At 42.8% G+C, this 288,358-nt stretch overlaps 8 protein-coding genes and 2 long non-coding RNA genes across 23 annotated transcripts in view; 6 read left to right on the forward strand and 4 right to left on the reverse strand.

Annotated features, from left to right (window-relative positions):
- TLR5 (toll like receptor 5) overlaps nt 1-4,700 on the forward strand; it is a 21,630-nt gene extending 16,930 nt beyond the window's left edge. For both annotated transcript variants that reach the window (XM_081857787.1, XM_081857788.1), the window contains exon 2: nt 1-4,700. This exon is cut by the window's left edge and continues 2,394 nt beyond it. In XM_081857787.1, coding sequence (XP_081713913.1) covers nt 1-237 — 237 coding nt within the window. In that variant the 3' untranslated portion in view covers nt 238-4,700.
- Nucleotides 4,701-46,417: 41,717 nt separating this feature from the next.
- DISP1 (dispatched RND transporter family member 1) lies at nt 46,418-133,531 on the reverse strand. 4 transcript variants are annotated; one of them, XM_081857774.1, is made up of 8 exons: nt 133,243-133,531; nt 82,991-83,532; nt 65,316-65,345; nt 62,941-63,064; nt 59,801-59,928; nt 58,846-58,943; nt 57,475-57,572; nt 46,418-49,823 (listed from the first exon to the last, which is right to left on the reverse strand). In XM_081857774.1, exons 1-8 carry the CDS (start codon nt 133,420-133,422, stop codon nt 46,914-46,916), a joined length of 4,110 nt encoding a protein of 1,369 aa, XP_081713900.1. In that variant the 5' UTR covers nt 133,423-133,531; the 3' UTR covers nt 46,418-46,913. The 4 variants fall into 4 exon arrangements, with proteins under 4 accessions (XP_081713900.1, XP_081713901.1, XP_081713902.1 ...); XM_081857775.1 differs by having other exon boundaries at nt 83,356-83,532; nt 133,243-133,385; XM_081857776.1 differs by lacking the exon at nt 133,243-133,531 and adding an exon at nt 92,044-92,322 and having other exon boundaries at nt 83,356-83,532.
- Nucleotides 114,730-121,900, forward strand: LOC309339666. Its single transcript, XR_014155517.1, has 3 exons — nt 114,730-115,034; nt 116,245-116,322; nt 120,510-121,900. It is a non-coding gene; the product is annotated as an uncharacterized lncRNA (long non-coding RNA).
- An 80-nt stretch (nt 133,532-133,611) lies between the features above and the next one.
- LOC309339665 lies at nt 133,612-135,876 on the forward strand. The gene is made up of 2 exons (XR_014155516.1): nt 133,612-134,906; nt 135,287-135,876. It is a non-coding gene; the product is annotated as an uncharacterized lncRNA (long non-coding RNA).
- Nucleotides 135,877-139,113: 3,237 nt separating this feature from the next.
- FAM177B (family with sequence similarity 177 member B) lies at nt 139,114-144,263 on the reverse strand. The gene is made up of 5 exons (XM_081857841.1): nt 144,099-144,263; nt 143,122-143,280; nt 142,440-142,506; nt 141,739-141,836; nt 139,114-139,393 (listed from the first exon to the last, which is right to left on the reverse strand). Exons 1-5 carry the CDS (start codon nt 144,123-144,125, stop codon nt 139,196-139,198), a joined length of 549 nt encoding a protein of 182 aa, XP_081713967.1. The 5' UTR covers nt 144,126-144,263; the 3' UTR covers nt 139,114-139,195.
- A 3,928-nt stretch (nt 144,264-148,191) lies between these two features.
- On the reverse strand, nt 148,192-174,591 carry BROX (BRO1 domain and CAAX motif containing). Of its 4 annotated transcripts, none has more exons than XM_081856021.1 (13): nt 174,152-174,591; nt 167,565-167,703; nt 167,318-167,424; nt 166,697-166,793; nt 165,442-165,537; nt 163,894-163,966; nt 162,048-162,153; nt 159,709-159,798; nt 159,189-159,274; nt 156,246-156,327; nt 154,624-154,774; nt 153,249-153,408; nt 148,192-152,121 (listed from the first exon to the last, which is right to left on the reverse strand). In XM_081856021.1, the coding sequence occupies exons 2-13, from the start codon at nt 167,663-167,665 to the stop codon at nt 152,035-152,037; spliced, it is 1,236 nt and encodes a 411-aa protein (XP_081712147.1). In that variant the 5' UTR covers nt 167,666-167,703; nt 174,152-174,591; the 3' UTR covers nt 148,192-152,034. The 4 variants fall into 4 exon arrangements, with proteins under 4 accessions (XP_081712147.1, XP_081712146.1, XP_081712148.1 ...); XM_081856020.1 differs by lacking the exon at nt 174,152-174,591 and adding an exon at nt 172,073-172,227; XM_081856022.1 differs by lacking the exon at nt 174,152-174,591 and adding an exon at nt 171,790-172,024.
- A 965-nt stretch (nt 174,592-175,556) lies between these two features.
- AIDA (axin interactor, dorsalization associated) lies at nt 175,557-199,544 on the forward strand. 4 transcript variants are annotated; one of them, XM_081856483.1, is made up of 12 exons: nt 175,557-175,831; nt 184,523-184,592; nt 188,202-188,255; nt 190,770-190,790; nt 190,887-190,941; nt 193,464-193,527; nt 193,754-193,860; nt 195,210-195,221; nt 196,315-196,437; nt 198,069-198,191; nt 198,651-198,768; nt 199,085-199,544. In XM_081856483.1, exons 1-12 carry the CDS (start codon nt 175,722-175,724, stop codon nt 199,179-199,181), a joined length of 954 nt encoding a protein of 317 aa, XP_081712609.1. In that variant the 5' UTR covers nt 175,557-175,721; the 3' UTR covers nt 199,182-199,544. The 4 variants fall into 4 exon arrangements, with proteins under 4 accessions (XP_081712609.1, XP_081712610.1, XP_081712611.1 ...); XM_081856484.1 differs by lacking the exon at nt 195,210-195,221 and having other exon boundaries at nt 175,558-175,831; XM_081856485.1 differs by lacking the exon at nt 190,770-190,790 and having other exon boundaries at nt 175,558-175,831.
- Nucleotides 199,545-202,549: 3,005 nt separating this feature from the next.
- Nucleotides 202,550-241,653, reverse strand: MIA3 (MIA SH3 domain ER export factor 3). The gene is made up of 28 exons (XM_081857849.1): nt 241,452-241,653; nt 238,677-238,810; nt 231,610-231,696; nt 228,128-230,876; nt 225,146-225,418; nt 223,480-223,619; nt 219,662-219,793; nt 218,908-218,929; nt 217,935-218,023; nt 217,666-217,743; nt 217,472-217,582; nt 215,619-215,690; nt 214,939-215,043; nt 211,938-212,060; nt 211,722-211,824; nt 211,191-211,246; nt 210,640-210,730; nt 209,675-209,813; nt 208,723-208,824; nt 208,583-208,643; nt 208,442-208,477; nt 208,230-208,297; nt 207,241-207,338; nt 207,016-207,138; nt 205,632-205,708; nt 205,399-205,470; nt 203,976-204,117; nt 202,550-203,431 (listed from the first exon to the last, which is right to left on the reverse strand). Exons 1-28 carry the CDS (start codon nt 241,636-241,638, stop codon nt 203,109-203,111), a joined length of 5,793 nt encoding a protein of 1,930 aa, XP_081713975.1. The 5' UTR covers nt 241,639-241,653; the 3' UTR covers nt 202,550-203,108.
- Nucleotides 221,703-266,264, forward strand: TAF1A (TATA-box binding protein associated factor, RNA polymerase I subunit A). Of its 4 annotated transcripts, none has more exons than XM_081857823.1 (11): nt 221,703-221,864; nt 254,400-254,546; nt 255,348-255,517; nt 256,699-256,812; nt 258,311-258,509; nt 259,767-259,897; nt 261,386-261,544; nt 262,191-262,257; nt 262,355-262,478; nt 264,493-264,653; nt 265,914-266,264. In XM_081857823.1, exons 2-11 carry the CDS (start codon nt 254,402-254,404, stop codon nt 266,027-266,029), a joined length of 1,386 nt encoding a protein of 461 aa, XP_081713949.1. In that variant the 5' UTR covers nt 221,703-221,864; nt 254,400-254,401; the 3' UTR covers nt 266,030-266,264. The 4 variants fall into 4 exon arrangements, with proteins under 4 accessions (XP_081713949.1, XP_081713948.1, XP_081713947.1 ...); XM_081857822.1 differs by lacking the exon at nt 221,703-221,864 and adding an exon at nt 250,219-250,240; XM_081857821.1 differs by lacking the exon at nt 221,703-221,864 and adding an exon at nt 251,427-251,650.
- Nucleotides 266,265-271,565: 5,301 nt separating this feature from the next.
- Nucleotides 271,566-288,358, forward strand: part of HHIPL2 (HHIP like 2) — a 24,957-nt gene continuing 8,164 nt past the window's right edge. The window contains exons 1-7 of the mRNA XM_081857799.1: nt 271,566-272,012; nt 277,169-277,821; nt 279,788-279,931; nt 280,500-280,831; nt 286,698-286,824; nt 287,077-287,222; nt 287,886-287,967. Of these exons, the coding sequence (XP_081713925.1) occupies nt 271,632-272,012; nt 277,169-277,821; nt 279,788-279,931; nt 280,500-280,831; nt 286,698-286,824; nt 287,077-287,222; nt 287,886-287,967 (1,865 nt within the window). The 5' untranslated portion in view covers nt 271,566-271,631. The remainder of the gene's footprint in view (nt 272,013-277,168; nt 277,822-279,787; nt 279,932-280,499; nt 280,832-286,697; nt 286,825-287,076; nt 287,223-287,885; nt 287,968-288,358) is intronic.

A 288,358-nucleotide genomic window follows, 5' to 3' on the forward strand; every position in this document is an offset into this window, starting at 1 on the left:
GTGGTGGCTGGATCACTTTCGCAATATCAGCTTATGAAGTATCAACCAGTCAGAGTGTTTTTGCAAAGGGGTCAATACTTGAGGTGGCCTGAAGACCCCCAAGATGTGGAATGGTTTCTAAATGCACTTTCTCACCAAATACTGAAGAAGAAGGAAGTAAAAAAGAAACAGAAGAAGAAGAAACTCAAGAGGAGGAAATCAAAGACATTGGAAATGAAAGTTATTACCGTCTCTTAGTTGGCAATTCTAACTACCAGGCCATTGAAATGGCCGCCAGTCAGAGAAATGTGTCATACTGTTCCTTAAACACATTGAGCCCTAATCTCTCTACATGAGGGAGGCAAATCCTGCACTGAGAAGACTGTGTGAGCACTCTGGAGATCTTCGTGCCATTTCCTCCTTCACTGCCAAGACTTTCCATAGATCAGTATGCTGCATCTGATGAATCTTGCACACACTGGACTGAAATTGAAGGAAGTTTGCATGTTTATCGTAACAATTATGTGAGTTCCAACTATGTAAGCTTTTGTTGGTTGAAGGATTGTTAATCATTGAGTTGCTTAGTTAAGGGGGGTGGGATCCACTACTTTGCCCATAGACCTGAAAACATATTGCCAATTGCAGTACTGCCTTAGAGCACAGTGAAGTTCTCAAACCTCTTTCCTGACTAGCTATTCACATCAGCACAGCCTAATTAGTGTCCAGTCCATTTCTGTTTGTGTATACACCAGTGGGCATTCATGGAACGAGGATGTGTACACCCTAAAGAAAGGTGTTCACACCTTGGCTAGAGACGAATTAGAAATGGCTCAGGGACTCCAATCACTGTGAAGCTGGTTTGGAAAACGACGCATCAAACCATAGTATCTTATAACAAAAGTAGGGGATACATATGCATGTTGGATAACAATAATATGCATTAAAAACCTGGCACTGAAAAGCAGTGTGAGTGCACAGCCTTAAACTGAAACATGAGATAGCTATGTTTTCCATTGTGACCTTTTCATATCTTAACAGAGGTGGTTACTCCTTCTTAAGCCTATCTCCTGTACAATATCAGTATTGAGTCAGTGAAAGATGGTGGCCTCTTTGGGCCTTCATTGCCCATCAAATGCGCAATGCGTGGACACCTCCAGTGGGAAAGTGGCATTGTGGTGGCAAACTCCACTCCTCACCTATGTATTTTCATTACAATGTCCATAGGGGAAACCCCCCCCCCCCGATGCATTGTGGAGTTCATTTTGGATGAACCAGGGGTGGAGCCTACCCTGCCCTGCCCCACATTGATGTTTGTCATTTGTGGGGAAAAGCAACTAAACAACTCTATATTAGAACTATTTTTATATGTCAACTACCTCAAGGTTTGAACTGGTTTAGAAACCAAGTTCAGCACCTCTGTTAGTATATAGTGTACATAATACAGTTTAAAACATAATGGTTACAAACACCTCGGGTTACAAACACTTCAGGTTACAGACTCCGCTAACCTGGAAGTAGTACCTCGGGTTAAGAACTTTGCCCCAGGATGAGAACAGAAATCACGCTGTGGCCACGCAACGGCAGCAGGAGGCCCCATTAGCTAAAGTGGTACCTCAGGTTAAGAACAGTTTCAGGTTAAGAACGGACCTCCGGAACGAATTAAGTTCTTAACCAGAGGTACCACTGTAGTGACCATTACAAATTCCAGTGCCTGCCTGAATGTATTTCAAACAAACTACCTAAGAGCTTGAAGGACTGCACAGCAGGCAGAGGGACCCCTGTGGCCTTCCAGATGTTGTTTGACTGCAGCTCCCATCATCACTGACTATTGGCTGTGCAGGCTGGAGCTGAAGAGAGCTGAAAGTCCAGCAACATCTGTAGGGCCACAGGTTCCTCGCCCCTCATGCATACAGAAAGGGAATATTAAAGCAACGTCCTTAGACCTAAAGACATCAGGTTATTGTACATGTGCCCGAATGAATTTAAATATTTAGGTTTTTGGTTCAAGGCAGAAATCTTGGGACTGTTGCTTAATGTGAAGTTCTGAAATCGTAAGTGCATAACTGAGTTTAATGACTTCCGGAGGTGCTGTGCATCTATAGCTGGTATTAGTTATGCGATTCACAGATGTTCATTACCAGCTTGAAAGGGAATGGAAACTCAGGCTATCAGTCTTCATTTAGTCTCTATGAGAACAAAGGCTTGTTGTGCAGTGGCACCAGTTATTTGGAACACCGTTCCTATTGAAATGAAGCTAGCACCCACGACTCTTGATATTCCATTGCTTGATGGAAACCTTTTTAAGAGACCCAATAACATTCACTGTTGGTAATTTGTTTTGTATTTTATGATCTTGCTTTTTTACGATGGTTTATTGATTTTATGGTACACCTTCCTTATATATGGTTTTAATGAGCTGCTGGCTTATGAATGTTATTGGAAGTAAATAAAATGGAATAAATCAGTCTTGCCCTCCTCATCAAGCCCTCCTCATATGGTCTCCATAGGTAACCTAGCATTTCTCCCAGGGAAATGAGTGAGCTGGCAGATGACCCTCTTCTAGCAGTCCACTGTATTTCTGAGCTGGGCAGCAAGGAAACACAGACCCCACCCCCAGCCTAGAAGTGGAGGCAGCATGGGGCGCTTCATTCCTCCTCTGGCAGCCCACTGCATCCCCATTATACTGGGCATAGAAGAGATCAACTTGCACCCTTCCCTGCACCACAGCAGCACCCTCTGCTGTGTTTCTATGCCAGATGTCCAGGACAGATATGCAGCACCAGACCATGGAACCATCCAGGTCTCAGCCACAGGCCACTTGTTCTCTAAGCTGAGCATGCAGGTCGAGCCTTCACACAGAAGTGCAGTGGGCTGGTGGTGACCAAGGGCCAGAGCGACCTGGCCCTTCATCACCAGTCCTTTCCTGGATTGAGGAGTCAATGCAGCTCCACCCATCGCATCCAGCACGGAAGCCGAGCAACCAGAAGCGAGAGGCAAAGAGGTAAAATAATCTATGCAGTGCTGGAGGTGTAAAGGTTTTATACGTGGTTGGTGGTTGTAAGGAGGATTGGATGTTTGCTTGGAGAAGAACAAGCAATTCGAGAAGCCTTAGGGGAGAAAGGGTTTTCTGTCCGCTAAGCCGGTGTTGTTCAGTGATGCGAACAGATCAGCTGAAACAAAATCTGCTCACTCAGTAACTAAGATAAGCCTAGCAGCCAGGATATTTAATGCAATAAAGGAAGGAAGGAAGGAAGGAAAAAAAGAAGGAAGGAAGGAAGGAAGGAAGGAAGGAAGGAAGGAAGGAAGGAAGGAATTCTATTAGGGCCTCTTCTTTGAGAGAATAAGGTAAATGACCGTGAATAAAATTGCAGCAAGCGCATAAAGCCTAGTGGGAACAATGGATGCAATTCAATTAATAATGATTAAACTTTGTTCCTCTGGAATTATGTGTGTGCAGGATGATGATAAATCTCAAGTACTGAGAATGTTGCACATCTTCTGAAATTTTACCAGAGGTCTTTCCCCTTAAAAACCAGAGGCAAGGAATGGTCAAATTTGGGCTCCCCATTTGGCTCAAAAGGCTGTTTTGGACAAGTCATGCCCCTCTGACAATCAGTTGTAGGGAAAGTGAGGGCAGGGCTTGAAGGAAAGAGGCTTTGCATAGGACTTCCCAAGCATCCAGCAGGCAGCTGATTGTCAGGCATTTGAGAAGCGCTGCAGACAGAGCTGAGCAAGCTCCTTGAGCTATGGTGAAAGAAGGTAAAAGACCCCTGGAGGGTTAAGTCCAGTCAAAGGCGACTCTGGGGTTGCGGTGCTCATCTCGCTTTTAGGCCGAGGGAGCCGGCGTTTGTCCACAGACAGCTTTCCGGGTCATGTGGCCAGCATGACTAAATCGCTTCTGGTACAACGGAACCCTGTGACAGAAGCCAGAGCTCACGGAAACGCCGTTTACCTTCCTGCTGCAGTGGTACCTATTTTTCTACTTGCACTGGCATGCTTTTGTACTGCTAGGTTGGCAGGAGCTAGGACAGAGCAACGGGAGCTCACCCCATTGCGGGGATTTGAACCACTGACCTTCCGTTCTGCAAGCCCAAGAGGCTCAGTGGTTTAGACCACAGTGCCACCCACGTCCCATCTTTGAGCTATACCCCCACCCCCGTAGACCGACTTTGATAGGTGTCAATCACATGACATTATGCCAGATGATTTACAGGTGCGTAGTCCTACCTAGCTGCCCAAACTGGCCCATGGGGGTGTGTGGGGTTAAGATCTGGCTAGAAAGGTTCACCATTGGGTGGTGGGGTGGAGACCTTTCATGGAGTAGGGAGGAAACCAAATGGAGGGAAGTAGGAGGGGGAAACCGCTGGTGTGATGGAAGGCGGAGGGATAGAAAAGTCTCTCCAAGCAAACAGTTTGGCAAGAGTGATGTGTCCCTCTTCAGCAACCCAGTGGATGGTGAGGAAGAGAGAGAACGAGATGGGGAGAGAGAGAAGGGAATGGCAGACAAAGAGAAACGGGGTGGCCATGCGTACCTCTGGCATGTGGCCCTTGACATATCACCTCCTATGGAATGTCCTGTGCTTGTCTTATTTTTTTATGACATCTATTAGTGGGGGGAGGACTCTGCTTGTGTATTCATTTTTATAGTGATATTGACATATTTTGTATTTTTGTATAATTAAATGGATAAAAATAAAAGTTCTGCTGGATGTTTGCTCATATGAAGGCAATACTGTATATTCATTGAGGAGTGTTTATGGCATTTTGAATATGTTGCTTTTATGTTCTTTTTAGCTGCTGCTTAATTGGAAAATCGCACACCGCTGTGAATCCTTTCCTTTCAAAAGGCTGATATACTTACAAATATATTTAGAAATGAGAGTTACAAATACATCTTTACATTTCTTAAGATGCAGTCAACTCTTCTCAAGCTAACATTTTGGGAAGAATTATATCATATGATTCTGTCCATAAAGGAAGTTGCTGTTGATTCTTTAATGAAAATTAGAAAGTGGTGGCACAGTCCTTGTACTGCAGGTGGCGCTGTGGGATTTTAAAAGCCCTGCCAGTTGTGCCAAGTTTCCTGCTCACTGCAATTCAACAGGCAATTTTGTTAAGAAGACTTTTGCAAAAAAAAAAAAAAAAAAGCCTCCTCCAGGGTTGTCTATCAGGCTGCACTTCATTTTTCACTAGACCCAGCTCTATCATTCCCATTTTAATCTCCAATGACAAATTATTGCAAAAAACAACAGCAAAGGCTCCTTGTAGGCTAAGAGATTTGTGATGGCATTAGCCTTTTACAAACAAGAGCCCACTTAAGCCAATGAATTTGACTCAGTAATTTTACAGATACAGTACACACACACCTGGTAATATGGGGGGGGGGGGCTGCCAGCTGGGGGCAGAAAGCCATGAAATTCAAGAGACACGAATCTCTGATATGTCTCCAAAAAGCTTAAATGTAGCATTTTGACCATTCACAACAGCAAAAATGGGTAACACCATAATATTCATGGCATTATGGAAACTTAATACCTGTAGGAGAAGAGGGAGCATGGTTGTTGATTAAGCCCTGAACCATGGAAGTGTCTGCCCAGGGTTCAAATGTGGCCCTCCACACCTATCAGGACCTCCAAACTCTTTGTAGGCCACACTTCCTTCCCCAGGTCACACTCCTCATACCCCAAGTGACTTTCCCCTGGCAGGAGTGTGTCACTGAAGCCTGGGGAGAGGGTAGACAGTGTGGTATAATGGCTAGAGTCCACATTTGGTCATGGGCTTAGGGCCCCCCCCCATCTCCTGCTCTAGCGAAAGCAGTTCTTGGAGGGAAGCCATTTAATGTTTATTTAGTGTACGTACACAAGTCGATTCTGGCGTCCTTGGTGTACAGACTACAGATGCTGTGTGAAAAAGCACCTTCAGGAAAGGACCTGGTGGATTTCAGGAAAGGACCTGGTGCAAAAGGACCTGGTGCAAGCTGCAAGGGCTAGGCTGGTTGCTGTTGGTGGGAGGAGGAGGAGAGATTGTGGCTCTTGTACATTGCTGAACTATATAAAACATTGGTATATTTGACCCCCCCCCCCACAAAAGTCAGGCTGCACATGGTTGCTGAATCATACAATTGAAAGGGACCACAAGTCTCATCTAAGACCTGCACTGGTGCCCTCAATTCTGTCTCCTATTTTAGCAGTTTCCCAACAATGGAAGAAAGAAGCACTTGCACCAGGCTTCTCCCTAGGGGTGCGTGCTTTTTAACAGCTTGATTAATTGAGCCCATGTAAATTGAGACTTGGGCTCATAACTATCAGTTGGATTCCCTTTAGCCCCAGTGGGAACATTACAGCTTTATTAGAATTCTATGGCACCTGTTCAGGACGCCCTCCCTAGTTTTGCTCAGAAGATGAACGATGTTATCGTGCAGAGAAAGTAGCTTCCAACAGGGGCACAGAGTATGATAGAGCGATCCTCTGTTAAGTTTATTTGTCAACGTGACCTAGAAAAACTGATGTAGACCAGAGACTCAGTACCAGAAACCACAAGATGGTAAAGATGAGTTCTATGAGGGTGTCTTCTTCTGCCCTTCAGGATTCCATCTCCCCAAAGATCTACACTTCTGGGGCATTGTTTATCACCATTTCTTCCTCTCCCCCTAACAAGGGAAAGAGGGTAACAGAGGAGAAGAATATCCAGTAGGATTGTCATTTCCTCTTTAAAATAAAATAAATAAAATTATAACCCACCCTTTATCCAAAGATCTCAGGTTAGGAAACAATGCAAGCATCTAACTGTGTGGGGGGAATTCCTCTCAGGTCAAGTGCTGCATTTGCCCCCAGGAGCCACATGGCAGGGGTGGCACCAGAGACAAACGCAAGCAGAACAATTTTCCCTTTGTGGGATAGGCTAGTTTCCACACACACACACACACACACACACACACACACACACACACACACCTCTGCAGCAAGGCAAATTGAAAAAACGGTATGAGCCTGCAAGGACACATTCCGTTCCAGCCCAGGCAAACACACCCAGATAAGCAGGCACAAAAACCAGGCATAATCAGACGATATCAAAGCTCGTTCCCACTTCTGAAAGTTCAAAGCACTGGAAAGGAAGGAAAGTTCACCTGTCCCTGAACTGCTGGATAAATAAGCTTATGTTTTGTCCTCAGGAATCTCTGGGTCAGGCAGGATCCAACGGTATCTTGTACAGAACATGCTTTCATATCTGTGGGTGGCCCAAAGCATAGTTTGAGGTGGGCATCACCAGTCACTTACTTTTCCTACGTATTTTGGCTGTTTTTGGTGTGCACAGAGACCTTTATTCATGCCCTACGCCCACAGGAAGCTCCAGGGCAGGTAAGATGCCTTGGCATCTTCTATAAGACACTCTCCCCTTTGCTTGGCTGTATGATTTGTCCTGACATGAAGCATATTTTGGAGTGGGCACCCCCAGTTACATTCCCCCCCCTACACACTGCCTATTATTGCTATGCATAGATTCCCTTTGACCATGCAATGCGTCCCCATGTGTCTGGGCCAGATGGGATGCCTAGTGGATTTGCTTGGGGGTATGATTCTTCTTGTGAAGCTGAGGCTCCAATACTTTGGCCACCACATGAGAAGAGAAGACTCCCTAGAAAAGATCCTGATGTTGGGAAAGATAGAGGGCACAAGGAGAAGGGAACGACAGAGGACGAGATGGTTGGATAGTGTTCTCGAAGCTACCAGCATGAGTTGGTCCATGGGGTCACGAAGAGTCGGACACGACTAAACGACAACAACAAATGATTCTTCTTGTCCCAAAGCATATTTGAGGGTGGGCACTCTCCATTACTTATTTTCCCCCTACATAAGTTAGCTATTTTTTTCTTTGTGTCTTTGCCATTGAGTGTGTGCCATGCACCCACAGGAACTAGTAAAAAAAGGTAAAGGACCCTTGGTCGGTTAAGTCCAGTTAAATGGGGGTAGTGGCACTCATCTCGGCTTTCAGGCTGAGGGAGCCAGTGTTTGTCCACAGACAGCTTTCCGGGTCATGTGGCCAGCATGACTAAACTGCTTCTGGCGCAACAGAACACTGTGACGGAAACCAGAATGCACAGAAATGCCGTTTTTAGTACCTATTTATCTACTTGCACTGGCGTGCTTTCAAACAGCTAGGTTGGCAGGAGCTGGGACCAAGCAATGGGAGCTCACCCCATCGTGGGGATTTGAACCGCCGACCTTCTGATCAGCAAGCCCAAGGGGCTCAGTGCCACCCCTGTCCCTGCTACAGGAACTAGTGCATGCTAAGTTAGTAATTTTTTATGGTTTTGTGATGTCACCATGCACTTATGAGCATTTTGCAGTCATGTTAGTTTCAATTGATTATCTGCATTGTTGTGCTTCAAAGAGGGAGTCCTCTGATCCTGATATAAGACATGGGGCATCCCAGCATTTATTTGGGGTTTCAGGGATTACTATGACAATTTTAGGTTATATTTTAGTGATCAAGATTTAATATATATTTTTAACTGACGCTGTATCTGAATTGTCTCTGTTATACCCAATTGCAATCCAGTGTATTCCTGTTGTGTTTTATTATTTTTCTGATATTGTAAGTGAGCTGGAACTGGTCTGCGACCGTAATAATAAAATTAGTTTAAAGTCAGCTTCACCTGCTGAACAGCAGCCTAAAGGGGGGAAAGGAGGAGTGACTCCACCTGCAACTGATCAGCCTTCAATGACACAAAGGAGAAGGGACTGATGAGAACCAGCTGGCTTCAGTCTGCCTAAGCTGAGCTTCCAGTAGCCTTCAGTTGCTGGTAACAACGAGTATAGCTCCTGGCCCTACCTAGCTGCTTCCTGCTCATCTTGACCCCATGATCATCGGGGTCCCTGACCCCTAGACCATCTGACCATGTAGATTGCTGTTCACCTGCCCTTGGGACTGGACCTGACTTTGGATGCTGACTGCCTCCAGGCAAGTACACCTCAGGGAGTCTTCTGGTTGGCTGGCCTCCCACTCCACTGAGCGCTGCACATTGTCGCTCAGCAACAAGACTACAACAACAGGAACAGATGGACTTTCCTTCCTTTGTAGGATTTTGAGCTTTCGAGCAAATAGGAAGTAGGGAGCCAACTTGAACACCACCATAATCAGGCCCTGTACACTTGGATGCCAAGAGGCCTTCAACCTGCAGGAGGATGCTGCTAAGTCCCTGCACTGATTGCATTCTGAATTGCTATTATACCTGTTGCCACACAACTGTGCCACTATGAATGTGCAGAAATGGAGCTGGGTTGCAGCTATGGCAGACTGCGCAGCACTGAGCAGGAAGTTGCAGTAGTAGCTCTCCAGGAGTCCTTGAATTCAGAGACTGCAGCAAGCAAAAGCATTCAGCAGATATATGAACAGAATGCCAGAAGAAGAACAAATCTCTGTCATCTCCTGTGATCGCTGCAATCACAAAATGGGCTCAATCAGGCCTCGCTTTTGAGCTGATTGAGGGCTAATTTAAGTGATGCATGAAAGGATCCTTGGCTTCCTCAAATGCAGAAGGTGCTCCAGCTATAACCTAACTCATTTCGCTATGCAAAGGCCAATTATCTACTCACAGCAGAGACCGTGCTTCCTTCCTTCCTTCCAGGTAAGCCATTGTTTGCTTTGCTATTCTATTAATAAGAACCTTTGAATACAGGCAGTAAGGATGGAAAACAGTCTGCAAGAAATGAACAATTATTGAACGGAAATAATAGCTTTTCCTGTCTGGACACAGTGTCCCAAACCAAGAATTTTTTTATTTTAAATTGCGGAAGTTTTAACAGCAGTCGTGCATAAGGATTGATATATTTTCATGAATCACAGATATGAGTTCGTTAGTACAGATGTAACAGTCCCACACATTGCTAAAAACAAAGAGCCACATGTACTCCCTTCCCTTTGTAATACAGCGGCACCCTGATGTTAGCTGCAATTAACATGCTAACCAATAATCCCTTAGTTAGGAAAGAGGAGGGGCTGAGGTGATGAAAAAAATGTATAATCCCTGCTCCGGATCTCTTAACCATAGGTGGGAAGAGGATCTTCACATTTCTGCTCTCTCTGAAATTTAAACTGTCAGACATGGTTTAGGGCTGATCTGTGCCTTTTCCTTTATGCAGCTGTGTCTTATTTATGTGGGAAGTGCAACAGCAGGGGCTATTTTCAAAACAAAATAAAAAAATTCCTTCCAGTAGCACCTTAAAGACCAACTGAGTTAGTTCTAGGTATGAGCTTTCGTGTGCATGCACACTTCTTCAGATACACGAAAGCTCATACCTAGAACTAACTCAGTTCTAGGTATGAGCTTTCGTGTGCATGCACACTTCTTCAGATACACGAAAGCTCATACCTAGAACTAACTCAGTTGGTCTTTAAGGTGCTACTGGAAGGAATTTTTTTATTTTGTTTTGACCATGGCAGACCAACACGGCTACCTATCTGTAACAGGGGCTATTTTGTTAGTGTTAAAAGTCACCTTGCCTAGAGGGGAGGGGTGGAGGTGTTGTTTACGAACCAGGCAAAGTCCCATGATGTTCACTGAGGGAGTGTGTGCTCTGACTGGCTGCGCAGTTCTTGAGGGAGTTTTCCTCTGTATGTTTGGTTGCAGAGGTGCCGACTTAAATAAAATATTGTGTGTGGGGCGTGGAGGTAAACCCTGCCCCTCATAATTGATCACAAGACACAGCATACACACCATTTGAATAGCAATGTCCATCAACTTGGGGAGGGGGCAGCCCCCTCAAATATTTTATGGGGATGTGAAGGGACCTCAGCCCCTAGGAGTTGGCTCCTATGTTTGGTTGAATGTCACCCTCTTATGCACAAGGCTGAAGGAAAAACAACAAAACCTTTCTGTTCCTTTCTCCTCAAATTATACACTGTTTCTGTTCAGTTTCCACAGTAAAGCACTTTCAAGACTTTTCTCTCAGGACTCTCTACATTAAATGATTAACAAAGTCATATAAATAAACATGTATATCCCACTCCCCCCCCCCCATGGGCTCAATACAACTACCATATTTACTTGAATCTAATGCTCACCTTTTTTGGTCAAATGACGTTGTGAAAATAAAGGTGTGCATTAGATTTGATAGCACGTTTACATTCGCTACAAATTCTTTTTTTGGCTTCAAGGTTCTGAAAAATTGAGGTGTGCATGAGATTCGATGGTTCATTAGACTCGAGTAAATACAGTAACAAAGTGAGTTAAAACAAAGTGAGTAACTTAATTCACAGAGATTCAAGCAAATTGTGAAACATGTGAAAGGTTAACACATTGCATAAAGCGCTTCAGAACAATTTGAGGAACAAAACCCTCTACCAAGAATGGAACTATAGCTCACCCTGCATGCATGCACCATTTAATGCAGAAGTACAAACACATTTTAAAAGCAAAGGCATTGCAATATGAGGCAGCAGTAGCTTTTCTCACCTTGTCCTGTTATCTGGCCCCCTCCCCTGTCTGTTGGACTACATCTCCCATTACCCCCAACCAGCAGGCTAGTCTGTTACCTCAAGTCTCTTCCCTATTACAGTGGTACTTCGGGTTACAGACGCTTCAGGTTACAGACTCCGCTAACCCAGAAATAGTACCTCGGGTTAAGAACTTTGCTTCAGGATGAGAACAGAAATCGCATGGCGGCAGTGGGAGGCCCCATTAGCTAAAGTAGTACCTCAGATTAAGAACCGTTTCGGGTTAAGAATGGACCTCCAGAACGAATTAAGTTCTTAACCCGAGCTACCACTGTAATTATAGACACAAGACATGCCTGTTTCAACTTCCTTCAGGAAAGGAGGACATTTTCCAATTCGCCAGGCCCAGAGACAACACGGTTCACTAAGAACCTGTGCAAATGTCGGAGCATGTGCTCTTGCTTCTGTGGTAATTTCTACTTAACAGTGTCCTTTTCATTGGTGTTCATCTCTGAAGAGTTTCATTCATCATATTCTTAGGTGGCAGAACACACAGGCCTCACAGATTTTTTATTTATTTTTAAGTCCACAGCTTTATTCAAATACTAAATGCACACTTATTTGACAACTTTTTTGGGGGTGGGGGGAACATCAAGGAAGTTTACTCAGAGATACACATTCTATTTTAAGCCTTGGGTTTGGCTAGAAGATCTGGCAGCTCATCTGTATTTCCCAACCACAACTTGTGCCTAGCCAGAACATGTACAGTACACCGTGTGAGGAAGACTGTTGCCTAAGCAAATTATGGGAGAGATTAAATGTTTTACGACATCCTGGGCCCAATGCCACCAAAAACACGCGAAGAACCTCTACTGTAGGTGTAGCACAGTTTTATGATGTTATGAATCATACAGTCCTGCTGTGGAAAGCTCCCCTTTAGGCTAAGGATGTCTTAGGTCAGGGGTGGGGAACTGGATCCAGCCAGCAGGCTGGATCCCTAATTTCCCCAGCTCCTATAGGCCAGCTTTGAGGTGGGAGGGGCTGCCCATCGGTCCATCACCTGACCTCATAGCCGATTCTCAGGGGTGATGGCCGCTGTGGTTAACGGTCCCTGGAGGGCTACAGGGTTACCCAGCCCTGCTCTAAGTGTTGCTTTCCTCAACCATCCACTAGCATAGCTCCTAAGGCCTTGCCCCAAGCATTTAGACTGTAAATCACGCCCAAGACAGACATTTCAGTGCAATCTTCTGCCATTTGTGAAGGCCTGTCCCCAGAGTGAAATTGGCATGCAACTAAGTGCCCTGAAAGCTTTTAATGCTCAAAAATGCTGGCAAATCCTGCCAGTTGAATGAGCTCCTCCATCAACATTCTGAAATTAGATGAATCTCCCTGAAAATGGGGAGAGTTGCAGGCATTGCTTTGTCAGCAAGAGACATGAATGGCATTTTAATAGTGTACTTAACAGTAATGAAACGGTAATTTATCCTAATTGGTAGAACACTGATTATACAGAAAACGTGATGTACTCACAGACACAGATGGCAGAGCGCAAAGAGAGAGAGAGAGAGAGAGAGAAGTAAAGGTTTCAGCATGGTAAGTAGGCGAGATCTCCTGGCAGGGCCACTTGCCTTTTATGCATTCTGTGTGGCTTTCCAAACCTGTTGGAACCTGGCACTAGCTGCAACTCAAACCTTAAAAGTTAATTATGGCTATAAAAAATAAGACTTTTAGCTGAAGCATCTAAAGCTGCAATCATACACACTTCCCTGGCAGCAAGCCCCACTGAAATCCACAAGGCTTGCTTTTGCGTAAATATGCATTGGACCAGACTGCAAGAGGCTTAGACTACAGTGAAGCAGAATGAGCAGGAGACAAGAGTAGCCATAGCTGCCCAAGAGAAATGTGGCTTTTGTCCACCACTCCTATTCCTTGGGAGCACTATAGAAGCACGGCAACATTGGTGGCCAAGTAATGTTTTCAGCCTCCTGGCATGTACTGTAGCTGTATAGCTCCCCACCAGCCATCCCAACGAATAGTCTTGTAGTGGCAAAAAAGACACACATCACCTAAAAGCAATCTCTGGTGGTGGCAGGAAAAGGAGGAAGGTAATTATTAATTATTATTATTATTTACTAAATTTATATACCGTGTTAAATCACAAGATCTCAGGACGGTTCACAGAATAAAATACAAGATAAAAACACAAGGTTTAAAACAAAAACAGCAAAACTATCTTTGGCGATCACTCGTAGCTGAGTAAGATTGTCTTCCATAATCACGGTTTTAACACGGTTTTTCTGCCCTGCCAAATCCCCACACATGATCCAGTTCTGCGGGGACTTGGAAGCATTTTTCCGCCGTTTACGCCTGAAGGAGTATTTTCAACACACACAACAACCGTTTACGCCTGAAGGAGTATTTTCAACACACACAACAACAAGACAAAGCAGAACAAGCAAAAACTTCACAACACAACACCTCTCAACTCACTGGAGAACAACAACCACCCTCCCAACAGAACACTGACCACCAACTACCACCGAAAAAGTGTTACACAAAAAGGGACTCCACATGGACCCCTCCTGATGGACGCAATACCACATTGGACTTGTACATTGACTGCTTCCGCCACAGAATCCAAACAGATGTGACCAGAAAACACCATCGCTTACAACAAAATCTAAACCATGCTGAAAGGAGAGCCATAGATAATCTCAGAAACAACCCAGACATTATAATTAAAGAAGCGGACAAAGGTGGAGCTGTCGTCATCATGAACAAAACTGACTACATTCAGGAGGCTCACAGACAACTTTCCAATACCGCCTTTTACATAAAATTGGACTCAGACCCCACACAAGAATACAAAAAAGAACTGAACAAGATTGTTAAGGAGCTACCCCCACACATCCAAGAACAGATCCTCACTAACACACCAACTGAACCTCGACCAGGAACTTTCTATCTTCTACCTAAAATACACAAACCAGGAAATCCAGGACGCCCCATCATTTCAGGTATTGGCACTATTACAGTGGGTGTCTCCGGTTATATGGACTCTGTTCTGAAACCATATGCCATCAGTGCTCCCAGCTATGTACGTGACACCACAGATTTTCTGAGGAAAATTCAATCTTTAAATAATCTTCCCAACAATACTATACTAGCTACTATGGATGTGGAATCTCTGTATACCAACATCCCACACAACGATGGTTTACAAGCTATAAGGAACACCATTTCAGATAAAACCACAGCGGACTTTGCCACCAAACTCTGCCAATTTGTCCTTACCCACAACAACTTCAAATTCGGTGATGACCTGTTCCTTCAGATCAGCGGCACAGCAATGGGCACCCGCATGGCCCCACAGTATGCCAACATCTTCATGGCAGATTTAGAATGTTTCCTAAACTCCTACCCACTCAAACCTCTCTTGTACCTGCAATACATTGACAATGTTTTAATCATCTGGACACATGGTCAACAGACCCTGGACACCTTCCACCAGAAATTCAATGATTTTCACCCCACAATCAACCTAACAATGAATCAATCTATGCAAGAAATACATTTTTTGGACACTACTATAAAAATACAGGATGGGCGCATAGACACTACCTTATACCGTAAACCAACTGACCGACAAACATATCTACATGCCTCTAGCTACCATCCCAAACATACCAAACAGTCCATTGTATATAGCCAGGCACTACGTTACAGCCGCATCTGTTCCAACTCTACAGACAGAGACTCTCACCTAAGAGATCTACAGCAAACCTTTTTAGAACTAAAATACCCGGCAGATGAAGTTAGACAACAGATCAACAGAGCCAGACTGATACCCAGAGAGAACTTGCTGCAAGACAGACCCAAAAAAGAAAATAACAGAACACCTCTAGTCATCACATACAGCTCCCAAGTTAAAACAGTACAACGCATCATCAGAGATCTACAACCTCTCCTGGACAATGACAAAACAAAATAAAAAAATTCCTTCCAGTAGCACCTTAAAGACCAACTGAGTTAGTTCTAGGTATGAGCTTTCGTGTGCATGCACACTTCTTCAGATACACTGAAACAGAAGTCACCGGACCTTTCTATATAGTGAGAAGGTGGGGAGGGGTATTACTCAGAAGGGTGGTGGGAATGGGTGATTGGCAGATAGCTGCGATGAGCCTGTTGACGACTCTTAACGACTGCAATAGGTCTAACAGGAAAAAGCAAGGGGTGAGAAGGTGAAAAATGGCTTTGTCATGTATAATGAGATAAGAATCCAATGTCTTTGTTCAAACCAGGTCTCTCCATAGTTTTAAGTTTGGTGATAAGTTGCAATTCAGCAGCTTCTCTTTCCAGTCTATTTCTGAAATTCCTTTGTAATAGAACAGCTACTTTGAGATCTTGTATAGAATGTCCTGGGAGATTGAAGTGTTCTCCTACTGGTTTCTCTGTCTTGTGGTTCCTGATGTCGGATTTATGTCCGTTTATTCTTTGGCGTAAGGTCTGGCCTGTTTGTCCAATATAGAGAGCTGAAGGACACTGTTGATTCCTGATGTCCGATTTATGTCCATTTATTCTTTGGCGTAAGGTCTGGCCTGTTTGTCCAATATAGAGAGCTGAAGGACACTGTTGGCATTTGATGGCATACACAATGTTAGACGATGAGCAATTAAATAGTCCCGAGATGGTATGTGTGATGTTGTTGGGGCCAGTAATAGTGTTGTCCGGGTGTATGTGGCAGCAAAGTTGGCATCTGGGTTTATTGCAGGCTCTGGTGCCAGTGTCCGTGTTAAGTCTGGTTATAGTATTATTGTGGGTTATTGTGCCATCTCGGGACTATTTAATTGCTCATCGTCTAACATTGTGTATGCCATCAAATGCCAACAGTGTCCTTCAGCTCTCTATATTGGACAAACAGGCCAGACCTTACGCCAAAGAATAAATGGACATAAATCGGACATCAGGAATCACAAGACAGAGAAACCAGTAGGAGAACACTTCAATCTCCCAGGACATTCTATACAAGATCTCAAAGTAGCTGTTTTACTACAAAGGAATTTCATAAATAGACTGGAAAGAGAAGCTGCTGAATTGCAACTTATCACCAAACTTAAAACCATGGAGAGACCTGGTCTGAACAAAGACCTTGGATTCTTATCTCATTATACATGACAAAGCCATTTTTCACCTTCTCACCCCTTGCTTTTTCCTGTAAGACCTATTGCAGTCGTTAAGAGTCGTCAACAGGCTCATCACAGCTATCTGCCAATCACCCATTCCCACCACCCTTCTGAGTAATACCCCTCCCCACCTTCTCACTATATAGAAGGGTCTGGAAACTTCTGTTTCAGTGTATCTGAAGAAGTGTGCATGCACACGAAAGCTCATACCAAGAACTAACTTAGTTGGTCTTTAAGGTGCTACTGGAAGGAATTTTTTTTGTTTTGACTATGGCAGACCAACACGGCTACCTGTCTGTAACGGTTTTAACAGTGAGTCCGTACGTGACTGTGGAGGCCAATTCTGGATCCACATGTCCTTCCACAGTGGGGATGCAAGTATTGGGGCAGGAGTTGATCATGGTGAGGGTTTGTCAAATGTGCCTTCCTCTTAGCACGTTTCTCCCTTTCATCCTGAGTTTGAGTGTCTTCAAAACCCTTGGTAAAGGCTGTTCTCCAATTGGAGCGCTCACAGGCCAGTGTTTTCCAGTTGCTGGTGTTTATACTACATTTTTTAGATTTGCCTTGAGAGAATCTTTAAACCTCTTTTGTTGACCACATCAGCGTTATGCTTTCCATTTTTAAGTTCGGAATAGAGTAGTTGCTTTGGAAGACGATAATCAGGCATCCGCACAACATGACCCACCCCACCCACCGCCTTCCTACAGACACATTTAAAAGGCTGTGGAATATTAATCAGCCCAAGGCCTTTTTGAAGAGGAACGTTTTCACCGGGTGCCTAAAATATATAATGAAGGTGCCAGGCAAACCTTTATTCCACAAACAGGGAGCCATTACAAAAAAAGGCCTCTTTTCGTGTTGCCACCCTCTGGACCTCTTGTAGGGGAGGCACACAAAGGGCCTCAGATGATGAATGCAGAGTCCAGAACAGTTTATATGGGGATAATCGTGACGGTTTATGTGGGCAGAAGGTAACTTGCGGATGGTGGAGAACATAGCCCAGTCTATTTCTGGTTATCTCCAATAAAGTCTGCAATCCTAAACACACCAGAGAGTAAGCCTATTAAAACCAATGGAACTAATTTGCTGGAGCCTGCCCTATACAGATATTTATTGTTTGCTCAGTTGTAGGCAAATCACTTGGGGAAGCCGTGCCCGGTTTTAGCAGATCCTAAATATGGAACAGGCTTTCTATATACTATTCATCCATATTTATGAAGCAAGGATAAAATCTTGCCACCTATTTAAAAAGGAACCAAAAACAGAATTCAAGGGTTGTTGGTGAACAAACAGAACCAAGATCCTACTCATTAAAATGATGTCCTCAAAATGTGCTTCCTTGGAGAGCATGTCATATTAAAACCCCAAAACATTTATTCTACAGCCACATTAGTCGAAGGCTTAAAATACTATCAGAACCGGCTGTGAGGAAAGCCATGCAAACAGAGCTGGTTTCTTTTTCTTTTTATGTTGTGAGAAGATGCCTATTAAATGCACAAACTCTATCCAAGCAAGTACTGGAACCTCTTTTTTCTTCTAAAAAAGAATGTTTGGGATAAAATAGATGTTGAACCCAATTTGTTTCCTGCCAAACCTATAAAATAAACCATAGAACTATTGGTTTGGAAGTCCAAGTCCAAACCTTTGCCTCAGAGCACTTTTTGCCAGATATCAGTCTCCTGCTTCTCGTAGGTGAGTTCAAATACCTGAAACCAGCAGGGAAGGGGGGAGGAGAGAGGATGCCTAAAACTTTATCAAATGTGCCAGACCTCTGGAAGGCAAGTTCACACATGTAAGATCATACTCAAGCAGAGTGAAATATACTTGGAGTCGAGTGTGGATTTCATGCTCTTTATTGAGCTCATAGTAGTGAGGAATGCAAGTTCCCCAAAATGTCTGCTTTATATACATTGTTTACACAATGGGTCCCACATGATTGGCTAACTCTGGGATTCTCCTGTAGGCCAATCAGGTTGCAGATTAACTTCCACCAGGAGTTGGATTGGGTGGCTCCTGCGGACCAATCAGACTGCTGCATTCTGAATCCTATTGTTCTAGGACCAATCAGACTGCTGCATTCTGGATCCTATTCAACTCAGTACATAACACCGAGCATGCATGTTGTTGAGTTCTGTGACCCTGGTGTAGTAAATGTGCCTACGAGAGCCAGCCTTTAGACCTGGGGTTTGAAGCAAATCCTACATACTGAGATTCCTTACCCTCCTCAAAAAGTTTGAATTACATTTGTGTGCATGTATATTGTGCTCCCCCCCCCTCAACTGTTCTTGTCTTGAGAACCTTATGCAGTTTTTGTTTAAGATTTAAGCGACCAAATAAACTGACTTGAAACAAACAAACTGAAGTATCGTTGGCCCAATATTCTCGGCACATAAATCCATTCCCCTCACCAACTCTGAAGTTTAACATGGATTTTTTTGTGTGGGGAGGGGGTATTAAAGAAGTAAAAGAGCACTATTTACTATTCAAAATAGACCATGGGAATTTCAAATTCAAATGTGTCTAATTAGATTGTGCACCCGATGTTCTAGTATGCATTTTATTTGTTTAGGTACGCATTTGGGGACTGGAGAGTGCAGATGGCTATTAATTCCAAAATGACAACGCATATCTGCACCCATGTCCATTGCACCAGCAGACTTTGCATGATGGAGTAGGGAAATTAAAGCATGCCATGCGCCTTGGTCCAATTTCATATCATGTTTGCTGATGAACAAGAAAGAGTGTGTGAGGAAGAATCTTCTACACTGGTGTCAAATGCAACCAGAGTGAACTGGGTACTTCTTCAGAATGTGTGTTCAGATTGTGTCATGATTCTAACCCCTAAATGAACCAAAACAGCAACACAGGCAGATCCCTGAAGCTTTTACATCCTGCCACTCATTGATGTATTATCCCCTGAAGCTGTTCCATCAGTGATTCAAATAGGAGGGGCCTCTGTCTCTCCCAAATCTTGTTAAGATTTGTTAGCATTTCAAAATTTAGCTTTTTTCTTTATTCTTTTAAAGCCAGAATCAAAACTTCATATTCTCTGAACACTGGCTAAGGAAATTTATCCTGTTTTCTGCATTTTAGTGCCAAAAAGAATGATGATCTTTTAATGGATCGGTTTCAAGCAATTTGCACGGAATCTGAGTTTTGCAGATAAAAACATGTCTGTAGATGCGATAGATCAGGAACATATTAATTACTATCAGTCAGCTCTCGGTTCATGTTAGACAGATGATTGTTTTGTTTGGTTCTCTTCAGACCTTGTCATTGTCTTTAAATGTAGCAATAACATTCTGCTGTGGTTGAAAAACGGCAAGAGGGGAATGTTTTCAAGTAGCAGATATTTTTTTAAACCCTCATCATTAATAAGAGCAATGAAGCAAGAACTTGCAGAATGAGTTGCTGTTTCCCCCTCACTTTACATTCCTGGTGGCTGAAAACTACTCTACTGGGGGAAAGGAATAACTGTGTTGATTTGAAATATCTTAAGGTGTCTAGATCTGAATCCTAGATTTGTTATTGCTGTCTTGGTAAATCATGTTGGCTAAATCATCTGGCACAAAAAGGATACTCCTGTACAGAGCTTTTGAAGTTGTTGGGTACAAATATTATATTTTTATTTGTACATGGCACCCGTGCATGTTGCCAGTGTCACAGTCCCATCTTATCTCAACAGTAGACGTGAGACATTCTGGACTATAGATACTGTTTAAGTGTGCACTCATACACATTAATGCAGTATTCTGGCACGAACTAATGCACACCACCTTGGACCTAAAAATGGCTTGGGAATTGTTTGTTTATTTATGAAGCATTCAACAGCATGGATGAGAGCATGGGAAAGAATTTTCCCATATAGATGAGCTCAAAGTCTACATCATGAGGAAGCTGCTAGCACATCATTTTCAGAACCATTCTGAGGTGACTTCTGAAGGCCCCTTCAGAAGTTACCTTAGCAGTGTGAGAGCCACTGCAACACATGCCATTTTTGCATTGCTCTGATCCTGTCAGAAGCCTGAATTCACCTTGCAGGTGCCACATTCTCCAGCAGCAGTGGCACTTGTATGTAAAAGAGCCTTGTTGTGGACTCCTAATTTACGGTAAGTATGGTCTAACACTGCTGCTGGTGCAGCACAAAAAAGACGCACACCTCAACTGTTCCGACACTATTTAAAAAACAACAACTACCAAGCATTTAGAAGAATGAGGGCGGCTTACAAGAACAAGAATGGCTTCTCCAAGGATGAGCCCTGTCTCAACTTTATGAAAAATAGAAGTGATGCAGTCAACAATGTGTACTTTGGACTTCCAAAGGATTTTGGACAAAGTACATGGCTCTTGAATAAGCTAAAAAAATCATGTGAAAAGAGGACCAACATGATTAAGGGGATGAAACATGATTAAGGGAGACCCTATGACGGAAGCCTACAACATTTGGAGCCTTTTAGTGTTGTTTTTGAATGTGAATCAGGGAGGATATGACTGAATAGAAGATTATGTATGGTGTAGATCAGGGACGTTCAACTCCCAATAGACTGTGATCTACTCACAGTATTTAAAAAACTGGCAGTGATCTACCCAGGTTTTTTTTAGGAAGCCAAAGTTGGGTTTTGTTTTGTTTTTGTTATTTTTTGGTAAAGAGATTGCTGAGGGGCCAGAGATCAACCAGGATCTACCAGGAGATCTACCAGGAGCTCCTCGCGATCTACCTGTTGGACATGCCTGATAAAGTAGACATAGAGCAGTTTTGTCTCTCATAATATTAGAACCCAGTGCCCTCCAATGAACTGAATACAGGATGAACAAATGACAGTATGTCTTCACACGGAAGATGGCTACACCATGGAATTTGTTCCTATATGGAGTAGTGACGGCCACCAACTTGGTTGGCTTTAAAAGGGAGTTACACAAATTCATGGAGGATCAGCCTACCAGTGGCTACTGGCTCTGATGCCTATGTTCAAACTCCACTGTTTGTATGTCTAGAGATCAGTTGCTGAGAATCAGAAGTGGTGAGAGGACCATTGCAATGTGGTCCTGCTTATGGGCATCTGGTTAGCTGCTTTGAGAACAGAGTGCTGAACTAGATGGTCCTTCAGCCTGGTCCAGCAGGACTCTCTGTACATTCTTGCGAAAGGGTAACAAGGTCTGGAAAGTACCACTTTTGGCCCTCTGCAGATGTTAAAACCATGATGGCTGTAATGCCAATAGGCAGCATGCAGGCATGTACATATTTTTGTCATTCTGTCTTCCATCTGTAAATTGAGGAAGGGATGGATAACCCAGAGATACTGCAACTGTAATAAAAAGCCTGCGAGATGATTGCTATGACAGAAAATCATAGGGCTGTGGATCTGGAAGACAGATTATGGGTAATCTATTTCAATCGCCTGGAAGTTAATTGCTGCATTCAGTATAGGCCCATCGAGTCTTCTTAAAACCCTCCAGGAAAGGAAATTCCAGAGCATAGGCCTCACCTCACCGCCTGACTTTTTTAATATTAGGAAGCAGTTTCTGATATCCAACGTAAATCTGCTTTGTCACTTCAACCAGTTGCTTCGTGTTCCTTCCTTAAGGGCTCAGAGGTATGCTGTGTGTGTCCCCGTCCTCCCTAAGTGCAACAGATTTGCTTAGATATTGGTTGACTGCTGTTACCTGTGAGCATCCCCACCACTACTTACCTTATTTTGTTCAGGTCTGATTACCACTGATACTCAGAGGAAAATCACCTCTCCTCTGGTATTTCCCATAGGCAGTATTAAAAGCACTGGAATTCTAGTTCAGTTACTATGCAGTTACTATGGGCATTCTGGCTTGCTTTTGATCCAACAACCCCAATATTGTATGATCTACTCTCTAGCCTCACCTTGTCCCTTTCTACATTGTTTGCCATTTTCACTGAGAAAAATGAAGGCAGGTTTTATTTTTGATACCATTATCCACACACCTGGTTGGCTGCTGGGAGAACAGGATGCTCAGCTTATCCAGAAGGCTCTTCTTGTGTTCTTACGATCCCACCTACAATGATTTAAATGCTGGCACAGCTTCATTTTCAAGTCAATGGTACTCTATGGATTTCTCTCAATATGACAAGGTATATTGGTGGCTTACACAGAATGGTTCCTCAGCTCCTGTCCCCAAGTGCCTCTTCATGCTTCAGGAACACCAGCAATCCAAGATTCAGAAGCTGCATGACTGGCACAAGACAACATGGTCCCCAAACCCATTTCCGTGGCAAGGAGATAGTTACCTCTATCCCTCCTGAGGGCAGTAAACTAGCTTAGGAGGTGCAGGGCTGCCTAACTTAGGGGACTTGGGGAAAGTTGGGGGGTTGTTGCCCCACCCACCAGTATTTGGTGTCTGAGGCAGATGCCTCACTTTGCCTAATAATAGGGTCTGGGCCTTGACTGAAGCCTAATTTGGTTCTGTGGGACTCAATCTAGAAAAGTATCCTTTCTGCAGCAGCTGAAGCCTCCGAGTTCTGTCCCAGCTTCTGTTCTCATCAGTAAAGAAAAACAGTCTTGTAATGGACTCTTTGCCAAAGTATCTGGGTGGAACAATTAGAACTTGGATGGTCTAGGATGCAGGATAGAGCATTTGGTAACTCAGATACTAAGTGATGAAATTTATTACGGTCAGAGACCAGCTTGAGATACTAAGTGAAAATACATTGGCAACAACAGGAGGAATAACACATATGAATAAAACTCTAAATAGCCCCTGAAAGCAGAGCTGAAGTTTGAAAAGCCCAAGACACAAGGTAATGCAAATGTGTTCCCAAGCAGAATGTAAACCTAAAAACATTTAGGATAATACATGAAGGTGCTTAAGCTTCACTTGAATCCCATCCCAACCAGAGCAACAGTGAGTAGTGTGTGTGTGTGTGTGTGTGTGTGTGTGTGTGTGTGTGTGCTGCCCTAGGAAAGCATTTCTGTATCAAGTTGTGCCGAAATGTCAAGCACAGCAGCTCTTGTCGAAGCAGCTCTGCTTACTGGTGGAATGATAATAATCAGTAATTAGAAAGTAATTAGAAATTTCAAGCTGCTCTGCAAGCACAGGCATAGCCCTAGTGAGTCAGGCATTCTTGCCTCAATTTACAGAGATGAAGGATCCCTGAGGTGCTGAGGCAGAGATGGTGTTGGCAGGTTTCAGCTGGAGCAAGATAGGTCAAGGGCAGAGCCTGGTGGAGTCTGGTGGGTCTAGGGACAGGGTTCATAGCAAAGAAAGAAATTGTCGGGCTGCTTCTGGAATTCACTGGCCGCTCAAATCCCAGTTCTAGTTGCCTGCCAGAATGCTGTTTTATTAGCTGGGCAAGTAAAATAATGGATGGTTGACAACCCAACCTGTGGAGGGCTGCAGAACCATAGTGGGTTATTACTTATGCATGGTGATCTATTTGACTGTCCATGAAAATATATGGCTGCAAGCCCTGAACATCTTACTAGGCCATGTAAACTCACAAAGCTTGTCCATGAGCACTGACAGCATTAAGATGAAACGAGGATGTAAGGGCTGGTGGAAAGAGCACAGGAAGCTGCCTAATACAGAGTTAGACCAGGACTGTCAACACGGATTGGCAATGGCTCTCTAGGGCTTCAGGCAGGAGTCTCTCCTGGCCCTACCTAGGGATGGACCCTGGGACCTTCTGCATGCAAAACACATTCTCTACAGCCGCGCTATAGCCACATCAAGTGGTCCTCTTTCATGATCTCTGTGACACGAAATATCCTTACACATGTATCCCCCTGTCATCATAATCTTGCTCCTAAGCCACAGATAGCAGCTCCCCAAAGGCAGACAGCTACAAGGTGCAGCTAACCTGGGATAAAATCCGATGCACAGTTGCTTATAATTGCAAGATTGCATATTCAACTGCTTTGAAACTGGCAGTGCCACATAATGCTTGTTCTGCTTTGGTAAAATGTTGATCTTTTAGTGTGGCAGGACTTACCCTTTGGAACTCCCTGCCTATTGACATCAGGCAGGCTCCATTGCTTTACTACTCTGTTTGGTGCCTGCTAAAAACATTTTTCTTTAGGCAAGCCTATTCAGACATGTAGAATGTTGCTTTAATTTGGTTTTCAGGTTTTCATTGATTTTAACTATTTTTTGAACATTTTCAGTAGTTGTTTTTTTTCATTTGTAAACCACTTTGAGGTTTTATAGCAATAAATCTTGTGAAACAATAATCAAGTCCCACTATCTGTATGATAGTGGCAGTGTTCATGGGATTGTGTGATTGTGGCAGTGTTCATGGGAATTTAACCTTCAACTCTACACTTCTGTAAACCTGAAAGGTGATTTCTCCTGTCCTAAGACTTGAAGAGAACACTGCATTATAGTCTCTGGCAAAGAAGTTTTGTATTATTTCAAAAACCTACAATACATTTTTTAGCCAGAAACAAGAATGGGACAAAAAATGGTGTGCATACGCTATGGAAAGGAAAACTCCTCTCAACTCAAATGTGATGCCTTGTGTGACACATTTGCAATTCTGGGTTCACCATGAGAGTCTGATGATGTCTTGTTATAGTGAATGAAATTATCAACTAAGCATTTTGCCATTGATGGTCCCCAATCAAATGCTATTCGGGTTTTTTTAAAAAAAATGTTTTTCCTAGCTGAAATGCACCATTCCAAACCTATTACTACTTCCCTTTGGACAGAAGTGTTTTGTTTGGACAAAATGTCAATAACTGGCCAATTAAGCTGCATGACTCCATCCCATCTTGAGAAAACAAAAACAAAAAGGCAGAGTCCTCAGAGGGTTATTTGACAAAGCAGAATGCCTTCATTAAAGGAGATCTTTGTGTAACAGAATGGAAAGAAGAGTGTTGTATAAAGAGCAGAAGTGGGTGACTCTCTCTTTCTCTCTCTCTTGAGCAGCTGAGGATTTATGCAGATGCAGGTTTAACTGAATAGCATTCAGTTTCTGGGGCAAGGCAGAGCTCCCTCCCCTCCAATTTAGGAAATTCCAAAGAGCCGATCATGAGTAAAACAGGAATCATCATTGCTTGGTTGATCCAACTAAAGCAAAAGATGTACATCAAATTGAACAATGTCTTTATTGGGCATGATTAGCACATTAAATGCTGGAAAAGCCTACTTTTTGGGTGACACAAAATTCTTCTTCAAAGCAAAGAAAGGAAATAACTAATGTTTCACCATGGCCTGCTGTGCAGTCTTCTAAACTGTTAAATGCATGACACTGTTAACGATATTACTTGGCCTTGCTGTTAAATGTCCAGTTATAAAAATCCTTTCCAGGAGCAAAGTAGTAAATGAAAAGTATATACTCCCTTTGCAACTATATCATTCGGAAGTAAGGTTCACCTAGACAACAACTGCTGACTCCACAACAACTGGAGTCTCCTTTGAGCCCTGGTAAGTAGGGCCAGGTCAAGCAAAAACTGAGCAGCAAAGCTAGAGAGTCATTTGGAAAACTCAGTTGGCAGAGTGTCAACTGGATCAATGGTACTGCCTGACATAGAGCAATTGTTCTTGAGGTCTTCATTCAGAATCATAACAAAGTTATCCTCCGATTTTTGCATTTCTCTGATTTTGATGATATAGTTTGCAGCTCAATACATATGCCATGTAAAAATGCTTGCTTCGAATGCTATTTGGTAGCAACCTTGCCTAAATAATGCAGATGGAGTCCAGAGAGAAAATAAATCCTGATAACACTTTACTGAGTTACAAAGGAAACTGGACCAAAACAGTGTAGAAGTTTCGTCTTCCTTCAGGCCTTCTACATTCAGCAAAGGTTTCCGACAGAACTACACATCCAATCAGGGCATGTACTATCTCAGCAAATGCAGGTTTCTTCAGTGCTATTGCTTCCACTTTCAACTGCAGTTTTCAAACAACAAAACTTCCTACTGAAGCCTTAGGGAATGTTTGTGCTACTACTACCATAACGTGAGCATGGCCAATCCCCATTTCAAGTTTGCTCTTTCCTTGCCATCAAGTCTCTGTATATAGCAGGGCAATCTTTTTCTTTTTCTTTTGAAGTGGTCAGGATCGGGCACAAATTCAACAGGGGAAGCTTACCCTCCCACTCACTCCACACTTCCAAACAGGAAGCTTCAGAGAGAAGGGGGAGTTTATTGCCTTTGCTTCTGACACTGTATCTCACCTGTTAGAGGCAGGGAGTCAACTCTGTTAGGAATTGAAATCTTTGGCAATATCAATATAGGAATCATGGGATAAATTCCCTCATTCCCCTCTTCTTCAGTCCACGTCAGTAGGTGCAGCCTCCAGGTCCTTTTCTTTTCACCCAGCTAATCCCTTCCCCACATCCGTGCTGCACAGATGCTATTAGCCCAGAGATGGAAAGAAGATAAAGTCTCTACTAAGAGAAGAATGGCAAATCAAACTGTTGGACTATGCCGAAATGGCAAAACTGGCCAGGAAGCTCAGGAACCAAGAAGACCAAAACTTCAACAAAGAATGGGGAAAATTTACAATTTATCTTGGAGACCACTGTAAGCAGATGAAAACGTTAGCAGGATTGCAATAACATTTGTAATGCAGCAAGTACTATGGAGATAATGGATTTATATAAAATATGGACTATTGAAAAATATGCAGTAGAAAAGGTTTAATAATAGGACCCACAGAGGGGAAGGTGGGAAGTCCAGAGATTCAGTAAAGGTAAAGGTACCCTTGACTGTCAGGTCCAGTCACGGACGACTCTGGGGTTGCGGCGCTCATCTCACTCTGTAGGCTGAGGGAGCTGACGTTTGTCTGCAAACATGTCCAGCATGACTAAGCCACTTCTGGAGAACCAGAGCAGTGCAAGGAAATGCCATTTACCTTCCTGCCAGAGCGGTACCTATTTATCTACTTGCACTTGACGTGCTTTCGAACTGCTAGGTGGGCAGGAGCAGGGACCAAGCAACGGGAGCTCACCCCAGAACGGGGATTCGAACCGCCAACCTTCTGATCGGCAAGCCCTAGGCTCGGTGGTTTAGACCACAGCACCACCTGCGTCCCCCAGAGATTCAGAGGAATCTTTAAATGTGGATGTTTTTGGTTGTATTGTTATAATTTTATACTTTCAGAATAAAACAAAATTGTTATTTAAAAAAAAAAATCCTTCCCCACAGCAACATGCAGCAGAGGCAACAGGTAGAGCATGCACACCCACAAACGCACACCCATCAAATTATTTATAGAACATACATCCACTACTCCCTCCTGGCAGCCAAGAGGCATGATCACAGTTCAAGAATGCATTTCAGCCAGGCAAGCACCATCAAAGGAGGCTGGTGAGGGGCATGGCCAGGTAGAGGGGTGTGGAAGCCCACATTTGCAATGTGCATCGGGATGTTCCCCATCCCTGTTATAACTAGCTAAGCTGTTTCAGTGTCCTCATACAGCCCAGAGCATTGGTGTTCATATTGGCAGGAGAGAATGAGAAGATAGCAGAGGGACACCAAAAAACAGTAGCACTCTTTTCAGTCGCACTCTAAGAACATCACAATGGCTCTCTAAAGATCCTGTACGGAATTTGCTGCACTTGCTGAATAGCTTTTTCAGACAAATTTGGGTTTTGGCAAGCACGCAGAAGGAATTCCTAAACCACAATGGTTTGGGGGAAGACTTCGACTTCCTACCTCACTTGAACTGGAGTTGTTTGATCTGTGTTTTGATTGAGCACAACTTTGCTTTGGCAGCAGCGCATGTAATTTCCTGAGGTCGTGTCAATATTTTGCAGTGGGGAGGCCCCAACTTCTCCGCAACACTATTATTATTAGGAACACACAAAAATATGAGAGGCTGATGCCAGATCTTTGGAGAGGCTGCAGGCGAAAGGAAGCAAAACCCTGAAGAAGGGAAAACCCGCAACTGCTAGCACACAAATTGACAAAACACTGTGCTCACCCAGCACCACAACTGCATCTCTGGCTTGTTCTCCTCCCATATTTCGCCTTTAGAGAGGCAGCTCAAAGAATACAAAGCCGGATTAGACAGCCTCTATAAAGAGCAGCAGCATCTGGCATTACACTAGATGGGATAAGTATTAGGATAGCTCCGCATTGTTGGAACTCAAAAGATTTAAGCTGATCCCCAGCTGAGGGCCAGAAGGAATCCATACCCTGCCATCGGAGAATATAATATGATTACACTACATACAGAAAGAGGATTTACACCTCCCTTGGAAAGAGACATTGATAGCAGCTTTGCTAACTCTCATATCTGATTGGATGAATCTCCAGTTTTTAAGGGGGGGAAACACAGCAGGAGATTCAGAGCGTTTAGCTTAGGAGGGCAATTAATTTGATCACACTGGTAACAGAACAGGTGGAGGATGCACCGAAACACGTTTGTTATGAAGTTATTATCGAGAAAGATGCATCAGCTCTTGAGAAGTGGACGTCGGCTCACAGGAATTACCCATTAATGGTTTGGACATGTGAGGAAGTCTGGATTTTATTCTTGGGTTCCCCTTTGCTCTTCCATCCTTCAAACCACTGGCAAATGAAACCAAATATGCTGCTTACAGGGGTTCAGCCCATTCATGCTACTCAAAGAGTAAATACCTTCCACTCCGGGCAAAGGAGGATGCAAGCCTTCATCTGACACAGCCCTTCATCAAGAACTAATCTCTCGCCAGAGCAGCGTGCCCCAAATTTCTGAGTTCATTAACCCCTCTATGAGCTTATAAAGTTGTTACTGACTCCAACCCAAGTTCTTAGAAATGTAAATGAAATCAAGACATAGCTATATTTAAAAGGAGTGTTGGAATTATTTTTTGCCACTGTAAACAAAAGTAGTGCACCTGAATACAGTATTTTTTTAAAAAAAAAACAAGAAAGCAGCACGGTCTGAGAATACTGTTGCATTGTGATATCATCTTATGAAATAGGGAGGTTCCTCACTGGAGGTCTACTTTTTATATACCCTTTATTTCTGAGGCCCATAGCTCCTAAGTAATTTTTTCACACTGTGCCTCATGAGCTCCTTTTCTGTCACGTTGGACTCTGTTTCAATCCTTAGTCACCCTCTGGGCAGTCCCACTGACTTGTGGTGGGGTCAGTTTCAACTACTTTGGGAAACCCTGCACTAGAGAGAACACAAAGCTGGTTATAAGTGTAGCTTCTGAGCCTCAAACCTTTTCTTTCTACCCTACAAATACCCGTTACAAAAAAGCCCCAAACCCTTAAAGAAAAGCCCAGCCCCTTCTCCCCTAAACCACAAAGGACCTCCAGTTTTTTGGTTTCTGAATTTCCAAGGAAGAGTAGATGCACAACAAGCAAAAAGTGCAAAGAGGCAGGCAGGGAGGGAGGGAGGTCATGAGAAACATCTGATATCGATCTCTGTTCTCTTAATCCTAAATCATAACAGTGTGAAACCAGAGCAAGTACGAGAGCTGTAGCATCCATCTGGAATTCACACTGGTTCCTCTGCTTCATGTTGAACGAGGAAAGGGTGTATCGTTCGTTACATGCAACAAGCGAAGAAATTACATGTTTGTGTAATCAGAATAGCCTCTGTGATGATGGTGCAGGCTCCGACAGAGGTATTGACCAAGTCAACCGATTCCCATCGAGATGTATTTGAACTCCCTGTTGTTGTTAACGAAAGAAACAAAGAGCTGCATTCAGCTGGGATGCCGTCCAAAGTGCAGGCCCTGTCAGCCTCCCTCCCCTTTGGCAAGCACTTCGGGGGCAACGCAGTGGCGTGAGCATTTTGGAATGTGAACCAGGAAGGTGCCATGATGGACAAGAGCAGCTGCTGCCAGCTAAGGGGAAGGAGAGCGCCAAAAGCTCCGTTCTGTGTAATGAGGTGCGGCGATGATAAACACACTCTTAAGGGGATTCAGAGTGCAAATAACACTTGGTGGAGCGAGCAGAGAAGCCAAAGGACAGCAAAGAAAGGAAGAATTCAGACCAAATGTCAGGAAAATAAATTGCTGCAATAACCATTAGGCTGGAGCCTTAACTTTTCCCCCCAAGGGAAAGGAGGAGAAGCTTCATTTCTGTGCAATTAGGGCTGTGTTCTTTTTCATGGCAATAGATTGTGCATTTCATGGTCCATTCGCTCCTCCCCTCCTCAGTTGCCAAGTCCTAAAATGGACCCTCATGCAAGTGTTTCAGGAACAAATATTTTTTCACAGGGAACTGATATTACACAGGCCTGGGGAGGATTTCACACAAATTATGAAATCCTTGATGCCTGTCGGGGAAAGAAAGAAAAAGATGACCCTGACTGCAAAATGTCAGGCCGTGATGTGTGAATCACTTGTCCCCTTTGCAAGGAATGTTGCATTTCTTTCGAAAGAAGACATGTAGAGAATCCAGGTCTGAAGGCTTTAAGTAGATCATCAAACTGTCCTCGTCTACGATCACAGGGTTCAGTTTGTAGATGGATCACTTTGTGGCAGCCCACTGTCTAAGGGTATGGTTTGGAAATTGAAAACTGAAATATCTTGAATTGATGCATGCCAATTGGACCAAAAATAAAAATAATTATTCGTCTTGTCTCAAGGCAGAAAGATCCCTTAGCAACAAGCATATCCTGTTAATCAAAAGCCTAAATCAGAACAAAGGCATGCCCACCGTTTCAACAAAGTGTTGGTAAAAATACAGGAAGGAAGCTGAAGATTAAAACAAACCGGGGAGATTCTTTTGAAGTTTGATAGCACCTCTTGACCATGCTGGCTTCTGTTGCTAGGGGCAGCAGACAGGACATGGGGAGAACGGAGGGTCAATTCAAACACTACGGCTGTCACATGAAAATGCTGCCACATGACAGAAGCTCTGCAAAGGCCATCATGCTGGAAAGCTGCTCCTTGGCATGTGGATCACTCCATTACAAAAGACTTGCTTCCATCGTAGGCAGAGCAGGTTCCAGCTACTCCACCCAATTCCCTTGCTCAGAGGATCACGGTGGGTGAGGCAGCCTGGCAACACTTTCTTCTGACATTAGCTGAGCAAGGTCTTGTTGCTAGGCCCTCTTCCCTTGCCTCAGAGGTTTTCAGTGGCTGTGCTGCCTACTAGGCAGGAGCCAAAGGGAAGGGACATAGGAAGCTGCCTTATAGTGAGACAGACAATTGGGTCCATCTCATTCTGCTCTGTGTACACTGACTGGCAGGAGCTTCCAGGGGTTTGGACTCTTTCCCAGTCCCACCTGGTGACAGGATCAAGCCAGCAGTAAATTATACTGAGCAATTTGGAATTAACTCTTTATTAGCAAAAACACAAACAGTACAGGAGTGGCCAGTCTAATGAGCACAGCAACTCATCTCTGGCAGGTCTGAAGCAATTGCAGAGGCTGAAGGTCCCTGCTTTCCCACAGCTGCCTAAGTTCCCTCCTTTCCAGGGTTTTTGCCAAGCAATCTGAGACTGTGCCTGCATGACGCTAACTGCTCCTCTGCGCTCTTCATGCCTCTCCCAGTTCTGGGAGACCAGGAGAGAGGGGAACTTGTCGCAGCAGGAGGGAGAGACACCTGTGCCTCTTCACCAGCCAGATTCATCTTTGCCTCTCCTGTCCTGCTTTAGCTTCTGCCTTTGATTCTGGACTGCTCTCTGCCACAGACTCTTCCTGCTCATTCAGCCCTGTTACCTCTTCTGCTTTTGTTAAGTCCTGAGTTGAATAGGATCCAAAAGGCAGTAGTCTGATTGGTCTTAGAACAATAGGATTCAGAATGCAGAATTGGTCCTAGAACAATAGGGTCCAGAATGCAGCAGTCTGATTGGTCCACAGGAGCCACCCAATCCAGCTCCAGGTGGCAGTGAATCCACAACCTGATTGGCCTACAGGTGAATCCCAGAATTAGCCGATCACATGGGGCCCATTGTGTAAATAATGTCGACTCCGAGCATATTTCAGCTTTTGACACCTCCGCCTCCCAGTCTACTCCTTCAGACCACTCATTGTTGTCCCACCACCAACCCCTGGACTCTGATCTTTCTTCCCTTGGGGGCTTCTCACACGGTTCCTCTGTGCCCAACCAGTTCGTGACATCTGGCCAGGGATAGAACCTGGGCCCTTCTGCATGCAAAGCTGATGGTCTGCCGCTGAGCTATGATTCTTCCCCGAAGACCAAGGATGAGAATGGGAAAAGCTGCCTGTATAATCCCAGAACCATATGGACACAGTGTTATTCCTCTGTCCAGTATTACATCTCATTGCAATTGTATTGCGATAACTTTTTGTAAGCTGCTCGGAGAGCATCTAGGAGCTATATAGTGGGGATAGAGTTCTAAGTAAGTTAACAATCCAGCGGAAAGTCTTAAGTGCCAATGTGTTCACTGGGACAGCTGACATCCATGTTGAGAGCCTCCTTCCACACGGTCAGAACAAAGCATGGGTGAACAGTTTTAAATGTTCTGGGCCCTGAACAGAAGCAGTACTATGACAAAACTTCAAGCAAATTGGCAAGATCTGATTAGTAAAATTTAGTGCCACATTAAAAGGGTATCTCCTGTATTAGGTACAAATTCTGTGCACACCAATCACATTCTAGGACACTTATACAAAGCATACACTGGAAAGTAAGTGGTATATGTTCTCGCAAGATCTTCAGAGCATCCACAATTTCCCAGGCAACAGTTTTTCACTGGCATGTCCTAACACAATTCTTAAAGAGATCAGGCTCAGTTCAAATACAGGTCACAGCACTCATCCTGTTACAGGCTGGCAAAAACAACACAGGCTTCCTTAAACTAGCCTACAAGTAACCCTTTCACCTTGGAGTTACCTATAGTGATCAACAGTTCAGGACATCCTGTGTCCTGAACTTTGACAAGTGCTCTTTTGGATTGAGGTTTTGTTTTTTGACATCACTACTTTCAAAGAATATTCTTGGATTTTAGACTAATGAACCAAAGTTGGCTGTTTCTGCCAAAGATGATTTAGAATTAATACTTAAAAACACATTTTCATTTGGAATGAAACACTTGGGAATGTTGATAATGGATGGTTGCTGAAAGTGGGCCCAATTTTATTCTTTTTGTAAACTACTCCATCATTTTTTGTAAACCATTTTGAGATTTTATTACAGTGTTACCTCGGGTTACATACGCTTCAAGTTACATACACTTCAGGTTACAGACTCCGCTAACCCAGAAATAGTACTTCGGGTTAAGGACTTTGCTTCAGGATGAGAACAGAAATTGTGCTCCGGCGGCACAGCAGCAGCAGGAGGCCCCATTAGCTAAAGTGGTGCTTCAGGTTAAGAACAGTTTCAGGTTAAGAACGGACCTCTAGAATGAATTAAGTACTTAACCCGAGGTACCACTCACTGTATAATCAAGTGGTATATAAATGTTGTGAAATAAATACATTAAAAAATTAAGCAAGTTTACTTTCTAGGCAATGCCTGTTTTGCCTTCAAAATTACAGATGCAGAAAATAAGCATCACTTGTGAGAATGACTTTCGTCAACATGACTGTTTCTTTAAATTTTCAGTTGATTCAGAATATGAATTCTCTGTTTTCCCCACAGCCTGTATTCATTGCCTTCACTCAGACTAAGCAGAGTTTAGCATTTTAATCATACCTTAAATGTACTCAAAGAGTCTCCATCTACCTGTATATTAAGATCTTCATGGTAAGAGCTCCTGCAGGTGCCTTTGCCTTCTGAGGTCAAACAGGTGGCTTCCAGAAAGAGGGCCTTTTCTGTGGTGGCATCCAAACTGCATATCCAAACTACATTTTCAGCACCAAAAAACCCCCAGCCTTTTAGTTCATGATATTTTGCTTGTGTTTACATTTTAAGTAGTTTATTCTTTCTTTTAAACCATCCTAATGTGTAAAAGCCTGCCACTGTTCTTTACCTCTGGATAAAAATTGCACATCATGAATGTCCCTATTTAAGCCCCAAACTTCAAGTAAATATGTTTTACTTTAGAAAACACCATAAAACAATTCGGCAGTTATGTAGCAATTTAGAACATACTGATGTTTCAAAAACAGTGAAGCCAAAGACACAAAGCACACATACTTGACCAGTTTTCACCATGGCTTTTGGATTTCAACCATCACCTCAGGAATCCTCACAAGAGCATTGGTTAGTTGAACTTAGTTTCAAATGCAACCAGTGAGTCTTCTCTTAGCTGTGACTACCTTTCCCCATTCATTTCAGTGGGACCTAAACACAATCAACTTACATCTTAAAGGCAGGCAGCTGTTATTCCCATATTGCAAAGGGGTGAGGGCCGAAGTAAGATGGCTGGCCTAAGGCTCAGAGCTCATACCCTGAGATGCTTTTTAAGAAAACTGGAATTGGAGGATTAAAAAAAATTGTTAAACTAAACTTCACCAGTATATTTTGACAAGCACTTGGGCTCCGGGGCACAGCTCTTTTGCTTTTTATTGGTCTAATAATTGAAGGCTGTAGATCCAAGCTGTCCAGGTTGCCCACTGCGCTGTCTCAAATTCTGGCTTCAGGGCTTATATATCTTGCCATTAAAATATCCTGCTTCAAACCTCATGCCTCAATTTTTCTCTGCAAACAATGAGATCAACCAAGTAACACTTGAGAGATTGTCTTCATTAAGACGTTTCCCCCCCTTTGGCAAGATACGCTCGTTCAAAACAATTGAATTTACCCCAAATCTTTCCTGATAACTTTTATAGATGTCAAGGCTTGGCTTTTTGAATTTTCCAGCTTTTATAGAGGATTTGTGATCTGTGCCTACATAGCTATTCCTAGAGTCAAGTCTCTTAAAATATAAATAATTAGTTCCCTCCCAAGAAAGGGTAAGGAAACTGTTTATTATGTGCAGATGGCTTCCCTTCACCCAGAGGAGAAAGAAAGAAAGGAGAAAAGGAGGGAGGAAAAAGAGAAAGCGGGGGGCGGGGGGGAGGTAAGGAGAAAAGCCACTCATTTGCTTTACCATCATTATTTGATTTAATGAAAAGCAGGTGATTGTAATGGCATGAATGGGCTACACAGAAGAGGAATTGAAAGGAATCTTGGGCTCCTTGGCAAGGCATCAGGAAAAGAGACTAGGTAGGGACATCTGCTCACCAGCAGATGTGGGACCCTTGTAAGCCATTTCTGCGGTTCTTTGGCCTACTTTCACTGAGCACATGATTAATTATTATCATTATTTAATTGCCTTTGCTTTCCAGAAAGGAAAAATGACAGTGGATTATCACTCCCAATGTACAAAGGAAGTCATCTTGAGAACATGCACAGGAAAGAAATTAGATTTTGCCTACAGCTGCTCAAGGCCAGCCCAGGACATTTTGCTCTCTGAGACAAAGGATACCCTTCCACATACAAAAATCAGGCTATTTATTTTATTTCATTTACTTAGCATTGTATAATGGTTTTGGTTTTTACAAATATTAGTTTTTAACAATCCAAATTGCATATCCATATTTTGAGATTTCTCCAGAACTCAGGACTTCCCGCCTTCCCCTCCATGCTTCCTATTGTACAATATTTTATTTACTTAGAAAACCACTTATTAAGAAAATGACAATAGCTCTCCAAGCTAAAAATATAGATAAAACATGGCTTAAAGCCATAAATCAATTCAATGCAACTGTACCCACAACCATCATCATTAAAAACTAAAGATATAAACAATAAAACTTAAAACTAACACAAGTAACTAAATCATGTGTCTGAATAGGCTTGATAATTTTGCAGCAGGTGTCTAAAATAATATATTGAGGGCACCTGCCTATTGTCAATAATGTCAAGATTAGGCTGGCTGTGGAATCTTACTTTGGGACCCCATCCTCCAGTCCAGCAGGCTATTTGAGAGGTGCAGGACAATACTACATGGGACACCGTCTTCCAACATTGGGGAAGACCTGGAAGTCTCAGGAGTGGCGAGTGGATTGCCACCATTGCCCTTCCCATTTTCCACCTGAGCCAGCTGCTTCACTCGGCTTAATGGTAGGGACGTCCCTACAGTTGGTTCACTACAACTCTCAGTCCAGGTGACGTGTGAAATAATAATAATAATAATAATAATAATAATAATAGCCAGATGGGCGGGGTATAAATAATAATAAATAAATAATAATAATAAATTATTATTATTATTATTATTTATTTATTATTTATACCCCGCCCATCTGGCTGGGCCTCCCCAGCCACTCTGGGCGGCTTCCATAGAAACCAAAAATACAGTAAAATATCACATGTTAAAAACTTCCCTGAACAGGGCTGCCTTAAGATGTCTTCTGAATGTCAGGTAGTTGTTTATCGCTTTGACATCTGCTGGAAGGGCGTTCCACAGGGCGGGTGCCACTACCGAGAAGGCCCTCTGCCTGGTTCCCTGTAGCTTTGCTTCTTGCAATGAAGGAACCGCCAGAAGGCCCTCGGCGCTGGACCTCAGCGTCCGGGCAGAATGATGGGGGTGGAGACGCTCCTTCAATGCTTGTTCCTGTATGCTAATATAAAAGAAGATGTCAAACGACACTCATGGGGTGCAGTAAAGTGCCTGGGCAATGTTGCTGCAGATCCCAGGATCAGGTCGATTTCTAAGCAAAAGGATAGAGCTACGTAAGATCAAAGATCTGAAGGGGGTAAAACTCATCATCACAGAGATAGGTTATTAAATAGGCTCAGAAAGCACTTGCGTGGCACTATAAACCAACCACAAAAGAATACTTTTTGTATCCACTCTGCAATAAAATAGCAAGTGATATTTACAGTGACTGTTGAAATGCAGAGTATATTTGAAAGTAAGCAGATGTGAATAACAATCATAAGTCCTGTCCAAAACTGCCCAAACACATAAGATTCTCATTGTTTAAAGCAGCTGTCTTCAGACCCATGAGTCATTTTATGGTTAAAAAAAAGAAGAAGAAAGAAAGAAAGAAAAGTTAATGCATTTCTCTCCTCCCAGTTTCAGTTTTTTTCTATTTATTTTCTCCTCTGAATTTAAAATAAAGTGAGATAAATTGTCACAGTGTGGCTAGGTTGTAGGTCATGATCTATCCAGTGAAAACATAAAATTACAATATTTATTCTAACACCAACTCAAAACCGACTTAATTTTGCATTCATAGCAGGTACCGTAATTATCTTCTTGACAGTATTGTAGAAAGGGCAACCAGTTTCCCTCAAATTTATTCCTATATTCACTTGCAATTCTCACTCTTAAATGTTATTTTTGCCTTCATAGCCAAGCGCCAAACTTTACCAAGCCATTATTTCCAAGGAGGTAACTTTCCAATTTTGAGCAAATAACATCATTGTGGCTGTTAACAAATAGGAATGCAAATTCCTTGTGGGTCCCCGTCCCCCAGTGATAGGCAACATATGGTCCGCCAAATTAATAATGGATCTAATGGAACTTCATATTTTATTATTCTATGTTATTATGATGCTATTACCTTCCAGTACTTTTCGCATAACTACACGTACACCAAATACGGTAATATTTTCCATTCTCCTTTTTGCATCTCCAGCACATTTTTGACTATGATGTATTTATTGCTCCAATAATTTATAGGTGTCAGATGCCATCATACCATAACGTTTAAACAATTTCCTCCTTTCGTATTCAGATAAAATGGATGATCTGTTCACCACAATTTCTCCCACACCTTCAGGTTTATGTTATTTTCTATGTCCTGAGCTCACCTTATCATATACTCTTTTATGTTTTCCTGTTCACAATCATACTTTAACAGAGGAGATATATTAGATCAGTGACTCCCAATTAGCTAAAGGACCCCCTATTTTTCAAAAGGCAAGCCACGGACCCCCTACTTTTGAAAAATTTTATAACTCTATGGTAGTTACCTGTGCAAGATTTTTTTTTTAAGGAAATGTGAGGTAACCCCTAATAAGCGAAGGGTTTTAGGACCATAAAATTTGTGACATTACTTCGCAAAATGCAAAGATTTAGTTGGGGGAGGAGGCAAATTAAATGTTATTGACACATAGTACAAGTGAACAAATTATGACATGTCCAGCAGCTACTAAACCTAAATATATGCCACTCAATCTGGCTGGGAGCCACTCTGGGTGGCTCACAACAAAATGTTAAAAGCACAGTCAACCTAAATGTGATGGGAGAAACCATGCCTCTTTTTGTCCCTTCCACATCTGGTTCCACATCCCTTCCACATCCTACTTTTATTCTCCAGTCTGGTTCAACAGTGAGTCGTTTTCTGTGCTTGTTCTTCATATAACAAAATGTTGAAAATGTGTTTTCACAATGATATGTGGAACAAAAGGGAACTAGGCATTTCAAAGCAACTAGGGAAGGGAACAGAAGGGAACTAGGCATTTCAGCAAAAAACCTTTGCCCAGAATTGGCCCAGTCTATATTCTTTGAAAAAATGATTTCAATGAACCCTCACAAATCACGTCAACAGGTACATCTTGCTCTTCCGCAGATAGTTGTTAGTTGTACATCACCACATTCAAAAGGATTCCTTACCCATGAGTTTTCACGATTTGGTGCCAGGAAGTAATCTCTGAAGCTAGTCACTAAATCACGCAGGTACTCAGTGATGTAATGTTTTACTTCTGGTATCAATTCTTTGTCAGTGGCCCCCAGAAATGTCTCCAGTGTTGGGATGTTAGTGAGGCTGCCACCTTCTACTCAGCTTGCCCATAACCACCATTTTTTAAATCACTGCCTCGATCTTATCTTCAACATAAAAAATATTCACATCACTACCTTGTGTTGAGAGAGCTCAAGTATGTGACCACATCTGCTAAGTAGGCTACCATACACAACCATGCAAAGTTATTCAGCTGATCGCATGAAATTTTGAATCTGTCAGGAAAAAAACATTGAGTCAGACCACTGATCCATTTGGCTCAGTGTTGTCTCTACAGTGACTGGCAGTAAATAGTTCTCCAGGATTTCAGATAGGGATGCCAGGGCATGTGCAAAACAGATGCTCTACTGCTGAGCTCTGCTTATCCCCAGACAGTAGGAAAAACTTGTCTTCATTGCTCCTCTACAACTGAATAAAAAAAAAGGAACTGTGTCCCTAGCTTGCAAGTGTTCTATATGCAGAAGGCTTTTTATATGAGAGAGTATTCAAACATGCTATTCCTTACTTGTAATCTGAGATGGTACATTTTAGCAAAGCTTTGCAGCTAACTGAGGGATCTTGCACCTTCAAGACATAGGTGAAGGCTTGGTCAGGGCTTGATAAAGTATTGGTGAGGACCGAGTAGAAAACAGCTGGAATTATATAATGTTGGTAATAGTAGTAGTAGTAATTTATAATAATACAGTCCTTCTGTGCCCAAGTTTCATCCCTGGCTTAAACAGATTAATTAGTTACATACAGTACTTATTTGGAGTGAGGTTTTTATTCTTGCTGATTACCCAATAAAAACTATCAACTTTTTAATTTATTAGGATTCTGCCGCACATCTGTTTCCTCCCACCCCCAAATGTAGCCGCATAGCTTCACACAGAAAACAAGAAAACAAAATCGGGTGGCGCTGTGGGTTAAACCACAGAGCCTAGGAATTGCCGATCAGAAGGTTGGCGGTTCGAATCCCCGAGATGGGGTGAGCTCCCGTTGCTCGGTCCCTGCTCCTGCCAACCTAGCAGTTCGAAAGCACGTCAAAGTGCAAGTAGATAAATAGGAACCGCTCTGGCGGGAAGGTAAACGGCGTTTCCGTGCACTGCTCTGGTTCACCAGAAGCGGCTTAGTCCTGCTGGCCACATGACCCGGAAGCTGTATGCCGGCTCCTTTGGCCAATAAAGCGAGATGAGCGCCGCAACCCCAGAATCGGTCACGACTGGACCTAATGGTCAGGGGTCCCTTTACCTTTACCTAAATCATCAGAGGGTGGCCATTTGCTTAACTATTTTCCCTGTTGGACTTCCAAGCTGAGACATGAATCCCAAACTCAAAAGGCAAGATTCACTGAAAACCCTACTCACAAGCAGTGGGAGAGTACTCTATACCTGCTAGTCCTTGAAAGCAATTTGAACTTCTTTGCAGTTAAAAAGTAGAGAGCAAGGGGAAGGGAACTTTTTAAAAATATAGGCATGTGAACCCGCCCTGTGGAGCAAGCCATTTGCTCCCTGCCCCAAATGCAAGAGCCCTAAGAAACTGCGTCAGAGGTTTTTTCTCAATCCCAGCTCACTTGCCACCCAACAAGTCTTTCACAAGTTTTTTCCCTGGCTAGCAAGCAGGTGCTGGTCAGGAGCAGAGGCTGGATGATCTGTCAGAAGCTTTCACTGTACACTTAACAAGATAAGTGAGTCCCCTGGCAGGGGATGGTGCTATGGACACCCTGGGTGTGTTCTGCGGACCAGACACCCATTTGGGAACCAATGTCTTAGACAATTGAAGTTTGCCTTTCTTTAAGTTTTCTGATTCAGTTCTCTCATTGCCACATTCTCCATTATAGGTAAAGGTAAAGGTAAAGGTAAAGGTACCCCTGCCCGTACGGGCCAGTCGTGTCCGACTCTAGGGTTGCGTGCTCATCTCGCTCTAGAGGCCGTGAGCCGGCGCCGTCCGAAGACACTTCCGGGTCACGTGGCCAGCGTGACGAAGCTGCTCTGGCGAGCCAGCACCAGCGCAGCACACGGAAACGCTGTTTACCTTCCCGCTATAAAGCGGTACCTATTTATCTACTTGCACTTTGACATGCTTTCAAACTGCTAGGTGGGCAGGAGCTGGGACCAAACGACGGGAGCTCACCCCGCCGCAGGGATTCGAACCGCCGACCATACATTCGGCAAGTCCTAGGCACTGAGGTTTTACCCACAGCGCCACCCGTGTCCCTACATTCTCCATTATAAATGTGAATATTATATTTCAGACTTATATCAGTGTATTTTAACATTTTGTACTGCTTCCTTGACCACCGAAAATTAAATCATTGTTCCATCTTTAATCAGCTCTCTGTAACTGATAAATCCCTTCTCCCTATCCAAATATTAAAGCCATAGTCCTGTTCAATTTCACACAGATTTTTCTTGGACTGACTGCTCCATTTCCATCTGGCAGAAAGCAATGTGCTCCAAATGTATTTTCAAGGGAACATCCTCATTCTAATTTAATCAAGTGCAAGTTAGAGTCTATGCCAGATGTCCCGTGATGAGTTCAGAACTGGACTGGGGATGGAGGATACTGGAAAGAGAAGAAAGTAAACAAACATTTGGCTACATCCCCCTTTGTTTTATTTTAAGTTCTACACAGAACCACAGAACTAAATTTAGAAGGCTTTTATTTCAGCTGTGACAGGGTAATGAAGTGTTTAATAACGGGAGTGCAACTGACCGTTTTCTGTAGTTTGATGTCCATAAACTAAATATTCTAGGACTAGGTGGTGTATTAAACCACTGGGATATGCTGAATATTTCATCAAAGGTGCTTAGTAGCTGGTACTAAGAAACAAGTGTAAATCCCGCCCCCCTTATCAAGTACCGTGAACTTCATCCTAGATCCTGTCACCAGACTTAACTGTCCTGGGTTCTCCTCTGGGCAGAACAAAAATCCTAATTCCTTTGTCATTTTGTTGTTGCTTTTAGCTCACACTGAGTCCCACTTCACTTTCTATCCTGATCAAAGATTGGTCTGGGACTGGAGAGCCCCCATGTTAGTGCTCTCTGCAGTACTAGCTCAAATGGAAACACTTGAGATGGATTTTGGCTGCTACTACGCTTTTCTGTTCTGATTTCAATCCTGAATGTGTTTAAATGGATATAAAAAGATAATAAAATTAAACTTTTTAAACCATTTTGATTATAGGTAGTAAATAGTGTTCTCCATTCTCCTCTCTACCTTCTCCTCATGCATTTATGTTGTAAGAGTGTTCAGTTGTTTTTTATTTTAATTGATCAGCATTTAATTTTGTTCAGGGTTTTTTTTCCAATCGCTTTTTAAACCAGCTCTCCTCAGTATGGCTGCTCACTACTAAAATGTTTTGTCTGTCAAAGGTTTGGCTGTTTTATACTGCAAAATAGTGAAATCTGAACTCCAAAGGTGAGAAGAGCAGGCATGGTTATGTCCATGAATAAGCTGGCTGCATATTCAATTTCTTTCTGTTCCAAAATAAATTAATAAAATGTGGCATTGCTTGCCTTACTTTTTTTTGGAGTAGACAGAAACTAAATGAAAAAGGAAGACGTAAGCACTTTTCAGTGAAAAACAATAACAGTGTGAGATCAGTCGTGGATTGGGGCCCTGAGGTTGCTTTTTCTCTGAAAGGTTAAGCACACTTGTTTAAACACATGACTAATAACACATGTAATTTGGCCCTAACACAGTTACTCTTCTAAACTCTTCACTTACATTGCTTGGGGCTAGTCTTTAAAAGAACAAAAATAAACACTAGTGAGATATGAACCAGCAATGTGTGACTTGCCTTTTCCTTTGCAGAAAATGATTGTCAGTCACTTCACTACGGAAGTTAGTGACTACAGATGCCGGCCAACAGAGATCCCTGTATTTGAGTCATATAAGGCCCATTCAGTGCTCAGTTCTGCTTAAAGAGGTGAGCAAAATTACGAGATTTTCACAATAGAATTCTTAAAGTACCTGCGCGCTCTCTCTCTCTCTCTCTCTCTCTCTCTCTCTCTCTCACACACACACACACTGACCCAAGGCTGAAAAACACTTTTTGTACTTCAAAGATAGATAAAAGGTAAAGGACCCCTGGATGGTTAAGTCCAGTGAAAGGCTGGAGATAACTGGTTTACCACCATGTTGAATTTAATGCAACATGTTCAGTTAAGAGAAAGTTGTTCTTGAACACTGTGACACATTTCCTGGTAATCGTTTAATTGCACTAATGTGCTCTATAGGGGGCTGCCCTAGAAGGTTGTTCATATAAATTGCAATTAGTTCAGAATGCAGCGGCAAAAAGTTTTTTTTTATGTGAGCCAAAGGAACGATGTGCACAGACTTCACTTGTTGCCGTTTCTGGGCTGTGGTGATGCTCACCTTTAAAGACCTTCGTGGTCTGGACCAGGGATGCCTTCTCACTCGGATAACCTTTCACTGGTTTCAGGCTGGAGAACACTGCTGAACCATCTTTTTCAGGACTGGCTCTAAGATTCTGGAACCATGAGCCTGCCCTTTTTTAAACAGGTGGCTAAAAATGTTATTTAGGCAGCCTCTCCATGTTTTAGCATTTGTTTTTATTTGTGTCAACTCTTGTGGCTTTGATTTGGCCCTGATTTACTGTAGTATTTTAGCGCTTTCAGAATTACATTTCAAGAGAGTAAAAAGTTTTTGATTTGAGTTCCTACTGAAATGAGGCTGCATTTTAATGTTGTATTTTAATTTTGGTTTTAAGTTGTATTTCAATCAATTGTTTTTATACCTGGTGTTAGCTGTCTTGGCTGGGGAGGGCAGGGTATAAATAAAATTTATTATTATTATTATTTAAACCTTCTAAATAAAGACTCCCTGGGCATTAAAGCAAGCAACAACAGGCAAGTCATAATTATTATTTTTTTAGGGTGGCTATGGGTGATAAGGATCTCAAACAAGTGACAGGATTTAGTTTCCAATTGTGCCTTTCTACCTTGCTGACATACTGGAAGCAATCTGTATAACAGGAGAGTTGTATTTACGGCAACACTTTAACAACTGTAACGGCTTTCTATTTCAGGCACAGTTCAATATATTGGTAGTACTCTAAATGCTGTTGCATGGTGTGCTCCTGTTCAGGGTGCCTGCCAGTGGACCACATCCCTTTCCAGGATACTCCATTCCAGTGAATATGTCGTCCTTATTATCTTTTGGGTGGAGGGTACCCCACCTAGGCTCCTTACACAATATCATTTATTTTTCTACAAATCTTGGTTTCCCAGAGCCTTCTGATACCTCCTCCTGTGTGTAGATAGATGCCAGTTCAACCACATAAAATAGTCAGATGGCCTGTGGGTGGGCGTGGGCAGGAGGAAGGTGAAAAAGAAGTAGCAGCACTTATCCTGTTTGGGATGTAGCCAAGTGGGACGAACATCCTACTCCTTGTCTTCCTTCCCCTGTAGAAAACTATGGGAAAACAGATATGGACTGTCATTGTGCTGGTGATGAAGCAGTATTGGAGGCACGCATGCGCTGTGTTCTCCAGAAGAGAGCAATGATAATCATGAATTTAGATCCAATTTTGCATGGGAAAATAACACGACTGGAATGTAGCAAACAACGAATTCTTCCTGAATTCTCCAAAAAAGAGTATAGGATATTTGCAACCTGGTAATTTCTCCATGATGTTTGGTATCTTGATTTTATGGAATAACTGGCCACAATATAGATTTGTACTATGTGCTCAAAGCATCCAGCAACAGAGAGCAACGTGGCCACTGAATTCTGCACCAGCTGAAATTTCTGAACAGTCTTCAGAGGCAACCCTATATATGATGTGTTGCAGTAAACTAACCTAGAGGTTACCAGAGCATAGACGACAGAACTTAGGATACCTGTGTCCAGATAGGGTGTAGCTGGAACATGAGCTGAAGCTGATCAAAGGCACTTTGTGTCACACCTGAGCCTCAAGCAACAGCAGTGGGTCCAGAAGTATCCCCAAGTTGCATACCTGCTCCTTCAGAGGGAGTGTAACTCATGAAGAGCGGGCTATATTTAATTGCTATTCAAATAGGTGCCCATGACATTCATTTATGCCAAAAGAGCAGGAGGAAAGTGCTTTTTTGGTTGGAACTCTTGGGGAATGTAAAGTGAGAAACACATAAAAATTCAAGCATTTGTTTGAACTAATTTACCCAACGGTACTATTCCGTGAGTTGTGAAACAGATTGGTAACATTTAGAGTCTGTACAATTTGTGCTTCTGATTAGGTTCAGTCTTCTTTGTGAATGTTATACAAGCAATAAATTTAAACAGATCTCATTTATGACATCATGCCAATAGTTAATGCGTGTTGGTGCCATTTTAAACCTGTAATCTCTTTAGATCCAAGTCAACGTGCAACATGATACATATGGTAGAAGCAGATTATTTTTACAATGTTAAAAGCAGATGAGATAATCTGTGTGCAGGGAATTTTGTCGTTTTATTAGCCTCCCTGATCCTTTAAGAGATGTCTCTAGCTGACCCAATGTAAATAGATAGATGATAGAAGAGAATAGTAAGTAATGGCAGAATAATAAAGCACATTGGTTTACAAACTCCACACCTACACCCACACCACTTGCAAATTGCCTAGAGTCCTGGCAGACCAGGAAATGTTTTTTCCACCTGTAATGCATTCTCTTGCTTCCTCCTCCTTTTTCTTGCTGCTTCCTTCATTCCCACATGTTGATTCTCTGCTCATTTCAAGTATCTTGTCTGTCTCTTTCCTCTGCTTGGGACCTTCCTGTTTCCCTGCCAGCTGCGACTTTATTCCTCGGGGGAAGGCGGAGCCTCCATCACTTATGCAGACCACACTGCAAGAACCCCTCAGCAGCATAATTATAACCTCAATGACTAATCTTCTCTTGCCAAAAGGTGATTAGTAATGTTTTATTTTTCAACTTGTGTGGATGCATTGCTGTTTTTTCCACCAAGACCTAAATTAAACATGGCTTCATATTCTTGAGAACAGTACCTAATTAATTTGTATGAGTTAAGGAAGCATTTAATTCGAGAGTGTTAACTTTAATGTCTTTGTGTTTGACAGCTTGGGCAGGTTGGAATATTCTTACTTTTGAAAAGAGAAAAGATCCCCCCACAAAAAAGACAGAACCAACAAGTTTAAGATTTATTATAGTTTTTTTTTATTAGCAAACTTTCATGGGAAAGTTCTGGGTGTGCTAACAACAGCAGGCACATGGGCTTCACTGTTTGGCATATGACACTCAACAGAATTGCACTTTATTGTTACAATACCAGGAATTTTCAGGCCACAACTCAAAACCAAGCCTTTGTTGATGTACTGTTTTCTGTATATTTCCATTTATTCTGGTTAGCCCTCACACCTGAAGCAGTTTGTTGTAAGTTCTGGAGGCACTCAGTTTCAGTTTGCGGATTTTGCTTTTATTTCAACGTTCTGTTTTCGTTCCCATTTACTTCAGTGACTCTTACAACCCATTTGTCTCTGCAGTTATCACAAGAGTCCCTTCCGATTATTAGGTACGTTTTTCTCCATTTCACAACAAGAGTGAACCAACACCCTTGAAGATAAACAGAGAAGAACTTGCTTCCTTTGGAGGAGTTCTCAAGTTCTCCTTGGCATTTGGAAGACTTTGGGATTGAAACAGTTGCTGTCAGTGGAGAAAAAATATTTCAGGGGCAATTTTAACCTGCTTTGTAGACAGTTACAGTGCAGAACTTGCTGGGGCGGTAGTCACATAACTATCGAAAGAATGATGCAAAGCAGTTGCACGAACTACAGAACTCTGGCTATGCACATTCCTGGACAAAGGAGAAGAGAGGTAGCATGAAGTTTCATTTGACCCCAAATTTTAACTGCTGACACGAATGGGGGCTCCATTTCATGCTCACATGCTTATAATCAACTGAGCAACTACACTGCTGGTTTTGACATAAGAGCTGGCAAGTGGTGTCCTGCTCACCGGAAGACAACATGCCTATCCTGAATTCGTTTTTGCTGCTTACGTTCAGGTCGCTGTTATACGCTGACTGGGGAAGGACGTGCTCATTTGCAAGCCTGCCATCTAAGAGCTCCCCGCACATGTGCGTTTCTTCATAGGTTCTCTTCTCTAATGCGCTGCAGTTGTTGGCATGGCATGCCAAAGGCTCTAATTCGTAATGCTCATGTTCCATGCCCGTTTTTTGACCTCTAGAGTCCAACTGATACTTACTGACAGGCTGAGCTTTGTTTTGTTCCCCGTCTCCTTTGTTCCCCGACAACGCCTGGGGAAAGGCGCTGCACTGCAGCCTTTTCGGCAGAGGAATCTGACCAAAAGTGCCTTGGGGCCCAAGGCAACGGCACATGCACTGGAAGAAGAAGGTCGCAAAGCCCCAACTAATGCACATTATAAGCATCATGAATGTACCGAGCTGAGTATATGCCAGAACGGTGGAAGGCATCATCATGGCGCCGGCTACAAATGTGGTCAGCGCAGCCATAGCAATTGCCGAACCCATGCGGCTGAGGGAGAAGACTACTTTCCCTTCTCGGTCAGGATCGGGAGCTAGACGATAAGCAACGCCATAATGGACCGCAAAGTCTACCGATAAGCCGACAGCAACAGAAATGGTGACAGACTCCAAAACATTTAGCTCCCAGCCAAGAAGGACCAATGATCCAACTGTGACAAAAATGGTTCCTGCTATCGAAACTATTGCATAAAGGCTCAGTATGATATTCCATGTTGTGAGCAGCATTACGCTGAACGCAACAGCCACTGAAAGACCCATGGCAATCAAAGTGCCATCAGAGAGACTGTCTTGGAGATCATAGAACTCTAGATTGCTCACAAACCAACCACTGCTTAGACCCTCAGGGGCAGTGCTCAGCTCATCCGCAATCCAGGTATCTACCTCTTTGTAGAACTGATGCATCTTCTCGTAAGCCAAGGTGAAGAGGTAGGTGCTCTGGAACTCCAGTACTACTGCTCTGATGGTATCGTTGATGTCAAAGCGAGGCCCCGGGGTTTTGCTGTCTAAATGGTACCCTGTGCTTCTTTCAAGTTCCATGATGGCCCTCTTGATGCATAACTCAAAAACCTCCTGTTTATAGGGGAAGCTCCAGTGACTGCAGCACGGATAGAGAGCCGGCTCGTCGCAGTCCTGATTTTCCATCCACTGCTTAAACGTCTCAATGAAGCAGCTCGTGAAGTCCTGCTCTTCTGTTTGGTAGAAAAAGGTCTGATTTCTCAGCCTCTGGCAAAACTTCAGAATCCAGAGCTGTGAATCTGGGCTTGCAATATTGAAAGTGCTGTCCAGTTTCAGCTTCCCTTTGCTTTTGGGATTTAGGGGGTCCCCGTTATCCTCAGGAGAGACCCCCCAGATAATAGTGATTGGCATATGAAGCTCCTCTCCGTGATGGACACGTTCAAACATGAACAGCTTTTTGTACTCGGCGTCATAGCGTTCAAAAGGATGGGAAGACCTGAACACTTGAAACTCGGAGAGTTCCAGGGATGGCAGCTTCATCTTTGGATTCACACAGACGATATATGCTCCCCCAACAGTTAAGGCCAGGAACCAGACCAACCAGATGTAGCGAAACCTGATAACTATGTGTGGCAAGACTTTCTCAAAAAATATCCGGGATGCTTCTGAGGCTGCGAAAGCAACCTTGCGGAACATTTGGCACAGCACTGTCCAGCAGCTTTTGTTATTGTACACACTTGCCTGAGGCTTTCTGAAGCAACTAAATATATTGAGTAGATACCGTTCGTGTAGCACGACGACTGCAGGTAACCACGTTACCATTAATACATAGTTCACCAATATGGCAGTGCCAGCATAAACACCAAAACATCTGATTGCTGTAATATTGCTGACATAATTGGCATAGAAGGCAGCGGCGGTGGTAAAACTGGTGACAAACATGGAAAGGGCAGCATGTTGCAGGGTGATGCTCACCGTCTCCGAAGTGGCAGCTTGAGACTTGTCAAATTTTGTGTAGTTCCATACATCGCACAATACGAAAGCATCATCTGCCCCAATACCAACGAGAATAATCAGTGCAGTGAGGTTCATAAAGGGGAAAAATTCAAAATTAAATACTACCCGATAAAGAAAATAAGAAACGATCAAGGAGCTAATTATTGCAAACATAGTCATCAGTGTGATAAACATGGACTTGGTATATATGCACATGACTAAGAGAACAATCACAATGGCTATAGCAGGATACACAGTATCCATTAAAAGGTAATCTTGGAATAAACTATGCTTTATTCCAAACTCAATCCCTGTGATGGTGGTTATTCCATCTGAAGAGTTCCAGTTCTCAAAGTTATCCAGATAGATATTCATCATGCTCTCCCCTTTTTCAGTAGGTGAAAAGAGCATGCTGTACTTTAAAGCTGGTAAGACATAGTCTGTAGTCTTTGGGCTTAGAAAATCTTTGTCTACTAGGTAGTGGAGAATCTGGTAAACAGCATTGTACTTTGTACATTTACGAGGCACATTTGTACACTTGAGTTGGTCCTTCCTTCTGGCTGCCATATCCCAGCAATCTGGTCCCAGGGTCCCATTATAGTAGTATTTGGCACATGTACGGAGTTGCTTCAGAGTGTGAGAAACATCTTTCTCCACAAGCTTTTGACAGGATGATCTGTTGTTTAAAATGGCAATGTAATTGCCTAGCGTCCAGCTGGGGCAGCACGAAGCAGCAGTGGTCCTCTGGCAGAGATCACCAAACTGAGCATGGGATCGTATCTGCATAAAGAAAGACAGAAAGAATTATAATAAGAAGCAGAAGTGCAAAGCTCAAACATCATTTTAACATTTTCGTTGCCCACAAAAAAAATCTTACCATCTCTAAAAATATTAGTTCCAACTGTGGGATTTCTCAAGAAGCATTTGAGTGATTTGGAACTAATTCTTTATGATCACTAATTGCACACACTTTTGAGCTCTGTCCTTCCCTTATGCACATTTAGCAAGAGCAATTTATACTAAGCAATCAGATAGCAAATGAGATGTCATTTTAAAGGTAACATACTTTGGAGACTAAATTTACTGCCCGTAGATTCATTTGAACACATACCAAAAAAGTCAATATACTCCGTCAGAAATATTTTTTCTCTGTATACTGAAGGCAAAGGAAAATACAGGCACCGGGAATTCTCAACTGAGCACACTGCTGTAGCTACATTTATACAAATGTGAGTGCAAATTGGTTAAAACTGGTCACCTGGAAGTCTTGAGTGTATCTTTAACTACAGCCAAGAACAGAAAAATCATCTGATATAAAACAGGCTGACTTGTGTGGACAAAACTATAATTAAATTTTGCTTCTTTCCTTGGTTTTCAGTCAGGACTATGAATCCTTTCTTCACCAGATCAAGAAAAGGCAACAATGCAGGCAGGCAGGTAAGTGGCTTGGTTAAGCGTTTATGTGGTACTTGAATTTCTCAATCACTTGACACGGCTGCCATTTCACAATGTTTCTAGGGTTATCACACATCTATTAAAGTTGCTGATGACCGCAGGAAAGTCATTTTCCTAGACATATTTAGAAGTTAACTGGCACAAACTGTGGCAAGGCTTCAATACGCAGGTAAAGTTCAGACTAGTCTTTTGAACTAGTTCCCATGCTATCTTTTTGCAATGGGAATGTTGGAAGATATCTGTCAGGATCCATCCTACTCTCGAGTAGGACCCTGGCAGAGACACATGCCCGACTGGCATGTTCTCTCTCCTCCTGGTCAATCGTTTGGGAGCTTCAAAAGCTTTCTTCTGCCCGAACATCACAGCGACTGATGCCAACAGACATCAGCACACTTAGGGATCCGCAGAGTTTGCGCAGTCAGTGTAACAGAACTCAGCATTTGGCTAATCTACGTTTATTTACATATAAAGCACTCGGAGCATTCTGACTTTGCTGTCTGATGAGAAAGAGGAAGGAGCTAAGAGAAAGAACAGAGGACAATAGTCCCACTTCACAGAACACAGTAACACAAACATCTGGTCTCCCTCACTTCCCACTCTGTGGAGTCAAAACATACACAGTCATGTGATAGGCAACAATCCCATGACTGCAGACACGGGGAATGAATCTCCAATAATCTGAGAGAGTTCCTTGGACAAGTTTAACAACTGTAACATGATGTGACAAAGAGGGTATGTACATACTATATCCCACAAGAGCAACAAACCTGTAACAACACCCCCCCCCAAAAAAAAACCCCGTGTTACCTTTTCCTAACTGGTCAATGCTTTCAGAGAATATACTGCTATGTAGACTCCTTCCATCACTCCCAGAAATCAGAATATGTATATTTATAGAAATACAGGAGGGATAGGCTCCTTAATTTGTGTTGGCACACCTACTGAGGTGAGGGGATCTTTGTGGCACTGCTATTCAAAGGGCCAGGATACTCATTAGTTAGGCCTGCAAAGCTTCAGAATTAAGTTGTGCCTAATGTACATCTGGACTCACTAGTCAAATTTCCTACTTGGAATGCATAACAAAGGACCAATCCTGGATACACTTATGTACTTTCCCAATATTATCAGAGGATTAGTCTTACTAAGTCACTTACACATGTGCTTAAGCTTTTTGAAAGCCAGGCACATTTCAGACATCCAAACATTCTGGTTTTGAGTCATATTGAAATTGCTTTGGCTGATTATGTGCAATCCTTTTATAGCAGAGGCAAAAAAGAGCAGGATTTAGGAATTCTCCCGATCGTTATAAAAGATTTAATATGGCCTTAATTTTGTCAAACAATTTCAGAACAATAATGACCTAGCATTCCATAAAAACAGGATAATTCACATTTGATTGTTTCCAGATAAAAACACTCACACATGCAAGCTCAGGAAAAAACGAACAACCTAATAAATAAAAGGAAGCACTGGAATGCCATCTCTTTATTTTTCATGGCCCATGTCCAGTCGTATCAGGGAGGATACAACATGAAAGCCCTTCAGGTCAGCCAGACAAGCTGGGAGGAAAAAAACTATCATCCACTTTACTTATTCAAGTTCAATCTGAAACTGTGAGTTTGCTTGCTATTCCTCAAGACATTGCAGACCTTACATATTTGCTGTTAAAGTAAGCCTCACAAAAGATAAAGATAAATTGGCTGTTAGAACTTGGAAAGAGAGACTTAGCCTGGAACTTATCAAAATACCTCATGAAAACATTGTTTTAGAAATACTGCAAACACATGCAAGGGTTAGGGTCTGTTTTGTTGCTACATCAAAAGGTGTTGCCAAGGCCACTTTGTGCATACAAGATTAGATGTATCATTGTGATGTTTTCCACTTGTTCTGCAACATCTAAAGAAAACATTGTGCTTAAATTATCTCTCCGTGGTTTTCAGATTTCTTACACTTCCAATGTGACCATGTGCTCTAGAACCCACACATTTCTTAGTAATACTATATTGTACAGAAGGAGGAACTTACCGTATTTTTCTGTGTATAAGACAAGGTTTCCCCCCTAAAAAATAATGTCCAAAATTTCAGGGAGTCTTATATACGGATGGATCTTGCCCCATTTTCTTAAATTGGAGTCCCCCAAAATAAGGGGCGTATTAAAAATACAGTACCTCTGCTCCTGCAGATGTTGCTGGACTGCAATGTCCATCGTCTTCCATTACTTATGGTGGCTAGGGCTGGTGGGAGTTGAAGCCCAACAACATCAGAAGGACAGCAGTTTAGCCATCTCTGTTTTAAGAGAAGACTGGTAATGGCAGACGACCTGTCTTTTAGGGGGCTTTATCTATGTTTCACACTGGAGAATGAGGACACGCTTCCAAGAAACCCCAGAGTTCCTCAGAAAACAGTTTGAAAGCAGTTGCTACGTGTTTGTTTATTAATCTATGACTTGGCTTTCACATAAATTTCAAGGTGATTAACAATCATACAATAGAAAGATGTGGGCAGTGGCAGTAAAAGCCCTGCTGTGGCCGGGGGCTTCTGATAGTTTAGAGACTTCACAGAGGGGTTCTTTTGCAGAACAAAGCGGCCTCCTGGGTATATAAGAGGCAAGACCTCAAACCACCTGGTCCCCAAACTGTTTCAAGCCATGTATGCTAGTACCAAAACCTTGAACTTGACCTAGCAGCAATTAGCAAGCATTGTAGATCCTGCAGACAAGGTGTTTTGTGCTGGCTGCAGTTCGCTCCCCACAGGCAGCCTAGCTGCCATATTCTGACCAGCTACAGCAGGGGCAGGCAACCTAAGGCCCGGATGTGGCCCAATCGCCTTCTCAATCTGGCCCGAGGACGGCCCAGGAATCAGCGTGTTTTTACATGAGTAGAATGTGTGCTTTTATTTAAAATGCATCTCTGGGTTATTTGTGGGGCATAGGAATTCGTTCATTTCCCCCCAAAAATATAGTCCGGCCCACCACCTGGTCTGCGGGACGGTGGATCGGACCACGCCTGAAAAAGGTTGCTGACCCCTGAGCTACAGCTTCCAGAACAATGTCAAGGGTTGCCACCTCAGAGAGAACACTGCAGCAATTCAAACTTGAGGCTACCACTGCATGGTCAAGCTGTCCTGGTTGAGAAACTGCTGTAGAAGTCTGTAGAAGGCACTCCAAGACCATCAGTAACAGAACTGCATCTAGGGCAGGCATGTCAAAACTCCGTTTTGGGGGCTTAATTCGGCCCGCTGGAACCCTGTGGCAGTATATGTCTGGGGGTAAAATCCTAAAAACAAAACTCAGTACAGTGGTACCTCGGGTTAAGAACTTAATTTGTTCTGGAGGTCTGTTCTTAAGCTGAGGTACCACTTTAACTAATGAGGCCTCCCGCTGCACGATTTCTCTTCTCAACCTGAAGCAAAGTTCTTAATCCAAGGTACTATTTCTGGGTTAGCGGTAGTGTCTGTAACCCAAGGTACCACTGTAACTTCAATCCTAAAAAAAGCTCAACAACTTGGGTTTGCCCTCACGCATGGTCACTTCATCAAATCTGGCCCTCTTTGAAAAAAGTTTGGGCACCCCCAGATCTAGGGGAACCCCCAGACCATGCACCTGCTTCTTCAAGGATAGTGCAACATCATACAGGGCAAGCAACTGTCTGACTTCCCTAACCGGGGAACTGCGCACTCACAGAGCTTCCTGCTTGCCAGGATTCACACGCAGGTTATTAGCCCTCTCCCAGCCCACCAGTGCATCCAGACATTGATTCAGTGCTCGCTTAGCCAGTTCCAGTTCTCTGTTACAGTGACACAGAGTTGGGTACCAGCAATGAATGGATGACACCTCACCCCATATCTCCTAACGACCAATCCCATTAACTTCATATAGATGTTCAATAGCACTGGAAGCTAATACATTGCCCTGCAGCACTACATAACTCAAAAGCCAGGAAACTGAGAAACACCCATCCAATACTATCTTCTGGAACCCTTCCTGGAGATAAGACCAGAACCATGGCAGAACAGTGCCCCCAGTGCCAATCTCCCAAGGTTGGTCCAAGAGCTGATAATATCAAAAGCCAATGAGAGATCAACCAGAAGCAGCAGGGTCACACTCCCCCTCTCCCTCTCCAGGCCAATTTAGTCCCAAACCCTCTTCTAAACCCAGACTGAAATAGTTCTAGACAAATCTATACATCTACTTGCAGCAGGATTTTCCTATACTGGAATCTCACTTGTGAGTCTCTTTTTGGGAAGCACCCTAGAGAAGATTTCTAGGTCAGTTAAAATCTAAAAGCATATGATCAATTTTTAAAAGGGCTTAAACGTTAGCAATATACAAACCAGGGGCTGAATCCTGTAGCCATTCTGCATATGGCATTAACATTAAGATTATGTGGGTGCAATGTGTGAAGAATTATAGGATCTTTTCCCAAGCATAAGTAAGCCAGATGGCTAAAGCTGATACTGCATGCCCAAGACAATTTGTGTATGACTGGTACACAGCTGGCAATACAATTTATAATATCCCGCCCCCTCTTATGGAAATGCTGGGAATTTAATCAAAGTTTCCATTAAAACACATAATGGCACAGAAAGGAAATATGGCAGACCTTAAACTTAAACTTTCAAAACACCAAACGAGTTGGATTTGTTTCCACATGAGTTAATGGCATTGACTTGAGTACAGGAGGAGTCAGGCCTTTAAAGGAACATGAACTGGAAAGAGATACGGATAGCAGGCAACAAGAGAGAGACATTAATAAAGATGAAAGACCACAGAAGACATCAATGCCTCATTACTGGGCAAGACAGCCTCAGTTCAAAGATCCAGAGGTTTGCAATAGGATAGAGCTGTTTTCTAAATACAACACACACTTTAAAAACACCACCTATTTCCATATGGCTTGAACAGCCAATGAAACTTTTAAAAAATAATTCCGTTAGAATAACTAAATGCCCCATTCCCCTAGCTCATTCAGTATTGAAAGCTTTTCTAACCAGAAGCCATCATTTTAATATCTGGGTAATACAGTGGTACCTCGGGTTACAGACGCTTTAGGTTACATACAGACTTCGCTAACCCAGAAATAGTACCTCGGGTTAAGAGCTTTGCTTCAGGATGAGAACAGAAATTGCGCGGCCGCGGCGCAGCAGCAGCAGCAGCAGGAGGCCCCATTAGCTCAAGTGGTACCTCAGGCTAAGAACAGTTTCAGGTTAAGAACGGACCTCCAGAACGAATTAAGTTCTTAACCCAAGGTACCACTGTATTGCTACTTCTCCAAATACTCATGATAGAGTCTACAAAGATTGCAAATAACTTGAGAAGCTATCATCTGGTTTAAAAGTAGCCCACGATTTCAACTCAACCACAGTTGGGATTATGCTAGACATCGTCCTCGTCATCATGATGATAATAAGAATTATTCAAGTGCCTCTAAAGTAAACATCCATGCAAGTGTGCTGCAAAGCTGTCAAGCTGCTTGAATAAAATTATGTTATAAATAAATGGCTTGTTTGCTTTATTATAATCATCTAGAACTGCAAAAAAATTTAAAGCACTATTACAAGCTGTTCAGCTTGAATTCAGTTTTCTTTTGCAATTTTGTGGTGCTTCAAAAGCAGATATTAGTATTAAGCAGTAACTGAAACATTTCCCCTTATATCTAGCGTGCAGGTTGGGTTGCGAAAGCCTTGCAACAATGAATGATTACGTGAACCCTAAATAAGTTATTACCCATTCATTCCTGCACACACATCCCACAACTGAGTGCTCATACTTCCACTTGCATGGATTCTTGCATTGTTGGACATAACAATCTGATAACCCACAAAAATCTAGTTTTCCATTTCCCTACCAGCCCGCCAAGCAGCACTGCGAGGGGCAAACTACACGTGACACCAATCATGTGGTTTGTCTGTGGCTTTTCTTTCGGAAATAGCCAGCACAGGACACCAGGCCCAGATTGGGACCATGGTGAGAGGAGCAGGGGGACAACAGCCCTTTTCTCTCCTGCTACAGTCCCAATCTGGACTGGACACCAGCACATGCAGTTTGCATGGTGATCCAATCCGGATCAAGACAATGAACCAACCATCTTTTGAGGCTCCAGCACCTGTCAAAGTATACCAACTACTGTAGATTCAGAGAGTGACAAGCTCACATATCATAGATACACAATATGAACATACTCTTCACTTTACCAAAGACCTTGCATCAGTTAAGGTCCATTAGTTAAAACCAGACTTCATTCTCAACTATATGCAACGTTAACTTCTAACACATGCAGGAGGAACTCACGAAGTCCCTGAGGCTGCCTGTTACTTTTTACATTTTGGTTCCTTGGGGGAATAAAAAAAGGCCCTAACTATTTTGATGATGGAAAACATTCTCTCCTGATCAGAGCAGTCAAGACCAAAGTGTCTTCTTTCATCCCCCTGTGCTCTGAAGAGGAAGCAAACTTTGCTTTCTCAGAACACCACGATCTGGATTGAATTATTTTGGGGGGCTGGGGGGGGTATTTACGCAAGTTACTGTATATATGTCTGCGTTCCCTATTGCCAACCTATTCCCTTTTGGACTTACAAACCTAAGCAACTCACGGAATCACACACAACAAAACTACTTTAAGGAGTATTGTAAACGGGCAAAAAATGCTTCCTCGCCAAGATGACAAAACAATCAATGAGAAAGACAAAGTCTTATTCTGAAAAATGCATACTAAATCCTGCTCCTCTCCTCAGACAAAGTATTCAGAATAGGAATGGGTAGGAAAAAATGAAACAGACAGCACTGTTAACCTTGAGAAGGGGTCATAAAGAAATGTTGGGCACCATTATCATCACCAGTGTAAAAGGCAAAGTTTCTTTTGTCCTAATGGTTGCCTGCCAATAAGTACACTGCGACAAGCAAGACTTTAGTAATTATCAAAGACAAGAACATGAAGTTTCACAATTAGTCGTATGAAAAATTGATATCTGTACTTACTCTCATATTATCCACATTGCACATTGATTTTATTGCAGGTAAATTCCACAAGTTATTTCCATCTGCTGATGTAAATACCACTCGGGAATAGCGATCACCTGAAATAAGATTGACATATCAAGAAGGTTTCTGACGTTAAAGACCTTAAGAGTTAAAGTGTAGGGTATGTTCTCAGTTCAGTAGCACCCTGGGACACTCTGTCTCAGTCTAACCTACCTCAAAAGGTTGTTGTGGGAATAGGATGGGTGTGGAGAAGCATTTACGCAGTCTTGAACTTCATGGAGGAAAGGCAGAATTATAATGTAATGAATAAAATATATAGCCTACCTAAATTGGTGTGCCTAAACCATCTTCTGTACTATATTAACATATAGAAACTAATTGCCAAGAAAAGCAGCACATAGAAAGTGGGGGATGTTTTATAAAGTTAACATTCATTTTCAGAAATGTTGAGTTTGTAATAATCAGTTGCTAGAGTCAAGTGTCTTATTTTAGTGCATACACTTTCAGTATCAATATACTTTGAAAAATAGCGCCAAAGGGACCAATGTGTTATTGGTGTGAGTGGGCTGGGCTAAAAGAAGGAGGAGGAGGATTTACACCTCTCCCATTTGTTCTAGCACCAAGGAGAAGCAAGCATTCTTGGCAATTTACTTCCAGTGGTGAGAAAGGAGGACATGCAAAATGCCCTTTCTTCCCACACCACAAACTTCACTAAGCTGCAGCTAGTAAGGAAGTAAAAAGTTGATTTCCTGGAAATATCGTGCAGGATTCATCTAATGAACCCTGATAGCAGAAGCCATGTGCAGGACTTCTGTTTGTGTGATGTCTCCTTCCCTGTGTGCCCCCCACAATGGGCTTGGGGGGTGTATCTAGAGACTCCCTAGACAGTGACCGCAGAGGGGAGAGAGGATTGTTCTGTCTGATATGCTTGTGTAGACCCACTCTTTCTAGTACCAGGACACTGAATTCCACACCATGCACATTTTCGTATCACCTAGTGGGTGGGGGGAAACAAGTGCATGTTAAATGCCACTACTATGGTGATAATCTCTTAAAGGTAGTAAGAACTTGTAGCTTGGTAATCATCCCTTGCTTTTCACAAACTGAAAAGAAAATTTCCTGGGAAACTGAAAAGGTCAACAGATAGCACCAACTGTAAGTAAAATATTAGTTCATCTTCCTCACATGCTTTAGATCAGGCATAGTCAAACTCTGCCCTCCAGATGTTTTGGGACTACAACTCCCATCATCCCTAGCTAACAGGACCAGTTGCAGTCCCAAAACATCTGGAGGGCCGAGTTTGACTATGCCTGATCTAAAGCCTGCTTTAGATTCATTTCCTAACATTTTTGCACACTTAACACTCACTTGGAATGTCACAGAAAAAGCTGTCCTTGTGGAAATTCCAGTCTGCTTCTCTCTTCTCTCTTTCATAGTGATCATCTGAATATCGGTTATCTCGATGGCTAAGAGAACAATTTTTCATCTTTTAAAATATAGCAGTCGAACAGCTTACACTTTTAACAGTTATCTTTGTTTCAATAGTAACTGCACAAAAAGGCGGCAGGGGAGGGGGGAGTGCCATGAAGATACATGTATTCCAGTTTTGTTGGGTGCTAAAGACATACCTCTTTACTCAGATGTTTGGAACTTCTTGAGGTTGTCACTGGTTAGGGTCAGGAAAATCTGGTTGGCAGAACAGTTTTTGGCAGGGATGGGGAACTTATGTCTCCCACAACCTGCAGGATAACTCTGACAGGTGGGTGGAGCAACCCACCATGAATCACTTAAAAATAAATTAATTAAAAGACAGCTGAATGCGGGAGGGAGGGGGGATGAATACCTATCCACAACCAAACAAAGAACAAGCTGCTCCTACCATGATTTTCAAGAACAGTTCTACCCTTAAAAGAACACTAACATAAAACAGGGTCAACAACATCATTACTCTGTGTTCTCTGCTTTGTATACTAATATGGGCATACTGCCCCATTACGCATTTTCGGCTGTGGCCGCTGGATAAAGTAAGAATTCCCTAAGAAAATAAATCAAGTTTCACATGGCTTCCAGGGTTTAAGAATTCAAATATTCAAAATAGTTTTTTATATCACTGTAAATGTTTGTTAGCATGCCACCTTGTTATTAACACTGACCAGGGCTTATGATTAAGAGAGCCAGATGTTAAAAGTGTGCAGTGCTATTTTTGTTGTATGGTGGGGGGGGGGGGGAGAGGAGAGGTTTAAAATAAGTTCCCACATTTCGTTTCATACGATATGTAAGTGGAAAACAACAGCAGAAGAGAACATGGTTAAAAAGCTCTTACCTCTTAGCCTGCTCATCTGCATATTTGAAAGGATAATTTGCTAAGGTTGCTTTGTAGCCTGTGTTTTTCACCATATTATTCCAGGTAACCAGCCGCTGTCCTATTGCAGTTCCTCTTGGCTCAAAACCCTATGGCAAAACATTAGAGAGCTTTTTTAGCGCATGCCATCCTTCTATTTGAAAAGGATGTTAGCAAGTTCAATTGATGAGAAACCTTCATTAGAAAGCCCTCTCTCTGCAGTCCTATGCAACAAATTCACTACCACCAAGTCTTGCTCTTCCATAGGCGAAGGTAGACACAGATTGAGCACTCTGGGGACCAGTGGATAGAAATGTTTAATTATCCTCCCCTCTTCCCTCTCCATCTCCACTGGGGGCCTTGCAAATGCCACCTTTGGGAAGCTGCTATTTGCATTGAAAGGGAAGCTCCCATAGGTGACAATGGAGATTTCACTTGAAACTTCAGAGGGATAATTTTTGTTGGGATTGTGGCAGAGAGCGCAAGAGCGCAAATATGAGAGTGAAACTTCTCCAGTCCAAGGTCCCCAGGCTGCTCGTTAACACCATTTATGCAATTAATGGTGTGCCTAGCATGGTTCTTAGTTGTTTGAGAGTTTTCCTACAATGTATTCAATCCCTATGGTAGTCCAAGAGGGAAAACATAGCTGCTCATGTAATAAGCCTACAAACTGTGATGTCTAGACCCTGACTGAAATATAGCTTTAGGTGTGCCTGCAATAAAATGAAACTGTCTAAAGCTTGCCAACGGTTGTTTCTTTAAAAGTAAGATAAAATTAGAGGGTTTGGACTCATAATCCTTACCTTGTTTAACCATTTATGGATTCTTATGTCTATGCCAACAGTGGCACATGTAATGTCTAATGAGGAGCATGCTACAGCCGACTTCACCTAAATAGTTCAACCAGATGGTTCTGCGACAACTTTTAATAGTGTAGTTATTCTCTCCCCCTGCCCCCAGCCCAGAAGACTCTCTGTACCTTTGATGGCTTGTTTTTTATTGTTAGCAAAGCCGATTACTAACCAAATATTCCTCTTTCATCTTCATGCTCCCATTGTTTGCATGCTCTGTTGTCTCTGTCTCGAGAGACCACACAATTCCCATATTGCTCACACTGGGCTTTGAAATGTATGAAGCTCCAATAACCTAAGCATGTGTAGACGTGCTTCACATGAAAAAAAAACACCCCTGAGACTGTGCAAAGCCACCTCCATAATAGTTGCTACATGCAGCGAACCATCAGTACAAAGTGCCCCACTACTGGCTGCCATCATCTGGTTTGTCTCCATGTGATGTAAAAACACCCTATCACAGTTTCATTGCAGTACAGAGAGAAACTGACAGCATTCAATACATGTGCAAAAATCTGCACCCAGTAGTTTGCTGCATGAGCAGCTAAGCTATGCAGTCATGGGGATTGTGTTAAGCAGGCTGTGATTTCTACAACCCCTTGATCATTTGCTGTTATCCTCTTTACTGTCTCCGATTAACAAAATGCCTGACCACTGAGGCTAAATGCCAGGCAAGAACAGAAGACTGCAACGATTTCATTGTGGTGTAGTAGTAGTAGTAAAAGAAGAAGAAGAAGAAGAAGAGTTTGGATTTGATATCCTGCTTTATCACTACCTGAAGGAGTCTCAAAGCGGCTAACATTCTCCTTTCCCTTCCTCCCCCACAACAAACACTCTGTGAGGTGAGTGGGGCTGAGAGACTTCAGAGAAGTGTGACTGGCCCAAGGTCACCCAGCAGCTGCATGTGGAGGAGCGGAGACACAAACCCGGTTCCCCAGATTACGAGTCTACTGGTCTTAACCACTTTGACCTGAGAGACCACCCAGCCGTGAAGCTCACCAGGTGATCTTGGGCGTGTTTCGCCTGACCTACCTCACAGGGCTGTTGTGAAGAGAAAATGTGGGGGAAGAGACATGTGTACCTTCTTGGAGGAAAAGTGGAGGGATATAAATGTAACATAAAAAACCCCACTGGGTGATGACCCCAAGGGTCATCTAGTTCACCCCACTGCAATGCAGGAATCTCAACTAAAGATGTTATTGGCCCATAGTTGGAAAGATGACAAAGTCCCTACCAGAGAAGAATGGCAAGCCAAGTTGATGGACTAATGCAGAGATGGCAAAGCTGACTGGAAAACTCAGAAACCAAGAGGATTAAAACTTTATAAAAGGATGGAAAAAATTTACAAGTTATTTAGGAGACCATTGCAAGCTGATGGAAACAAGAGCAGGATTTTGACACACTTGTAGTGTAAAAAACATTGTGGATAATATGGTTTGATATAAAAACTGGAGTACAGATTAATATGCAGTTGTAGATGTTCAAAATAAGACTCCATGGATGGGATTGGGGGAAGTCGCAAGATTCAGAGAATCTCCACATACAGTATTACTCTACTGATGTGAGTTTATTTGTACTTTTTATTTGTAAAATTAATAAAATGTCTTTAAAAAACCCCAAAACTAAAGATACTCAGAAGTTCATCACAAAGGCTCCCCCCCGCCCCCCGCTTAAACTGCATCCTCCCAAAATTGCCTCAGGAGGGGTCAGCAAGCAGGAGGGGAAGAGGATTGTTCCATTGGGTGAGCTGTTATGCTTACACAGACAGAATGTTTCTAATAGTGTAATGTTGAACTCCACCCATTGACTTCAATGCTTCTACTCCAAATATGATTACACAATACTTTTGGTAAACTCATTTTAGAATTTAACAGGATAGATATTCCATGTACCATTTCATAACACTGATGGTGTTATACTCTATAATCTAGTCATTACCATTTAATAAACCCATAATCTTCCTTTTACTGGAGTTGCCTTCTATACAGCACATTCAAAACTCAAATTATTTTCAGAGGTGCTGCTGGAAGAAATCTTTTCAATTTGTGTGTTATTGATTAAAAGGTTCAGCAGCTGCGCAGACATATTTGAAGACATCTGGGCTCAACTACCAAACTTCATAAATATTCAGATTTGGCGTTTTGATTTGCACACATCTGTATTTGAAAGCAATATAATACATTTGCTGAGAATTCTTACAGCTCTCTGCTTACCATTACTGCTGGAAATAACACAACGATTTGACAGCACAAGATGATAATGTTTACTTACCAATAATGGATCAGAGAAGTCTGGAAGATCTGGGACTAGTATTCCAACCAATGCACACACCACAATTAACACAGTACACATGCCTAAAACCACCACCGGCCAGTCAGCTATCAGAGCTGCATAGCTAGAAGAAAATGGAAAATAACTATTAAAAGGGGGAAGGTTTGTGTGTGTGTGTGTGTGTGTGTGTGTGTGTGTGTGTAGAACCAAGAAGAAGATAAATTTTACTTTAAATCTGTTTTTAATTCATGAAGGTAATTAAAAAAAAGAAAAACAATTACCACAATGTTTGTGGCAATTTAGAAGTGGCACTTCCAAAATACATCAGGCTGATAACCAACGTTGCACGAATGCAACAGGACTACTGCTTCCTCTCATTCTACCTGCAGTCTCCCCTGTGTCCCCTAAATCTGCTCCAGGGTATTGTGAGATTTTTTAAACTTCTTCCTCAAGTTCATGTTTTTGGTCTGGTCAGAGTATTTCCAAATTCAATACCAAAAGTAAACCCCATACAATGTTAGAACATGAGAAGGGCTAGGCTCCAGCTCTTCTGTAAAGGGTTTCAGGGATTTAATGTAATTAGATTGCAAAACATGGAAATGTAATTTTGGGCCCAGTTAACTCAAACACGGTGGCTCGGACATAAAAGGAAACAGTACTGTATTACTCTGTGCTTGAAGAGTTATATCCAGTTTTAAGGCTAGCACCAACATACCGAAGAAGATTTATCTGGTATGCAAGACACAATTAAAAGGTAAAAGACTGGCCATATTTACTTAAACGAAAGAAGACTGAAGAGGGCCAAATAAGTAGACCAAATCGTGGATTCAAATTGCAGCAAAGCAAATTTAAGCTGGATATCAGAAAGGATTTTCCAACTATAAGAATTTTAGGGCAGTTACTCAGAGACGTTGCAGCGAGTTCTTCCATAAAGATTATTAGAATACCGATCAGATGTTGGTTCTATCTAAGGAATCTTGCATTTATTGGGACTGGTGTGGGTCCATGCTGGGAGTTAATTCCAACAATATGTTCTGACAATATTGAGTTGATGTGAGATTTCAACTGCTCTTTTGTAAACTGGAACATTCCAACTTGAAAAGGGGCAATCTTAGAAGAATTAGCTGCTGTGTTGCACTGCTCACAAAAGTAGGCAACTCAGACGAACCTTTATTTTATTTAACACAAAAAATATGCCAACAGTGTATTGTTGGACATCGGTATGATTGTTTTGGGCATCTTGGGCAATCTTTAGGAATGCCTACTCTGGCAAGTTTCTCTTTTCACTTAACAGATTTCTCTTTAACATAAGCTGTAATGCAGAATGCTTTAACTGTCTTTGCAGGCAGTGATCCTCCTCAACTAAGGAAATGTGAATTCAGCAAAAGGGGAAGAGATGCCAACTGCTACTCTCAGCAAAAGTTTGCTGCCTAAGGACATAAGCATGTGTTGTTTTGTGTCTGCTAACAACTCTTATGGCTTCTTGTTTTTGTTTCTCTTATTAACAAACTGGGAACAAAAAGCGAATGTTTTGAACGGTCTTCATTAGTGAATGACTACAAAGATGCACAATCAATTTCACCAGAAAAAAGGAGAGAAACTAGGGAGGATTAGAAACAGGGATAATACCCCCCTCCCCTTTTACAAATGAGCTGAATCTATTCTTCAGGCTGCTTCTGATAATGTTTGCTACAAAAAATAAAAAATAAACATTTAAACAAAAACTGATAAAAGGTGGTGACGTCAACCTTTCTCTAGCATGTGTGTGAGACGAGCAGATTTGTGTATTATATAACCAAGGCAGGGAAAATTAACAGTGGGAAAGGTAACAACAATAAAAGGCTCTAGTCACTCTTGTCGGCGGTCCATCCCTACCTACACTGTTTGATACAAACTTTGTTTAGATTTTTTAAATAAAAAAAAACACATATATTCAAGAGTTACAATATAGCTTTGTCCACTGCCATAATATCACAGAATGATCACTCCAAACTTTGTTTAGATGAGCATTGTGGGTTGAGAGATTGTTTGATAGAAATTTAGTCTTCAGCTTAATACAATGAAGGTGTTACTTTCCCGCCTCTGTCTCTTGTTTTCAATTAATTTTGTATTCTTATGATCATTCGTCACCCTGCACACCAAATTTATATATAAATTAGTCACATCAGGTGGTGATGTGGTCAAGTCTATGAAGGTATCGTCCGGAGTGCCCCTCAGCCCCCAGGATTCTTGCCACACCAGATCACAGTATTTATACTTATTTGGCTTCCTCATTACTTGAGTCCTGAGGTAGATTGGACTAGTACACAAAAGATGTTTCCATGAATAAAAACCACAGAAGAGAATATAAAGCATGGAAATAATTCACATCTTACCTTTTTGGCCACGTTAATGTTCTGGCTGGCCTGAAAATCAAAAGAAAAATAATCTTAGATAGATAACAGATATACCAATGCCCAATAATTTCCCTCCCCTCAACATGTTTATAGAGATCAGCAAGAGGCAGTAAAGGGATTAAACTAGTACGTTTGCTTTTCAAGGATCTACACTGTGCTAGTAATTTGATGCAGATATAGCAGATGTACTTTGTCATCAAGAGCTTGCGGGGGGGGGGGGGCGATGATCCACAGCACTTCCTTCCCTTTCTACAGAATGTATTCTGGAAACGTTTCCCAAGTCGATTTCCAAAGTCAAGCTCATACCTAAGACACTCTATACAACACTGATTTTCTTGCCAACAGGAAAGAAACAAATAGGAAATTACAAACCTCTATTCTTAGATTGTTTAAAAGCAGTTTGCTTTTAAACTGCTATGCATTAAATATGAAAATATTTCATGTACACACCAAAATGCAATACACATTATCTTTACTTGGATCCCTAAGTACAAATATTCTAATATTATTTTAGTAAGAGAACATGGCCAAGAGTTCTGAGCTGTTTGCTCCCTTCAAACAAACAAACAAGAGGTCATGCTCTGATTTAGAAAAAGCAATTCAAGTTTTGGTTTCCAAACTCTAATCAGATGACTAAAAAAGGGCCTCCTGGGAAAGCTGAAAATCCTCTGAAAAATGCCAGATATATGGACATGACAAACATAACAAACAGATGTTCAGAAATAACTTAAGCTAAGCTTCAGGTAAAAAAAAAAAGAAGTTACTTCACACTGAAGGTCAATTCTAAAAGGTGCTTCTGTTTGCTCCTAAGCTACTGAGTTGGTGGATAGTTTTTTTCAAGAAAAGTTCATTCGTAGAAAGGTATAATGTTTCTAGTTTTGAAAGAAGAGAGTTTTCAAAATTGCTATATGATAATGTTATTGATGAAACCATGAAAAGCAACTGTGAATTCAAAGACCATCACAATCGACATAGTGGCCCACTTTTGACAATGCAACCAACAGCAGTGTGTTCTTAAACACATGAGCCTCAGTCTTATGCACTCCATCTTTTTCAGTCCTTAATATACACATTTCTCAAATATGTAACAGAAAATGCCTACACTTGGATCTTGGGGAAAGCATGTGGGGACCTAGCCGTGCTTTATCACTGCTTTAATTAGGCATTCTATAGAATTCATTATACTGCTATGTTGTACCAAGCCCTGCTTGGAATGAACTTTTTGATAACATTTGGATAACGCATGGATAAATTACATTAATCCACAATTCTCTCGTGGGGAGTGTTTGCCCTTCTCCACAAAGCAGTTTGGGGAAGGTGTTCTTGACAAACCAAACTGGAGCATAAAAGAGACCTTTTAAAACTGTGCATATCATCCATTAACGCAGCGGGAAAATTCTATTTTGCTATGCCTTTCTACGTTTAAGCATAACAGAAAAGACTGTTGAAGTCAAAGATGGATAATGTTCCTAACCAACATAATAAAGTCGTCATAAAACAGCTGCAACATATTGGTTACAGTGCAGGGCTTCATTTTGGTGCACAGCTTTTTTAATGCATACTTCTGGAAACAAAACAGTTTGATAGCAGGTGTGACCTTTAACATTTCAGACTTGAAGGACTTAATCATCGCTTTTGTGCAGCTCAAATATGCTTAAAGCCACTGAGTTGGTAGAAAAGGAAACATAGATGCAAGCTGGGATCTCTCCAGAACAATTTTGGGCATATCCATTGGCCTGCACAGATCCCCCCCCTCTCTCTGTCTCTCTCTCTCTCTGTGTGTGTGTGTGTGTGTGTGTGTGTGTTAAACACTTTCAGCATGCCATGTCACCAAAAGCTTTTCAAACTCCTTAAACTTTTTTTTTTTTTAAAGAGTGGCCTGCTTTGAAGTATTGCTGGGGAAAGGTAAGGGTGGTTCCTGCTTTTTGAAAACAAAATGCTGCGCTGCAATTATTTGGATTCATGTCCTTTTCCCCCAGAAAGATGTTGTGTGAATTATTTTTAAACGCTATCTCAAATAAAGTCATACTCAGCATAGGCCCATTGAAATCAGCGGACTTAAGTCCATTCGTTTCAGAGAGTCTCCTCCAAGTATGACATAAGAAATAAATACTGGCATAGATACTCACTGATAGCTTATGGTCTCTGAAGAAATTAATTTGTTTTGCTCAAGAACAGAATTCGGGTCTCTGGGCTCTGCTTAATAAACTAACTCTCTAAATCGTATACAGTACTATGGAGAGAGTTCAAGGCTAAGTTAGTAAACCAACTCAACATTCAGAATGATGAGAGAGAAGACTGCTTTGGCAAAACTACTGCCATCATTTTCGAGATGAAGTAAAAGGGGAAATTGTATTATTTCCAGAGCAGCCATTTCCTGATCAACTTAGATGTTGGTGAAAATGAATTCGGGGGGGTTGGGGGTTGGGGGGGGAGAGGCTTCATATTTAAACACTTGTATTCAGACAAACCTAACTGCCTGCCCTGTAGCAGATGTAAGCAAACTGACCGATAAACTCTTGGAAAAGGAAAGCAGGGCATGCCAACATAGAAAGGCACCATGTCACAGATCTGAAAAGGATACCATATTGTATTCATCCTTTATAAATAACCCTACAGGACATTTATGAAAACAGGAACAATCGGTATTTACTGTTCATTATTTCCATTTGCAGATACTGAACTGACTTGCCCGGGACAGTTGGCGTAAAAAAAAGGTTGCTGCCATTTTGGTACCACACAAGATCCTTTTAGTTTCCCAGGCTTTTAAATCCTGTTACATTGCTTTTATACTGCTTGGTGTTTGCTTTTAATCCCGACTGCCTTTATACTGCTCTTTCGTATCATGGTGTTTTTATCATGCTTTTGTTTTAAAATTGTATTGTTGCAATGTTAACTTATTGAAAGCTGTTCAGAGAAGCTCCTCAAGGTGGGGTATAAATCTAATACACAAGAAAAAAAGTAAGATAAAAGGTCTTCGTTGCAAACTGTTTGATAAACATTGCTTTAATTGCTGCATTACTTTTTACTGTTGCATTACTTTAAAAAAAATAGTAATAATCCGCCACCACTCTGAGAACAATTATGGTTGAAAAGCAGTATATGTATATTGTAAATAAAGGGGACATGAAAGCGATTATAAACACTTACCTGGGATACTATAAACATGATAATGTTTAATGAGGCTTTCTTCCCTACAAACCCTTACCTTCCAACTTTTGAGAATACACATTCATGGGTTCAAGTGTTATTTTATATGCCTCCACTACTATATATATAATTTAAGTCATGAGTGCATATTAAGCTGATCCCTGAACTTACAGTTCAATACAGATGATGATTTCAGGATGCCGGCATTCTGACAAATGCAGAACAAATCTCTCTAAATGTATACAGTGCCACAGTTAAAGCTTCATATGCTTGGCTAGTAGTTCTGAGAAAAAGCATCCAGTTTTATTTCGCCCCTCGGCTCTGCCTAAAAGATGGACATGACTTTTCTTCTCACGATGTGTCTTGTCACTCATAAATAGGCCTGTATTTCTTCAAGGTTCTATTGCTTAGGTTCAAGTATACATAGAACACAAAATTGGTACAGGATGCTGTAGTTTGCTTAATAATGGGTGATTGGGGTGCATATTAACAGAAGCTTTCCTGTCAGTCATGTTGGCTTCAAATGATTTCTAACTTTGTCTTTTGCTCCAGTATATTGAAGTCAGTGAAAGTAATGGAAATCCAAAATAAATTGTTATAATTGAAGCTTAGTATTTAGATGGGAAGGGGGTATTTGCAGCCTAATTACGGTCTCGTGTTGGATAGAGGTGGTTTGGGGAGTGCCAACGCTATATTCCATCGTAAACAGTGGCATTCTGTAATAGTTGCAAGTTATTTTACATTTCCCTAAGCACAACACTGTGATTCACATTGCACCAGTGTTCATCAATATGATTAACTGGTTCAAAATAAGTTTCTAGCTAAGAGGCAGCATATCAAGACAAACCTTTTAGTTCATGGAAGGTGAACACATAGCCTTCAAGATGTTAATGAGCTCCAACTCCCCATAAGACCCAGACAGCATGGCCAATGGAGAGGGAAAATGGGAGTTGTAGCCCAATAATATGCAAGGAGGGGGGGAGGTACTTCATCCCTGCTTGAGCAGAATGTGAAAAATCCCACTATTTGCAGGTCTTTGGATATAGGTAGGTAAACGTAAAGGACCCCTGGATGGCTATGTCCAGTCTAAGGCGACTATGGGGATGCAGTGCTCATCTCGCTTTCAGGCCGAGGGAGCCAGTGTTTGTCCACAGACAGCTTTCCAGGTTATGTGGCAAGCATGAATAAACCACTTCTGGCACAACGTAACACCGTGACGGAAACCAGAGCGCACGGAAACGCTGTTTACCTTCCTACCACAGCAATACCTATTTATCTACTTGCACTGGTGTGCTTTAGAACTGCTAGTTAGGCAGGAGTTGGGACACAGCAACAGGAGCTCACCCCATTGTGCAGATTCGAACTGCCAACCTTCTGATCGGCAAGCCAAAGAGGCTCAGTGGTTTAGACCACAGTGCCACAGCATGGAAGAGGGAAATCTTGCTGTAATTAAAGAAAAGTAGCTCTCATTATGACTGTAACTTTTAGAGCAGAGAGAGCCTGACTTGCACCAAATGGGCAATATAGATCGTCAACTGCAGGAAAGTTACAGGGGAAAGGTCTATGCATACTGAACAGCACTCTCATTTTCACCCAATAAAAACAATTGAAAAACTCAATACAAATGTGTATCAAAGTTGTCACGCCACCACCAAGTGCCTTTCATTGTCAATTTGATCCTGCCACTCTGTCTTTCAATATCATTGCAAAGTCCCTGATTTTCATGTTATTTCTTACAATTTGCCTGCCACTATGCTAACAGAAAACCACCAGAGCAGTCAAATATATAGTGAAACGTGACTACAGTAGCTTAATCTAGAAACTGGTACATTGGTTGTGCTAGTGAAAATGCTGTCCCCATATGCTGGGATTTGTATCTTAGAACAGCTTGCATTGCCTTTAGCCTTACCTAAGATTTTACTAATGTTCCCTTCCCTGTATCATATTTGGGTAATGGGTCTGCATTCTTTACTCTCTTAAGAGACTGATGGTTAAACCAGATCCCCTTTCCGCACCCCCTCCCTAGCACTGAAGCTAAATGTTTGAGATCTATGCATTACTTTATCATCCAAATAGACTGTTACAAAGTCCTGGCAGCCTTTGAACACTAGGGCTATTCGTCTCTGGCATGAAAATCAAAGGAACTGACTATAAATGGATGAGGTCTTGCTGGGATCCAAAATGGTGCTTAAGCTTTGGATTTTGGAACAAATGGAATTTACTAGAAATGATTTACAGATAGTCGTTTTTCCAGCTGTCACTACCTTTCATTTAAAAAGAAGAAGGCAAAAATGAGATACTGCATTTCATAGGATTGTGCATCTTTATTTTTCCTTGAGCATCGCCCATTGCAATTATTTTTTCTGACATTCTCTGTCTTCAGTTTTGGAACCAGCAGGACCATTTCAAACATTACCTTTCCTACACAAACATGCAAAGTGCATTACTTTGGCATGGATGCATAATGCCCTGAATGTCCAGAATTGGCCTCCATAGTCACTTACGGGCTCATTGTTAAAACCGTGTTTATGGAAGACAATCTTACTCAGCTACAAGTGATCGCCAAAGAAGAAGGTATTTTATTTTTATTTATAAAATATATATATGGTATTTCAAGATAGGTAACAACTATTTAAAATAAGGTAAGGCCAGGTAAAAGTAATTAGAACTGCCAATATCCCTCACATCTATCCCAGCACAGGACTTATACGTCAAATGCTTGGCAGAAGAGGAAGGTGTTCGTCTTTTTACTTGCAACTTTTCCACCTCCTCAACTGCTTTTCCCTCTAGCAATTACAGGTGCACATTTGTGAGAGTAAATGCACACATCTGGAAGTCTGCGGGCCAGAGTAGAAAGAAAGGGCCCTCTTGGCTCTTCTTTCCTCCAAATCAACCCTGCCCAAGTCTGCTTTACCCTAACAGACATGGCAACAACACTTTTTGGTGCACACATTTCTGCATATAATGTTCTCCCCCAACCCCACTTTCAGGCCTCTCATGAAAAGATACAGTTTGCTGGGTTAGCTAAATAAAAGGTTCTGAAATATTCAAAGACAATAAAAGTTTAATATCACTGTGAGTCACAATTTGAGAACAGGCCAACATCTAATTTGGAGCAGGCATTTTACTACTAAATACTTCATAAGATGAAATTCTTTTGTGCTGCCTTCTCCACATCCCTTCCATAACCGAAATGAAATTGAATAATAGTTGGCCTAAATGATGGCCAAGTGGCTTTCAGCAGCATTTTTGGCACATAGTTGCTTCCATAACAGACTTTATTTGTATGCTTTCATTACACCTCCTATTTCAAGCAGCATCACAAGGTCAAGGTCACTAATATATTTGAGAGGAAACTGAAACGATTCAGCAAAAATCACACGAGACAACAGACTCCTCCAAAACTGTACAAGAGGAGAGACATGAAGGGTGAATATTGTTAGTTATATGCATGATTATAGTTGCTCATTAAAAATACTAATTCTCTCTTTACTGTATCCAAACTACAGTTTTGAAAAGCTGCGTGTTTCCTAGTATCCCTTAAAAGTTTTTCTTATGATGCAGAGACCTTCCAAAAGATAACACATGCACTTACACAGAAATCCTCAAGATATTTGTGAAAACATGCCAAATATTACAAATGTTTGTCATAGCATCTAAGGCTTTCAAAAAAAGGCTACTCATGCATTATGGATCAGCAAGGGGTGGGGGTTGGTTTGATGTATTTATACACATATTTTTATCCCATATTTTTCTAGTGCTCATGCACCTAACAATTAAAAACACAATATAAAAACCGAGGCAATATAACAAAGCAGATAGGTACACAGCAGACAAACCAAAAGCATCAGATAATTTTTTTTAAAAGCCTGCTTAAACAGAAAGATTTTGACCGTAGAGTAAACCACCACAGAGGAGACCAACCAAGCCTTATGGAGCGAAGAGTTCACATATTTTAGATGCAGCCACAAAGAAGGTCTTTCTTCCATCCCCACCAGTCGAGGTTCCATAGTTGGAACATAGAGAAGGGGCCTCTCTGTAAGAGCTTAGGGAATGGAAAGGGTTGTGTTGGATGTGGTGATTTGCAAGGTCACCTGGATCCAAGGCAGGGGTCGCCAACCTTTTTGGATCATTTCAAATTTTGAGAGAGTGCTTGGGGCACCAGTCACGTAACAGCTGTTGGTGTGTGTGTGTGTGTGTGTGTGTGTGTGTGAGTGAGAGAGAGAGAGAGAGAGAGAGAGAGAGAGAGAGAGAGTGTTATGTGTGTGGTACAACACAAAATTAGAGAGGCAGCCACCCCTGGCAGCCTTATGTGAAACCATAGGAAGTCAGCTATGCCCTACTGGTCCCAATTGTGGAGATCACGATCACACTCACTCACTGTTATCATTGCTATCTAATAGCAACAGGCCACATTCCTAAGTGCCAGGAAAAATATACAAGGCGGCCACACTACTCACTCTCATTTCACAGAAATCGGTTAAATGATACCTGCACTTTCTGCCCCACAGCTTTCTTTTTCCAAGGGCTAGAAAAATTTTCAAAAAGAAAAATTAAAGCTTAAGAGTCTGCGGCATCTGCCCAGGGGCACCAGGAAAAGCCTTTGCAACTGTCTATGGCACCAGGCTTGCAACCCCTGACATAAGCCATTTTATAGTTTGCTGCTTTGCCTTGTCTTGGATTTTAAAAATGAATCAAGTAGTTCGGCTTTGGAACATTGCTATTTAAGAGATGGAATTTAGAAACAGCCTGAAGGGTGTTAGCTAAATCTGTACCTTGTACAAAGCAACTCCCCGACAAAAACACACATCTTCAAAACAGTTTGCAATCCTAATTTTGGACGTTTTACTCTTTGGGCCTAAGTCAACAAAACCATCGTAAAGTAGTATTCCTGCTCTCCAAACATATCTGAATGACTTAGATGTCAGCTAGGTCATTTGGAAAATTTGGGTTGTGCTGTATTTGCTCATATAGTTATACATTCCTCCCTCTTTTTCTACTGCTATTTCTCTCTCAGTTTTCATAGAAACTGGGAGCCCAGCATCAACATTAAGGAGATCTAGATTCTACTAGTAGTTTTCACCGAGCATGTTCAATGCTTAGCCACAAGCTGTATAAAAAAAGTATCTTGCTTATATATCCAGTAATGGGGGTTGACTCACTCCTGACACACCTAGTTATTAAATTTCTTTAGCTAGTTTAGACACTTACTTTCTTTGCTTAGGGAAACCTCCCCCCCTCTATTTCCTTTAATCTGGTGTCTTCATTAAGAGAAAAGTGAAAGAAAGGTTTGAGGCTACGTCCAAATAAAATGCCAGTTAGTTCAGCATTTGATTTTATGTGTGGGGAAAGAACCAAAATAAAATAAAATAAAAATACAGAGAGTAACTGAACAGAAGTGGGATAAAATTTAATAGCATTAGCAGCATTAAAATGCTTACAGCACTGAGCCATGAAATGGAAGGGAGATTCCTGTACAGAATTGTTTTTAATCTTTTTAAGCAAAAGTTAAAAGATTTAGAGAATTTAACTACCAGATACAAAACACAGTAGTGTTTATTTACATTTCTGTGCCATTCCAAAAGGCTTGGGACAAAGAGAACTAGAGTAGATTGGCATTATCATGTCATATACTCTTGTGGGAAAGGAGTACCATGTTTTGGGGGTAGATACTAAGAACACTTCTCCATATGTACTTACACCCAAAATTTGGGCCTGCTTCTCAGTTGATAAATCTGTGTCTAGACAGAATCACTTGAAAATAGAGGTGGAGGCTCATGGGACGGATAGATATGACAAGTTCTTGTACACAGATGTCAGGGAAAACGGTGCTAGCCTGCCTCCCAACCTCCATTATGATTTTTATGTATAGCAAACTCAAGGTAAAGGTAAAGGTAAAGGGACCCATGACCATTAGATCCAGTCGTGGATGCCTCTGGGGTTGTGGCGCTCATCTTGCTTTACTGGCTGAGGGAGCAGGCGTACAGCTTCTGGGTGATGGGGCCAGCATGACTAAGCCAAATGCATGTTTGAGGAGCAAAAACTAACATTTCGAGCTGTGATGCTGCTGTAAAGTTTGTACTTGCTTGGTACAATATACAGATTTGTCCACCTTACAGTCCTCAAATGCTGTTGGCATCCATCTGTCTAGGGAGACAATGGAGGAGTGTCCCTTTAGGAGTGAGGTCAAAATGTTGCTTCCCTGAGAAATTATTCTGTGACTCAGAATGTCAGATAAGGCTGCACATATGCACAAGGTGTGCTTTTAGTAGTTTCTTTTCATCCACAGAAAAGAACTAAGAAAATGCCCCTAAAGGATTTTTTTAACTACTCCAGGGACATGCTAGAGAAACCCCCAAGTCAATAGGGCTGGGCGATACCAGCTTTTCAACATTGCAATATATCACCAGCCAAACATCGCGGCCTGGCGATATACTGCGATGTTGGAAAAAAAGCTGCACTGTCCCCAGCTTGCGAGGCGCCAGGGGAAATTGCCACAGCTCTCACTGTGGGAGCTGAGGTAGTTTTGCCCCAGCACCTAGTGGGAGCCTGGGACAAGGCAACTTCTTTGTACGGTTCAGCTGGGGCACGGGAGGGTGGAAAGAAAACAAGGCCATGTTGGACATGATAGAAAGGGAGTGAATGAGTTGCGTTACAGATAAGAACGCATATTGGAGCCATCAGGAGATGGGAGAACGCAACAAATCATGCTACAGAAGCTTCAAAGAGAATGGATGATTGAGCACTTATGCATAGCTGGTGGTGTAAAACAGGGTAGTAACAAAGGGGACTAACAGCATATCTAATTAAGTCAGCATGGCTGAAATAATGCTTTAATTAGTCAGTGTTGCTGAAATGATGCTTTGAGACTGTGCTGAACTAACAGTAAAGAGGGGGGTGGGTTTGGTGATTTTACGTTGCTGTTACCTATGCTTGCATTGCGTTTGAATCCTTTGCAGCGACTTCTGCATTGGAGTTGCCACCTTGCATGTGCAAAATGAATGTTTTTGATTTACTACTGTGTTATTATTGACCTCCAGCAAGGAAGCCTAGTTATTTCCCTACAGTGGAACATTTGGATCATGTCAAATCCCTATAAAGTAGGGTCTGTGATTTAATGTGCAGTTGGGAGGCATGGAAAAGGTTCCTGAACCTTTCCCCACCAATGTTCCTTTGTCTCCCAACATCACTTCTCCCCAGCCATTTTTCTCCTGGTATGGGTTGCTTCTGGAGTCCCAGAAGAGGAACAGTAGTTGGCAAATTGTGGAGTGAAATGTAGTACGAGAGAGGAGTGGAGTGTTCAGCTTTCAGCTCAACTGCCCCCCACCATGTTCAAATCTCCTACATAAATATACATTTTATTTATTACATGTATATCCCACCTTTCGTCCAAGAAACCCCCCCCCCTTCATTTTATCATTGAGTAACCCTTTGAGGTAGGTTAGTCTGGGAGACTGCAAATGGCGCAAAGTTGCCCCACGAGCTTCACAGATGAGTGGGGATTCAAACTCTGGCCTGCTGCCACCATGTCTATTTTGTCCTGAAGGCAGACCCTTGTATTTTTTTTAAACAAGAACAAGCCAACAACAGTGGCTGGGTCCTTGCATGTTCTACTCACATTTATAGTTGAACATGATTATTTCAAGCATCATAGGAACAAATTTCATAGCGCCACTGTGTTAGAAGTTCCTTTGGTAAAATGCAATTGATTTGTGATTAGTTGAAAACTTAACATGTAAACTTCTAAAATTATATGCGGTCATACTAAGAACCTTATGTAAAGAAGGGAGATCAGAGGAAGTCTTGGAAGACTTGTAGATAATCCATTAGAAAGAGAGAAATCCAAGATCTACAGTAAAGTAGAGCCAACCAAAATGTCATGAAGTCATGAGTAACCTTTCTAATTCCCAATATATATCTGAAACTATGCAAGTATTTGACATTCACGTTCCATAAATAAACTTCAGAAAAATAAAGTCTAGCACTTGCACACATTCAAGAATGTTGAAAAGCAGACGCCCTTGTTGAGTCTGGTCTCCCCCTAATTATCCTGATTCTTTTAAAGAATTAGGGCCTTGCTGCTTAAGTGTTTTGAAAGCTATTCATCTATCGTCCCAAAATAACTCAGCCTTTTTGTCCTTGAATTAAGATGCTCACAGTTCATTCAGTGTACATTTTGAGCACTATCAAGCATAGCTTGTTCATAACTTGCTACAAGCTTTAAAATGGACTGAAATAGTACTTTTCATAATTAACAGTGGGACAGAGGTATATTCTTGCTGTATTAATTATCTCATTTGCACGCTACAGTTCAAAGGAATAACAGATCACTAGGTTAAGTACTGAATATTCTTCTGTTTCTTAGAAGGTGAGAGATGAAGGGCATGGGAAATGAGTTTTCAAACACTTTGTTGCTACCATTTGCAAATGCCAGATTCTAAAGGTCAAAAACTACTCCGGGATTGTAGAGCAGAGGCCAAAGCAAGAATTTACAAAACCCTTTTGGAAACTGCAAAGAACTCTGTTTCTAAAAAGACAGTAATTACAACAAGGCCTTAGGTTGACTATGTAATGTGCTATCTTATTAAACTAAGAACATTTAGCCTCTACAGACTGTATGTAGACATTAACTTGCCAGACATTAACTTTGAAATGGTTTTCAATACAGTGTGGTATATTTGCATAGAACCTAAGGCAATGGGGAACGCTTTAATGAAACTACAGCATATTGCTTTCATATGCACACTAAATAAGCAAAATGGGATCTGTGGAAAGATATTAATAAAGCCTGAACAAACTTCCTAAATTAATGTTGACTGTGACTAATTTATTTGAGCAAAGAGCTAGGCAGGCCTAGCAAGTGTCGATGATGCACTGACATTCCAGAGAACCCATAGATCAGAAGTTTCTGGAGTACAAACTGTGTCATTCTGAAGGCGTCAGATACTGGGAAACCTTTTCCAATTTTGTGCGGACAAGGGGAAACATAGGATTATATCCAGTGTTGCCATAACACCTGTGCAATGGAACTTCCCTCTCATCTCTCTGCTGAAACTCCTTGTGCACCCTCAAAATCTGCTGCAGAGCGTTGCAGGATTCTCTGGAGTGGTTTTGGGGCACATGTGGAGAGGAGAAGTCCTCTTGTACAACCAAAAACACTGCTTGCACAGCACTGCATACAAACAACCCACAGCTTTTATGGGCATTAGTTTCTTGGGCAGTCCCCTTTTTACTTTGTCCGTAGAGGGGGAGGAGATGACAAGACAATGTTAAATGAGAGTGGGTGTAGAAACAAATTCTATTTTGCAGAACACTATGCTTCCATTCTAAAACAAGCAGCCTTTCCACTTCTTTGAATAGCACTCATGCAGTGGTGTACATACTACAGCAGTGGTCAGGCTACCAGAGTCCTGAAACTGCCATAGCTGTCTCACCAGCCAAATATGGTAAAAAACACTCCTGGCAACTGAGGTCACCTGTGCCTCTGGCACAGCACTCCCAGACCATCACCACAAGGCAATTGGCCAATTGAATGGCCTTGAGAACCACTCACATACTCCATCTTGTCAGGATTCAGAATCAGTTTGGGTTTCTACAGCCTTTCCCGCTTCAAATGTTACAGAGAAATAGAAGTTCTGTTGATTACATGCTGATGACACTTCACCAGACCCCCAAATGACCATTCCCAACACTGCAAGCTGCGTGTGAAGTTAGTACAATTCTTTTATGACTCGAGTAACAGCTGAGGCTGTTTGGGAGTGCAGATGTGAGCTCTGAAGTTTCTTTTGTTCCTGTTTGGGGGCCATTGTACCAAAGGGATTATAAGCAGACTTTTGGGGAAAATATATGGCCAGCTTCAATGTCATGCCAGCGGATAGAAAGGGACTCCCTTACCCCAATTCCCCCTGTGCCTCCCCAGTCTGCTCTGTAGGGTCCTCCAACTATCTAGAGCAGATTTGGGGGGCATGGGGGGAGGAGAGGAAGGAAAAGTTCCCTTGTGCAAGTGGAAGTCTGTTGCAGAAGTAGAATGCCACAATTGTTGCTAGAGCCATTGTTTTATTACAGGAACAAACAAATACAATTTAAAAGGGTCCCAAATCCATTACATCAATTGTTTAGCCCTTTTGTGAACTTATCAAGTTTGAGCTTCTGGTTAAACACAACTAAATTACAAGGGGAGAAGGTATCCTTGGAGGAGGCCTCAAGAAATTGTGCCGGAAGTTCTGTAGGCGAGGCGAGAACCCTCAGGAACCTAGGACTCAATATGTGTGTGTGTGTGTGTGTGTGTGTGTGTGTGTGTGTGTGTTTTGCACACATGGGCAAGAACTGCAGCCCCTTCACCTTCTAAAAAAATCTCATCTGGGGGACTGGTTGGAAAGCCTGAAGTGCCTATAGGATGGGGAACAAAACCCCTGCGCTTCTCGCTTCTGAAGGCTATCTTAACATCTCACTTTCTTCCCCCTCTCCTTCAGGTTCTGTGTGTTTGTTTGTTCTGAAAGTGTGGTGTTTTAATAAGGTATATTCCCAGCCCTGATCTGCCGGAACCTGAAGGATAAGTAACATGCATTAATCAACAACAACAACACGATCATTGAAAGTGAGGTGAAGAAAAAGAGAGGAAGGGGGGGTGTTTTCATTTTTTCATTTGGGGGGAAAAAATTCCACCCTTCCACCAGGGGTTGCCTTTTTTCAAAAAACAAAGCAAAGACAAAGTTTTTTTCTTTTGGCAAGCTGCTAGGACCTGATAAATCGAGCTGGCCAGGGGAATGTGAGCTCTGGCCGGCGGGCTGTAGAAGCAACAGTGGGTGCTTCGCATGTTGGGAAGTCTGGCCCTCTCTGATGCTGAGATCGGCCGCAGCTCTGGGAGCCCCTCTCCAATTGGCTGCAGGTTGCCCAGGGGCAGAGCTCCAGGCGATTGCAGCATTGGAGAGGGGCACTGCCACCTCTCCAATGCTTCTGTCCTGGAACTGCGGTTGATCACAGCATCATCCACAGCAGGGGCAGGCAACCTAAGGCCCGTGGACTGGATGCAGCCCAATCGCCTTCTCAATCCGGCCCACAGACGGTCCGGGAATCAGCGTGTTTTTACTTGAGTAGAATGTGTGCTTTTATTTAAAATGCATCTCTGGGTTATTTGTGGGGTGTAGGAATTTGTTCCTTTTTTTTTTTTTTTTTTAAATAGTCCGGACCACCACATGGTCTGAGGGACGGTGGACTGGCCCGCAGCTGAAAAGTGTTGCTGACCCCTGATCCACAGCATCATTGGAGAGGGGCACCGGCACCTGGGCTCCAGTGGGTGAGCCCGCCCCGCCCCCAGCACACCGCATCCCCTGGCATGCGTGCCCACCCAGGGCAGCAAACAGGGACACAATGTCCCTGCTGTCTACTACTCCATAATATAAGAAAGTGAAAAAGTTAGTGAGTTATTGATATCAATCTCTATAGTGTCAGCTTTACTTTTAGAAACAAAACCAACTACATTTATTTGAAATGTTGAAACCACTCTGAGTGTACACAGTTATTTCAAATTCATTAGAGTTTCTGTAATTCAAAGGTAAATACTATGCCGAATTCAATTCAGCTGAAAAACAGCAGAAGCAATTCTTCACTTTTTAAAAACTGATTTAGAACACGAAGAATCAACACTTCATTCTTTTAATGTTAGGTCACTGACAAATGCTAAGCTCTAGAAGGATTGAAAAACCTGCTATGACCTGCTGTGCCAAACTGGTTACTTGCCAAGTCTCAATTTTTTGTTAAATTTGTAGAGAGATCTTTCCTTTGTAATATTGGTTTCCCCCTACCTTTTCAAATCCCAATTAAAGTTAACAATGTGGAGATATACAGTAATGAAAGCTGCTTTCATTATACACTAAATTTAATTAATGTGTCATACAAAAATGGAAGGACACCTGCATTTAATATTACACTGTCAGAACATGCACACTGCAGTGCTGAATGACTTCCAACTAGGGCTGTTTTACACACTTTTTTTTAATTGCCTTCCCAGCTTTTGGACAAAACCGAGGTCTGTATGCTCTGTGCAGGGCAATGTGCACATTTAAAAATAGAATTAAACAAAAAACCCTTACATTATTTCTATGTAAGAATATCATTTTTGTGTGTGGAATAGATCTAATGCAATAGGGAAAAGTCAATTTCATGTCCAGTTTTGAAAAATAGCACCATTTAATAAATTTGAGGTTTAAAAATAAGAGAAGATAAGGATATTTATAGAACAACACACAATGTTCAACTTCCAAACCAAGGATGCTTAATTTAACTATAACTTACACCGGGGGGGGGGGGGGGGCTACCAGAAAAGTAGATTTGATTCCGTCTTCATACTAAAATAAAGCCAAGCAGGCTGGGTATAGAGAAGAAGAACAGAAATTGAGATATAGGAGAGCTTGCCAAAGTGCCAGAGAAAGTTTGAAAAGCGTATGCCAGCACCTAATTATGAAATACCTAAGCAGGTGGCAGAGCCAGATGCCACGGTGTAATGTTGGTTTGGGTTTGACCACTAAAAGAATTGGGCAGATGGATCAGAGCCTGCTGCTCAGTGCTGGTGGACCGTCTAAAGAGGAATCAAGTATTCTGCTCAAAGAACTTTCCAGTAACATCCACAATAGAGATAAAATTCTGACATTACGTATTTCGTGTATATTTTCTTACAGAGATCATTCCAAAAACACCCTATACCTAGTTCATGTGGGGATCAATGTGCTGTCCATTTTGGTTATGAAATGCCATTTCCTACCAATACCAAGTGTTAGGTTTTTTGTTTTTTGTTTGTAAATCTCTTTAGGATCATCATACTGAAGAGTACAAAGAATCAAAAAGCCCAAGTTAAAATCCACAGATCACAATCCTTGTAAACACTGATCTAACTGCATTTAGTTTAGCTCAACTGTTGGGATCCGAAAAGGGTTTGACATGAAAGATGTTGCTGAAGAACAACAATTCTCATTACAATTTTATATTCTGTGTATTTTAATCAACGCCAAGAGATCGTATGAGACAACTAACTGTAAGCTAGTCAAGAGAAAAACCTCCACCTTGCAGTAATCTGAAAGGTACATATATGAGGACACATAGCTTGCCTACTGTCCTGGTCAGATGTTCAACTTGATTTGTCTTCAGCCAAACTGTAAGATATTACATATATATTATTAACAATGAAATACTGTGTGTATACTCAGAAGCAAGTCCCACTGAGTTACCCAGGTTGGTATAGAACTGCATCCTAACACTGTTTTTCTACCAAATAATGTACCCCCTGGGAAATGTGTGGTAAAGATGAGTGCTTTCCAAGAACCAAGGTTTCGGGTACCTAGGTTCCTGAATGGCTTGGCTCCTGAACAAATTGGCTCCTGCATGTCACAAACCTGGAAGTAAGTGTTCTAGTTTGTGAATGTTTTTTGGAAGCCGAACGTCTATTTTGGCTGTCGGCATTGTTTCTGGGGCCAATCAGAAGCCGCGCCTTGGTTTGCAATCGTTTGGGAAGTTGAACGGACTTCAAGAACGGATTGAGTTCAGGAAACAAGGCACCACATGAAAGACACATCAAAAAGTATTTGTAATAACAAGTCACAAAATGGCATGTCTTAATGTGAAAATATTTAAGATAGAAATCATTTTAGATCATGTGTAGCAGATGTTGGGGTGGTAAGTAATAAAATAGTATTTTTGTAGTAAAAGAATATGCTGCATTGATTTTATTACTACAAAATTTAGTAACTTCAGAATTGATGCACATTTTAAAACTGAAAATGGATTGCACTTGGATTATTCCAAGATGATTAAACTTGCCTTACCGACACAAAAGAAGGCTTCATACCTAAATGAGTGCACTTCACCCAGACAATTATGTAGTCTGTAGGGTTAAATAATCTGATGATTTTATTGTTTTATTCTTTATTGTAAACTTTGTTTTACTACAATCAAGCGTTGTGAGATAAACAAATAATGATCCTTATTATTCCTGTTCAGAGGGGCATCAACAATCCCAACCAACTAACTTGGGTCAATTTGAAATTCTGCTACCCCTAACATCCTGCCAATCAATCATTAAGACTTACAATTTTGGATATGCCATGACTTATGTAAGGTATCTAAAATAACCAAACCTTCTTTATCTTTAATTCAACATGGGCTATTGGAGGGTAAGTTTGCACATATTTCTAGATGAAACATGTCTGATGCACTAGAACTATAGTGGGAAGTATTTAGCTCACTATAGGCTTGCTTTAAAATCTCTTATCTACATTGTGAAACAAGTAAAGTAGAAAGCATATAAAAATAACAATTCAGACACTATAGCAAAGAGCCACTGTCCTCCTAGTGGTCCAGCAATAAAACTGCTAGCACATTTGCAAAGTTAAGTAGGGTGTGGTATGGTTTCAAATTGGATGGGGGACCATATGTTGAGATTCCTGCATTGCAGGGGGTTGGACTAGATGACCCTTGTAATCCCTTCCAATCTACAATTCGAATATACTTACCGTATATTGGCTATGTGTTGTTGCACAGGCTGATGCTGAAAATGTTCAGGCCACTGATGATGTAGGCAGAATGAAGGCGAGGACTGAAGACAGCAGGCAGTCTGATACAAGGGTGTATGTTTTTGGCAAGCAGATGCTGAATATTCTGTATGAAGGTTTGGGCAGCAGGAAGTTAATGGAGATGGCGCCGCATTGCCAGACAGTGAAAGGCATTCTTGCTGATTACAATGGTGATTTAGAGGCTGATGATGGTATGGGCAAGGGCGACAACACTGTGATAATACCTGTGGAGTTCTTTGGTCATCTACAGGCAGAAACGATGGTTTTAGCATGCCATTAAGTTGAAGGCACCCATTTGCACTCACTTTTCTTCTTGTGGTTTCCTTAGGTGGGAGGTTTTGGACGGCAACATTGCCATCACTGGTTGCAAGGAGATCAGGACTAGTTGCGTTGGTCGGGATGTTACCATTGCTCAGAACGACAAAGTCATTGCTCCCATTGCTTGTAGCCATGCTCCAAAGTTCTGGTGGTCTGCAATGCTTCTAGAAGGGAGAAAAAGAAAGAAAGTTAAAAATGAAAAAGGCACAATTTTGTCAATAATATACTGGTCTCAGTGTTCTATATGATCTGCTGAATAAAGAAAAACCTGGATTAAGGATGCACCAAGTATCTGTACAGTTACAAGTAGGGCTGGGCGATAGCTGGTTTTCACCATCACAATATGTCGCCAGCTAAACATCGCCGTATACCAATACAGTGGTACCTCAGGTTAAGTACTTAATTTGTTCTGGAGGTCCGTTCTCAACCTGAAACTGTTCTTAACCTGAAGCACCACTTTAGCTAATGGGGACTCCTGCTGCCGCCGCGCCACAGGACCACGATTTCTGTTCTCATCCTGAAGCAAAGTTCTTAACCTGAGGTAATAGTTCTGGATTAGCGGAGTCTGTAACCTGAAGCGTATGTAACCCGAGGTACCACTGTATATCACAATGTCTAAAATAAGGATGGAACTAAGTACAGTATGGTTCGAATCCCCATGACAGGGTGAGCTCCCATTGCTCAGTCCCAGCTCCTGCCAACCTAGCAGTTCAAAAGCACATCAAAGTGCAAGTAGATAAATAGGTACTGCTCCAGCGGGAAGGTAAACGGCGTTTCCGTGCACTGCTCTGGTTTTGCCAGAAGCGACTTAGTCATGCTGGCCACATGACCCAGAAAAACTGTCTGCAGACAAACATCAGCTCCCTTGACCAGTAAAGCGAGATGAGCACCACAAGCCCAGAGTTGTTAGCGACTGGACTTAACTGTCAGGGGTCCTTTACCTTTTTAAGTACAGTATAGACATTGGCTGGCTTCACGTCCCCCCCCCCCCAATCTTGACTTCTGCATTGTCCTTGACCACTGACCAAGCTAACTGCAAATGAATTTGAGTCCAACAACACTGGGCAAAGGTTAGTTACCCTGATCTAGAAGAAGAAACTGCTACCACTGATTTAACATCTTTAGAATGTACATAACATTAAAGCTTTGTGATTGTTAATAGCTTGCTAAGATTCTGCTTGCTCTACAGGGACCCATAAACATTAATTTTCTCTTTCTTCTCTACTACTGAGCTGTTAAGAGTGCCTGAAACTGTACAGCCAGCCAAGCTATTTAATTGGTTCATCACTAATATCGAACAGAAGGTGCTATGCACAATGGAATGCTGCCCATAGCAACCCTGGATGCTGATTCTCAGAGCCATTTGGGTTTGGAATCCTCAATGCCTAAAGCTAAAGGAGGTGGGGGAGGAAAAGCCCTGAATAATGTAACTTAAAACTATTTGTTCTATGTTACACTCAGACACTCTGCAAAGTTAATACCAAACGGCAACCAGTCAAAACTTGACAGCATTTTCAAGACAGGAATATTTTCCTTCAGAATCCAATTCCTTGCATTCCTATGTTTAATATTCTTTCCCGACCCACTGCACCCTAAACCAGTAGACTCCATTAAAAAGTTACTGAACACACACTTGCCAAGTTTAAATTTAAGCAGCTGAATGAAGCTGGTTGCTGTCTGAAAATATTTAATTTTTAAAATACTGTATGGCTGAAGTAGAGTAGTTTTCTCATGGATTGCTTGGCAATTTCAGAATGGCTACAGAAAGGGATAAGCACACAATTAAAAAGAAGAATATTTTCTGTACACTTTTCCTTTTGTGCAATAGATTCAGAAGCACGTTGACACGCTAGAGAATCACTATCTTCTGAACAGGAAATTTAAGCATCCAAGTCAACCAATAGCTTCTTCCATATTTTCATTAGGATTTCTAAAGCAGTAGGTATAAACATTTATTGATCTGAACTCCGGGCAACCCAAAAAGGTCATGACTGGGACAAGACAGACCAATTCCTTTGCTGTTAGGATGCAAATACGCAAAAAGGCAGCTGAAAAATGACTTTATGACCTACCAAGTCTACAGAGAACATTTTGTGGTTTCTTTGTTCTCTGTGATGAGAGGGCAAAGATTAGCAGGTTCCCGGCTGCTCATGATAAGAGACAAGAGCTGCAGCAGACACACACAAATCAGCAATAAAAGAGCAGCAAGCTAGCAACAAAAAGAACAGTGAAACCCATGTGTTTTAACCTGCTTGCAAAATGCTGAAAGGGAAGGTGTCAAACTGTGGGAGGCTATTCCACAGAACCTGGTGGGGAAAGAGGTCCTGCTTCTCATGGGGCTCCTGCAGCAAGCTGTTGCCCCAAAGAGAAGAACAGACTGCGGGGAAGGTTGAAAATTGTAGTTCTGGTGTTAAGAATGGAGAGGGGGCTGCCAGGGTATCATCTGGAGAACTGGTTTACCAGGCTTCAGCAGACTTGTCTGAATTTGTTCTGAGTCTGGCACTATGACCAAAATACAAGAAGCAAAGGTGTATATGGCTATGGTAGCAGTTTATTACAGAACTCCAGAAAGGGGGGGGTGGAGAGAGAGCTTTGTTCCTTTCTCTTTTTAATTCTACAACTGATTCTCCATTCTGGGGGTTTCTCTTTCTGCTAAGACAACCACTCAAGTAAAGGATTTACCTTGGTATGGGATGGTTAGTACATCAGCAATGGCAATATCTTTCTCTTTTCATCTCCCCCCCTTTTTTTCTTTCCTTTGGTGTCCTCTGCTCAGGGCCAGTTTTGGGGTCCAAGGATTACACCCACATGAAGGCAGTAGATGAATGGAAGGACCCTGTGAGTGGTAGGGGAAAGGAGGACATCCCAGGATGAGAGATTGGAAGAAGAAAGGAAAGTTCCCAGGTGAGAGCTGGGAGGGTCCACCACTTTCTGTGTGAGACAAAGGTTAAGAGCTACCTTTGAGACAGGACTCTGTGTTTTCTTCTCTCTCTGTTTTAATTTATACAAATCTCTTTTATCTTATTGTATTATGAAAAAGCTTTAATAATGATTTTAAAATATTCTGATGTTATGTCAAGGTGCAGGAATATCTTTCATCTGAGTTTTGAGACTACAGACAGAAAACTCATGACCATCAGGTTTAATTTCAACGCCATCAGTAATGTACTTTGGACTCAGCATTAAACATCAAACTGCAAACAAACAATAGCAACTTCAGTCTCTACCCACAGTTGCACAGAAGGCAAAGCAACTCCCAAACGTTCCTCTAGGTCAGGCATAGGCAAACTCGGTCCTCCAGATGTTTTGGGACTACAATTCCCATCATCCCTGACCACTGGTCTTGTTAGCTAGGGATGATGGGAGTTGTAGTCCCAGAACATCTGGAGGGCTGAGTTTGCCTATGCCTGCTCTAGATAGTCAGAACCCATGCCCATATCCTCAGGCCAAACCAAGTGAAAGTGATCCCACAAACCTGGACCAGACGGTACTCAAGGAATGTCCCCGAGATCTGCTTCAACAGTAGCATCAAATTAGGGATGGAAATTAGTGACTTTGCCCTCAAAGTGCTTCACAAAACTAGTACAGTGGGCTACTCAGTGATCTGTTGCTACATCTGCTGGGCTGATACTAACCAGACCCTTCAGCTTTAGGAAAAGGTCCCCTAGGTAGTTCACAGAGTATGCAATTGTGGCTATAAACTGAGCCGTCTCTGATGCCATCACCTCCACATAGACTCTCACCTGTGTTTGGTCCAAGACTTTAAGGAACAACTGTAATGCTGTACTGCACTCAGACATGTGTGCAGGATTTTGTGTTCACTCAAGTGAATATTAATTTTAGATGTGGGTAAACCTCTCCCATTCCTTCAGGCCAAGATGACGTATTTCATTACTCTGAAGAGGTTTTTTATGTTATTATTAAGAAAGGGTGTGGGGGTGGGAGAAGGAGGCTTAAAAAAACATTGGTTCAAGAAAAGCCATCTGGACTAACACCACTTACTATTGAAAAAGACAAGTGCAAAATCAGGTGGGAATGAAGTACTGGAAATGTGGTTTCATTTGCAGAGCATTATAAATCTTTAGATGGCCTTAGGAACCAGCTAATTAGCTGTTGTACCATTCATCCCCAGCCTCTCCTAAATCCAACAAAAACTCAACTTAAAAAACTGATGACAACTGTTCTATAACATTTAACCTAGATTCAACTTGCACATGAAATTATTTCATATATAAGCTGGAAAAGAAAGCTCCCAAGCAAACAATCCTGGTTTAGGGGGGTTGTGCTGTTTAAATCAGGCATAGGCAAACTCGGCCCTCTAGATGTTTTGGGACTACAGCTCCCATCATCCCTGACCACTAGCTAGGGATGATGGGAGTTGTAGTCCCAAAACATCTAGAGGGCCAAGTTTGCCTATGCCTGGTTTAAATCATTGAATTCCTGCCAGATAAAGAGATTGCAGTATGCTAGCTGATGGAAATATGTCTTCTCATTCTAAAGTCTTCATTAAGGTGTTTTCCTTAAAATGCTGCAAGACAGACAAACTAAGCAATATGCAACAGAGTGATATGCAACAACCTGCATAATTATTAAAATAAATTTTATGATTTTCTACAGAATGTTTATACAGCAAGCCTGCACCCTTCCGCTACTCTTGTTTTACAACAAAATTATGTGGGTGTCTGGGTGAGAGAGAAGCGACAGACGGCCCTTGATATTTGGATTTTCTATCTATCTCTCAAGCCAGTATTCCTAAGGCAATTAAGGAGATTTTAAAATGCTTAATGTCATTGATCTTACCCAGTGCTTTTTTTCTTTAAAAAAAAAAAGTTTAAGGGTACTCTCATTTTCCTACTTATACTAAAATACTGCCCCTCAATGAGGTCAAACTTAGATTCACAAAATGTTTAGGGGTATGCGCCCCCCCAGAAAAAAGCACTGATCTTAGCTTCCGGCTCTCAGCTAGACATTTTTGAAATTCCCTAGTGCTATTCACAGGCCAAGGGAGTCTCCCACAGTTTCCTGGCACTTGCTTTTCATTTTGTTTATAGGCCGCTAGCTATACACTGAACACTTGTCTTTAACTATGATAACTTATTCCTCGAGGAAGCTCTGTTTCTGCAGAATGCCATTCCCTAATTGAAGCAGTTTAGGTCTACTTTAATGTGTACAATGAAAATGTGTGTGTGTTAAATCCAACAAGCTTGCTGTAATAAGTATTAACAAGTTCAACATGGTTAAAATAAAGTATTTTAACTCCTTTCCTTCAAACAAGGGTGGAGGCATATGCTTGCATAGCCCTCTTCCCTCGATCACCACCTGAGCAGAGCCCTTTTCTGTCTCCTCCTAATAAGAGCTTGGAGCTGAGAGCACTCATGTATTAAGGTAAGTAGGATGCCCATTATCTGATTCTTCACCCTTGAAGCTTGGATGTGAATGTTTCCTCAGCCATTTTTTGCACAGGCGATGGGTTTTAATTATGTACAGGTGTAAGTATATGTTATTGCAGATGCTACTTAAAATTTACATCCTTCTTAAACCTAAATCAATCATTAATGCATAGCGTTTGCTCACAACACATGAATTCAGAGGGGTCACTCAGCTGATTGTTGCAAATATTCATTTGCTAAAATCCTCATATGTATGTGTCACACACACACTGAACTTTTATACTGTCTTTCATCATTCTTGACTCCAGGGTGTGTTATAAACATATAAAGCAGATAAAACCAATTCTCAAATGAATTGTTTATTTTTTTAAAATGCTATGGACGCATTATATAGTCTCAACACCTATGAAGGCTGGGGAAGTATGTAATCCACCAAAAGAATGGCCGGGGAAACCCAGCCAGATGGGTGCGGTATTATTAATTATTATTATTATTACTACTACTACTACTACTACTACTACACTGTAGGTGCCACTAGCCAAACATCCAAGGGGAGGGTGTTTTAAATCTGGGCCTCTACTGTCCTATTCTTCTTCTTTGGTGATCACTCTAGCAGAGTAAGACTGTCTTCCATGAACATGGTCTTAAAGAGAAAGCTGGTTCTTGTGTCACAACATAATCCACCAGTCCCTCATAAAGAGCTAAATGGATCCATCACATTATTCAACACCTTCCAAATCACGAAACATTTTTAGGATTAATCTTCTCTCGTATTTAAGTGTTTTGTTGCATTACTGCCAATCCACATCCCAAAAGACTTGATGTTTCTGCCCTGACCTTATAATAATAATAATAATAATTTTTTATTTATACCCCACTCTCCCCAGCCAAGGCCGGGCTCAGAGCGGCTTACAAACAATAATAAAAACAAGAAGAAAGATTACAACTTAAAAACAAAAATAAAATACAACATTAAAATAATGGAACATAAAAATATTAAAATGTAGCCTCGTCACAGGAGAAGGAAAAGAAAAGAAAGAGAGAGAGAGAGAGAGAGAGAGAGGGAGGGAGGGAATCAAATTGGCTCCAAGCCAAAGGCCGGGCGGAACAACTCTGTCTTACAGGCCCTGCGGAAAGAAATCAGACCCTGCAGGGCCCTGGTCTCATGAGGCAGAGCGTTCCACCAGGCCGGAGCCAGAGTTGAAAAGGCCCTGGCTCTGGTCGAAGCCAATCTAACTTCCTTAGGGCCCGGGACCACTAGGGTGTTGCTATTTATGGACCTTGAGGCTCTCTGTGGGGCATACCGGGAGAGGCGGTCCCGTAGGTACGAGGGTCCCAGGCCGTGAAGGGCTTTAAAGGTCAAAAGCAGCACCTTAAATCTGACCCTGTACTCCACCGGGAGCCAGTGCAGCTTGAAAAGCACTGGGTGAATATGCTCCCATGGCAGGGACCCTGTGAGGAGCCTCGCTGCAGCATTCTGCACCCGCTGGAGTTTCTGGGACAGCTTCAAGGGCAGCCCCGCATAGAGAAAGACCCCGCATAGACCTTGAGAAATTATTTCATTTCCTGGGCTGAAGGCTGGGCTAGGAATTGCAATTCTACTGACAGGGATTTTCCAGATATCACCATGCCAAGGTAATAAAAATTGCTTTACAGATAGGCACAGAGAATGCACATTAATTCAGCACTGGCAGCAATGGAGTGAAGGAATGACTGCTGGGAATAGCAGTAAGGATGGAGAGATGAAGTTAAAAGCCATATATTTTTTAATCTGTCAACAGGTTAACTTACCTAGAAGAAGCTAAAGGTAAAGATTAAATGCAAGTGTAAGAACAACCCACGTAATGGGTTCTCGCCTTTATTGGGATGATAACAAACTAACTAGAAGGGACTTTAATATACAATTGTAGTTTCTGTTTAGAATAACACTGTACAACTTAAAGTAAATTGAGATGAAAAAATTAAATGTATTAGGTAACTTGAGGAACTGGCAGAACTCTTAGCTAAATATGTCAATAGCTTCTTCACCAAACAGCAAAAGAGCCATTTTTAAGAGTTAGGTAAATTTACAAATAACATTTTAGACTAGAAATTATATGCTTGCAAGACATCCCTGTATCAAGCAAGGAAAGCTGTGCACTCTTAGCACAATGCAAAAGGATTCTAAGAATCCTAATGCAAGAAGTTTAAATCATACACCCTACAATTTTAAGCACCGTCATTACACTAAATCTTATATACACACCTTAATGACTTCATTGCTATGTAAAGGAAAGTTTTCATTATGATAAATCCTTTATTCTTACAAAAATGCTACACACACACAGTGATATGCTATTTTTCAGCTGAAAAATGAAATAACTTGTACTGAAAATGAACTGAAACATGTACAGGAACCCACAATAAATTATGTAAACAGGGAATGTCAATATTTAGAGTAACCCACAGCAGTAGAAAATCCTGTTAAGATAATGCACAACTGTAAAAGAATTGTTCTGCTACATGCATTTGAAAGGCACATAACACAGTAAGTTTGAAACCGATTTTGGATAATGTGTATTATCTAGAACCTTCCAGTGTGCTCTGCTAACAAAAGTTGCAAAGCTGAATTAAATTAAACTGGCTTTGACACACAGGAATCATTAAGGACAGCTGAGCTATGATTTTAGAATATAACTGGTTAAATGTTTTTGTATCTAAACATGTGCACACTTTTCAAAGTGACAATATAGTTCGAATACCTTTAGAATTCTGCACTTAATAACTGTGTTTTGTTGTAAAAAAAGTCATAAAACCATACAATATTTTAGTATGCTAAATAGACATACGATGAACATGTTTTAAATGACATTCAGTGCAGGTTTCCTAATCTCAGTTTATCAGATGAGAAAATTGCTTGTTGTACATGCATATCCCCAAGTAAATTTAAGATACCAATCAAGTTTAATTGCTGAATGCCTTCTGCCAGTTTTGCAGTCACATTCTGCTTCCTTAAAAACAATACCTACTTGCATTTGTTCTCTTCAATCACTATAAAAGCATTTTGCCTTCTGTTGGGTCCGAACAAAACCAGGAAATCTCTTACTTTAGACACGTTCCCTGGCAGCCCCTTAAGTTTTGCCACACTTAATTCTCAGGCTTTTTAAGTCTCCCCCTTCAACTGCAGTCTCATTGTAAGTCAACAATCATATGCATACTTAACACGGCTTTGCAAAAACAAACAAACAAACAAACAAACAAACAAACAAACAAACCCATAAGTTCTTAATACTTGCATTAACTCACCCAATTATTCTGAAATTCCTGGCTTAAACCGCATCAAAAAATGTAGGGCAGAAACTAGAGATAAATATTTGGGGAGGAAATCTCTCCTTGATTGCCAAATAAAAACAGTGTTGAAGAATTAAAATCGTTATCTTGAAATGAACTAAAGAAAACTCGAAGCTATATGCACGATCTTTTATGAAGTCTTCGCGGCAAAAGCTGTTGGTTAACTGCTCAGAACAGCAGAGACAAAATAGCTGGTTGAGGCTGCTCTGCAATACTGCAGAGAGGAGTCGGTATGACATGCACATGCAAATTGCCTTAAATCAGGCTTGCTGGGGGCTGGAATTTCTAGCTCTCTTTCTCCTATTGGACAGTCGAATTTCTCTCCTAACGAGCCTCAAGGGGCAAGGGCTCAGTGGTAACAGCTGGTATGGCAAAGGCTTGATTTCCATGCAAGGTTAGAAAGGCAGGATATTACCATTAACATGCCCCCCCACCGTTTCTGCAGGAGAAGCTCATAATATTGCTGCTAAACATATCTGTGTTTTTCCTCTTAAACTGAACTAGTTGCTAGATTAAGACTCTTTCAGATGGCCTTATTTGGTTTGCTATTTTAGAGAAACTTTAAACTCCTTTAAACTTAGTTGGTCTTTAAGGTGCTACTGGAAGGAATTTTTTTATTTTGTTTAAACTCCAGCGTCCAGGTACCTCATTTGTAAGATTTGTATATGGATTTTTCACTACACTTTGCAAACATAGGTCCACTCTACACTAAGAACAGCAGAGAAGCATGGCTGGGTCAGTCCCAAAAAAGTCTACCAATTCCAACATTCAGCTACCAACAGAGGCCAGGCCAGTCAAATGCATCTGGGAAGTTCACAAGCAGGGAATAAAGGCAATAATCCTCTCCCATTGTTCTCCAGATCCCAGCAACTGGTATGCAGAGGCATTCCGTCTCTGAACCTGGAAGGTTCTATTTAGGTATCATTTCGAATAGATCTATCCTCCGCAAACTTGTCTACCCTTTTAAAAGACATTTAAGTCTGGAGATGCCACTGCCACCAAATCTTGTGGCACCTTCTTTTATGTCTCCTGAATCTGCGGTCACATCATTTATTTTTCCGGAATCTGAGGTCAAAAGGTGTGCAAAAGGAGGAAATCATAGAATTGTAGAGTTGGAAGGGATCCATAGGCTCATATAGTCCACCCCCCTGCAACACAGGAATATGCAGCTGTCCCATACAGGGATTGAACCTGCAATCTTGGCGTTACCAGCACTACGCTCTAAACAACAAAAGCTGAATGAATTTGTTGCATCTTTACTGAAGAAGATACAGGACAGAGCCCAGTCCCTGAACTAACTTTCTCAGGAAGGAAGTTTGAGAAACTGAGGTAAACAGCTGTGACAAGAGATGGAAATCTAGGTCTTGCTGACAAAATAAAAAGCAATACATCATCAGTTCCAGATGGCATCCACCCAAGAGATTTCAAATGTGAAATTGCTTATCTTCTAACAAAAAAATTTAACTTGTAAGATCAGCCTCCGTTACAGAAGGCTGAAAATTGGACAGTGTAACAGCTATTTTTATAAAGGGATAGAGGGCAGGAAGATCTAGAAAATTACATGTCCATTCTGGGAAAACTGAAAGAAAGCAATACTGATAATAAAGCTAGAATTACCAAGCACTTAGAACAGGGGTCAGCAACCTTTTTCAGCCATGGGCCAGTCCACCATCCCTCAGACCAGGTGGTGGGCCAGACTATATTTTGAAAAAATAAAATAAAATAAAATAATGAACGAAATTTTATGCCCCACAAATAACCCAGAGACACCTTTTAAATAAAAGCACACATTCTACTCACGTAAAAACACCAGACAGGCCCCACAAATAACCCAGAGATGCATTTTAAATAAAAGGACACATTCTACTCATGTAAAAACACGCTGATTCCCTGACCGTCCGTGGGCCGGATTGAGAAGGCAATTGGGCCACATCTGGCCCCCAGGCCTTAGGCTGCCTACCCCTGACTTAGAAGAATAAGTCTTAGTGAAAAGAAACCCTGCCTGTATGACCTTTTTAGCGTTGATTTATTTGGATTATTTTTATAGACCACTTATATTTAAACAAATCCACTTGAAGCTGTTTTGTTCTTCGAGTGTCAAAAAGCATGTGGATAGGGGCAATCTAGATGGCACTGCATACTCTGACTTTCAAAAAGCTCTTGGCAAACTCCCTCATCAAAGAGGAAGCTAAGCCAAGCTTACTCATGAGGTAAGAGGGCAGGCCCTCTTATGGATCAGTAGTGGGTTAAAGAACAGGAAGCAGACTGTAAAAAAATAAAACAAAGACAGTTCTCACAATGTAAGGATGTAAGAAGCAGAGTCCCTCAGGATCTATATTGGGACCTGAGCTTTTAAACTTGTTCATAAGTGACCTGGAGTTAGGAATGAATAGTGAGAGAGCAAAGTTTGCTGGTGACAACAAATGGTCAAAACAAAAAGGCACTGAGAGGAGTTTGAAAAGGATCTACCCAAATGTGGTAAATGGGCAATAAAATTGCAACGGCAAAACGAACAAGCGGAAAGTGATGCATGTTGGGGCGAAAATTAAAAATAAATAAAAATCTAACCTCATATATATGGTGCCTGAACTGGCAGTAACTGACAAGGAAAGAAATCCTATGGTTGTAGTGGATGGTTGGTTGAAGATGCTGACCCAGCTATGGCAAAAGCACATTGCATGTTAGGGAGCACAAATAGGAAGAATCATAGGATTGCAGAGTTGGAAGGGACCCTGACGTTCATCTAGTATTCTAGTCCAATCCCCTGCAATGCAGAAATATGCCGCTGTCCCACATGGGGATTGAACCTGCAACCTTGGTGCTATCAGCACTATGCTCTAATCAACTGAGCACAAATCTACATGTTGTGCTCATGCAGAATTCCCATAGTATCACTGTGAGAACATGATGCTGGCCTAGATGGCCAGCTGGTCTGATCCAGAGGGCTCTTCTTATGTTCTTAAATCGGCCATTTAACTTGTTGATTTAAATCACTGAAATAAAATATCTCTCCACTGCGATTCAGAGCACTGCAGTAATTAATCTAGAAAGGAACATACCACAGTGCCCAAATCACCATCTTCCAGGAAGGCATATTACATATTACATTCTTTTTTTTATTACACTATATCAGAAGAGGTGAATGACACTCATGGGTACAACTGTCAACCAAGCATCCGGGAGTAAAGGTGAGACAGGAATAATAAACTCTGGGTGGCTTCCAACAAAAGATTAAAAATACATTAAAACATCAGTCATTAAAAACTTCCCTAAACAGGGCAGCAAGAATTCCCAAGTTATGCAACTGCTCCTTTAAAGGTAACTGGAACCACACTCTTCCACAAATGACATGCACCATTGTCCTGGGAAAGCTACAATAGTCAAGGGCTGAGAAAAAGATTCTATGCACCTCAGTGGAACATCATTCCTTAGGTTTCATATGCAATACTCTGGCCATTACCTCCTTGAAGGCGTTATTAGTGAGCAAGAGCTTGTGCAAAATGGTTAAGTTGTATAGCCCAATATAATTCTAGCCCTAGGACTACTGTCTGGAGACTAGAGCGGCCCTTGACAATACAGACCCAGACATGAATTACTGCCAAATCAGAGACTTGCACATATTACTCAGCTTAGCATTATGCAGCATCCTAGTAACCAGAGAAATGTTGAAGAAAGATGTAGCCAAACTCTCAAAAATAAGAACAAGCATTTTGTTAACATGTGAAGACAGGCTGAAAACCAATGGAAGACTACAGAAATGCAACTGGCCTCTATGGCAGTATGGCAGCCACTTCTCATTAAACACGTATGAAAAGCAGTAAGATGCCTAGTTCAGCTGTGAAGTCACAATTCATGAGCAGTAGAAATCTGTCTCTTTTGTTTCTATGGCTAGTGATGATCATTTCCCACAAGCATGATTTTATCAGCCAATTTTCTGCTACCTACTGCTTTTCAGACACAAAAATCTTCTCTTTCTATAAATAAATAGGTGTGGTTGTGAAAGAGACGTGTAGTGAAGACAGGCATTTAAGTAAAGAAACCAAAAGGGTTTCATACAATAGAGGCCGACTAATAACCTCAGCAGGCATGCTTTAATTTCAATTATTTATGGATAAGCTAACCAACAATATAACCTCTTGAGTTCAAAAGGAACACTACACACACCTGTGGAGTTTCAATCAAACCACAAAATCTGTTAAACAGGCTGATCTCCGCTACACACAGTCAGCTGGTTATAAGCAAAGGAATGTGTGACATTGGTGGAGTTGGGTCATATGTATCTTACCTTAGCAGCTTAAAAGCTCTGGTGGCGTATTATGAGGTATGATAGCTGGCCCTATGCCAACCTTAATAGCACTTATGGACCTATAAACATAAGAATGCATACATGCATATTATATTCTGCAAATATGCAGGAATAAGTCCAAAGAAATTAAATAAGTACAGTCTGACTTGCTTTTTCCCTGCTGGCTAATTCAATCATTTGTTTCGTAATGTACCCCAAGGTCCAGTTATTCTGACAACTAAGAGACAACCTCATCTGATCTTGGAATAACAGCATGCACTATGGTGTGTTGTTGTTGTTTAGTCGTTTAGTCGTGTCCGACTCCTCATGACCCCATGGACCAGAGCACGCCAGGCACTCCTGTTTTCCACTGCTTCCCGCAGTTTGGTCAAACTCATGCTGGTAGCTTCGAGAACACTGTCCAACCATCTCGTCCTCTGTCGTCCCCTTCTCCTTGTGCTCTCAATCTTTCCCAACATCAGGGTCTTTTCCAGGGAGTCTTCTCTTCTCATGAGGTGGCCAAAGTATTGGAGCCTCAGCTTCAGGATCTGTCCTTCCAGTGAGCACTCAGGGCTGATTTCCTTAAGAATGGATAGGTTTGGTGTGTACTATGACTTAAGTTGTCGCTTTGAGGCAGCTGATGGTATGGTATCTTTCAAGATCACATTGTCCTATGTACGGTGAAAAATTACTACTAGCAACTACTATTACTACATCACTGTGCCCATTTTCCTTCCCCCAGATGATAAAACCCTTGGACACGTCATTTTTTAAACCGAGCAAGATCCACAAGAGGAGGAAGATGGCTAGAGGATTGCATTATTCTGTTAAAAATAAGAAAATATCTATGGTACCCAAGCATTAAGCAGGGAGTGGACACTATGCTTATCCCTTCTCACATGTGCAACAGTGCACACATGGGGAGGAATAATGCCTTCAACAATTTCAAGTTGTTTGTGAATATGTTCTCATTTTGACACATTTCCTGTGTATTTGGCTACTCATAACAGCAACTTGCCATGCATTTGTAGTACCACATAAAGTAACTGCAAGTGATCTCAGAATAAGTATAAAAATGTAAATATTAAAATTTATGTTATGATTTTAAAAGTCACAACACAAACAAATCATGCAGATCAGTTCAGTCGTTCCCCCCATCATACACCATAAAGGCTTGTTAAACAACTGATGTAAACCAAAATTATTGAAAGAAATCAAACAACTGCAGCGTATGGTTTAAAATATTAAAAGGTGCAAAAATTTGCATGTTTAAAATAACATTCAAAATGTGTACCTTTCTCAAAATGTATAAAATTGGATGAGGAAATTAAATTGTTTCAACAGTCATAGAAGCTTGACTTTCTAAAGTAGAGTTTAACACGCCTGTTTGTAACTTCAAGTAAGTTGCCTGATCTGACAAACATGCACCAATAATAAATGACTTACACTGGAGCGCAGCTGTACTAACATTTATACAAAGTTACACAGTCATATGCATTCCATTATCACAGGTGTTGGCTTTCCACTATGAGTTACAACTAATAGGAAACTTGAACAAGTATACGCAAACCCCCAGACTGGGCTATTTTTACAAGCAGCCAAGGCAGGAGATGATATGAGTCCATCACCCGTAAACATAATAAATGATGCAAAAAGCCACATGCAGCACTTCATAAATTGGACAAGGTTGGTACTTTAGAAATCCCACCATCTCGATGTTACACACTGATTACATTGCTTGGCAGGCATCTAGAGAAGACATCACCTGTCCATTTATGTACAATGCTGTTAGAACAAAAAAGGAAGTATTCTCAATTCTACCTTGTGAGAATTAAGACAAGGTGAAAAGCACAACCACCATATTGGAGCTAGCTGTCTAACTGCACCCACCCACACCCTGGTCAACTCTTAAAAGTTTAGAAGCCGCACTGTATTCAAGGGAAACCATTCAAGGGAAACCCAGCCAGATGGGTGGGGTATGTATTAGTTAATTATTATTAGTAACATGAAGAGTCCTAGCAATCTCTATTGTTACTAGTTTCAGGAGAACTAGTAACAATAGATCTCTCAGCAGCTTTCGGTATCATCAGTCATGGAATTCTGGAGCAGCGGTCCAAGCTGGGTGGAGACAACACTGGGTTGTAGTGATTCTGCTTATATGTGGGTAGCTGGTTCCAGGTGATTCTGGACCACATAGCATTTCCGTCTCAGGGTCTTGCAGCAGTGTTCAAAATTCTCCCAGTGCCAGGCGTGTTGTGCTACTGGCGCAGGTCCAATTATTGTTCTTATTCATTTCATGTCTATACCGCTTTACATTTTAAAGGGGGAAAAAATCAAAGCAGTTTACAACACATTTAAACATCAAATACCGGTAAATAATAATAATAATAATAATAATAATAATAATAATAATAATAATAATAATTTATTATTTATACCCCGCCCATCTGGCTGAGTTTCCCCAGCCACTCTGGGCGGCTCCCAATCAAGTGTTAAAAACAGTACAGCGTTACATATTAAAAACTTCCCTGAACAGGGCTGCCTTAAGATGTCTTCTGAATGTCAGGTAGTTGTTTATCTCTTTGACATCTGATGGGAGGGCGTTCCATAGGGCAGGCGCCACTACCGAGAAGGCCCTCTGTCTGGTTCCCTGTAGCCTCACTTCTCGCAATGAGGGAACCGCCAGAAGGCCCTCGGCGCTGGATCTCAGTGTCTAGGCTGAACGATGGGGGTAGAGACGCTCCTTCAGGTATACAGGACCGAGGCTGTTTAAGGCTTTAAAGGTCAGCACCAACACTTTGAATCGTGCTCAGAAACGTACTGGGAGCCAATGCAGATCTCTCAGAACTGGTGTTATGTGGTCCCAGCGGCCACTCCCAGTCACCAGTCTAGCTGCCGCATTCTGGATTAATTGCAGTTTCCGGGTCACCTTCAAAGGTAGCCCCACGTAGAGCGCGTTGCAGTAGTCCAAGCGGGAGATAACTAGAGCATGCACCACTCTGGCGAGACAGTTCACGGGCAGGTAGGGTCTTAGCCTGCGTACCAGGTGGAGCTGGTAGACAGCTGCCCTGGACACAGAGTCAACCTGAGCCTCCATGGACAGCTGTGAGTCCAAAATGACTCCCAGGCTGCGCACCTGGTCCTTCAGGGGCACAGGTACCCCATTCAGGACCAGGGAATCCCCCACACCCACCCGCTCCCTGTCCCCCCAAAACAGTACATCAAATACAACAACACAGAATAAAACAGATTCAAGCTTGAAGGAAAATATTTCAGATCCTTTTCTATGAGACATTTTGCTTCTCAACCTAACCTACCTCACAAGGGTGTTATGTGGATTAACTGAGCAGTGGAAGAACCATGTACTCCTTGTAGAAAAAGCTGGGATATAAATATATTAAATAAGCCCTTCTGCTTGCCTGCTTTAGAAAGCTGGAGGGGCCAGCTAGATGGAGACGTCCATTGCCAACCTAGCATCCAGAGATTTCCACATGGTTGCCAGTTGCAAAACTCACCCAGCTAATTTAGAACACTACCTTTCATTATTAACTAGCATTATGCAAGACTGTTATTGATGTTTTATGTCTGTTTTCATCATGGCTATGTTTTTAAGCTCTATGAGATGATATCAACTATTTACATGGCCAGATGAATCGGAGTGCAGCCATTAATTAAAAAAAAAAAAAAAACCTGTGCTGCTTTGCATCTTATGATGGCTTGTTTGGTTTACTCGATTTGCGTTTTTTAGCATTTAACAAATGGATATTCTATAACACTGTATTACATTCTCTGCAGGCTTCTGGAATCTGCCTGTGCTAAAGTTTTTCCATACACAAAGGGGGAGGCTGTGAATGTTCAATTAGGGACAACTTAAGCTATGTATATGGCTCTCATAAATGTTTCTTTTATCAAATGAACAGTTATGGCATCAACCTGGGAGGTTGATGCTTAAGTCAGAGAACTGTAACACCATGGACTCTAATAGCTGCCTTTATTCAGCACCTACACTTTTTCCTGCTTAGGGTAATGCAATAAGTATTAAGACTACAGGAGTTTTTTTCTTTACAAAAGAGGTCCAAGTGATTTGAGTAAACGGACATTGCAACAGCTCATACAGAAGGTTTTATCTGATCTGAGATTTGCTGACACACTAATGAAGGCTGAAGCAGACAAGGCAAGAGAAAATGTTGTTTGAGCACAAATTTAAATGTTTATTCACTAGGCTGCTTGGGTTTGAGAGCACTGCCCAAACACAGCTCTTCCAATGCGGAGACAATATTTTCTAGTTGTCTCTTGGCAAAGAGATGGGAGCCTGGGAATTCCTCTTGCATGCAGATAAATCAATGGCCGGGCTTTGAGAGAGCTAACCTTCAGTGCCTTCAGAAGCATGTGTTAAATGTCTCTGGGACGCTCCAGTTTTGCATAGCTCACACTAAATGAAAACCACCAGCTCTAATTATAAGCTGGTAACTTTTAAAAATGGATTAGTTCAACAAATATATGAGATAATTTTTATTATTATTTGAAAACAATGCATAAATTCAACTATTTTTTTTCAAACCAGAAGCCCAAATTCAACATTTTTTTGACTGTCAGTGCAAGGGCTGTGACAGTAACATTAAGCACAAGAATAATGGCTGCACAATAAGAAATCCATCGCAATACTAGCGGAAACTTGTTATGCAACAAGTATCAGGGATACCATAATCTGCTTCACAACCAGCAACAATAACTGTTCTGCCTTGCGGCCCGTCTCCTGTGCAAGCCATTCCACTAGCACAACTAGTACACTACTAAGGGACTTTAACTTACTGTGACTTATTTAATAAAGTTATCATTAATTTCAAGGCAATAAGTCATAGAAATCGCTAATCATCATGTGCATTTAAGATTATTTGAACATGTGTTGGCTCACTCTTGCAAGTACTGGGAAACCCAGCCAGATGGGTGGGTATAAATAAAATAATAATAATAATAATAATAATAATAATAATAATTTAATTAAGTACCCTAATACCTTCATTTTTTTAAAAAAAGCTCTGACATTACATCGATTTGACAGTCTCTGAAGAGACAGAAGGAAATAATCCATTGTGCCTCCTTGCCACAAATTTATCAGGGCTCCTTTCCAAACTCACCAAGGCTATGGGAAACGTTCAACCCATTTACAGTTGCACCAGCTTAACATTCAAAAAACCTAAGCCATGAGCAATGAAGGAGGTATATGCTCCCACTGCACAGCTTTCCGTAGCCCTTAAACTAATGCAGGATTTGTCAGCCTCCTCACTGTTATTCACAAGTAAGAAAATATAGTTGAATGATGATCAATTATCTAACTACAATATATATCATAGCTGTTTTTGGAAGCTCTGTATGTGAAGGCGCTTCAGGCTCCATTTTCTCCAACAGCAATGAGTGAAGAGCTGTACTTGCAGAAAAGCTAATATTACGCATATGAAACTGGTTCTTTCCCCACACCCATGACAATGAAGTTGGGGGGGGGGAGGAAACCCACCTGTAATTCTCAGTGTTATTTTACTTTTAAAAGTGTGTTGTAATGCTGATAAGTGTTTTAACACTTAGTTCCAAATTAACTTTGTCAGCCTTTGCATTCTACAGGCTCTCAGTTTCCTTTCAAAAACTTTTTCAACATCTGTAATACCAGTGAAAAGGGTATTCCAAAAAGGGTTTGGAAAAGGGGTTCCAAAAAATACTGATGATGGGGACAAATTTCACACAACATATGAGTCTGCTAATTAATTCCATGCCAACCACAGCACAGAGACAGACAGACAGACAGACAGACAGACAGACAGACAGACAGACAGACAGTGCAAGCCTCAGACTCCATCTTCAACAGTCTAAAACAACTTTCTTTCTTCTCACATTCCCAAGTCCCTAAAACCTGTAGCCAGGCCAGAAAGTTATGAGGACAGAGCCCACATACTGTATATGGCTGGGCAAATTGGAACTGTTGTAATACTAGAACTATGTAAAACTTTGGAAGTACACCGATATTCCAATAGCGTTCATAGTAATTTGTCAAAACAAAACAAATTCCTTCCAGTAGCACCTTAAAGACCAACTAAGTCAGTTCTTGGTATGAGCTTTCGTGTGCATGCACACTTCTTCAGATACACTGAAACAGAAGTTTCCAGACCCTTCTATATAGTGAGAAGGTGGGGAGGGGTATTACTCAGAAGGGTGGTGGGAATGGGTGATTGGCAGATAGCTGTGATGAGCCTGTTGACGACTCTTAACGACTGCAATAGGTCTTACAGGAAAAAGCAAGGGGTGAAAAGGTGAAAAATGGCTTTGTCATGTATAATGAGATAAGAATCCAAGGTCTTTGTTCAGACCAGGTTTTTCCATGGTTTTGAGTTTGGTGATAAGTTGTAATTCAGCAGCTTCTCTTTCCAGTCTATTTCTGAAATTCCTTTGTAGTAAAACAGCTACTTTGAGATCTTGTATAGAATGTCCTGGGAGATTGAAATGTTCTCCTACTGGTTTCTCTGTCTTGTGATTCCTGATGTCCGATTTATGTCCGTTTATTCTTTGGCGTAAGGTCTGGCCTGTTTGTCCAATATAGAGAGCTGAAGGACACTGTTGGCATTTTATGGCATACACAATGTTAGACGATGTATGCCATAAAATGCCAACAGTGTCCTTCAGCTCTCTATATTGGACAAACAGCCATTTTTCACCTTTTCACCCCTTGCTTTTTCCTGTAAGACCTATTGCAGTCGTTAAGAGTCGTCAACAGGCTCATCACAGCTATCTGCCAATCACCCATTCCCACCACCCTTCTGAGTAATACCCCTCCCCACCTTCTCACTATATAGAAGGGTCTGGAAACTTCTGTTTCAGTGTATCTGAAGAAGTGTGCATGCACACGAAAGCTCATACCAAGAACTGACTTAGTTGGTCTTTAAGGTGCTACTGGAAGGAATTTGTTTTGTTTTGACTATGGCAGACCAACACGGCTACCTATCTGTAACATATTAATTTGTGTATAGTTTCATGGTAAGGAACAGAAAGTTAAGAATCAAGGGTTATTATATAACTGATTTATACCAAGAGTGTTCTTAAAAAGAGAACACTTTTAGAGCTTAGAGAAAGCTTAACTCCTCTTCAAAGTACAAAATCTCCTAACCCCTGTTTAAATACACTACACATGCACCTTGACCCTTCAAAAACGTTTTTTTTTTAAAAAAAAAAATCTTCCCTGGGGGGAAAGAGGCCTAGCTCATAATTTCTGTATTAAACTCTGTACTATTAGCTAAGGAATGGAATTATTAGTGACAGGTTCACTGAATTACCTGAGAGGTCACTAGAGCTTCCTCAAAATCTAAAACTGCCACCATAAATTTAACTAATGACAAATGATTTTTTTAAGCTACCAGAAGGAGATGTGCACAGGATAAAAACTCTTCCAAACAGCAAGTTAGGCACTGCACAACAGTCTTCTACAGCAATGACAGAGGCATCAAACTGATATGCATCAATGCTAGTTTAGATGCTGCTTTCACAATTGCGCTATAACTTTTACAATCCACACAGTAAAAATGAGAAGCCAAGGACGAAAATGTAATTGATGATGGCAATCCCATGCACTTAAACATGAACTTTCCCAATCAATTGAGAACATTTGCGGGGAAGGGTCTGATTCTGAAGCCAAGAAGAGTTCACAGATGCAAAGTACAAAACTACCCTATCACCTATAGCTTTTCTCCCCAAAGTGTTTTGCCAATGCACAGCAGAAGAGTGGGGGCTGCAGGTAAGGAGGCTTTGAATTTCATCTGTATGCCCCTTTTTGTCTTAAAACTTGGACCCTGCTCTAAGTTCCCGGGACAATTCTTGTTTAAGCACATGGAAGTGCCATAATCCTATCTAGTTTGGAATCAAATCAGAAGCTGATTCCTGATCAATACACTTGAGGGCAATTTCATTTCCCCATAAGTTAACCTGTGTAAAGTAACTGACCATGAAACAGTCATCAATTTTGAGAAAACAGAAAGGCTATTCACCTGGTGTTGATACAAACATATCAAAGATGAAATGAAGGCGCTGCTCTGAAACAGAAAGTTTTGTCATGAACTAAATATTTGTTTAGCACCAATTAGGTGCTGGTCTGATCACACACACAAGCACACACACACACACACACAAAATTAGCCTACTAGGGGCACCTCTGCCTTGAAGTGAAAATTATCTGAAAGCTACAGGGATGAGTGTGCATCACAAAGAAGCAGCCAACTTCTGAAGTGGGTAAGAGAGCCATCCATATTTTGAAATAACCCATCTGCGAAACAGAACTTCTCCCCTGAGCCTTCCCCAATGGTAGGGAAACAAAGGCCGATATAATGATTCTATAGTAGGACCCTGAAAACTGTCAAAATGAAAAAACCCAGAGCGTAACCCTACAATATCTGAAAGGGCATTCCAGGGGCTGCAAGTTAGGTCAAATCTACCCCTCCAACGTCAGATATCTGACGTTGGCTGGTTCCCTCCCTATGGCTGGTTCCTTCAAAGCCAACAGATGTTAGAGTTCCATAATCTGAAGAAGCAGAAGGGGGCTATCTTGAGATGTGGCTTGCGTCCAAAGTCCTCCTGGCACTCTGACAGACCACAAACCAGAGAGAAATTTAAATAAACTTCTGAGCATGTCTAAATCTCTCCTTCCCTTTTCCTCTACCTCATGGTAGACCACATGTTTTGTATGGAAAAGGACCCAGGATCAATCTTTGGTATCTCTAGGTAGGGATGAGAAAGACTCCTGTCTGAAAAGCCACTGGCAGTCAAAGGGGAAGGGAAAGCGTTAAGAGTACAGTTGTTGTTGGAAACTTGCATATAGGCCCAGCCAGGTGCAGGATAAAGCAGTTCAAATGCCTTCAGTTCCTCTCCCTTGTAACCTTAGGAATGCAGCCTTAATATTAAAACAAATGCATGTTTGAGTTGTAGGATCTTAATCAAAGTGATCTCAAATAACCTTAGTAAAAGTGGAGTAACTATATATAAAAAGTAACAACCAACGGTACATAAAATGCAAAATAACAAGTTTCACAGACCCTTCCTTTTCCCTCTCTCCAAGATATACTTGTTAAAGTGTCATCATGTCCAATCTCAGGGCTGAACTGCACAAGGCCTTTTTTGTATATTTGCCCCCCTTGTAAAAGCAACGTGTGCAATGATCATGACATCACCCTCCAAAACCAAAGGTTTCTGACAAGCATTCTCAGTAATCTGAAGGCTAATGAAAACAGTGTCTGGATTGGCTCCACCCCTATAATTTCTCAAAAGGGTTGGTGTGCTGTATCACACTTCTACCCAACAATACAGGCTACAGTTCAGGTCAGGGGAAATTATGCACAATACACTGAGAGTACAGAACCATCAGTGCTCGTTCACACTCTGCTCATCATCAGTTGCTCATGAAGATCAGAAACAAAAGCACTTTAAAGCAGGCAAGTACGGAAAAAGAAAAAGAAGGCAAGCAGACACTGACATTGCTAGCTACCAAATTGTTCTGACAAAAAACAACTTTCATTTGGTCTAATTGAATGAAAAAAGTTAAGCAATTTAGAATGTGACAAACCCATGGACCAGTAATTTTAATGTGATTTTTAATGTGATTGTTCTTTTAATATTCACAGATATGTTAAATAAGCAGCCAGCCATACAACGGGCTCTGCTAAAATCTACTAAGAGCAGAGCCATGACTTTGTACTGCTTCTCATCATTAAATAATCTGGCTAAACCTTATAGCAAATTTGTGCTTTTCCAAGTGCAGTAATGAGAAGGAAATAAAACATAAAACTAGCCAGCTCAACCCCCCCCCCCCAAAAAAAAACAGCGGGTCTTCATAGAGCTATAGTAGAAACAGAATATTTTTGTTATGGCAGAGAAATTGTGTGGCTGCTTGCCTGGCTGGAAGGTAGGAGCTGAAAGAGATTTAGTGTATGAGGACTGACTTGGACTTCAAACTATTTGCTCAAGAGGCATTTTCCTAAATTCAAGTACTGTACATAAAAGATCTCAGGTTCAATACCTTGCACTTAACTGTTTGTGTGTGTTTAACATGTCCAACGACCATTATTAGAGTGACAAGAATAAAGCAGAATTGAGTCCAGAGAGAAAATGAAATTCTGATAATACTTTAATGCTACCCAACTGAACAAGAACAGCATATAATATGATGAGAAATAAAGGGGGGGGGGGTTGTCTTTGTTACGTCAAGCCTTAAAAGGGAGGAAACTGCCTGCAGAACCACTTTCCTCTCCAATTCCTCCATTACTCAAATTTCAATCTTCCTCTTCACTCACAGCCAAAACCCAACAGCCTAGAACCTCCAGCCAATTAAGTTTGCTGTCAGTTAGACCAATAACAGAATTAACCTCTTAAGATCCTGATAGCTCGGTTGGTCGAGCATGAGACTCTTAATCTCAGAGTTGTGGGTCTGAGCCCCGTGTTGGGCAAAAAGATTCCTGCATTGCAAGGGGTTGGACCAGATGACCCTTGTTGTCCCTTCTAACTCTATGATTCTATAAGTCACACACTGAATGTTCTCTGCAGCTGTAGTTCCAACAAAGACTACTAAACAAAAATCAGTTTTTCGCTTGCTACAGCTGGAGATTTGAGCTACAAGGAACTAGAAATATTTGGATGCCTAAAATCAGCAGGCAGAAGGTCCTGCTGTATTTCCCCTGCTGGATCAAAAGGTCAGGCTCTTAGGTATTTAAGCCAGGCATGGCCAATCTACTTATTTGACTTTCCCCTTGTTGGCATCCATCTGTCTCAGGATCCACTGGCTTCGTAAAGTCTGTCTGTTACAAAGAAGAACCTTTCACAACTCCATTTCTCTTTGTGCCTGAAGTAGGCTCTAAAACCTTCAGAGAACCAAGTCAGGTCACTCACTATTTAATAATTTTATATCACTCCTCTCTACAACAACTATAAATCAGGCCTCAGAGTCTCTAGTTCAGATACTGGGCAGAACAACAGGACCTCAGAGTTTTCACTTTATTGTGGTGCCTTTTTACTGCACATTTAATTATTTTATTCTGAAGCATATTTATGTCAGGTGGAGCAGGTTTCTGCTCATGTGCAGAATATACACAAATACTCCACAATATTGCAGTGATGTAATATTATACTGAGAGTTTTATTTGCTAATTCCTAATTTTACATGTTCACCGTGATCTCTAAAGCTCAACAGAGGATAAATGTTTTAAGTACATTAAATGAAGGTGCAACAGCCAAGACAAATAAAACCATTTCCCAACTGTTCTGAATTATAAAATAAAGCTTGTGCTACACCAATGTATTTTTTTAAAAATCAAATTAAAAAGTTGAGACACTATTTTAAAAACAACAAATCAAATGCTTATTTTTGCTTTCTTGGGATGTTCTAGTTCCTCCTCCCATTTAAAAAACTAAACCAAAGAAGGCATTTTTCTCCTTCCTGAACTTCAAGTCAAATACAATTTAGGACAAGATCCCAGCACACTTTAATTTACTTCTCCTTTTGCTATTGTTACACAGCAGTTTCTAAATATTTGTCCTTCCCAGATTACCAAAATGGACTGAGATGTGATTCCTTTGTAGTGCAGATGATTTGCACAGACCTCAAGCAGTAGAGAAATTCTCACGCCTTCAAGGCACAAACCGGATTTAGGAGGTGCTCTGCTCACATGGCAGGGTAAACTAATAATTAAAGTCAAAGAGAGCTTTCTAACTAACTCGCCCAAAGAAAAGGGTCGCAATATTGTTATTACTGCACTATGAAAGGGCTCTGGTTTCTAATTTCCCCCCCACAAAAGCCAGAAGCCATCGCAAAACACAGCTATCGCAAGTCAGTGTCTCATAATGAATCTCTAGCTTTACAACAGGTTCTCCATGAGAGGCGAAGCTTACATATTCTCTGACACCCCTACACAAAACCAGAATCCTTTATAACCTTCCTTGAATATTATACATAGCTTGTTGTTGTTTAGTCGTTTAGTCATGTCCAGCTCTTCATGACCCCATGGGCCAGAGCACGCCAGGCACTTCTGTCTTCCACTGCCTCCCGCAGTTTGGTCAAACTCATGCTGGTGGCTTTGAGAACACTGTCCAACCATCTTGTCCTCTGTCGTCCCCTTCTCCTTGTGCCTTCCATCTTTCCCAACATCAGGGTCTTTTCCAGGGAGTCTTCTCTTCTCATGAGGTGGCCAAAGTACTGGAGCCTCAGCTTCACGATCTGTCCTTCCAGTGAGCACACACCCAGTCATAACTTATTCAAGACTAAAAGAGATACATGCACAAAATACAAGCAGTGGCGAAACTAGCCTTTATTTCACCAGGGTCAAAGATCCAGTTTGGCACCCTCTACCAGCATTTGCATATATATATATATACACACACACACAGGCAGAGAGCCTCAGGCAAATCAGGTCCTCCCTTAAAGAGGGCACGTATTGCGGTGAGACCTGGACAACAGACACCCTGTGCTGTGGGTGGGTACAATTAGTTAGCCACAACACCCGATTGGTAGGTCCCTCAAAGCTGGGTACAATCTGGCCAATGGGATGCAGTCTAAACGGTTTGAGGGACCTATTTATGCCCATGCACGTGACCCAGAGCTTCCTCTTTCGGTGCATGCATTCGGAACACCCACCCACCTCTCCCTACTTTTAGGGCTTGTTGCGCTTGACCTTACTATGTCGTTGTGTGTCATCTGTCGTTAGGACTGGGGCACTGCAGGAATTTTCCCCACTTGGCTGATAGGCTGTTGCCATTTGGGTTTCACCTGCCACGTAGCAAATCATCACAACTTGTAAGGTTGCGGATAGGCTCTGGTTCAGGTGATAGGGATGGGAGAACACTCTCGCCATTCCTATGTGAAGGTATTCCATTAAAGGAATCCAGGGACTCAATAGTTTGGTCAACCCCTGAGAGGGGGTTGTGCCCGTGCCTGAGTCCATTTGGATGGCAGAGCTAGCCTGTTCCCAGCTTTACGCTTATGCAGGTGTTCACCCTTGGCTGACCTATGCTGGTGCCCTGGGTCAGCGCTACCTGCATGGCAGGGAGCTAGTTGAACCAGAGCCTATGTAACCAGTCACTTTCTGTAATCAATAAAGTTGTGACCTAAATTCTGCCAAAAACCAAACCAAAATTTTGAGTCAAGGGTAAATTTATTTAGGGAGGTTTCTGGGTCTGAACACGCAAAGAAATGCCACCACACAAGGGAAGTCGGGCAGGGTCTAATTGTCTACCCATTGTCACCTGAAGTGGTACCTCAAAAATCACTGGTGCAACCAGCCTTGCTACTCTTTTCATTACCATTTGGGGGTGATCAAATGTGGGAACCCCAATTGGAGGAAACAGGGCAGGGAGAGGGAGGGGACAGGTGGATAGCTATCTTTACTTAGCAGTTTTAAACATGGTTCCCTCCCCCCATAAGGGGGGGGGAGTGGTGGGGTCTTGGTTACAGGGCTTCCTTTCCACTAGATGCGAACCTCCTCACCCTGGAGGACCTTGCAGCAGGATTTGTGCCTAGGGCTTTCCCGCCCAAAATTCAAGATAGTTTGTACTGGCTAATCAGTATCAAGTTTAAAGCATGCATTAAAATTCCATTTAGAAGATGTTACAACAATGTGAAAAACATATTTAAGGGAGATGACAAGGTATGCCATAAATCCTTCATGGGGCTTAATTAGTTTCAGACTAACCACTTAATGACTGCCAAAAGACCAAAGCTGCTGTATATACATGCATTAATTTCCAAAGTCACTGTCTGCTTATGCAACTAAAATTGATTCAAATCCATGCACACATCTCCGCATAGTCCTGATTTAGCAATGGCCCCTGTGATGTAAATACCTTGATGCTCAAAGTTTAGAATATCCTTCACACTTTACATATGTCGTGTTTTTAAGTAAGGAGCACAATTACCACCTGAAGTATGGAGCCACAACAGTTATAACATGTGATTTTTGTTATGGAAAAGTCTTTCCTAGAGAAGGGCCAACTGCAACATTATTTTTTCCTACCTCAGTCTTAAAGCAGGTAGAAAAGGTTCAAAAAGGCATTAATAATTAATAATAAATAAATAAATAAATAAATAAATAAATAATAATAATAATAATAATAATATTTATTTATACATACATACATACCCCACCCATCTGGCTGGGTTTCCCCAGCCACTCTGGATGGCTCTCAACAGAACACCAATAACAATAATAAAAAGCAACATTATCAAACATTAAAAACTTCCCTAAACATATATTTCAAAGAGGTTAGATATAACAAATACTAAATGAGATCAGTTTTAAGGTATAGGTGAAGCTGCCCCAAAGTGTAAGAACATACCCCAACAAAGATCCTGGAAAATATAAATAAAAGTTAACTTTTCCATCAACTGGGGAAAGGCCATAAGCAGAGTACGGCTATCATATTCAAGTGCAAAACATTTATAAAGACCTGTGTGCATCCTCCTCGGAAGCCTGGACCAATCAGGGGTTCCAGCTCCACATATGTGGACATTTTAAGTTGTGTACATGTATGCATACTGCTGTTGAAAGAGACTGGTGTAACACCACACAAAAAAATCACGTTTGCCATGTTCTGTGATTATGAATCTGCCAAAACAGGAAATCTCTTACCACCCTGTTCATTATCATAATACAGTTATGTCAAGAAAGTAAATACCCACACAGGAATATAGTCAAACATGATAAAATCCTACACCTGCCGTGCCCCTTGCTGGTAAAAACAAAAACACTGATTTAATCCCGTTAAAGAATCAACTCTCATGTAATCTTTTTACAAAGCCATTTCTAGAGATGGTGACCAGAACTTCAAAGCATTCGAAAAAAATTACTACCTCAAAAAATAAACACTGCTTTAAAGTCAAGTAGCTACGTGTACATACTATTGTGGTTCTTCAAAGTTCTCCAGCTGCTGCATTTTACAATGGAAATTGATGAAAGGGAAACATTAACTGAACCTCTATTTTACTAGCACACATCAATCTGTTTGATGCAACAGTTAACCCAGCTGTTAACTTGATGTAGAAAATTAAAAATGGGGTTTAAACAAAAATACTCTAAACAAAGAAACACAAAAATCTAAGATGCGTTTTACTGTGTCTTTATGACATAATAAATAGCCAACATTTCTTACTGGAAGTGAAGACTGATTCAGCCTTCCACAAAACGTTTGATCTACCTGAAGACAAGATCTGCTTGTCGGAACTTCAAACTTAGTGCTTCAGCAGCTCACAGATCTGAGGCAAACACTGTGAATTAAAGCAGCACATTGAAATACATTTACAATATAAAATGGCAAGTTTATGAAAATACAATCCATATCTACCAAGCACTGATTGCTTTTGGCTAAGATAGTCAAGGATCACTTTAACTTAGTGTCTATAATTTATCATCACTACTATCAGAGTTATATGGAAGATGGTTTTGGCAAGTAACAAACACATCTAAGTTTCACTGGAGAAAACTTCCTTAGGTATCCCATGTATTCAAAAGTAGGCCCCAGAAAAGTAATCCATAATGTGATGGTTTCACATACAGTTAGGCTGTTGCTGATTTGATCATATTGGACCACCTTGTTTGCTGGGTATATCTGGTTTACAGAAGAACTCGCCAACGTTCAATGCACTATTTGAATATATAACAACTGTAAAATTGAGTTTCATTTATCTAAAATATGCATCATTCTTCCTGATTCCTGGACTAGAGTCCTTGCTAAGAGGTGGGTTTTCTACTATCTCCTTTCTTAGGGTTGTTTCCAATGCTATGCAGAGTTTCAATTGTATAATGGGCCTTTCATTTCTCCTCCCCAGCTCTGGAGGGTTCCCCAATGCCCTCCCTGTAGTGTCCATGGTTGACAAAGCAGTCTAGATTGCTGCAACACGACCCCTGCTACTTGGAAGAAAATGTCTCAATTCTGCCCACTGCTGGGTCTACCCTCTAGATCAGTGATGGCCAAACTTGGCCCTCTAGCTGTTTTGGGACTATAACTCCCATCAACCCTAGCTAACAGGACCAGTGGTCAGGGATGATGGGAATTGCAGTCCCAAAACAGCTGGAGGGCCAAGTTTGGCCATCACTGCTCTGGATGGAATGTGTCTCCCACCCACCCCTTCCCGCCAGGCATGCTCTACTCAGGGAGCCCACTTAGTCTGAGAACCACTGATCCAAAATCGAAATATGGCTAAAGTTAAAGTGGATGGTCATAAAGAAAGATTATGGGTCTGACACCAAGGTGGGCAGGCATGACCAGCGAAGGCTAGAAGCAAAGCTGATCTGGGGGTTGCAGGGCCGCAGCTAGGTCCGAGTAAGCAACTTGATCCAACGAAGACTGAGAGCAGACCAAACCTTTTTAAGCTCCTGCTCTCAAGACTACCTCTCTCTCATGCTCCATTCCCTTGTGATCAGATGTAGATTCTCAAAGAGCCAGCCTTCTGAACTGGAGTCAGGCACTCCATTCCCTTAGTCTTCTGGCTGGTGGACAGGCAAGGTCCTCTTAAAGAGCTGTGCTGATGGGTTGAATACAGGCACTCCATTCCCTGGTCTCCTGGCTGGTGCATTCCTTGCACAGCTGCACTGATGAGGTCCTGGGAAGGCATTTATTTGGCATCTCAGACTCAGAGGATGGTGTCCAGAAGGGTTCAGGTTCTGGCCCTACAGATATAGGAGGCTCTTCTGGGGCTCATGGCCAACCAGTCTTAATTCACATCAGAAATATTCCATCCTTCCCATTCATGGCCCGGTACCACCCCAAAGGCCAGCTATTTAAGCAGCGGCAACTAATTGATTCACGGAAACAATTCATTGCATGCACAGCAAATTTCTTCCAGAGGTTCCTCCACATGTGCTATAGTGGAATCTCAGTTGCCAAACGTAATCCATGCTGGAAGACCATTCGACTTTCGAAACGTTTGACAACCGAGGATCAATTGCCAGTCGGCAAAATCAATTGAGAAAATGGAGAAACACGCCTCGGAAGCTGTTTGAGGCGCGTTTGAAAATGGAAGCATTCACTTCCAGGTTGTTGGCGTTCGGAAGCTGAAACGTTTAACTTCCGAAGTGATCGACAATCGAGGTTCCACTGTAAATACAATGTACTTCAATTAAATGAAAAAACAAAACTTCTTTACTGCATACCTGACAGTTTTCTAGCAAAAGGGACCCAGTGAATCAGGGTAATAATGAGATAGTTGTGCTTTCTGATACAGTGAAAGCTAACAGGGAAGAACTTCCTTGGATTTAAAAAAAATGCATTTCAAGAGCTCTTACAACAATAACAACTACTGGTTGTAAAAATATGTGGAGTGTAAGAGCAAAGAAACTCCACTGCTCCCACCCTCAACGGTGGATTATGCATAGTTTTAATAGGATCAATTGGACTAAGCCATGAGGTTATCAGAAATTTCTAGCCGTATGCCCATAACTTTCTCTGCAACAGCTTAACAATCTGGAACAGTGAAGCAGAAATAATTCTGCCGGCTAATAGGAAAGTTGAGACAGAAGGCAATAACAGCCTACTTTAATCTTTTCAGATAAAAAATAACACTAACAGGCTCTTGGAAACTTTATTTGAATTCAAAATGTACACAATATCCCTAGTCCAAAAGATTATTTCTTATCAAAACTGAATATTCGACTACAGTAGAATTAAATTCCGTGTCCTTAAATGTGTTCTTTGGCTAAACCACTTCCTTCTATAGAGACATGGAAAGGAAATCCAGTTTCAAGAAAAATACCATCTATTAGGATTTAGTCACAAGACTATAGATGCTTGCAAAAGGATTTAACCCACTATGAGCATTCCGTCCTACTGTGCTGAGGTTTAAACCATGAGAGTATAATGTGGTCTCCATATAGCTGATTATTTTCCATTCTGCCTGATGCAGAGTTCAAACTACAATTTAGTAGCCCAAACTGGACCAGAAAGTATTTATTGCACCAAACAGAATCAGCAATAAGAAAAAAGAAAATACACCACCTTTACAATTCCCTCATATTGCAGCCCGTAGATTTACATTCAGGTAGGTAGCTGTGTTGGTCTGACGCAGTCGAAATAAATTTAAAAAATTAAAAATTGTCCAGTAGCACCTTAGAGACCAACTAAGTTTGTTCTGGGTATAAGCTTTTGTGTGCATGCAGTCACCAGACCCTTATATATAGTGGGAGGGTGGGGTGAGGTTTTTCTCAGAAGGGTAGTAGGGGATGAGTGATTGACTCAGTGGGTATGGTAAACCTGTTGATGACTACAATTAGTCCTACAGTAGTCCCACCCTCCTTTGAGACTCCTTCAGGTAGTGATAAAGCGGGATATCAAATCCAAACTCCTCTTCTTCTTCTTCTTCTTCTTCTTCTTCTTCCCCGCCCTTTGCAAATATGTTTTCACAGCTCCATTCTCATTCTCCATTCTCATCCAGGACTGAAACATTCTCTCAGCTTTTTATGATAGCTTTATGATACCTCTGCTTTGTCTGGAGACATCAAAATAAAATACCTTGGATACCACAGCTCATGGGGCATTGCTAGCCTTATGCTCAGCACTTTAAGAAGCTCTGAGCAACGCGCTGGCAAATCACTTCTTTCTCCATTCCACAACAGCTGAAGCCTGCATACCACAAGCATCACCTGACTGACAGGTGAGCATGGTTTGGGGAAAATGGCATGTGCCAACTGGACCCCGTGACAGGCCAGAACAGGCCCACAGGCTGGAAGTTTCCTACCCTGAAGCAGGGTTTCCCAAACTTGGGTCTCCAGCTGTTTTTGCATTACAGTTCCCATCATCCATGACGTCAGCTACAGATGAGGGGAGTTGTAGTCCAAAAACAGCTGGCAACCCAAGTTTGAGAAACCCTGCTCTAAAGTAGCGTTGTTCTGTTCTGTTTTCTAAAAACCGAACTGGATTAGTACCAGTAAGTTTTCTGTTGTAGAAGAAAAGTAAGAGGTGTTTTCTTAATGGTTCCCTAATGAAATCCATTGGCTCAGCACTGCTGAGGTAATAAAGAATACATTTTAACTAGCACTGGATGGGCACACTGCAGGTACATCAAGGAAACATAGATCATCATTGTGCTGCAGCAACAGGAAACCCCCCAAATGAAACAGAATATTACGTTTACTGGAAAAAGTATGGTAGGAGCCATTACAACTATATACTGAACTTTGTTGGCTCTTCCCACAATGTATTTGTTAAGGTAAAGGGACCCCTGACCATTAGGTCCAGTCGTGACCGAATCTGGGGTTGCGGCGCTCATTTCGCTTTATTGGCTGAGGGAGCCGGTGTACAGCTTCCGGGTCATGTGGCCAGCATGACTAAGCCGCTTCTGGCAAACCAGAGCAGCACACAGAAACGTCATTTACCTTCCCGCCGGAGCAGTATCTATTAATCTACTTGCACTTTGACGTGCTTTCAAACTGCTAGGTTGTCAGGAGCAGGGACCGAGCAACGGGAGCTCACCCCGTTGCAGGGATTCGAACCGCCGACCTTCTGATTGGCAAATCCTAGGCTCTGTGGTTTATCCCACAGCGCCACCCGTGTCCCTTATGTATTTGTTAAAATGTAGTAAATACACACAAAATCTAATATTACAGTTCAGATACGTGTAATTTTTTACATTCTTTCTTTCTTAGGGTGAGTTATAATAAAACCCTTTTGTACCACCCCTCTCCAAAACTGGAGTTTCGATTTTTAAAAGGAAGTGCAAATAAGTTGCATCACAGAAAGAGCCACAAGAAATTCAGAAATGTATCTGAATAAATCGAAGATCTGCAATGTACTGAACTATCAAATGACACCCCCCCCCCAAAAAAAGAGGAATGGTGCATTGACATCAGAAATCTTTCCTGCAGTAAAAGAGAACAGTATCAGAAGCAGAGCCTGAGGGACCTGACAGTGTGAAGATTTTAATAGGCAGCTCTTCGACAAAGGTACTCTGACCACTTCTACATTAGCTTTGGAAGCACATTTGCCCTATTTTAGCTGGCAAACTTGCATTAGAAGCAAAACTGGATTATTTCCATCTTGAGCATCCTTAATCTGACTTCTTAAAGAAAAATAAAAAGCTTCAAGTTAATATTACAACCTTTTAAAGGTTGTCAGTTCCAATTTGCTACCTTAAAGAGACACCAATATACATCTTTTAAATTCTTCAGGCTTTCACATTCCTAAAAATTATTAAGCACATTAGTTCAAAGGAAATGGAGTAAGCAAGTGGAAATCAAAGGATGGTTCAAGCATGCATGAAAATAATGAAACGACATGGAGAACAGATGGCTGTTTCTGCCTGGCAGTTACGGTCAGAACTTTGCCATTAAGGCCCAATTATTTGAAGACATTTTGACATATATTGTGCTTTTAAACATCAAACTGGTATGTTCACCATGAACTTTCCAAACCTAACCTTAAAACTACAAACAGTTTTGAAAGGATCCTGGCCCTTTTCCTGAATGTTAAAGAAATACACCCCCCCCCCCGAGATAACTCTTGTTCAAGTCAAGATAGCCAATGAGCTGCTATAAAAAAAAACCGGGGGTATCTGATGCTGTTGCCCTTTGCTGATAGAAGGCATCAGTCAGGTGGAAGAGGAGGGAGATTTTCTCTCTCCTCTGAAGCACCCTGCACCCCCAAAATCTGCTCTGGGCTCCACAACCCTCCAGAGTAAATTTAGGGAAGTTCAGGGACTGTTGGGGGGCAGTCACTAAAAATTGCATCCCTCTCTGTTCTGCTCACACCTTCCATCAGCAAAGTGACAGCACTGGATACTACACAATATATAAGACAGGTCCGTGTTAAAATTATCATCCTCCTCCTCCTCCTCCTCCTCCTCCTCCTCCTCCTTCTTCTTCTTCTTCTGGCTAAACTATTCCCTCCAAGGCATAAAAGACCAATTTTGCAAGCATCCACTTACATAGCAGTTCATGTGACACCAAAATAACTTATATGATTTGAAGAGAAGAATTTGAAACCTTTGCAACAAAGCAAAGGGGTCGCTGACTCTTCAGATGTTTTCGAAATGTGCTGTGTTTCTTGCCTTCGGGCAGGAGGGGAGATTTTACTGTTCTATCTCGTACTGCAGTATTTTAGTTTCATTGTTTGTATACACACACACTATTCTTTTTGTAAACTGCTTAGACTGTCCTGGTATTAAGCGATATATAAATGTATTCAATAAATAAATAAAATAAATAAATAATCAGGGTAAGGAAATATGAATAATTCAATTAGGATAGTACCTCAAAAATCAGTTACTTTGGCCACCTCATGAGAAGAGAAGACTCCCTGGAAAAGACCCTGATGTTGGGAAAGATTGAGGGCACAAGGAGAAGGGGACGACAGGGGACAAGATGGTTGGACAGAGTTCTCGAAACTACTAACATGAGTTTGACCAAACTGTGGGAGGCAATGGAAGACAGGAGTGCCTGGCATGCTCTGGTCCATGGGGTCATGAAGAGTCGGACACGACTAACTGACTAAACAACAACAAAAAACACATTGTGCAGTCACTCTATAGTTTTCTATCAGTAACATACACTATCCCTTAAGCAATATAAGAAACTGGGTAGAAAACATTCATAATAATGCCAAGGTTGCAGGTTTGATCCCTGTATGGGACAAATGTATAATCCTCCATTCCAGGGGATTGGCTGAGATTATTCGCAGGGTCCCTTTCAGCTCTAACATCCTACAATTCGATAATTATGATGATGATGTCATAATTTACACTGAGAGCAGTTCTCAGATGAATAGCTGGCAGGCTCCCTTCAGATGTGAAGGAAATAAGTACCTATCCTATCTTTAAAAGACATCTGAAGGCAGTTTTTATTATTTAACGCTGTATTGTTTTTAATACTTGATTGGGAGCCGCCCAGAATGGCTGGGGAAACTCAGCTAGATGGGCGGGGTATAAATAATAAATTATTATTATTATTATTATTAGCTCTTAGAAACTACTTTGGCATATAAGCAGTATATAAATGAGTGACAATACAGTGGTGCCCCGCAAGACGAATGCCTCGCAGGACGGAAAACCCGCTAGACGAAAGGGTTTTCTGTTTTGGAGGCGCTTCGCAAAACGAATTTCCTATGGGCTTGCTTCGCAAGACGAAAATGTCTTGCGAGTTCCTGCGGGGGTTTTTTCCTTTCCCCCCCCTTTTTCTAAGCCGCTAAGCCGCTTATCTGCTTATCTGCTAAAAGCCGCTAAAAGCCGTCAATGATGCCTTCTAATCCGCTAAGCCGTCAATGGGCTTGCTTCGCAAGACAAAAAAACCGCTAGACGAAGAGACTCGCAGAACGGATTAATTGCCCGTAATAGCATGCTCCTTCAATCTAAACATCCTGTATCAGCACATTGTGTTCTCCTGTCTATACATTTTTCCATTTCTTTGGTCATGTTGCATCCTGTCCTGGGATCTCTCATCCTCACCACTTCTCCATTATGCCCTCTTTTCCTGTTGCTGTTCCACAAACTTTGTCCACAATGTTTTTTTGTAGGTCTGTAGGGCTGGGTAGATTGATTGTCAAGGTCCTTTTTTGGAATTTTAAGAAATGTTTCCCAGATTTTTTCAAAAGAAAAAAAAATCTCTAACACAATTATTTATGAAAATTGCAGGAGGTAGGCACCATCTTGGAAAATGCATGATCTTTCCCTCCCCCTGACACTGTTATACAGGAGGCCTCTTCTAAGAGGTTGCCTGCTATAACACACATATCCATCGCCATAACAAAAAACCCTCCCCCCACAAATAAGGTATATTTTCCCTTGTTTTTAATTCATTTGCCAATTCCTGCAGATTTAATTAAAACTTTTTATCCAGCTAAGATTTCCTTAGTGAGATGACAGACATAGTTCCTTTCATAGAATCATAGAGTTGGAAGAGACCACAAGGGCCATCGAGTCCAACCCCCTGCCAAGCAGGAAACACCATCAGAGCACTCCTGACATATGGTTGTCAAGCCTCTGCTTAAAGACCTCCAAAGAAGGAGACTCCACCACACTCCTTGGCAGCAAATTCCACTGTCGAACAGCTCTCACTGTCAGGAAGTTCCTCCTAATGTTTAGGTGGAATCTTTTTTCTTGTAGTTTGGAACCATTGCTCCGTGTCCGCTTCTCTGGAGCAGCAGAAAACAACCTTTCTCCCTCCTCTATGTGACATCCTTTTATATATTTGAACATGGCTATCATATCACCCCTTAACCTCCTCTTCTCCAGGCTAAACATGCCCAGCTCCTTTAGCCATTCCTCATAAGGCATCGTTTCCAGGCCTTTGACCATTTTGGTTGCCCTCCTCTGGACACGTTCCAGTTTGTCAGTGTCCTTCTTGAACTGTGGTGCCCAGAACTGGACACAGTACTCCAGGTGAGGTCTGACCAGAGCAGAATACAGTGGCACTATTACTTCCCTTGATCTAGATGCTATACTCCTATTGATGCAGCCCAGAATTGCATTGGCTTTTTTAGCTGCCGCGTCACACTGTTGGCTCATATCAAGTTTGTGGTCAACCAAGACCTAAATACTCCCAAGTAGAATAACAAGGACAAATCTTTCCGGAGCACATCCAGTCCCCCGCAAGGAGGACATGCAGTTGGAAGTTTAGTTCTTTATTGGCAAAGCACTTGAATACATCAGCTCCTAAGTGCAAGAATCTCAAGCACCGCTCTTGCTAAATAGACATCTCCTTCCTCTGACCTGTGCTCCATCCCAGCAGTTGGAGCACCAGGCCTCCTCCAGACCATTTAAACCAGTGATGGCAAAAACTCAGCCCTCCAGCTGTTTTGGGACTACAACTCCCATCATCCCAAGCTAACAGGACCAGTGGTCAGGGATGATGGGAATTGTAGTCCCAAAACAAGTTTGGCCATCATTGATTTAAACCCTCTCTTCTGATGTGGTGTGCACAAGCGACTTCTCTTGTGAGGCACCTCCACCTGCTCCTGTCGCCCCTTAAGCCCCTCCTTGACCTTGGAGACCGTGGGGAGGGGATGGAGGAGATTCTAAGGAGCCAACTCTCTCTGTGAAAATGTCTCTTCCACTTCTAAGCCTCGCTGCAGCTCTCCCTCTGCCTGCTTTTCTTCTGTCTCTGTCCGCCCAGCTTCTTCTTCTCCCCCTGCCTCACAGGTAGCACCGAACCCTACAAATCACCAGCTCCTTCTTCTGGGTCATCTTCCTGTCCCCTGCCTCCTCTGCCCACCCTTCAGGCTCCTGCCTGTTGCTGACAAAATGGCACAATGGCCACAAGAAAGCCATCATTGCAGAAACAACTGCAAGGGTTGGTTTTGCATTTCATTATCAGTTGCTTTTTTCACCAGTTGCTTTTGTTCTCAAAGCCTCCCTTGCACCTCACCCAAATCTCTTCATACCACTACACCACACAAATGTAATCTTGCGCACGTTAAAAGTAATTTAACATCTTGCTCAGTGACAGTTTTGAGACATTGGCATGTGGCCGACTTGCAACTGATACCACGGTTTAAATACCTTCCCAGCAAAGTTGCACATTAACTTCAAAATACTCTGGGATTAAATATGTTTTTGTTTCAGTTACAAAGCTAATGAAAACCAAATGTCTGAATTTGTTTTAGCTCATGTAATGCACCAGGGATTTCACTTAAAAGGGAAAGGTTTGAATAAACTTCCATTTGCTCAGATGAACACATAGAGCCAGCACTACACTATGCACAGATACGAGTCATTATCGACCAAGTTTAACACAGGGAGAAATATTTGATGTTTAAGTTCCTGGCTGAAATTGCTTCAGACACACAATATTTGAATATAAGTTTTACTGAATTGTACATGTATTTCAAAACTGCAAGTTGCTCACTGCAATAAATTTCAGAGTGCAATCCTATATACATGTATCATCCAAGGCGAAACCCACTGAGTTCACTGGGTCTTACTCCATTGTAAATGTGTACAATATAGACAAGTCAGTTTATTAACATCCTAGAGAAAACACTCCTCATCATGCTGAGACAACTTTATTAATTCTGGTTTTAAGATGTTTAATTTTAAAATGTTTTGAGTGTGTTCCACTTGTCTTTAAGAAGTCAGCAAGAGCTGTTGAGAACAATAAAATCAAAGTACATGCGACTGGACATTTCAAAAGTCTTGTTCTAAGGAAGATATGTGAGGAATCTTTTATTTCAACATTTGTATCCCACTTTTCTACATCAAAAGATCTACAAAGCAGCCTATAAAAAAATTGAAATGTACCATTAGAGAGAAAAATAAAAAACAGCAGCATAACCAGTGAAACTCAAACAAAATTAAACCATTTAGTCAGAAACAGTAAGGAAGCAGAGCTGCTAAGACAGCAAATCCTGAAGTAACCACATATTGATAAAAGTAAGTTTTAACTCTGTGCCGAACAGTAAAATCCTATACATCATTCTACTCAAAAATAAGTCATATTGGGTTCAACGGGGGTTTACTCTTAAGTAAGTAGGTACAGTCACTGTTACCTTAGTCAGTGTTAAGTGCCCTCCCCTCGTGTAAGGAAGGCATTTCACAGACATGATGCTACAAATGAAGAGGTCTTCACCGGCTATGGTACTTCTGGTTACGAACTTAATTCATTCCAGAGGTCCGTTCTTAACCTGAAACTGTTCTTAACCTGAAGCACCACTTTAGCTAATGGGGCCTCCCGCTGCTGCTGCGCCGCAGTTGCACGATTTCTGTTCTCATCCTGAAGCAAAGTTCTTAACCCGAGGTACTATTTCTGGGTTAGCAGAGTCTGTAACCTGAAGTGTATGTAACCTGAGGTACCACTGTACAGTACTTCCAGTAACAGAGGCTGCATACTTCTCAATATCAGTTGCTGGGAAGCACATGTTCTCTCTCAGGTACCTAGAGATGTACCTCTTCTCTCTAAGATTTTTTAATAAAAAACCCACCACACATTGATATGGGAAACAGCAGTCCTTCAAATAACCAGGTCTCAAATTATTTGGGGTTTTAACATCAGAACTTTGAAATGTGTCCAGGAACAATTTGGTGCACTGCAGATCTTTCAAGAGTGACAAGATATGCTCAAACTGGCAAATTGAAACTCAGGAACCCCGGCAGAATAGCATAATATATAGCACAATGGCTCAGCAGGGGAGGAAATCAATAAAAATCTTTAGCTAGCCAAATAACTTGCTCTAAAGTTCGCTTGGAATCTCAAGGCTGAAATAGATTAACCATAGGACATGTCACTGAAAAACTCACGCAAAAGAGTTTTGCCAGGTTTAGTTCCTGCAATAAAATTCTGCCTTCCACAGCGTTTTAGGATTGGCACAGCATTCCAGGCAGCTGTTGAAGATATGGAGCAGTACGTATTTGGCTCATGATCTAAGGTGATGAAGAAACACATTACGGGTTTTATCCAGTTCTGATGTGTTTCCAGCCTAAGTGTCTTTCAGAGCTATGGCCAACATTGGTTGTGAAGGATGATTTATAATTTTACACATGCTCTTCCACAGCAATGCTTTTATCAGTTTATACAGCGTTTCACAATTAACCACTTGTTGTCTGAGGTTTCAGAGATAAGCAGCGCTCTGATGACTGAAGCAGTTTCATCTGCTGCTTGAAATATATTCATCCATAAAAGTAATTTGTGCAGATTTGACTTTACCTCTGAGTAGATAGATTGTTCTGATTTCTTCCTGTACATTAAAGCAATATATATAGGTATAGTGTACTACTGAACAAACAGCAAGCACTGGTTTTCAAATGGGTAAAAAAGCAGCAGAATATAAGTACCGTATTAAGTATTGGTGAAATTTCAAAATATTTGAAAAAATTAAAAATTCAATTGGGAATATTTTATGATTGCCTTTTAGCTGGTACTGGTAGAGAGGCTAAGTCACCATCCCACAGTTAACCACTGAAGAAATAAAGCTTGTAGATCTGTTCTAGAGTGCATGAAAACAGGTATGACTTTCCAACTTTAGATAAGAAGCCACCACCTCCAGAGCCAACACAAAACTGAAATAAAGAAGACTGGGGTAAGGGTGAACACTGCAGAAAGGGGAAAGGGAAAAGCAAGCACCACATGTGTTTTCTTCAGAACTGATCCAAAATAGTTTTCTTTACATCTTGCTAGTCACTTTCTAGAAGGCCATAAATAAATCACAGACATTTTTTAAGCAGTGCTTGAAGCCAGCTATTGGGGGGGGGGCAGCTTTCAAGCCATAAAAAGCACTAGAGGCAAAACAATATTCAGATGTGAATGTATGCCAAAGTGAAAACCTATATTTTAAGAACCCTTTTGGACAAAGAAGCATGCATGATGTGCAGGCATGTCTGAAGCCAATGTGACACATTAGAAAGCAAGCAGGAACAAGTTTCTCAGACATAGCAGTCTACTTCATGAGGGGCTGGTTCCAAAAACTGTAAAGCTGCAATCTTAGGGATATTTACTAGCAAGCAACACACCCCCCCCGAACTTGGGAAGGCTTACTTCCAAGTAGTACAAAGCTCTAAGCATCTACATAAAACTGTCAATGGGACGTTACATTCAACTGCAACAGAATTCAGGTTTTTTTACAGACATCTTTTAGTTACCAATAGTAAAATTTCAGAGGACTATTGTTTACGATAATGACAAACCTTGGGACAGCTTATCTTCTTATGTAATTAAAGCGTTGCGTAATCTAGCTAAATCTTTACTCCTGCAATTAAACTCCAACAATACGAATTTTTAAATTCCTGGCAGTCTCAAGCAAAGCTCACATAGCTATTCATTAAGACACTATGGTGGTGCTGAGTTTTAGATGTGCAGATATTAATTCACCCTTTCCATCTCCTAGGCTGCAATCCTGGATATATACTTCCAAATAAGCAAACCTGCTGATGGGGGGGGGTGTGGCATGTACTCCCTTTTTCTTCTCATTTCCTCAGCTACAAATTATGAGAACATTATACCACACCATATCATGAAAAAATGGGCTGTTGCTATGTTGTTTGCTAATACCACAATTCTTGATTAAATATGCAGTTATCTGAAGTCACACATAAAAGGTAAAGGTAAAGGACCCCTGACAGTTAAGTCGCAAACGACTCTGGGCTCATCATCTCGCTTTACTGGCCGAGGGAGCCGACGTTTCTCCACAGACAGTTTTTCCGGGTCATGTGGCCAGCATGACTAAGTCACTTCTGGCAAAACCAGAGGAACACACGGAAACACTGTTTACCTTCCCACTGGAGTGGTACCTATTTATCTACTTGCACTTTGACGTGCTTTTGAACTGCTAGGTGGGCAGGAGCAGGGACCAAGCAATGGAAGCTCACCCTGTCGTGGGGATTCGAACCACCAACCTTCCGATCAGCAAGCCCTAGGCCCAGTGGTTTAGACCACAGAGCCACCCAAGTCCCACATAAAACCCACTAAATGAGGTGTGGGGTAAAAGATCTGGCTGGCTGGCTGGCTGTTGGGCTGCCCCACCCTGTGCGTCGTTTTGACAGACCCACCCATCACTCAACCACCTCATCTCACCCTTTAAAAAAACAACAACCCAACCCTCTTATAATTCTAGTATTGTTAGCAAAAAAGGAACCCAGAATAATCTCTCACTGGAGCAAGCTCACTCATATACAGTCATACCTCGGGTTACAGATGCTTTTTTTCAGGTTACGGACCCACCAAAACCTGGAAGTACCAGAACGGGTTACTTCCAGGTTTTGAGGGAAACGCTAAACTGTGCTTTGCACATGCACAGAAGAGCCGAATTGCAACCCGTGCATGTGCAGACATGCCGCTGCGGGTTGCGAACGTGCATCCCGCACGGATCATGTTCGCAACCTGAGCATCCACTGTATACTCTAACCTAGATAGACAAATTTGTATGGTATTATTTTTAGGCCACTTTTCCAAAAAATAAACCCTAACCAACCCTGAATGTCCCAACATAATTGTTTCCTCTCTCCCATCTATAATTGATTATGCTGTTTCACCACAAGAGTAGAAGGAACACATAGTTCAGTCCTGAGAGTCACAGAATTTCTTAAAAATCCACTACCCAATTAATATGGTCAAAACAAAATAAAAAAATTCTTCAGATACAAAAGTGTGCATGCACACAAAAGCTCATACCTAGAACTAACTTAGTTGGTCTTTAAGGTGCTACTGGAAGGAATTTTTTTATTTTGTTTTGACTATGGCAGACCAACACGGCTACCTATCTATAACTGGAACCAATTAATATGGGGCACTCTTTAAAAATTGATTAACCTAACCCATCTATCAATACACTGCAGGCTATAAATGATAGTGGTGAAGGAGACCAAGAAATGGCAAGATTTTCGAATAGAAGTTTAAATGGCCTTTTTGATGTGGGGAACGGCACACAGTAAACAAACAAGGATTAAGAAGGGCTGTATTTTAATTCTGAGACAGTAGAGAGTTCTGAGACAATGTTGGCCAGTTAGGAGCATCTTTTGCCAGAAGAAGGGGATATCTACCAAGCAATTTTGCAGCCTATGGCAAAGTCTTAACTAGCAACTTTGTTTGAATAGACTAGTAAGCATTTTCTTTGTTCAGACTTAAAGACACACACCCATGCAGTGAACGGTAATTTATGGTTGAGAAATAAAAGGTTTCCAATGAAGCATTCTTAGTTCACACCTTTAAATCAGCCATTAACCCTGAAGCACAACTGTAATGTGAGAAATATCATTCTTTAGCATTCCAGCTAAACCGGAGGTGTGTGAATTGTTCCCACAGTTAATCCTTTTTATTTTTTTAGCCCCCCAACAGAGCCTTGAATTTTAAGGTAAGTTTACTCTAGGACTAAATACACCTAACTTAAAAAGGAACAGAAGAATTCACTTCTCCTGTTTCTCAAGGTGCAAATATTTTACCATTTTAAGGGGTTACGGTTTTAAAATTGTGGATTTGTAACTAGAATGTGCAATGCAATGCAGTAAGCTCACAACTTGCACAACTTGTGCACATTCAGCTTTACAAGCGCGGCAAAAAATAAAATATAAATAAAAAGGGGCCAGAAAGAGGATGAGGTTCTGTGGGAAATTACTTTGGCAATCCCACCCACCATTGAACCCAACGTGTTTTGACTATACACTATTTTGGCTTTAGGTGTGTAAGTTGCGGGCTTATTGTCCTACTTAACATTTTCACAATGTTCAAGCAGTTTTCTATATTTCTTTTATTTAAAGCAATTTATATCCCATCTTTCACCCTGTGGTTATAATTTAGAATCATAGAATCATAGAGTTGGAAGAGACCACAAGAGCCATCGAGACCAAGCAGGAAACACCATCAGAGCACTCCTGACATATGGTTGTCAAGCCTCTGCTTAAAGACCTCCAAAGAAGAATACACACATAATACAAAGCCAAATTACACAAAAACAGAATCTTAGTTAAAATTAGAAGTACAGAATTCAATCCTTTATCTAATAACACTTCAATCCTAAGTCACTAATGATGTTCAAAGTCAGCGTGAAACAGAAATGCCTTAACCTGTCAGAATCCACCCATTGTAGGAGTCTGCCTGTTATTGGGAGAGGGAGAGCAGGGAAGAAGAGTGTTTCAGAGCCAGGGTGCCACATTCAAGAAGACCCTGTTCCAGGTTCCCACCAAGTATAATGATAAGACAACCAACAGGGTATTCTCAGCAGATCTCAACTTACAATATCAGGAGAGGCACTCTTTAAGCTAAATGGCCCCAAACAGTCCAGAGCTTAAAATCAAAGTTAACACCTTGAATTGGACTCAGTGATGAACAGGTAGTCAGTGCAAATGTTTCCAAATTGTGTATGCCACTAATATGTCAGTACCCACACAGCATTTTGCTCAAGTTGCAGCCTCCAAAGCACCCTCAAGGGCATCTCCACAGAGAGCATCTTACAGTGGGCAAGCTGGGAAGCTACTAGGGCATGGACTACTGTGACTAAGCTATCTCTGTCCAGGAACACAGAGCATGACAGTTCCCATCAGCCCCAGCCAAAATGGCCTATTGTCAGGGATGATGAAAGGTATAGTCCAACAGCATCTGGAGGGCCACACATTCCCTATTCCTGCTTTAGGGAGAGTGCAACCTCACCCAAAACAATCTGTGAACCCAATTCCTAAACCCGGGAACTCCAGTCTGCAGCAACTCCATCTTGTCAAGGTTCAACCTTAGCTTATATAGAAATACTGAATGTTTGCAACACATTTTCAGAGAGGGGGAAATTATGTACTATAGTGAAGAAATTACATTTATTTAAAGGATTTCATAACAACAGTCATAGGTTTTTCAGACACAACATTTTAAATAAGCCTTCATCTGATGAAAGTAACTTATTTAAAAATGTGTCTGTGTAGGAAGGCCTTGGGATGCAGGTGGCGCTGTGGTCTAAACCACTGGGCCTAGGGCTTGCTGATCGGAAGGTCAGTGGTTTGAATCCCCGCGACAGGGTGAGCTCCCGTTGCTCTGTCCCAGCTCCTGCCCACCTAGCAGTTTGAAAGCACATCAAAGTGCAAGTAGATAGATAGGTACCGCTCTGGCGGGAAGGTAAACAGCGTTTCTGTGCGTTGCTCTGGTTTTGTCAGAAGCGACTTAGTCATGCTGGCCACATGACCCAGAAAAACTGTCTGCAGACGGCTCCCTCGGCCAGTAAAGCGAGATGAGCGCCGCAACCCCAGAGTCATTTCCAATGGGACTTAACTGTCAGGGGTCCTTTACCTTTTAGGAAGGCCTTACTGGGCAAGAGGGACGCGGGTGGCGCTGTGGGTAAAACCTCAGCGCCTAGGACTTGCCGATCGTATGGTCGGTGGTTCGAATCCCCGCGGCGGGGTGAGCTCTCGTCGTTCGGTCCCAGCTCCTGCCCACCTAGCAGTTCGAAAGCACTCTTAAGTGCAAGTAGATAAATAGGTACCGCTTTACAGCGGGAAGGTAAACAGCGTTTCCGTGTGCTGCATTGGTGCTGGCTCGCCAGAGCAGCTTCGTCACGCTGGCCACGTGACCCGGAAGTGTCTCCAGACAGCGCTGCCCCCTGGCTTCTTAAGTGAGATGGGCGCACAACCCTAGAGTCGGACACGACTGGCCCGTACGGGCAGGGGTACCTTTACCTTTACCTTTTACTGGGCAAATTTAAAATGTAAATGCAGCTCAACTACACACACTTACTATGGTCTACTTTCAAGACTTATTTCAGATACAGAACAGTTCCAAATCACTAGTTCTGAGAAGTAATACAAGCTTGAGTGAAATATCTTCTAAAAAAAAGCTTAGCAGTCAGTCAGTACAAAGAGAAAAGTCACAGTCAGAAAACGTTGTGAGAGAAGCTTCTTCAATACTATACAATACATGCAAATAAGTGCTTAGCCTCACATGGTTTCAGCATTAATTAAAAACACCCACACATAATGGAGAATTTCTAATACTACTTATATTGCAAAAAGTTACTAACCCACTTTTAAGAGCGCAAGAGCACATTAAGTCACTGTCCATCAGTTCTGCCCCTCAATTTCCCCCTCCCCAGGGATTCCTCCAAAGTAGCATGTGAGCATCTTCTGGAAATGCTATTAAGGCTTAAAAAAAAAAAATTAGTCTGGCTTTTGGTGTCTGGTATGGTGGAAGAGTTTTAATAGTAGGTTTTATTTTCACTGATTAGGCTTTTTAATGCTTTTAAAACACTGTTAAGCTGCCACAAATCTTCAGGATAGAGTTTTGTGTACAAGCCATTAACATCTGAAGAGGATTCCAGAAAGATGAAAAATATTTATTGAAATTTTATGAACTGAGCAGTTTGGGGGGAGGGTTTCAAAACTTAGTTGTGCTTAGGCTTTTTTCCCATTGATTTTACAACTCTAGCCCTATTTGGGTGGTTGCTGGGGGAAAAAGAACACTCAGATGATCCCAATCATGCAGGCTTGACAACAGATTTGAAATATTCCAAGATGTTGTCACCTGACATCTGTCTCATGCTCATTCATACACCCCTTGGCTAACACCTAGTGGAATTATCTGAAATGTTCCAAAACGTGGCTAAAAATTCACTACAACTCATTAGACATTGCATGTGAGTGACAAACTGTATCCTTCCAGAATACCTACCCCACCTGTTTCCCATCACTTTGTGACTTTAGGATTTAAGCTACCAGGAAAAAGAACAAAAAACCTTAACTCTGGTCTGTTAGCCAACTTTAAGAGGGTGACTAATCTCAAAGAAGAATACTGTACATAGCATTTGAAAAGAGATGCTTTATGTGGGAAACTGACACATACTGCTGTAAAATATGAAGATTTAGGAGTCAGCATTGTAAGAACTCTTATTTCTTTCCTGGAAAACCCTTTAAAACATATTCCGAGTTCCAATGTTTGACACTGTCTACATCTCCAGTGCAGAAGCAGGGGGTGTGGGGGAAGAAGAAATGTTCATACTTATTCTGGGATGACCCAGAATAAGAATAACCCAATATCTGAAATAGTAACAGGCCAAAATATGGCTGAAGGCCACTTCCATTTCACTAACAAAAAATCCTTGAGGCACAACAGAGAAGTTAGAGCATCTTTCTCCAAGCTTGTGCCTTCCAAATATTTTTGGACTACAACTCCCATCAACCAATGTTCAGTAATGATGTTCAAAGCATCTGAAAGGTTCTAGGCTGGGGAAGGCTGAGTTTAAAGGGTTGCTTCTTTCCCCTCTTCCTCCACCAGATGTGCTGGAAAGTATCCAGAATTCTACATCCCATTCCAAACAGGAAACCTAAGCAACTACTAAAATCAGCTGGATAGCCGATGAGGTGCAAAGGTTTACATTACTACTGAATAATTGTTTTGTTTCTAATTTAGCCATGCTCTACCTTAAAAATTCATCAACTCAGGAAATTCACATGATTGTAGGTTTGCTGAGGAGCACTGATATGTAAAAAGGTTCACCTTATAACATTTTTATGATGGTCCTACTATGCTGTTGATATACATGTAATGAAATCCTATACAAGTTTACTCAGACCTAAATCCCGCTTACGTTCAGTGGGACTTACTCCCAAATACGGTAAGTATGCCAAGGGTTGCAACTCTAGGTTCACCTCCGTTTAAGGGAAGACCAGCCAAGGTTCTTCTGACATGTGGAACATTAGGTCCGTGGGGTTGCGGCGCTCATCTCGCTTTATTGGCCAAAGGAGCCGGCATACAGCTTCCAGGTCATGTGGCCAGCATGACTAAGCCGCTTCTGGTGAACCAGAGCAGCGTATGGAAACGCTGTTTACCTTCCCGCCGGAGCAGTACCTATTTATCTACTTGCACTTTGACGTGCTTTCGAACTCCTAGGTTGGCAGGAGCAGGGACCGAGCAACAGGAGCTCACCCTGTCACGGGGATTTGAACCGCCAACCTTCTGATCGGCAGGTCCTAGGCTCTGTGGTTTAACCCACAGTGCCACCCGCGTCCCTAATAAAAATAAGTTACCTTTATTTATTTCTCTTGTATTCATTTGTATCAATGAGCTATGTCTGAGTTCTTTTATGACGGGCGGGGACTGAAAGGGGAAATTAAGGGGGAAACCAAATGTTGTCAATGTGTTTATTTTTTAAAAAAACTACACAAACACACAAACAGTGGAAAATGACATGTTCTAACCCACCTCAATGATAAAAGAAATACTGTCAAGCCTTGATATATTTGGAAGAGGGGAGATGAACATAAGCCTTAGCTTCCAGTACTTTAAAAATGCAATCCCTGTTGCAAACTCAAACTAAATTCTGCCCCCTCTGAGGTAAAAAATAAATAAGTGGAATAATATCTGGAGCCTCTGTTTCTACTACAGGGTAATAAAACGACCAGAGCCTTTATTAATTCTGAACAATCCAAGACAAGCAGCAGTCGTTTTATAAATGTTATGGCTAAAGTTAAAAGAGCTTTCTTTGCTTTGAATATGTGCTTAGCACAGGAATGTAAATATTCTGATGTAGCAGATTCTTGTACACCAGATAATTAACCAAAGGATTATTGGGACTGCGGCTCACTGAACCAGCACAGAAGGTCCCATGTACACTCTCAGACACCTCCAATTAAAGGCTCTCAGATGCCAGGACTGAGAAACAAATGAGACCTTGAGTCTGCTGCTAGGCGAAGTAAACAATACTTAACTAAATGGATGAATGGTCTGACCCAGCATACAGAAACTTTATATGATAATGCATTCAAATATAATTTCAATTAACCCCAAAAGGCAGTGAAATTCCCTACTGTCTCTGACTTAAGTGTCAGAGATGGCTTTGGAATTGGATCCAATTTTAGGGCAGGCAGGCGACACTAGGTTAAAATGGCCAACAGTCATAATGATGGAAACTGAAGTCTAACAAGAACTGGAGGGCATCATACTGACTAGCCTTGGACTAGACAAACCATGTGGTCCTTTCCCTCAAATTCCACCTTCCATGTTTGACCTTCAGTCAACATGTATCTTTTATCTGTAAAAGCCCCTTTAGAAAGATACCGTATGTGTGCATAAGCATCCTCTTAATACCCAATTCAAACACACACGAATAAAAATCCAGCATCACAGAAAATAACTAATTAAAGGAGTCTTATTCGAATCAAAGAATGAGCCATCAGTGGAACATTTCCCATCTCCCTGCGAAGTAGAACAGGGTTCTGTCAGATGATGTTTCTAATAATAACATGACCAGACAGCTCTATTTGTGGAGATCACAAAGCACCTTTTCAGCAATTCCGATCCCCAGAGTCCAGTCCTCAACCAGCAACATAGGAAGTGGCCATATGCTGAGACCATTGGTCCATTTAGCTCTATGATGACTGGAAACATCTCTGCAGGCTCTCAAGACAGTGGCCTTTTCCAATCCTTCCTACAGATGCAAGGGAGAGAACCTGGGACCTTTTCTGTGCAAGGTATGTGTGCTTTACAACTGAGCTATACGAAAGTCCCCATACACAGATGGAGAACAGCACAGACTGTGTTGCCTTCCTAGCTCTTTTCACATATTTAGTTGAATAAAAGATCCCTTAAATTCCCCACGTCACCTCCAATGCTCCTTGTGCAATTTAGAATCCAAAAGGAAGCACATCATACTCAACACAGCAGTAGCCAGAGTAGTGTCTTCCAGATGTTGTGGACTACAACTCCCATCAGCCCCAACCAGAAAGTGATCAAGCGTGATAGCTAAATCAACATCACTACCTTGATTATGCCTGCCAGAACTTGAGTCAAGTTTCCTCCCTAAAATATACAGAACACCACATACAAGGGGCATGTTTGCATGTGAATAGTGCAGGGAAACAAAGCCGTAATGGTGATGAAACCTAGATTTGGGGTGAACCTGAGGAAAGCAACAGTCTACCTAAGGAAATCCTCCTCCGTTCCAGAAGATGGATACAGTACTAACAAAGAGTCGGATGTGAAGCTCATTTTGGGTATGCTGGACCTTATGCACCACTGGAAAGGGGTTTGTGAGGCGGGTAAGAGAGAGGAAAATTCTACACACTTTGCAAACAATTGCATACGAGAGTTGTCACTGAGACCCGAGAGAGAAGATGCTTAAGCTCTTCAAGAGGGAGGCGGTTGTAAGTAAAAAATCGCAACTCTTCACTTTTAGCATTATTTAGGAGGAAGGGTATTGCAGCCAACCGTAGAGCCAGGCTTGCAGAAATGCAAGCCCTTCGTTCGTCCCCCAGTTTGCTGGGCCAAGCGCGGCTTCACGAGCAGCGGGACCCCCTCCTCCTCCTCCTTCCCCAGCGGGTCCTCGCGGCTCCCCCCGCAGTCGCGCGCTCACCTCCCCAGTCCGCACAGACAAGGCTGGGCCTCCTCTGCAACCGAGGCGCTGGCTACCTGTGCAAATCCCCGGGGCAGAAGCCCCCTGCCCGTCCCCACCCCGCGGAGCGCAGGACCAATTCCTACCTGGGTCGCTGCGAGGGGGCGGTCCCTGCCCGGCTTGCTGCTGAGGGGGCGCGTGTGGAGCTCGTCGCCCTCGTCGTCCTCCTCCTCCCCGTCCTCTCCCTTTCTCTCCGCGCCGCGTCTCTCTGCGGGGCAGGAAGTGAGCAGCCCCTCTGGCGTCCCCCGCCGTGGCCCTGTTACCATGGGACGGAATCCCTCTCGCTCCGGAAATCACTGCCGGGAAGAGGTCTGGGCCAGGGAGAGAGGGAGAGGGGAGGGGAGCAGCCGCCCATCTTGAGCGTGGCGCGCAGGCGACCCCGCCATCTTGAGCGTGGCGCCACCCCGACGCGGTCTAGGCTCGCTGCAGCCGCGGCTGGTATAGGGCAGCGGGTTTTCCAGGAGCAGGGAGAGGTGGAAAAGCTTGGCGGCTGGTGCGCGTGCCCTTGCTCCTTTCTAATACGTTTACCCCTTTGAGGAGGGGAGGGATATACTACCATTTTTTGACTCAGGGTCTCATAAAAACCTAGATCGAATTGCGAAATGCAGCTTGGGACGGTTAGATTATATACTTGAAATGCATGGTTTGAATGTATGCCGGATTCTTGGGGTGGGATAGGCATCTAAGCCTTGCCCCCATTTCTCTTTCTCCTTTCGTCGCCCTTGTGTTGAATTTTAGATTGGAAGCCCCTCGGGGCAGGGATCTGCTCCTTTTATACTCTGTAAAGCGCTATGCACGCTGATGGTGTCATATGAATAACAACGCAGGGAGCTCTCGCCCTTCTTGTAAACTTCCAGCGCCTCTCCCCATATGAACCAACCCCGGACCCTGCAATCACCACCTGAATCCCTTTTCTGGCTGCCCTCTCCCTGGGTTTCCATCCAAAAGATGTAAACAAAGAAGGGGTCTTTTCTGTGGTGGCTCCTCACTTGTGGAATGCTCTCCCCAGGGAGGCTCCATGCTGGTGCCAACTTTTTCCATTTTAAACACCAGGCAAAAGAAGTTCCTTATTACATGCAGTTTTGCCTATGATTTGAATGGCTTAAAGTATTTGTTGCCTCTTGTACGGCAGGATCTGCAAGTCCTGCCTTTTATTGGTACAGATGTGTTGTTTAAGTTTTTATTGGTGGTTTACTATAATTTGTTCTAAACTAGAGTTTATATTTTGTTTGCTTTGAGTCACCTGGGAAGAAAGTGAATGATGATGATGCACAGCAAAGGCAAAAAATAATGAGTGGGGGGACGACAAAGTAGAATATGGAAGGAAGGAAAGTAGGAAGGAAATGGTAGATTTGAAAGAGACTGAGGAAACACACACACACAAACAAGTTGACCACAGGGAGTATGCTGGATGTTACTGTAAATGAATTTCTCCTAAGTCTTAGCATCCAGTTGGAGTCTGAAAGAAGTTCAATGAAAAGGTGGATTCACATGGCTGTGGAAGAATGATAAAGTAGCACTGCCCTTTGGATTACATAGACATTTCACATGTCTGTCATGCTAGGAGGTGATCCTGCTCGTAGAAACGGATAGGGGAATAAGGGTTAAATTTTGTCAATTTCCCCTTCAGCCTCCTTCATTCTGAAGCATCCCCAAGACTCCTGAAGCATATTTGTGGAAGGACCTTTACGGGGAAGGGGATGCTGGTAAAAAGCACTCTTAGCAACTTCTGCTAGCTGCAATTCTATAGGTAAAGGTAAAGGTACCCCTGCCCGTACGGGCCAGTCTTGCCAGACTCTGGGGTTGTGCGCCCATCTCACTCAAGAGGCCAGGGGCCAGCGCTGTCCGAAGACACTTCCGGGTCACGTGGCCAGCGTGACAAAGCTGCATCTGGCGAGCCAGAGTCGCACACGGAAATGCCGTTTACCTTCCCGCTGGTAAGCGGTCCCTATTTATCTACTTGCACCCGGAGGTGCTTTCGAACTGCTAGGTTGGCAGGCGTTGGGACCGAGCAGCGGGAGCGCACCCCGCTGCAGGGATTCGAACTGCCGACCTTTTGATCGGCAAGTCCTAGGCGCTGAGGCTTTAACCCACAGCGCCACCTGCGTCCCTTCAATGTCTATTCTATAGACATTGCCAAATCCAGGAGAATCCCCAGGCTGTTACCTTGGTCCTTTGAGGGAAGTGCAACCAAGTTCAAGACAGGTTGCAAGCCTGCATCCAGATCAGCCTGCTGCCCTGTCCTGACTTTGCCTGAAGAAGCAAAGACATGTCTCTCTGTGTGAAGGAATAATGCCTTTGTTTAATATGGTGCTCTGCAGTTTATATAAGCGCTTGTTGTTTTTTAAAGTCTGCTTTCCAGTTTATTGGGGTCACATTAACAAAAGGTGGGGGTTTTTTCATTGATTAGGCTTATTGGTTAATTAATTAAGGATTTAAGCCCTAATTTTCATCCATTACATAAATGCTGGAAAGGTGAAATGCTCAAGGAAAGAATATAGCTGGGGCACCTGCATTTACTTGAAGAAAAGCATGCTGTTTTCAACCACAGGCAGTCAGACCTGGGGAGCAATTTGGCATATAATTGCTACCACCTCCTAAGGCACAGGACGTCTGACTTTGTTCCCTTTAGCAATGAATTATGGGGGGGGGGGGGGGAGATACTGAAGTGTTTTCAATTGTGTAACTTTTAAATTATGAAACTTTTGAATGGTGGTTTTTTTAAATAGGAAGGTGCCATTAAGAACAATGTACTGTTGATATACTTACATTATTTTCATGCTTTGCTGTGAATCTCCCTGAGTATCCAGAGATAAGATATGCCCACGAAGCGATTATGACTAATAGCTGAGGACTGTAAAACTGAAGTATAAACAAAGCAGGAAATAATCGCAGCTAGACTGCTTTTTCACCATTTAAGTGAAGTATTCAAGAGTGAGGCTTAGAGTGGCTGGGGAAATGCAGCCAGATGGGCAGGGTATAAATAAATTATTATTATTGTATATAGACCTTGCTGGCTATGAAAATCTGAAACGGTGGCCCTGACATAAAGCTCTTGTCATGGTACAGATAATCCTTCCCATGGACACCAGGTTGTTTCTGTACTCTCACGTCTTCTCAGAGAAGGGGAAAGAGTTGAAAGGGATGATAAGAATATTTCTGACTCAAGCCTTAACACTGTTAAAAATTCACTCTCTTGCTCTGCATAACAAACATAATCCCCTCAGGAACTGGATAACCTGTCAGTTGCCAGATTCACATACTTACATAAATATATTCTTATCTATGGGGTTTTATGCTCAGGGAGGCTCCAATCCCCTATAACCTTTGAGTCCCAAAAACATTTTCTTTGCAGACAGCTGTGCCTTACACTAGATCTGACATCTTTTTTCTGGCAAGGTTCCTATGGGTTTGGTGGGGAGGGGGCTAACACGTGAGCTTCCAAATGTCATTGGAAATACAATTCCCATCACCCCTGATGATAGCCCTTGCTGCCTTGGGCTGCTAGGAGTTAGAATCCAACATCTGGGGGTGGGGCACAGATTAGCTACCCCTGCTTTCATAACTGCTGTAATAGGAGAAAGCTGCACCCGTTGAATTTAAATTAGTAGGCAGATTTTAAAGCCACAGAGTCTCCAGCATGAAGAAAAGGCAGCAGCCTAATTGGAGACCTTTATTCCATCTAAAATAGCAGGTGTTTTCCCTGTGATAATATTCAGCTATGTTCGATGGTCACACATCATACTTCGCTGAATAAAAAAGGCTCTGGCAACTGATGCTTCTTCTCACCTTTACAGTGGGAACTTGGGCAATAAACTGGTGTTCATCTCTGTAGGATACATTCGAACTTATTGCCTCTGAGCATTTGTGAAGTCTGCTCCTTTAGTATTGTATCTCCAGATGGAGATTCTGGGAAGATTTGAGGCCCAGTGTGTAACTTTAAAAAAAACAGCAACACCTTTTTCATTAAGAGAATCGTACTAATTCTGGTTTATCAAATAATCTCCTGAGACAACCAGGAAATTGTGTAGAATGTACGATATACATTGAATGATGCAAACAAGAGTCATACAGTGAGATCAATTTCCTATAAGTGTAACTTTAAATATGCTATCCGATTCTGTTTGACTGGTTTAGCATGATGACCTCATCTTTGACTGGAGATGGAGGAAGGCACTGGTGTTATTTTGTCCAGTTGATAAATCACTTGGCCTGGAAACCAACTATAGCAGTGGTGGAATACCTATGGTCCTCTAGATGTTGCTGGACTGCAACCCAGCATTCCTACTGGTTACGCTGGCTGGGGCAGATGAAAGCTGGAGTCCACATCTGGAGGGCTAAGAGTTGTCCCACCACTGTTGTAGAGCCTCCCCGCTTCTGTCTTTGCCACCTATTCCCATGACTACAGTTCAAGACTAGGTGTATTTTTTAAATTATTTTTTTTTGGATGTCTGGTCATTTTGGGGAGACCCGGAGGTGCTTTGAAAAGCCATCATTGTACTTTGCATGCTGTGCCACAATATTTGGTAAAACAGGGTGTACAAGTTTCATAGCTGCACACTGTGGTTCCGCTCCTTTCTCCTGGGCCATGTCCAGAAAGTGGTTTGGGGGATGAGTGTTCAGATCCCTGGGCTCTCACTTCTGGGGTACCTCAGGGTTCCGTCCTCTCCCCCATGTTTTTTAACATCATATGAACCTGCTGGGAGAGATCATCAGGGAGTTTGGGCTGAGTGTTCAGCAGTATGCAGATGACACCCAGCTCTACCTCTCTTTTAAATCAGTACCAGTGAAGGCCTGGAGGCAGTTGGAGGATGGATGGCGGCTAACAGATTGAGGTTGAATCCTGACAAAAAGTACTGTTTCTGGGGGAACGGGGCAGGCGGGTGTGGAGGACTCCCTGGTCCCGAATGGGGTAACTGCCCCTGAAGGACCAGGTGCACAGCCTGGGAGTCATTTTGGCTGTCCATGGAGGCGCAGGTTAATTCTGTGTCCAGGGCGGCTGTCTACCAGCTCCATCTGGTACACAGGCTGAGACCCTACCTGCCTGTGGACTGTCTTGCCAGAGTGGTGCATGCTCTAGTTATCTCCCGCTTGGACTACTGCAATGCCGGTGACCCGGAAACTGCAAATAATCCAGAATGCGGCAGCTAGAGTGGTGACTGGGAGTGGCCGCCGGGACCATATTAATACCGGTCCTAAGAGATATGCATTGGCTCCCAGTACGTTTCCGAGCACAATTCAAAGTGTTGGTGCTGACCTTTAAAGCCCTAAACGGCCTCACTCCTGTATACCTGAAAAAGCGTCTCCACCCTCATCGTTCAGACCGGACACTGGGATCCAGCGCTGAGGGCCTTCTGGCGGTTCCCTCATTGCGAGAAGTAAGGTTACAGGGAACCAGACAGGGAACGCCCTTCCATCAGATGTCAAGGAAATAAGCAGCTATCCTATTTTTAAAAGACATCTGAAGGCAGCCCTGTTTAGGGAAGATTTTCATATTTAATATTTAATGAACCCTTGAGTCACATTTGGCAATGATATCTCAGGGGCATTCCATAGAGGACAGACAGACAGCCAAACAAACACAAGCCACTTTCCAAAATGTATAGTAGATTCTTCCTTGAATAAAACAAACACTTTGTGTCAATAAACCAAATAATTACTCCCTGACATGGTGGGCTGCTAAAGTGCCAATTCAAACCCAGATTACAACCACCAAATGAACAGGAACCATTTTCAAGTTGAATGAATTTGTTGTGAAAACAAAAGCAGCCATGTCTCTTTTTACTAGAAGTCTGTTGTCTTGGGACAACTTGAAAAGTCAACCTCAAAATTAGAGATTGTCGTGCAGTGCCACCTTGTGGTAAAATATAACGAGACTACCCCCAATTAAAATTGACGAGTTTATATTCTGGGCATGAATGGGTCCGTTCAGCATGAAGTTCCAGTAACAAGGCAAAGCTGTGTGGTTTTTTTATTCAAAGCATTCCATATTTAGATGTGCATCAAGTGCTTATTTACAAACTTGACAGTGGCTAAAGTTCATTTTGGACTGGGGAGGCTACCTTCTTCAAGTTCATTGACCACTGCGACAGTGTTTTCCAGAGAATATGCAGGTGTCTCTTTAGAATCAGTGGACCCATATCCAAAGCTCTGCCTCTCCAGGTGCTCTTTTTCATTTGATGCAACAGTCCCCTCCATCTCCTGCATCTCTTCTCCATCTTCATCACTTTCACTTTCCTGAAACGAACCCCCAGACAATAGCAAATTCAGGGCACAAAACCAAAACAATTTGTATGTCTTAAGGGAGGCATGTGACAACAGCTAAACAAATATTTTCTTATTTTACATAAGAGCCTACTGGATCAGGACAGTGGTCCAGGATGTCCACAGGAATCTCACATTCTCCTGTCTTGCAGTTTCCAGCTGACAAGCCAAGTGTCCCCATCTTATATTGGTGCAGCTTCCACTTCCTGCCCAAATGTATAACCTTACATTTGTCCCTACTGAAATTCATTTTGTTAGCTTGCGCCCAGTTCTCTAATCTGTCCTTAGCTTTAGATACCCCTCCCAATTTGGTGTCGCCTGCAAATTTGAAGAGCATCCCCTCAATTCCTTCATCCAAGTCATTTATAAAGATGTTGAACAACAACAGGCCCAGGACAGAACCCTGCAGCACCCCACTTGTCATTTTTTTCCAGGATGATGAGGAACCTTTACTGACCACTCTTTGGGTTCAGTCAGTCAACCAGCGTTCAACAGTGGAAAAGACTCTGAAGATAGTGGATCCTCCTTCATTGGAGATTTCAAAGCAGAGGTTGGATGGCCATCTGTCATGGATGCTTTAGTTGAGATCTGTGCATTACACGGGGTTGGACTAGATGACCCCAGGGGGTCTCTTCCAGCTCTACAATTCTATGATTCTATGACCGTGGAGGCAAAGCACAGCCATCATGGTTAATAGCCATTAATAGCCTTTACCAATTTTTTTATAATCAAGTGGTACTTAAATTTTGTGAAAAAAATAACATAAGTATTAAAAGTAAAGGGACCCCTGACCGTAAGGTCCAGTCGCGGATGACTCTGGGGTTGGGGTTGCGGCGCTCATCTCGCTTTATTGGCCGAGGGAGCCAGCGTACAGCTTCCGGGTCATGTGGCCAGCATGACTAAGCCGCTTCTGGCGAACCAGAGCAGCGCACGGAAATGCTGTTTACCTTCCCGCCGGAGCGGTACCTATTTATCTACTTGCACTTTGACATTCTTTCGAACTGCAGGATTGGCAAGAAGGGACCGAGCAACGGGAGCTCACCCCATCGCGGGGATTCGAACCACCGACCTTCTGATCGGCAAGTCCTAGGCTCTGTGGTTTAACGCACAACGCCACCCGTGTCCCTTAACGTAAGTATTAGTGGAAGCTGAAACGTAGCAGAATGGAAACAGCACTGATTGTGATAAACACATAACAGGACAGCCTCCCCATATTCCTAAGCCACAGCCCACCCTATTCAGTCTAAGGAAAAGCTTTTGGGAGCCCTCAGGAAGACACCAAGGGGGAGAAGGAGAGAGTGAAAATGTCACCTTTCCTCCCATCTCCTTTGCTGGTGTTTCTCTGGATGCAACAACATTAGAATTTAGGTATTTCATCAGTTGTAAAGGCAGACCTCAGACATTTTGAAGAAAAATAAGTGTTGTTGCTTCCACAGTCAGCCTCAGCACAGCTGGAAACCACTTTTGGGTTTCTGCATCAGAGGCTGACTTCTCACAAAACAGCGGGTGAAATGGTAAATCTGTACCTCGTTTGCCTGCTGTTTTGAGAAAGACTGGCCTATGATGCAAAGTCTATAAGCAGTTTCCAGCTGTGCTGTGGCTGACCCTTGCGGGGGCAGGGGAAAGAGAAGTCTTCTATATGACTCAAAATTGCATAAATTCAGGCTGGAGGTGTGAGAGAGTGCTATCTTAAGAAATGCTCCCCCATCCAACACTAAACTAGGTGTCAGGGAAAGGGACTGCAAGTTTTCTAGGAAAAGATGAAGTCTTGTGGAGTCCCACCTGCTACAAGTAATTCTTATCAGCTGTTTTGGAGACTTGCTTGCGGAAACAGTTAAAAGGGACCAGCAGGAATACAAGATGTTTGTTTTGGGAAGTGAGTGCTAACATGCCTTTAATATTCCCATGTAACCCAATTTCAAAAGGACCCTCCTTTGTTATTTCCTGCCAAACTTCACAGCCAGGCCCATTTTTCTTTGCTCTTCAGAGATCCCCACATCCAAAGCTGATTGCATTCCAGCTTCATCTTTATTGTCACTCAGCAGACTCACAAGAAAACAGGAGGGCTTATCCCTAGCAGCTTCTTAGCCTCCAATGAAACAGCCAGATAACCGGGCAATCGGTAAACAAACAGATTTGCTCTGAATTCTCTGAAGAGTTGCCAGAGAAAAGGAGGTCGTTCCCTGGAGATAAATTCAATAGGATCGGTGCTGTGGGCCTGAGCCATAATAAAGCAACCCTAATTAACCAAACACAAACAATCCCAGTGATCTTAATTCCTGTTGCTTTTGCTCCACTTGGAGCTAGACTACACTTACCTTGTTCTGTGTCCTGTAGTATTCGTCTATTGCATATTGATATTTGGATTCATTGAGTCCAAACAGCGCGGCGAACTTCCCACCAAGAAATTCGCAAGCTGTAAGGATATTGAAGAAAAACAGCAATTGGGACCTTCATCTTAGAGAGAGAGAATAGAAAATGGATAGAAGGGAAGTGGGAATCACCAGTGGATCCCAACGGATGCAACAAGCCACATCCCACCTGAGCTGAGCTCATGTTGATCTCTAGCTTGTGAGCAGAGTATGTGGAGACCAAAAGATGGGCCATAGGGCAACTTGGTTTCTGTGGACTATGGATGCACATTAATCCTCCCACACCATATGCATCACATTTTAACTTCCATTAAAATGGCCTCCTTCAACCTGGTGCCCCTCCAGATGTTGTTGGACTACAACTCCCATCACCCCCAGCCAGCATGGTTACTGGTCAGGGATGATGGGAGTTGTAGTCCAATAACATCTGTTGGGCCCTAAGCTGGGGGTGGCTATAGTAAGATAGGCCTTGTTCCTGGTTTGCTGGATGAAGATGAAGCCAGACAGACCTCCTTACCCAGGAGCAGAAGACTTAACCAATGTCCACAGACCCAACATGGGCATTTTTTTAAAGCAATTGTGAATTGATGTGGTGACTGTTCTCACCTCATCAATCTGGCAACCATATTGAAAAGGAAAACGCTTACTAAAAAAAGTTGTTGCTGCTATTCGAAGGACCCAAAATCGCAGGTAACTAGCCCAGGAGAGGCCAACCTATGAAACAAAAGCAACATTTTACCAATGACAGTACAGAAACTCATTTGCCACTCCATTAACAGCAGGATTATATATTTGAGATCGGGGCTGTGGATGTCTTTTTTGACCTTAGAAGACAAAATGTCTTCCTTACAACTCAGGTGGAGAAAAGGGCCTTTTTTGTCGTGGCACCCAGCATATTCAAATGCCCTCTTTTAACAAAGCTTGCTTAGACCCCAGTCATTGCCAGGTATATATATTAATGCTTAGGCCTTCCAGCACCGGTACCAACTGATGGTCATTATCGGCTCTACTGAGATTTTAAATTACCTGATGTCATATGCTGTGCACGTATATTGCTTTTCAAGCACATTCAAAGCACATTATTTTTGTCAAGAATTATGGGCGCTGTTGTTACAATTCCCAGCAACCTTGAACAAACGACAGTGCCCAGAATTCTTTGCGGGGGATGGGTGGGTGTGGATTGTGCTTTAAAGGTATAGTGTGTATGCAGTGGGAAATTAGATACATTTACTTTAATTGCTTTTTGTTTTGTGTTATTAGCTGCCCTGGGAGTATTTTTTTTTAATGTAAGGTTATATACAAATTTGCTGTTTTTAAAAACATTCTCACAGTGTCAGGAAGTGGATTGTGGTCACTTTCCTCCATATCTTCTTCCTCTGTACTGTATTCTTCCATCGTTTCACCACTTGTAAAATGAATAATCCTCCTTGGAGGTTTTCCCCCCTTTGAACCTTCATCTCCTGGCTGTTTGCCACCATTTTCTTCTTCCTGCTCATCAGAAAGATGGAGATCAGCTGAGACAATTTTAGGAAAATTGTGGGAGCATCCATATGCATCATTATTTTTATTTCGCTCACGGTGAGTTGGTAATAAGGTTGTGCGCTGCACATATCCTCTGTGTATATATCATATACAAATATGGAATCTACTTAACATTCCATTGCACTCTTTGCAACTTTTGGACACACTTTTAGAGTGACCAGGAAACTAAAAACCAAGCAGAGCTATGAAGACAAGAGCAGGCTTGATTCTAGGGTACGAGTCCTCCAGATGTTGAACTACAACTGCCATCATCCCTGACTACCAGCTATACTGGCTGAGGATGATGGGAGTTGGAGTCCAACAAATATCTAGAGGACACCATGTTGGCTACCCCTATTCTATGATAACAGGGAAGAAGTTCAGGACATACAAACACACCCCCATGACGTGCCTGAGTTGTTTTAAATTTGTGCTTAGCTAGAGGGAAAGTGTCTTCTCAGGCAGATAAAGTACAAAATATGAGAGTCTATATGTGTTGATTATGAAGAGCTCAGGGCTTCAGCACAGTCCATAAAATCATATTGTGCACTTAAAATATTTTGCACACATATTTTACAATGCATTGGGGGATCGTGCTAAAAACACATCTAGCTCTGGAGCAGAAAATTTTGTTTACTGTTCCTTTATCTCCCAGCTACTGTGACAAACAGCAGGGGAGTTAAAAGCAGGTTCAAAGGATTTTCTCTGCTGCCGTGTGCGAGGAATTATAATAGGCAGCTATTGCTAAAGATCTACAGTATTAAAAACCCACAATAGTCACTCACCTTCAGAATCCCTTGGCTCCCTTCCATCACAGGAATGAAACTCTGACTAAAATGCTGAAGAAATTGGGAGGAAAACAAGAAAACATAACTGGGCCTCCTCCTCTTTTGGGAACATTAGCAGCTCATAACTGAAGACACCAGCTAGGAAAAGCAGAGTTGCTTCAGGAGGGAATTGCACTCATAAAAAGGGCTGGCTGTATTTGAATTGTGGGTTGGGCTTTTCCCCTCATGCAGATCTAAATGATTGCAACAGAGAGGTGGAGAGCCAAGAGGAACAAGTACCTGCAAAAATGATAGTTTAGGAGGCTGCCAAATCTGCAATTTCTTTTTTCCAAATCTAGTTTTAGGGATTCATTTTCAGCACCTCCTTTTTGATGCCCTCCCTCCCTCAAAATGTTTAACAAGGTTAAAAGTCACAGTGGTATTTGCTCTTTCCCAGCAGTTAACCAGCCAGAATCAACGCCACACCTTTGTTGAATGGAGAGAAGCCGCTTGTGACCTGGGATGCCGCGCCACCTACTGCTTGTTTTGTGAAAGTGCCACGTGTTAGGAAGTTACACGTAGCAATCGCAGATCTTCTAGCTATGCTGCGGATTCCCGACAGAACCGACTTGAACAAGCCATTTAGCGGCGTAGCGTGGGTTGTCAGCACCCGGGGCAAGGCAAGTAATTTGCGCCCCTAACCCCTAACCTGCCGCCGCTGCCAGCTTCTTCTTGCTGCTGCCTGGGCTGGGGTATTTACGGTAAGGTAGCCACGGCGGCGGGGGGTCCGTGTCAGGTGATCTGAGGCGAGTTGCCGCTGGTGCTACCGCCCAAACGACACCGCTTGCACGGAGGAGGAGGAGGGCAGAGAGGCGAGGAAAATGCAACATGGCCCAGCAGCTGCGGCGGCGGCGGCGGCGGCGGGGCTGTGAGGAGGGGCTGCCTGGCGCGCCCTCCGCGGCCCTGACGTGCGGGGACCGCGGCGAGCGCTGAGAGCCGCTGCCTGCCGGACGCCTTCAGCCCGGACGCGCGCACAGCTCGTCGGTTCCGCGAGACATGGGGCTCTGCTACAGCCTGCGCCCGAGGCTCTTCGGTGACTCCGAAGGCGGCGAGCGCCCCCCCCATGTTGCGCCCGGTGCGGCCAGCCCCCCCTGCACCCCCCACGCTACGCCACTGAAGCCATTATCTCGTTTTTTAATCAGAAGCTTTTGTCGTATGCATAGCAAAGAATAAGGCATAATCACACTTGGTATGGGGATATTTATTTTGAATTTAACTGCTCCAAAGCTTGAATGATTCTGTCCCACTCTGATTCATTCTGGTAATAGGTTTTAATTTATAGTGTATCAAGGTATTCAAAATTATTAAGTCAGTCACTGTAAGTAGTCCTAACAACAGTCCTATAAGGTAGGCCCGCCTTTCTCAATTTTGGGTCCCCAAATGCTGTTGGATTACAACTCCCATCATCCCTAGATGGGCCAGCAGTCATGAATGATGGGAGTTGTAGTCCATCAACATCTGGTTGGGGGCAAGGCTGAGAAAAGCAGAGGTAGGCGATTCTCTGCATATCGCAAAGGGGCAGAGGTTAAGAGATGGGGCAGCCAGCTGCAAATAAGACTTGTGCCGCATGGGAAACTGTGAAGGCACATTATGGGATGTGTGGGCGGGACAAGTTGCTGTTGCTGCTGATATTCCAGTTTCCACGATTGCTTTGCCTCTGACCACCCTACTGAAAGATACTGGCTTGCCTAAGTCATGTGGGGAGCTCATAGGCAAGACGAATTTAACCTGGGAGATGTCCCAGCTCAAGCGTGTAGTTGTAAGACACTATAATATACAGTGGTACCTCAGGTTAAGAACTTAATTCATTCTGGCGGTCCGTTCTTAACCTGAAACTGTTCTTAACCTGAAGCACCACTTTAGCTAATGGGGCCTCCCGCTGCCGCTGTGCTGCTGTTGCACTATTTCTGTTCTCATCCTGAGGTAAAGTTCTTAACCCGAGGTACTGCTTCTGGGTTAGCGGAGTCTGTAACCTGAAGCGTCCGTAACCCGAGGTACCACTGTACAGGGAAGCACCTTAGTTTAATAGCACAAGAAAAGCCTGCTGGATCAGGCCAGTGGCCTCTCTAGTCCACCATCTGATTCTCACAAGCAGGACCCAAGCACAAGAACAGTCCCCTCTCCTTTGGCTTCCAGCAACTGATATTCAGAAGCATTGCTGCCTCTGATAGTTGAGAGTGAACATAGACATCAGGGTTAGCAGTATCCATCGATAGCATTATCGTCCATGAATTTGCCTCCTGCTTTTTAAAAGCCATTTGAATTGGCAGCCGTTAACAGCTGCTATACTATGGTTGAACTATGGGGTTGCAACATTGGTACTTTGGTTGGCGCTGGGCTCCTGGGATGTCATCAAGCATTTCCAAAGGATGAATGACAGAAGAGCCTTTGCATGAAAGCTAGTTGCTTATTTCACAAGGAGACTTTTGACATATAAACTTTTAGGCGCCAAAAAGAGCGAGCGCCAGAAGGATATGGAAGAATTCACATACACACAACCCCACAACAGCTTGCCGTAAAAAAGCCTGTCGTTTCCCCTGCCTGGGGTTAAGTCTTGAGAGAAGCAGAGGCTAACCGAGACTCTGTTCAATCAGGTAATAGGCAACCATGCAGGAATAATTCAACATTGGTTTGTAATCTGGCCTAGCTCGAGTAATCAGGTAGGTTACAGTCGTCAAACTTCTCCTTATAGTATCTTGACCCATACAAGTAGCATGTGATAATTCACAAAATTATAAGCAGCATCACAATTCTTAAGTGCAGAGTTGTCTTTGCAACAATACATTAATAACCAGCTGTGTGTAAGGCTGTATCACAGGACTTATCGGGACACAAGCAGATTTTTTTGAATTAACGGAATCAAGTACCTTTGACCTCAGTACAGGTTCTCACATGCTTAGACAAAGATGCTTAGCTATGATACATACTAATCTTTTGAGCTCGAGCACTGCACGCTCAATGAAAACTTGGGTGTAACACATGCTGCTTTAGTGTTTCTTCATTGAAAACCAATAATCCTACTGATTTGTCTGAGATATCCAAAGGGGAAATTAAGCTTTTAGGGTGGCATGTCTCTAACAAAGCTAGCTATTTCCTGTGAGCTAAAATAAAACAGAAAACAGTCAGAGGAGATTTCAGGCATACTGTTTATCATAGCATATTGTTTGTTGAAACTGCAGCTTATGCAGTTCTTTTTTATTAAAGGCCGTATCATGCCGACAAATTTATATATCTGGTTTAATAAAAATGGTTTTAACACTAGTATCCCAAGTTCTGTAAAGTCTCTTTAAACCTTGCATTACTCTCAGTTCATGTAAAACTATATATAATTTGTATAGTCCACTTTAACGCCCGGAGCATATCTAAAAGTGGTTTACAATAAAATAGTGTCACATTCAAATCTGGTACAGGGAAAGAAGTTACATAGCATAGTGGATAATGTTGGTCTAGGACATGGAAGATCGGGGTACAATTCCCACTCACCCACTGGGTCACCTTGGACTCCTTGGAGGAAAGGTGGGATGGAAATGTAAGAACAGTAAGTAAAAGCAATTATCCAGGCTGTATTTCCTGCCATAATAATAATTTATTACTTATACCCCGCCCATCTTACTGGGTTGCCCCAATCACTCTGGTGGCTTCCAAGAAAATATAAAGGGACAAAACAAAATATCAAACATTAAAAGCTTCTCCCTACAGGGCTCCCTTCAGAAGGTTGTATAGTTGTTCTGTTTGTCATCTGCAGGGTGGGTGCCACTACTGAGAAGACCCTCTGCCTGGTTCCCTGTAACTTTGCTTCTCACAGTGAGGGAACTGCCAGAAGGCACTTGGAGCAGGACCTGAATGATGGGGTGGAGACACTCCTTTGGCTTTAGTGGGTCTCTGTTGTCATACCAGGCAGCAGCTCCCACCAAAATTTCATTGAGGCTGGCGAGCCTTTCCAGTGCACCAGCAACATCAGAGCAGCTAAGCCAAAAGGTATTCAGAGGGGGTTATGTGGTCCCACTGCGACATCAGGGATCTGCTGAAGAATTAACACTCACAGCCTACAAGCTGTGAACATGCTAGGCATTTTATTATTCCTACAGCTCCATCAACATACATGGTGCTTTACAGAGCAGTGTTTTAAAATCAATTGCTACATTTTCCATCAGATACATTTTAATTATGAGTGCATAAGGAAAAGCAGCCCAACATTCAGAAAATAATATGAAAATGTTCAGCTTGCATGTTAAGCAATTCATTTGTCCATAAAGTCCCAACCAGCTTCTCTTAAGAATGTTATGTCAAGCAGGGAACAAACCAAAGAGGCAAATCAGAAGTATTAAATGTAGGGAATGCATACTGATGCTGAATAGCTTATCCTTCATGAGAAAAATGTCACAATTACAAAAGAGAAATCTATACATTGGAGTGTAAAAAGATCATGCCCTGTTTTCATTAATTATATACATAATTATATATACTACATGACATCTAAGTCAAAATAATGGTAAAAGGCAAACAGAAATCCAAGTGCATGTTGATTCATTTCCATTCATACCACATTCTTGATATGCAGTCAAAGGCCACCCAAGCTTGGGAAAGGGACCAGGAAGATCTGTTAATTCCCTCTTGATACAGATCTCAACCAGCATTCCAGTAATGGCAAGACGTAAAGAGTAAAGTTTCCCCAACTCCAAAAAAGCAATCAGGAACTTTCAGTATGTGTTTTTGTATGCGAGTGTGCAAACATGTACACTAGGAAACCTTAAATACATAAACACAGCTGTTCTAAAAATAAATGGAATGTTTTTTTACTGCCAAGGATAATTTTGGAATCCCAAATCTGCAAATACGCTCACTAACATGCTGCCTCATTAGTGACCAGTATATTCTTCAAAGCATCTTGCAGCGCCAGCTAACATTTCCACAGATTTGAAGCAGTGCCTTTTCACCATCAGAAACACACCAACAAGTCAGAGGGCTTAGCCAACCTTACCGTCTGTCCTGCTCTTTCCAGGCACAGGAATACACTTAAAAGCCCCATGGCTAAGCATTGGTTGTTGGGAGCTTTTTGCCCCACCAAAACATCAGTTCAGATTTTCTGTAGATTGCTGTTTGCTCCAACTGAGCTTTAAAGAACAGATTTTCACAGGGGAAAACCCTGGAGGCACAAGAAAGGATGCTCGGACACAAAGCCTTAAAGCGTGGGCTGTGCCTGGAAAGAGCAAAAGAGAGGACAGTGCCGATAAGCCCACTGGAACCACACATTTCTATTTAATTTAAAACTGGCTTGTATACTTAAGACTTTTAACCCGTCATGTCACACCTATTCCTCCAATAGCTTCAGGAAGATGCTGTAGTTAGTGGCAGCTTCAGAGCAACCAAAGATAAGGGGCTGAACAAGAATAAGAACATGCGGCCAAAACTTCTTACACTGCTGGTTGAGAACTACAGGTGGCTGAACCTGCAGGCATGTGGTTCGGGGGGCAGGGAGGACCCACTGGATGCAAGAGAGAGCAAAAGAAGGTTATGGAATAAATAAGAGCATGGGAAGTATGGATGGTAAGTGAAAGCACGCAAAGGCAGCACTTATATGTGAGTTAAGCTCCACTGAAATAACTGTTTACCTCTGAATACATACAACCAGGACTGAGCTATGAAACTTATTTTCTATGCTAAGCCTGGGGGTAGGTTGTTTGCCAGCTCCTAACTGTTCATTAACTACATTTTACAAACTGGTTAATTAAAGGTTACTGACCAGAACCCCTAATAAGAACATAATCTACAGTTCCTTAGCACAATACATTCCAAAGATTTGTTAAACCGTTGAGGCTTATCTGATCCCTACTAATCCCTGGCTGGACATGCTCCCGGTCTTTTACATGTGCCATGAGCTTCTCAGTGCATATTCATATATGTTTCCATACATCAGAACCCTATTCTTTCATCCAGTGTGGTGTAAAACAGCAAGAAGACATCCTAAACCACTGGATGATTGTAAATTTTGATGGAAGAGAAGGGTCCAGACCTGTACTGGCACGGCTGGCACAAATAATAAACAGAGCCCTGCTGGATCCAGAAAAAAGTCCATTCAGTCTAGTGTTCCATCCTTACCAAGTGAATATGGGAAGCCCACAAGGAGGGCGGGAGCACAGTAGCATGTCACATCTTAAAGGTGATTTTAGGCTTTGGTGAGTCCAGCCAAGCTGATACCACACTGCATTAAATAACCTTACTTTCTCCAAATACAGGTAGTGAGCCAGAGTAATCTACTGAGGACGCTGTTTATACAAATATATACAAATTCAATTGCAGGCTGGAGCAGCAATTTTTCCAATCATGTGTTAGCGGTAGTTGTTTTCACAGGACATTTTTCTTTCAAAGCCATGTTCTGTAAACCAGATTCTACTAGTTTCCCATAGCATAATCCAAGTAGCTCACACAGAGATACAGCAACATTCTTTTGCCTTGGCTCTCAAGAGTCAACATTTCTTTGTTTTCCAGGTCACCATTCTAGATCTTTGAAATCTGCTGGTTATCCACAACCAGGGACTCAGTTAGATTGGTAACAAAAAGGTGATTTATATGTGTTGTATATGCGATATAACATTGTGCCACCAGATGGGGATGTGGAGTCTCGTTTTTCTCTACCTGTTTTTCCCTGTTTAAATTTACAACTCATTTAACGGAAACACTTTTTTGATGTGTCTAGACGCAGCCCAGGTTTCTGAACGGAATCAGTACAGCCACTCTATTCCACAAACACCATCCCCATCCTCCATGACATGTTTTGATTCTGCTTTTCCATTCTATTAGTCTTATCTTGTTGCAACTCCCATAACTCCACAATTTTGTTTCTCCTTCAACCTTTCTCTACACTTACAATAACCTTTTAAACTGATTTTACCCCATTTCTGATAACAGCAGTTGGCACAAACATTGAATACTTAACATGAATCCTCTTCATATTTACTACACAGATCTGCCATTATCTTCAGGCCTTCCCCATAATGTGTTATTTACTGGACTCCGGAGTGGGTAGATTTTTTTTTAACACAACAGAGCAGCTTGATATTTATCCATGGCAGCTCTGCGTTCAATTAAGAGTTGCATAGTCCTTCTGTAAAAGTTTTGCTTCTGTTTTAGCCCTTTTGGTGCAAAGGCTAAATCTTGCTTAACATATGTTCCTATAACCTCTCTTCCCCAAGCATGACCAAAATAAGACATTTTGTTTCTGTCAAAGGACTTCAAGGTCAAGTACCTTCCAAAAGCATATTTTACGTGTATTTCACTTGCTGTATTTGAAGTGTCAACATGGCATCAGTTGTATTCCTGCTAGGGTAAAAATTATATGAGCTAAAACGTTCTATTCCCTTAGCAAGGTCAGGCACTATATTTCCATACCATTTCTTTAAATAGATTATTACTTTGATTCCCCTAGAAGTCTCCATTGCCTCATCTTAACATCCTTGCTCTTAAAATTCAGTACTATGAATTTGTCCTACCTTTTAAAAATGTTCCTTGACTTTCGTATTTTCAGTCAGCTCTCTTACATGCCACCTTAAAGCTTCTACAAAATTTCCTCCTGTTCAGTCTTCCTCCTTCGCAAAATACTGCCTCTCCCAAGACTCACCTGCTTCTGTTTCATCTCTTGTATTCACTATCATTTATTCCACATTCCAGTGCAAATTCATCTAAACACTCACTTTCTATGCTGAGAAGGGTACATTTATCACAATTCCAATTTTAATCACTTAATTCTTCTGAAAGAGAGCTTAAAAGAAAAGTATCTATAAAAACTCGAAAAGCAGTGAATTCCTTTGTAGGATGAGAAAGTCCAGAAAACAAGGTAAATGATAAAAAACCCAGAGTTCACAAAATGCAGCTCACAAGGGCTATTTCAAAGCATTTAAGAGATCTGGCACCCAGTGTCTTTTTGAGGTTTTATATCTGGTTCTTTCACAGGTTTCACTTCCTCCTCTGGTTTTGGTTTAGCCTACAAATAAAAGAGAGAAAATAGTGTTACTGGAGAGCAAATGTTTTTTGTTTTTCTTTTAAATACAGATTTAAGCAATGTGGCTTTCAGAATCAAGAGACAAATAAGCCCCATTTGTGCATTTATATTCACCACATGAAAACAGCCACAGGGTGTACTATCAACGCCTGTTGCCTCCAGTGAGTCAGCTTCAGTCTATAAGTTTGAGGGTAAAGGTTTGAAGTGGGGAGCCTCCACTTCTTGTGGATCTTCATTCTCCAACTTGTGTGGGGTTGTAAACAGACAACAGGACTTGATAGAGCCCCAACTTTTCCGCTGCTCTTTTCACATGAGCAACACAAATGCCAAAACAGGGCTAGATTACTCAGGTTTTTGGTTTTTGAATTTGGTACACAAGAATGCAGAAGGCACTCTAAATTTAGGCCAGTTCTTCAGGTACTATAAAACTGCAGCTGCATATTATTCGATAGTGGTCTCAACCAAGGCATACAGGTGAAACTCGGAAAATTGGAATATCGTGGAAAAGTTCATTTATTTCAGTAATTCAACTTAAAAGGTAAAACTAATATATGAGATAGACTCATGACATGCAAAGCGAGATATGTCAAGCCTTTATTATAATTATTATAATTTGTTATAAACCAAGTACTGAGTACATATGCATGTTTCTACATCTCAGAGGTCCAATGTTGCTCTATTTGCAATCCTTGTTTTGCTGATTTCATTTAATATTCTAATTTTCTGAGATTGTTAATTTGGGGTTTTCATCAGCTGTACGCCATGATCGTCACAATTATAACAAATAAAGGCTTGACATATCTCGCTTTGCATGTCATGAGTATCTCATATATTAGTTTCACCTTTTAAGTTGAATTACTGAAATAAATGAACTTTTCCACGATATTCTAATTTTCTGAGTTTCACTTGTATTTTGAAAGCTTTTCAAGGGAGTAACATTTCATGCAGGGAGCCCTTGGAACAAGGCAAAGATATCTAAGACACCAAAATCCAACGCTTTCACAGCACTAGTCTCTATCAACACCATTCTTCCTCCACAAAGCAAGAAAGCAAGGTGATGCTGATGCAAAAGGTAACTCAAGTTGGAAAAAGCAGCAAGAATTGCTTACACTGTCCTCCTTTGGCCTTTTGGTGAGATCAAACGCAGAAAGGGCTTCTGAAGTCCAGTGTGCATGCAAAGCAGGGAACTCAAAAGCAATTGGCTCAACCAGACCATAGTTTGCCTTCAGCTCCAGCTGAGGAGCCTCTGGGGGAATCTTCTGGAAGTAACTGAAAAAAAAAAACACCACGTTGGATTTTAGCAACCTCCTTGTTCTTCTCGTTCAGGACTCAGGATTCGTGCCACAAGGCAGTGGGCACAATTTAAACAAACACACATCACAGTCTGCACATTCATTCCTATATCAGGGGTGGGGAACCTCTGGCCCATGGAAATAATTAGGCCTGTGCAGCATCCTTTGGCCCACCGAGCCATTTCTGCCAAGCTATGCCTACTGACCTACACCTGACACCATAAATGTCAGGTGTGGGGCACATATAAATCTGGCTCAGCTGAAAGGTTTGCAGGCACTGCCAATCAGCTATGTGCAAAGCACCGAGTGAGGCAGCACTCTGAAAGGGGCTCTTGAAGATCCAATCATCAGCTGGATGTCAGGCCTTCACAAGTCCCTTTCAAAGCACTGGGCAAGGCAGTACAGTGGTACCTCGGGTAACAAAATTAATTTGTTCCGGAGGTCCGTTCTTAACCCCAAACCATTCTTAACCTGAGGCGCGCTTTAGCTAATGGGGCCTCCCACTGCCACCGGTGTGCGATTTCTGTTCTCATCCTGGGGCAAAGTTCTCAACCTGAGGTACTACTTCCAGGTTAGTAGAGTTTGTAACCTGAAGTGTTTGTAACCCGAGGTACCACTGTACTTTGAAAAGGGGCTTCTGAATACTCCTATGTGTCAAAAAGGTCAACTGGCACCACTGTGACATCAAGTGATTGACAGGTAGGCTGCTCTGTGGCCTGTGAGGAGCAGGGGAGATAATGCTCTCGCCCACTGGCCAGATCGTTTTTCACTGGCCTGTATTTAAGGTCTTCAACACAAGAACACAACCCAAAAAGAATCCTGGAATGAAGATTTCACAAGCACTTCAGGCTGCTTATTTTATTGCTGAAGTTTTGTTATAACTGGGAAATGGATAAAGGACATGCCCTGCCAATTCCATCTTTAACTAGAGAATGAAGTATGAAAGAATATCATCTGCTAGTGGCCTTTAACATCATTACTCTCAGTCATACAAAATGGCTGCCGATCTTCTCACGTTCATGTGCACCCATTAGTACTAATTATTTCCCACAGAACTCAGCAAGATCGACTTCTTAGTTAATATGTTTGTGGCTTATTTGGCTGTTACTGTAATTCAAAAAACAACAAGCAAGATCACTTAAAAACCGTGCAAGTATTTGTTGAAAGCACGGAAGAGACGTAACAAACTTACATGAATCCATTCTCTCGCTGGCATTTTTCTAAGGTATTTTTCACCAGAGTTCCCAGTTTCCGAAAGAAGAGGTGGCCGGAAGGCTTAGCTGTTGTTCCAGGACCTTTGGTTTCACCATATTCTTTGCACAAAGCTTCAGCCTTGGCAAAAACTGAACAAGAAAACAACAAGTGAGACCATGCTCTTTAATTATTCCTCTTTGTAAAAGCTGGACAATCTACTGTTTTCACCTGAAAGGAGATTTGAAATACTGAGAACACAATCATGGACATGATTTACACTTTACACTTTATAGAACAATGACATGTACTTGGAAAAATGACAACAAGCTGAACAGTCACAAAGTGAGATGGTTGCTTTTTTACTTTTGCTGATTGTTCTACATTGGCAAAGAACAAACAACAACCATTGCATTTCCCCCTATGTAAATCGTTCTAGGCTTTTTTAAAGCAGAATCTCATATAAACGATTAGCAGATACCAAATCTGACTATCATATCTTTGTGGAAAATACTTTCAGCAAACACTTATGTTACAATTTTGCTCAGGTACAGTGCAGTCTTTCCTAGACTAATGATTTCTCCGCACCTATCAGTTTGGCACAGGAATATTTACATAGCAAGTCCCGGACCTATTAAGAATGTTCTGGGGGAGATTTAGGTGACACTCTGATTCTCTGCATTTATGAGCAAGACTTTGGATGTTTTGATGTGTGGTAAATAGAAGGTAAATTCCCATATTTTCCAGAAGGGAGGAACAAGGTACAAAAGAATGTAAGAGCAGACCTGCTTGATCTGACCCAAGGCTACACCTTGTATAACATTCCATTTCTCAGTAGCCAACCAGATGCCAGGAGGACAATAGCTCCCTCCTACTATTGTCACCAGTAGCCATTTCCTCCATTTCCAATTTGTCTAAGCTTATTTTAAAGTCATCAGAAGTGGTGACCATCACATGTTGTAGAAACAAATTCCATAGTTTAACTGTGTTGTATAAAATAGTAATTTCTTTAGTCAGTCCTGAGATCTTCAAATGGCTCCCAACTTTATATTACAACAGAAGGAGAACATCATCTCTCTATCTGCTTTCTCTTCACCATGCATAACTTTATAATCTCTATTATGTCCCCTCATGTTAAGACACATTCTTGAACCAGCAGCTCCAAACATTGTAATCATTGCTCCTGCTGCCTGATCTTTTTGGTTGTCCTCTTTGGGACCTTTCCCACCTCTAACGCATCTTTTAGAGGTGAGTGATCAGAATGGGAAACAATATTCCAAGTGTAGTCACACCAAACATTTGTATGAAGGTATTATTATGTTAGCGGCTTTGTTTTTTATCCCATTCCTAATGATCCCCAACAGGGAATCTGCATTTCTCACAGCTGCCAAACCCTGTGCTGACACTTTCATGGAGCTAAATGCTAACAATGCATTTTACCATTTTAATGTCCATTCACCCAGCTTGGAGAAAACTTTTTGGCACTCTTCCCAAGATTTGTTTTTACCACCTGAATAATTTGGCATCATCTGTGAAAGCCTGGCCACCTCATTATTGTTCACCCTTAACTCCAGATTATTTATGAACAAGTTTAAAAGAATTTTTTAAAACCATCATACATACATTTTTCTGATTCCTGCAAAGACCTAATAGCTTCTCCACATTTGTCACCAGCCAGGAGTGTTTGACCATGGTAGCAGTAGGCCTGGTGAAAGAATACATTTGTTAAACATGGTTAGGCAAGCTAAGGCCTGGGGGCTGGATCCAGCCCAATCGCCTTCTAAATCCGGCCCGCGGATGGTCCGGGAATCAGCGTGTTTTTACATGAGTAGAATGTGCCCTTTTAATTAAAATGCATCTCTGGGTTATTTGTGGGGCATAGGAATTCATTCATTATTTTTTTTCAAAATATAGTCCAGCCCCCCACAAGGTCTGAGAGACAGTGGACCAGCCCCTGCTGAAAAAGTTTGCTGAACCCTGAATTACGACATGCTGTGGAGCAACATTAAAATGCCACTTGCTTCAAGGGTTGAGGCAGAAAAGCAGCAGAATCAAGGCCTTCGCAGATGACCTGGTTTTGACATTACAGGAGCCAGAATCTAGCACGAAAAGGGTTTTAGAATTGATTCAAGAATTTGGTCATGTGGCAGGATTTAAATTAAACAAGCTAAAAACTAAGGTTTTAGAGAAAAACTTAACACCAATGGAAAAAGAAGGGTTTCAGAATGAGACAGGTTTAATCGTGGTTAAGAAAGTGAAATACCTAGGGATTAATATGACTGCAAAAAATTTGAACTTATTCAAAGATAACTATGAGAAATGTTGGTCAGAAGTTTAAAAAGATTTAGAAATTTGGTCAAAACTGAAGCTTTCCTTGTTGGGTCGAATTGCAGCTATAAAGATGAATGTATTGCCAAAAATGTTATTTTTGTTTCAAACTTTGCAGATTGTAGACAAGATGGATTGTTTCAAGAAGTGGCAGAGAGATATTTCTAAATTTGTCTGGCAGGGCAAAAAGCCCAGAATAAAATTTAAAATATTAACTGATGTAAAGGAAAGAGGCGGGTTTGCCCTGCCAGACATTATTAAGCTTTATTATGAATCAGCAGCATTCTGCTGGTTGAAAGATTGGCTGCTTCTTGAGAACACTGACATTTTGGATTTAGAAGGTTTTAATAATGCTTTTGGGTGGCATGCATATCTATGGTACGACAAGGTTAAAGCCCACAGAGCATTCAAAAATCATATTGTCAGGAAAGCGGCGTTCAATGTCTGGATAAGATACAAAGATTTATTGGAAAGCAAGACCCCAAGGTGGCTGTCACCTTTGGAAGCTAAGGCTCTGAAAAGACTCAATATGGAGGCCAAGTGGCCGAAATATTGGGAGATATTAGAACAAGAAGGAGATATATTGAAATTGCAGAGTTTTGAGAAATTAAAAGATAAAGTGCGAGATTGGTTTCACTATTATCAAATTAGAGAGGCCTATAAATTGGACAAAAAAATAGGCTTCCAGGTGGAAAAATCAAAATTGGAAACAGAACTGTTAGAACCGAAAACTAAGATACTGTCAAGAATGTATAACTTGCTGTTAAAATGGAACACACAGGATGAAACGGTTAAATCAGCTATGATTAAATGGGCACAAGACATTGGTCATAACATTATGTTTGCTGACTGGGAAAAGTTGTGGACCACCGGTATGAAATTTACGGCATGTAATGCCCTAAGAGAGATTATTATGAAAATGATTTATAGGTGGTACATGACCCCGGTCAAGCTTGCAAAAATTTATCATTTGCCTTATAATAAATGTTGGAAATGTAAAGAAACTGAGGGAACATTCTTTCACCTTTGGTGGACGTGCCCAAAGGTTAAGGCTTTCTGGGAAATGATCTATAATGAACTGAAAAAGGTATTTAAATATACCTTCCTTAAGAAACCAGAGGCCTTCCTTCTGGGCATTGTCAGCCAACTGGTGCCAAAGAAAGACAGAACGTTTTTTATGTATGCAACAACAGCAGCAAGAATACTCATCGCAAAGTACTGGAAGACACAAGATTTGCCCACCCTGGAAGAATGGCAGATGCAAGTAATAGACTACATGGAGATGGCAGAAATGACTGGCAGAATCCGAGACCTGGGAGAAGAGTTGGTGGAAGAGGACTGGAAGAAGTTCAAAGACTACTTACAGAAGCATTGTAAATTGTTTGAATGTTAAAATGATGTTGGATATAAAGATAATTTGGCATAAGTGACATGGTTAAAAGGAGTATGCAAAGATGATTAAAAGGGAAAGGGGGAAAGACCAGAGTAATATTATGTCAGACGTATATAAAGTGGTACAAGGGATTAAGTTATAAAGAATAGGCAAAAATTGATGTGAAAAGAGAAGAAAAACTGGAGACATAATAGGCTTAAACATATAATTATAAATAAGGTTTGAAAGAGGGCAAGGATTTGCTGAACTTGATTGTGTAAAGGGGAACACAAAAAAGGGAGATGTGAGGAAGTCAAGAAAGAGGGTTATAGAATTATGAACTGAAAAATTGGAAATTTTTTTCTTTTTAACGTTTCTATTGTTTTTTCTTTCTTTTTCTTTTTAGATGTATTTCTTTTTGCTGTATGTCTGTATTATTTTTCTATTACCTATGTTCTTCTTTTTTTTTTGTAAAATCTTAATAAATATTTAAAAAAATAAAAATAAAAGCAGCAGAATCATGACCTGGGAAGCATCACCAACAATCCAACCGGGGAGCAAAAAGGGAGAATATGTACGAAGTGCATTTCTGCTCTCGTTCACAACGCACATCTTCATTTGAGACAGTACGCAATTGTCACTGTCCATTGCAGCAGAATCGTACAGGTAATGGATTACTGCTGTGGGGACAAGATGCTGGGCCTGATATATTATAGGAAATTTAAGAGCATCCTATCAAAAATACACTCTTCCTGAAAAGTACTGCTTTAAATAGAACACAAAGCTTTGATTGCATCCTATGCTGGTATTTTATGGCCCTTTGGAAATCTTCTTGAAATATTTATAAACAATGACAGAGCACTCACATAGGCCATATAGAAACATGACTTCAGCTGAAGGTATTTTCGCCACTTGGTTGTATATGCTGGGTCCAGACTGGATAACATTTGATCTGGAAGGAGAAGACAGCATTACATTTACAATAGCAGTCTATTCACAAAGCCATCCTCTTACCGTGGCTGCCGAGACACTAATTTGGTATGAAAGCTCTAGTTACTCTGGGAACCGTCTTTTAATATGCATGCTTGCAAGATACACCTCACTTATTTGGAGAAAACTACAGCAAGCCAATCAAGTTCTCAACCTAAGTTTGTTTCTTGCCCCAGTTAGCTATAAAGAGGGAAAGGTAAACATTATCAAGTCAGTCTACTTTCTGGAATCATGGTTAACCCAAACCAAGACCCTTCTTAGCTAAATCTGAGAGCCATGGAAACCATTTACTGTCCATAATATTTCCTTGGTATTCTTTCAACGCTTAGGAGCCTGTACTTTAGGACTTGCTTAAGAAGCTATCAAGAATTCACACAGCAATGCTTTTTGACATACCTGCTCTTTGATAGAAATTAGCTGTTTCATAGGCCAGAGCCGCTATTAGACCAGGATTGTGTTTCAGTTCAATAGCTCGGGCAATAGTCACTGAAACAAAAAATAGATATGCTGAAGCTATTTCCTGTAGTTGATGGTGATTAAAAGTACAGTGGTACCTCGGGTTACATACACTTCAGGTTACATACGCTTCAGGTTACAGACTCTGCTAACCCAGAAATAGTGCTTCAGGTTAAGAACTTTGCTTTAGGATGAGAACAGAAATCGTGCTCCGGCGGCGCGGCAGCAGCAGGAGGCCCCATTAGCTAAAGTGGTGCTTCAGGTTAAGAACAGTTTCAGGTTAAGAACAGACCTCCAGAACGAATTAAGTACTTAACCCGAGGTACCACTGTATAAGTGAAAAATTGGTCACAGAAGTCCTGTTCAGAAATAAATGAAAGGTAACATGTTTCTGTGGGTAAATCCTCAGCGCCTAGGGCTTGCCGATCGCATGGTCGGTGGTTCGAATCCCTGCAGCGGGGTGAGCTCCCGTCAAATGGTCCCAGCTCCTGCCCACCTAGCAGTTCGAAAGCACCCCTAAAGTGCAAGTAGATAAATAGGTACCGCTTTCTAGCGGGAAGGTAAACGGCGTTTCCGTGCGCTGCGCTGGTGCCGGCTCGCCAGAGCAGCTTCATCACGCTGGCCACGTGACCCAGAAGTGTCTGCGGACAGCGCTGGCCCCCGGCCTCTTAGGCGAGATGAGCGCACAACCCTAGAGTCTGACAAGACTGGCCCGTACGGGCAGGGGTACCTTTACCTTTACCTAACATGTTTCTAATAGTTGAGCCGCACTGAATGAACAACACAGACGCCTCCTGCAGGAACAGACTAAAAGGCCAGTCTAGTCCAGCATCTTGTGCTCACAGTGGCCAACCAGATGCCTCTGGGAAGTCCACAAGCAACAGGACTCTCCACGCTTACAATTCCCAGCATATGGTATACAGAGACACACTGCCTCTGACAAAGGAGATAGAACACAGCCATTGCAGCTACTAGCCATTGAGAGCCTTACCCTCTTTTTTTAAAACCACCAAAATTGGTAGTGATCACTACATCTTGTAGGAGCAAATCCCCCAGTTTAACCATACACTTTGTAAATAATTTGAGACCCCGAGACCCCTGCCCCAATTATTGAAGGAAATCACTCAAATACCAGGCTCTGCTATCTTAAAGTTAAACTGAATTATTCATAGCTGCTGGTAGAAACAGGAAAGGTCAGATTTCACAATGAAAAAAGGTACAGACATTGCTCATGGCTGAATGTAGCTAATTAAATTAGCAAAAGTGATATCATGAGTAATAGAACTGGACAGATGCCCCAAAGCTAATAACACGGGCATTATACCAAAGATCACAATAATGTTCTAGTATAGTTGTGCATATATGTCAGAATGAAAAGGATGGGGACACAGATGTTCAAGCCAGAATAGAAAATTGAAATTACCATGTCAAGAGCAATGTCAGAACATGAGGGTGTCAGCAGTAAACCTGTCTACTGCTCCTCTTATCCTATTACTGCTCAGCTTACTCAGGAGCATTTGGCAAGATACTTTATCAAAGGCCCTTGAAGGTCTTAAGTACATGACGCTGACTGGCTCACCTCTATCTATATGCTTGTTGACACTCTCAAAAGACTCCAAAGGACAGAATTTACCCTCACAGAAGCCATGCTGACTACTTCAGCAAGACTTATTCTTCTATATGCTTGGTAATCCTATATTTCCAGCAGTGTTTAAGCTAACCAGATCCCCTCTGGATCCTGTTTTTTAAGTATTCCAGCAATTGAGTATTTCCATTTCCAAGGATCAGAATTAGAAATATTCCTTCATTAACTTGATACAAAGGGAGAAAATCAGTTAAATAAATAATCTACTGAGTTTCATATCCAATGTTTTCAAATCCATTATGAGGAAGGACATTAGTCTTGCATGGAGGTTACAGGTTTGATTGACCAATTATTGGGATCAGGTAGCAGGTGATGAGAAACATCTCTAAATCACTGGGAGCTGCTACCAGTCAGAGTAGACTACATTCAGCTAGGTGGACAAATACTGGCCAGGGGCATCTTCCTATGCCTCTAAAATATCTGGATTTTGCATTATTACTATATAAAAGCAGCCCCACTGCATCAGGCCAAAGGCCCATCTAGTCTAGCATCCTGTCCTCACAGCAGCCAACTAAATGCTTACAGGCAGCCCACAAGTATGAGGTAAAATGCCAAACCACATTCCACCCTAGAGTTCCCCAGGAGAGAAAATATAAAGAAATCCAGAGAGAGCCCTTAAAAATTTAAGGAGTACCTTCTTGTGCTTCAGCTTGGCACTGGATAACGTAGGAATCTATCAGTCGAGCTTCTAAATCTCTTCCCTTTTCTACAGGAGTGATCAGTCTAGGGATATGGCTTTCCTAAAGGGGAAAAAAAATGTGATTTAAGATATGTTTGAAGCGCTATAACCAAACACAGGTAACATCTGAAGGAAATGACCAAGGAGTAATGAGATCACAGGTATAACCCTGGAGTGGCTCTGGGATGGGCATTGGTGGCACTGCACTTCAGTGCTTCTGTTCCTATCTTCTGTATGATTAACAGAGTGGCTTTCAGATACTATCTGGCTGCCCCTGGCACTTCTGCTATGGGGTTCCTCAAGGTACCATCTTTCCCCCCAATGCTTTTAACAAACCACTGAGTAGTCGTCATTAGGAGACTTTGAGTAAGATGTCACCAGGGACCTGATGACACTCAGCTCTACTTCTCTGTTACATCTAAATCAGAGGAGGCTGTGCAAGTCCTGGATCAGTGTCTGGAGTCAGTAGATGGGATGGATGCGGGCCAAAAAAAAAAAAATAGAAGCTGAATCCTGAAAAGATTCCTGAAGGAGCAGGCACATGATTGCTACATATTATTATTTTTATTTATTAAACCCGGTTTCTAAGCAAACTAGACTTTTAGTATTGTGGCACACTATTTGAGAACACGCTTCTATTGAAATCAAACAGGCACCTACAGTTTTTATATTTCATTACCTGTTGTTGAAAACATTATTGTTTTGACACAGCTTTTTATAGAATTCATTTGATCCAGTGCTGGGTCAACTGTTTTGTACTTAATACATTTAAAATATTATGATGTTTTAATGAATTCATTGCACACTGCCGTATTTTTCACATGCATTGTGGGTTTATAAATAGTCTTGCAAATAAGTAATAGTATTGTGCCATTCTACTTCCAAGCAAAGGAACGAATTCTCCGACTTTGTGAAGTGTATGGAGCATTCATGGCTACCATGGAATTCCAGAGGTATGTGGAGCAACAAAAGACAGTTGCTATTAGACCAGGCCCCACTAGTCAATAAGTCATTCCAAAATTAAGAAACAGCATGTGGTATAGTCTCCCTAGGGCTTGACCGCTTGCTTGAATGCACCCTCACATCAAAATCTCCTTGCATTAGGAAGATTTGCCCTATAAACTACAAAAAGAAAAAGAAAAAAAGACAAGTTTCCAAGAGATTTGGAGTGCATTTTTGAAAGTGCATTACTCAAGAGCAATATCTACACAACTAGAAGAAGTGGGAAGCACAATGCAGGGATGAAACCCTCTCCAGTTTAACAGTTTTTAATTTGGGATTCAATCAGAGCAGTGGCGCGCATTTATCCTAACCTTTTTTCTGAGCATGTGAGCCTGAACAATGAAATGAGGGCAGGCTGGGGGAAATTGGGCAGGGGTGGTTGTGGGAGGGAGTAAGAGACTGTTCTGTTTTACTGTAATAAGGTCAAAACCCTAATAACAATCTCCTCCCCACTCCCCACTGTTTTAGCTAGTTTTCCGTGCATACAAATATGGTGATATTGGAATGCCTTCAAGCAATTCCCCCATATAAATCCTGATGTGCAACTATCCCATGGTGGGTATTCCACAGACTTTTCATAAACATCTGAAGTTGTTCTTCATTCTCTAAATTAAGTTACTGTATAAAAGGAGGGGAATCAGAACATCCCCCAAAACAAGGGTTATATTGACCAAAAACAAAGCAAAAATGAAAACAGGATCTTCATAAGAGGAAATGTGTGTGTGTGTGTGTGTGTGTGTGTGTGTGTGTGTGCGCGCGCGCGCTTTGTTTTTGTTATTTAAATAAAATGAGTTTGTACCTTTAAGTGTTTGAAAATCCCAGCTGCTATTTTCATACTCCTGTGGACATCTTTTGCTTCATCTTCGGTTATGCTAAAAGAGGAGCAACAAATTAGTACTGCAGCTCTCCAAGGATATTAAACATCATCTGAATTTACTCCCATTTAACCTCATGAAATTTTCCAGAATTCTCATTGGCCAGGTTTATTTCTAATTTCTATTATCTCACCCCATTTCAGGAGGGGTCACTGTAAATAACCTTTGCTTTAAATGTCTGATACAGCCAAGACAGAAGGTAAAAGCTGTCTTATACCAGATCAAAATACAGTCATACCTTGAGTTGAATGTGCTTCGGGTTGAGTGCATTCAAGTTGCGCTCCGCGACAACCCAGAAGTAAAGGAGTGTGTTACTTCCCGGTTTCGCCACTTGTGCATGTGCAGACGCTCAAAATGACGTCACGCACATGCACGGAAGCGGCGAAACGCGACCCGCGCACACGCAGACGTGTCATCGCATCTTGCATTCCGTTCGGGATGCGAACGGGGCTCCAGAACGGATCCCGTTCGCATTCCAAGGTACCACTGTAGTTGTGCTGTGCATCTAGCTCAGCATTGTCTGTACTGACAGACAGACAGGGACTGAAGCAGATGCCTTTCCCATTTCTCACACACTGATTTCTTTCACTAAGTATGTCAGGGATGGAACTTGGGACCATCTGTATGTAATGTGTGTTCTGTCACCAATTATAAACATCGTCAACACAGCCCAACAACTGCAGCCCCAGTATGTATGTTTCACCACAAATACCCTTTGGACCAGGCACCCCCAAACTTGGCCCTCCAGCTGTTTTGGGACTACAACTCCCATCATCCCTAGCTAACAGGACCAGTGGTCAGGGGTGATAGGAGTTGTAGTCCCAAAACAGCTGGATGGCTGAATTTGGGGATGGCTGCTTTGGAGGCTGGCCTATGTTTCCATACCTAAAACATAATCCTCAAATGGAAAGCAGAAGAACAGAAGATGCAACATATATATCCCATGAAAAACAAGACTGTCTTCACTTGCTACCTTATGGCTAGGAAGGCAAGTGCCAACAGAGCATTCCATAACCAGAGTGCCATCACTGAAAAACTTAAGAGCCCTGCTGGATGGGATGAAAGCCCCAACTAGTCCAGCATCCTGTTTCCACAGTGACATGCCAAATGTTTAGGGAAAACCTACAAACAGGACATGGGCACAACAGCACTCTTTCATTGTCTATGGGAGGAAAAGAACAAAGAAAGGCTTATATCAGGTCAAGAAGTACCAAAAACTCTGAAGGAAGGGGAACCTGGAGCAGGGGTTCTGATGAGAATATCAGAGAAGGGCAGGCTCAGATAACAATAGGCAGTCCTTCAGATATGCTGGTCCAAAGCCATATATGTGCTTTATATAACCACTATATATGCTACTTCACAATTTCGTCTGTTGGCTTAATTGATGTTTCCATGGCCTTAAGCACAACTAACGCTGCACAGGAAAAGAGGTAGATAGTTTAGAAGCCTATTACTAAAGTGAGAATACTTACTCTTCTTTCCCTGCCAACCTCGATGCATATTTTGTGTACCACAAAGCCACATTAAATCCCATGGAAATTAATTCAAACACAGCATCTTGTTGGGCACTAAGGGACAAGGGAAGAGAAAGAAAGAAAAATATAAACTCAAATGGTTTTTTGCATCAACTACAACACACTGTTAAGTACTCCACCTCTCTTTTAGAGACTTCTAAGGCAAACAAACAATCTTATGTTTAGTTCCTTCCTCACCCTCCCATCCCAAATCATGTGAGCAAACCCCAGAGTATTCAAATGTACGCTCCTCACATAGATTTCAGACAACTTGAAAAGGATAATTGTTTAGTCAGAAACAATTTGTGCTTTGTTTTAAACTGGATTAAGAATGGTTGAAGCATAACTCTTGTGCAAAATCCAAGTCTCCATCAACCCCTCCAAACAAAGCACAGAATAGCAGTCAGAACCTTTACAGTTCCCTATAAAGAGCAACTGAGAATGTACTAGTTGATGTTTTAAATAGAACATTTATCTTAAGCAGAATTATTCACACGCCCTGTAAAGATAAATTTCATATGAACTAATCTTCTTCTCTCTGGGGTTCTATGATAATAATTTATAATAATAATCTATTATTTATACCCTGCACATCTGGCTGGGTTTCTCCATCCATTCTGGGCAGGTATGATACAGAAGGGTCTGCAATTCGGGGGGGGGGCTGCAATTATCCATACAAATCCCCTAAATGTGCAGGTATTGTGGAAGACCAAATCATAGGAGAATATATATAAATATATATTTGTTTCCAGGCACCAACAACTTGCCTAATCATAGTGGCCTGGTTTAATGTGAATGAGCAGTGTGCTCCAGCATTCTGCTGAAAACGCAAGTGCTTTGTGCCCCTCATTCCTGCTAAGCCAGAGAGGAAGCAAGTCACTGTGCGGCTTGTCATTAGTATTCATTTATAAAAATATTTATATACCACTAATTCATAAAGAAAATATCTAAGCAGTGTAGAACAACTGTACAATCCAGCCTCTCAAAACATGGACTACTTGAGAACCCAGGCTCACAGGTTTTTTCACTTGGAACAAAGGTTAAGTGGAAGCCAATCAGCTGATAGGATGCAATTGTTTTTAATCATTTATACAATGTTTTAAATGATATTTTTACCACTGGGCATTGAAAAAAAGGGCATGACATAAACAGAAGTAATAAAAATAGTTACAAGAGGCACTGAAAACCATACTACATGTAAGTAAGTAAGTACCTTGGTACTTGTCCTTGCAAGGTGTCTGTCCACTTAAAATTCTGAATATATCTCAGCTTGCTGTCCTGTGAAGAGTCATCCAATGAAACTATAAAGCCTGTTAAAACAAACAAACTCCTCTAAAATTCAAAGTAATTTTCAAAATGATGATCTTGATCTTCAGCAATTGTTCCTGAGTCTACTACTCAGCCCTATATACGTAATTTGTTTATATGTGCACTTTCACTATTTAATAGCCCCCCAAGATCTACTCCACTGGGCTAATTGGGGGCCAGTTTTAATGCTTCATATTGTACTGTACATCTTCTACAGGCTCATTGCATAAACCGTCTAATAAATATATTAAATAAAATGGTTTCATTATTAGGTGGGAAAGCAGAATTAAGAAAGCTATAGAAGTACAGCATTTTCCTACCGGTTTCAAATATGTCAAGTACATCCACTAGACATATGAATCTCTGGGCCACTGATCTACATATCATGCCCATTGGGCTAGTGTCCCATTTCTATCTTTTATTGGCACAGCTGAGAATTTGTGCTTTCTAGTGCCAAGCACAGAGATTTATTTACTGAAACTACTAGTAACCCAGAACAACTATGCCAGCTGCACCGATATCTTACCTTTCAAGAGTGAAAAATAGGAATCAGTTGCGTTTTTCATCATATCTGGATTACAACTAAGATCTGTAAAAAGCTCCAAGAGTCGGCTTCGTGATAATCTTAGATCACTGTATTAAGAAACACACCAAAAACACAGTTCAAAGACAGATATTTTGGAGAGATGCAGTGTTGGATTGTCTCTTATATCAGTACTTGCAAATGCATGTTGTATGTTGAGAAGCCCCACTGAGTTTTTAGAACCACTTACTTGCAAATCTTTGTGGCAGCTGGAGTGGTGGCTACCCCATAGTAATTGAATGAGACAGGAGCTGTAGCCTTTAAAGGGTTTCGATGAAACCAATGAGTCATTTCTGAGTGTCTCCTGCAGGTTTAGAACTACAGCAAGCCTGAAATAGTGAAGGGAAGGGAAGAAACTAGAGATTATAAACATAAATACCAATCTTCAGCTAAAATAATAATGATAAAGTATCTAATTACTTAGAAATAATTCTTCATTGCAGGAAAGACTTATGGGTACAATCCTAGCCACATTACTAGATGCTTCCCCCAGCCACTAAAAACATTCCTTTTACCCAACCTCTTTTTGACTGTTAATACTAACTCCCTTACAATTTATTTACTGTATTAAATAAATCTCCCTTACAATTTATTTACTGTATTAAAATTATTTGTATATTGTCTTGCATTTCCAAACACAATAAAGTGGTTACAGGGCAATAAAAACGGCAACATTTAACAAAATGTAACAATAAAAGCTGTATCAGTAAAACATCCATTACAATTACAGTGGCCAGATATGCCAGGAGTTAGTATTAACAGTCAAAAAGAGGTTGGGTAAAAGGAATGTTTTTAGTGGCTGGGGGAAGCATCTAATACCGTATTTTGCGACCCATAGGACACACCGGCCCATAGGACGCACCTAGTTTTTTTTTGGGGGGGGGGAAATAAAGAAAAAAAATTTTATTTCCCTCCCAGGTGCGGGGCTGAAAGAACCAGGTCGGGGAACAGCGGGAAGGCACGCTCTGCCTCCCCGCTGTCCCCCGAGCTTGTGGGGCTGGCGATGGGGAGAAGTGCGCTGAGCCCGGGACTGGAGGCAGCTCTGCGCAGCCATCGGGAGCCGGACGGGACTTCGCGCCCCGCTCCCGATGGCCGCGCAGAGCTGCGCTGAGCCTGGGACTGCAGGCAGCTCTGCGCATCCATTGGGAACCGGGCGGGACTTCGCACCCCGCTCCCAATGGCCGTGCACAGCTGCGCTGAGCCCGGGACTGCAGGCAGCTCTGCGCAGCCACCGGGAGCCGGGCGGGACTTCGCGCCCCGCTCCCAATGGCCGTGCAGAGCTGCGCTGAGCCCGGGACTGCAGGCAGCTCTGCGCAGCCACCGGGAGCCGGGCGGGACTTCGCGCCCCGCTCCCAATGGCCGTGCAGAGCTGCGCTGAGCCCGGGACTGCAGGCAGCTCTGTGCAACCCTCGGAGCCGGTCTCCCAAGGGTTGCGCAGAGCTTCCTGAAGCCTGGAGAGCGAGAGGGGTCGGTGCGCACCGACCCCTCTCGCTCTCCAGGCTTCAGCGAAAGCCTGCATTCGCCCCATAGGACGCACACACATTTCCCCTTCATTTTTGGAGGGGGGAAAGTGCATCCTATAGGGCGAAAAATACGGTAGTTGGTGCCTGCCTGATCTCCAGAGCACTTACTTCTGAGAAAGGACTGCACTATATGAAACATCTACTGTATTTTTTAAAGTCAGTATTAGCTAAGGTGGCAGCACGGAAATGCTTAACCCTTTCGCACCCAGTTTAATATGACTAGTGCAGCAGAGATATACTACATAGCAATCATTCATTCATCACATGATACACTTTTGCAGAAGGATAAATCTCTTTTGTGTTATCTTTTCCAGTTTTCATAAGCTAGGCATTGTTCTGGAATAAACAATAACCAGAGCTTCAAGAATATTTTAAGAGGCAAGAAGTACAGAGCACTTATACAACTGCATCAACTAGATTTGCTACTCAGAATTTCTATCAATGGGGCCATTATTAGCTTGTCTTTTGTATCTGTGAGTTCACGCTAGTCCATAGGATGCCTTTGCTTTAGTGTCAGAAATACAGTATTTGCTAGAACTAGTTAAACTTGACTGTTCAGAGCAGATATCTGTTTGGTTTTTGTTGTAACCTCACTCCTGCATTAATAGATTTGTTCAACTGTGAGGCTTACATGCATTTAAAAAAGCATCCAACCCTTTCACAAGCTTAGCCTACATTAAAGCAGAAGAAAGTCTGGAGCAGCTGCTTTTGGAACAAACCAATATTTCTGAGCAGAATGGACTCATAGTACAATTAAATATTAAAAGCAAGTAGATTGTGATTAGGATAGTTAAAGCAACACTTTGAGCAATCTAATTACTGTAATTTCACCCCCATTGTTTTTCAAGAACTGAAAAATGGGATACCTCTTACAATAGTTGCCCCAGACAAACTATATTTACAGAAAGCACTTCTATATAATTAGAAGTTGCTTGTGCTCTCTTGATTAATGACTATCACTTTAGAGCATTAAGAAACTTCTGCTTGAGTCTATTGACTGAGATGCTGCACAACCACTAAATTTATACTGTACAACATAAATGCTGATGTTCATCTGATATTTCTTAGCAAGCTTCTTTAGAGCAAAACCCTCAGTGCAGGCTTCCTTTACAAATAACATTACTGAATCTTTACCCATCTATAAATGGCATAAACATGGGCTGTGATCCAATGTGCATGTGAGGCTATGTACATGCATAGTGAGAACACATACAGCTGGAATATATTGTAGGCACTTGCACAGCTCAAGAAGCAAACTGATTTTAAACTGAAAAGCACCTTGTCTGATCCGTCATGCCAGAGGCTCCAGCAAAAAATATAAAAGACACCCCCAATTCTGCATGTAGTTTTCTACCATAACAGCACAAAGGTTTAAAATCACAGCCCAGGTTCTACTCTAACACCATTTTGCATCTAACATCTATTTTATTAAAACATTTCTTAAAAATAACTATTGTCCTTCTCAAATTGGTTACAGTATTTCAGTCCACCAATACAGCTTAATGCATAAGTGGATTTTTTTACAAGAAGTCATGCTTATAAGGTCAGGACTGGTTAACTGAACTATTAACCAATATTCATAAAAACACCCAAATAATAGCTTAACAAGGCCTAAGCCACTACCCTGACCTCTGTTTCCTGCCGGAGAATCATAGCTGTGAACCTTCCCTTTTTTTGCAGGAAATTCCCTTATTCCAGCGCCATTTCCCACTGCTTCCCGCTGCTATCCCAGATTGTTACATATCCCGTAGACTGTCCCTGGGACAGGTGAGGCTGCTGATCCCTTATTTTCGAGGCTGCTGGTCCCTTATTTTCAAATCTAAAAGTTGACAGCTATGCGGAGAATCTTGCAAGTCCTCGGTCTGCTGGATGACCATTAGGCTAAACCAGTGGTTTTCAACCAGTGTGCCGTGGCACCCTGGGGTGCTTTGAATGATGGTCAGGGGTGCTGCGGGCAACACTGGCCTCTGTCCTTCTTGCCTCCCCTTCCTCCTCTGATGCCCTCACATCTCTGCCTCCCAAAGGCTTTCACAGCTGTTTATTGCAGTTGCCCTGGCTATCTTTATTAAAGGTGGGCAGCTCAGAGACCAGGGATGACTTTAGCAGCTGCCCAGAGAACTCCCAAGGAGATGGGAGAGGAGAGGAGGCTGAAGGAACACTCCACAAGGGAGGGTGTTTGAAAAGGGTGAGGCACTGTCAGCTCTGCAGGCAAGGGGTGACATAACTGGGTTCCTAAGCCCCCACAGGGGTGCCACAGAAAGAATGCAGTTGGTTAAGGGAGCCATAGACTCAAAAAGCTTGAAAACCTCTGGGCTAAACAAACGAGGATTACTGCATGCTTCCCCTCAGTCTGGGACTAATGGGAGAAGGGAAGCAAATTGGGGTTGAAGAGGTGTTCCTGATAGCACATATCCCCTCAAGGATCTTTTAAGCTGTTAGATGTCTGTCCCTTCACAATGCAGTATAAAGAATCCATTGGGATACTTAATTTGGAGCCTCTGACCTAAATCAATCACTTCACAGAACTATTTAAGCCATGAACAGGAAAGAGCCTCCCCCAGGTTAAGAGGGTAGATCGTTAATGGAGAAGGAATATGTATCATCAGAGATGTTTTCCCCGAAATCTCCCGTTTACCACACACACACTTTCCATTCAGTGTCTCGGAGGAGTCAAGGATGGCCATCATCCGCCCCAGCTTCACACCAGAGCACTATAGTGACCAAGCAGATTTCCCCCATCGCTTATCCCCACCTCACCCCCATGTTTGCCCTGACTCAATACTTTTCTATCCCAGGGCAGCAATCCTTTACCTCCCTACTGGGCAGCAGGCCCCAGTAAACTCAATGTGACTTACTCCTGAGTAGACATACGGCATGAAGGATTGCACATACCTCCCTCAAATCCCTGTCAAAACTTAGCAGACTGAGAAAGGCAAAGTAGTGCAGGGCGTTGTCATCTTTTGCTTATAAACATTACTTCACTCGTCGCAGGCCCTGCCGAGGGGAATCTCTTCCCAGTCTGGCCTCACCCACACACAACCGGGCCAAACACCAGAGGATTAAAAAGGGCACCAAGTCGCGCCCCGCCAACCCTCCTGCGTGTGTGTTGGTGTGTCCCCCACCACCCGCCGCCTTTCTCGGCCTCTCCTCCCCAGGGCGGGGCTGCTCTGTTTACCTTCTCTCCGCCAAGCTCTTCCTGCTGCGCCGCTGCTACGGCAACCACTTCCTGCTTGTGGGTGCGGGAGGAAAAGAAACCGAGATATAAGAAGGAGGATCCCGGGCGGAGCAGCTCCTCCACTTCCGGCGCCGGCTTCTCCTCCCGCCGGTCTCTATGGTGCCGCGCGGATCCGGGAAGCAGGCGCGAAATGGCCGCGCCGCGAAAGCCCAGGGAGTCGCTCGCGCAGCGGAGCGGCCTCCCCGCCCTAAGCCAGAGCGCATCGATACCTCTCAAGCCTGCGAAGGAGGAAGGCGGAAAGCGGATCCCCACGCCTCGCCCCTGTCTCTTATTGCTCCCAGCCGGAAAGAGACGGGACTACGGGGGAGTAAAGCCCACGGAGCCCAATGGGATTTTGAGCCAGCCTGCACCCGATGGCCTTGCCTCAGACAGGTTGCCATGGGCTCAATGCAAGACACATAGGTTCCAGTCTTGCTTGGATGCAAACCCTGCCGATTAATGGGTGATCTACTTCCCAAAAAGTGTACAGGCTTAATCAGTTTCCTGCTTTGGTATCTGCCAACCGCGTGCATTCTAAGGGACTTATCCTGCACAGGTTTTTTCCTCTCCTCTCAACCCCTGATAAGGAGCCAAGACCCTATCAGCGGGGAAAGGTTATCCATGGCCTGCTCATCGGTTTGCTCCAGGACACTTCTTATATTAACTCACTGCGTTGCAAACTATGGATGTCAAAGTTGCTCACTGTTAGAGACTGCAATAGGGGGGTGGGTGAGAGGCTTTGCACAACTGTATATCTAGCGCGGTTGCGGCAGTCCATAATAAACGGCTTGCTCCGAAGTACAGTAGTCCCGTTGACTACAGCAAGACTACTTTGATCTGGACTAAAAAGTTGTAGATTGCGATCTCTCTCACGCGAGCTAATGGCCACCACGAGCTATCAATTGAAAGAGAAAGTAGAAGGACCTTATTGTTCCATCCTTCCCTTTTGTTAGTGCAACTGCCTTAGGCAGGCATAATAGGAAATAAAAGGGGGTCTAATTTTTCGCGCGATTCAGGCTACAATCCTATGCCAATTTACTGAAGAGTAAGCGCCACTGAACGTAGTGGGGTTTGCTTCTAAGTAATCATGTATTGCATCAGGCTGCGGACTACCGTATTAATACGAATCTTTGTCCACGAGCTTTGTTGCCAACTGTCTTCGGCTGCGGTCATCAGTGAATTTACTTTTAAGGTAATCCTACCTGAAACCAATGGGATTCACTTCCTAGGTAACTAAGTTGCTAAAACTCTTAGAATTATCACATGGAAGGTAAGAACTTGGGTTTAATTGAAGATGCAATCCGTGCCCATTGAAATCAGTTCAGTTTGCTTTGGAGACAGCGCTGAGATTGTACTTCCTATCGAAAGTTACAGATAGGTAGCCGTGTTGGTCTGCCATAGTCAAAACAAAATAAAAAAAATTCCTTCCAGTAGCACCTTAAAGACCAACTAAGTTAGTTCTTGGTATGAGCTTTCGTGTGCATGCACACTTCTTCAGATACCTGCACACTTCTTCAGATACCTATCGAAAGGATTGTAATAGCAAAGCAGGCAATGGATTGTTTAGTGAGGGGAGAAAGGGGGGGGACGCAGCCTGAAAAATAGAACAAGCCTTCGAGAAGTGAGGTCTATGCTTAGCTAGGCAATAATATACATACTGTACAAGAGTAGACAAAATAAAGCCAAGGAGGTGGCATTAGAAGGAAACTCCCCAGTGTACAGAAGTTCTCCTATGTCCACATCCACAAATATCCCCTACACAATATAAGAATGAAAACATGCCTTCTTAGCACCCTGTGTCTAATTCTACATGAAAGCATCGGGCTGTCGCGGTGTTTTGAGCCCTACCTGAATGCAATGGCACTTCCGTGTAAACATTTTAAAGGATTGAGCCATTGAAACACTACAATCGGCAAAGAGAGGAAGGAGACAGGGTACATACCGTTGTCTTTTAGTTCGGATGCTGGTGTGGAGGGGTTGAAACGCAAGATAAACACACATTTTTAGATAATATAAATAAAGTCTGTCTGTAGCACTCACCTCTACCCACGACGGATTCGTTAGCCCACTTATGTAGATCCAGATGTGATGGTAAGCAGGAGCGTGATGACAGGTTTGATCCAAGACCTTGGCAATAAATGCGCTAAGAGAGACCCTAAACTCCCGAGATAGATCTACTAGCCGAAGATCACGTGTCCTCCCTTGCCCTGGCAAGAATCAGGTAACGAGGCGGAAGTGCTTCGGCTGGTGCCCTCGTAGAAATTGGGCGGGGCGGCTGCTTCAGTAGCAACGACGCCTGAAGAGCCATACGCAGGGTTAGGTGCCCCTTGGGGAGGTAACGTCTAAGATCGGGAAGCAGAGAGTGCATGTGGGCTTTTTATTAAGGGAGCTCGCCTCCCGATTCCCTCTGAACGCCGCAGGGCAGAGCCGTAATGCAGAAACGGGACAGTCAGTCTAACATCCATGTCTCTATGTTGCCCTGGCCTTTTTTCTTTGCATTGGTTGCCCGGCACGTTGCCCGCAGGAGGAGGTAGCCACGCCCACGCGCCCCTCCTCTGCCTCCGGGTTTGCATTTGAGTTTCCATGCGCGCTGTGGAGGGGTGCAAGCAGCAGCGCGTCCGGCGAAGTGCGTGTAAGGCAAGGCACCTTGAGCCCCAGCTGAGCGCTGCGTATTGGTGGAGAGGACAACTCGATTACATTTTTCCTATAATAATCCTATGGATTTTGTATGTGTTTGCGTGTGTGTATGCGAATATCTATATAGCCCTAAATATAAAGTGACATGTAGGGAGCGTATAACTTCTATTGCAGGGCCTACTTTTAAACTCCGCTAAAATATAATCCCCGGGGGGGAATTCCGTCGGGCTGCTACTGCCTATTGTTCTACAAAAGGAGGGCGACGGTGCATTAGATGCGCAATTACGCCTGATGCTAAGCCTGGACTACACTGCTGGGTTATGGTCTCATGCGCTTACTCAACTGCTCCCCTGCCAGTATGGGGAAAGGGACACCAGACTACACTGGAGGGCTGTCCTAGAAGCCACCCTCTCCCAATTTTTGACATGGAATAACAATGATCGCTTGCGTGCGCACATAGAAATGAATAAATATTTCCCGCAAGAAATGCTCGAGCTCCATCACGAGCCCTGTCTTGCTTCTGCCTGGCTTCCTTGGGAAAGCCCAGCGAGCATGTAAACCCAGCAGCGCCTTTAGGTTGCCGTCTTTATATGCTCACTGACCAGGGAGTTAAGCCCCGTTGACCTCAAGGCGGTTTTACTCCGGAGTGGGAACAACGGACTGGCGGGAGGCCCCGGCGCATCCAAAGCCGACGCTCGCTCGCCAGTGTCACCGCGGCTCTAAATGCGCCCGAGAGCAGAGCAAGGAAGGCGGGTCGGGCACAACCGAGCATGATGGCGGGGAGGCGGAGCCGGCCCAGAGGCGGCCGCCAGGTTTGGTTGCGGTGGCAGATGGGCTTGGTCGGTGACTGAGTAGCGGTGCTGCAGGCTTTGGACGGAGCGGCGGTTGCCCGGCGCGAGCCCTCCTCCTCCTCCTCCTCCTCCCCCCCGCGCGGCCCCGGGGGTGAAAATGGTGCCCTAGCAGCGCTGGGACCATGTCGGAAGCGGCCCGGAGCCTCCTGCAGCGCTGGGGCGCCAGTTTCAGGAAAGGCACCGACTTCGACTCCTGGGGGCAGCTCGTGGAGGCGATAGACGAGTATCAGATGTGAGTGCGGGGTGGGCGGCGGCGCCTGGGGCTGCTGAGGCGAGGCGGCGGCGGGTGAGAGAGGCGGCGGGCGGCACTGGGTGGGGCAAAGAAGTTGAGGCTGGGGCGAAGGCACTTGGAGGGCTGCGGGCGCCTGGGTGGGTCTGGCGCTTCTGGGCGGAGGCCGAGGGTGGTGACCCGAAGGGCACAAGCATCGAAAAAGCTCTGGGTGGGGCTGAGGAGCTGAGAGGCTCCCGTTCCTCAGGAGGTGGGGGCGGGGGGGGCTCTGAAGGCTGCAAGAGGTTCTGCGTGCTTGGAGCCCATGTGTCGATGCTTCACTTCAGGAGGATTGTTGTGGGGGGTTTTTTGGGGGGGTAGGGCCACGAAGGTCCCAGGGGGGGTTGCCTGTGGGTGAAGATGAGGCCGTCTTCAGTTGAGGAGTTGGGGAGCTGTGGGAAGGGCTGCTGAACTAGATCACTCCTATCTCTATTTCTAAATATTTGCCTCCAACATTGAGCTTTGAAGCCTTAAGGAAGGATGGGGAGATATCTCCGCCTCAGTGTCCTTGCCCTGGGTCTCTCTCTCTCTCTGTGTGTGTGTATTCTGCGCTGAAACCTAAAGTTAACATTAGAAATAAGACTAAATGATTTTGTTAACGTTGTCTTGCTTCCCCAGGCACATCTTTGTGTTTGCCAGTTGTGTGGTGTCTGGCGAAAGTTTTGCCTTTGGGAGCCACCTGTTGTTGTCCACATTGTTAATCTGGATGCTGCGACTATCTCTCAGCCCTCGCTGGAGCTGCCAGATGTGCTGTGGCACAAGGCTTCTTGCAACTCTAGAAACCATCTGTGGAAGAAGGGTTTCTGCAGGTGCAGGTGCTTTGGATGCCATGCCATGGAGATTCGTGCTTGCCAATTAGATACCTACCCTCCATAAAAATCGGATAGACCCACCTTTTCTTTCCTGCCAAGCTTTCATGTTTCGCCGATCGGCACCCAGCTGGCACTTGGGGACTGCTGCATAATATTAATAGCTTGCTGGGAAGCAATTATGACTGCTGTTCTTGACTTGAATCAAATCTGCAAAAAGCCAGAATACAGGCTGAGATCCAAGAGAGCTGCTTAAGCCTTAAACTCATGCAAGGGGCTTTCAGTTAAATTTGTTCCTATTCAAACAGCTGACATCCTCCCTGCCATACCGCAAACAGCTTTTAAAGCGTCTAGGTGACTTCCAGTCAGTATGGCATGGGGAGGGCTCCAGTTCAAGAAAAAGAAGTCTTAAAAACCCATTGACCTCACAGAATGAGATTAATAATTCTTTGGTGTCTTGTCTTAGAGCATGTGCCCTTCATCTTTCAAATAGTTATTCGCTGTGCATTACAAGTTACTTCAGAATCTTTTTCTCTCCCTCCCACAACATAGGAGTATCCCTTTTTGAGTGCCATTTAGGTGTGAAGTATAGAATCAGTTATATGCCCTCTGTTGACATACACTGAAGCTTGTTCTAGGCCTCCCCTTGTTAGTATATGCCATGTAACCACATCATTGTTAATCAGAGTACGGTGACCCAGTTATTATTATTTATTAAATTTCTATACCACCCTTCATCTGAGAATAACAGGGCAGTTTACAATATTAAAAAACCCACACAACATAGCAAAAAACAAAACAATAGCACCCCCTACACACAGTTTAAAAAGCCATAAAAAGGTAAAGTTAAGTCCAGTCACGAACAACTCTGGGGCTGTGGCACTCATCTCGCTTTACAGGCCATAAATTGTTTAATTAGCCAAAGGCCTGGGAGAAGAGAAATGTGTTTGCTTGACACCTAAAGATATGTAATAAAGGCATCAAGTGAGCCTCCCTGGAGGGAGCGTTCTACAAACAGAACCACCTTAGAAAAGGCCCATTCTTGTGTTGCCACTCTCTGAACCGCTCATGGAGGGGAGGGGGTACATGGGCAGGGTATAAACTACTACTAATAATAATATTAATATTAATAATAATAATAATAATGTAGAACAAACTGACCCTCAGAACATTCCCTTCTGGGCCTTCAGGCTGAACTCAGTTCCCCACTGCTGCTCTGAGGAGCTCAAGGTGGCATTCATGGATCTCAGTTTCCCCATTTTGTATCCACAACACCGAGAGCTTGGTTAGGCTAAGAGATAGTGATTGGCCAGAGGAGGGGAATAGTCTCTCTGGAAATTTATGGGATCCCTAGTTAAACAGTCCTTTGTGGTACTTTTTAAAAAAGTCTTACCAATTCATACTGCAATTCTGTTCATATCAGGAAGCAATCCCTATGGAATTCAGTGGGGCTTATTTCTGAGTGATGTACGTTTATTGTGGCATGAACCCACAGCAGACATTGTCACAGCAGGCATATCTTTTGAACCAAGGTTTGCACTGGTCTTTTTGAACCTGAGATTCTTTGCCAACCAGCTTTTAGAATCATAGAGTTGGAAGAGACCACAAGGGCCATCGAGTCCAACCCCCTGCCAAGCAGGAAACACCATCAGAGTACTCCTGACATATGGTTGTCAAGCCTCTGCTTAAAGACCTCCAAAGAAGGAGACTCCACCACACTCCTTGGCAGCAAATTCCACTGTCGAACAGCTTTTACTGAGGTGCCTCAAGTTGTTACTGTTTTTATTCTAGAGTTGTGCTTTTAAGTTGTAGCTGCTTGTGACATATGAAAGTGTGGTATATAAATAATTAAATAATTTTAAAGATAAGACATTTAGTTAGGTACTAAATATCGTGCTCTGGTCCATGGGGTCATGAAGAGTCGGACACGACTAAACAACAACAACAACAACAACAACAACAACAACAACAACAAAGTATTTATACAACTAAAACAAGAGAACCAGAACAGATGGAGGCCATGCAACTTTTCTTCTAGGAGAAAAGCAACTGTGACTGCTTCTGAACCTAAAGTATGACACTTTTCAGTTTAGTTAGGCACTAAGAAGTTAGTTGTACAAAGGCAATACTGTACTTAAATGTCCACTATATCCTTACAAGGGAGGAGGATAGTGAGAAAACCAGTGCAACTTGGCTATGTCCCCATGGCCTTATTGGCCACCCCTCTGTGACTTCCTTGCAGTCCCACTGGTTTCAGCTACCTTTGGCTGCCACTGATTTGCAGTTGGCGTTACTGATTTATGAGCATGTATCACTTTTTATGTATCATGCAGGTTGTCAAGTAAGAAGACACTTAAATACCTGCTGTTGACATTTGCTGGAGCTGTTCTAGGTCTCCACTGGAATTGCCTGTAAAATGTTAATACAGAGGACAATTCAGTCAAGGAGATGCCAAGTACAGTACTGCATCAGATGGTCTGTGCAAATAAAGGTTCATTTCTATATTTGCGATGGAACTTAATATAGATTTTACATGGAAAATGCTGTAGGGTTTCATGGTAGGCTTGTGGAACTCCAATAATTTTTTCTTGTTAAATTGATTTGGTTTGTGCAGTATGCATTAGTTTCAGACTTTCCTGGAAAACCATGCACATGGTTCTGCGATAGGAATTTAGCCGTTTTGCCTTGCCTCTTAAAACTTTCACAGGTTTTTGAAGGAGGGGATAAACCAGGCAGCAGAAGTGATGAACCTCATCACTAATGTCTCGTCAGAAAGCAGTAGTAACAGTGTGACTCTCTTTTCCCCTGGCAGATGCTTGAGTGGTGGAGCATAACATCCCTTTTCATTGAACTGTATTTCAGGGCTGTCTACTGCAGTACTTTCACTCGATATGAGTGTGCAAACCTGCCCTAAGAGATGTAATGGTGAAAGCTAGAAATGGTAAATGTGGTCCTGTATTTCTAGGACAAAAATAGGGCAGAGTAATCCTGTGGGTGGATTTGGATTTGCATCCAAATCTCATGCACTCAGAGTTGCAGTTTTGCCAGTTTGACTCATGGTGTGTCTTTGGATAACTTGCCAGCTCCCAGCTTAGCTTCCCATCTTTAAAATATTGGAAATGGTGCCTCAATAACTGTTAGGTTCTTTGACAGATTTGAGCAACCTTTTGCGTACCAAGGGCTTCATTCTGTGATGATGGTAGATGGGGCTGGAGCAAAAAGTAGATGGGACCATTCTTCCATTCTCCTTTTTCATACTGCCAAGGACTTGCTCAGCTGAGCAGGCCACAGCTCTCTTGCTAGAAGTGTGAACTTGCAGGGACCTTTTGAAATTAGACTGAGGGCCACAGATTGCCCATCCCTGTTCTGCAGCAATACGGAGGCCTGGGAATATTGAGGGGCAAAACTTTTTTCCTGTTTGCAGCCCTACATGGGGAAATTGAAAATTTTAGGTAAGTGGGGAAAACATTAAGTACTTATCTCTTTTAGAATATTGGATGGGATGCTTTTAAAGGCACTGTTTTAAAATATTGGTGTTCGCTGAACTTCGGTCCCTTAAAATGGTTTCTAAGAGCAATCAACTTTGCTAGATTTTATATTATTTTTACATTTACATTCTGCACTTCATCATAAAAAGTTCTCAGGGTGAGTCACAAAACATACAAACACATAATATCAAAGGTGAAAATAAGACACGCTTAAAACCCACTTTGAGAATTGTTCCTTTGCTATCCCTCCTAAAATGTCAGGTTTCACCTCTTCATATTATATATTTTTTGTAGCTTTATAGATGGGTAGGGACAGTCTTTGCTGTTTTGGCTAAACATCATTTAGGTTTAAGATGAGCAAATTCAATCTTTGAAATGAAATCACAAATCTCATACTTCAGAAAGGCAAAAGAGGGTGTGCTGGACAGAAATCATTGTATGCTTGTATAGAAATCTTGCAAAATTAACAGTTTATAGTACATGTACAGAATTAGAAAGTTAATATATATTGTTAAGATTGTTCCACTTAGATTTGTAGAGTTGTTTGGCAACATAAACTGGGTGCAGCTTTCTTTGTATCTTTCCAGGTAGGTAAGTATGAGTTTCCATTTGCAAGTTTAGATCATTTCACTATTTTCCTTGCTGTTAAATTGATAGCCCTTGTCACTTTACAGGGTTGTATAACCCTGCAAAGGGATTTATTGTCTCTTTCAAATGTATGCTGTATGCTATGCATTTAATTTATATAAGCAAAGTAGTACTACTTTAATGAAGTCATATGTCAGAGCTGCCTCTAGGTCCCAGCTCACAGAGGACCAACGCCAGGCTGATGTTATGTACAAAAGTCTTTATTGAAGTTTAATTTCCATTTCAAAGCCAGAGCGTGCAGCCCTACGTCTAAACTCTAGATCGGCGAAGTCCCGTCTGAGTCTCCGCCCCTTCCACACCAGTTTAAGATCCTAGCCCTGCTCCACCTCCTGCGCTGCTCTCTTCTCCTCTGGGTCCTCCTGCCCTCTGGGGCATTGCCCTTTCTGGACTCTTCCGACGCTGAGTCGCTTAGCTCCTCCCCCTGCCTCCGGCGTGCTTTAGGACCCGGTTCCCAATCCTCACTCTCTGCTGTCCCGCGCTCCTGTACATTTGAACTTGCTTCTCGCGCCAACCCAGTGACCTTTCTCCTAACCGTTACACTACTTCTATCACTGCTTCCCTCTTCCGTGACACTGGCCGGATCTGACCTCCCTTCCGTTGTCCGACTCTCCGAGGGAGGCGTGGTAGGCTCTGCCTCGTCTCCTCTCCCTGGTGGGGAAATCACTGGCCCTGATGCCTGGGACTCTTCCCCCCCACTCTGCTCTGGTGGGGAAGCTGGTCCTGATTTCCAACTACTGCTCTGGGAGTCCCTGCTGCCCCCTTGCTCCTGGGGCGTTCCCCTTGGGACCCCCCTGCCCCTGGCCACTGGCGCTCCCCTCTGTGAATCTTCCGATTCGCTGGAGAGGCTCATGGAATCCCTCGGACCACTGTCCCCTCCTATGCTCCCTTCGGATTCCTCCCCCTCGCTCTCCATCTCCCATCTTCCCTGTGCCTCAGCGCCTGAGCCCCTGACATCATATTTTTCCATGTACCTAAGATCAGGCTTCCTCAACCTATGTTTTTGGCCTACAACTCCCATGATCCCTAGCTAGCAGGACCAGTGGTCAGGGATGATGGGAATTGTAGTCTCAAAACATCTGGAGGGCCGAGGTTGAGGAAGCCTGCCTAAGATCTTCAAACACCTTTTTGCCTTCTCAACTACATACCTCCAAAATCTCTAGCATTTCCCCACCTTGCTTTTTTTTGGTCTCCCATCTCTTATTCCATTACACAAGAGGTTTAGAAGCTTGACACTCAACCGGAACCGGAGCCTATAGCTCCTGGCAAAATTAGTACTGCAACTCGGGCCATGAGGAAAAGTGGACTGAACTCTTGGTCCATCTACTTCTTCAAGCACCTGAGAAAAGAGGTGCTTCCTCTGCAGCATTTACATCTCTTGGCTTTGTGCATTACTGGAAGCAGCATATAGGTAACATAAATACCAAATGGTCTGATGGTTGATCTGGAAAAATGCTACTATCTGAAATCATGTGTTACAAGCCATGTGCTGTGTAGGCTTACATTTCCCCCATAATTTGAAGGATTTCTCATGGAGGGGTATGCAGTTGTGAGGAGAGAGGCAAGCCTTTTCTGATCTTTTTTCACACCACCTTTTTGGTTGGCCTGCATAATGGGTATAAAAGCTTTCCCCTGTCTTTTGTTTGTTGTTGTTTTTTAAAGTGGAAAATTGATGTCCTGTTTTCATTTACTGCAGGGCTAGGGAAACTTTTTCAGTCTGAGGTCCACATCCCCTTTCAAGTGACCTGGAGGGAAGAGTGGGCAGAACAGTAATTGTAAATTTTACCTTAATGCACCAGCCTTACACACACATACCCAGTTCTATATCCTCCATCCAGGCAAGCAAGAATCTTTATCAGAGTTCAAGGGTACATTCCAGCCGGGCAAAGGCACTCAAGGAGGGTGGGGAAGCAAGGCTGATAGGGTGTGTGGCTTTGGGGACAGGGTATGTAACTGGAGAGAGTCAGATTGAGAGGCCCAGAGGGCTACATTTGACCCCTGGGCCTGAGTATCCCTACCCTTAACTTAGTGTGTTGAATAAATCTGCGGGTGACCAGGCAAAACAACCTTTTTTCTGCATTTTCTTGGGCTTCTTTGCTGGGGGATTTGGGGCATGCCACATACTTTGCTTTTTGCCACTGACCTGCATGGCCCATTCCCTGAGGCAAGCATTAGCTCTGTCTTTGTTGCCACACAGGCAGAGGTGCAATCTTATTTATTTTAGACTTGGGAGAATATTTTGTCTTCAACTAGCCCTGTGCACATTGGTTTGCCTGCTGGGGAGCTGCTGTGTGTTGCAAAGGTTTCTAGGGTACACAGTTCACAAAGGCCGTTAGCCAGATATACAATAATTGCTTTTCTACCCTGTAACACAGCCAGTGAGGTCATGTAAGGAAAGATCAGTAAAAATAAGAGGGGTTTCTTATTGCTCCTTCTCCTAGGTAGATTCCTGCTAAATGAATTTTGTCTCATCTTGACCCTTTCTCAATAATAATAATGAACTTTTTCACATGTTCCACATGTTACCACCTTACTGATTACTAAACAGAATTGCCAACAGCCCGCTTCTGTATGAGTATTTTTTGGAAGCAAGTATAAATTGTTTAGCTTTAATTGAAATAGTGGTAGGTAGAAATAGATCATATAAATTCAATGTCTAGATTGGGATGAATTTATTGCTCTCGATCATTATTCCAAGGAATCTCCAATAACCTGATGTTCAGCAGGCTCCAGCAAGACCTTTAGGCACACCTCCAACAGGTTGCCACTGCCTGCTGCTCTGAAGCTTCCCAGTTCAGGGTGCAGCTTTTGGGGCATTGCCAACAAGGGTGGGTAGCTGCTGTTGGGAGGCAGAGATTCGGAAGCACTATTGGGCGTACTTTTGTTTATATCCTAGCCCTAATTCCTGCCACTTGTGTGAACTTGGATTAAGTTGCCTGGAGTCTGTATTATCTGTTACATGAAACAGCATAACTTCAGTTCCCTGTATGTTACGTAACCCCTTGGTTTGATTGCATCTGCTTAGAAAGTGCATTGGAAGTTGTATATCTGCTTCAAACTCAACTTTCCTGCAAGTCAGATGATAGATTTAAAAAATGATAGGAACAGGGATCTCGTTTTGAGAGTGTTTTGGTGCCCTTGATCACATAAATGCTTCCTCAAATATAAAGCAATTTCTGTCATTCTCTGATAAGGACTTGACCTACAGAGATGCTAAATGGTATGGATATACTATGGCTTTTTACAGAGAATAGTAACAGGTGTTGTTAGGGGTTTGGTTGAGATGTACAGTAGTAGTTTTACGATTTCTTATTTACTCAGAACTTACATCATAGGTGGGAGTTGCATTAATGGCAGTAAGAATTTCCATGCAGAATGTAATGATGGAGGCAACATAGACCAATATAGTTGTGTTTTCCAAGCATAAGCATAAGAAACATTGGGTGGCTAATTAATGTATGTCTCAATTAGTTCTAGGTGAAAATGTTTGCAGAAGTGCATGTTTTTAAATCTTGGTTTGATTGTCCTTATTTCAATTCTTGTATACCTTCTTAACACTATATAATATACATGCTGTTTCTTTACTGAGAACACCGTCTGCCTCTTAACATAAAAAATACAGGTTCCTGTTTAAACCTGTTTTTAAGAATTTTAAGAGCACAGTTACCCTTTTTATGACCCTACATTTCACTATGTGTCTCCCCTCTTTCCAGATTAGCAAGGCATCTACAGAAAGAGGCCCAGTCTCAACCCAACAACTCAGAATTCACAGAAGATCAAAAGGTACATGATGGTGTATGTTCATTGGTGGTGGAATATTCTTTAAAATAGTTTTTAACCCTTTCCTTGCAGTCTTTGGGTGGAGGTAAAGAGAAAAGAGGAAGTACTATCTGGGCAGCCATTTAAAAATATTGGGTTTTGTGTGGCAGTGAATGTCTGAAAACTGCCTTGTCATTATCTGCCCTCTAAAGCTTTGGGCATTCAGCTTTCAGGAGAATAAATTTTATTCAAAGAAACTTAACATAGATTACCATAGATAGAAAGTACTCTCATTGCTAAGCAGGAGATCCCTGCTTCACCATGCACCAACAAGTTAGCCAGGCCATTGAAAATTCATTCGTTTTATTATACAGGTGACATTTTGGCTTTAAACCAAATCTTTCCATTCACAATTTGTTAATGAGAAGGCCAACCTGGCTGCCTCCATTGCATCATTCAGCAGAGCTTTTCTGTGTAGTACAGGGCGTTTTATACTCTAGCCTGATGGAGGTGGTAAAACTAATGGTGTCTCACCGTGACTTGTTTGTGCAGCATTTTGAGGATAAAATTACTTGCATCTGCTGGACCTTGACTTCAAGAGGGAATCTCAAGAGGGATCCAGAACACTGCTTTGTCTTGTTTTTTTGGATGAACTTCAGTTGGTATGGTTTGAGGATGTGAACAAGGTGCTTGGATTGGTGTGGGTCTGTACCTTTGGTCTTCATTGCTGATAAAAACTAATAAAGAGGGGAAGGCTAGTTGGGCCAGATGTGATTAATGCCTCTTTACCAGAAAGAATGGTCCCTGTCTGCTTAAAGGATGCAGTGGTAAAACCACTCTTTAAGCCTTCCCTGGATCCACAAAATTTAAACAGCTGCCAGCCAGTTACTTATGTCCCCATCTTGTACCTAGTTCTTGAGCAAGTGGTTGCTAACCAAATCCAGGCTCTCTTGGATGAAACAGATTTTCTAAATCAATACCAATCAGGGTTTATCATAGCCTTGGGGCTATGATGTGTGATAGAAGTGAATGTGTATGGGTAACTTGTCCATTGAGATTTGGAGCTTGAATCACTTAATAGGTAAATGCTTCCAGACCTAAATTAGGAAAAAATGTATGCTAAAATAGTTTTGATTGAGTCTCCATATTGCTTAACTGACTCTGCCTGGCCTTAAGTACAACAGACAAAATTTTGCTCTTGAACAGAGCTCCTCTCTTCTTCCTACTGCAGTCCCCCCTGCAAATTTTTTTTTTTAAATTGCTTCTCAGAACACCATGAAATATGAGGACTATAGCTGAAGGAAGGATCAGCAGATTGGCGGTCTCCCTTTGCATGAATGGAAATGTCTTCTACTCTAGGGCTCTGTTGAATCCCTGCCATTGTGTAGTAGAGCCTTCAAATGGATCTTAAATAAGAGTATGCATGGTGAGGATTGGGAGATTAATTCCCTGCCTTTCAAGGCACATTCAAGGATAGCATGGAAGTATAACCTTCACACTCTTCACAATAGGGAAGCCAATGTGCACTCTGAAAAGTTTTGGTTAGATCTATGGTCCATCTTAATCAAAAGAGTGATGGGTGGATAAAGGCAGAACCAGCAGGTGTTAATGCCAAGGACATTTCTTCATTGTTATAACTGCTATATGTTTATATCTGCTGTGACGATTTTACAACTATCATTGCAAAATGATGAGATTTAATGGATCTTGCTTTAAATGTCAAGATACAATCTCTGAAAGAATAACCAGCTTTGTTTTGGACTATTTTTTAATGTAAAGAGAGTCTTCTTCCTATCTAGAGTAGCAAATTGCTACGTGGCAATTAGAAGGGGGCGGGTCTTCCCTGGACACTGCCATCTTAGTGCATAAATTTCTGATGTTCAGGGGCGGGGGGAACAGGAGCAAAGAAAGCATTCAGGTTCTGATGCTCTAAGAAGGAAGGGTCAGGAAGCAAATGAATGATGCGTTTCTTTAGGGAGAAGTGGATAGGTGACTAAATGGAATGGAGTTGGGTTTGGAATTAGACTGAGAACTTTTCAGCCACATCTCTCTCTTTTTTTAAATATTCAAGTGCCAAAAACATTTGGAGAGAGAAACTGTGTTCAGTCATTAATACTAGAATCCACCAAACCAAGATGGGTCAGCTGGAGTGCATGGTCTTGAAGGCAAGCATAGATAGAATCGGCATAACAGAAACCTGGTGGAATGGAGAGAACCAGTGTGACATGGTTATCTCTAGGTACTAACTCTATAGGAAGGCCAGGTGTGGGCATAATGGACGTTGTGTCATTCTATGCATCATAGAGGACATAAAGTCAAATGAGATAGAAATTTCACTAGTTTTATCCCTTTGTTGTTTAATTTCTTCTTACTGGTCACACCTCTCTTCCCATAGTGAGTTCTTGGCTCTTGTAAAAGGGGGGTTGTGTCTTGATCTTTCTGTTACATTTAGCAGTATCAAGTCATGAAAATCCTGTTTCATTGCAAGCTATCACTTCGTTAAAACATACCGTACTTATAGCTGATTACTAGCAAATAGACTTAAAGCTCTAACAAAGCAAAATTCAATTTGGATGAAAAACATGTACAGTAGCACAAACATTACTTGCACAGCAGAGCTAATGGTTAACATATCCAATAGCACACTCTTAAGATTCAGTTTTAACATAAATTGTGGACAAAGATTCTCACTTGCAAGGACATTACAACTTTAATGCTTTTAATGTGATAAATGTTTTCCCTGCTGCAAAATGAAGCATCTTGTTGGGGAAAGCAACACTTGGAAAAACATTAGCTGTATCTAGCTGTAGTGTTTTGGATTTGGGGTTTTTTTTCCTTTAAAAAAAAGTTAGTGTTGGGTGTGGTTCCTGAGAAATAGCTATGAATAATGCTTGCTGGTATCTTGCCACCATTCAATAGATCTCAGTTTCTTTCTTTAAAAAATAGCAAACCAGACCTATTCCTTGTGACTCTAAATCTCTCCCAAGCAAATCTGAGTGCATTATCATTCTTCAACTCTCAAGTGCCTTCTAACACATCTCAAAGCTTTCTGCTCCACAACAAAGTGCAGCTGGCAAGTTCAAGCAGCTGTAATGCTCTAATTTGGGGAGAAGAAATAGGGCTGTAAGCCTAGCTGTTAAGCCAGGAAAGGAAAGCAGACTGATACCTCAGTTGCCTCTGGCTCAGTGCAGGGGGTGAGTGGGAAGGAATGTGGGTGGAGGAAAAAGAAGAGAACATCTTTAGCCCTCTTGTTTACAACACTGTATTTGGGAAGAGTCTCATATTAGAATTTAATATATTCTGATTTGCGTTCATCTATGAAGATGTGGTCTCTTGTAGCTCAGTCTGGAAGTTGGTTGTCATTCTGCTTTCAAACTACATGTGTTGCACAGCTGAACTTGCATAATAAAATGTATATCTTTGTGCAGGAGTGTGGCTGCATATGGGAAACAGCTCTTAGGAACACAGAACAATATTCTTGCCCGCTATTTCTGCCTCTACACTTAGATAGGCACTTTGCCGTCTCTTCCATCTTTTACACACACAACTGAATTGCTGCTGCTTTAGTACATGAGCTTGAAAAGAAATATTCTGTTAGTAAAAAAAAAGTTAACTTTCTCCTCTCACTTACAGAAAACCTTAGCAAAGATCGCAACATGTTTGGAACTCAGGAGTGCAGCTTTGCAGGTACAGTTAATTCAGTTTTCACCTTGTGACTTCCAATTTCTTTGTGGGTCTCAATGAATGTTAAATAAAAGACACTATGGAAAGATGGCTTGTTACATATATTGTATTCTATTCCTCTGTTAGCCACTTATTACAGGGAAGCAGAAGCAGAAGGAGAGATAAAATTAAGCAGTGGTTGAGAATAGAATCATAGAATTGTAGAGACTGTTTGAGGTCTTCTGATCCAACCTCCTGCTCAATTCAGAATGGAGCTACAGCATTCCTGACAATCATATGCTTAAATACCTCCAGCAGAGATGCCATCACTCCTAGGGCAGTCTGTTCCATTGACAAACTGCTTTTTGTTAGCAACTTTCTCCTAATGCTTAGCTGAAGTCTTCTTTGCAATTTGCATTCTTTGTCTCTAGCCCTCTGGAACATCAAAGCTCTTTACATATTTGAAGATTGCTATCACTTATTTCCTTAATATTATCTTCTCCAGGCTCAACACACTCAGCTCTCTTTCTGTCAGTCTTCATAAATCTTAGTTTCCAAGCCCCTCACCGTTCTGACTACCCTTCTCTGGTTGATCAATGTTCTTCTTAAAACAACTTCTGAATATTGAAGGTGGTGGCTTTCTGCCTGTATTTTCAAGCCTTCCATGTTAATCTCACCGAATTGTTCCTAAATATCACTGAAGTGCTTAGGGGGCTACTCACAAAGGTGCTCTTGTCCCATGAACAACAAAGTAAAGTAGACTGATCACTTCACTAGTAGTGATGTATCTTGGAGTTGGTCTAGGATGAGAATGACGTCTAGTTTTATTTGTTGCTTTTCTTCACCTTTTAAGTTTTCTCCTATAGATACTCTGCAAGAAAAAGTAACAACATCACTCATATATATACTTCAGAGAAACTTTAGTTCCTTTCCTACTGACATGTTAGATCACAATAGAAAGTAGTGCAAACTGAAACCTGTTTCATAATCATTTTACTACAACCAGTACAGGAGTGAAGCCCTTTGGGCTTATGCTGAAATTCTCAATGTGAAACTGCCCTATACTGAACCAGACCATGCAACTGTCTATAGTCTACTTTTCTGTGACTGGTTCAATTTCTCCAAGCAGAGGTCTCAACCCTGGTATCTGAGATCCTCTTAACTAGAGACACCAGGGACTGAACTTTGGACCTTCTGCACGCAAAGCATATGTATGCTTTACTGCTGGAGCACAAAAAATAGAACTGAGAAGTGTGATACATGGCAGTATGTTTCCTTTGCTATAAGAAAAGCAGCCAGGTTCTAGTCATTGAGATTTCTGAAGACTTCCTCCCCGTAGTCAAGAGGAGCTGGAGGTGCTTGCCTTGATATCACACTGAGAGGTGAAGAAATGCTGCTGGCCAACGGGCAGACTTCTGTCTCTGGTTATCTTGCTCAGTTAATCTCTCATAGCTGTTAAAAAGAAAAGTAGAGATGATAAGCCTGCTGCCTGTGGATTTCTCTCCCTTCAGTTTGACATCAGGACAAACTCCTTCAGCTTTCCTGTTGAGGGAGCCTTTAGACCGTGGCTTATATTTTTCTCACAGTGAGTATAATGTTTCGCTGGGCTCTGACTTTAAACAAATCAACCCAAAGTCTACAGTGTCATTGCTTTCTTTTAAGTACATACTACTAAATTGCATGCTGTTTCAACATGCCAATACTTCAGTCTTAAGCAAATGTGTCATTATTTGCCTTCAACACTTGATATCTATATAGATTGCCAATAGGTCTCCATGCAATATAATATGTGAGCATCACCAGGATGTTTAATTAATTAAATGCAGTGACTAGTAAACTAGTTGTTGCTGCTGTCCTGTGTTCGCTGCAGCCTTTATTTCTTCCTGATCTATAACTTGCTTTGCCCTCCAGTCTTGATCTATGCTATCTTCTCCTTGTAAAGTTATTTTGGCAGAAGGCCCCACCTTAGTTCTGCCCGATCAGACATCTTATCACTGGTTTCTTCACTTCTGGCCTGGTCTGACCACATGAACAATTAAAACACATCCATAATCCTTAATGTTTTTTGTCCTGGTTCTAGTCCTGTAACCTGCAGTTCTCCATATCATGTTTGAATCCAACTCCCATCATCCCCAGCATGACTACTTGTCAGGGATGATTGGATTTGGGAGTCGAACAACATCTGAAAGGCCACAGTTTAGTCCTGTAAACCCTGCCCTGAATTTTGGTGGTCTTAACATACACAAAAATTCCCGCCCTGTGGTTTAATTAAAATATATAAGGGACCAGTGTGTGTGTGATAAAGTGGATCTAATATGGAAAATGATTGGACATTAGTACCATATTCAATTTTTGAAGAAGCTGGAGAGAATGCTGTCTTTTTTGATGCATTAAAGACATGCTGATAATTCAACATGTTTTCCAGTCAGTTTTTTACATCAGCAGGATTTTGTGTCTCAATAACTTTTTTCCTTTAGGTAAACAATGAAGTTCAAAGGTACCCAAAGAACTAACAGTTAGTTTCTCTTTGAAATACAGGGCCCTTTCAGGAAACAAGAGGTAGAACAAAATGCAAAACCAGCACTACTTTTACCATTGTAACTGGCTATAGCAATGGATAGTAGATACAGATATGTAATACTACTTTCCTTTTAGTCTACACAGTCCCAGGAAGAATTTAAGCTAGAGGATCTGAAGAAACTAGAACCAAGTAAGTATCTTTTAATTTCAAGAATAATTTAAAAGCAGTGTCAGTGTGGGATGGTGTTCAGTCAGCTGTGCTATTGTGATATTCTGGTTTCTCTTACTATGCACCACAAAGAAGAATTTGGAGGGCCCACAAGATGGTCTTGGTTTTCATATCTAGGTGCTTGGGCTCCTGATTGCTATAAATGTATTCCAAACAGTTCTATAAAGTTTCTATTGGTAAGCAGCTAGCAGCCGATAGGTTTTCTCCAGGAAAATAATCTTCCAAGTATGCTGTTCCGTCAGGCAAGTGATGAAGCAACTCTCTAGACCAGAATTTCCTAAAACGAATGCTGTGAAAAAGATGTTAATGCATCATGAGAAATTAATTAAACGAGAAGTTACCTTTAAACTGAACATATCAGCACAGATTTCCACTGCATCTGTGCATGATTCACTGGCTGTTTACCCTTCCAGCACAATCGGCTTCTGCTTGGAGGAGGGGGACGTGTATGGATCATTCAGCCACTGTTGATGTAAAGTTAGATTATCCCTCCTCTGAGACAGCTGCCCATTATGTGCCTACGTGAGCCACTCACAATGCAGTGACTACTGCAGATACATAATGGGTTTTAGTCAAGAAATGTCTACGCGGTGTAGACTCATTGAAACGAATGGCCATGATTAACCTAGGTCCATTAATTTAATATTTCTACTCTGAGTAGAAGTAAGTTGAATACAAACCAGTGCGCAGGTTCCACTTTGGCAGGTAGCTTTCTTTGATCCAAAGGGTTTATTTTAGTGTAAGGTATTGACTGATCTGGCCAATGGTCCGTCTAGTCCAGGCATAGGCAAACTTGGCCCTCCAGATGTTTTGGGACTACAACTCCCATCATTCCTGACCACTGGTTCTGTTAGCTAGGGATGATGGGAGTTGTAGTCCCAAAACATCTGGAGGGCTGATTCATCTTGTTCTCAGAATTGCCAACCAGATGCCCATGGGAAATCTGCAAGCACTCTACCCTCCAGTGGTTTCTGGCAATTGGTATTTAGAGGCCTACTGCCTCTGACCATGTGTAGCCACCATGCCTAGTAGCCTTTGATAACCACCAACTTGGATAGCTTTAAAAGGAAGTTATGCAATTCATGGAGGGTAGGGCTATCACAGCCTCCTATGGCTGTGAGTGAACTACCCTGGAACTTTTTAAAATAAAGGATGGCATGCGAGTATTTTAAATAAATCAATATAAGCAAACTTCATGAGTGAAACATTCCATTGTACTTTTAACCTTCTTGTGAACTTTTGACCCTCATATGCAGGAGAGAGCTGCGAGAGCAAGAATTTTACAACCCAAATTTTATAACCAATACCCAAATGCAGTATGATTGAAAATCCTATTTCTTCACACATGGAAAGCTTGAAAACAGTAGTGTCATATTTTGATTTGGGCAAAGGGGACTGAATTGATGTTGCTCTGAATCTGGTTCTTACTTTTTTCTCCACTCATAACACTTAAGGACACGGTCCTATGCAAGTCTGAACCCCTCTTTGCTCATTGTGGTTTATTCCCAGGAATGTGTACATAACACTGCAGCCTTAGTCTCTAGTGTGCTCTTTCACAAAAGAGAGAGGTGCCCTGAATTTTTCCATTCTTGAACAGGATAGTGGTGAAATTGGATTCTTCTGTAGTAAAGCATGAAAGCAAAGTGCTTTCCTTAACTTCTCAGTGTGTGGGTAAATCACAGGTAAACCATTAAAAACAAAGAACCTGTATGTGTAAACAGTGTAGCTGTAAATCCAAAACCACAATATGAAACATTACTTTGAAATGAAAGGTCTTGTCCATCTGTAACCAGGGCTATGATTAATTGTACTTCATGAAGTTCAGCAACCTTATAGAAGTTGTTCATATTATCAGGACTGGATATTCCATCTTATTCTGGAGAAGAGTCCTATGTATACAATGCCTTATTCCCCCCCCCCCTTTAATTTACATGATGGTAGTAGATATTGTTCTATTGAAAAAATAACATACTGTGTGTGTTTGTGTGGGAACAAATCATAAAAGTACCATCACCAATTCTTCATACTATTTCCGAGAGATTATTGTCTGAGCCTTACTAGGAATGAAAGGAAACACTATTGGTTCTCAGTGTTTGAAAGTTGCTATTTTTTCTGAGAAGAGAGCAATCTATTTCAACATGAAAAGACAAAAAGTATGGCTCTCACATTGACATTGATTTAAAATACGATCGGATGTAATTTTTCTCACCATGCATTTGACCCTTTTTCTTTCATTCTTTGCTTTTCTTGCATGAATTAGGTTGTAGGAAATGCCACTTACTTAAAACTCAGAATTTTTTTGGGGGGGGGTGACTGTGAAAATGACAATTACAGTGACCCTGTTGTTATGTTGTATGTAAGGAGCCACTGTTTCTTTCAGGTGTCTTCTGGGAGGGCACAAGAATGAAACCCTCTGCCTGTAATATTTATACACTAATTAGGCTTTTTGATAGTTGATGGTGACTGTCTGTCTTCCCTTACAGTCTTAAAGAATATTCTTTCCTATAATAAAGAATTCCCCTTTGATGTTCAGCCTGTTCCGCCAAGGTAAGCAACCAATAAATTAGAAGTATATATGGAGAGGGCTTTAGGAAGCTATACCAGAGACTGTCTAACAGGGAATTGTTATAGGTCAATTCTTACTTCCTACCCTCTGGAAGGCTACAGATATTTCCTCAAGCCATACTGTTCATTGCAGGCACATTGATCTGAAAATAATTGAGTGATGAAGGTGCATAATCACCCCTCAGTTGTGGTGTGTGTGTTTTTAAAGGAAGATCTTAGCACCTGGTGAAGAGGAAGATTTGGAATTTGAAGAAGATGAGGAGGAGGGTGGAGCTGGAGCAGGATCTCCAGACGCGTTTCCTGCCAGAATTCCAGGTAGTAGGGGCACCATTTTCTTCAAATGTCATTTACTAGGATGAGGGTGATGATGTGGGAGTTAAGATTTGTTGCAGAAGTGTTTGGGTGCACACTTGGATGGTCATTAGCTAATGGATGGATACCAGCTGGTACATCTTCTGTACCAGTCTGTGCATAGAAGCTTTGCTAAAGTTCTTTTCACATAGTTTACATATAGTAATAAACTATTGGTTACTAGTTGGATATGAAATAGGTTTGCTAACTTTGGAGAATTCTTTATACTAGGCCAAAAAGGGGAAACATTTTACAGATGTCAACAAGGTATCTGCTTTTCTTCAGCAGCTAAGTTACTGTATTTATTGTAGGAATTTATATTCCACCCTTCGAGTAAATTCCTAGGGTGGCTTACAATGCAAAATAAAAGATCCTATAAAAACACTACCCCAGAGGCTGATGGATCCAGTGGGTTTCCAGATGGCTCTGGAGGATTTTCTGGCTGGTATGACTGGCGCTCCTGTCAAAGCCCTGGCTGACCTCTGAAACATCCAAATGGCTCACGCCGTTGACACAATTGTCCTGAGTGCTCTCTCCCACTTTGTGGAGCCCATTTAGCTCCCTGGTATATTTCAGAGGAAACAAGCTAGGAGAAGGCTCAAACATGAGTGGAGGAAAATTGCAATCGAATGCAATTGAACACTGGTGAGGGCTTCTCATCAAGCCTACCTAGTGGCAGTGAAGGCAGTAAAGAGGGCATACTTTGCTGCCTCCATTGCATCCTCATTGTGCTGTCCAGCGGAACTTTTCCGGGTAGTGCGGGGCCTTTTATAGTCTGTTCTAAAAGAGATGATAGAACCAACAGTAGCTCACTGTGACTTATTTGCAAAGCATTTTGAGTATAAAATCACTTCCATCCATTGGGATCTTGGCTCCACTCCTATGGCTGATGAATCTCTAGAGGTGTCCAGGGCACCTGATAGTTGCGCTTCCTGTTCCTGGCAAATTGCCATGTCTGAAATGGCTCTTAGACCACCAGCACTCGCTTTCATTTTTGTCTTCTATGTCTGGACAAAATTGATAGGTAGATACGTGTAAACATAGTGTTGAAATACTTTTTACAGAAGGGCTTAAATGTGAAAGGCTTAAGGTGACTCATGCAACCTAGATTTCGGGAGGCATTATATACTCCTATTCTCAATCAGCTGCTTTGCTGAATTTGTACTGTTCATTGTACTTGCTTTGCCTGTACAATCTGCTTGTTTCCATGGATCCCCTATTGCATTATTGTGCTGCCTAACTGTACGTGGTCTTGTCTTCTACATGCATGGCTCCATCGTGTAACCATATACTACATAATTCATCTAACGCAGGAGCCAATGAAGGTATGATAATATCTTAATGTGAGGAGCTATTAATTGTGAATGTGTTCATATTGGCTAGAGCACTGGCCTTGTGCTTTCACTTGGATGTGAAAACTCTTGTATGTAAAATCATCCTGCCCACCACAACAAATGCTAGATGTTGCAGAGCTCTTTGCCCATGCCACCACACAATTAAACCCAAAGTCAGAACATCTCCAAGCGTCTGTATTGCTTTATATGACCAAAGTCACATGAAGAAATTAATTCCATTTTGGGGGTGGTGGCAGGGGGAGGTTGTAATTTGAAGAGTAGATACTGCAGATTAATACCTGGTACTATCTCTTTCAAAAGGAGGAAATTTATGCTGATATTTATTTCTGAACTCTAACATACAATAATATTCATTGGTTACCTTTGATCAGACCTTTGTGAAACTCTGCTTGCCAGTTGCTGTTTTGTTAGTATCCTTTATCTAAGGTGACTCAAATGTAGATTTGTACTTATATATACACAGGTTTATCACCATATAGAGCTGCGAGTACAGTTGTTAATTGGCCCTGAGCCGCCATTTTGCAACTGGCTCTGCCATTTCCCTGATCCACTATTTTACACCTGGTTCCAATTACTGGACCTCAGAGTTCCAGTTAAACAGCAATGAAGTTGACCTCAGAGCTGACCTCAACCCCCTGAAGTCTGCCCACCTCAATTGAATCGAGGTCTTTGGGTACAGAGGTGAATCTTTTGTCTTCCCACAATGGGTGTATCTGTTCGGTGCTTATTTGGGGGATTAGATGTACTAATATAATATATCTGATCCTTGTAATCCAAGTGTACTGGATTACTGGTGGCTGGTACCTTGCTTCCCCATATGGTGAACTTCGAAAAGGACCTGCAGACTTCTTACTCATGAGACTTGCTGCCAGATCCAAATGAATAGCTGTTTGTTTGTGGCTCAAGGTGGTCCTTTGACATTAGGCAGCCCCGTTTTTCCTTGAATACAATCAGTGGATTGAATCCTCCAGGTTCAGAATGCAGATAAAAACAGCGGTAGAAACTGTGCTGAAGCGCTATAATTCTGTTTCTTTAACACCCCCTTGTCTTATTTTCTTGCCAGGTACATTATTACCCAGATTGCCATCTGAACCCGGGATGACGTTGCTTACTATCAAAATAGAGAAAATTGGTCTTAAAGATGCTGGGCAGTGCATCGATCCCTATATCACAGTTAGTGTGAAAGGTAGTTGTTGTGTTAGTTGCGTTGGCGAGGCAATTAAGTCAAGCTTTGTTCCTTTGACACTTCTGATCTACTGGCTGCCAGCAGACTTGGCAGTAATTGCTTAAGACTCCCACAGCAAGTATGTAGTTTTTCCCCTCAACATGTACACATTTTCTGACTCAATCAGTGTTTATGAAGGGCTGAAAAATGACACATTTGTGTCATGCCAGTATCCCAAGATACTGGTTTTGAGAGGCATCCTGCGTCTGTTAGGAGTTGTGCATTATCCAGACTTCTTCTAAGTCCTCAACATCGTAGCTCCTCTTTTCACTTTGAAATGAATGCTCACTTTCATGTCATAAGTGTTTGAATCTTTCTTGGCTTTTAACATTCAGCAAGTCATGACAGATTTCTATTTGATTAACTTCTTCTGACAATGAAAGTGTGTTCAAATATATAAAAGCCTCGTCTACCTTTGTATCTTTCTGTTTCATATAAATTGCTAATGACAAAGTGTTCCTAAAAGAATAAATAGAGCAACATATTTTGTGGATTTCTAAGTGACATTTGAGGTATGAAAGTATTGAACCTTATAAAAAAAAGGTGGATTATGTGTTTAGAAAGTGCCCTTCACAGAATTGAATTTATGTTATGCCTACTGTTACTGTTACTGGTAGGTGATAGTTTACTGGACAATATCCTGCAATATACACTGCAAATGCATTCAGATCTAACCTGTCAGATTTTCTGTAGCAAAATCACCCCTGGATAGGAAATAGCATATACCTTGAGCATACTACTAGGGAGGGTGATATCCTAGTTATGCAGTGGCCTCACCTGCAACCACCACATTGTATTTTCAGTGCCAGGTGAAAATATTGTATTTATCCAGGCCTTTTAAACTACTTGAGCTTTTTTAAACATGAAATTTGAGTCTTAATATGCAAGAAAGGAAATGATTAATGCTGTTTTTATTTTGTGAGCTTCCAAGAACGTACACTATAAGAAAATATATTTTACCGAGTAGCCATACAAAGATAATTAACAACACTGCAATTCTACTTACAGAAATATTTTTGATCCAGTGGAGATGTCTGCTAATGTTAGAAAAGTGGCATTCTTTAACCAATTCCCCTTCAGTCTAGACCACTGTCCATGCTGTACTGGAGGGTCCTTCAGCTATCTGGAGCAGAAGGCGGGGTGCAGGATACTGCAACAAGGAGCAGGAAAAATCGTCTCCCCCCCCCTTTTTTTTTTTACGTTAGTCAGTGCTTCTCTTGAATTAAAAGGATTCCTTAAGCAGAATGGCAACATTGGATTTCACCCTAAATAAATATGTTGTCATACGCACGTGTTTCTCTTGCAACAAGTGATGCACAATGAGAATTCCTAATAGGTGTGATACGTCAGTTCCTTGTGGTATTATGTACACAATTTTGGATTGGACGTGATAGTCATGTAAGATACTCACAAGGTGATTCTTGTGCTGTTCCCAAAAACAAATGCTTCTTTCACTAGTAACATGTATAATTCTGTTGTTACATTTTCAGAAATGGAGGCTTCCAAAATTTAATGCAGTGGTCCTTGTATTTTTCTAAGAATAGAAACAGCTCTCTCTCCTGATAAAAACGTCATGTTTTGCCTCCTAACAGATTTGAATGGGATAGACTTGACCCCTGTGCAGGACACACCAGTTGCTTCAAGGAAGGAGGACACATACGTTCATTTTAATGTGGACATCGAGATTCAGAAACATGTTGAAAAATTAACAAAAGGTTTGTTGCATCGAAATATGACCAGCTGATCAAAGTTGAATTTAGAACCACTGCAGAAGTAAAAAATCTAGGGTGGGGAGGAAGAACATTTCCATGTTTTGCTTTCGTGACAGACTGACAACAGTATTTCTAATAATTGCTCAGTACCTTTTATAACGTAAAGCAAAAAGTGTGGCTTAATGGGAGGCAGCTTTGTGCCAAGCCTATAAAAAGAAGTACTCTGCCATGTAACATGCACTGTGTTGCTACAGCTCTACATCATCTCTACATGGCTCAGTCGAGTCGTGGGTTCAAGCCCCATGTTGGGCAAAAGATTCCTGCATTGCAGGGGGTTGGACGAGATTACGCTCATGGTCCCTTCCAACTCTACAATTCTATGAGTCTATGTGGTTGGGGGTCTTCACCCTCTGTATCCTAGATGCCTCCTTTCAAGGAATGATTCTTTCCCCCTCTGTTTAGGTGCAGCTATTTTCTTTGAATTTAAACACTATAAGCCTAAGAAAAGGTTCACCAGCACCAAGTGCTTCGCCTTCATGGAGATGGATGAAATTAAACCTGGACCAATTGTTATAGAACTGTAAGTGACCTTGGGCACATGCTGTACACTCAGATCCTACCAATTGCTTGCATGTTGAAGAACATAACTACTTGTGCTATGCTGGATTGGCAATTGCTGCTCAAAGTCTGCTAGACTGATAAAGATGCTGAACATCCTCTGTCAAAGTATTAAAACTTTTAGTAGGTAAGATGGCCGGGGAGTGATGATCAAAACCTAATACATCTTGACATGGGATGCTGCAGCGCACAGAGGCAGGTTCATCGTAACTGTGTGCATGCACATGTCCTAAGGATCATTAAACCAAAGAGTCTGACAGTTCTTTATGTATTTATAGGTACAAAAAACCCACTGACTTCAAGAGGAAGAAACTCCAGTTGTTGACCAAGAAGCCACTTTATCTTCACCTCCATCAAACACTGCACAAAGAGTGACTTTTGTGAACTGAACCACTTGCCACAAAACCATAGCAGCTGCCTTATGTAGCACTCATCCTTCAGGACGCAGGGGAAATGGCTGCATTTTACCCAGCAAGTCAAATGGGACCATCACCTGCCGCACATCGAGTGGATCAGCAGCCAAGCCCTGCCACCTAGGTGCAGTTTTCTTTGGAATGTATATTTTTATCACAGATGTTCCAAAGCGTGTTGTGAATTTTCCTAATTGGGCTGGTTGTAAGAGTTCAGTTTTGTAATTTGGTTTCTACACTCATATAAGAACACCCCAACTAAGGCGGTTGGGAAGTCCTCATCCGCCAGACCTGATACAGCAATAAAGATGTGCCAGTATCAACAAAATTATTATCGTGATGGTTGCTGCAACTCTTCAAGTATGCATCTCTCTCTAGTCAATGGATTGATTTTATGAAGGTGACCCCCCACAAAAAGCACTTGAATTTACTTGATACAAAAAGATACTTGGTCATGAGTAAGACTCCAAAGTAGGATGCTGCACCCTTGATTGCCTTCATCTTTTCATATGCCTGTTTTTCTTCAGTTTGGGGACAAAAGTAGCTACAAATGAATCATGGTGCTTCAGAATTCCTGAAAATAAATAGGTAATTTACACTTGCTAAGGCAAACTAGGAATAATTTGCTGATCACAAGAAAGGCTGCTTGAGATATATATATAATCAGCTGGTTTGCCTACTGACTTGAATTTTCTACATTGATCATTAAAGGAAATTAAGCCACCCTAATTACCTTGTTATATGAAAAACAAATTGTATAACAACCTTAAGGGAGGAAACAACTGTTGTTACCAGAGGAACTGTGCTTGCTCTTTGCCAGCCTCCGTACAAAATTCCCTGTGAAATTTACCTTATCTTTAAGAGAATGGAAATATGCAAAATAATTTTGAGATCATGGACTTGCATGGATACTTAACTAAGGGGGTGTGCATCAACTCTGTGGAGAGGCCAAATAATGAGACCAACTGGGGTGATAGCTATATGCTTTATAATCTCCATTTCTTAGGGCCCTAGGCTCTGCAAGAAGTAGGGCTGTCCAAATGTTGCCTGAAGAGCTCTGGACTGTTTGATCAGCAGAGGGTTTTTAAAAAACATTAAATTAAAAGCTTCGTTTACTTTTTTTTAAAAAGGAACTATATTGCTCTGCTTTAACAGAAACAAACGGGGAGCTCTTCAGAAATCCACAGGCACCATTCTAGGCATCTTCATGTTATAAGGTCTTTTGGAGATGGGTTAGTGTGCAAAGGTTTTTTAAAAAAACAACAAAAAATAGATGAGCAACACTACACACCACTTAATGTAAAAGAGAATTACCCCCCCCCCCCGCTGGATTGTGGAATAAAATGTATCCCTTTACTTCCCTCCCTTAAAGCCCTTGTACTTATAATTTGGCAGGCCTAATCCTCTCTGGATTAATTACAGATCAAAGATGAGAATGCACAAAATGCTTTTTTAAAGTGCAGATATAAAGCAATACATCACTAAACTAGGTCACATGAGTCACAGCAGTCCTAACCATGTCTACTCTGAAGGAAATCCTACTGAATTCAGTGTTTGTTCCCAACCAAGTGTTTTCACTTACCTATTACTTGCTGTGCATTAACTAGTTACTGATCCATAAGTGGAAAGGAACCATTTTCTTGCAAGTTTACTCAAGAGCCTTGGTAAGCAAGGACCAGTACTTTCTTTGAGGTGGCAAAGTCACATACCCAGAGCTTGCTTATATATCCAACAATCCTGCTACTGCTGGCTAGTTTACTTTCTAATGTAAAACTTGTTTTACCCAGCAGAAGAGGGGAAAGAAAAGCCACAGCTGGATTGTTTCTTCTTGTTGGCAGGCACATAACTTAAGTCTTAATACCAAGAACCATTCTGAAAACATTCTTAGTCAAGATGAGTAGTTCCTACTACACTGGTACCTCAGATTACAAACGCTTCGGGTTACAGACTCCGCTAACCTAGAAGTAGTACCTTGGGTTAAGAACTTTACCTCAGGATAAGAACAGAAATTGTGTGGCGGCGGCAGCAGGAGGCCTCATTAGCTAAAGTGGTACCTCAGGTTAAGAACGGTTTCAGGTTAAGAACGGACCTCTGGAACGAATTAAGTTCTTAACCAGAGGTACCACTGTATGCTACCCAGCAAAATTATTCGCCCCCAGAATGCCTTAAGTGATTATCACAAATGGAACTGTTCTTTGAACTGTGAATTGTCTCTTTACATAATACTCAAAGCATTTTCTGATCCTTTAGAAAGCTTCCAAAAGACCAACGTTAAATGATAAGAGAACATTGAAGCCTACTTTTAATGATGGGGCTAATTCTCCTAGAAATGCCCTTTCATACATACCAGCACATCCATAGAAAGCTGTGTGTTGTATTCCAAAGAAGGACAGTTTGTATTTGTTTTAGCATAGAAGCAGCAGCCTATAGAAGCCTCTTTCCATGTGCTTCAAGTCTGGACTGTTTTGTTTACTCTTACCAATTACACATTGAGATTACTGTTCTAAACATGTGCATATTCAGCAGTAAACCCCACTGAAGTCGCTTCTGAGTAGACATGTTTAAGGCTGGGTTGTAAGGTAGTCTTATCTGAGCTATCTTCTTGACTGATGTATTTTTGAAACAAGATCTGGCCTACTACAGAGCCAAACATGACATGCAAAAAGTAATCAAAATGAGCACAAGGGAAGGGTGAGCTTCTGAGCCCCTCTTCAGCAGCCCTCTGTGCTAGCATCTCTAGTGAATCCTCAACAGTACTGCTCATGGAAGCTGCATCTGCCCAAAGACCCCTTCCCCACTGCAGCTCCACAGCCCATACTGCTCAGGAGGGTCAAATGACTCCAATGAAGCTAGCTGGGGTGGGGTAATGGAAGGAGTCCTGGGCAAGGAGCCACCAGCTCACGTCCCCCTCAGATTCAACTCAAATGTGCTGTTTTATAACAATTACCAAGTGATTTGATGTAAAATGGCACCATTTCAACTCATAATTTTTTGAGCCTGCGATTAAGGAATCTGCACTTGACATGGGAAATTTGCTCCTTACCTGAACTTTCCTGGGCCGCTAGGGCTCTAAATTGTGTGGGGGGGGGGTGTGCTTTATGGAGGCTTGACACTGGGTGGTGATCAACTAAGTTTTACTCAGCGTACGCCCACTGAAATCCATGACTATCACTAAGTTAGGCCTATTAATCACAATGGGTCTAAAACTTAGCTGAATATCACCCACTGGCTGAAAGAGTTTGTTCTATCCTTTCATCTTAAGCCGTCTCATGACTAGTACTATTCATTACTGCAAAGGAAAATGGATTTGTACAAAATTCATTCTTCTAAATGTAGCAAAAAAAGAGAAAGAGATCTTGCTCACTTTATTAGTAGATTTGTCCTTCCAGTACAGAGTAGTTTGTTTCTGGTCTTTCATACCAGGTAGTTTAAAAATAACTGCATTTGAATCCTTATGTAAACCACTTGTCTACAGTCACTGTAGGCTATATGTGAAGGGGTAGCATTTCTTACCAAAGGTATTTCCACAGGAAATGTTCAAATTATCATTTTGAAATCATTCACCAACTTATTACATAGGCTACATTAATTAAAAACTAACCACACAGGTACTTTCATATATTGCACGTTGAGAGCTGCAGGTCAGCCACAGCTGTAGAAGCAGGCTTCAGGTTCATCACAGAAAAATTATATGTGCATCCCAAGAGGATGAACAAGTCCTCATTTAAAGGTGATCGAATGCGCGTTGCTAGAGAAATTATTTCTGCAAAGGAGAAAGAAAGAAAAAAGCTACATAGAAACCAAGTCCAGAGGAGGAAAGAAGAGTTGGTTCTGAAGCCAATGAACTCCTCCCCACATGAAACGTGATGGAGATCAGTCCAGAAATCCAAAGTCATGGTTTCTGTTCAGCATGATGTGCAGAGTCCCGTGAGCTAGCTGGGGATGGGGGACCAGAAGGACCTCCTTGGTAGTCATTGGGTCCTGAAGGTGGCAAGTCTCTGGCAGGAGGAGGGGGGTAGTCCCTTAATCCTTGCGGAGGTAGCCGTGGAGGGCCTGGAGGATAATCTCTTGGGTATGAAGGCCGGAAAGGAGGAGGTCCGCGCTGATATACTCTCTGATCAGGAGGTGGTAGTGGACCATGTGGAAAGTCTCTCATTCCAAATGGAGGGACAGGTGGATAGTCTCTCGGAAGAGGTGGTGGAGGGGCTCCACGTACTGGAAGGAAAAGCAGTACAGTGAATTATTCACTGGCAGGAAGTACATGCAATCTCACCCCAGAAATTTGGCAGAAACCAAACAGCAGGCACAGAATTCCAAGTTTACCAACTTCCATTTTAAAGAAGCATATTTGAAGCCTTTATGCCTGGCAGATAATATGTGAACAGACAACAAAATGTTCCATTTCTCAGAAAAGGAACCATCTGTATTTTGCATGCCTCTGTTGTCACTTCCAGTCCTTTTCCCACATAGTTACAACTGTTCTTTGCTATCAATAGACTCACCAAATCTATCAAGGCAATATTCAGATGAAATACTTCAGCCAAATATTCAAAGCAGGTTATGGCTCTCAAATTAGTATTGCTAACATTGCTCAGCTCTCACAAATTCACCATGAGGCACCCCTGCCCACTCACTCATTGCCACAAAGATAACTTTGTTCTGCAACAGGTTGTGAGAAAGATTCTTGAACCTGTAATGCCAATTCAAATAAACATCTTTTTTTAATTAAAAAAAAAGCACAATGGAAAAACAACCATACCTAAGGGAAGCGGTCGAGGTCCATAGGGTAGCCGGGGTGGAAGTCCAACACGAACTGGAGGTGGTGGCAAATGTCCAGCTGCTGGCGGTCCCATTACGGGGGCCCCTGGGTAAGGTGGTGGGCCTTTAGGACCCATGTTAATCTGTGTAAGACAGAAAAGTTAGTCTTCTACTATATACACCAGCAAAATATAAAACTGATCTTCCACCAAAAATGTTAAGTGTTTGAAAGCTATGTATTTTCAAACTCGTTTTCACTGCATACTACCAAACAGGGGTGAGGAATCTCAGGCCAGGGGACCAGTTGCAGCCCTCCAGACCTCTCTAAATGAGCCTCAGACTAAACTCCTCCTTGCACAGCCTTTTCAGTGCCCATCAAGTACTTTTGCCTGGTTAAGACTATGCCTGTTCCTTGCCTGAATGGAGAATGTAGAGTCTTGTGCGTGTAAGTAAAGGGACCCCTGACCATTAGGTCCAGTTGTGGCCGACTCTGGGGTTGCAGCGCTCATCTCGCTTTACTGGCTGAGGGAGCCGGCGTACACCTTCCGGGTCATGTGGCCAGCATGACTAAGCCACTTCTGGCGAACCAGAGCAGCGCACAGAAATGCCGTTTACCTTCCCACCAGAGTGGTACCTATTTATCTACTTGCACTTTGATGTGCTTTCGATCTGCTAGGTTGGCAGGAGCTGGGACCGAGCAACAGGAGCTCACCCCTTTGCGGGGATTCGAACCGCCAACCTTCTGATCGGCAAGTCCTAAGCTCTGTGGTTTAACCCACAGCACCACCCATGTCCCCTCTTGTGTGTGTAGCCGTCTTCAAATTTTGACTGGAATGTAGCCTGCTGTACAAAGGCAAGACTCTCATCCATTGCCCAAACTACTTTTGCCTCTGGCTCTACCCATGATTGGGATGCAGACTGCACAAGGCAATGCTGCTCCTGAACTGAAAAAGGTTCCCCACCCCTGCTATGGGGATTTTCCTTTTCCTGAATACTCTGGCTATACAAAAAACAGGTGTTTCAACTAAGTTACAATCCTGAATATTTAACCACCTAAAACCCATCATCCATGTAGTTAGTATTTCTTAAAGCACCAGAAAACCCAAACAAACAGTTAATTTAAACACAAAGAAATCCAGAAAGTACCCAAGGGATTAAAAAAAAAAAAAAAAGCCTCAAATATCTGCTATATTAGATTTCTAGAAAATAACTCAGGACCAAAGCATAGCTTTTACAAATGTAGTATATGTTAGCTGCCCTCACCAATGTATGCAACCTTAGGAAGTCAAGAAGCCCCAGAAGAGTTGTAGTCTAAAATGAGTCTCGCGGGGCTCATTTTGTCATGCTGAGATATGAAGCATCATGCTCCTCTCCATCAAACCAGGGGAAAGCAAAAGCACAAATCCCAGCCTCTTGGTACTCACTGCAGTTGCTTCAACAGATGAAGGTGGAGCAGTAGAAACACAGGGGGCTTCAGGCTCTTTAGGAGGGTTTGGCTTTATTTCCCCCCCAGCAACATAAAGACAGTAAGATGATAGACAAAATAAGAACATGATATGTAAGAGGTGATGTGACCCGTACAGTGGGGTAACATACATGGTTCTTCCCAAAATGCCATCTCAGAAAAAAATTTAAAACCTCCCTGCCCCTTGCTTACCATTCCATCCACTACTGCAGCAGGAGATGATGTCCTTGGCCCACAGGTCATTAGGGATGCTACAGCAGGGCCAAGCTCTAAAGACAAAGACCACATATTTTTTACCATTTTGAAAAGAAATGCACTTTCTCAATTGTGGACACCCACTTGTTGCTTGTCTACAACTAGAGATCTTTTGTTCTTATAAGTGGTATGCACATTTTGTTAAAAACTATTTCTCAATTTATATACCACTTACATGCCCTAATGGCTTCTAAGCACCAGCCAGCACAGCCAATTGTCAGACAGAATGGGAGTTGTAGCTCAGCAACATCTCGAGGAGCACATATTCCCTACTTCTGGTTTAGAGACCTGGACTATGCACTCCCTTCCTCCCTGAACAGTAACGCGTACAGTGGTTTGAGCATTGGACTAGGACCAGGGAGACCCAGTTTCAAACACTCACTCAGCCAGGAAGCTCGTTGAGCAACCTTAGCCAATGACTTTCAGTCTAAACTACCTCTCAGGTTTGAGAGGATAAAAGGGGGGAGGGAGAAAACCTTGCACACCATTCTGAACTCCTTGGAAAAAGGGCAGAAATTAGCATAGCATTGTGGCATTAAGGATTACTCCATTTACAAACTGTGTACATATGCTAGCAAAAAATAAGGTGCTTTATTTTCCTATTAAGGTCAACAGGACAGAAAAGGCTTAAAATTAACTGGATTATAATCCAACATCTTTAAACACAGTGTGCCATTCTGGCTAATTTAGGACTGCTTTGTTATTTTTACTACCATATTTTTCGCCCTATAGGACGCACTTTTCCCCTCCAAAAATGAAGGGGAAATGTGTGTGCGTCCTATGGGGCGAATGCAGACTTTCGCTGAAGCCTGGAGAGCGAGAGGGGTCGGTGCGCAACGACCCCTCTCGCTCTGCAGGCTTCGCGGACCTCTCCGCAAGCAGCGGGAGCGCTCCTGCTGCTTGCGGAGAGTTGCCTGCATGCCGAAGCCTGCCCGCGCTGAGCTCAGCGCGTCCAGGCTTCGCGGACCTCTCCGCAAGCAGCGGGAGCCCACGGCTTGCAGAAAGCTGCCTGTTTGGGGGCTGGGGCGGGGGAAGCTCGGGCCTCCCCTGCCCCAGCCCCGCACCTGGGGGGGAAAAATATTTTTTCCCTTTTATTTCCCCCCAAAAAAACTAGGTGCGCCTTATGGGACGGTGCGTCCTATAGGGCGAAAAATACGGTATTTTCATTCTTAAACCAAAGAAGGAAAAGTGAGAGAATTTTGTAAAAATAAAAAACGGGCCCTTTATAAAAGTTTAAAGTGATCAATGATAATAAAGAAGGCTTCTATAGCAAGACAACCTAAGGAAAAAAGAAAAAGGATTGATTTATTGCCATATTCACCTCTTGAACCTTCTCTTGGATTGGCAGAAAGGGGCCGTCCAAGGGGTTCCATCATCAGCGGTGGGGAAGGAGCTCCCCCGCTCACAGGTGAGGGCCCAAAGGATCCATCTCGACTTAATGGACCTGTAATAAAGCATGGTCACTGGTGTCAACTATTTATTTCCTTTTCTGAAAGGTTAGGCTTGACATTTCAGATCCCTAGCAAAAGGTGAAGAGAGCATTTACCTCTGCGAGGGGGGCCTTGATGGTCTGGTCGGCCTGCAGTTGGTTTCACAATTAGTGGTCTCTGAAGCGCAGCTATTTTCTGATCCATCTCTATTAATCTGTTAAAGGGGAAAAAATCCAAAATTAATCTCAAAGTGCATTCATGCTTGTACAATATAGTGCCGAAGCAGGTGCGCCATGTGGTTGGGGGCTGAGGGATCTTCAGCCCCCAACATTTTTTCAAGTAGGGGGCTGGGCTCCCCCAAAATCCTGTAGCCCCCCGCTCCACTTCCTAATCCCCACAGATGTCGTGTGGGGAAGAGGTTGAGCACGGAGCCCTGCTTTGCGCTTCCCATTCTCCACCTGGCACAGGAGTGCTGGCATCACAGCAGCAGGATGCTTGAGCGTCTCGGTGTGGCGCGCGAGCGCTAGGTGGGGCAGGACACGTCACATGATGTGTAACATAACACATCACATGATGCACCCCCACAATGTGGGGGGAAAGTCGGCAAGTCGCTGAAGGAATGTGCCATTAAATAATATGCATTTTCACCAAGAAACCTGCAGTTGTGAATAGCTTAGTATTAAAAGGTAAAGGTAAAGGTAAAGGTACCCCTGACCATCAGGTCCAGTCGTGACCGACTCTGGGGTTGCGCACTCATCTCGCTCAAGAGGCTGGGAGCTGGCACTTGTCCGCAGCTTTCCGGGTCACATGGCCAGCGTGACTAAGCCGCTCCTGGCGAACCAGTGCAGCACACGGAAACGCCGGAGAGCGGTCCCTATTTATCTACTTGCACTGTGAGGTGCTTTCGAACTGCTAGGTTGACAGGAGCTGGGACCGAACAACAGGAGCTCACCCCGTCGCGGGGATTCGAACCGCCGACCTTCCGATTGGCAAGTCCTAGGCACTGTGGTTTAACCCACAGCGCCACCCGCGTCCCAGCTTAGTATTAGTGGAAGTCTATAAAACCAAGCACCTTTTGCAGTTACCAAGTAGAGAACATACTTACTTGAGCCTTAAGTTGGAATTTTCCCTTTTTTCTTCAGCTAATGCCCTTTCGGCAGAACGTGCTATGAGCTGCAATAGAAATAAATAGTGAAAGTCATGTTCTGCTAGGAAAATACACATTAAAGGCTAATTGCTGCTGCTCTGCGAAAAGCATTAACTGCCCTGCTCAACTAAATGAAAAGGTTTTTTTATATGCTTTAATAAAATCCTTACCCAGTTCTCATGGGCCTTCTTCTCATGGATGTCAATCTTAAAACATTAAGGAAGGAAGGAAGAAAAGTTTATTTGGGTCTGCACATTGGCTTATATCCTACATCTACTGCTTCAGAAAGATTTACTGGGATAGCATCACACCTGATTCTTGTAAGATCGCTCTGTTTGTTGCAGTTCTTCAACGATTTCATCAATTCTCTTTCTGTCAAAGAATTTGAAAGATTACTTCTGCTCACTGTCTGAAAATATGAGACATTACATTCATCAATCGATCTATTTACTTGTATTTTTTCACGTCTTCGACTGCCAGGACTGCTTTTTCATCTGCAGCAGAGAGCTTCTGATCCTTCTCTTGACGCTCATACTCTTCTTGTGACAACTTCCTAAAGCAGAAATTTAGGTATAATTAACCCTCTGTGGCCAGACACAACCTGACAGCATTGGAAAAAGTTCTAAAGCTTTTGTATCACTCTTCCACAACTCCATGTTTCAGGTAGTCCTCAACCATGACAAATTGTCAATTGGCGTTTCAGCCTCTCCTTGATTCAATGGTGGGGTAAAGTAATTTTTTTAAAAATTATTTGCAGCTATGGGGATCAATTCTAGCCCTATTGGAATGGCTGAAAAAACAGAAGCTGGGTATGTTTAGCTTGGAAAAGAGGAGACCGAGAGGAGATATGATAGCCATCTTCAGATATCTTAAGGGCTATCACACCGCAGAGGGAACATGCTTGTTTTCTCCTGCTCTTCAGGGTTAAGACTCAAGGCTATGGCTTCAAGTTACAAGAAAGGATATTCCGATTAAACATTTGGAAAAACTTTCTTATGGCAAGAGCTGTTCAGCAGTGCAACAGACTCCCATGAGAGGTGGTGAACTCTCCTTCCTTGGAGTTTTTTAAGCAGATGTTGGATAGCCATCTGTCATGGATGCTTTAGCTGAGATTCCTGCATTGCAGGGGGTTGGACTAGATGACCCCCATGGTCCCTTCCAAGATTCTATGAAAGGTAAACAGAAAAGGAGCAAAATGATGTTATAGCTTACACAAGCTTTCCAGAACCTTATTTCTTCCAAATACTGTTGGACTACAATTCCTATCATCTCTTGACAATTGGCCATGCTGGTTGGGTTGATGAGAGGTCATCCAAAACATATGAAGAGTGCCAGATTGGGGTAAACTGGTTTATACCATGTTTTGGGGTATTTTTATCATCTTTAAAAAGCCCAGTACTTACTTCTGAAGTGCCATTTCCTTCTGCTGATAAAGCTCATTGAGAATCTCCACTTTCTGTTGCAGAGTTTTACATTCACTTTCTAGCTGAGATTTTGCTCTCTGCAAGGAACAAGAATCATGTTCCAGCTTCTTGATTTGCTCTGCAATAAGACAAACCTATTTAGTACAACATTTGTAAGAGCTAAGATACAGTGACACAGAACATTCAATTGCTCAGGAAACAAGACAGTTTTCACTCCAGGCTCTTTGACAGAAGGAAAAACTGCAAATTTGGGTGGAAATAAGCTTCACACAGAGACAGGCCAGTGACTTGGAAGAGGTCCCAACATAAAGAGGAGGACCGAAAGATGGAGCCCTGAAGTAAGGAGGCTGAAAGAAGGGTAGGTGGAAAGAGGCAGAAATAAGACCATGAATTAAGCAAAATGCAGTCTATCAAAGAAAGGGCTGTAAAGAAATTCCCCGGAGCTTAAGATAAGGAGATGCTGTAAGCACTAGGGGAAGTAAGATAGTTTAAAGTAGTAGTCAGCAGCCAAAAACCAGGAATCTGCAAACACAACAGGGAGTGGAAAAAGTAGACTATGCACAACTGTTCCCTTTTTCTAGGCCCTATGTTCTCTTGGCCTGAAGGAAATGAGCAGACAAAGAATATCTAGAAGGCTGATGAATGCCAGCCAATGGGGAATGCAGTTGCTGGATCTAGAGCTGAGACAGTGAGAAATCTAAGTGGTTGACTGTAGTCTTTATCGTCACCACATCATTACACACTGGCAAGGAAAGTATTAGGGACAAAAAGCAGGGTAAAGCAGATGGATTTCATTGACTGATTTGAACTAACCAACCATTCTTGTGCCCCAAGGTTTCCAGTCTATTAATGAATGGAAATGGGAACCCCCTTAACTGATGAGTTACTGCAGTGGTTTCTTTTAAATAACTTGTCATTCCAAATTATATATCTGCTGAACACACCTTCCAACTCATGCCTTGCTGCTACTTCATCATTAAGTTTGGACCGCATGTGATCTCTTTCTTCTTCAATGATAGATAATGTTGTTTTTACCTGCAAAAAGGCAACAAATGGCCAGTGAAACACTCTCCTGGAATACAAACTTGGGCCATATTGATTACACAAAACAATGTTTTCATGTACCAAACTGCCCCCAGATTCTCTCACAGCACCTTTGAGACTATAACTAGTGGAATATTACTGAAGGTATTTCAGATTCTTGTGAGCTTCTACACTATGGTGGGTAATGGGAAGGGATCTGTGTTAACATGGGCTCAAAAGAATTTTGTATTTTGGGGCTCTGCTTGAACTCAGATCCGTGGGATAGTTATCTTTCAGCCTACCCAGTTTGTATTATGTGAAATGGGTGTTTTGTGCTTGGGCATGCCCACACAGTAACCATTTTATGAATGTACATGCCCCCATGGCAGCAATTTTGTGAAGCTGCTATGACATTTCAAGAATCCCAAATGTGCCCACTGGTCCAAAAAGGTTGAAAGCATCTGTGTTATACCCTTGAAACATCCATCATCTGTTTAATCTGATTCTTCATCTTTTCATTCCTGGTATCTAGAAGGGAGAAAAATTATTTTCATTGTGTCTGTTTAAACAAAATTTTCAAAACATGGCAAGAGGAAATCTCCATAGATAATTATCTAGAAGTGTACAGATGAAAGCAACACATTTCAACATGAAGCAGGAAAATATTTCAATTATAGGAATTAAAAGCTAATGATGTTCACAATTGACTCAAGAAAGGGCAGATCCCAATGGCAATCCAATCCAGTTATTTATCTGATGAATTGCTCACATTATAGATATAATTCAGAGTTGAGAAATTTACTTCTCAGTGACATAGCCAGTATGTTAGATGAACATCATCTTAATTTATGGTCTTTTGTATTAGGAGTATCTGTTTCTATTTGACACATAACAGATGTTAATTATTCACTATTGTGTACCATTGCCTCTAGGAGACTTCAGCTATTGCTTCCTCAAGATTAGCTGCTTGAATGGTCTACCAGCTTATCTAAGATTTTAGTACCTGAGAGCTCTCCATTGGCCAGATCACTTCCATCATCCCTCTTGCCTTCTGACTCAGATTCTGCATCAAGCTGCTTCAGCTGCATAATGCAGTTAGTCAGAACCTAAAGCAGCAGCAAAAAGCCAAATTTTAATCTATAGGACCACAACATTAGGTATAGTAGTTCAATCACAGAGTCATGAACACAGAAGAAAGTTGTTCTTCAAGAGAGCTTACTTCAATTTCATTTTCTTTATAGGCAAGTGCTTCTTCCATATCATTCTGAGATTTCTGATACAACTTGATCTGTTCACTGAGCTCACTGTGCCTCTCACTCCAGCCTTCTGCTTGTTGCAGCAGCTGAAAGAACACAAATACAATATTAACAATATTACTGGGATGACAAACAGCATGTAACTCAGGCCATCAGGTTTTTAAACTACACCAGAGTGGTTAAATATGTCAAAGTTAAAGTTGTGCCAAAACAAAAAAGAACATGCCACCCCTTAAAAAAATAATGCTGGCTCATAATGAGGGGAGGCACAGGCAAAAGAACGATCATCTGCAGCCATGCACAAAATCCTTTAAAATGAAAGCACAGCTTTAACTGATATATTTAGATATCATCTTATAATAAAACCAGAAAACAGGAGGGGTGGGTGGATTTCACAGAGGATCACCATTTTAATATTCTCCCCGGAGCAATAACATTTCTAAAGCTGCCACAAGGCACCCACCCGATACATAAAGGAATTCAGGATGGGATTCACCTAACCATAACATGCATCTTCAGCATCTGTCTAACCATCTATATTTCTTTTAGAATTGATTGTTGAACATTTCCACCTTCTCCAATTTTTCATTATACTGAGAAAGTGTATTGTATGTGCTCTATTCCCTTGCCTCAAATGACCTCAGTAGGAGCTGCTGCCCATCAGTGTCAACTGTCAGCAAGGGGAGACTTGCCTTCATCATAACCTGAGCACAATCTAGCTGTTCATCCCCACTCCACTGTGTCAGAGAACCACAGAGAGTTCCCAAAACCAGATGGGGACATCATTTTGAGCGAGAATTTTTTTCTATAAGCTACTGTTGAGAGCTTCTCAGGAATATAAATGAAGATGTAGGTATTCTACACGAGTAAATACTGTAGCTAGCAGCTCCTATGGTGGAGTTTTCTAACCACTTATTTTCCCACAATTGTGCATTCATGTTTCACTTCTACCAAGGTTCCAACTTCTCTAGCTCCAATATCATCAATACCAGGTTAACATGTTGCCAGAAGTCATGGGAAGAGAAGGTCTGATAACTACAGCTGATACAGCTATGGTAATTTCTTCAACAGTCTAGGAATCATCAACTAAGGAAGTTTGACCTGGACTTCTCATCAGCTTTCCTTTTTTCTCTCTCTCAAGTTCAAAAAGTATTTCTTGTTCAATGTGCTTTCACCTTGTCACTTATGTTCTGGCATCATATGGATGTAACTTTAAGTTAGGAAGACACTGAAGAGCATGGCCAGAAATGACCTTCCGGACACTACGAATCTGCACAGGAACAACATTGAGCATGGCTGTGGGGGGTGGGGTGGGCAGCTGTTCTTGCCAGTCACAGGAACTAGAGGCACCGTCATCAGGTTTCATTCTCTCACAGAGCAATGAAAATCAGCCTCCTAGCACTAGGGTTCCAGACTGTCTTTGCAATGACCAGCTCTAAACAGAACAGCAAGTATAATTCACTGTAAAGAACTGTACTTGTCATATAAGCAAAGGATTTAATAAAAGAAAGTGTGAAGCTCAATATGGTCAAATACGGTGCTTTTTTCAAAAAAATGTTTAGGGGTGCTCTCATTTTGACTCAGGAAAATCACCATTTTATATTTCAAATTGGGAAAAATAAATACAGTAAATGGACAAAAGTACAAAGATTCACAAAATGTTTAGGGGTATGCGTACCCCCAGAAAAAAGCACTGGTCAAATTTATCTAGGGTCAAATACATCTACAAAGACTGTTGCTGCTCCTTAACTTCTGTGCACAGATGGGGACGCAAAACAATACCATCTCAGCTAACACAGAAGCATGACACTTGCATTACAGATATATTCTTTTTGCTGAGAATCTCCAAAGAAATTCACCATCCCTGATTGCAACAATCCATTAGCTTAGGGTTGGACAATGTGTATTCCAGAGGCCGGATGAAACCTTCAGCCAGTTTTAAGTCCCCAGAGTTATCAGACTCTTGTTCCTCTCCTTCCCTATTCTTGCATTCCTTCCACGTTGTTCTGCTAAAGGAGGAAGTTATTAAGCAATACCTTTATGATGGCAACAGAACTGGCAAAAAATGTTCCCAATACTGCTTTTCCAAGGAAAAATATTAAAAACGGATTTTACTAAATAAGGAACCATCCCGTGAAATGAGTTACACAAGCCTGGCCTGCTCACCATTGGGTTTTGGTTTTGCCCACTGCTGTCAGGCAGCCCTCAAGAGAAAAAAGGTTCCCCATCCCTGCTTTAGCTCCTGGGGGGTCAACTGTTTCCCCAAAGCTTCCCCTAGATTTTGCCACACTCAAAGCAAACCTAGCTATCTTCATTGTCCTTTGTCTCCTTCCCCAGTGCTGCCCGGGTACTGCCCAATCCCTGACTGCACGAGACCAATAGTGGGTCCAACAGTGAAGAAGGTGGTTTCTGCACATGCTGTAGGGGGAAGTAAGGGGCAGATGGGGCTTATTAAGCTGAGAAGATAGCCCATCTAGGAGAAGGAAAACTCTGAGCCTAAACTTCTGCTGCATTGTGGGATATCTTCAGGAGAGGAAAAGGCTAAGGAGTAAACCCTACACACAATCTGAGCAGAGTCACTAAGATGGTTGGATTGCGCCTTGTACGCCTCCTTCTGGCAACTCCAGCCAAGCTGGTGCCAAACATATTATTCTGCTTTCCTTTGGACCACATCAGTGAGACCGAGAGGGGGGTCTTGTTGTCTAGATGGTCCAGGACCTCCATATATACTACTCAGGCTCACATCCCAGAGGTCACTTCGGTGCTGCTAACACAGTGTTTAGACTTCACCTGCGGAGGTGCACTCCACTGTCTCTCGAGACAGATGGATGCCAACAACTACTCATGCCCCTCAGTATTTTTAAATGAGCAAACTTTTCAAGCAGAATTAACTTGGTCTGATATGTACACAAAGCAAAGCCTAATTTATAAAGAACAGCAGTTTAACAATAATAGCACACTCACTTGCTCCTTACTCTTCTTAAGTCTCGTATTCTCTTCTTGAATACGACCCAATTCAGACTTCACTTTTTCTTCACTTAGTTTAGCTTCATTAAGAGCTATCTGCACCTAAAAATTCCAATAATTTCAAGTTTAATATGCAAATCACATAAAAATGCCAGCTTACACCAAAAAAGCACAGAATAATTTAATAACCCGCAACATTCAGAATTTAGATTCTTCTATTATCTTGGGAGACCATACCTCCCATTAAACCATGGTTAAAAACAAATTATGGTTTAATACAAATGCACAAGTTGTATGTGCATGCAGCTAAAAAATTCCTACAGAATGCCTCCCTCCACTTTTGTTGCACCACCTTGAAACATGACAGATTCTTGCTTGTCGTGATGTTCAAACCCAGGCTCATGGTATTAACCCTGAACAAACTGCAAGCAGTAAGCCAAGACCAAACTTTTGTTTATTGCTCATAGATTTGTTTATTTGAACAGCAGGATAAGCCAGACACTTAATTGGTCCTGGTAGCACAGCAGGAGTGCGAAGAGCAGAATGAGAACTTTTCAGCAGCATGCACCAGCAAGTTGTGCATTCACATGGAACAGTAATTTGTTTTTAACTGTGGTTTAAAGTGATGCTGATATCAGGTCAAAGATTTACTTGAATTCAAAATCCAGATGTGTTACCTCAGAGAGCTCTACAGAATGCAATGTGATGACTTCTTGGAAGTTCTCCAAAGACTTCTGCGCTTCTGTGAGCTGTGAATAGAAATAAAAAAGGCATACATATTGGGCTTGAAAATGAAAGAGTTATACTGACACTACATTTACTGAGATGTGTAATACGTAAACTACTGGGTAGTTAAGCAGGCCATCAGGTTACCAGCAACCTAATATAATTTATTTCAAGTTCTGTAATGAAACCCAGTTACAAAGACCCATCTGTGTTGAGAAATAGGTTCCTTATCCCTCAAAGAAAGGAGGAGCATACCATAGATACCTAAACACATTTACTAGTCTCAGAATAAGAAAAGATAGCATAGTGACTACATATTGAGCTGGAATACTGGCTTATATTGTGTCAGGAGCACATTCATAAACAGCCTTAGGCAAACAAGTCACTATTTCTCAGTCTCACCAACACAATATGTGGATACTACTAGCCTACCTTATAGCACTGTTGCAAGGATTGAAATAAGCTCTATGAAGTATTCTGAATACTGCAATGTGCTAAATAAATGTTAAGCATTATCAGTATGCTTAAGGTCAGGGATCAGGCATGTTGTTGGACTCCAACTTCCATCAAGCTCAGCCGCCTCCATAAGAGATGATGGGTATTGTAGTTCAGCAACATTTGGAGAGCCACAATATTTGCTTTAGGTCCCAAGGAAGGGACACCTGCCCCTGGCCCACACCAGTCCTTCCCTAGGCAGCTGTCCTTGGGCAAGATGCATGCCCTGAGGTGGGAATGTAGAAGAGAGCCACCCACTCGCCTGGGGTCCACCAGCACCCACCCTCAAATGCATGGCCAAGGAGAGGTGGCCAGGGAAGGTTGTGCTTGGCTGCTTGGCCTGCTCTCTGCCACCCTCCTCCTAGGCCTGCTGCAGCTGTGGCTCCAGCACTGCTGGGATGCTGCCAGGTCCGCCAAGGAGTGCCAGCCGCAGCTCCCACTGGGAGCTCACTGAGCTGAGAGGGCAAACAGAGTAACCAGCAGGCAACCGCTGTAAGAAGCAGCCACCGCAAGGGTGCAGTGAAGGCCACCTGTTGCCTCTCGCACAACGCCCACAAGGTGCCTTGCCCCAGGTGCTGGCAACGGACGCCATGCCACTGTCTAAAGGGCTGTCACATGGAAGATGGAGCAAGCTCGTTTTCTCCTTCTCCAGAGGGTAGGACCTAAACAATGGATTCAAGCTATAAGAAAGGAGATTCTGACAGTAACAGCTGTTCAACAGTGTAAAGGACTTTTCAGAAGGTGGTGGACTTTCCTTCTTTGGAGGTTTTTAAGCAGAGCTTGGATGGCTATCTCTCATTCTCTAGCTGAGATTCCTACATTGCAGGGGGTTGAACTAGATGACCCTGGGGGTCCTGTCCAACTCTACAATTCTATAAATGTTGTAAGATTATTAACTTAAAAGTTACCATTAACTCACCTGACTATTTTACCTTCAGAACACAGGAGAAATATTGAAAATAAAGCTTGGAGGCATAAGTGTGGATAGAATATTCCTGGGAAAATTCTAAGGATGTGTGACTGACGAGAGCCATTTGTGTGGATTCCAAAGCAGTGAAGGCCCACATCACACAAAAATGGTCAGGTTTCCAAAACCCAATGGAAAATATGAGTTACTGGACTTTTCAATCGTAAGTGCTGACATTTAAATATTAAACAGATTACAGAATTTAATGTCAAATTGAAGTTAAAAAAAAGTTCAACTCTTCAAGTGTTCATGAAGTTCTCAACCACCACCACCTTTCCAAGGAGCTTAATCACACTCTCAAACACGCCAACAGCCGGTAGCAAAGTAGGAAAATTTGCTTACTTGTTTCTGTTTCTCTGAGTAGTGCTCTTTCTCAGTTTCTAGCATGGTGTGCAATTTTTTCACTCGCTCGTCTAACAGATGGTTTGTTTCTTTAAGCCCCCTGATTGTGTCCTGTTAACAGCAATGGAAAGATATGTTTATTTTGTTTAAATATTTTAAACATCTGTCATAAGAATAAAATCCTTGTTTCATACCTTAAGCCCTGTAGCCTCATCTGAGAGATTTGTGTTTTGTTTCTGGGCCTCGTTCACAGCTTCTTTTGCTGCTTTTATCTTTTTAAAAGAAAACAAACAAACATGGAAAGTAGAAACTTAACATTAATTTCATTTTTGATATCCCAAATTATAATCTTCCCAATTATACTACTAAAAGAGAGTAGAGGACACACACATTTTAGATTATCCAAACACTGATATTAAATTTTTAACTTCAGAATAATAAAGACATGCAGACAGCACAATACCTTTTGATCATATTCCGACATCTTTTGTAAGATTTCTGTCTTTTCTTTTAAGAGAGTTTTAATTTTTTCTACAAGTTGTTTTTCTGTCACTAGAAAAAAGAAAATTAGGGACAAATGTGGAGCATTTTTCTGTAGAACTGGACTACTCTGCTAACCCTTACACATCACATGTACCTCAACAATTACAAATAAAAAATGCCCCAACATGGCCTCCACCCCACAACACTGATGTCAACTGCTGAAAATGGTGAGCTTAGACATCACAATATATCATGGATCTATCATTCAACTTAGGTTCAGTTTCCCTGAACTGGGGCTGCCAACTCCAGTGTGCATGCAGTTCACTGGAAAAAAGGGCTCTTTCCCCACCCTGGTGATCTTCTATTAGGCTTCAGTGTAAAGCTCCTGCATTTTATGCTAACAGACACACTGCATTATGACCCTTCTTGGGGACTCAAGGGGAAGGTATTCTTCATACTGAAACCTATTATGTCAAAACTCCAGTGAGGTAGTGGGGAAAGACATGTTCCAAATGCATTGGAAAGAGTTAGGCAGATAGTACAAAGGGGGCTATTGGAAACAGGCAGGATTCAAAGGCCTGTATACAGACCAAAGCTTCTCAAGCCTCCCTTTCTCACTGCTTTCCCCACCCTCTCAAAACAAAAACAAAACCACCCTTGGGAGATTCTCCTAAGTAGAATCCAGAACAGCACAAAGGTGTAGAGACAGACGTGGAAGTTCCCATGAATCCAGGAAAACACCGGAGGGACAGGTACATGCAATCTTTGGATTACAACCTGGTCTGACCAGACAAACAGAGTAAAGAGCAGCCAGAATACTGAAGTGTACAAATGGCTCTTTATACACGTGGTATTAAATAATAAATTTTGATACTAAGTGCTCACATTTATATTAAACAATAAAGCAATCCTGCCATACAATCTGCAATATCACAAGGACAAAATATTCCTACCTTGATACATTCTACTCTTTACCTACAAAAGGAATGGATAAAAGACAGCATTATGAGAAAGATTATGCCGTTTTATTAATGCAATCAACAATGAAAAGTAAATGTTTGTCAATAACTGCTTCAAGAAATATCAACACAAGCATGGTTTCCATTGCAAGTATCAATTTACATTATGCAAGCAAGCTTCTAATAAAAGCTTTTAGGTTCTGCTTCAAAGTCAGGCCAAAATTCTGGTTATGCAACTACTGTGTGGGTACAATTAAAAACATTTTATTTTGAAACTAAAATAAAAGAGCAACAAGTAAAGTACCAGTTTGAAGCCTGCCTGTCAAGTCATTCTATCATTGATGATGTTGTAATTTGAGGCAATAATAAACTTGCCACACAAATTATTATAGAAACTTCTCCCTTTATTTTGAGAATGTAGACCGTTGTCCATATTATCGGTACTGAAACTGTCTAGCAAGGATCCATCTTTGCCATTACTATTTATAGTCCAATTTTAACATTGGATTTTGCAACTGCAGAACAGTGCGTTTCCAGTCAATGTGGCACTTTGGACACAAATGTTCAGCACTGACTTGTTTTCTGTTAAAACACTTCATTAAAAAGTATTTAAAATAAATTTATGTGCTTTACTGTTGAAGGTAGAAATATTTGACACCAAATATTGAAGCTTGAAAGACTTCATAATCATAACTGAACTGTCAAAGCTCGGCCAGTATACTATATCTGACCTTGAAAATATACTTACGGATAGACATGTTCTCCACAAGAAAATGGCAAGTGTAGCAAATCCCACAAAGGCAGTAATAATAATGGGCTCCCATGGAAGTCCATGGAAGTCAGGACCAGGCTGCATGTCTTCAGGTAGTGTTGAAACCAGCTAAGAAAAAGTTGGCAAATTTTATTTTTCTTAAAAGCTGTCAAGTGAGTACATATTTAGAAAATGCACCAAACTCATAGGAAAGTTTACACAGAAGAATGTCCACTAATTTCAATGGGGTCCACTCCCAATTGTGTCTCATATGCCTGGCAAGCTTCATCCTTACAACCAAAAATTATAGCCTAATCATATGCACACAGACCAGAACAAAAAGGACTTAATGTAAAGTATGGCAAAATCTAAGGGGTTCTCTCACCAAAGATAAGGCAGCTTGAGCTGGGTTGTGGGAAAGGAATTCACAAGCAGTTCCCTCTGTTCTGAATTTGCTTAAAGAAATTCTAATTTTTGATTCTTCCAACGACAACAAAATCAATATTCCCTGTTACTGTTAACTTTTGGATTTCTTCTTCTTCAACAACAACAACAACATCCTACACATTTAAATTTAGCCAAGTTAAACCTAACATAATCTTAAGTCTAAATCCCTGATGACTTTCAAGTTGTTAGTTTTCTTAAATTATTCCTCGTTAGAATTTCAAAATATATATACTTAAAAATTCAGAAAGTAAATTTCAGAACCCATACTTTACTAAGTTTTGAAGTTGTGTGTTAAATCAAAGGTATGTATGCTGAATTAAAGCTGTTGGATCCTTGATAGCTTGCTATTACACGACACATTTACAACATCTTGTTATTGAGAGTTACACAAGCTTTCAGTTTCATTCCCAGAAACCTTTGCATCACTAGGTGTACTGATATGCAGAAAAGAGGGGGTGGAGTGGAGAAACTAGGACTCTGTCCACACAGAAGTTAAAACACAATTATTCCAGGTTCCTATGTCACTATAGATCTTTCCACACAAGAAGAATTAGGTATTTGTCATACTGAAACCTATGACACATATAGCAATACAGGATCTATGTGACCTCTCTCCCAAAACATAGACACAAACAAGAAAACTTTACTGAAATGTGCATAATTTTAATTTATGTTTTCTAGAATCGTTTGCAAAGTGGAAGGGAAGGATGCCCTATTTATTTCCTGGAAGAGTCTGACGTTACATGATACAGGAGAATGAGATTTCAGAGCCACAAACATTTACAAACAACTCGCTGTAAAATGGGGGCTGGGACTAGAGAAAGCAGTCAAGATGCAACTTCAGGGCCATTTACTGAACCCTCGAAAATTGTTTGATCTCTACACTCCTAGCTCCTGTGAGCCCACGAACTTGCAAGAACTAGGAAAGCTGATCTAAACAGCTTTATCCCCACTGGAACTCTGTATTCTGCAAAAGCCATTTCAGGGCACAACTTGTTTGTGGGCTGTGCACGCGTTTTAAAAACAGCATTACCTTCCCCACCCCCAGCAGCGGCACCGGACCAGCGTTTGTTAAATCTTTCTGCCGATCCACATCTGCCCTGCGAAAGGGGGTGGAGAGAGAGGCAAGGAGTAAACAAATCCTCCTCTGTCGTTTCCTCAGTCGGATGGAAACCCACGTTTCCCCTTCTCCCTGTGTCATCTCAAGCACTAGTTTCACTTAGCAATGTCTCTAAAGGCCCATCGGGTTACTTTCACCTCCACCCAACCCCGCACCCGCATCCCTCGGCCGCCACGGTCCTTTCCCCAGGTGCGACGGAGGCCCCCAACGGGCGCTCGGAGCCCTTAAAATATGAAGAGCCCTGGAAGACGGGCTCCCTGCGCGACAAGAACCCCTGAGACTACAACTCCGCCCCCCCCCTCCTGGGACCCCGCCGAGATTCGCCCCTTGCTTGGCCGCCAGCCCCCGGCTCACCTCCAGAAGGCGGCCCGTGAGGGAAGCGTAGCCGCGGGACAGCGGCCCCAGGAGAAGCGCCGCGCCGCCACCGGGGGCGCCGGGAGGACTGACGGACTCCATATGGGGAGAGGTGGGCGGGGAGAGACGCTGGCCACTAGCTGAACGGGAAGGAGGCGGCGGCGAACTTGGCCCGTTTCTCCCCGACCGTTGATACGGCGCCTGTGTTTTCCCGCAGGGACACGTCACCTCGCGCTGACCCGCGAGCGACCCCGTGACGTCATCGGCCCGTGCCGGCAGGTCAGGGGGAAGGAGATTCCGGAAGGGAAGGTGGCCGCGCCGGGTCCTTGCCGGAAGTCGGCGAGGGCAGGCAGGGTTGGGATCAGCGGCGAATGCTCTTTGCTCGGCAATGGGGTGACAGCACGTTCCCGCGGACTGTCTTTTGACTCCCGCAGGAAAGCGCTGTAGCCGTTCACTTGATACGGGGAGCGGGAGTTACAGCGAGAGCACGGCTGGAGGCGACCACAGGCCTCAGCTCCTCAAACGGCACTGATTTAAGTTACTTTGGAGGCAAAACTGTTTGGCTTCAAGAGCAAACGTGTACCTTTTACATTCAGGTGTGTGCAAAAGAGGCGGGGGGAACCAGCCATTTGTATACAATGGTACCTCGGGTTAAGTACTTAATTCGTTCCGGAAGTCCGTTCTTAATCTGAAACTGTTCTTAACCTGAAGCACCACTTTAGCTAATGGGGCCTCCTGCTGCTGTCGCACCGCCGGAGCACAATTTCTGTTCTCATCCTGAAGCAAAGTTCTTAACCCAAGGTACTGTTTCTGGGTTAGCAGAGTCTGTAACCTGAAGTGTATGTAACCTGAAGCATATGTAACCCGAGGTACCACTGTACTGTATAACGAGAAGTCTAGAAGAAAAGGCAATGAAGGCTCTTTTTTTGAGCAGGAGAGCAGCAAGGGTTTCCTACTGTTGGTTTTCAACAACTAAAAATCATTGCTCTGCATGCTGCTTTTCTCGTAGAGCACGGGTGTCAAACACAAGCCCCGCGGGCCGAATCCGGCCCGCCAGACCTCGTCATGTGCCCTGTGTAGCCACTGCCAGCCGCCAGCCTTCACCTTTTATTCTCGCTTTTTTTATATATATACAAGAAAGCCGCCTCTTCAGCGCATGCGCGGCAGCCTACAAGCCAGAGAACGTCTGCCCTCTAGCGGCGCCGGCCGTTCTACACAGGAAACCTCCACTTTACATGCATTCAGGAAACCTCCACTTGTTTTTATATTGAGCGCAACCAGCCCTTTGAGGGTGACCAAACTGCTGATGCGGCCCCCGATGAATTTGAGTTTGACACCCCTGTCGTAGAGGGTTCCAGGTGTGTGTTTGCTGAAATCTTTTAAACATGCTTGAACAGCAGTCAACTGTTACTGGAAATTACAGTGGTACCTCGGTTTTTTAACGTAATCCGTTCTGGAAGACCGTTTGAGTTCTGAAACGTTTGAAAGCCGAAGCCTTAATACAGAAAACTCAATACGGAAGCTGCGTGACATGTTTGACTTCCGAGGCGTGTTTGAAAACTGAAGCATTTACTTCTGGGTTTACAGCCTTTGAAAACTGAAATGTTCGTCAACGGAGACGTTAAAAAACCAAGGTACCATTGTCTTTGAACATCCTTCTGTGTGAACATGGTTTGGACTCAGTTGCAAGCACACTTGGGTGCATAAGGCTGCAATCCCATGTATTTCTACATGGGAGGGATCTCAACCGAACCACAGTGGGACTCGCATATGCACAAGATCAGGCAGCTGCATACCCTTCGACTTGCTTAAACTTCTTTACAAAATTTAAATTAAACATGTATTTAGACATTAACACCACACTGATTATATACACCATTAAGTAGGTACTCACAAGCTCAGTGAAGGGGCACATATTTTCCTTTGCTGATAAGATAGCACTATCCAAGGCAGCAGTAATATGTGGAGCAGTAGAGTCTGCATCTGATGGATTACTACTCTCTTCTGTGGCATCATCCTTAGCATTAATTATACCTTAGGTTAAAAAAAGTTCCATATATTATTTTCACTAAATGTCTTCAGCAAAAAAAAAGCATCTTAAAGACAAATACATTACTTTTGGCATAATTATTAACACATTTATCTTCTGTTGTACATCACCCACATCCATTCAGAAGAAGGGAGAGTCATAAATACATAAATAAAAGCAATAAAAACTGGTCACAATTCAGACTAGTTTCTTGTATTTCACAAGGATATGACCTCACTGTTTACATTTCTTCTACATTGTGTGTGCGTTACACATTGAGGAAGACACTTCATGCAAGTAGGCTCTAGTCCAAAAATATGCAGGAAGAGGCAATCAAAATTTATCAATTACTGTATATTTGTTCAGAGGCCCTACTTGAGTCTTAATTTAAGTGTATCCCAGGACACAGCTACATTAGTAAAGAAAAAGTGTATTATATGCTTTATAACATTGTGACACCAGTTGGCACTGTGGAGTCCCGTCTTTCACCAACGTGATTTCCCACTATGAGGTTTACAATGCATTTTCCTGAAACATTTTTTAAATGTGTCTAGATCGAGCCCCAGACCTGTACATCTCAATACTGCAGCTTGTTTACTCATTAGTCAATCTGAGTAAGTCTTGAAATCCATGGGACTTACTTTTGAGTAAATAAGTCCTGGCTTGTGCTGTAAGTGCACATACTATTGCAACCTAACAGCATGATCCTAGGCATGTTCACTAATTAGTAATTCTTATGTCCCAGTAAATGTCTTTAGAATTGCACCCTAGTGGGTTAAGTCAGTTCAAATACACTACTGATTCACTCATAATCCAATACTATCATCATACCACAATTTAGAGAAAAACTTTCTAAATCTAAATATGCAGATACATTTTCTCTGTTGATGACCATAATTTTAGAAGATCTTGTCTGTTGACTTGAAAATGGTGAAAAATCACCACTGATTATCTTACACTAGCATATCAAGGTAGGATTTCTATAACACAGGTTCAAATTCTGAGCCCTCTGTGCATCTCTCGTTTAAATGGAGAAAACGCCATATGTACAGAGGGATCTGTCATTTCTACAGAAATGAGCAGGAGCCCATCTGGATGGGAGAACTCCACATGCACCAGAAGCTCTGCAATCATAGTAAGTTGCTTAATTAAGGTGTTGACTTTAATTTCATAGGTAATTTCATTCATGGCTGAGTCGGAAGAACATGAGGCTCTTAATCTCAGGGTTGCAGGTTCAAGCCCCATGCTGGACAAAATATTCTTGCATTGCAGTGGGTTGGACTATATGACCCTTGTGGTCCCTTTCCAACTCTACAATTCTATGAGGAGTTTAAATATTTTTCTTTGTAAATATGCCTTTGGGCATTGGAAATCTTAAAAAACCTAGACAATAATGTCACCACCAAAATATACCATTTTGAATATAAATATGCCTACTTTATAGATTTCATTTGGTATGCTTCCTTTAAAAACTACATTGCTTTTTGTTAAGAGAAAGAAGTTAAATAACAACAGTTATCAAAAAGGTTACCTGGAACGTCCCTCTCCATTCCTGAATCAATTGATGTAAGAGTCGTATCCGCAATTGGCAATGTTTTGTCACTGTCAAGGACACCCTTGATTTCTGTTTCATCTGAAGTTCCAGTCTTTTCCAAAATATTCCTATGTTCTTTTGGTTGATCTGGGTGAATAATGTCTTCCTTTGCTGTTGATATCTGTTCCAAATCTCGTGGTAACTCTTGATCTGGGTTCTCTACAGGGTTTTCTATAGAATGTCTGTCATGCTCAGTTTCCTTTGCATTAGCTACAGTGAACATAAGTATATATTTTAGTTAGGTTATACACCTGCCAGCACCTTGCCTACTTCTTAAATTAAATTTCTCATTTTTCTTTGTTTGCAAATACATTACTTTCATTTCAGTAACTCTGAATTAGGAATTTCTATAAACATTTTTGTAGAATACAAATATTAGTAATATGAAACACTTTTTTTTCGTAGGAATGGCCACTATCCCCTGCAGGAGTTGTGAACTTTTGTTAATTTATTCTGTTTTTTATCCTGCCTTTCTTATATCATAGAACCCAAGAGACATATACACTTTCTTCTGTGCAGGCCAACTGACCAGCTTAGCTTCAGCAACATTGCTGCATATTGTTGTTTCAGATTGACGACTTTGAAGAATTCTAGCTTCCATTTTAAATAAATAAATATTCAACTAGAGAGATAAGCTTAAAAGTTTAAGAACTGACCAACAAACAGCCAGCATATATTCAGCCTTAGGATTTTTACAGGCTGTTGTCAGGACTTGCCAACTCAAAATATTTCCGCTGTTTAACATTTGTTCCTCAAAAGTAACAAGTGAAACACTCCCAATGGTTATGGATTAGCAATCAAAACTGCAACATGGATATGCAGATTATATGAAGCTGGAAATGCAGTCCATTTTCAGTGGGGCTTTCAAGACTGATCAAACTTTCAATCTTTATTTATTGTCTTAGTAGCACAGAATACAAATTACGATTGTCTATCCCAAGGTTGGTAAACTAGTGGTGAAACAAATATATGGTAAAACTTTTTGTCATCAAGTTCATTCTTAAGAGTTTGAAATTTTAATAAATCATGATATTCCACAAATTAATGCTTCATCTCTCATGTTCATTTTGAATGTAGTAAATATATAATAATCAAACATTTTAAGAACATATGCTCTATAATTATAAAGTTCTTACTGCCAGATAGTGCCAGCTGAGCAACTGTGAAGGTGGTCAATTTGTGTGGCAAAATATGCATGCAGGCCCCAGACCACTGTCTGGGGAACAGAATGACCTCATTGCTAATATGACAAGCTGGCTTATCCCATTAGACTTTCTAGGTAAAAATGAAGTTCTCACACTTGGTCTTCACAAGCCTCAAGCCAAAACAAAAAAACAGCCTAGAGCTAGTTCTTGGTGTGGTATTTTTATTTATTTTTTATGTCCCACTTGTCACACTAAAGTCCTTGTGAGTGGTATTCAGCTAAAGTTTTGCTCAGAGTAGACTAATTAAAATTCCTCTCTTTCAAATCAGAACCAGTGAAGGCGGTGAAGGTCCTGTGTGAGTGCCTGGAGGTGGTTGGAGGATGGATGGCGGCTAATGGATTGAGGTTGAATCCTGACAAGACAGAAGTACTGTTTTTGGGGGACAGGGGGCGGGCTGGTGTGGAGGACTCCCTGGTCCTGAATGGGGTAACTGTGCCCCTGAAGGACCAGGTGCGCAGCCTGGGAGTCATTTTGGACTCACAGCTGTCCATGGAGGCGCAGGTCAATTCTGTATCCAGGGCAGCTGTCTACCAACTCCACCTGGTACGCAGGCTGAGACCCTACCTGCCCGCGGACTGTCTCGCCAGAGTGGTGCATGCTCTAGTTATCTCCCGCTTGGACTACTGCAATGCGCTCTACGTGGGGCTACCTTTGAAGGTGACTCGGAAACTACAACTAATCCAGAATGCGGCAGCTAGACTGGTGACTGGGGGCAGCCGCCGAGACCACATAACACCGGTCTTGAAAGACCTACATTGGCTCCCAGTACGTTTCCGAGCACAATTCAAAGTGCTGGTGTTGACCTTTAAAGCCCTAAACGGCCTCAGCCCAGTATACCTGAAGGAGTGTCTCCACCCCCATCGTTCTGCCCGGACGCTGAGGTCCAGCGCCGAGGGCCTTCTGGCGGTTCCCTCATTACGAGAAGCAAAGCTACAGGGAACCAGGCAGAGGGCCTTCTCGGTAGTGGCACCCGCCTTGTGGAACGCCCTCCCATCAGATGTCAAAGCGATAAATAACTACCTGACATTCAGAAGACATCTTAAGGCAGCCCTGTTCAGGGAAGTTTTTAATCTGTGATATTTTAGTGTATTTCTGGTTTTTATGGAAGCCGCCCAGAGTGGCTGGGGAAACCCAGCCAGATGGGCGGGGTACAAATAATAAATTATTATTATTATTATTATTATTATTATTATTATTATTATTATAGACCTAACTTTGTCATGTTCATTAATTTCAGTGGGTCTTCTCTAAGTAAAGCTCAGTTGCATACTATTCTGTATCCCTTCAGACTGCAGGTGGGGTGTCACATTTGAATGCAAAATAAGCTCCCTCTGCATAGCTACACAGGGTATTTCTATCAAGGCTTTCAACATAAAGCACATTCAATTCCATTAAAAGTAAAACACCATGATTTAAATCTGGAAATAGTTTGTTTAATTCACTGAGCAATTAATCATTTTGATTCAGAGTTCATCAGCTGTCTTAAAAAGTTTCCTCAGCAATTATCCTAGACAAGGGTTCGAGAAACACTTTAAATAAGTTCAGCATCAAGTTTGCAGGTGCCTATGCGTCAAGGGTTTCTGGCATATTTTGTAGCCCTGTCAATAACTCAAAATATAGCACAATCCTACACAAATCTTCTCAGAAGTAAGTTCTACCAAGTCCAGTGGGTCTTATTGCTAGGAATGCATAGGATTGCAGACTCAAGACTTACCTGTAATGGATTCACGAGAGTCCATCCCAGATTCCGGAAGGGAGGCAAGTGGAGCACTCTCGCTAACTGGAGAGTATTTTTGCCTTAATGAATACATTAGTTCCTGGATGTCATCCATTAAGGCAGCTTCGTCATCAAACAAATCAATTTCCTTGATCACTTCTTCTTTATTTTCTTCCTCCCTGGAATCTAAAACTTTGTTCAGAACATCCAGAATATTAGACTCTGAAGATTCAAGGATGCGGTCCAATGCCTCTTCAGTGTCTGCATGGTTATCAGTGTGTTTCTGAGCAAACATCAGCTCCAACGCCATGTCATGAAACAAAGATTCTATCCTGAAAATATGTTGCGGTCCAAGATACTTTTGGATACGTGCAATACGTTTTTCATCAAGAAATTCTTTCATTATATTGAGCTGCCTCACAGACTCACTGTACTCTGGCTCTGCAGCTTCATTTGTTTTTTCTGAGACCTCTTGAGGCCCAAAGTCCTCGCTGGAATGCTGGTGCTCTGTTGGGGTCTGTAACTCTTCATGAAAGTCATTCTTGTTTTCTAACTCAGAAGTATTTATTTTATTTGACATTATTTTATCATGTATATACTGGGTTTTTTCCTGAAGCAGAGAATTTTTCACTTGAGGCTCCACTTCCTCCTGATTTTCCTTTTTGATTTCCTTCCTCTCGCTCAGCTGAGAATCTTTATTTATTTGTATTCCTTCCTGTGCCTCATTCCAATCTTCCATGCCATCTTTCTTGGCCTGCTCAAGTGTTGTTATTGCATCTTCTCTTCTTGCATCAACAGGATTAGCAGCTCTTGAAATAGCACCATTTGGCATTTGCAACTGAGTAGTACCACTTTCAGCCTCTAACGTGAAACTTTGTTCATCTGCAAGTCTCTCTTTAGACAGTTTTGCGCTTACTGCATTTTCATCCTGTAGTAACTCCTCTTCTAGTACTTCAAGGAAATCATCTTCTTCAGCATCTAACTCCACAGGCTTAAGTTCTTCTGTGTTTTGCTGAGTAAGGTTTCTATGTTGTGTAACTTGCGGGGATTTTTCTATAATCAATTTCTTCTCTTCTTCCTCCTTTTTTAAATCCAGGGTTACAGTTTCTTGTTCAGATTGGACAATAGGCACTTCAGTATCTTCCTCTGTGGGAATGCTTTCCATAGCAGAGTCATTTGACTGCTTCGTATTACTGAGCACCTTCGCAAGTTCAAGATCTTCTCCATCTTGCTTTGTTTTGCCTTCCAAAAGGTCAGAAGCGCCCAGTTCAGGTTGAGATTCATTTGTTAGTTCTTCCACCAAGTGTGGTACAATGTTCATTGGCTGTTTACCATTGCCATCTTTTTTGCCTATTTTTTCCCATAAAGTTTTGTGTTTTGTATCATTTTCTAAGCTATCTTCAATGTGACCATCTCTTGTTTCCTTTTCTTTTATTATTTTATGAAGAGAAAGGCCTTCTGGGTCATCTTTGATATCACCTAGGGGTGGTTTTAAATGTTTTTCCTTAGCTCCCATGGATGCTTTAGGCTGCCGGCCACCTCCATAATTAGAAAAGGCACCAAAATCATGTGTAGAAGTGCTTTGCAGTTCTTCTATGGTGGGTTCAACTTCAGCTTTTGAATACTCTTCTTCATAGTCCTGAGTTTCATGTTTTCCCCCCTTAGGGTCCCCAACATCTACATTATGTATCTTCTTTGTAATCAGATCATTTTCTGGTGTGATGCTATCATCTTCTGCTGAAGATTTTGAATCAGCTAACACATCTGTATTTTCCTTCTTGCTAATTAGGACCACTTCATCATTATCTTCATCATCTTCCTCCTCCTCCTCCTCCTCTTTGTCCCCATCAGTTTCATCAACTGTTCTTTCACCTCCACTGACAACTGCAAAAAATTTATCGCCTAAATTTGTTAGTAAACTAGAGTCATCTTTTTTCTCATGAACAAATCTTCCTGCAGCTTCCGCAGTGCCATCGTCATAGTCACTAGTTTCTGATTCAAAAACCCCATCAGATGGCATCTCTTCAGCTTCTGGGTCTTCTGATGGTTTTGCTTCTTCTGTAAAAGACAGCAAAGGGATTTCTTCAGCCTGCTCCTCAGGTTCTTCAAGCTTCTCTGTATTGTAAGAGTCAATGCCCAGATCTTCGCTAAAATCACCATCTAGAGGTGTAACAAGGCTAGTTGTCTCATCATCAGACACAAGGGCATCTGCAGTTGAGCCAAGTGTTGTTTTCAAGTCTTCCAATACTTCGTGTTGGCGTAGATGTGTGTCAGTGCCATCATCTTCGCCTCCATTATCTGATTGTTTAGCTTTGCCCTGAGATACACTAGAGTTTTTGGCACTTTCATATTTTGGCACTTTTAATGTTTCTTGCAGCATTTCTTCTGAAGGCTGATGTGCACATTGGTCTCCCTGAGGATTGTCTGTGTTACTATTTACAGTGAGGTCCTTGCTCTTGGAATCAAGAGCTCCCTCTACATTCTCATTATTTTCAAAAATAAAATTGTCTTTTTGACCCATTTTCGCATGGTCTTCACTGTCGACTTCCGAGCCCACTTCAGAACCATCAATCTCTGGTTCTACTGACTCTGTATGCTCAGCACCTTCTGTTTCCTCTTCCTTTTCAGTTTCTAGCTGAGCTTCAGCATCACTAGCCACCAAGTCCTCTGATAATTTTAAAAGCTCTTCTGCATTATAATTGTCAAAATCATCCTTGCCTCCATTAAAGCAAACAAAGTCTGTTTCCTGAAAGAAAATAATCTTAGTTACTTAAGGAAATAATTTATCTTCTAAAATTTACTACTATATTGGTATCTTGCTTTAACCTAGCTGAAATTTAGATTTTAATTGTTCCCACTGAGATCCACAAGGGAGTCATCTATTTAAAATGGATAGTAAGAACTCCTTTAGATTTTGAACAAGTTTAGCACTACAATCCTGTGCCTGCTTCCTTGGAAATAAGGCTTTATGGACACAGTCATAGGATCAGGTTGTACAGAACAGAAACCCTGATAAATTGTGATGTACCAATTGCACAATGGATTTTGCTTATGCAAACAAGACTTCCCCTTCCTCTGCTCCCCACTCCGCAGCCTCCCACAAAATCTGCTCCAGAAGACTGGGGGCCCTCCATAGCAGGGTTGTTGCTGTTGCTGCTGCTGTTATTTTAGTGTGTGGGAGGCTGCAGAGGGGAAGGGGGGAGAAGTTTTGTCACTTGTGCTGGTGTGATCCTGGATCTCAAACAGAGGGATTTATTGGTCTAAAATACAGAGAATTTTGTTGCTGGAGAAAATATTTTAAAGAACAGCTTTTTTTCTTTTTCCATCTCAATCTGCTCTTTCCTCTTCTTCTCCTGGGTTCATTTATATGGTCTGTTTTTAAAGTGAGCCCTTTAAAATACATGGATTTATCCATGCATATTCCTGAGCCTTAAGAATTGAATATTGTGTATACCAAAAGAAACTCGCAAATAACTTACATCTGTTGGCAATTCTAGTTCTTCATAGGTATAAATGTGATTTATCTCAAGTAAATCCTTTGGAAAATATCCAAATTCATTTCCAACCTGAGAGAAAAACAAGGAAATAGAAGGGTCAGTATGAGAAATGGTTTTGTTTTGTTTTAAGTATTTCTGCCTGTTTAGAGGCAACTTTGCTGCAAATGCATAGGAGTGGCACTTGCAGTGCATCAGAAGAACTGGTCATGATACTTGGCACGTCAATTTCCTATATAGTACAATTTTTGGCCCCCTTAAACCATGGGTAGGCAAACCAAGGCCCGGGAGCTGGATCCAACCCAATCGCCTTCTCAATCTAGCCCGCGGACAGTCCTGGAATCAGCTGTTTTTATATGAGTGGAATGTGTCCTTTTATTTAAAATGCATCTCTGGGTTATTTCTGGGGCATAGGAATATGTTCATTTCCCCCCCAAAAATATAGTCTGGCCCCCCACAAGGTCTGAGGGACAGTGGATCAGCCCCCTGCTGAAAAGGTTTGCTGCAAACCCTTTTAAGAATAATGGGGGTCAGGAATACAGAATAAAACAAGTTTTTATGTATTTGAAATAATACAGTAAGTTTAAATGGCAGCTACTGTTAAAAAGGCACTACAGTGGTACCTCGGGTTAAGAACTTAATTCGTTCTGGAGGTCCGTTCTTAACCTGAAACTGTTCTTAACCTGAAGCACCACTTTAGCTAATGGGGCCTCCCACTGCCGCCGCGCCGCCAGAGCACAATTTCTGTTCTCATCCTGAAGCAAAGTTCTTAACCCAAGGCACTATTTCTGGGTTAGCGGAGTCTGTAACCTGAAGGATCTGTAACCTGAAGCATATGTAACCCGAGGTACCACTGTATTTGAAATTCATCCAAATAGGCACAGTCAAAGGCCACATACCCTAAAGATTGAAACCATCAAGCATGCTTGCACATGTCATTCCATTAGGGGTCAATAACAGTTTGAGGCATCTAGTATATGCAAATGCTTTGCCTCAGCATCACTGAGAATGTAAAGGAAATATATGGAAAGTTATCAAAGCAGTGAAGCATCAATGCCTAGATGCAGAATTTCACCACTTCAGCTTAGAGCACTGCAGAAAGGTATACAGTGGTACCTTGGTTTACAAACTTAATCCGTTCCGGAAGTCCGTTCTTAAACCAAAGCGTTCTTAAGCCAAGGCATGCTTTCCCATAGCAGTGGGGGATTCAACTTACATTCAACAGGAAGCGGAACATGTTCTGCTTCCAAGACAAAGTTCACAAACCAAAACACCTATTTCCGGGTTTACAGCATTCTTAATCCAAGTTGTTCATAAACTAAGCTGTTCTTAAACCAAGGTATTAGATTATTAGTCAAACTCCAGAAAAAAATAGTTCTAAGTCTTGCTGAAATATGGGAGTGGCACTCTCACTAGTGCTTATTTATTTGGAGGTTCCTTTAATGGAACTTGCTTTCAACTTATAGAATTTACTGGGACCTTTGATCCACATTTGAAGTATACTGTGGGCATAGGTGTGCCCAACTTCATCTAGATTGCATTCTTTTTGCCTGGCTCAAAAGCTGATGTTTGTCTTTGTTTCTTGTACTTGATTATTCTGTATTTAACAGTGTATATTCAGCACCATACTCTTCAGAAATTAAATGTAAAAACCAACAGGCATTGTGGTACTTAGGATCAAACTAGGTGTGATGTTTAAAGCATCTTTGCATTTTTACATTTGATAGCAGCCAATGGAAAATAATTGGGATCACAATCACAGGTGGAGAGCGGGGTTAAATCTTCCTTCCCATGCTGCAGTCTTCTGCTCCTCTGAAGCTGCAATTTACACTGGCAGGAAAGCTCTAATTTGGTTCTGAGAGACAGGGCTCAGAGGTAGAAGCCATTCTTACACTGTCTAAAACTGGGAGAGCATCAATTGGGAGAGTATGGCTGGAATTTCCAGCTTCTATACAAGCAAAGAGAAAATATGAATTTTGCATAAACAAAGCAGGCTTTTCCCTCCCATCCTACTTTGCTCTCCTTGAAATCCATTTTTTTACCATTGAATATAACAATAATGAGATGTTTTCATTGTTCTTAAACCTAGCATGAGATAAGTTACTTCCTAACAAATAGCATGTTTGCAGAATAAGTTATGGTTTGTAGGCCAACATCACATTCAAAATGCCCTTGTGATATTCTCTTATTTTCAAATACTCCACCACCACTCTGCAAACATTTCCCAGTATTTTAAAGTCTATACTTTAAAATTTGACTCCTTGCTATTGTTTAAATTATTCACACTCAACATCAATGCAAGACCTCCCTTCTTTTGTCAACACGTATTTCAGTAAGAATAATTAATTCCACACAAGAGGCAAGATGCTACTCTAGTAAAATGCAAGCTATGGAAAGAAGCTAAATCTCTCATCCTAAACGTGGTGACTAGAGAGTAAGTCCCACTCAACACAGAGGTGCTTATTTCTGAGTAAACATGCATAGGCATGCACTTTCTGATTTTATCCCAGCTTACTGCTTTCTAGAAAAGATTCACACTTCTGCTCTCATTCAGTTCTTACAACTGTTATCAGGAAGCCAATATTAACAGCCGAGAATTGCTACAGAGATTAGATAACTTAGGCATTTAGAAACTGGCAGAACACATTAAGTAAACAAACACTAAAGATAATGTGCTCAGTTAGAGTGCACTCCATGAGTGTTGCCCCTTTCCTAAATATCCTGGTGGTTTTATTGCCAGGAAAACATCCCAGATATTTACTAATAATTAAATGGACCACTTCCTGGCTTCAAATAAGTTAGTAAAAGTTGAGAGCAGGTGATTCAGATGTCTTTTCATAGGGCTTGAGAAATATATTTCCAATTTCTCAATGCCAGATTCATAAGTTTTTATTATTACAGTGGTACCTTGGGTTAAGAACTTAATTTGTTCTGGAGGTCCGTTCTTAACCTGAAACTGTTCTTAACCTGAAGCACCACTTTAGCTAATGGGGCTTCCTGCTGCCGCTGCACGATTTCTGTTCTTATCCTGAGGTTCTTAACCCAAGATAATATTTCTGGGTTAGCGGAGTCTGTAACCTGAAGCGTATGTAACCTGAAGCATATGTAACCCGAGGTACCACTGTATTATTAAGGAGTCTGCATCAAACTCTTAGATGCCAGGCCTACGAAGAGATGGAAAAACAATGCCACACAGTTCTTGGCTGAAAGCATCAGCATCACTTTTGTATGCAATTAAACCAGGGATTTATCTGGTTATCTGGCTTATAGGAAGGTACAGTAAAATGAACATCTGTCTAGTATATAATACTCTTCTATGAACAAACAGAATGCTAGCTGGATGTGTTATTCCCTTTGTTCAATATTTATTCTTAAATATTAGTGCAAACTAGTAACATCCAAAGTCAAGGTTGCACAATAGGTGTTCTTGACATGGACTGCATCTTTTTTGTAGCCGGAATGGACAATTTTTCCATATTAACTTTGTAATCAGTTACAAAGGATTTAAGATATTGTACTGTACTCTCACCTTGACCTTTGCTGAGTTACCTTAAACTTATTATTGTATACAGCTGTTTGTATGCACATTAATTTGGCTAATGTGGGTGTGAACTTTTTAATTATTTCTTTGGTTTAAAAACTTGAGGCTCTAATTATCCAGCCTTTTGTTTCAGAGCCAGCCCTCTCAAGTCTTCATATTTTGTGTTTATAAAGCGCTGGAAAGCCTGGAAACAGATGCCTCCTAATTATCCAGGTTATTTGTGGCACAGTAATGTCAGAGGGGAATTACTGGAAGAACACAATGATTCCATTCTGCCACTTTCACTGCATGCAGTGCTTTTCCTGTTTCAACTGTGCAACTTTAATTGGACTCTATTGCCAGCTGAGAGTCTGTTGTGCCATAATCCCACTTGTGTATTCCAGTGAAAGCCGTTGTAATGGTGTTGTAATGGCTCGTAGTGGCAGACTTTCCTTTACAAAGGAAAAAAATATATGCTCAGCATGCTACAAGGAATTTGTTCAACCAGACAAGTCTGTGTAAGGGGCGGGGGACAGCCAGGTACACTTTTCCTTGGCCTCAAAGGGCTAAGTTGCCTGCAGGAGCCCACCAGGGCCCTACCGGACTTACGCTGTCCTGCCAACATCCTAGGCCTCTGACAAGCTCTGCACAGGCCTGCAGTCAGAATACCCAACTTTAAGGGACTGTTCATTTGTTATTTAGCAGTGACAAATTATAGCCTAGTAGGTATCTATAAGTCTATCTTATCTCTCCTCTGACATCTCATTGCAAAGAGGAAGTAAGAATTTGAAGTAAGGTCTATCATGTTTACTGAAAGCCATCACCTTAACAGAGGCCCCAATCTAGGGAGTAGTACTTAAGATCCATTGGTTATGTTAGTTGCTGTTAACTTGTCCTATTCATTTCAGTAGAAACCTAGGAAGCAGGCTTATACCGAGTGGTGCAAAAACAAAACAAAAAGTTCCTCAATGGAAGCTACTAACATTAAATGTTCTTCTGAAAGGGACATTTACCCACAAGAATGGGATTCAAGACCAGTGCTCCTCATGGTATAGGAGTAGGAAAGAAAGTAACTAGCACTTACTAAACTGGGAGCACAGAGAGAGTTGTGAGTTTAGCTGAACTGGAAGCAGCTTGGTGATTGTGGTATGTGTCTACACTGTTGCTATCTAGGAATCTAATGCAAGTACAGTGGTACCTCGGGGTACATACACTTCAGGTTACATACGCTTCAGGTTACAGACTCTGCTAACCCAGAAATAGTACCTCGGGTTAAGAACTTTGCTTCAGGATGAGAACAGAAATCGTGCTCTGGCGGCACAACAGCAGCGGGAGGCCCCATTAGCTAAAGTGGTGCTTCAGGTTAAGCACAGTTTCAGGTTAAGAACAGACCTCCAGAACCCGAGGTACCACTGTAGTTTTGTTGCCTCACTTGCTTCCAATAGGCTTTGCTTGTAGAATTAAAAAATAACAAGTCTCTGATGCTCTCTCATGCAGAGGAAACTTAAAGGCTGTAGGAGTACCCTTTGAATTCTCAGCAAAGTGTGGAGTACTTAATGAATATGTTTTAAAATGCACAGAGCAATGTCAATGAAAATACCTTTAAACGTCTCTGCAGGAAGCAGTGAAAGAAAGAAAGAAAGAAAGAGTAATTAAAATGTTAGTTGAATACCACCACATATCTCTTCTGGTCAGTTTTACTCAGAGTAGACCCCCTGAAAATAATGGACCTAAGTTAGTATGTTCATTAATCTCAGCGGGCCTATTTGTGAACAAATCTTAGTTGAATGTCACCCATACAGTTTTTTCCCATTTGTGTTAGATGTGGAGATAGTGGGGGTTGAACCTGGGCTCTTCGGCATTCAAAACAGTTGCTCTGCCACTGAGCTAGGGCCCTTAAATAGAATTAAAGTGTGCATGTCTCTGTATCCAAGCCATTGTTAGTTCTTTTGTGTTGTTAGTGTACCACATTTTTAGAAAGCACAATTTATGCTCCCAATATGAAACAGATAAGATCCTTTATCAGGCTCCAGAATGCAATTAAAATATTTCTCTTGTGCAATACTGCCTTTGCGGTATATCCTTCCAAATTTTTCAGGACCAAATTGCAGATTTTGTAGTTGTAAGATTCACCCCAAACTGCTCTTTATTTCCCGATCATGGGGTAGGGGAGAAATTACAGGGTCCCAAACTCTTTTCCTCCCATGGAGACACAATTCTGAATGGACAAGAGTAGGAGAGGGTACACAACACAGTACACAACGCTTTTCAGCTAAAGTTGATGGCAGAAACAGAGTAAAAGTAACATGCAATTGTGGGCAATATATACGTAGTGGCTCAAGCCATTTTCAAAATAAATGCTACCATTAAACACAAAAAACCCTTGCAAATGTGGTAATACATGGCACAAAAGAAGCATTTTTTAATTGCAAATGATAATTTACCAATGGACTCTCCTTTCTTGGAGGTTTTTAAGCAGAGGTTGGATGGCCATCTGTCATGGATGCTTTAGCTGAGATTCCTGAATTTAACAGTTACCATTAACCCCCTGACTATTTACCTTCCGAACAAAGGAGAAATATTTAAAATAAAACTTGGAGACCTGAGTGTAGATAGACCATTCCAGAGAAATCTCTGGGACTGAGAAGAGTCATATGTATGGATTCCAAAGCAGTGAAGGCCCACATCATGCAAAAATGGTTCCAAATACCCAGTGGAAAATATGAGTTACTGGACTTTTCAATCATAGGTGCTGACATTTAAATATTATACAAAATTTTAAGTCAAGTTGAAGCAAAAGAAAAACAAATGAAAAAAACACCTCATCTGTTCAAGGGTTTGTGAAGTTCTCAACCAAAACCACCTTTCCAGGGTATTTAATCACACTCTTAAACATGCAGCTCTACAATTCTATTATAAGTAACAGGAATCTGCTGTCTCGTTTGGGTGATCTGGTAGATTTGCATTTACTCAAAGTTTTCTGAGTCAAGGCAGAATCTCTTCTGCATTAGAAGCTGATGGTGTGCTATTTCTAGTGCAAAAAACAACAACTGCAGAGGTGGTGAGTTTAGCTGGATTGGAAGCAGCTTGGTGATTGTATTGCCTCTTTGTAAGCATTCATTTACTTCCAATAGGCTTTGCTTGTAGAATTCAAAGTTAACAAGTCTCTTATGCTCTCTCATGCAGAGGAAACTAAAAGGCTGTAGCAGTATCCCTTGACTTCTTGGCAAAGTGGGGATTATTTAATGAATATGTAAGATAACATACTGTAGCACAATGTGTGAACCTGTGAACATCTCTGGGGGAAGCAGCGAAAGAAAGAAAAGAAAAATTAAAATGTTAGTTGAATACCACCCCATGTAACTTCTAATAAGTTTTACTCAGAGTACTGTAGACCCACTGAAATTAATGGACCTAACTTAGTCATGTTCATTAATTTCAGTGCGCCTTCTCTGAGTAAAGCTTCATTGAATACCACCCATACTGCTTTTTCCAATTTGTGTTAAACCATATAAAGTACTTAAAAACTTACACTTCCAGCCCAAAGCTCATGTGTTCTCCCGGTTAATTTATAATACACGTACACCGATTCACCTTCTTTAAAATCTACAAAACGGCAATCTGGGCCTTTAAAATCCTTCACTGCTTTCCCTCGACACATTAGCACTGTTGAAAGAAAATGAGAAAAAAATGGCAAAGTAAATAAAGAGCCATCTTCTCAACAGAAAAGGAAACCTGTCTATAACTTGCAGTCCATGTGTATGAAACAATGTAGCCCAGGAATGAGAATTTATGGTTGGTGAAAATCTGGTATCGAACTTACTTTGTGTCTTAAAATGTTGGTTAAGGCAATGAAAGGACATAATGAGGTTTCAATGTACATTTTATTGAAGACGTTTCTCCTGGAAAAACCTAATAGACTCCATTAATATATCCCAGTATCACAATCCTTCACTATGCCCCAAAGGCATGTAGTCATATGCATTATGCACCAGGGTGCTATTTGTTTATTTATTAAATATGTTTGTTATTTGCTTTATGCAAAAAAGAAATCTCAAACCAACAAAATAAACATAAAATCAATTTAAAACTCAGCTTAAAACAAAATCCAATACAAAATTCCTAAAAAGTTCATCCAGTAATACAATAAGAGGAACAAGTCCTATACCAGCCACTCCACTAAAATATGAGCACAACACTAGATGTTAATTTAACCACAAAAACTGTTTCCTAAACATTGACAATGAGGATTCTGTGTTGCCCTGTGAAGAGCATGCTCAACTGGGTTGATTTTGTTAAAAAAAATAAAACCTTGATATTGTACATTTGTTTCAATTTAAGTTAAATTAATTTATTTGGGAAAGAAAGGCAGAACAAGTATATTTTAATAAATAAACAAAATCAATGGAAAGGGTTCCAAATTCTATTTTATAATTCGCAAAAGCTTATCTCTGAAAGGTGCTGTAGCTAGAGAGTCCTTCTACACATGCATGCTCACACACAACTGTACAGTTACTTTAACTGAATATTAAAGTCTACATTTTTAGTCTAGGAATGTCAAACCAACAGCACAAATCTATGCATACTTACTTGAAAGTAAGTGTCACTAAGTTTAATGGGGGATAGGATCACAGTTTATAGCTGCAATCCTATACTCAAACGTCACCCCATTGAACTCAGTGGGACTAACTACCAAGTAAGCCTGCAGGTGCAATCCCTATGCACATTTAACAAGACATAAGGAAGTCATCCTTGCAGTTAAACAAGTTGAGGAGTGGGCTGTCAGTAACAAAAATTAAACGCACTGGATCTGAACCTACAAATCTGAAACGTCTGAGATATTCTTACAATGAGTTCTAGATCAGAACAATACATTTTAAACAAATAAATGCAGTCATCTAATTAGCTACGAACCACTCAAATAGATGAATATTTCCAAGAAAGTGAATTCCATATATCAGATTTCTTTGAGTAATTTGATACAGGACAATGAAATGAGAAGAAGAGGAGAATGAGGTCAAGAATCTGCTTCTCCCAAAAAACAGCTTCTAAAGGATGCAGGTTTGTTTACAAGCAGAAAGGAAGACAAATACTTGATGCTTATTAAAAGCAAATCTTCCTGGTGACAACAGTAGTAGTTAGGGAGACAGCAGTAAGAGAAACAGGTCCAGCAATAAGTTTTTACTGGGTGATGAATCACAACCTCCCCTGGGTTAGCCCCAAAAAAACAAAAACATGAAATCATTTGGGGCAACAATTTTTTAGGGTGACAACCACCAAAGTCATGGGCAACGTAAGCGATGCAGCCTAAGACCCTTCGACACCGTGGGACATCTCAGACTGCTTAGTGGAGCTGTTTCGGTGGGTGGGAGGGATAAAATGTAAAAGGATCGCCCCCCCCCCCCGGGCTTCCAGTTAAAGTCAGCAATGTATAAGAAAGAGTAATAATGGTGATCGGGATGATAATTATCGCCGTCTCCACACAGGGAGGGAATAAAGCACGCGCTACTTTACAAAGTAGAAGACAGGTAGCAACCTGCAAGAGCACATTTGACGGGGGGGGGGGCGGGTGAGACACTGAGGCAACACTTCCCAGTTTTAGCTCCGATCCTAAACACCTCATTCACACCCCAAACCCCTCCCCGTCAAAAATAAACCCCACTGTGTTCCATTAAGCTCGGGTGGTGTTTTTTGTTGTTGTTGTTGCAAGTTTCGCTCTGGCACAAGCTAAGAAACCGTGGCAAGTGGGGGCCACCCTGCCAGGAGCAGCGGGCCCAAGGCAACGTGGGCGGATATTTAAAATGACAAGGGTGTAAAATCAAACAAATTCCTTCCAGTAGCACCTTAAAGACCAACTAAATCAGTTCTTGGTATGAGCTTTCGTGTGCATCTGAAGAAGTGTGCATGCACACACGAAAGCTCATACCAAGAACTGACTTACTTGGTCTTTAAGGTGCTACTGGAAGGAATTTGTTTTGTTTTGACTATGGCAGACCAACACGGCTACCTATCTGTAAGGGTGTAAAATGACAGGGGGAGAGATGAAGATCCCCGCCGTCCCTCCAGGGTCGTGGGAAGAGCAGTGGGGCAGAAGCACCCTCCGGCTCTCCCCCCCCCCCCAACCCACACCCCACCCTGCGAGGCAGGAGGCGGCCCCCATCCAGAGCCTCTTCTCTGACGCGGCCTCGGAGATGCCGCCGCCGCCGCCGCCACCGCCGGCTCCCGCTCGGCCCCCTTTGCAAGGGCAGACAGTCGCAGGGACCCGGCGGATACCCGGTCGCCTGCCTCTTCCCTCCCCGCCACTTACTGCTGCACTCGGGGTCGGCGCACCGCTTCCATTCGGCGAAACGGCGGTCCGGGGCCCCGCCGGACTGGGCGCAGGGGGGCAGCTGGGCGCACAGCAAGAGCAGCAGCAGCAGCAGCGGCGGCGGCGGTGGCAGCAGCATCCGCCAAGGCGGCAGGGCGAGGGGCCGCCGCCGCGCCGCAGCAGCCATGTTGGGAGTTCGCGAGGCTGCCGGGCTGGCGCCGAAAAAAAAGAAGCAGCGCGTGGGGCGGCCGGGCGGGGGGAAGCCGGAGCAAGACACGTCAGCAGCAGCAAGCAGAGCCCGGCTGGAGAAGGATATGGGGAGGAGGAAGAAGAGGAGGAGGAGACTCGCCCGCTGCCCCAAAGGAGCAGCAGGAGGAGGAGGAGGAGGAGGAGAGGATGGAGGAGAACCACACCCTGCGCGGCGGTGCTTATCCACAGGGAGGAGGAGGACCAAGAATAGGCGCGCGCGCCCCACTCCTGAGGCAAATGCACCTCAGGCGCTCGCTCTCCCCCTTTGCTCGCCTCTCCCTCCACTCCCCGACTGTATTTTGCGTGTATGTGTGTGTTCACTTTGCAACCCCGGTTCTGTATCTGGCAGCACTGCCCGCCCCCCGTCAGTCCTGAATAACTGCCTGGCGGACAGGCGGAGAAAGACAACAACAGGGCGGACTTGGGGGATCTTCCCCTGTCAGTGGGGAAACACAACTTCGCTTCCGGCAGCTCGCCAAGCCGCCCCGTATGTTTTCGCTAGACCAGGGTTGGGCGCGTGGAGCGAGAGAGCTCCCGTCAGGCCCAGCCTGCCCGCCCGCCCGCGTGGACGGTGACGAGGGGCCGACGGGAGTTGTAGTCCGGAGGGCCCCGGGGTTTTGACGCTTTTGAAGCAGAGGCGCTGGTCTCTTGCGCGCGATATAAATAGTTGGGATTTATTTACTCTTCCCCCCACCGCCTGCGCGCCCTCTCTACGCAGTAAGGGTCGTTAGGGTTGCAGTTTTAAAGCCGCAGGAAAATTTAAATTGAAGAAAGGGGGTACGGGGATATGGCGAGTCCTGAGCGTGGGCGTAGCCAGGGGAGGCACTTGCCCCCCAGAACAAGTAAATCAATAAAAATATTTAACTGAGGTCTCCCCCCCCCCCCAATATAAATCTGGGCTATGTCCATGGTCCTGAGGTGGAAGAACAGGAAGTGTCATTTCGGACTGCCGGAGGATAAAATCACATCTAACCATAGGAGCCAACTCCTAGGGGCCGAGGTCCCTTTGTGAAATATACTCAGAGTCGCAAAGTGATTTCATGCTCTTTATTCAGCTCATAGTGGTGAGGAGGAATGAATGAATGTCCCCTCAAAGTATCTGCTTTATATACATTATTTACACAATGGGCTGCACATGATTGGCTAATTCCAGGATTCTACTGTAGGCCAATCAGGTTGTGGATTCACTTCTATCTGGAGCATGATTGGGTGGTTCCTGCTAACCAATCATACTGCTGCATTGTTCTAGGACCAATCAGACTGCTGCATTCTGAATCCTATTGTTCTAGGACCAATCAGACTGCTGCCTTTTGGAGCCTATTGTTCTAGGACCAATCAGACTGCTGCAGTTTGGATCCTATTCAACTCAGTACATAACACCCCTCCCCTCTAAGTTCCAGTCCTGCCCGGAAGGTCGCATTCATAGTCCTCAAGGTACGCCGGTGGCCTACGTGTGCGTTGCGGCCTGGGGTGTTCCCTGGTCCGGGGTTCAGGTTCTGGCTCGTGTTCCAAGGATGGGGCTGTTTGGTCTGGCGCAACCGGCTCGCTCAGTCGTGGTTCTGGTTCCGGTGTCCTTTCGGCCTCGCGGGTCCTCTCTGTATTTACTGATTCTGCCTCTCCTGCTTGCCCCTGCTGCTCTATGGGCCTCACTGCCCCACTGTTCCCTTGGGACTCCTCTGACCTGTCCTCCTCCTCCTGGTTTTCTCCCGGGAATCGTCGCCGTATCTGGTCGCAGTGGCGGCGCCAGCATTGCCCCCCATCTGTTAGCACCTCGTACGACACGGGGCCCGTGACCCTGGTGACTGTGGCAGGTACCCATGCAGGGCCTGCCCCAAAATTCTTTGCGTACACTGGGTCCTGGGCCTCGAAGGTCCGGGGGTTCCTGCCTTCCCCCACCACTACCTCATCCTGAGCTCTATCGGGGTGAAGGCGGTCCAATCTGATTGCAAGGCGCCGACCCATTAGTAGTTCAGCGGGGCTCCGGCCAGTCGTTGAGCTGGGGGTGCTGTGCTGTGCTAGAAGGAATGTGGCAAGGCGGTACTCCCAATCCCCTTGCGTCATGCGGCGAAGGGTGTCCTTGGTGGTCCGCACCATGCGTTCTGCTTGGCCATTGGTGGCAGGGTGGAATGGCGCCGAACGGATGTGGCGGATGGCGTTCTGCACTGTGAAGGTTTGAAATTCTCCTGATGTAAATGCAGTCCCGTTGTCTGAGACGAGAGTGTCAGGGAGCCCGTGGGTTGCAAACAGCCTGCGTAGTACCCGGATGGCTGCGGACGTAGAAGTGGACGGTACCAGTGCGACTTCCAGCCATTTGGTGTAGGAGTCCACCACTATGAAGAATGTTTTCCCCTGAAAGGGGCCAGCGAAGTCCACATGCAGGCGTGACCATGGTGCTCGGGCGGACTCCCAGGACTGGACTGGGGCCCTTGGGGGATCTGGGCGGGATTCCTGGCAGGCCTGGCAGTGTTTGACCCAGGCCTCTATCTCTCCGTCGATCCCCGGCCACCACACATAACTCCTGGCAAGGGCCTTCATTCTTACTACCCCTGGGTGTGTCTCGTGTAGGGCTGTGAGGACCCTTTTGCGGAGGGGCTGGGGAACAACGACCCTGCTTCCCCATAACAGGCACCCCTTGTGGGCTGACAGTTCATGTTTGCGGGTTGTGTAGCCGGCGAATTCTGGCCCGGGGCTGCGGCTGGGCCATCCCCTCCACACCCAGTCCAGGACCCGGGAGATGACCCTATCTTTCTTGGAATGGTGTGCAACTTCTTGTGCCTGAATGGGGCGGTCAGGAAGCAGCTCCAGGCTCATAACCTCTTGAGCAGGTGCTGGGTCGGGGCCTGTTTCCGGTAGTGGTAGCCTGCTGAGGGCGTCTGCATGGCCCATCGCCTTTCCAGGGCGGTGAATCAGTGCATACTGGTAGCTGGCAAGGAAAATTGACCACCTGAGGACGCGAGGAGACAGCACTTGGGGGGTCTGCTTTTCGGGGGCAAACAAGCCAAGCAACGGCTTGTGGTCAGTCACCACGGTGAAGGGCCGCCCGTACAAGAAATCATGGAATTTTTTTACTCCCTTCACGATTGCCAGACCCTCCTTGTCGATTTGCGAGTAGTTCCGCTCGGTTTCGTTGAGTGTCTGGGAAAAGTATGCTACCGGTACCTCTCTTCCATCCGGGAGTTGGTGTCCCAGGACAGCGCCGATGCCATAGGGCGAGGCGTCGCATGCTAGCACCACCGGCAGCCTCTCGTCGAAGTGTGCCAAGACCGAGTTTGAGACAAGCAAGTCCTTGACTGCCTGGAATGCGGCCTCCTGGCGCTGGCCCCACACCCAAGGGGCCCGCTTGTCCAGGAGTCTGTGTAGGGGCTCCGCTACCGCCGCCTTGTGGGGAAGGAAGGAATGGTAAAAGTTCAATAATCCCAAGAAGGCCTGAAGTTCAGTCTTGTTCTTGGGCGCTGGGGCATCACAAATGGCCCGTACCTTGTCCCCAGTCGGGTGAACCCCTTCTGCATCCACCATAAATCCCAGAAAGTCCACTTGAGGCACTCCTAGTAGACATTTTTCCCGCTTCACCTTGAGACCCGCCATCTGGAAACGGTGCAGAACAGTGCGGAGGCGGTCCTCAAACTCCTCTGGTGTGGGCCCGGCAATCAACACATCATCAAAGAAGGGGGTGACACCAGGAATCCCTTTAAGGAGAGAGTCCATTAGATTCTGGAATATGCCTGGTGCCACGCTGACCCCGAATTGCAGCCGCTTTACCCTGAACGCTCCTCTGTGCGTCACAATCGTCTGTGCCTCTGCTGTGGCCTCATCTACTGGCAGCTGTTGATATGCTTGGGCCAAGTCCAGCTTGCCAAAAATTTTCGACCCAGCCAGGGTGGCAAGGACATGGCTGACCACTGGCACTGGGTATGCATGGGCCATGACGGCCTTGTTTATGGTACATTTGTAGTCTGCGCAGATGCGGACCGAACCATTAGGCTTGACGGGTGTGACGATTGGGGTTTCCCAGGGGGCATTAGGCACCGGCTCCAGCACTCCTTGCTCCACGAGTCGGTCCAATTCCTCGTCTATACGGGGTTTCAGGGCGAATGGGACCCGGCGGGCCTTGAGCCTGACTGGTCGTACTGCGGGGTCAAGCTGTAGAGCAATGGGGGGGCCCGTATACTGTCCCAATTTCCCATCGAAAACCCCCGGAAACTCCTTGCATATGGCGTCCACGTCCACTTGTAAGCTCATGTGGTTCACCCCGGTGATGGCTAGTCCCAGTGGTCCAAACCATGCCAACCCCAGTAAGCTAATGTAGGGGCCCTTGACCACAAGCAAGTCCAGTTGCCGCGTCCGCCCTCGGTATTGCACCCTGAAGGTCCCCACCCCCATTGTGGGGACCTTACGTTTCTGGAAGTCCCGGAGGGTGAATGGGGCCGGCCTGAGTTTGGGACCCCCAGTAGGACACAGTTTCCTTAAGGTCCTTGCCGAGATTATGGATAGAGTTGAACCCGTGTCAAGCTCCATGCGGCATGGGGCCCCCTCTATCTGTACCTCTACATAAATTTTCTCTACGTTGGGGTGGGGCAACTGGTATACCTGGAAGTCTGTGAGCTCCGTCGAGTTGCCTTGGTGCGTTGGGCCCCGGGACCTGGGGCTCTTGGATTGGTCATCTGATGCCTGGCTTCGGGTGGGCCGAGCCCGACACACCCGGGCGATGTGTCCCAATTTTCTGCACTGCCTGCACTCTGCGTTGCGGAAACGGCAGGTCCTCCTCTCGTGACTTTCTCCACAGCTTGCGCAGTTCCCTCCTTCTCGTCGAGGCAGCTGTGGTATGTGGGCTGCTTGAGTGCGCTGCTGTACTCGGTGCACCTCCTCCCTGTCGGATCCCGAGTCGTTGGTGAGGTCTTCGTGGTGGACCCTCGGTTGGGACGGCTGGCTCAGCCGTGCCTCTTGCGTCGACCTCTCAGCAGCTTCCGTTGCCAGGGCCTCCTCCAGAGCGACCTGGAACGTTAGGTTCTTCTTAGCGTAGAGGCGTCGTTGCAGCTTCTCATCCTTCAGGCCACCGACGAGGCGGTCACGAAGCATGTTCTCCAGCTCTGAGAAGTTGCAGAACCGGGCAGCTTGGCGGAGAGAGGTCACAAACCCAGTTATGGTTTCCCCAGGGGCTTGCCGCTTTGCGTAGAAGGCATTTCGACGAGCCACCACTGAGGGCTGTGGCGAAAAGTGCCCCTTCAGCTGTTCCATTATTGTTTTGTATGGAACAGTAGCGACGTCTTCAGGCGCAAGGAGAGCCCGGGCGATTTCAAATGTCTCCTCTCCGCAGACGCTGAAGAATATTGCCCTCTTCTTGGCGTCTTCTTCATCGGTGACCCCTTTGGCTTCTAGGAGGAAGGTGAAACGGGAGGCGTACGCTTCCCAGTCTCCAGATGCTGGGTTGAATGGCGAGAAGCTGCTGTCAGTTGCCATTCTGAGTTCCTTGTGTCCCCGAGCTGAAGCCTGGATACACGGTGCGAGGCAGCGGTGCGGCAGGTGGCGGTGCTGCGGTGCTGTGTGTGGCAGTCAGCTCAGCGGGATCCCACCTTCGTCGCCAGTGAAATATACTCAGAGTCGCAAAGTGATTTCATGCTCTTTATTCAGCTCATAGTGGTGAAGAGGAATGAATGAATGTCCCCTCAAAGTATCTGCTTTATATACATTATTTACACAATGGGCTGCACATGATTGGCTAATTCCAGGATTCTACTGTAGGCCAATCAGGTTGTGGATTCACTTCTATCTGGAGCATGATTGGGTGGTTCCTGCTAACCAATCATACTGCTGCATTGTTCTAGGACCAATCAGACTGCTGCATTCTGAATCCTATTGTTCTAGGACCAATCAGACTGCTGCCTTTTGGAGCCTATTGTTCTAGGACCAATCAGACTGCTGCAGTTTGGATCCTATTCAACTCAGTACATAACACCTTGGTACCCCCAAAATAGAATATTTGAGGGGGCTCCCCCCCAAGTTAATAGGCATTGCCACTCAAATGGTGCATGCGTGCTGCATCTTGTAAATCGATTATGCAGGGTGGGGCTTACCTGGCCTCCCCAATATTTTATTCAAGTTGGCCCCCTGCATCTCACATAATTCCTCCCTATGTACAAAAATCTTCCTGCAAGTAGAAATCTAGCACATAAGGGAGTAGGATTATCTAGAACTGGTGGAGAGCTTTTGCCCCCCCCCCAGATGTTGCTCAAGTAAGCAAGTATGGGCAATGACCAGAGATGACAGGACGTAGTTTTGCCTGGAGCTTTGTCTACCACCTCATTCTTTCAGCAAGTCACATGGACTGTTCCACTTCACCCTGATGTGGAATCTGAATGGCTTCCTTGTGCATTTCACATGAAAAACCACACAGGGTCATTCAATGAAGCTAAATGGTGGGAGATTAAGTACAGACTGTGCTTCTTCACACAGTGTATAGTTCACTTCCATAAGATGTAGTGATGGCTACCAACTTGGATGACTTCAAAAGAGGATGAGACAAATTCATGAATGATATCAGTGGTCACTATTAATGATGGCTATATGCTGCCTCCAGGAACAGAGGCACTATGTCTCTTATTACCAGTTACAGATAGGTAGCCGTGTTGGTCTGCCATAGTCAAAACAAAACAAATTCCTTCCAGTAGCACCTTAAAGACCAACTAAGTCAGTTCTTGGTATGAGCTTTCGTGTGCATGCACACTTCTTCAGATACTGTGTATCTGAAGAAGTGTGCATGCACACGAAAGCTCATACCAAGAACTGACTTAGTTGGTCTTTAAGGTGCTACTGGAAGGATCTTATTACCAGATTAATTTTATTTCTTAAATGTTTCTTATTAACCACTGCACCACACTGGTTCTCAGTGCAGCTGCATGATATTTGACTGGGCCAGGGCACCTGGTAAAGAACATTCAGATGATGCAAAGAGTTGCTATGTCAGCTTTTTTGGCTAAGACATAGATTCAATGTAGTAGTATTGAACACTCCTCTATGTTATCAGTTTGTTTGCATTAAGGTTATTGTTGGTTTATACATTCGCTTTGCATTTGTGCTTAGATTACATTGCACCAGTTGACTGGTTCAATGTGAAATAAGCATGCTATACAGGAAAATACGTTCATCCAGGATTCTAACAAAAAGAAGGCAAGGTTTGCTAGAACTTGACTTCTGTCTTAATATGAAAAGGAACATAACAGAATAGGCTAATGATTGCAATGTAAATGCTTTCATCTCTGCACATTTGGCAGTATGCAGAAGTGGTCTTTTAAGATAATTAAAATATGTAAAGCACACAGTGTCCCTTGTACCAAGCAGCACAGAGAGAATAATAATGATGAACTAGTTGGCTCGCTGAGTGACTACATAAGTAGCAGTCTGTTGTGCTCTTCCAGTTATTGCTACTTAGATATCTGAAATTGCTAACAGTAATCTTTGCCACTAATTACATCAGAAGTGAAGCCGATGTTCTTATCATATACTCAAAATTATTGATTTTCATTGCATACTATTCTCTTGTGTACTATCTCACTTTGAGCCAAATAATCAGTGACTATTGCTTGGCTGCTGGAAAACAGAACTGTTCTACTGTTCTTCTTCACCCAGTCAGAGGAATTTAAAAGTATGTTAACATGAAAGCCTTTTTAAAAAAACAAACACATACACACACTGATACTTGCTCCCAAATTTTCACTTCTAAATGTGAAAGTAACTTTTGTTGCGATCAGCTTATTTCCACAAACATTTTTATGACTAGGACCTGCCCAACTTTCATCATTTTGAGATGTATGACCTGGTTGCTTGTTACCTGTCCCATAGATAGCAGGGTCTCCTTTACAGTACCTTTACTACCCACAGTAAGGGGAAACAGGAACATGCAAATCCTAAATTTGCTCCAGATCTCACCCTGAGGACAATCCCAGTAGCAAAGTAAAAAAAGAGAACAAACCAATTTAAATGGAATGGATGCCATGAGCAGAGTTCTAGAGCTTTAATCAGCAGGGTTTTTTTTGCACACTTAATGTCAAGAGATGATAAAACTTCTGACTCTCTCCTCCAAACTGCAGTTGCTTGCGTTCTTGGATGACAGGTCAGCTACAGTCTTGGATGACATGAATTATTTAGATCTATTCCAGTCTGGGTTCAGTCCTGGCTGCAGGACTTGAGTCACCCTTGGTCATCCTGATGGATGACCTTTACAGAGAGTCGCACAAGATGAGTGTGACTTTGCACCTGCTTCTCAATAACTCCGCAGCTTTTGGTACCATTGACCATATTTTTTTGCCCCCTGGAAGCTATGCTATTTTATCCGCAAAGCTACTTAGTATCTATATGAAGCCACTGGAAGTGGTCATTACGAGTTTTACAGCAAGGTGCCACCAGTAAACTGCTGACACTCGGCTCTATTTCTCCATGATATGTTATTCAGGAGGGCCATGCGGCCCTGGGATGATGCCTCGACAGATGCCTGGGCTGGATGAGGAAAATAAGCTGAGCCTGAATTCTGACAAGATGGAGACATTGTGAGTGAGTGGTTCCCATGTCCAAAAAATTGGTCAGTTGCATGCCCTGAAAATTGGTTTCACTACCCCCAAAGGAACAAGTATACATTCTGGGAGTGATTCTGTATACAGCTTTGTGACTAGAGCCCCAGGTAGCCTCAGTGGCTTTCCTTGTGCTTGATCCAGAAACCATGTTGTTGTTGTTGTTGTTGTTTAGTCGTTTAATCGTGTCCGACTCTTCGTGACCCCATGGACCAGAGCACGCCAGGTACTCCTTTCTTCCACTGCCTCCCGCAGTTTGGTCAAACTCATGTTCGTAGCTTTGAGAACCCTGTCCAACCATCTCATCCTCTGTCGTCCCCTTCTTCTTGTGCCCTCCATCTTTCCCAACATCAGGGTCTTTTCCATACAGGCAATCCTGTATAGGGCAGGTTTTTTAAGTGTTTAATGTTTTATTTTGTTCTTACACAGTGGTACCTCGGGTTAAGTACTTAATTCGTTCCGGAGGTCCGTTCTTAACCTGAAACTGTTCTTAACCTGAAGCACCACTTTAGCTAATGGGGCCTCCTGCTGCTGCCGCGCCGCAGGAGCACGATTTCTGTTCTCATACTGAAGCAAAGTTCTTAACCTGAGGTACTATTTCTGGGTTAGCGGAGTCTGTCACCTGAAGCGTATGTAACCCAAGGTACCACTGTAGAGATTTCCAGGGCTTTATATGGTAAAGAGATGAGGTGCCAGTACCTGTATCTTGAGAAAAGTGCCATGGGTGCCAGCACAAAACAGCTACCAATGGCAGCAAAGAAAGGAAGAAAGAAAGAGAGAAGTGTGCTGGTACTTACTACAAAAAAGGGGGGAGTACTGGATATTTCCCTACAGTCCTATAAAATGCACTTGACATTCTGGTTGAAATTGTGCGGGTTTTTTTTGCTTTGTGGGGCTGAGGACAACTTTTTGTTCGCTCTCAGGGGTTTGGGAACTTCTGTGCATAATTTTAGCCACCTAAAATTAAGCTTCGAAAACGAAGACGTTCTGCATCTTTTAAATTATATCCTGCTCTTCATTAGAGAGGACCTGCAAGGTTCAGGCACCTCGCGAGCACAAGGAGCGTGTACCGTGCGCGGCGACAACCACAAAGCCTCAAAAGTTTTTGCGCATGCGCATATAACCGCAAAGTCCTTTACGGCCTCCAGCCCCGCCCCTAACTAAAAAAAAAAAATAGAAGACCGGCTGTTGCGTACTACGAACAGGAAGTCGGGATATGCCATGGTCAAAGATGGCGGCGAGGAACGCGTCGGCGTGCTGGAAGGAACTCAAAATGGCCTTTTAGACATTCCAAACCCTCGTAGGGAGCGCGCTTTTCCTGTCGTTAAGCGCGAGACCGGGCCCTATCAGGAGAGGTTACCGAGAGACAGAAGGAAGCTCCGCATCCAGGTAGGTTGGTCGGCGAAAGCTCCTCTCGGAGCTCACGTCGCTTGTATTTGGGAGCCAATAGATTCCCGTGGGAGACAACACGTGGTAGCCAACCGATAACTATAGAGATAGGAAAAGGATAGATTGGCACCTCACTTTTCTGAAGTTAAGGAAGAGAATTCTGACATCCTCTTGTTGCAGGAAAAACAGCGAAGGCACCTGTGACGCTTCGTGGGCTACGGAATCAGATGCAGTTGGAGTGTAGAGTTTCCTGGCTCCTTTTGAGGAGACACGCAGGTTGGACTAGATTGCGCTTGGGTCCTTTTGGAGTTCTGCGAATGAGGGCTACCATAGCAAGCAGTGGAGGAACTGGGAATTTGAGTGTAGCTGTGATTAGGAAGCAGCACTTTCGTCCTGGAACAAAAAGTAATAGAAAGCAGTTCGTAGCCTTAGTGCTTTTATTTGGAAAGGCCACTTGTTTGCTGAATATTCATCCTGATTTGTTAGAAAGGGATGCGAGGGGGCATCATGTCAAAACAAGCATTACCTGTATTTCCCAGTGCATTTTCTTGTCACTTTCCTCACTGCAGAAAGCCCAAACTTCGGGGGAAATGGGTTTGTTGAGCAAGAGTTCCAAAGCAGTTTTAACTGTGCACCCTGAATTTGCCAGCACAGTATATGATTGTTATATCCCACTTGAAAGTCTGGAAGCCTGCTGGTTTAATTTTGCCACAGGTGCACTAAAATATTGGATTTCTCACTTCTGATGAATAGGAAGGGAAAGGAAGAAAAAAAAAGGGGGTGAGCATTTAGCGTCAACCTATAATTTGGGCTTTTTGTTTAATTGTTTATGCCACTGTTACTTTTGCAGACCAGGATGGGAAGTGTCAGGGAAACGTAAGTTATCTGATGCCACCTAGTGGCTTCATGGAGTGTAGAAAACTCAAGAGATCGCTGCATTGGCCCATTAGAAATAAACGACACAAAAGTTGCAATCCATTTCAGGCACTAAACTCCAGGGGATGCTGTTGAATGGGGTGCTGGTGCTGGTGCGACAGAAGACTCCAGGGACTAGGTTAAGTATCCTCACCAGGAGTTGGCTGACTACGTTGCCTATTCATGGTGTGAGTCTGTGTCTGTTTATTCCGAAGTAAGGCCCATTGAGTTCAATGGAACTCACTCCCATGTAAGTGTGTGTAGGATTACAGCCTAATAACTTAATTAATATGTGGGGTTAACAAATTATTTAAAAATTAGTCCCCTGCTCCACACCACGACTACGTGGAGTGATGGGAATGTACAGTCATATGTGGTGGGATTGTCCGTTAGTTAATGAATTTTGGAAACAGATTGGTATAGAAATATCGGGAATTGTGGGAAGGAATGTGGAAATATCTAAATTAATAGTTCTTATTAGCCTGAGTAGTACTGAGTTAAAAACAAAAGAGGAATGGCAATGGGTAAAATTGATGGTAATTGCAGCCAGACAGGTTACAGCGAGTAACTGGAAAAATGCAGAAGAGCTAGGGGTGAACCAATGGAGGAAAAAACTGAATAAAATTATAATTTTAGAATACCTAACTGTGAAGTTACATAGAATGAAAGGGTTTAAGGTCAGTGAGAAAGAGGAGGATTGGTTTGAGAAGATACTGAATTATTTGGGTAGGTTTGAACAATTTGGGGCAATTAAAATGTTAAAAGTTAAATAAACCTTGTGGAGGGAGGAGTGTTAAGGTATATAGAAGTGTACATATGGTTGATTTGAATATGTTATTATCAAATATTATTGAATATATATTACTCAATATGTATATTATTGAATATGTATACCCAATGTATCAGCTGCCTGGGGGGTTTCACAGTTTGTGTTTTGGTGGTTGGTAAAAATAAATAAATAAACAAATAAGAGTCCCCTGCTCCTCTACAGTGCAGTGTAATATTTATTTGTGACGCTTGCATGCTGGCCCATGCTGTAAGGTTCTCTCAGCTGCTTACGATAAATAAGTATGGAAGCCTAATACAGCCTAAAACATAAAATGAAAAACAACATGAATTCAAGAATAAAGCACAACTCCAAGGTTATAACCAATCTGAAACACTGAGAGGACCAAGACTATGTGAGTTGTTGTCCTGCCCCACTTCTGAAAAAATGGGTGACATAGGAGCCAACTCCTAGGTGCTGTGGGGGCTTTGGCTCCACAATAAAATATTTGAGGGGGCTGTCCCCCCACAAAGTTGATGGGCATTCCCATTCAAATGGTGTGCGCGCACTGTGCCATGTGATTGATTATGTGGGATGGAGCTTACAAGGGCTCCCACAATATTTTATTCAAGTTGGCACCCCGATGGGTGATACGTCATCCTTTCCAATTCTGATTCTGCACAAGGCAAGGAATAAAAATGGTGTGGGGAGCAATGCTGAAGGCTTTTCCAACCCTGCAGTGGCCTGCTTTGTCTGTCTGTCTGTCTGTATCTCCCTCCACCTTCTTCTAAGATGCACACTTTAACCTTCACATCACAGTAGCTATGGCAATGTTGACGTAAATTTCAGCAAGGTGCTCTATTCCCTAATTGTATCAGGCACCCTGCTTCCATTTCATGTCTGTAAAGGGGCAATATTTAATGGAAAATAGTAATAAAAAACTAAACTCATGCTTCCTTGTACAGCTGTTTTTAAAGACATTGAAAGTGTCTCTTCCCCCCTGCTTCATTTCTTATTTTGATTTGCCTGACCTGCAAGCATAAATATTTCCCCATCTTCCTTTCACAGAAATGGATACTTTTGTTGAAGAACTGAGAAGAAAAAGAGGGCAGATAAATTTGGAAGGAGAAACACAGGATGTGCATGCAGCCACAACAACAGCTCCCATCCCAGGAATTTATTTACCTTTACTCCCAAGATATTTTCACTACACAAGTAAGTTCTTGATTGCTGGTTGGTAAGATTCCTTATTGCTTTGCATGGTATGATAGGACTATCAACACTGGAAGCAAGAAGCACAAATGGTGGAAAACCTTTTCATCATTTATGCCCTCATCAGCCTACAGTAGGTCGCAGCAGCACATTTTTTTTGCATGAAGTTATGTTTGCATGGGTGGTGCTGTGGGTTAAACCACACGGGTTTAACCACAGGGATGCGGGTGGTGCTGTGGGTTAAACCACAGAGCCTAGGACTTGTTGATCAGAAGGTCGGCGGTTCGTATCCCTGCGACAGGGTGAGCTCCCGCTGTTCGGTCCCTGCTCCTGCCAACCTAGCAGTTTGAAAGAACGTCAAAGTGCAAGTAGATAAATAGGTACCGCTCCGGCGGGAAGGTAAACGGTGCTTCCGTGTGCTGCTCTGGTTCGCCAGAAGCAGCTTAGTCATGCTGGCCACATGACCCGGAAGCTGTATGCCGGCTCCCTCGGCCAGTAAAGCAAGATGAGCGCCGCAACCCCAGAGTCGGTCACGACTGGACCTAATGGTTGGGGGTCCCTTTACCTTTACCTTTATGTTTGCATGAAGCTATGAAGGAAGTTAGACAGTTTAGTAGTATGGTATTGGATTTTATGTTCCAAAGATGAAATGCAGGATTGATTCCTGTATTTACTTGCCAGATGCAACCAAGAATGTATGGGCTTTTGTGTTTTCCTCTAAATTGCAATTTAAGTCTATAACTGCATTAGAAACACATCAAAATTATTCTCATGTCTGTTACCAAAATTATTCTTGTGTTGTAGCATCTAGGGTCGGAATGCACTCGGAATTTCAGAAGGCAAAAGAAGGTTGTTTAAACTGCATCCAGGATTCCCTTTTGCAAGGCCAGTTGCAGAGGGCTGCAGAATTAATCATAAGCTACATAGAAATGTTAGAGCATTACAGTAAAGACAAACTGCGGGCTGCTCCTGAAGTAAGTAGATGAGCTAATCCCCTGATTCTGAGCAGGAAAGACGGAAAAGGATCTCTGTGATTCCTGTGTCCTATGCTTCTATCATGTAATATGTTTAGGAATAGGGTAGAGCAATTTTTGGACCAAGTCTCTTGGGGATAGCCTGTTGCTGAAGTACATGCCAGTGGTGGAAAGGGCAAAACCTAAAGTGGTTTCTCCTTTCTGCCATCTCATAGAATTATTATATTGTAGAGTTGGAACAGACCACAAGGGTCATTGTTTGTTTGTTTGTTTTGTATACCGCCGAAGATCCCAGGGCAGTTCACAACAGGAAAATACAAAATGAGAATAAAAAAAAACAAAACAAAAACAAGCTGAAAAAGGCCCTCCCACAAACACATTTTAAAAGCCATCAGCCAAACACCTGACTGAAGAGAAATGTTGATTGAGTTTCAGCCTGTTGGCTCTCATCCAACCCATTAGTGAAGTGAGACAATGGTCCAGAACTTTCATTGCCTTACCTGCAGTTGTAAAGGAGAAGTAGAGCTGTTTGTCATCAGCATATTGCTGACCACGTGCTCCAGAACACTAGATGACCCCACTCAGTAGTTTCATGTAGATGTTAAACAGCACAAGGGGTAACATTGATCCCTCAGGAACTCCACACTGAAGGCTCTATGGGGCCAAAGAACACTGCCTCTGGGAACGACCAGCCAAGTAGGTCGCTCCAGAAGGATACCACGGTCGATGGTTATCGAAAGTTATTGAGAGTTGGGGTTCAGCCCCCTGCAATGCAGGAATCTTTTGCCCAACATGGGGCTCGAACCCACAACCATGAGGTAAAGAGTCTCATTCTCTACCAGCTGAGCTTATCAGACTGAGCTATGCTTCTCTCTGTCTTTCCCTCTCCAGCCAGTGGGCTGCTGGGATAGGGATAGATTGCTCTTGCCAGAGATATAACCTGATTGCTTGCAGAAGGCTTTTGAAACAGTGTTGAGGGCCACATGTTGCCTATCCCCAATTTAGGCTGTTTTGTTGTGCATTTAATTCTGTGTCACGATGGCTGCAAATTTTTGCATTATGCAATTAGAAGTGCTCTTTGTGCCTGTTGTAAGTGACTGTATACTTCAAAGCTATGCTTATGTTCGCTTTTTGTAGCTGTCGTTTGCTACTGTGTTCTGAATGTGTGTTCTCCGTGCTAGGAGATCTGGAGAATAGGAACGGAGATCTTGCAGCGGCATCCACGGAGCAATATTCAAGAGACCAACCACTTTGCAGATCAGATGAAAAATTTAGGAGTAAAAGGATATTTAAAGGTGAGGAGAGTTCCAAAGGATCCTTAAGATCATAATACTTATTTTTCATAGAAAACATTATTAACATTATTATTGCTATTATTAAGAGTGCTGCTCATTCTTCCACGTATAGCAGGGATGGGGAACTTTTTAGTTCACCATAGCGATTTTGGGTGGCAACTCCTTTGAAGTGCGTTTTCCAAGTGGTTTGTTTTGAACGTAATTCAATGTGCAAGCCATGCTTTTGCCTTCCTCTCACCTGATATCTCATGTGACTTTAGGGGTGTGGCAGGTGGGCATGGTTTGAGGAAGATGGTCTCACAAACATAATTAGGACCTCTGCAGGATTAGGCCCATGAGCCGGAGGTTCCTCACCCTTTCTATTTCTCGTTGTGGGGATTTGTAGCAATGTCCATTACTCCTAGTAGAGGTTTCTTTGGTAAAACATATCCTTAATTACAGAATAGAGTTATTGTTTTGCTGTTTTCTTTTAATTATTTGCTTGTTTTTATCCTGCATTTTATTCTGTGAACCGCCCTGAGAACTTTTGCTGAAGGGCAGTATATAAAATAATAATAATAATAATAATAATAATAATAATAATAATAATAATAATAATAGAGCAATGAATGCTGATGTAGTTCATGCAGCTTTGGGTTGTATCCGATGCTCTTGGAATGTGTGATTTCCGCTTCCTCTCCTCCTCCCACACTTTGCCTAAATCTGGTCCTTCAACCATATGAAGCACAGAGCAGGGAGCACAGCAGATGACAGGAGAGGAAGGGGAAGTGCCATTGCGCACAAGGAAGTCTCTTGCGCACATGGCACTGCAGCGCTGGATGCAACTCTTTGAACTGGATATTATTATTTTTGTGTGTGTGTGTGTGTGTGTATATATATATATGTATATATATGCACAGTTCTGCACCTTGATCTCCAGTAAATTGACCCCATGTACATGCAAAAAAAGTGTACCATTTGTATACTTGTAGAGTTCAAACTGGGAGTCCCTAAAAAATTTACCTGATTTTGTGTTAATTCCTTTATATTCAGTTTTCCACTCATTTATAATTCTATTTCATATCATTTGCATTTTTTTTTTTAATGTTAAGCTAAACGGAGTAATTCCATTTTGGTTTACATTCAGAAGTCTAGTTCTTTTTCATTCTTTCTTGGTGTACAGAAGCTTTAGTCCCTGTTCCACTGGGATGCTACTGAGCCAGTTTGAACCTTGACTGGGATCCAGTGAGTGTTAGTGCATTTGCCAAGATTGGAATGGCGTGTGCTGATGTTAATTGCATCGCCAATTTGACAGTGGTCCCCCATTTATTTCCAGGTCCAGCATCATTCAAACGGCATATCCCTGTTGCTCTTGCAAAGCTGCCAAATTTTTCACTGAAAGTAGTGGGGAAACTCCCGGATGTAGTAGGTCTCTGAGCCCATTGGGTTTGCATTGTAGCATTTTATTCAGAACCGCCGCTGCTGCTGCGGATTGTAAGCTAGGTTGAAATTGTTGTAGGTTTCTTTAGAGCACGCCTTCCACCTCCTGTGCAACGGGTTTGAGGATGAGGCTTATCAGAACCTGGTCCTGGCAGAAAGCTGGAAGTATGGAGAACAAACAGTCATTCAGAACAAAGAACTGAAACTCATTCAAGGTTACAGGGGGCTGCTCGACTATTCTAAGTGGTTGAAAAAGAAGGCGGACATGTTGGGGCTTGGTGAGTATGCGCCTTAGGGAAAATCGGTGCAGGACATAGATGGCCATGATTATTATGCTCAGCTCTTGAAATTGGAAGCATAGAATGAGACTCTAATGCTGGACTTTGAATATGCACCTAAGTCCTAATAATGTTTTTATTGTCTGTCTGTTTTGTATCCCACCCACAGCAAGGATGAATGAATAGAGGAATAGTCAGTATGAAACAATAATTAAGAACAACACACAAAATAACACTATACAGTGCAGCAGTCAGTGGTATTTGGACTACTAAACTGTCCTGAGGTCATAGTTAAATTAGAAGTTGTGTGTTTAGGATTTCAGCATTAAGCAATTGTTAGGGAGTAAGTCCAGTGATGCGGGTGGTGCTGTGGGTTAAACCACAGAGCCTAGGACTTGCCAATCAGAAGGTCAGTGGTTTGAATCTCCGCCACGGGGTGAGCTCCTGTTGCTCGGTCCCTGTTCCTGTCAACCTAGCAGTTCGAAAGCACGCCAGTGCAAGTAGATAAATAGGGACCGCTCCGGCGGGAAGATAAACGGCGTTTCCGTGTGATGCTCTGGTTCGCCAGAAGTTGCTTAATCATGCTGGCCACATGACCCGGAAGCTGTCTGTGGACAAACGCCGGCTCCCTCGGCCTATAGAGCAAGATGAGCGTGCAACCCCAGAGTCGGTCACGACTGGACCTAATGGTCAGGGTTCCCTTTACCTTTACTTAATGTTGTTCAAAAGTTCCAGTGAACTCGACGGAACTTATGAACAAACATGCTTAGGATTGTGTTGTTAAGTCTGCCTTCCTCATCAGGTGAAGGTTAGTTTTTTTGAATAGTTTGTTGAGAGTTTTCTGCTCTTATCATCATTGCATCTGTACCGCAGGAACTCAAACTGAATGGCATTCTCAGTAAAGCAGACTTGACTGACGCTTTCGTTTCAGTCTGCTTCGCCATTAAGTTTAATCAGATTCATTGACTTGCAGTAAACATAAAGCTTAATCATCATTTGTTGCCTTAAGAGGTGGGTGGGGTTGCTCATCTGTCAACGTGGCCTCTGATTGAAAGAGGTTCCCTGCTTAATAGTCCTCTGTTTGACTCTTTTGGGACCAGAAAGATATGTTGTGAATTTCTTTGGTTCTTCTCTTTCAGAAAGCTTTTTATTTTTATTTTTAGGGTGCTTGGAAAGTGAGATTAGTGTCATGATTTACCTGAGTTGCAGATCCCTGTGCTTAATATAAGAGGTTATATTATGCCTTGTCTTTCACAGATGAGGACAGCTATGCAGTGTCTTCTATTCAGCAGGAAATGCGCATCTTGTACCGGCAGGCTAAAGTCAGCCTCAAGGAGATCATTAAAATTCCTGGAGTTTGGGATCCTTTTGTGACGTGTTATGTGGATGTAAGAGCATGCTTCACAACCATCTTACTCCTCCCCCGTCCCCCAAATCTTGATCTAAGTAATTGCTGGCTGTTCCAAGTTTTTGTAGCTCGGGGAATACTAGAAAAATGTCTTTCATAGCAATTAGTAAAATAAGACTCTGAAAAAGTATCTAGAAAGCATTGGGGAGTCTTGGGAATTCTCTGTCATAGCATATGATGATGTTCATTGGCTTAAAAAAATGTGGCTTTTAAAAAATACTAGATAGATTGCCAGTTCAAATGTAATGGCTAACTGGAGTTTGCTTGGATCAGGAAGCGAGATAATAGTAGGAGGAGAAAGCTTTCAGCCCCAAGTTTTGAACCCAATGACCAAACCATGGTTTGGCAATTTGAGCCAAATGATATTCTCTCTCTCTCTCCCTTTCCCTCCCTCCCTCTCCTCTCTCTGTGTGCACCAAACCAATCACATTTAGTGATATGTATATATTATCCAGCCATAAGTTCCCACCTGGATTTTGCTTTTTATTCTAAAGCTCTTATTTCTGATCCATTAAACTGGATTATTGCAGTGTATTCTATGTGGGGCTTCCCTTGTTCCTGACCCAGAAGCTGCAGAAGTTAGTGCAGAACGCTGCAGCACAGTTGCTGATAGGAGTGAGACCGTGCCTGCATATAACACCTCTGCTCAGAGGTCTGCATCTGGCTGCCAGGCCAAGTTCAAGAGGTTACAATTAGTATATGAAGCCCTTAACAGCTTGGGACCGGTTAACTTGCAGGATCACCCTACCCCTATAACAGACGTACCTCGACTTCCAAAACATTCAACTTCCAAGGTGTGGAAGTCCTGTCTTCGGCTTCCAAAAGAACGTTCTAAAACTGGAACAATAACTTCCGGTTTTTGATCGTTTGGGAGCCAAAACATTCGGCAACTAAGCCATTCGAGTTCCAAGGTACGACTGTATAACCACTTAGCCTCTTCAGTCTGTGGAACTGGTACTGTTACAGTTCCTCAAAATACTGATTCCACACTTGTAAGAAATGGATAGTTTCGTGTGGAACTTTGGAACTCCTTGTGTATTGACATCAGGCAGGCACCTTCACTGTAATCTTTCTAGTGTCAGCTTAAAACATTTTTGTTTAGGTAAGACTATCCAGACATGTTGAAGTTAAACATGCTTTATTTCTTTTTAGCGGCTTGCTGTTGATTTTAATCTTTTGAATATTTCTAAATAGCTCATTTTAACTGTGTTTTATCAATAATTTAAATGGTGTTTTTTTTTGTAAAGTGCTTAGAGGGTTTTTTTGGTTTTTTTAGAATCAAGTGGTATACAAATTTTGTTTAAAACATCATTTCAGTCACCTGATCGTTGACTGTATTGTGTTCACTTGAGAAGATTTTTCTTTCAGTGTTTTTTTCCTTGTTGCAAAACACTCTTTTGGGTACCTCAAGGTGAAAATGTGGTCCCCAACCTTAAATAATCAGCTGTACATTTGTGTGTTTCTTCAGATGCTGGAACATTATGAGGAGTATGAAGAAGCAAGAGAAGTGTTGAGCGAATATGCATATAATTCCAAATTTCCTCCAAACCCTAATGCACATGTCTTCTTATATCAGTTCCTAAAGAGAAGGGGTGAATCGAGGAAAACTCAGATGTCTGCACTCCAGGTATTATATTCAGGCCTTATTTAATGGTCACCATTTAATTGTGTAGCAGTTAGACTGTCGGACTAGGAGCTGAGAGACCAGAGTTCAATTTCCTGCTCAGCCATGAAGCTCACTGAGTGACCTTTAGCCAGTCACTGTCTCTCAGTCCAGCCCTCCTCACAGGGATTGTTGTGAGGAGAAATTGGAGAGGTGGAAAGCCATGTATGACACCTTGAGCTCTGGGAGGGAAAGTGAGATATAAAAGTAATTAAATTTTAAAGTGTCACAGTAATCCATTAGCTGTGGCTCATTATGACATGAGGTTGAGGTACACTGTGTCTGGAATGCCTATGAACAATGATGTTGTTGTTGTTGTTGTTGTTATTTATTATACACACATACATGGAGATTTGTTTTCCTGTAAGCACACTGTAAATTCAATTTTCACACCCCCTCAGACTTGATATTGCAGAATTGCAGAAGAAATTCTTTGTCCCTAGTATACTTAGGCTATAAAGTGAAATTATTGGACCAATCCAGTCCCCTGCTATAGTGAACTTTGGCACAAGCCTCTGCTCATAATTTGTCTGTTGAAACTGGTGGGATAGGGAAGTGCATAACTTTGCCTCAAGATGGATGTTTAGTGTCTTTGTCTTTTTCTTTTTAGATCTTGCACGAACTTGTCCCTTCTCACGAACTGATGCTGGAATATTACGCCATGCTGAAAAAGTCAAGTAAGGCGTTTTAATTATTGTGCTTTAAGATACACAGAATTAGGATCAGGTTGCCTCCCTTCCCTCTCCCCTTAATGTGATTCGCTCTTAATTTCAGAAAAAAGGAAAAACCAGAAGCTACGGCTGGAAGTTATTTTTGCAGCCTTGGACTCTGCTGGGTGGAAGGAGAATGTCAAAGCCTGGAGCTGCTTGGCGAAGGAGATTGTAGAAATATTGCAGAAGTGGGTGAATGGTGAAATCAGCTGCCCCATGTGATGTATCTCTTACTTGACTGCACCTCTGCAGACTGCAGATGGTGCACTGAGGATATTTGACTGCCCCCTCATTCAAAAACTTCCCAACATATTTGAAAATATGTCAGGGGAAGGCTTTAGACACTTTTTACCTGTATTTAAAACTGCACCAGTTTTCTAATGGGATATAATTGGTTAATTTTTTTAAGCTGTTTTCATTTCATAATACCTTTTAGTTCATTTAGTTCATTCAGCTTGGTGGATTTCTGGGTCCTTGCGACCTGGGACCTCCAAAATGTTGTCATTTGTGGACCTTAAGGTCCTCCGCGGAGCATACCAGGAGAGGCGGCCCCATAGGTACATGGGTCCTAGGCCGTATAGGGCTTTAAAGGTCAAAACTAGCACCTTAAACCTTTTAACCTTTAAAGCCCTATATGGCCTAGGACCCTCGTACCTACGGGACCGCCTCTCCTGGTATGTAGACCTTACAATCTACAAATAACAAAACCCTGAGTATCCTGAGCCCCAGGGAGATTAGACTGGCCTCGACCAGAGCCAGCGTCTTTTTGGCCGTGGCCCCGGTCTGGTGGAATGCTCTCTCACAAGAGACTAGGGCCCTGCGAGAGTTGACATCTTTTTGCAGGGCCTGCAAGACAGAACTGTTCCACCAGGCCTTTGGCCAGATTCAGTCTGACTCATTTTCTCTTTGTATGAACAAGTATGAAGGAGGTTTCCCAGCCCGCTCATAGGTCCTTATAATATCAGTGGAAATAATTGGTCCTGGTGAGTAATAACCGCTTTCAATTTTAACTTGAGGATGGCCATTTGTCCAGTCTAATTTTAATTTATTCGAATTAATTTTGGGATGCATTTTAATTGTTTGTTTATTTTTATGTATTTTGTGTTTTATATGATGTTAGCCGCTCTGAGCCCAGCTCTGGCAGGGGAGGGCGGGATACAAATAATAGTAATAATAATACTAATTTATTATACAACCCTGTATTCATGAAAGATACTAGCCTACAAAAAGTAGCCTATCTTTGTTGTTGTTGTTTTTTACTCCATGCGGCACCAATTTATATCAAAAATGTGCAGAGCAGGTTGCATGTTTTTCTTCTTGAATTTAGGACATTAACTGGAAACTGAACATTTTTTCGCTGCAAGGGCTCAGCCAAAAACAAGTGATGGCATTTGAATATTAGCAAAGCATCCTTTTAAATCACTGAGTTAAATAACCATAAGTAATCTTCCATGCCCCTGAAATAGGAGTAGCCAACGTGGCAGACTATAGTAGTCGGAGACGATGGGAGCAGCCGTCCACAACATCTGGAGAGTACCACATTGGCTCCTTCTAGCCTAAAACTCCAAACAAAAAAGGGAAGTTTGGACCATGATGAGATTGCCTGTGCACAGAGCTTGGTACAGTGGTGCCCCGCGAGACGAATGCCTCGCAAGACGAAAAACTCGCTAGACGAAAGAGTTTTCCGTTTTTTGAGTCATTCCGCAAGACAAATTTCCCTATGGGCTTGCTTTGCAAGACGAAACGTCTTGCGAGTTCTTACGAGTTTGTTTCCTTTTTCTTAAAGTCGCTAAGCTGCTAAGCCGTTAATAGCCGCTAAGCCGTTAATAGCCGCTAAGCCGCTAATAGCCGTGCTTCGCAAGACGAAAAAACCGCAAGACGAAGAGACTCGCGGGACGGATTAATTTCGTCTTGCGAGGCACCACTGTAGAGCCAAGCATAAGTAATGCACACATCCTAGCCTAGCTTAGTTGTGTTCTGGCACAGTCTGACCCCCTCCTTCTGTAATAATAATAATAATAATAATAATAATAATAATAATAAGAAGAAGAAGAAGAAGAAGAAGAAGAAGAAGAAGAAGAAGAAGAAGAAGAAGAAGAAGAAGTAGTAGTAGTAGTAGTAGTACAAAAATCTATCAGCATTCAGCATGGATCTAACTGAGATACACTCTCTTCTCTCTCCCCTCCCCCTCCCTACTCCCAGCTCTGACAAACAGCTTCACTGGCTCAAAAACAAGTGGGCATCTCGAAAGGACTGGTGGCCAGCCTTGCATTTCAGCCTTTATTTGGCAAAAAGGAATTGGCAGGAAGATGAATGTCTTGCTTGTGAAAAAGTACTGGTGGCTGGAATGCTGATGGGAAAAGGTAACTGCCTCCCTCGCAATATATGTTCTGTCTCCTGTATACATACAATAATTAGAATCCTGGCAAAGCGTATATTGCATAAAGCTTTATCTTGTATCTTCTGCCTTTAACTGCGACCACCTTTAGCCTTGCACCAGCCCTGAGAGATGGGTCAGACTGAGAAATATGGCTGGCCCAAGGTTGCCCACTGAAGGAGGATTTAAACTCTGGTCTCCCAGCTTCTAGTCTAACACTAAATCTGTTGCTCCACACTGCCATTTGGTGCATAGAACTTTATCAAGTAACATAAGCAAAAGTGATTGTTTTTTGCACCAAGGCAGTTAGCATCTAAAGTTCTCCAGAGCAGCAAGCAGAAAAGACAAAAGGAAGAGGCAACTGTTGTTAAAAGTTCTTAGGCTTTCTTTCAGCTTGGACTGTGGAGTTTAGCCAAAAGCTTCAAAGAAGAGATCAATTTTGAGGAGTGATGCGAGGAAAGAAAGAGAGGTGGAACTCTGTAGACGCCCCGAAAGAACATTCCACCTTTAGCCTAGTTGAAGCATCAGTTATTACAGTGGGATTTCCTTCCTCCCTTTTGTAGGAAGGAAATTTGAAAGACCATACAAAATGTGGGAAGTTAATGAACCTCGTATTACTTCTTACATGTGTTATTTTCATGGCCTTCAATGGAGAGGAGAGGCAATTCTAGCTGCTGATGGGAATACCATGCATACTGCTGGTTACTCATTAGTTGAGCCCAAACAAAGCAAGATGATGCATTTTCTTTTGCATGTACAAAACCCAGCAGCCATCAGACCCCCTAATGGAAACATCTAACATGAGAGATGAGCACATGGTCTGTAGATTAATAGTGCTGTTTGTCAGTATCTTAAACTCTATACGGTACCTTCAAAGCTCTTGTAATAATGGTCTAGATAATTTTTTAAAGAAAATGACTCTCAAACCTCATCAGGCTTCTGCATTGGGACCTTGTCATTAAGCAAAGTGACTTCCAGATGTAGGCTAACGTCGCTGGATTATTTGCTCCACATTATAACAATACTGAAGAAATAATTTACCCATAATGTTTCTATACATTGAGATTTTGACACTTGTGGAGTACTGAGGTTTGAGGATGCTCAGTGGGATTTTTTTATTCTTCTCCCTCTCCATCCTTTCAGAAGCTCCATGTCATAATCACAACATGTTCTTAAGGGTCTGATTGTGGCCCAGTTAGTCTTGTCCCATTCATTCTAATGCCATTTCACTTTTGTGTGTGTCTAGATTGCAAATATTTTAGATACGTCATGCGACAAGGTTGTGAAGCCAATAAGAAAAAGTTCAAACCATTGAAGACATTTGTGAAAAAACACAGCTGGGTCAGTTTGAAGATTGTCTGATATTTGATTGCTTTTAGAGGCGAAATCCCTTTTCTTTTCTTTTTGGAACTATACCCCCCCCTCCGATTGTACATGTTTTGCTCTGCATACAGATCTCTCCTGCAATGAAAAAACCTTGTAGATAATTGACAACCATTTTTTTAAAAAATGAAGTTCCAGTTTTATAATAAATCTTTCCAAAGGAATTCGGCTTTGAGTCATTGCTAAAATAAAACTTCACAGGAAACACATTTTATCATTTATCTTTCAAAGTCTCCATATGAAAACCTTTGAAATATGTTCTTGAATTGATGGTGTGTGTGTGTGTGTGTGTGTGTGTGTGTGTATCTATAGCAGACAATATATAATATAGACAGGCTGTGACTACAGCTTGCCTTGCATCCTATAACAATAGTGTAGAATTGTTTGCCCTTAGAAATTCTTCTAGTCACCCATCATGGAGTTAAAAGAAGAGGCCCACACCAGCCCATTCTATGCACTGTTGTTAATACATGTCTTTAAGAACCTGTCTGTGCCATAGCTGTCAAGTGTCCCTTATTTGAAGGGACAGTCCCTTATTCCAGCGCCATGTCCTGCTGCTGTCCCTTATTGATGGATGTCCGTTAAATTTCCCTTAAATGATGTCCCTTAAATTTCAAAGGAAGCAGCTCCTCTCCCTTCCTCCCTCCCTGCCGGCCAGGGAGGAGGGAGGCTCCAACTGTGTTGCTTGGCTGTGTTGCTCACCCAGTAAGAAGTCTAAGAATGACTGGGGGGTGGAGCTTGCATGCCTTGTGTGTGGCTAGTTAATGCAAGCTGAGGGGGGTTTTGAATGCTGGACGCTATTTTGTTGCACGTGCTTCTGCAAACTTTGTAGTGCAAAGCCAGGCTGGGGAGCCATCTTAAGTTGAGGCTGCATAGGCCTTGTGGTGCATGAGATTCAGATTCTATTCAGTTGAACCTCTGGTTACAAAGTGTTCTCGAAGCTACCAGCATGAATTTGACCAGACTGCAGGAGGACAAGAAGACTGGAGTGCCTGGAACAGGTGAGGCTGCAGGTCCCTTATTTTGGCTGCTGGTTCCTTATTTTCAAGGCTGCTGGTCCCTTATTTTCAAATCTGTAAGTTGACAGCTATGGTCTGTGCGCATGCACTTTGCACATTTAAACACATTTTTGTGAGAGGTAGAGGCTTTCTGGTGCTAATTGACTTGCAGGCACTTCTGCCCTCCTTGGGTAACAAAAATGGAGACAGCAGCTGGTACACTGTGTCTGGTAACTCGGTAGGTAGCAAGATGTTCAGACCTGAAGTCACTATGCATGGTTGAGCTACACGTACATTAGGCAAGGCAGGGAAACCCAGAGTAACCCCAAGAAATTCTGCTGTGTCCATTTAGCAACTTTTGTGTACATTATGAACATTTAGCAAATACTGTATGCACAACTAACTTGGGTAATCCAATGCATTGCCATCTGCCTACTAGACATTGCATTCTGCAAGACCAGCGGCTTCTCGGAGGTATCCGAGGCATCCTTTCAGTCCAAAAGTTCATACCATAAGGGTTAGAAACGTTCTTTTTCAAAAGAAAAGAAAACTTAATAATCCCAGGAATCTGAATGTTGTACCCAGTAGAACTATTTCTTTGCTTGTGCTGCACTGCGGCATTCAAACATATGAAATGCTTTCTTTAGGATGGCGCTTGTGAATGGATTAATTAATCTCTCTCCACCCCCACGCACCTTCCTGCTGGTCATGGTCATCACTTTGGCACAGTCTTGAATTGTGACTTCATCAGAAGTCTGACTTGGGAGAGTGGCTTGCGGAGGCACCCTGCAGAGAATGTCTAGACTCCGGTTGCCTTCAGACTGTCACTACTTTGCAGGAAGGATTCAACTGGAAATTCAGGTTTGTGCATTTAAAGTGGATTACAATGCTCTGGTGCAACAAATCCACTTTAAAAACACACTTTTTGTGGTTAGCAAAGTGATAGGGAAATACAAGTATGTGATAAAGAACAATTGACAGAACAATGTATAACTCCTGTACAAACCAATCAGGATGAATGTCCAGGGGCGAAACTAGGCTTTATTTCATCTGGGTCAAAGACACAGTTTCACACACACACCCCCCTTGTGCATTTGCACACACACACAGAGGCTGGGAGCCTCAGTGGCGCCCCCTGGAGGCTTCACCTGGGGCCAAAACCCCGCCCCCAGTGGTTATGGTTCTGTGAATGTCCCTTGTATAACTTCCCTGCAAATACATGGAAACAAATGTTTAATAAAGAGTGGACATAAGTGAGAGAACTGCTACAAGTGGTGCAAAGTACGTTTTGTATTGTTGGAATACAGCAACAACGCCATGCATTGGAGGAGGTCCAAGAAGCAGCGTGGAACTGGAATGTGTTTTTAAATGGTTTCACTTAAATGACAAATGCAGTATATTATTGACTTCACCGAGTTACAACAATGGGAACTGAATTACTGTATTTTCTGGCGTATAAGACTACTTTTCAACCCAGGAAAATCTTCTCAAAAGTCGGGGGTTGTTTTATATGGCAGCTACAGCAGCAGCTCCTGCAGCAACTCCCCACCAAAGGATAAAACGACAGCAAATTAAATCAGAGGACACCAAGCTCTCTGGATGAAGCAGAAATATGTTTGAAAATTGGCCCCAGAAGACCCCGGCCACTGGGAAGTGGAGCGGATTTCCAAGCCGGACTGGAGACTGGTTTTTAAAATTTTTATTTAGTGTGCGTTGGAAGAGGGGTAGTCTTATGCGGCGAGTATATCCCAAACTCTATATTTTAACTGGAAAAGTTTGGGGGAGGTCGTCTTATACGCCCAGTCTTATATGCCGGAAAATACGGTACATAATACTACTATTGTCATTTGTGCATATCCTATTCTTCATCTAAATCAGTGATGGAGAAACTGCAGATACTCCTAGGGATGTCCACTGTCTGAAGCCCTGAAGATCTGTTGTCGGTCAACATAGATAATACTGAGCTAGATGGACTAATGGTCTGAGTTGGTATAAGGGAACATTCTGCGTTCTAGATATGTCCCTGGCATCTCATGTTAAAAGGTGCTCAGGCAACAAGGGATCTGAAACCCACCCACCCACATCTCAAAGGCTGTAACATGGAAGATGGAGCAAGCTTGTTTTCTCCTGCTCTGGGGAGCAAGACCGGAACCAATGGATACAACTTACAAGAAAGGAGATTCTGCCTAAACACCAGAACTTTCTGGAAGTAAGAGCTGTTCAACAGTGGAACGAACTCCCTCAGAAGGTGGTTCATTGGATGTTTCTAAGCAGAGGTTGGATAGCCACCTGTCATGGATGCTTACTTGAGATTCCTGCATTGCGGGTGGTTAGACTAGATAACCCTTGGGATCCATTCTGATGCCAGTCAGATATAGTATAGTAGACCAGATGGACAAAATTAGTATAAGTCAGCACCCTGTGTTCATTTGGGTAGAATAAACGACAGTATTTTCTCATCTGCAGCACTGGATGAACCCGCATTGTAAAAGTTGTTCCTAGGTGAAGTTTTCACTAATCTCAGATCTTTTGCAAGTCTGCCACCTGTTGATACGTTTTTTGTTTCTGAAATAGCATTCACCACATTTTTGCAGGGTCACGGTGGCCTTTTGCAATTTGGCAGCCAAAGCAAGCATTCTTAAAGGTGCATGCCATCAACCTATGAAGGAAGCGCTGTACCTGTATGTGGAAGTGTAATCAAAGTACTAGTTTTAAATCTGAAAGCCTCTGAGCAGAGAAGCAAATTTTACTTTTGTTCATATATACTAGAGCTTTCCAGCATTAACCCTTTTATCTGCACGGATGCCAATGCTCACCTTGGTTAGCCTTTTGGATGGGGCTCAGAGCAGGTAAAGGGGTACAGCCAGGAGCCCAGAGCTCAGATCTGACAGTGGAGTCTAACACAAACACTGTTCTCCTAAAATGTACAGCTTTTTTTTTTTTTAAAAAAAAAAAAGGTCAAGAAGGGAAGGAGGGTGGGTAGAAGCAACTCAACCTAGATTGCCCCTGAAGTAAACAAACCTGACCATCTTTTTCTGGCAACTGATCATTTTTTATTATCAGCAGCTTCATGTTCAGAGTCTTAAAAGTCTTGTTGGTCAAAGGGAACAAAACCAATAAGAGCAAATTAGACATAAATATTTACAGGACCAACCCATCTTCAATATGGGGCTATGAGCTGAGATAGCTCAGTTGGTAGAGCATGAGACTCTTAATCTCAGGGTTGTAGGTTTGAGCCCCAGGTTGGGCAAAAAAGATTCCTGCATTGCAGGGGGTTGGACTAGATCAGTGTTTCCCAACCCTGGGTCTCCAGCTGCTTTTGGACTACAGTTCCCATCATTCATGACCACTGGTCTTGCTAGCTAGGGATGATGGGAGTTGTAGTGCAAAAACAGCTGGAGACCCAAGGTTGGGAAACACTGGACTAGATGATCCTCATGGTCCCTTCCAACTCTACAGTTCTACGAGTCTATGAATTCATTTCTGAATTCATTTCTAAACACTGAATGTAATTAGGGTAACAAGTACAGTGGTACCTTGGGTTACAGACGCTTCAGGTTACAGACTCTGCTAACCCAGAAATAGTACCTTGGGTTAAGAACTTTACCTCAGGATGAGAACAGAAATCGTGCGGCGGCGGCAGCAGGAGGCCTCATTAGCTAAAGTGGCACTTCAGGTTAAGAACCGTTTCAGGTTAACAACGGACCTCCAGAACGAATTAAGTTCTTAACCCGAGGTACCACTGTACCTACAGATTGCGGCTAACATCATGTAGTGCTTTGGGAGGGTACAAAAATTCTCTCTCTCTCTCTCTCTGTATACAGATGTGCCAAGGTGGCAAAAAATAAATAAATCAAAATGTAGGATTTACTAAGTAGCATCTAATAAATCACTTAATATGCTCATTTCCAGTTTTTAAAAAGTATGTCCTTTGTAACATTGTCATTGAAAAATATTATTGACAGGATGAACATATTAAACAACCCAAGGCTTTTGTGGTGGGAAGCATATTAACAATCGATTAACAAAACCCTTTTTAAAAAAAAAATAAAAATCCACATGCTTGTAATTTGGCAAAGGGGAAATCCTATATAATTTCTTTAGAATGCTATCTCAGTTTGATTAATTTCAAGTAAATGAGAGTAGGAATGTAACAGACAGAAATGATTCATCTTCTTTCCCAGCTACAGTATTTGCTGAGCTTTGGATTCCTGAGCTTTGTGAATAGGAAAAAATGATTATTTTCTATAACTGTTGACCAGATAGTATAGAATGCTTGCAGCAGCTGTAATTTATGCTTTAAGCTCCCTCCCTCTCTCTCTCTCTCTCTCTCTCACACACACACACACACGCAGTGTATGTTACTGTGTGGCATCTGCCTCCTTCTATCAGAGGGGTCAGAGAAAATTGCAAAAAAAGGAAGGAGGGAAGTATTCTGCAGTGTGAGGTGTGGAATTGCCAAGAGGCGGTCTGAAGGCTTTGCTTCTCAGCACACCAATAGTAAACTTAATGGGAGACAGAGAGAGGGGTGTGTAAGCAAACACTGAGCTCTTTGCTGGTTGAGATGCTTCAAAGCTCAGAAGATGAATAACCCTAATCTTCAAGGTGGTCACATTTTGGAGACATCTAGCAACAGGAAAACTGCCGTGAGGAAAGCTACTGTGAGCTCCTACAAGAGCAACAGAGCCGGGATTTCCTTCCATTCTTTAAATTTTCTCACCGGCGTCTTCTTTATGCTCTTGGGCCAAAGTGGGCTACTCCTGGGACACCCGCAGTGCCTTGATTATGGTCCTCCTTTCCAGCCTCCCTTCCACCTGGAGTTCTGCTCTGCCTATGAAACTTTTGGTTGTTGTGATCAGGAGAAAGACAATACGATTGCAGCCAAATACTGGGAGGTGATGGATTATATCGATCCGCAGGCTCACAAATTGTGTGGAGGATATATCAAAGATATTTTATGCCAGGTAAGGCAATGGGTGGGTTGTAACCTTCATTATGCATCACTGATATACACTTGATTGCAAATTCTACTGTTGGCTTATTTTTTTTTTTAAGGAGGGAAGACAGAGAACAGAAATTAAATAAAACTAAGCACCTACGTGTGTGTGTGTGTGTGTGTGTGTGGAATATATATATATGTGGCATCTTTAGCAGCTACAGGGGAATATATATAAGTGGCATCTTTCCTGCGGACAAATTGTGATGTATGTAAAAAGATAATGTAATATTGTTCAGGGGGAGGATAAGGATAATATTCCATTGATTCATTCTACTTATCTGCTTAGCATACAGGTATTAGGTTGTATAAACTTAGGGTGGTTTTGTTTTTTTTAATGTTTCAAACCAATATGACACAGTGGTGAAAATCTCACATCCTTACTCTCACATGAAAGCTGGAGAGCAAGGAATAATTCTCTCCCCCCCCCCCCCCAGAAATTTGAAGATAGCTTGGAAGAGCAATCACAGCTTGCAACTTGTTCACTCATGCTACTTTAACCCCTGCTAAACAGATTTTGTGGATTTCATATCAGAAACCTGCCAAACCTGTTTGAACGGTGGCAAAAGTGCGGCAAAAGAAATACAAATGCACACCCCGAGAAGCAAAATCTCTTTGGACTGCTGTCTTCTTCCTGGCCTCACTTTGGCGAGCCACTTAAGCTTTCTCGCAAAGTTGTTGTGAGGCTCAAGGCTGTGAAGCAGGTTCTTTTTTGTGCCCAAGGGGGCTACAAAACACACTTTCAAGTTAATATTCTAGATCAAATGAAGCAGCAGCGGAGCTCTCCGTTGCTGGAAAGGTGGCAAAGCTAATCATTTTGTGTCTGAGGTTCGGAACAAAAAGGTAAGTGTTTCTTCCATTTGCTTTGCAAATAAATGCAGACCGAGACTGGGCAGCGCTCGGAGGCTTATGCAGGGCTGAGCAAAGTGGACCTTGGTGTTTTGATTCCCAGGTGCCATGAAGCGATGTGTTTAGATTGTGCTGCTGCCTGGTGCCCTGGAAAGATGCAGTTCTCAAAGCAGCCTCAGATCAAACAGCTGGCACCATTGCCTTTTTGGAAAGGGTTCCCTCCAGTCTCAGTTGCTCGGTTCCCGCTCCCCCTGCTTTCTAGTGAAGGCTGCCCATCTGGCTGAAGGCAGAAACCGGCCAGTGTGTGTGTGTAACTAGCAGGAGAACAATGAGCAAAGGGTGCAGTTCCCATTGGCATCCTGCCTATCCAGTGATTTATGAGCAGAAAGGGTTCCCCTTTTACAGTGAGTCATGGAGGTCAATGATTCACTCCTTGCCAGCCCAAAGGAGCCAAAACACACACCAGGCAAACACTTAGCACTCTTCCATCTAAGCTTCCTCAGCGCTAAAATATTATCTGCATGCACTGAATACGTTCTCTTCAAGGGGCAACACTGCTCAGATTGTGAAGTCAAAAGGAAGCTGCTTATTTTTAAAAATAATTTCACAGCCACAGGAACCCATATTTTCCCCAGTGTGGGATACTTTGTGTGTGTCAGGGGCAGGGATGGAATTGGTCTAAAGTAAAGCAAAGACAACCTGGATGGAAAATGAAGCCAGTGGTTCAGTTTACAGTACTCAGGACTTAAAGATTTTGCCCCTCTTCAGATGGCAATGTGTTTGTTGCCTCGCTTAGTCTGAAATATATTTTGGTCTGTCAGCAAAGGTGAGCCCTTCTGCTCCTTTTGATGAATGGGCCCCTCAGACCTCTGCCTCCAAAGCTTGCTGTGTTGGCACCACTGCTGGAAATAGTGAATAAATGTGACGGTTCCTGGCACTGATTAATTAATTAGTTAATTAATCAATCGGTGCCAGGAACCTTCACATTTATTCACTAATTAATTAATTAATTAATTAATGTCAGTCTTAGGGCCAAAGAGGAAGGTGACCTCAAATGTGTCTTTGCATCCAATATGCAGATCTTTTAAAATGTAGTGGTGCCAGAGAGGGCAGTGAATTCCTGCCTATGCAAATACTAACTCCAGAGAAAGGATTTTATTTTGGACTGAAACAGGGGAGGAAAGGATTAAACTCTCTCTCCTCCTGTTAATTATCAGCTCCACCACCCAAGCTGATGCAAAAAGTTTCACTTCGAAACCCCTGGTCATTAAATGCAGAAAAACACATTTAACACACTGTGCCTTTAAAGCATATTTGAAGCACATTTTCCACATCTCAAAAAATAAAATAAAATCCTGGTGTCTCTAGTTTATCCCTCACAGTTACGGTTCCCACCAACCCTTAACAACTGGGACAATAGTTAATTCTGCATAGCTCCACTTACTATTATGTGGAAACAACTTTTCAGAAGGGGAAACAGGGAGAGGAAATCCTTATAAAACGGCAGACACAGTAGTCACAGAGGGACCTAAAGACTTAATATTTCATCAGCCCCTCTGAGATAGAGGGTGGAACAATGAGCAGAACACCATTTGCAACCTCTCACATAAATGAGGAAAAAGGAACAGATGGGCCAGCCTTTTACTGGCAAGGCGGCTTAATCCTAGCAACTGTTATGTAGACCCTTAGGAATGTCTTGACCTCAGACATTTTTAGCCGCAAATGGGGGTTGCTTGCATTCTCTGAAAGACAGCCCCTGCAGGGACTAAGTTTGGACTTGAGACAGGGAGAGACTGTAGGATCCAAAGCAAATGGTGGGACAAAGGCTTGTCAGAGGGGACATTTTGTTGAACTGTACTTCAGCATACTGTACTGAGCTCTGAAGATTTAGGCCCCATCTGCCCTTTACATTTAAAGCATCATCACACCACTTTAAACAGTCATCATAGCATCTCTCAAAGAATTATGGGAACTGCAGTTTGTCAAGGATGCTGATACTTGTTCAGATACTCTTATTCCCTTCACAAAGCTACCATTCCCAGAGCTCTCTGCAAAGAAGGATTGATTGCCAAACCACTTTGAGATTCCTAGTTACAGTTGTATCTTGGTTGATGAACGCCTTAGCAGTCGAACTCCCGAACGCCGCAAACTCGGAAGTGAGTGTTCCAGTTTGTGAATGTTCTTTTGGAAGCCGAATGTCTGGCAGCCAATTGGAAGCTGCACCTTTGAAGTCAAACATTTTGAAGTTGAATGGACTTCCGGAACGGATTCCATTTGGCTTCCAAGTTACAACTGTATAGTCAATAGTCAAACAAGAGCTTTGAATTTAACAGGTCAGTTTTGGACTGGAATAACAAAAAGCTATGTAAGCAAGAAGAAGAGCAAGCAAGTAGTAGTAGGTTCTCTGTGTGGAGAAGATAGAGAAATGCTATTGTGTGATGGTAAGAATGGCATACTTCTTTGGACTTAGCTATGGAGTCTGTCTCCACAAGATGTGGTTGTGGCCATCAAGTGCCATCACAACATAGATAGCTTTTAAAGGGGTAATAGACAACTCATGGAAGATATCACTGGCTGCTAATAACAATGGTTATCATACCCAACTGCCCCAATAAAATGGGGGAAAATGGAAAGCATAATGCTGGTGGTCAACAAATTAGGTTTAAAGACTGTCTCAAGGCAAATCTAAAAAATGTAGAATAAACACCAACAACTGGGAAACACTGGCCTGCGAGTGCTCCAGTTGGAGAACAGCCTTTACCAAAGGTGTCATGGACTTTGAAGACACTCAAACTCAGAATGCAAGGGAGAAACGTGCTAAGAGGAAGGCACGCTTGGCAAATCCACACTGTGATCAACTCCCGCCCGGGAACCAATGTCCCCACTGTGGAAGGATGTGTGGGTCCAGAACTGGCCTTCACAGTCCCTTACGGACTCATTGTTAAAACTGGGTTTATGGAAGATAATCTTACTCGGCTATGAGTGATTGCCAAAGAATTATTTATATATTTATATATATTCTATTAAATTTTCTGTTTTACAATTTAGAATACTTATTTAAACATCCTTAAAATATCAATGACCTTCCTTCTTCTCTTTCCATGGTTCATTTTGCATATCATAAATCCCTGAATATTTTACATAAAATAAACCATTCAGTATTCCATTATTACATCCATCAAAACTTATTTACACTGTTGAATTTATCTTATTGCTGCCAACATTTTCAAGTGTACACAATTTCCCCCCATATATTCAATAAATATTTTCCATTCTTCTTTAAACATATGTTATTCTTGTTCTCTTATTCTATATGTTAAGTCTGCAAGCTGAGCATATTCCATCAGCTTAAGTTGCCATTCTTCTTTAATTGGGACCTTGCTTGTTTTCCATTTTGGGGCTAGCAAAACACAGGCCATAGTAGTGGCATACATAAAGAACCCTTTTTGATACCTGGGAATTTCCATATGAATTATCCCCAACTAAAAGGACTTTGGTTTTTTGGAAAAGTACTTTTAAACAATTCTAGCCATATTGCATCTTTCAGGGCCTTGCTCTCATGCGAGCCACGTGACTCACACAGGAGCACGGCCCCAAAAGCTGCGCATCCCGGATTTCCGCTGGGACATGTGAGAGGGTATGGGTTATATGCCACCTTCAGCATCAGAGGCACCATGCTCTGAATACCGGTTGTTGGGTAATAACAGTGGGAAAAGGCTATTTCCTCATGTCCTGCATGTGAGATTCCCATAGGCTTCTGGATGGCTGTTGTGGGAAACAAGATGTTGGATTAGGTCTGGGATGGGGTACCTTTGGCTTTCCAGATGTTGTTGGACTATGTCTCCCATCATCTCCAACCATCAGCCATGCTGGCTGGGGCTGATGGGAGCTGCAGTCCATCAATATCCAGAGGGCCAAAGGTCCCCCTGGATTCGATAGCCCTTTGGTCTGATCCAATGGGGCTGTTACGTTTCTTAAAGTCAGGGAGCACACTTAGAATTATAAAATTGTAGAGTTGGATGGGACCCTGAGGACCATCAAGTTGAACTCCCTGCAACGTAGGAATATGCAGTTGTCCTGTGTGGGGATCGAACCTGCAACCTTGGTATTATCAGTAGCACGCTCCAACCAGCTGAGCTATTCAGGCCTGCTATTTGAGGTGTCTTTGTAATACATAAATGTGCATATTGAGGAGGCATGACCGTGCTACAGCAGCAGCCACACAGATAGAGTCCATTGCACAGCACTTTCAGAATGCTTTTCGCTCTTTAACAGGAATGCTCACCCTATGCAGCTCATCTTTACGATGCCGAGAATCCTCAGACTCCCCTGCGGAACCTGCCTGGCCTCTGCTCGGACTACTGTTCGGAGTTCCACCTCTACTGCCGTTCTGCCATCACGTTGCTTACCGACGACAAACACATTCAGGAATGCTGCGAGAGGAACAAGACCCGCTTCTGCAACCTGCTTAACATCCAGGATGAAGACTATTGCTTCCCCGACGTGCTGAAAAACACAGACCTGAACCGTAACCTGGGCTCTGTGGTGGAGGACAAGAAAGGCTGCCTTCAGCTGTGCCTAAAAGAGGTGGCCAACGGACTGAGGAATCCTGTGCTGATGGCGCACGCGAACGACAACACCCATCGCATGTTTGTGGCTGAACAGGTGGGCATCATCTGGGTCTTTCTTCCAGACGGAAGTCGCCTGGAAGAGCCTTTTCTGGATATTAAGAACACGGTGCTGACCACCCCCTGGTTAGGAGATGAAAGAGGTTTCCTCGGGATGGCCTTCCACCCCAAATACAAGGACAATGGGAAATTCTACATTTATTACTCCTACCAGGACAAGAAAAAGGTGGAGAAAATCAGGATCAGTGAATTAAGAGTTTCCATGTCAGATGTCAACAAGGCTGATGCAAGCACAGAAAGGTAATGTTTTCCCCAAACTTCCTTCCTCCTTCCATCTTCTTGGGATCTCTGCTTCCTCCCAAGGGCTTAGTCCTCATATTGACCCTGTGGGATAAAGTAGTAACCAAGTACACTCTGTGCTAAAGCAAATCCCAGCTGTGCTTCAAGAAACAATGAATTCTGTGCACTGTGATTTATTTTCCTTGGCCAAGCAAAAGGACAATTTTATAGGTATGTGGGTGGAGGTGGACTCAGGTGCTAAGCATTACTGTGCTATCCAAGATAAAAGAATGCATTCAGACATGGGATTTGAACCCAGGTCACAAGTAAGGGTGGGGAATCTTCAGCTCACAGACTAATGCTGGCCAACAAAGGTTCCAGTTTGATCCATGAGACCCAACCACATCCTCCTGTCAATCAGCTGATGTTACTCATGATGTCAACTGATGGGCGGAGTCCACATTGTTCATTGGCTGCATGGGCCTGTTCCCAGCAGGCAAAGCAAAGGTGTGTGCTTTCCTTTGTAGCCACAAGAGAGACTGCTCTGACTTGCAGCTGATGCTTGCAAAATGTGATGGGGAGGGGAGAAAGGAGGTTTTGCCAGCCCCATGCTCGGCACTTTGGAAAGAATCTAGACAAATCTTCAACCTGGAGAGTAGTTTCAGTTTCGGCCTGTAACATGGGGGTTACTTGTGCAGCCTGATCCCACTGTCTTCAATGGAGATCACTGCCAGGTTCATTGGCTCTATTTTTCCACCTAAATATGACAATCTGTAGTCTAGGTGAGTGTTTTACTCCCTATCTATCTTAGACCATGGCATGGCCAGTTTTGGGTTCCTGACCCACCAGTTGCATCAGCCGATGCTCTAGAGCAGAGACAGAGAACAGGACCCAGATTCTGACAGGCTGGATCCTGAGCTCTCTTGACATTGGACGGAAGGGCTACCCACTTTTCAATCATAATTGTAGGTATGACTTGACCCATGTCAACAAAGAATGCTCCTTTGTGTTGTTGACTTGAATCAAAGGTGGTCATTCAAAGGAAGAATCGGGAACACCCTCTGCATCCAAACATTGGCTCTTTTGGGAATTTGGTGACTTTCCCAGTTGCTGTGCAGGGCCTAATGTCCAGCGCAGAACCCAACCCTATCATCTACCAGACCATAGTGTCTCCTAAAAAAGAAGCTTATTGAGGGTCCTAGTTTGAATATTCTTCCACCCACATTCAATTGCTGCCGCCTCAAGATGTGCCCGGAAGCAGGATAGAGGTATCGAGAAGTACATTGCCAAATAGGAATGGCTGGATGCAGAAAGACCTTGCACAGTTAATACTCCTGTGCAGGGTTCCCTCCCGCCCCAGCCAGAGTTCACTGGAGCTCAGCTCCAGCAGCTCTCAGGTGGGCAAGGGAGAAATTCATGGTGAGCTCTGGCACCTCTCTTTCTGGAAAAATAGCAGCGCTCCTGCATCCAGGAGTTGTGCTGATCTGCTGTCAGGATTTCCTGCTTTGACTACGGCTTAGACCTGCAACGTGTCGTGCAGTCCACCACGGGTGATTGCCTATTGGCATAAGAGTTATCATAGATCAAAACAAAGCCATTAATTGACTTCCTTTCCATAAGCATTGATGTATGCATGCTGATGGATGCAACACATTCTGACCCAGCTTCTCTCCTGGGAGGGCAAGTGGGAGTGCCAGATGTGCACTTAAGACGGTTCTATCCAGCAGACAGATTTCATCAGAAGGATAGAATTATCCCAGGAATTTTAAGGTCCTTTTTTGCTTTGTCTAGGAAAAGGGAAAGATTGAGCGCTATGCAGATAAGATGTTCTGCTTAGTGACTGAATAACTAAAATACGTCTTTGAACTTAGTAAGGCCCTGAATGTTAACCAGCCTTCCTCCCTTGCTCTTTTTCCTAGTTTCTGATCTCTGTGTTTCTCTCTCTCTCTCTCTCTCTCTCTCTCTCTCTCTCTCTCTCTCTCTTCAGGAGTCTCTTAGAAATCGAAGAACCAGCCGCAAACCATAATGGGGGACAGATCCTCTTTGGCCTGGATGGCTACATGTACCTGTTTACAGGGGATGGAGGGAAAGCTGGGGACCCTTTTGGTAAATTTGGGAATGCTCAGAACAGGTAAGGTCCATCTTCAATAAGTGCTGATTACATATGAGACAGCTTACTTCGCCTTTAAAGGCAAATTATACTTTTTAAAATAACGCTGCTTTCCTGTTCAAGGGTGCTTTTTAAAGATTATCTTATCATTTATCACTTTTTTCAAATATTTTATGTACCGTATTTTTCACTCTATAAGACGCACCAGACCACAAGATGCACCTAGTTTTTGGAGGAGGAAAACAAGAAAAAAAAATATTCTGAATCTCAGAAGCCAGAACAGCAAGAGGGATTGCTGTGCAGTGAAAGCAGCAATCCCTTTTGCTGTTCTGGCTTCTGTGATAGCTGCGCAGCCTGCATTCGCTCCATAAGACGCACACACATTTCCCCTTATTTTTTAGGAGGGAAAAAGTGAGTCTTATAGAGCAAAAAATACGGTAAGTTCCCTTGCGTAAGATTTGACAGAAGGTGATGATATCCCATCTAGTCAAGCAGCCAGCCAGCATATATGGAAACTGCTACAACACTCTCCCTTCTGTTTCTTTGTCACGTTCGTTAATCCTTGTTTTATGCCTTGATTTCCTCTCAGGAGTAGTTTACTAGGAAAGGTTTTGCGGATCAATGTGGATGGAAGAAGCTCTGATGGGAAGCCTTACCGCATCCCTTCTGACAATCCTTTTGCCTCTGACCCTCAAGCTCTCCCAGAAGTCTATGCCTATGGGGTGAGGAACATGTGGCGTTGCTCTGTGGACAGAGGTGACCCGCTCAGTGGCAAAGGAAGGGGGAGAATTTTCTGTGGAGATGTCGGCCAGAACAAGTTTGAAGAAGTGGACATAATTGTTAAAGGCGGGAACTACGGCTGGAGAGCTAAAGAAGGCTTTGAGTGCTATGACATCAAGCTTTGTCAAAATTCCTCCTTAGGTAAAGAATGTTACCTGTCATTTTTAGTGTGTTTGTGGGAAGGCCTTATCTTACCTGTATTTGGTTTAACTGTTATTCTGCAGCTATCATTTTTGTCATTCCTTTGTGAAGGGATAGGAAGTGCACATGCACTTCATTAAGGATAAGATCCTTGGGGGCAAAGTTACAACATTTAGAGTGCTTTAGTTTCAGGAAAAGGCAAGTACAGTCATACCTCATGTTACGTTTGCTTCAGGTTGCATGTTTTCAGGTTGTGTCCCATGGCGACCCGGAAGTACCGGAAAGGGTTACTTCTGGGTTTTGCCGCTCGCGCATGCGCAGACACACAAAGTGTGCATGCGCAGAAGAGGCGAATCATGACCTGCGCGTGCGCAGACATGGGTTGCGTTCTTTTCAGGTTGCGAATGGGCCTACAGAACAGATCCCATTCGCAACCAGAGGTACCACTGTACAAGGAGACATGATAGAGGCATATAAAATCACACGGGGTTGGGGAAAGTGAATAGAGAAATGTTTTCTATTTCTCACAGAGCCTGGGGGCATTCAGTGAAGTTGAACGGTGGAAGATTCAGGACAGACAAAAGAAAGTATTTCACACAGCACACATGAACTATGGAATTTGCTCCCACAGGAAATAGTTATGGCCAACAACATGACTGGCTTTAAAAGAGGATTTGGCAAATACACGGCAGAAAAGGCTATTCGTGGCCACTAGTTGTCATGATCTACCTCCACTGCTGGAGGTCTCTGAATATGTGTAATTTCAAGACCCCTCCTCTCCATTTTTATGGTTAGTTATTTTTAAACCAGTCTTGGGCCCATCAGCCGTTCAACCAGAGGACGCCTTCACACAGAGGTCTGTCCGCTGCAAAGGTGGATGCATGGTGGTTCTATAAACCAGTGTTTCCATATAAACCAAGATATTCCAAGGGGATCATGGTGAACAATGCGTAAGTGGGGGAACCACAGCACGAGGCTAGGGGGCCACAGAGGGAAATGAGAAGTGAAGGGGGAAATCCTGATTGGCTAGCTATCTGCTTGGCCAATCACAAGTGGGTAAGGGGGCGGGCCACCAAGACGTAGTGCTCTCTCTCTCCCTTTTTTTGGGCCACGGATAATAATAATAATAATTTATTATTTATACCCCGCCCATCTGGCTGAGTTTCCCCAGCCACTCTGGGCGGCTCCCAATCAGTATTAAAAACAATACAGCATTACATATTAAAAACATCCCTGAACAGAACTGCCTTAAGATGTCTTCTGAACGTCAGGTAATTCTTTATCTCTTTGACATCTGATGGGAGGGCGTTCCACAGGGCGGGCGCCACTACCGAGAAGGCCCTCTCTCTGGTTCCCTGTAACCTCACTTCTCGCAATGAGGGAACTGCCAGAAGGCCCTCGGCGCTGGATCTCAGTGTCCGGGCTGAACGATGGGGGTGGAGACGCTCCTTCAGGTATACAGGACCGAGGCCGTTTAGGGCTTTAAAGGTCAGCACCAACACTTTGAATTGTGCTCGGAAACGTACTGGGAGCCAATGCAGATCTCTCAGAACCGGTGTTATGTGGTCCCGGCGGCCACTCCCAGTCACCAGTCTAGCTGCCGCATTCTGGATTAATTGCAGTTTCCGGGTCACCTTCAAAGGTAGCCCCACGTAGAGCGCATTGCAGTAGTCCAAGCGTGAGATAACTAGAGCATGCACCACTCTGGCGAGACAGTCCGCGGGGAGGTAGGGTCTTAGCCTGCGTACCAGGTGGAGCTGGTAGACAGCTGCCCTGGACACAGAGTTAATCTGCGCCTCCATGGACAGCTGTGAGTCCAAAATGACTCCCAGGCTGCGTACCTGGTCCTTCAGGGGCACAGTTATCCCATTCAGGACCAGGGAATCCTCCACACCTGCCCGCCTCCTGTCCCCCAAAAACAGTACTTCTGTCTTGTCAGGATTCAACCTCAATCTGTTAGCCGCCATCCAACCTCCAACCGCCTCCAGGCACTCACACAGGACCTTCACCGCCTTCACTGGTTCTGATTTAAAGGAGAGGTAGAGCTGGGTGTCATCTGCATACTGATGAACACCCAGTCCAAACCCCCTGATGATCTCTCCCAGCGGCTTCATATAGATATTAAAAAGCATGGGGGAGAGGACAGAACCCTGAGGCACCCCACAAGTGAGAGCCCAGGGGTCTGAACATTCATCCCCCACCACCACCTTCTGGACACGGCCCAGGAGGAAGGAGCGGAACCACTGTATAACAGTGCCCCCAGCTCCCAGCCCCTCTAGACGGTCCAGAAGGATGTTATGGTCGATGGTGTCAAAGGCCGCTGAGAGATCCAGCAGAACTAGGAAACAGCTCTCACCTTTGTCCCTAGCCCGCCGGAGATCATCAACCAGCGCGACCAAGGCAGTTTCAGTCCCATGGTGAGGCCTGAATCCCGATTGGAAGGGATCCAAATGGTCCGTTTCCTCCAGGCGTGCTTGGAGTTGTTCAGCAACCACCCGCTCAATCACCTTGCCCAAGAATGGCAGATTTGAGACTGGGCGATAGTTGGCCAAATTGGCCGGGTCTAAAGATGTTTTTTTAAGAAGCGGTTTAATGACCGCCTCTTTCAGCGGGTCTGGGAAGGCTCCCTCATGGAGGGAAGCGTTCACCACCCCGCAAAGCCCATCGCCCAGCCCTTCCCGGCTCGCTTTTATCAGCCAGGATGGGCAAGGATCAAGGAGACAGGTGGTCGGTTTCACTCGTCCAAGCAGCCTGTCCACATCCTCGGAGGTAACAGATTGGAATTGATCCCATGTAACAGGACCAGACAGAACTCTAGCACTCTCCCGCCCTGGCCCTGCTCCCACGGTGGAGTCTACCTCCTTCTGAATCTGAGCGATTTTATCTGCAAAAAACTTTGCAAAAGCATTGCAGGAGATCTTGGGGTCCCTACCAGGCCCCATTGGTACAGGTGGTTCTGATAGATTGCGAACCACCTGAAAAAGTCTCCTGCTGCTGTTTTCTGCAGATGCAATGGAGGCGGTGAAGAAGGCCCTCTTCGCCGTCGCCATTGCCACTTGGTAGGCTCGACGTTGAGCTCTAACCCGTGTCCGGTCTGATTCAGAATGAGTTTTCCGCCACCGGCGCTCTAGCCGTCTCAACGATTGTTTCATCACCCTCAGCTCCGGGGAAAACCACGGGGCTGTCCGGGCTCCATGCAATCGGAGAGGGCGCTTCGGAGCCAGACAGTCAATAGCCCTGGTTAACTCCGCATTCCAGCGGGCCACCAGGGAATCAGCTGAAAGGCCATCAACTTGGGATAGAGCATCCCCTACCACTCTCTGGAAGCCAATTGGATCCATTAAGTGGCAGGGGCGGACCATCCGAATCGGTCCCACCTCCCTGCGGAGGGGAAGGGTTGCGGAGAAGTCCAGTTGCACCAGGAAGTGATCTGACCATGGCACTTCTTTTGTTTCACTTTTAGTTAATGTCAGATCACCAGCATCCGTAGAGGTAAACACCAAGTCTAAGGCATGTCCGTGGCTATGAGTTGGGCCAGACTTATTCAGGGACAGCCCCATGGAGGCCATGCTTTCCACGAAGTCCCGAGCGGCCCCTTGTAAGGTCGTGTCGGCATGGATGTTAAAATCCCCCAGGACAACCAGGCTAGGTGTCTCCAGGAGCATATCCGCCACGACCTGAAGCAGCTCGGGCAGGGAATCCTTGGTGCAGCGGGGAGGTCGGTACACCAGTAGGAATCCTGTACTGCCCCTATTGCCCAACTTCCAGAACATGCACTCAGAAAACTGGGTCTTCCCAATAGGACGCCTGGTGCAGACTAATGACTTCCTAAAAATCACTGCAACCCCCCCTCCCCGCCCACATGACCTGGGTTGCTGTGCGTAAGAGAAACCTGGTGGGCAAGCAGCGGCAAGGGCAGGCCCATCTGCTTCATCCAACCAAGTCTCTGTTACACATGCCAGATCAAATCCTCCATCCATGATCAAGTCATGGATGGCAGTGGTCTTATGAATCATTGACCTGGCATTGCACAGCAACACTTTCAGGTCATGTGGGTATCCCTTGCTGATTCTAGTATCCATCCGGTCAGGACCAGACCCGGAGGCAGGAATAGTCCTCAGACAACGACTAAACCTGCCTCCTCTGTAATGACATGGTCTGGTCTTAGCGTAACTCCTCCTCCTACCCGTGATCACTGAGATCGGTTGTCCCAGTGCATTCCCCCCTGTGGAACATGCCCCAGCCATTTTGTGGGCTGGGGCCCACTCCCCGGCAGCCCTGACCCCTCCCCCTAAGAACAAAATAACAACTTATACAAACAAACAAAACTAATAAAACAATACAAACAAAAAATGTAAAAATTACAAGATCATAAAAAAAAAAAAAAAAATCCCCAAACCCAACCAAACATCCATCCCACCCCCACCCCCCACATACAAAAAATCCAAAAGAAATTTTTTTAAAAACATTTTAAAAACACTCTGTGCCCCTCCTGCAGTAACACTGTCCTAGTGAGGCCTGTCAGGCCCCGCCCTGGGCCAGATGGTAAGTGGCAGGAAGGAGCAGGGCCCTCAAGCACTCACTCAGGGGAGTCCTCCTGGGCAGCAGGCAGCAAGCACCAAGCAGTCCTTATGAGGCTTCAGGCCCCGCCCCAGGCCAGATGGTAAGTGGCAAGAGCAGGACCCTCAGGCACTCACTCAGGGGAGTCCTCCTGGGCAGCAGGCAGCAAGCACCAAGCAGTCCTTATGAGGCCTGTCAGGCCCCGCCCCAGGCCAGATGGTAAGTGGCAAGAGCAGGACCCTCCAGCACTCACTCAGGGGAGTCCTCCTGGGCAGCAGGCAGCAAGCACCAAGCAGTCCTTATGAGGCTTCAGGCCCCGCCCCAGGCCAGATGGTAAGTGGCAAGAGCAGGACCCTCAGGCACTCACTCAGGGGAGTCCTCCTGGGCAGCAGGCAGCAAGCACCAAGCAGTCCTTATGAGGCCTGTCAGGCCCCGCCCCAGGCCAGATGGTAAGTGGCAAGAGCAGGACCCTCCAGCACTCACTCAGGGGAGTCCTCCTGGGCAGCAGGCAGCAAGCACCAAGCAGTCCTTATGAGGCCTGTCAGGCCCCGCCCCAGGCCAGATGGTAAGTGGCAAGAGCAGGACCCTCCAGCACTCACTCAGGGGAGTCCTCCTGGGCAGCAGGCAGCAAGCACCAAGCAGTCCTTATGAGGCTTCAGGCCCCGCCCCAGGCCAGATGGTAAGTGGCAAGAGCAGGACCCTCAGGCACTCACTCAGGGGAGTCCTCCTGGGCAGCAGGCAGCAAGCACCAAGCAGTCCTTATGAGGCCTGTCAGGCCCCGCCCCAGGCCAGATGGTAAGTGGCAAGAGCAGGACCCTCCAGCACTCACTCAGGGGAGTCCTCCTGGGCAGCAGGCAGCAAGCACCAAGCAGTCGTTATGAGGCTTCAGGCCCCGCCCCAGGCCAGATGGTAAGTGGCAAGAGCAGGACCCTCAGGCACTCACTCAGGGGAGTCCTCCTGGGCAGCAGGCAGCAAGGATGGGTGTAGCCAGGATTTTTGTTAGGGGGGCAGGTTTCTTTCGGGGGGGGGCAGTACCTCTGATTTGTATTGTTTTTTACTTATTGGGGGTCAGTTGTCTCCTGTGCCTACGCCCATGGGAGGGGCAACAGGAAGGAAACTAGGTCGGATGGGGGCCACGGACGGAAAAAGGTTGGACAACACTGCTATAAACTACACTAATTTTACTTTAAATGTCCAATTTGTTTTAGAAAAAAATTGCTCTTGCATTGAAGAAGGATGACTATTTCCTTTTAAGATAATCAAACAGTTTTAATTGACTAAAGTGCATTTTCTCTGTTTTTAACAGATGATATACTTCCAATATTTGCCTACAGCCATACAGTGGGAAAATCAGTCACTGGAGGTTATGTGTATAGAGGATGTGAGTCTCCAAACCTGAACGGCCTATACATTTTTGGTGATTTTATGAATGGGTAAGGAACGAACTTATTTCCATTGACTTTTCAGTACAGAAGGTAGCTTTCCTATAGACCATCTCAGAATATTGGTTTTTGGTTCATCCCTAGTCATGGGCTCACACAGTACATGGCAATGGGGAGTAGCAAAACGTATTTATGCCCCCAGAGAAAGCCTTGGATCTATTTTGGGATATACCAGAAAGAGTTTTTCTAAGCTACAGTGGAGCTGTGAAACCATAAAACACATGTTTTTGTTTTTTCATCCAGTCGGCTTATGGCTTTGCAAGAAGATGAGAGAGCAAATAAATGGAAGAAGCAAGACATTTGTATTGGTAGCACTAAAGCCTGTGCTTTTCCAGGGATGGTCAGCTCTTACAGCAAATACATCATTTCTTTTGCTGAGGATGAAGCAGGTAATGTTGGTTGCTGTGTCTGTTTTCTTAGGAAAGCATTTTTTGGGAGCCCACCAACTCTGAGTTGCTCAACAACTTTTGGGGTCTCCTGGTCTACTTTTTGAAATATGGCAACCCTGGAATAGTCAGGAACCTGGAAGGCCACATGGTTGCTTTAGGCTGGTGGTAGGTTACAACTTGGGACGCAGGTGGCGCTGTGGGTTAAACCACAGAGCCTAGGACTTGCCGATTAGAAGGTCGGCGGTTCGAATCCCTGTGACAGGGTGAGCTCCCGTTGCTCAGTCCCTGCTCCTGCCAACCTAGCAGTTCGAAAGTGCGTCAAAGTGCAAGTAGATAAATAGGTACCGCTCCGGCGGGAAGGTAAACGGCCTTTCCGTGCGCTGCTCTAGTTTGCCAGAAGCGGCTTAGTCATGCTGGCCACAAGACCCGGAAGCTGTACGCCGGCTCCCTTGGCCAATAAAGCAAGATGAGTGCCGCAACCCCAGAGTCGGTCACGACTGGACCTAATGGTCAGGGGTCCCTTTACCTTTACCTTTACTAGGTTACAACTTGCGCAGGCCTGGCTTACATAGAGAGGAAAAATTGCACTATTATCAACTTGTTGCAACTTTTTCTGATGAATTTCACATTCCTGGCTTTCTCCTCTCTTCCTGTTGTCTCCAGCTGAGCTCTATTTTATGGCTACGTCCTACCCCAGTGCCTTTGCGCCACATGGATCGATATACAAAGTTGTGGATCCTGCAAGGTGGGTACTTTTTCAAGTCCTTGAATGTCCCTGTGACCTGCTGATTTTCTGAACAGCATCAGCATCACACACAAACATTCGTCAGTTTTCTTCCAGGGCGATAGATACAACAGAAACACCCCATTCACATGACTGGATTTCAGTTTCATGCATTAAACCTGCAGAACAACTATGTTCCTGGGAAGCCACAGTTTCTTGCTCTGGCACTTGCAGGCCAATCGACTAATTTAATTAAAATGAAGTACATTGATTTAAAGCAATTGGGCTCCAGTTAAATCAGTGGGAGCCCACAGGCTTAAACTCCTTTTAAGGGACCTGAGGATCAGGAGCCTCAAAAGCCCCACAATTGTTTTTCCCAACTCTCTTTCCTTCAGAGAATTCTGGGCACTGT

Source organism: Podarcis erhardii (genome assembly GCF_964252035.2).
Source record: "Podarcis erhardii genome assembly, chromosome: 3".
Lineage (NCBI taxonomy): Eukaryota > Metazoa > Chordata > Lepidosauria > Squamata > Lacertidae > Podarcis > Podarcis erhardii.

Bases quoted from the DNA above. Each gene is read 5' to 3' on its own strand.
- DISP1 (XM_081857774.1), bottom strand. From the start codon at position 133,422: ATGGTAACAGGGCCACGGCGGGGGACGCCAGAGGGGCTGCTCACTTCC. The intron at 63,065-65,315 runs GTAAGATGTGAA...ATTTTCTTCTAG, and splicing joins ACATTAACGTGGCCAAAAAG to CTATGCAGCTCTGATAGCTG. The intron at 59,929-62,940 runs GTAAGTAAACAT...GTTTTGCCATAG, and splicing joins ACTTCTCTGATCCATTATTG to GGTTTTGAGCCAAGAGGAAC.
- FAM177B (XM_081857841.1), bottom strand. From the start codon at position 144,125: ATGGAAGGGAGCCAAGGGATTCTGAAG. The intron at 143,281-144,098 runs GTGAGTGACTAT...TCTGATGAGCAG, and splicing joins GGAGCCAAGGGATTCTGAAG to GAAGAAGAAAATGGTGGCAA. The intron at 142,507-143,121 runs GTGAGAATGTTT...TTTGTTTCATAG, and splicing joins ACAATCCACTTCCTGACACT to GTTGGCCTCTCCTGGGCTAG.
- BROX (XM_081856021.1), bottom strand. From the start codon at position 167,665: ATGACTCATTGGTTTCATCGAAACCCTTTAAAGGCTACAGCTCCTGTC. The intron at 165,538-166,696 runs GTACTTACTTAC...CTTGTCCCTTAG, and splicing joins TTGCAAGGACAAGTACCAAG to TGCCCAACAAGATGCTGTGT. The intron at 152,122-153,248 runs GTAAGCAATTCT...TTTTATTTGTAG, and splicing joins AAAGGCCAAAGGAGGACAGT to GCTAAACCAAAACCAGAGGA.
- AIDA (XM_081856483.1), top strand. From the start codon at position 175,722: ATGTCGGAAGCGGCCCGGAGCCTCCTGCAGCGCTGGGGCGCCAGTTTC. The intron at 188,256-190,769 runs GTACAGTTAATT...TTTGAAATACAG, and splicing joins TCAGGAGTGCAGCTTTGCAG to GGCCCTTTCAGGAAACAAGA. The intron at 190,791-190,886 runs GTAGAACAAAAT...CTTTCCTTTTAG, and splicing joins GCCCTTTCAGGAAACAAGAG to TCTACACAGTCCCAGGAAGA.
- MIA3 (XM_081857849.1), bottom strand. From the start codon at position 241,638: ATGGCTGCTGCGGCGCGGCGGCGGCCCCTCGCCCTGCCGCCTTGGCGG. The intron at 223,620-225,145 runs GTAACCTTTTTG...TTTTAACCTAAG, and splicing joins AATGGAGAGGGACGTTCCAG to GTATAATTAATGCTAAGGAT. The intron at 209,814-210,639 runs GTGTGTTCAGCA...GTCTTATTGCAG, and splicing joins AGCAAGGCATGAGTTGGAAG to AGCAAATCAAGAAGCTGGAA.
- TAF1A (XM_081857820.1), top strand. From the start codon at position 251,878: ATGCAGTTGGAGTGTAGAGTTTCCTGGCTCCTTTTGAGGAGACACGCA. The intron at 255,518-256,698 runs GTAAGTAGATGA...TCTCCGTGCTAG, and splicing joins AACTGCGGGCTGCTCCTGAA to GAGATCTGGAGAATAGGAAC. The intron at 256,813-258,310 runs GTGAGGAGAGTT...AAATTGTTGTAG, and splicing joins GAGTAAAAGGATATTTAAAG to GTTTCTTTAGAGCACGCCTT.